Raw genomic sequence first — 206,252 nt, 5'->3', positions numbered from 1 at the left:
CATTTACTCACCCTCATGCCATCCCAGATGTGTATGACTTTCTTTCTTCTGCTGAAAACAAACAAAGATTTTTAGAAGAATATTTCAGCTATGTCGGTCCATTCAATGTAAGTGAATTGTGGCCAGAACTTTGAAGCTCTAAAAAGCACATAAAGGCAGCATAAAAGTAATCCATACCACTGGAGTCCAGTGGTTAAAAAATATAAATATTTAAGACCTTTTTTGTGGCACAATGTTGATTACCACAAAAATTATTTTGGCTCGTCCCTGTTTTTCTTTAAAGCAAAAATCGAGGTTACAGTGTGGTAATTGCAATAAAAGTGAATGGGGCTATTTTTTAGATCATACTTTGATAAAAGCACTTACAGTACATTAATTCTTCTGTTAAAACTCATGTATTATTTGAGCTGTAAAGTTGTTTAAATCATCGGTATTGGTATTTACAGTAATATCGGTCTCAAGCAAAACTGTTAGGTAATGACCATAACTGACAAAATCATGGCAAACACTGTGTACTGACTGTCCTCTGCAAAAGATATTTAGAGAGAACATCAAAAGGCAGATTCACAGCAATGAAAGCGTTTGCAAGGAGAAGCTCTTCCTGCTTCTCATGAGAGCTGAGAACTTTGCGGTGCTGTCTAGGAACATCTTACGCAACTCTGCTCCAAAACCACAAAAGAATCCTTAGTGGTCTGGGTCAGCATCCACACACTGCAATAAAATGGAAATTAAAAATCTGCATCATGGGAGTGCAGTCAGCAAAGCAACTACACAAAATGACTCTGGGAGGACCTTTCAGTTGTTTTTTTTAAATAATTATTATTATTATTTTTTATTTTTTTTTATGGGGCGCAATATACATTTCCAGCTTTATTTTAAAGTGTTGAAAGTGATTGAGTGCAATTTTCCAAAATTACAATTTTAATTCATTTTGTGTTAAGTAAATATTTTAAAGATAAGAATTAAATATAATGTCATATCTAAAAGAAATAGTTCACCCCCCAAAAAATCTGTCATAATATATTCACCCTCATGTCATTACAAACCTTCTTTGTTATGCAGAACACAAAAGAAGATGTTTCAATTAATATTGCAGCCAGGAAACAACCCGAAATTTCAGTAATTTTTCAGTGAAAATCTTGACATCTGTTGTGTGTTCATGAGCGCTATGAAAGGTTAGGTTTTCATTTGGTTTTTTCAACCTCATCATACTTCTTTCTCAGAAATGTGAATGGATAATGGTTAGAAAAATCAATAATAGCACCACATTATATCGCTCCCATTGGGAGGCTAGTATGCAAGTGAGATGCACAGAGGCTGTGGTGACGTCCCAGGGTTTAAGGATACCAGAGTTTCCTCATAAATGTGAATTCTTGTTAAATGGTCCCTTGTTATGCAGGAGGCGCCTGTGTTTCTGAGAAATGTTGTCTCCTGTGCATGAAGGAGGTGCTGGGGTTGCAACAGAAGAAATACTGTGTCTTTTAGCGATGCTGATCAAACTAGCTATTTCCCATCTTAACCTGGTTCTCATTACCAGAAACAAAGCTTGTATCACAGTGGCATGTGGTGGACATCTCAAGTGAGGAGGCAAAATCGCTGCTGTGGATTTGAGTTTTTTAGTTCAAAGTGAATTTGTATTCCATTTCCATTTGATGTTTAAACAGTTTCCAGGTTACAAGCATATGGAACAGCATTTAGTTTACACTTATGACTATGAAGAAGCAACGAATAACATATTAATTTGGTATTTTTATATTATCATACTATAACACTATTTACATGTATTAAAGGGATAGTTACCTAATAATGAAAATTCTCTCATCATATGCTCACCCTCATGCCATCCCAGATGTGTATGACTTTCTTTCTTCAGCTGAACACAAACAAAGATTTTAGAAGAATATCTCAGTTCTGTAGGTCAATACAATACAAGTGACTGGTGGCCAGAACTTTGAAGCTCCAAAAAGCACATAAAGGCAGCCCAAAAGTAATTAATACAACTATTCATACATAATTAATACATGGTTTAATCCATATCTTCAAAAGCGATAAGAAACAGATCAGTATTTAAGTCCCTTTTTTCTTATAAATCTTCAGTGCATCCGGAAATTATTCACAGTGCTTCACTTTTTCCACATTTTGTTATGTTACAGCCTTATTCCAAAATGGATTAAATTCATTATTTTCCTCAAAATTCTACAAACAATACCCCATAATGACAACGTGAAAGAAGTTTGTTTGAAATCTTTGCAAATTTATTAAAAATAAAAAACGAATCACATGTACGTAAGTATTCACTCAAGTCTGCGAGTCTTTCTGATAGAATACATGATATTTATAATTTTTTTTTAAAAAGCTCAAAAAACCAATGATGTCAAATTGCCAAATTAATATTTTCACAATGTAGCAAGTTAGAAGGTCTCCTGTATAATTAACAGCATTAGCTGAGAGATAATTTATTTCATATGAAAGCAATATGGACATTATAACTGAAATATCCCCAAATGAATCACAATCAAATCAAATCAGAATCGAATCGAATTGGGAGATCTGTATCAACACCCAGTTCAAACTAATGTTCATTTTGACTCGGATAAGATCAAAAGTGGTGATGTCTGAGCAACCAATTCAGGCCAATCTGTGTAGCAATTGTTAATGTGATAAGTGGGCATTATCTCTTTGACAGCACAACAAGCTCAAGGGAAGCAAAACTTTATCCACTGGTGTCGCAGCTGGAAAGGGTTGCTTTAGAGAAATTAGTGATTTACACAACATTTGATCTCATATTTTGAAATATTTAATTCGTTTTATTTTTCCATCCAAAATTTTTTGAAGAGACTCCTCGGACAAAATGCTCATCATGTCTTGAGAAAGAGATTAGACAATAAGGACCAAAAATAGTTATACCATGTAAAGTGAGGTCATAATAAATACAAGAACTCAGCTTGTAAAGTGAGTCTTGCAAATTCACGAAATAAAAAAAAAATAATATGTTTGTGGATTTTAAGTTTCATTAGAGTACGTAACACCTCCTGTCAGACTTATTACACGCGCCACTAAGTTGCCTGTGGATTGATGGCTTTCAAGTGTTTATATATTCTTCACTTATTTATTTTCACTGGAAAAGTAACAGCAGGACAGCATCTTTCAGACGCTGCTGTAGCCGTGATGCTTCGCCAGTTTTTACGAGAGAGGGGAAAGAAGTAAGGCGAACATGTTGAAAATGGAACTTTTTAGAGTGGCTTTTAAAGAGGTTTAAACAAAAACTGTTTTGTCAGAATGTAGTTGTAGGTCAAATGCAGGCTTAGCTCAGGGAAACTGGGCAAGTATCAACAGAGGCTCAGAGGGTGGGAGTGGGACGTGTGTAGGCTACTTAGATTCTGGTGAAGTGTGTTGTTCCCTGTTAAGTGAAAAACAACACTATTGCCTGCATGTTTCCACTTACCTCATCTCCAAATGGTTTTTATGTAACAATATGTTCTCAGTTTTTCTCTCCCAACAAAATTTGTTCATCTGATTGGCACCTTTAAAATGAACAAGTGTTAGTTTGTGTTTCATGTTTGAGCAAAGTAACTGCCTTCATTTGGAGATGTGCTTTAAGGAATAGTTTAGCTAAATAATGAAAATTCTTTCATCATTCACTCACTTTTATGTTGTTCAATTGCCACACCAAGTTTGAATATGCAGTATATAATTTTGTGTTCCACAGAAGAAAGACATGAGTTTGGAATGACATCAGGGGTTTCATTTTTTGGGGTGAACTATTCCTTTAATGGCACCTATTGTACTATGTCGAATTTAATTAATTATTTTTATTTTTATTTTTTTTTATTTTTTTTTTTGCTAACCATTTAGTTGTTTTCAGGAAGCAGAAATGTCTTTAGCTATGTTCATGTTATGATTAATAGAAAAAGGATTAACTAAGTATTATATGTAAATGGTTAACTTTAGCCAATTAACATTAAATTTAAAAGGTCTAAACTGCAAATTATCAGACATCTATTTTTGTTTATCATTTATTAACAACAGGACATTTTCAATCGATTAACAGATTGTTTTTATTTTAAATAACAATGTTAATAAAATGAAAAAAAAATGTCATACATTTTTTAAATACATTTACAGTATATCACATGAGTGCTGTCTGGGACTAACAGTAAAAAATAAAAGTCTGGAAAAAAGTTATTGAAAGAAAAGTTAAGTAGTTTAAGCTGTGAAACAATTTTGTTTTAAAATATTATTAATATTATTTATGAATTTATTTATTTTTTCCCCAATTTGGATTGCCCAATTCCCAATGCACTCTAAGTCCTCGTGGTGGTGTAGTGACTCGCCTCAATCCGGGTGGCAAAGGACGAATCTCAGTTGCCTTCACGTCTAAAACCGTCAGTCCGTGCATCTTATCACGTGGCTTGTTGAGCGCGTGACCGCGGAGACGTAGAGCGTGTGGAGGCCCACGCTATTCTCTGCGGCATCCACGCACAACTCACCACGTGCCCCACCGAGAGCGAGAACCACATTATAGCGACCACGAGGAGGTTACCCCATGTGATTCTACCCTCCCTAGCAACCGGGCCAATTTGGTTGCTTAGGAGACCTGGCTGGAGTCACTAAGCACGCCCTGGATTCGAACTGGATTCGAACTTGTAAAAAATTGTCAACCAAATAAAATAAAAGTGTAGTAAAATAAATAAATACATTAAAATAAATATACTTAAAATGATTGCTGTCTGTGACTGCATGTGTCTTACAGCATTACTGTGCATTAAAGGGATAATTCACCCAAAAATGAAAATTCTCTAATGATTTACTCACCCTCCTGGCATCCCAGATGACTTTCTTTCTTCTGCTGAACTCAAATGAAGATTTTTAGAAGAATATTTTAGCTCTGTAAGTCCTCACAATGCAAGTAAATGTGTGACAGAATGTTTAAGCTTCAAAATCCGCATATGAATGTAATCCATATGCCCATATGATTAAATCCATATATTCAGACACAATATGATAGGTGTGGGTGAGAAACAGGTACATTTTTAAGTAATTTTTTTTTATCATAAATTCTCCTCTCTGCCCAGTAGGGGGCGATATTCATGAAGAATGTGAATCACCAAAAACAGAAGGAGAATGTGAAAGTGTAAATTGACTGAACAGGGAAGAGGATTTATAGTTTAAAAAAAAAAAAAAAAGAGGGGGGGGGGGGGGGTCATATCACGTCTGAAGACATGGATTAAACCATCAGAGTCATCTGGAGTTGCCCTTGGATTTAGGCTTCAACATTTCATGTGTCTTGTTTTCATTGGTTGATTGTCTTGTTATCCTGTTTAGAGTTCTTTGTGTTTATTGGTTATCTTTGTCATGTGTTCTCCCATGTCATGTATTTAACCCTCATGTTTTCCATGGTCCATTGTCAGGTATTGTTTGTTGATGTAACTTTGGTGGTTAGGTCAAGTTTATGTTTTATTTATGACTGTAGTTAGGGTTTATGGATTTACAGGTTGGAATAAATTTGCACTTGGGTTATTTACACTTTCGTCATCGTCTTTGTCCCTGCCAGCACCAGCCCATCGTTACAGACGTTACAGAGAGAACGTTACAGAATACCTGACCAATGCAATATGAACCCAGCCATCCAGCTTCTTCGACTTCACCAGAGGAATCATCCCCTGGAGGATTATGTGGAGGAATTCTGCACTCTGGCCTGCAGGGTGGATTTTAATGAGGTGGCCCTCAAGGACTGTTTCCGATTTGGCCTGAATGAACCCATCTCTTCTCTGATGGCAGGTAGTCAGAGTACCCACAGCCTGGCTCAATATATCGACCTCGCCCTGCAGATTATTGGTTCCACATTCACTGTGGGGGAGGCAGATGCCAAGCCAGAGTTTCACGTCATGGCCGCCGAGCCAGAGTTTCACGTCATGGCTGCTGAGCCAGAGTTTCACGCCATGGCCGCCGAGCCAGAGTTCCAGCAACGCTTCAGCCTGCTCCATGCCATGTCACAGCAACGCCTCAGCCTGCTCCATACCATGTCACAGCAACACCTCAGCCTGCTCCATGCCATGTCACAGCCACACCTGAGCCTGCTACATGTCACATCACAGCCACGCCTGAGCCTGCTCCATGCCATGTCAAGCCACTCCTGAGTCTGTTGTACGCCATGTCATAGCCACATCTGAGCTATTGGACCTGGAGATGGTTCCCGCCCTTGTACCAACCCTTTGGATGTTTCCTGAGGATCAGACAAGGGGAACTTCTGACCCTCTGAATTTGCCTAGACCCTCTGAGCCCTGGACTCCGCCTTGGTTCTCCGGGCCCTCAGTCTCACCTTGGCTCTATGTCCCTTCAGCTCCACCGTGGTCCTTCGGACAATCGGCTTCACCGGAGTCCCTTGTCCCTCCAGCTCCGCCTTGGTCAGTCGGTCACCTGGCTCCGCCTGGGCTCTCCAATCCCACAGCTACGCTTTGTCAATCCGAGCCTGCGGCTCCACCGGGGACCTCCTTGCCTACGGCTCCGCCTTGGTCCTCAGTCCCACCTGCTCCACCTCTGTCCTTTGATTCCCCCAGCTCCACCTCAGTCCTCAGAGCCTTGGGTGCTACCTCGGTTCTCCGAACCTCCGGCTCCACCATGGTCCTTCGAGTCATGGACTACTCTCCGGGCACCAAGTTCCATGGTGTCGCCCTTCAAGTCTCTCACGGCTCTGCCTTCCATGGCTCCGCCCCTCAAGTCTCAAGACTCTACCCCTCGAGCCTCTCATGGCTCCACCTTCCACAGACGTTGCCCTGATCCCATGCTCTACGCCTTGTCTTGCCAAGCCACGCTTGCCAAGCCACACCCCCCCTCCCCCCCAGCCCCCTACAAAACTTTGAGTTTATGCCATGTTTTATGTGTTGGTTCATGTTTTGGGGCATTGGGAGCCGCCCCTTTGTGGGGGTGATATGTCATGTGTATTTTGTTGGTTCATGTTTTTCATGTCTTTTATTTTGAAATTTCTAGTTCCTGTTTCATGTCATGTGGTTCCCTTTTCATGTGATTTCATGATTCCCTTCATGTTCATGTGTCTTGTTTTCATTGGTTGATTGTTGTATCTTGTTTAGAGTTCTTTGTGTTTATTGGTTATCTTTGTCATGTGTTCTCCCATGTCATGTATTTAACCCTCATGTTTTCCATGGTCCATTGTCAGGTGATGTTTGTTGTTGTAACTTTGGTGGTTAGGTCAAGTTTATGTCAAGTCAATTTGATGTCAAGCCAAGTTATTGTCAAGTCTAGGTCATGTTCATGTTTTATTTATGATTGTAGTTAGGGTTTATGGATTTACACATTGGAAAAAATTTGCTCTTGGGTTCTTTACACTTTCATCATCGTCTTTGTCATTGCCAGCGCCAGCCCATCATTACAGACGTTACAGAGGGAACGTTACACTTACATTGTATGGACCTACAGAGCTGAAATATTCTTCTAAAAATCTTTGTTTGTGTTCAGCAGATGAAAGAAAGTCATACACATCTTGGATGACATGAGGGTGAGTAAATGATGAGAGAATTTTCATTTTTGTCTGAAATAAGCCTTTAGTTTGAGCAGAGAAAGGAACAGATCCAATCATACACTATTTACTTACAGTATATAGTTTTTTATTTTTGTAGTTTTTTATTTTTTCACTTTGAGTCTTATGAAACGCAATAGCTTTCAAAGAAATAATAAAATCACTATTTTAGTAAAAACATTTAGTGTCGATATTTTTATATGAGTATCGATCCATTGACACAACATCAGTATCAAAGTGTACATATTTTAGGATCGATCTGCCCACCACTAATATTTCTGCTAGATGTTAGCATTAAAATGCTAAGATTTACATTTTCATTTATCATTTAGTGCACTATAAATTAAGCATATGAAATAAGTCAGACTTTATTTGTCAACAAAAGTATTGTAATTTGACTAGGTCATCAGTGCAAAAGTGAACAAATATAAGTGGGACACTAACAAAAAAGGACAATGACAAACAGATATACTTTAAACAGTACATATGAAAAAAGAACAAAACAACAACAACAAAAAAAAAAAAAAACAAGGGAATTTTGTGCTACAGTATATGTAATAAATGTGCAGCTTACAGCTCATGAGAACTGCAGTGAAATTGAGTATTGCACTAGTTCCATATAATTTACATAACTGCATTTGATGTACAAAATTTGTAAGTGTTCAGTGAGGAAGCAGATTGCCACAAGAAATTTCGTTTTTCTTCTCTGAGCAAACTGATACTGTGGCTTAATAGCCTACTAAACAGTGTACTAACAGTGACAAGCATAAATCATCAGCCAAAGGAGCATTTGTCATTAAAATCTGATCTTCAGGGAAGTGCTTGGGCACTAACCAAAAGTTTGAAGTGTACATATAAAAATTATTTTTAATGGCATCTGATCTTTTCTTTTTTATTTTATGGTCATTATTAAACATATTAATGTTACTGTTTATTATATGTATTAAATAAATGTCATTGATGACTTTGCCACAAAGAAGTCCAGGCATGTGCAGTTTTGAAACCATTCTTTTTTTTTTTTTTTTTTTTTTTTGCACAAAAAGTGACTGCAAAAGATCTACCCAAACATGGATGGCACTAACCTCAAAATGTTCCTATAGTTTATTGCACTTTTTTGCCTATTTGTATTTAATTTAAATTATTGTGTGCATCTATTTTATTATTATTATTATTATTATTATTTTTATTATTATTATTATATATATAAAAAAAAAATTTTTTTTTTTGGTAATTTTGAACAGGTTGTTTGTTGTTGATCACATTTGTTATTTAAATTGTTATGTAAATTTCTTTTTTTCCCACATTGACCATTCCAAGCACTTGTTTTATCCAGTTATGATAGTGATTTGTCCTAAATAAAGTTTGGAAAAATGTCAGTGTCTTGAAGAAAGGCTTCCTACCCTACCTGTCACAGGAAGAGGAAATTAACATGCCCATCGTATCTATTAATAGGTAAGTGAAACACTTAAACATTCTATTTTCATGCAGAATTCAACCACACGAAAATTTTTCTCCATTCTTAATGATACCTTGCTAGTGACATATACATAATTAGTAGTCTACATTTTGGAGTCAGTACCACCCACCAAATTGTGCCTTTTTAATTACACTATATTTTTTATGGACTGTTGAAAACAGAGAAAAATGCATGAGCAATTTGACACATATAGAGGCATGTTTGTTGATATAACGAACGTGTAATGGTTTAGAGGTAAGATGTTTCAAATGTTGGCTTGTTTTTGTTGCTTATATGCCCTGTCTGATGTAATAGAAGCTCGACAAGATGACAGGTGATTGACAGTTCAAGGGTTACTAAGAGTTGACTAAAATAATCTAACCATTCATTGTTATTTTAATGAGGAAAGTAAAATAATATTAATATTAAATATTAATTTCTGAACTAATAAACGTATCTACTGATATAGTAGATATCAGATGATAAGATAGAGAGGTTAAACGGCTGGCTCACTGATGCAGTCATAACAACCTGGAGCTCAACATGCTCAAAACAGTGGGTATGATTGTGGACTTTACATTGACCCTGCTCACTATTCTAAACAGCACTGTGGCAGCAGTGGAGTCATTCAGGTTCCTGGGCACTACCATCTCTCAGGACCTGAAGTGGGAGACCCACATTGACTCCATTGTGAAAAAGGCCCAGCATAGGTTGTACTTCCTTCACCAGCTGAGGAAATTCAACCTGCCACAGGCTGTGCTGATACAGTTTTACTCAGCAGTCATTGAGTCTGTCCTCTGCACTTCAATAACTGTCTGGTTTGGTTCAGCTACGAAATCGGATATCAGAAGACTACAAAGGACAGTTTGGACTGCTGAGCAGATTATTGGTTGCCCCCTGCCTTCCCTTCCAGATCTGTACACTTCCAGAATGAGGAAAAAGGCTGGAAAAATCACTCTGGACCCCACTCACCCAGCCCACTACCTTTTTGAACTGTTGCCTTCTGGCCGGCGCTACAGAGCACCAGAACCATCAGGCACAAGAACAGTTTTTCCCTCAGGCTGTTCATCTCATGAACAGTTAAAACTATACTATAATTACATGCAATACACAGCCTAGACAATTATATTTTTAAACATGTCCTACCTCTTCTGCATTACATTCCCTTGCACTGTATATAACAGATTTATATTTGTACATACTATATATATATTTTTGTCTTATTGTGTATTTCTATATATACTTATATTTCTATTTGCTCTTTATTTTTATTCTATTTTTAATTTTTTTATTTTATTATTATTATCTCTGTTTTGTTGTTGTATTTTTTTGTGCACTGGAAGCTTCTGTGACCAAGAAAATTTCCTTGGATGTGGAAGCATACGTGGCAATAAAGCTCATTCTGATTCTGCGTCTGGTATTGTTAATACACTTTTTACATTACGTTTAATATAGTTGCTGAATTTCAAATATTTACATTAAAAAAATTTAAAAAGTATATTTATTTAAAAAATAATATTTAACAATACTTAATGGCCTCAAAAGAAAATTAATCTCTCTTCCCTGACACAGACACAATCTAACAGTCCTAGTAAATTTTTAACATCCACTACTTAATAATAATAGTAATAATATATATTTTTAAATATTTCAAATAATGTTTATAAATTTTTTAATAATGTTTATCATCATCACAACAATTTTAAGTAATGTTTATAATAATAATAATAATAATTATTATTATTTAAAATTAATTAACAGTAATAACATTTATTAATAACTGTATTACTAATGATGATAACAGTTAAAGCTAGGGTGTGCAATCTTTTCCAGAAACATTTTTTGTTATACTGGTTGAAAGTCTAGAATAAAGAAAGTAAAGAATAATTTAAGTGGTCTAAATGTGTGTGTGTGTGTGTGTGTGTGTGTGTGTGTGTGTGTGTGTGTGTGTGTGTATATATATATATATATATATATATATATATATATATCTACCTTCTGTGGAAGGGACAGGACTAAAAAAATGATCAAACAATCACTGCATTCGGTCCAAATGTAATGATAGGATGTCCTTCCTGTCTGTCAATCTATATTTGCATACCTCCGCGCAACTTGTTCGCGCAGAGAATCACACGTCATCAGCGCGGGTTCCTTGACGCTGTGCAGAGCGAGCGCGAGAATAGAAAGCGAATCACAGCTACCTTATGTTCCTCCTTAACCACCAGTAAAAGGAAACAAGAAAAGAAAGACCGTGTTAGAAACTTCTACAACGAAAAATCGGCTGGATCAAGAGCGTGCTAAAAGCAGAATTAACTCAGAATTAAAGCAGAATTGCACTTTATTCTGTTTTGAATACTATATTGATGCTAGTGAAACTTTGTAATACAGCACTTTTCATACCACTGTCTCCTTAAGATGATTCGCTTATGTGTTCCTCTTTTGTAAGTCGCTTTGGATAAAAGCGTGTGCCAAATGAAAATGAAAATGAAAATGAAAATGAAAATGAAAATGAAATGAAATGAAAATGTAAATGTAGCTGCTCTGTGTGTGTGTGTGTGTGTGTGTGTGTGTGTGTGTGTGTGTGTGTGTGTGTGTGTTCATGTGTGATAGAAGAGGCGTGGCTCTGGAGACACCTCTGAAGCGAGGGCGGGCTCTATGCTTTCAAAGCTAGCTTGCTAACTGCTAGCCTCTCTGGATTACACGCCCTAGCTTTAATATAATGTTATTTGCCATGTGTACAGTCGTTGTTATGCTTTTCTTAGACTTCATACAAAAACAGCACCTTGGCCACAGAGGGAAAACAGCAATTTCCATTCAGTGCAAGCCTGCTTGCTGACCACACTGTGGGCAAAAATGACCTTGAGGACAATCAGAGTGCAAGTTCCCCTTGAACTCTGTGTGTGTTGTTTTTCTGGGATAAACCAACTGAGAAAAGAAAGGGACAGGATTTATCTCTCCTGGGAGACAGTATTGCTGTCCTGCAGTGACACTGCAGGTGAACTGTGGTGAAAGTTCTAGCCTCTATCCCCCTTTGTGGGCTGTGGTGCGTATGCACATTTATCAACAATTGTCATAATATAAATTATTTCCTCGGTTTTTCTCATTTAAATCTGTGAGGGGTGATAAACATCATACTTAACTTTACAGAGACTTTTCAAACAAAGATTTACTACAGTCATTTTGGGGTTCTTTGGAAAGAGATGTTTTAGAGATGTCTAAGGGGGCTTTCACACTTTTTGGTGCGCACCTGGGTTAGTTTCACATTAAAGTTCAATTTGTTTAGATGATTCATCCTAAATCGTGGAAGTGAACCGCTGTTGATGCCTTATCATTTCTGCCTTTGCATGTTTCCAAATGCAATTATTTTGTAACGCACAACCCCACATTCCTCCTTATGCGCGTACATTATATTTTGTCTTTGCTATACTCTATGCATAATTTAATTTCATTTAAATGGACTGATCTCAGTTCAGGACACTCTGGGCTGTCATTAAAGGGTTAAACTTTCGACATACTGAGTCATGTGAAAAACAACATGGCACTAATCACAGCAGAGATTTTCTTTGGGAGAAACGCCAACAAAACTACATCTGGTATGAAACCTCATTAAGTTTTTACAGTCAAACCTTTTTGAGTCTCTAGTTTCATCCGATATGCCATTTGGAAAATGTCATCGATTTATTGTGAAATGGCATGCTGTTAAACACGATGACTGCAGACAAAGACTATAGGGCTATTTTTCCTTAGAAATCCTACATTCACTGTGCATTGTCACATTGTGAATCAATGGGTGTATTCAAAAGATGTTGCTTTGAAAGGCTGTATACGGAGTTAGGATGAAAATAAGGTGCATTTCAAACTGTTCTGAGACCAGTGCAGACAGACAGCACACCGGAGGTTAAGTTATTTACTAAATAGGGAGCAAGGGAGCTTCCTGTATCTTTCCTATGCAGCCAAGAGCATTCACTCTAAACTATCATTCAGTTGCAGGCTGCAGATGATGTTTGGACCTCTCAACATGTTTGGCAGACATGGGACATTGGTAATCAATACATAGATTCAGAATTTATCATGATAAATTTGATTTGAACATGGTTGGAAGTGATTGGACGATGCTGGCCATTACTTTGAATCAGAATTAATTATGCTTATTTAAACTTTGTAACATAAAAGTCAAATCATTTTTATTTGTACAGTTTTTTATTTGTGCTTTTCCCAGTACATTGTCCAAAGCAGCTCTAATGTCTGTAACATCTGAAAAATATGAATATCCAACACTCTTGGAAAGATAAACAATTTAAATTATATAAAAATCTGGACCCACATTATATTAGGTGACCTTATCTACTATGTACTTAACCATTTGATACAATGTACTTACAGTATTATGTACATACATGTTGTTGCATTGTAATTACATTTAAAGTACACAGTAAATACATAGAATACATAGAAACCCGGGTTCAGACCAAGCAATTTAACCAAGTATGAAAGGAACCTTTACAGTGCATGATCACACAAGAAATCGATAGGTTGCTTCCGAATGTTCATGAACCCTGAAATTAACCCGATTCAGTAGAATTACTGACAAGTGCAAGCCCCCATCAGATGTTTGTGCATCAATCCAGTGTAAACACATTTATCTCTAGTGCAACCTCCGTGACACGTGTTCTGGTCCTGTGGGAACCAGAAAGTATTCGTGTTCACTCAAATAATGGTAAGTGTGATTCAGAGGATGCATTTTTGCTTTAAAATTAAATTTTTACTCCACTGGCGGTTTGGTTTAGTGTTTGGGTTTGGGTTAGGGGGTAGAGTTAATAAAATATGGATTTCTGTTGACTGTATTACATAATTTACAGCAAAAAATACAACTCGCTTTTGGCGCCACTCTGTGGACATTTCACCCAGAAACTGGAGCTGACATGCTCCCCTACGTTCAACAACACGTCCAGCTTTGGACACTGGGGGGCAGTGTTTCACATTTCGGTAAGCCCAGACCGATTTCAGCAGCAACACTTTCAACCAAGGTACTGAAACCGAATTCACAGTGTGATCAGTCTAAAATAAACCACATTGCGACATTTATTGTTGGTGCACGGTGGCTCAATGGTTAGCACTGTCACCTCACAGCAAGAAGATCCTGGGTTCAAGTCCTGGCTCAGACAGGGGAGCCTTTCTGTGAGGAGTTTACATGTTCTCCCTGTGTTCGTGTGTGTTTCCTTTGGGTGCTTTGGTTTCCCCACAGTCCAAAGACATGCAGTTCAGGTAAACTGGAGACTCTAAAATTGCCTGTGAGTGTGTATGTCTGTGTGTGCTGCCCTGTGGTGGACTGGCAACCTGTCCAGGGTGTTCCCCTGCCTTTGGCCCAGAGACAGCTGGGATAGGCTCCAGCACAACCCTGTGACCCTGCTTAGGAAAAGCAGCTTAGAAAATATAAGGGAAAAAAACTTTATTTGTTGTTTAGAGATAATGAGATAATATCTCATATCCCCTTTACATACATACACAGTCTGGGTTGCTATTATTGGAAGTGGGTGAAAGGCTATACAGTAATCCTCTAAAGCAGATATTCAGAAACACGCTTAGCTGCTTAATACATGTAGTAAATGAAAGGAAGTTCAATGGGAGACAAGCCATATGGTGATCCCAGACAGTACTATCATGCAGAAAACATGTTACATAACATGTAGTCTCATGTTGGACAAAGAAAGGATTTTATCCACGGTCTGTTTTGGTCCAGGTTTTGTCCTTTGCCACTGTGAATCCACATTTAGAAAAACCTATTAAATAAATGATATGACAATTACTATATAAACCCCCTTACTCTAGTGTTTATAGACTTATGGGTTCTGACGAACAACTGCAGGCCTTCTTTTTATGCATTTCGCTTTTAAACACATTTTATCAGTTTGTGTGTTCCCTGGAAGCTTGAAGCATAGGGTCTGGGCAACTGGTGGTTAGAGGGTCAGGTGAGATGAGCAAGCCTACATTTTAGGGGCTCTCTAAAATATTTGGATTATGTTTGTAAGGTGCTTCTTTATTAAGTAAAGTATGGAGGTGTGGATGTCTGGTCTGGATAGCTTAAAAACTAACCAGTTTGGTATCTCTCTTCATAACTATTGAGTGTGATCTTCTGCCTGACATTGTGCCCACTAGTATACACTTGTACGTCTACGTTTGGCTTTCCAATGAAGGAACTGGGATCATTTGAAGAAGATTTTGCTCTTAAAATAGCTAAACTCAGCAAAACAAACTAAAATAAAATATGTTGTTAATATTACTTAATGCAATAGCTAACATGACATTAAAATAAACAGTACTTTTATAGCATTTATTAAGTCTTTATCCCTCCCATACCTTTAAGTTAGATGGTTAAAAGTTAAGCCGGTGCACAAATAAGGGCATGAAAATTTATTTGCAAGATCACATAGTCCATTTATCCATGATTGTTTTTTTTTTAAAAGTTACCTGTATCACATTCAGATGCATGCCATGTATATGTGTCTTTATGAGGTCAGTACTTTAATTCGATATGAAATTAACAATAGCAGTATTTTTTGTTTTCTCTTCCAACAGTCATGACGTAAGTTTATTGTATAATAGTGGTGCTGTTAGTTAATTAAAACAGGTCTGACTTCACATTATTAATCACAACTCTTGAACTTTGACTTGATCAGCTGCAAAGTCCTGTTGCCATTTTTTTTTTTTTTTTTTTTTTTGCATCAGATGCACCAATATTACTCAGCACTATGAAAACAAACAAACAAACAAACAAACAAACAAACAAAAATATTTAATTAAATTTTAAATATTTATTTTAAATATGTTATAACATAAATCATTTTAATGCAACTTTTAAATTGCATTCTACAATATTAAAGAGCATTTGACAATTGTTTTCTTATTATTATTATTATTATTTTTAAACCATATTCCAATTTTTGCTTTTAAGTGACACTGTTAATGTTCCATACAGCACCAGGCAAGAGTTAAAGTTCCACCAGTCAGTTGACTGAAGTAACTCTGTAGTTGCAATTAAAGCTGATCTGGCTGTAGCTTCATTGATGACAAAAGACATGAGTCCTGCCTCCTTGTTCATGTTGACCAATCCCAGCAAGTGGAGCAGACGAGCCTTCAGCAGCCTTCCCCAAATCTACTCTTATAGACCACAAGACTGCGATCGTGTGACAGCAATGTAATACTACAGAGAGAGGAGAGAGCATGATCTGCCACGAGAGGCTTCTTGTGTCAAGGGCAAAAAAAATCCATTTAAAGACGAATGAAGAATTCATCAGACGAGACAGACGGATCGGGCTAGAGCTTTGAAGAAGAAGGATTAATACGAGTGATTAAGAGAAGTAAGTTTGCATGTTTATATATATATATATATATATATATATATATATATATATATATATATATATATATATATATATATGCTTTCATTTGAGCGTCGAAGTTCTGCTTCGAAATTTGCGTGACTGTTTGCTGCTTGGAAGCGTGTTACAGTAAAGGAACAATATAGGGGTTTTAATGGATAAACAAGGTTGTCATTAAGGTATACTAATACTTTTCACATAAGCTATAATTAATTTTTAAAAACATTTTGCGGAAATAAAATTGATATTAAAATGTCACTTTTTTTTTAAACAATTTACACAAAAGTGTCCATGTTATATTAAACATTATAAGTATTTACATTAATAATATATTTTGTTCACTGCAGCTTCACAAATCACATATTTAGTAGTTTTTATTATTTATCTCTAACCTACCTATGTTATTTAATTGTAACATGAATATTAAAGTAAAGTGTGTGTTTTTTCTTTCAAAGAAAGAAACGAGAGATTTAAAGCGATTTTTAAAGTGTCCAGGGGAGTTTGACAAACAATACCTCATAAATTTGCTGTGGACACATGTCGTAGTTGACACTGCATGTAGAAGTCAGGATTATTCTCGGTCACACCGCTGCAGACAGGGGGCGCTAGACTCAGTGCCACGGTCAAAGATCAAACGCCAATCAACAGTTCCAATACTGATTAATGAACTACTTCACCAGACCTTAACGAACGTTCTGACCGTCTGATTACATATGTAGACTATAGACTTAGACCTTTATTGTACTATGTCTTAAGGATGTCACTTAAATCACGTGTGCAGAATGTATGCATAAAAGCTCTGTTGGAGTGGTTATGAGAGTGCTGTAGTTACTTTTTTATGCGCATGATCCAAGAAATCCTATAATGAAATTACTAGCTTCATTATTGAAGTGAGGCTTTGGTGGTAGAATTTTTTTTTTTTCTTTTTTTTTTTACTGAGAAGGTATGTCAGTACCATAAGTGAAATGTGTAGTCTATATTCAGTTTAAAATTTCCCACATTTAAGTTTTTCGTATGCTGCTGATTAGTGCTTCATTGTGAACTATAAAGAAGTACACGGTTGACCTGTGAACCTGTCATATATATATATATATATATATATATATATATATATATATATGACTAAATGTATGCATAAAAGCTTTGTTGGAGTGGTTATTAGAGTGCGGTAGTTACTTTTTTATGTGCATGATCCAAGGAATCCTATAATGAAATTACTAGCTTCATTATTGTAGTGAGACTTTGGTGGTAGAATTTCCCAGAAGTGAACAATGTAGCCTTCATGAATGTCTACATACAGTTGATACGCTGATAGCACTACAGTTGGGCTTTCATACTAATAAGAAAGATCCCTAAAATAAACATATATTTATGCAACAATTATAATCCAGACTAAAAATAATAGACAACACTCAGTTATTGACCGTAGTTGATTGATTAAAAAATCAGTTGTCTTAAACAGAACAGTGTCATTTTATGAACCATTTTGGCAGTAATTTTGGTTGTTCAATGATCATCTGTTTCCAATCATGAACAACATTCCAAGACTCTTTGTGCACACACAATGCTATCTTGTCTGAATGAGTTTGGTTTATAGCAAGACTTGGAGCGATGGGGTAACATGTTTACATCCTTATTTTAGCTTTGACGTACATGGCTATTACAGTAAATTGTTTCCAGTGTCTCACACTTCCATGGAAGGGGGGGTGGGGGGGTTGGGTTTAGCACCAAACTCGTGATGAGTGGAAGATAAAATCGTGACTTATCTCGGTTTGTTTTTATGCTTTTTCCAAAAACAGAGAAAGACTGGAATAGTTCATAGCAGGCAACTGTACGAGTGACCTCCACGCTTTGGACAGGCAGTCGCCAGGAATGGTGGATCACTTGTTGCTTGGTGAAGAGACTTTCTTTCCTTATACTTGTTTGCTGTCAGCCCACAACCCATCGGATATGGTAACAGACGAGGGGGTGTACCATATGCTTCCATCTCCATTCTCAGAGGATAACCTGAGTGACACATCTAGCCCTCGTTCCTGTTCCAGCCCTGAGTCTCAGGTGCTTGGCTCCAGTTGTGGGAGCAACTCGAGTGGAGAAAGCCAAGATGACCTGCTTGACTTCCTCCACTCTCAGTCCATGTTGAGCCAAAAGTCCCCCTCCTCCACCACAATGTCTCCCATGGTCCCTCCAATCCTTCCCATGGGTCTCGCTTGGGAGTCACGATGGGACCGTGCCACCAAAGAGGAGTGCTTCGAGTTCCCGGTTTTCCCTGGAGATTTGGAGAACCATGCAGGGCTACTATTTCAGCCCACCTTGGAAGAAATCGAGGAGTTCCTGGAGGAAAATATGGACGTGGTTGCCTTGAAGGAGGGAGCTGGTGAGGGTTGGATGACCGGTGCAAACAGCCAGGCAGCTACATCAGAAGCTTGGGCTCAAAGTTTAGACCAAACAGTGCCTGTCTCCAGTGACATAATTGCTGACAACGAACTAAAAAATGTACAATCCCCAGCAGGGCCCATCACAAATCCCCAAAGTGCGCTGAAAAAGGAGGATTCATCTGGGAAGGTTATGGTGGTGGATAGTCCTGGCATGCCTGTAATCCTACAGCTCCAACCCATTCAGGTAAAACAGGAGTTGAGCCCGAAAGCAGTCCCCACACCACCTACACCGCAACCTGCCTCGGACATCAAAATAACCCAGCTCCTCGTCAACATCCAAGGTCAGACTTTCGCCTTGGTTCCTCAGGTTGTCCCACCGGCCAGCCTTAGCAATTCATCCTCAAAGTTTGTCCGTATCGCCCCGGTTCCCATTGCTGCCAAGCCTGTGGGTCTTGGGGAGAATGGAACAGGTGATGCCCAAGGGCTTATAGTTGGCTGTCACAAATTCCAGAAAAGCACCGTAGCTGATCTTATTAAAATGCACAAGTGCACTTTCCCTGGCTGTGCCAAGATGTACACCAAGAGCAGCCACCTAAAGGCCCACTTGAGGAGACACACAGGGGAGAAACCATTTGCCTGCACTTGGCCAGGCTGTGGCTGGAGGTGAGTGTTTAGGGAAGGATGGCACGTGTTGATAAGATCAATAACTAATGCAATCAATTCAAGAATATGAAAATAATTACTAATATGACTGTTACATATGTTTTTTCCCCCACTTAAACACTGAAGTTAGCTGTCAAGGTCTGTGTGTGTACACAAAGGGCTATCACTCCAAGTTGTAGTCATTGCGAAAGCAGTGAGGTACATCACTATCTCTGTTAACCATCCATGAATGAACTTCAAAATGGGGCCAGTAAGGATGCTAAAATGGGATTAGCCAAATTCCTAAACATATTCTTGTTACTCATATTCCTGGCTTTTAGGTATTTTGTAAAATTTAGATGTACATATTGTTGCCTAAAGAGTGGTTTGTAAGCACAGAGGTGATATTGGATAAAGACTTAGTTGTGGATGTTGTTTCATTCACATTTTGCCCTTAGATTTTGGATCTTGTTTTGCGTTATCTCTGCTGTTTAGAGATTAGATAAAGTCTTTGAAGATGCATACTTTGGCCTATTCATAGGCTCATTTGTTTACTCTCAGTCTGTGTCCAGCTACAGTCTTTTTGAGCAGGGCCTGTAAAGTGTAAAGTGCATAAGTGCTTGTTGTAAGGTCAGGACTGACAAAATAGATAGCTTTTAGTGGCAGTCAATTGAAAAGCAATCTTTAATGACAATTTCTTGTAAGTTGATAGGAAACAGTTTAAAATCAGATTTGTGTCTGTTTGTGCTGTTGATCGTCTACCAAGACTTAAGCAAAAGGAATAACAATATGTTTGATGTTATGAATGTTATATTTTGGGGTCCAGAATGATGCATGTTTCTAACAAAAGTGTAATCTTGAATTGATTGCAATAATTACTGATCTCATCATTGACAAGCAACTACATTCTTTAAGTGTTTTGGCTTAGGAAGACATAGTCCCAGATTTAGCCATTCCCGGGTTCCAAGTCCTTCTTTCAGATGACAGCTCCTGTCAATGATCCACTGGTTTGTCTAGTTTCATGTCCGACCATACAAGAGCAAAGATTACCCAGTTATTGTAAAAGAAAAACAGAATGGCAGGTCAGCACTGTCAAGAGAGGGGGCCTCTAGTCAAGTATGATAAGACTTGAACTGTTGAGAGGTCTGTTTTTATCTGTGACCTTGGCTAGCCTTGATTCTGGATAGCAGTTGTGTCCTCTGGCAGTGTGTAGCCTTCAGCAGTCTGTTAGTCTGATTGAGGTCTCTGGGAAGCTCAGGAAATGGATGTAGGGAAGAAAGAAACAGAAAGTATTCCCCATTGGCTGCCTCAAGCCTGGCTGCGGCAACGCTTTGACAGCATTTTTAGCATTCCTTTGGTGTTCCGCAAATAAAAGTGTCTAAGTGATACATAATACACACACAAACCCATGCTCACACTTTTAGATTGGAAAGTTCTTCAACATAAAAGCACACTGGACTGAACAACACAGCAGCAGACTGTCAAGATGCTTGGTAAACATTAAAACATCTTCACATACACATTCTGTGTTTTGCTGTTCATAACTCTGGTGATAAACAGCTTAAACCAGTCTAAGCTGGTATTAGCTGGTTTTAGCCTGTCTAACTGTTCTCCTAGCCTGGCCAAGCTGAGGCTCATTTGGTTTAGCTGGTCAGCCAGCTGGTCTCCTAGCCTGGCCAAATGACAAGTGCTCAAAACCCTTTTAAAACCAGAAAACAGACAATCTTGACCATACTGGGAGACCATTTAAGACTAGCAAACCATCTTAGGCCGGTTTCAGCTGTTTGTTGTTTTTAAACAAGGAAATGCTGATATTCAGAAGATCCATACAAATGGAAAAAAGGATGTGCATAGTGTGTTTAAGAAACAACACCTAAGGTTAACGGAGGGCAAAACCTGCATGAAAATCATGACATCCTGTATTTTAACTGATACAGTTTATAGTATCAATATGTGCATGTAACAGAGTGTATCTCTCTGAAAGACTCTCCTGTAACTCATCTTATTGCATTTTCCAGTGGGTTTCATAACACAGTGTTGGGTAACTGATGCATAACGTCCATGAATGTTTTATTTTTAAAGGGAAAGTTCACCCTAAAATGAAAATTCTGTCATCATTTAGGCACATAATTGACTTGTTCAAAACCACATAGCTTTTTTTTCTTCCATGAAATACAAAACGCTATGTAAGGCACAGTGTTACCCTCAGTCTCCATTTACTTTCATTGTTTGGAAAAAGATGCCATGAAAATGAATAGTTACTGAGGCTAACATCTTCTTTTGTGTTCCATGGAGGAAAGAAAATTGTATAGGTTTGAAACAACACGGTTGTGAGTAATTAAATAATTAAATAACAGAATTATTATTATTATTATTTATTTATTTATTTTTATTTTTTTGGAGAACTATCCATTTAAATAAAAATGTAAACATAAAAATTTCAGGTTAAAAATTATAAGAATGTGTAAGGGAAAGCGTATATCTTTGGTCCTGTAACTGGTCACAATTCCTTTAAAGTTTTTCACCACTTTTAATGCATTTTTAACCTTCACCATTTTATATGAAATGGTACTGCAGTGTGAAAAATGTATATTTAAAAGTGCAAATATTTAATGTAGTCTCAGTTAATATGAGGTCATAAAAATGGCATGCATAATTATTATTGCAGTAGTTTAAAATAGAGTACAGCATTAAAAAAAATATTTCATGAAATATGCATTCACAAAGTGGAAAGGCATTGTAATAATGCTTTGTACATGATGCACAAATGTACTGTATGTGTTTGTGAACATGCATGTGTAGTTTTAAAATAGAAGTTTATAGGATGTGCTACAGAACGTGCTGGAACAGCTCAAGTTCGTGAGCTCTGACATCCAACTAGGAGGGGCGCCTCATCCAATCCCACCCCATGGGGCAACAATTAGTTTACCACCATCCCATCCCAACATACTTCAAAGCCAGCCTCCCTCGCATACCAACACAATAACGCATGTGGTATTCCAGAATGTCAAGTACTTCATCAATCAAAAAAAGTTGTAAATACACTAAACATCGATTTACCATTAGACTCATGTTGTTTCAAGTTCGTATGACTAGATTTTCATTTTTGTTCGTACTATCCCTTTAACCCATGCTTGTGGCACACGTCAATTCCTATGATGATGTCATCTCTTTTGAATTTAAAATAAGAAAATTCTTGTTAATTTTGTCAAACTTGTTGTTGCTCCAGGGCTTTTATTTTTGGATTCAACTTGAAGTTGCACTTACAGTAAGTGTTAGAATAGCAGCAACTGTACTTTTCCAGTCTTAGCTTTTTGGAAAATGGGATGAAAAGCCAAGCGGGAGAGAGACTGGTTTTTATAGCCTTGCAAATACTCTACACATGTTCCTGGGATATTAGAAACAGATACTACCTCACCTATGGCTGCATGTGAAACCGTGCTGTGGGATTGAGCAACAGTTGATCTTCTGCTTTTCTAATTTTAAATACACTACCCTTCAGACGCTTATTATTGCATAACGTGTCTATTGGTAGAATAAAGGCAGAGTAAAGTTGACAGTTATGTGTACACTAGCGACTTAATGCAATTAATTTCCCAGGAGTCTCGAATTCTTGTGCAGGGTTTATGGCATAACTTCAGTCAGAGAGAACTCGTTTTTCACGGCATTTTTCAAAAAAAAAAAAGAAAGAAAGAAAAGAAAAAGAAAAGATCTGTGCATTTTTTTCCCTTCTCTGGTCTTTGGTTTATAGACTGATAGTCACCTTCAGAAAACATTAACAATCTTTTTGAAACTCGAGCATTGGTTTAAGCCCCGAGTTAAATATAGTTACTCATTAGATCTGCTCCAAGCACAAACCATTTGGTGCTCAGTAGTTAATTGTTTGACGGATTTAATTGACATTGCATACACTCTGTGTCAGCCTATTCAACTCAAAGGCCATATAAGAGATTTCACTCTGTGACAGATTCAAGCTGTTATGCTTTTCACTGTGTTCAGTACAATTTTCACCTCTCATCCGATTTCACATTAGCAACGATTGCTCTTTCAAAACGACAAATATCAGAATACACTGGGGCAAGTAAAAGTTGTGCGATATGGCTTATTAATGCCAAAAAAGGAGACATCTCTTGTGGAGTAAAAAAAATTATTTTAGAGTGAAAATGCATTGTCATCACATAAGTAATGTTAAGAGCGATTCAGATGTTGCATTTTCATTCTAAAATAAAATTTTCATTCCACTGAAAGTTAGGTCTTACTTCTTGGTTCCAACAGGACCAGAACCTGTGTCTCTGAGATTGCTTGTGCAACTCGTTATCAGTAGCAGTAGAGGGAAAGGTGATTACGATGGAAATGATGCAAAAATGTCTGATGGGTGATGCCACTTGTCAGTAACTCGGCAGATTTCAGGCTACTTGAACTTTTGGAAGCAACATGTCGATTTCCTGTGAGATCATGTTGTTTTAACTTTGTATAATGTCTACTCATGAATCGTTTAGAACAAGACCAGAAACTAGTATTAAGTACATTCTGTAGGGTCAATTTTGACTTCATGTAGCTTTTAAGACAAGTGTATTTGAAACAGTTAGGTCATATTCCTTTTTAACGCATAAATCATGAATCTTTGACAAAAAAAAAAAAAAAAAAAAAAAAAAAAAGCACAAATTAATTGGATCAGTGCACCACCATTGATATTTGGCTTTGTCTCTGGATTCTTCCTGCAGATTCTCCCGGTCGGACGAGCTGTCACGACACCGTCGGTCTCACTCTGGAGTTAAGCCCTACCAATGCCCCGTCTGCGAGAAGAAATTTGCCCGCAGCGATCACCTGTCCAAACACATCAAAGTCCATCGCTTTCCACGAAGCAGCAGGACAGCACGCACTGCACACTGACCCCGCACAACCCTCCACCAGAGGAGTGAGAGAGATAGAGAGATCTAGAGAGTGACAGATTGACTCGTGGTACTGTCATAATTTATTACGTGAGGTTCCGATTAACTGAAGAAGAATTTGGAACTGCTACTTGACTTGTCCGACTTGCAGATGTTCTAAGCTTTGTAGATTGTATTTTTATAGTCTTCATGATTGTTTTCTATGTCTCGAGAACAAATTTTGCAATGTTCAAAGTATTTTTTTTTTTTTTACTTTGAGGTATGAATTGTTGATGTATCGGCCAATAACTAACGCATCAACATTCCTTGTTTATTCTCATGAGAAAGTCGCTTCTCTTTGCCAATGTAAAGTGTTTGGCTCCTCTTAACCAAAAATCTCGGGTTCATTTTAACTACTACTGATCATTGGTAGGATTGTGCCATTATAAGCTATTGGCAAACTCTGAGGTTTTTCCTCTTGACTTTCTGTTGTATGCTTGTAAACGAGCCGGATCTCATGAAAAAAACGTGACTGTGGCAACATTTTTGCTAAATTATATTACATGGCTCCTTACATGTATCACGACAGTTACTAGGTGCAGTGCCCACTGAGTGGCGCTAAAAGCGAGTTTAAGATTAATGCCCTATTGAGTTTTAAATCATCAAAATGTACCTCCCTATCCTAAACCTTAAACCTAAACATAACTGACAGTTTCAGAAAAAGCAAATGCGAGATGAAAAATGCAATTGCTGCAGCAAACACATCATTTTGTGGTGCTTCTATGACACTTTCGGCTCATGTGTCGACTCACATGCTCTTCAGTGCTTGTACCCCAGTCCTTTTTATTGCAAGTGAAACATTCTATCAGTTAAGCTTCTGTACAATTTAATTGCACTTAAACTAGCTTATAAATGTAGTTGGTTTTTAATGCCTCTAATATTCATTTCACCAGGAAACTGCTGCGATACATACAGCAAGCCATGTAAAAATTAGTTTGCAAAAATGTAGGTATAGTAAGGTGATTCTATGAGACCATGTAGTAGTAAACTGTGAAATGCCTCTCAGTCACACCATATAGAATGAAACAACGAAAGTCAAAGCACGCACATTTGTCGTATGTGAACTGGCCTCCTGATCAGTATTGAAATTTTCTTCTATTTAAAACTTTTTGTTGTCAATGCAAAACCTTTTTTTTTTTTCATTTCATTTGTTGCTTTCATAAAAGACCTAGTCTAAGTCTAAAAACAAGATACCTTCTGGGCCTTTGTGTAATCTAAATGTTTGCAATTGGGGCCAAGGCATTTGTGGTTAGGTGCTTGCGGTTTGTGGATTATTTTCAACAGCAATGCTACACATTTCATATTTGCCTCTTACCCAAATTAGATGATATATACAGTAAGTCAGTCATTGTTGATATGTAAGCTTGGTCAATACTCAATGTCACATAAGTATTTCACAACTCTGCTTTCCCTGCTGGAAAGACCAGCTTAGACCAGCATGAATTTTAATTCCAATGTGGTTTATGCAGGTTAGTGATGGTTTGATGATGGTCTAGCTGGTTGGACCAGCAATACTGGTCTTTTCAACAGATTTGCCATTTGAAATAGTTCTCTCCAACCAGAACAAGACTGAATAACTCTTTATTCTCACCTCAACAAATCTGAATGCTGTACTGGAATACCAACCCATTTTTTTTTTATTTTTTTTTAACTTGGGACTACTTCATCTACCAAAATGTCTCAAGTTCGAATGACACAAACTGGAATTGCAAGGTGCTAACCAGCCTCGAACAGAAGCTTCTTTACAGTGGGACAAAACCAGGTCAAATCATGCTTGAGAAATGTAGTCCTGGAAGCATCTGGATTTCAGAGAGGACATTCTTCATGGGAACTGTAGTCATGGACACAGCTTGACTACTGATACGGCATGTTGACCATACAGTATGTTCACTAAAGGAATGTGCTTAAAATCTAGTGGAGTGCTGATATCTTCTACTAATGTTTAACAAAATGATACGTCTTCTCTGAGTAGGGTCTGTTTAAGGATCTGGAATTGGATTTTTATAGGTTGTTAGATGTAGGGCTTTGTAACAACCTTGAAAATCCAATCTCTTCTATGCAGTCTGTTTTTGCCAAAACAATAGCTCAAATGGAAACAACTACAATGTTAAACAGAGTGCCTTAGGTGTGCAATTGACGTGCAGTTGCTCTTTGTACTGTGCAGACATTACAATATACAGCCAGCAGGCACAACAGCCAACAGGAACCTGTAGATGCATCTACGTATATACACATAAAGCATATATGATAGTATATGACAGGAATGCTGCCATTCAAAGAACCAATCAGTACTGCCCTGAATCGTTCTCTAGCCACCCAAAATATCAATTTAGTATCTAAGCTGATTTAGATGTTTCTGCTGAAAGTCTATAGGAGAAATACAAATAGACACAAATGAGTCAGTTGTTGACACACAGTAAGCATATAGAGCTATACACTTATTGTGGATATCAGAGCTCAGATTGTTTGTTTTGGAAGCATTTAATGAGAAATGTTTGCATTCATATTGAAATCTCTGACTTTTGATTACAGTGAATTTGAGCACATTTTGAGATATCATTGAGATCTCTTTTTAAACTTTAGAAAAGACATGTGAGATTACTAGGGTCATTTTCTTCTCAGAAGAAAAATCTGAGAAGCAGGAGATTTACAGTAAACGAAAAAGAAGCAATTGAGACATTAATGAGATCTCATTTATGATCTTTCCTGTAGGCAGCTCTGCATTATAGAGCATAACATCAAGAAACAGTATGCTTTCCTGACTGCGGCATAGAGGAATGCTTAGAAATGAATATGGTATTGTTTTTCTGCTCAGATCATTTAGCAGTTGTTGTGGTCCGGAAAACTGATCTTTGATCAGATACCTGTATAACGGAGCAGGAAGAAACTAGAACCACTCAGGATTCTAACAAAAAAAACAGTACCAGGACAAGTTCCAGAAGATCCCTTTAAATGAAGAAAAGTGTGCCACAAGTTTATGCCAACACATATGGTGCATTAGTAGATGTTTTGCTGCTGTTTGTGCTTGTAAACTTTGAGCATACCAGTGCCAATGAGTCTTATTTATGTATGTGAAGATGAGAGCATTTCTAAAATGTAATAATGCCCACACATTTTAAATACTATCATATCTCTTCGAACTTGTTTTGTTGCTCTCTGAATTATCATCCCTCTTGCATAAGAGCTAACCATGCAGAATCAATTTTGATAGGAACAGATGATTGGTTGCATTGCTCATAGCCTCACCCATCTGAAAAACACAGTAAGAATATGCTTGACTGACGCTTGTTGTTTATCATGGTCTAATGTCCTATGAGCTTGGTATTCCCTGTTCAAGTTCACGACCGTTATTTGTGTAAAGAGTAACAGAAAGACACACAGGCGGAGGAGACTGCATACTGTTAGTGATGCATTCCTTGTCGTCTACATGAATTTCTCTGTGAAATAGGTGCTTATGGCCACCATTGAATGTATGTATACTGTATGTACAAACTTTGTACAAAATGTAGTTGGATCAGAGAGTACCGGATATTCTTCTAGACGTATCTCACGTCTTTGATTGTATAAATGTCCCCTGTAAAATGTAAACCAATGTACATAATAACAATTCAGTATATATAAAAATATAAATATTATATATTTTTCTTGATATACATAAGATGCATTTACAAATAAAGTGAAAATAAGAACTTTGAGTTTTTTAACATTTATGATTTTTGGGCAGATCATTTATTGTTCCAGGCAATGGCTAAGGCCTTAAAGAATGTTCTGTGTTCAACACAAGTTAAGCTCAAACAATTGCATGAGTGAGTAAGTAATGAGAGAATTTTCATTTTTGGGTGAACTATCCCTTTAAACCCCAGCTCTAACAAAGGAGTAAAAGTGAGCCAAACAGTAAATGCTAAGCGGTGCCATAAAATATATTTTAGTACATCTTCGATATAATTTACAGATGAATTTTATTTGATTGTATGGTGTATTACGGAGAGGTGGAAGTCCTCATAACTAATTACAGAAGGTTTGCCTATAAAGATAACTAATGGTGTAGAACGCATGGCATTTATCCTATATTTCCTCAAAATTGTATCATAACAGCCAATCGTCTGTTCAATTGTTGAGCTTTTGCCACTTTAAGACTCAGATACACATTTACAGCGACTTTCTTCCTTGTACTTTGCTCAGAGTAACGAAGAAGGTCTAAATAATCTAACATCTTCAATACATCTATAAAACATTTTCTCTTGGATGTACAGTATATAAGACATTAAGAAGATCTTTTTGAAACATTTATGATTTAGAATGTTTGAAAATCTGATCTTTTGTAGATGTTTATAAGATGTTAATTAAAATATGATGCTTACCAGATGAAACACTCTTAAACAGATGTCTCGGAGATGTACGTGTGCTATCTGGGATGACTCATTTTATGAATAAAGTACACACAAGATCAGTGAAATAAGCTATTTCATGGCTAATGCTAACACTAGCATGCTATATGTGGCCATAATATGCACCAGTCACCATCTGTTAATGTATTTTGTAGGCTTGATGTGCACTAGTGGCAGTATGAAGGCCATTAACAGCCGGTACGAAGTTTCCCTGAAAGTTTGTGCTGGCAAGCTGTTTGAAACCACTGCAACAAACTCAAAAACCCCTTTTTGGACAGATTTAGTTAAAAATGACATCTCATCCATTCCTTCTTTGATTTAGCTAAAAGTATATTGCCTCCTTTGGACAGCAAATTACAATAAATCAGGGGATAATGGGATGAGAACATGATACAGACCAGACATGTATCTGGACCTTCAACATAAGCATAGACTTAATATATCAGAGCTGAGCTAACCATGTGCTAACAGCTAAACCACAGCTCTGTCACAAACAACACCCACTTAGTAATACACCATAGGAAGCTTATATGATTTTTTCCCCTTACACACCAGTCCAGTGCAAGACACCCATGCATTGTTTATGCTTAGTCACTCTGCATAAGGATTATCGCTGAAAAGCTGCTGTGCAATGCCCTGATGTTTATAGCTAAGTTCTGATTTATGCTGCTCCCTTCACAAGCCCCTGACCACCGGTGGCACTCCTAAGATGAGAGGGTGGGAGGGAGTCTGGAAGAGAAGAATGCAGTGAAGTGATGCTCTGTTTACGGCCATCTGTTGGACAGGCTCACTGATGCGAAGCCAATCCTCAGTCTTCTGCCAATATCTCTAGACTTTAGCTACCCTCAGATGGCAAATCTTGAACTTACCTGTCCAAAAACATCTGTCCTGTTAATTCTGGACTTGGTTATTGAGATCTCAAGGTTTTTGTCTTCTTCTTGTTTCAGATTGCAGTTATCAGTGTGTTGGGCAGTAGCTTAATGAAAGTGCAGCTACGCTGCTAACTAAACTATGTTTCAATTCATTTATTTCAGTAGCATCACATTTTCCAACAAGTAGCGGTTTAACATGATAGAATGCTATACTGCTGTATTTGCAATATTGTAAAGAGCTGTTCAGGTTGTAGTCCAAAAACCCCAAAGTGAATTTGCCATGGGTTCCTTCTGGATTTTCCTATGGGTTTTTAATAATGGCAGTTTTGCATTTATGAGTAAATTTAGGACTGTGGTGAACAAGTATTTTCAAGTAATGTTTACCACAGACCTTATTTACTTATAAATACAAAACTGCCATTATACAAAATCCATAGGAAAATCCAGAGGGCACCCATGGCGAATTAGCCTTCTGTATTTGCCTACAAATTGATGTCACGATTGAACAGCTCTATTGCATGCACAGCTTAACAGCTGAGCGAACTAAGTTAACTGCCAAACATGTACATATGCTCAAATTAATCAGTGAATCATTTTCTAATGAATCAGTTCAACTTTTTAGTAGCAAAATACAAAGAATTATAATTATTACTAAAACTGTACAAAATAATATTTTATTTTTATTAATGCTGCTGTTCATCATCACTATGCTTTCAAAGTTAAAGTGCTTTCTGGTTTAATTTATGGTAGTGTACATGTCATTCATCCTACACGACCCACCCAGAGTGGGATTTGAACCAGTGATCCCCAGTATGAGAGTCGGACGCATTACCAAGGAGGCTAGAAAAGACATGGCCTCTAGCCTCAGTCACTAGTGCGTTTCTCAAGGCCAAGAGAGTGAGGTTTACACACTGTAAAGCTATCATGTACCAGCTGGCTACCGTTACATATAGTAGATCTATCTTCGAGATCGTCACTGTTTTTGTATCAGATAAATACTGTTCCAACTATCCTAACTGTTCTATGTTGCTAGCTACTTTTTATTAGTAGATTGTAGAGTAGCTAACTACTTTTTCAAAAGGGTAGCTTGACTGTAGCTTAACTAACTACTTGACAAGCTACAGTTTCAAAGTAGCTTCCCCAAACTCAGTGTGTTTACATGCATTTTAAAAGTTTGATTTCAGTCCAATAATTTGTCTTTTAAAAACGTCATGCAAACACTTTGGTCCCCTGCTGAAAAGACCAGCATTGCTGGTCACCAAGTTCTGTTGTGTTTTGGTGCTGGTTTCTCAATATGGGATGCTGGTGTCTGCATTAGGCTTTTAAACTGTCTTAACCAGCTTCATCAGAAAGACCATGCTGGTCAGTCAGCAACACTAGCTAAGTTATGCTGGGCTATGCTGGTCCACCAGCTAGACCAGGATAAACCAGCCTAAACCATCCTGGGAAATGCATGCTGATTAAGCTGGTCTTTTCAGCAGGGTCCAGTTGGATTTTTGCAAAGTCAGACTAACAGACCTAGAAAATACGATTGTAACTCGGCTTCATCAAGCATGTTAACGTTAATTGGAGCACAATTGGCCTTGGTGTTTTGCACATGCTCTGAAAGACACAGGTGATGCAAGACACCTTAACACTTCCTAAACTAATTCCCTTCATTCACATATTTGATTACGCATTTCGTCATGTATACTTGGACATCTGCTGTAGCTCGATTTTAACTGGGCATGTAAGGATCATTCCTGGGATTTGGTAAAATTTCAATTTGGAATTTGTTTTTCAGCTACATTTGATTAATCGTCTGAATACACCCCAATATTAGGCACATATTAAACCTCCAACAAATCATATTTGCACCTCAGGCATCAAAGCCCTTTTTTTATTTTCTATCTTTTGTTCTCAACCCCATCACGGACATAATGGAAGTGATTTGAAAATGATTCTACACAATACTTGTTATAAAATAAACATCTACCTACTGCTCATGTGTCCCTCATACCTATTTAATGACTACAAATATAAAATTAATGACAGTTTTCTTATTTTATATGACTTTAAAGCTCCAAAAAGCACAGACAATCATAGTAAAAGTAATCCATACGAATCCGGTGGGTAAATGTATATAATCATGCAGTTTTTGGTAAAATATCTTTCTCACAAAGGAACACATACTGTATAAATGCCTACATTAATGACAAATATGTGCACATTTTACACTTTTTCTTCTAGGTACAAATTTAGTGAAGCGCCTCAGGAACATGACAAAATGCTTGGTTTAAGATAGAAAGGAGACATTCTTTAATGATAAATATTATTTTAATGCAATAGTTCTTCACTGTAAAAAATAAACATTTGAGTAAACTTAAAAAAGTAAGGCAACCAGCTGCAAAGCATTTTTGAGTTTACTCAACTTCAGGCAAATTATTTTTACCAACTTAACAATTCAAGTTGGATTGTAAGTTCCATGAACTTAATACAATAAGTTCAGCGAACTCAAATATATCAATGATCATTAAGTTCAATAAACTTTAATTTTTAAGTATAGCTGTCCATAATTTTCAATATTCTTGAAATAATATAATATAAAAATCTTTTTAAGCAGATCAATATTTCGACATAAGATCATGTATCAGCCCCACCATGAGACCAAATATTTGGTCTAACTTAAATGGTGGTGTAGGTTAATAGTACTTCAGACTTTTAAAATTTGAATCAACTTTATAAATAATGAAACTTAATCAAAGCGAACACTAGTCACCCTGATGGTGACTTAAAACCAAGCACAACTTTTTACAGCAAAACATAATTCAAAACACATAAAGAGCAAAAACATCTATTAATTCAAAAATGCTTTGACTAAACACTCTTAAATAAACTCAAGAGCAGGGGATTATGGGTAGTGTCTTCAGCCACAATGCTTCTCCAGTGGGTATGCTCAGTAGCAGGTGCAACAATGTCAAGTTCATAGTGCTCAGCCTTACAAGGTTCCCCCAGATTTTGACCAATGAATTTTCAAGACCTATCCATGGCTTCAACAAATGGATAACATCATTTAAGATTTGAGTCGAAATCAAAGATTTAAATTCCCACATAGAGTATTTCCTGATTTTCCGTGGTAGAGCCTGGCTTTATAGACTTACAACAGTAAAATTTAAACGTCCATTTCACAGAGGTGCACAAACAATTAGGAGGGTGTTGGAGGGTCAGTGATCAAACTGAGCATGCTCAAAAGCCTGTATGTTCTACCTTCACCACCAAACTTGATATTCTATGTGCTCACTGTTTAAAAATGTAAGTTGACTTAAATGGCATAAAAGTTGATTTAATTGATTGTTTTAAGTAAACTAAATTTTTTCAACATTAGATAGTTCAATCATCTTTTAAAATTGAGCTTATCTGACAATACTGAAGTTGGATTTTTTACAGTGTTGTAATTCATAATATTAGACATATCTACATCTTCTAAAAAGCCTTCAGCATTTATTTAAGTGAACCACCACTTTACTGAATCCCAGGAGTGACCTGTAAACATAATGACTGGTACAGCTCAGAGGGGGCGTGAAGAGACCATAATAACTGTTTCCTCACTGTCATGAAGGGCCTTTGAGGAGCAGGGCCCCTGAGAGGGTCAGTTGTTTCACCAACGTTGGCATATCCAGGATCATCTTGTAAGAGATCAACTTCAAGTGATGTCTTTTTGAGTGATGTATTATTTTCTCACAGGTGTGTGGCAATAAATAATAAAGTTCACTTTTATATTAATACATGGCTTTGCTTTTCCCTCTGTTTTTAAATCCAGCAGCATCTTTGAGTGGCATGATTTATCACTATATCTTGGAAAGCAATGTTTATTATTTAATTTTAGTTTAAAGCTATTAATCAGTCTTTCAGTGGTGGCTGCAACACCGGTTGTTTAGAGAGCTATATTTCATGAGTACATGTAGCTCTCCTGGTCTTGCTGTGCTTGGGGAAATGCAATGGTCTTCCAGCAATTTGACAGATTTATTTTTGGAGCATTTGCCATTGTTGGGAAGAGTAGATCCATCTGCCATGCCACTGAGGTAACTTGAGGTCAAACGTTTGGTGACTTGTTCTCTCAACAATGAATAGAACCATTTACAAATACAGTGGCCCCACAAAGTATTTGGACAATTAAGACATATTTAAAAAGATCTGAATATCGATGCATAACTTACTAAATATCAAACTAAATAGCATCTACAAACAAATTATTGCAAAACAAATTAAACTTAAAATATTTCCTCTGCACCATTATTGCAAGAACTTTAAAGCAACTAAAGCTATTTATATTCATATATATATATATATATATATATATATATATATATATATATATATATATATATATATTTTTTTTTTTTTTTTTTTGTATGAAGAGTAACCACAGGTGTAGTTTATCAATTTAACTATGGGCATGTTCCCTCTAACATTTGAGTCCAAATACTTTTTGTCTTAACTTGAACAATATACAGTATCTATGTTTTATTTTATTGATTGATTTATATATATATATATATATATATATATATATATATATATATATATATATATATATATATATATATATAGCTTGAAACCGTGTTGTGATAGAGTATATTTCTTACAAACATTTCCCATTTGGTTTAATTTTGTGTTATTTAATGCAAAGACTTTTTGAGGCCACAAATCAATGAGAAAGTGCTGCATGTTGAATTCCTATTTGAAGACGACAGCTTTAATTTGAAAAACAACATGCGGTACATGTGTGAGATGACTTATGAATATTCTTTGAGATATTGCTTTTGTTCTTTTTGGACAGGCTTTCATTATGGCTTGCAGTTTTGCGGTCAACATTTGTATGATTCTCATCGAACTTCTGACCGTAACATTACCATCAGATTCATCCCATATAATAAAACACAGATTTGAACATTGTTGCTGTGGTCAGTTTTGTATCTCAGCTTCAGTTCTTATGCTGAGTCATATTCAAACTTTATGCAAGTACATGGTTTCTTGCAGGACTGGTGAGGGCTTCAGATCCCAGTCCAAAGGAAATGGATGAAACTTGAATACACTTGATCTCTTCTAGATCTCAGTCATGAAACATCTTGCAGGAATGGAGAAGCTGTTGGCAGCTCTGCTCACATTTCCAACCCGAGACACATTATTTTCCTCCGGAAATAAAACTGTCTCTCTCTCGGAATTTACTGTTAGTCTGAGAGATGATAGGAACAGCTAAAGCTTGGGTTGGCGGCTGCATTCATACTTTATGTATTTAAAACATACTGGGCTCTATTTTAGTGTCCATGCTAAGCGCAGCGCTATGCGCAACCATCTTGCGCTACGTCTTTAAACGTTTATCCAATTTCCGTGAGAGTGCTAATTCTAAGCGCAATTTTCGTACCTGCGCAAGTAGATGAGGGAGTGTTTGCGCTATCCATGGGTGTATGCGTGCAAACTGTGGGTGTATAGTATGTTAATGAAGTGCCGCCAAGCGCAATTTAATATTTTCCAGAGAAATAAGTCATTGTGCCAAGACGTTTCAGAAGCCACCTCTGTTTTCAGTGCAGAGTTTAAACTCAGTTCCTGCATTTGCAGTTTGGAGATGCCAACAGCAGGTGGTAATAAAGTTAATGTCCAAACTCTGAAAATACAGTGAACATCAAATTACGTCTCTAACAATCACAGTTGTAGCCGTTTTATGAAACAAAAATGTATGAGATTTGTGTTAAAACTTTCTAGAGGTCATGGTTTATTTTCTATTATTATTATTATTGTTATGTTTATATTTACAATTGTATTTAGGATCTAATTTATATTAGTAATTTTCCTGTTGTCGTAGAGTGATTTTTCAAGAAGTTGAAGAAGGTAAAATATTTGGATTTGGGGAGGTCGTTATATATGATTTTTTTACCACTTTTTTATTTTGATTATATTTTAGTTTTGTTTGAAGTGTAATTTAAATGTAGAAATATTTTGGGTTTAAGTATTTCTTGTTTCAATAAATGTAGTTTTTAAACCAAAATAGATCGGTAGAAGTGAAGTGCGTGCAAAAAAGGATCCCTCGATCCACAGCCTAACCTGGAAAGCCGAAACAATCACTGTTAATACTAGCCATGATCTGATTAATCACTTGATCGATATGATTTTTTTTTTTTGTATTTTTTTTTTTTCACCCAATTTGGAATGCCCAATTCCCTATGCGCTTTTAAGTCCTCGTGGTTGTGTAGTGATTCGCTTCAATCTGGGTGGCAGAGGACGAATCCCAGCTGCCTCCTCATCTGAGACCGTCAACCCGCACATCTTATCACGTGGCTTGTTGAGCATGTTGCCACGGAGACATAGCGTGTGTGGAGGCTTCACGCCATCCACCGCGGCATCCACGTTCAACTCACCACATGCCCGAGAACGAACCACATTATAGTGACCACGAGGAGGTTACCCCAAGTGACTCTATCCTCCCTAGCAACTGGGCCAATTTGGTTGCTTAGGAGACCTGGCTGGAGTCACTCAGCACGCCCTGGGATTCGAACTAGCAAACTAGCAAACTCCAGGGGTGGTAGCCAGCGTCTTTAATCACTGAGCTACCCAGGTCCTTTGATCAATATGATTAATAATAATTAAATTCTCTTTAATTTTAACGGACCCTACATCTAAACGTGAACCACATTTTCCATGCAGATAAAAGGAGCATGTCACTGTCATAGAAATATGCCTGACATTCAACAAGGACACAGTTGATCTGCACAAAAGAATGCAAGTCCATTTTCTATTCTTCTAATTCATTGCATACAGTCCATTTACACTACCAACTTTTTATGATTTGTTTGACAGGCAATGGACTATACAGTATAATAGAACGTAGACAGTGCAATAACTGGAGAAGAACTTTAAAATTAAATTGCACTTGACCAAGCCCATTAGCGCTTTGCACACACAATTTCACCAAAGCCACTTGCGCCTAGACTTAGGTGCATGCTTGCATGAAAATACCAAAACTTCATGGCCATGCCCATTGACTTTGCACGTATGACTTAAAGCATAGCGCTGTGCTTAACTCTAGTGCTCTTAAACTGTTTTTTCTACATATTTTTGTATGTATTGACTTCCCATTTCACGTGTAATTCATTTGAGCTAATTAGTGGTACTTGTTTAGGCAAGCATCATTATTATTAGTGATCATATTTAAGGATAGGGTATTTCATTTTTCCATGTGCTGTTATGTCTCACTCATAGTAGAACGCTCTAGGCTTTCAAAGTATTCTCTTTTGAATGCGAGACTGTGCAGACGCATTCAACGTACAGTATGTGCACTACGACTGCTTTGTGTTACTCCTTAGTACAGTCAATGGCAGATGCTGTATATGCGCAAGCGACGTGTACAGACACGGACTCTCCGTGTGTGTAGAATAACAGGGTTGCAAGCGGACAGTTGGTGCATACTGTGCTGATGGCGAAATTTGCTTCATGCACACTGTAGCTTCAAACGGAAAACTGAAGTCTACTTTGGCCTTTTGTGTTAGCGATTTGAGCACCTTAGCATAAGTACTAATGCCTAAAGGTCAAAGTATACTTTGGTTTTCCGTGTGCATTTACGTCTCGCCCACACTACAATCGAAAACATTGTCATCAGCACAGTATGTGCAAACTGTTCAGCCCATTTTTTCCTGACACGTGGACAGTCATTGTCTTTGTGCATCGTTCGCACATGTGCTTCTCATTCTCATTCGCTGTGCTAAAAGAGTGTCACAAAACACTCTTTGCTCTTTTGCCTGGCATATGATAAAAGTGTTGAAAAAAATCCCATAGATGTTGAAGAGGGACCCGAGCCATATCAAGGGACCAAAATATCATAGAGATTTGGGGGTGGGCTCTTTTGACTTGGGCTCATAATGAACCACCCAGACCACCCTAACAACTGCATAGCAACACACCAAAAACAATTCAGAACACCTTAGCAACAGTTATAGCAATGCCCTAGGAACCACCCACAATACCCTAGCATTTAGATTTGCATGCCAAACACAACTCACATTTTCTCCAAAAATGTTTAAATATAGTAAGACCAACCCTAACATATACCATACAATGCAACTTTTTACACTTTTTGAAGTGCATAAAGACATTTTGAGTTATTAACCATTTTAATTATTGACGATGTCCCCAAAATTAGCATTTTTTGTGCTATTATAGCTATAGGTCAGAATGTGCACATACACTGAGAGCATTATGCCTACATATCCATTACACTAGATAAGACACTAAGTGTAGGGAAAAAAGTCAGGCCTCAAACCTTGGCAGCCATTCCTTTCCCTGGTGAGTACAAGTCCAATAACAAAAGTGCATTTGTTAGCTGTGAAGCCCTTTTTTCTTCACAGTTTAAAGGGAAGGCAAATGATTGTTGAGGAGAAAGAACAGCACCACGATTAAAGATGTCAGCCAGCATGGGAAAACCCTGTTTTAATATCTTACATTGGTGCTTTCTGTTTGTATATACTAAGTATTAATATCATTTCAGTAACTGGGTTCTAGTTTACAGCAAATACTGTATACACTGTAAGGCTGTGATATATTTACTGCACAGAATAAATATTTCTTTTTTTATTGAGAATAAATAACGAACTCATAAACCCACGGGGCACCTCTGTTCCACTTAAATACTGATTTAGAAACATATTACCAGCTGACTGCAGCTGGCATAGACAGGGGTTATCATTAGACAATATGGTGTTACAAGAGAGCAGGGGAGGGGGCAAACACACTCATTTTACTCTGCTGAAAGTTATTGGCTCACAGCCCCTGTGTGTGCGTGCGTTAGAGAGAAACAGAGAGATTGGGAAAAGATGCAATTCGTTGTGAAAAATCCATCAGGAGAGGACTTAAAGACTGTTTCATATTGCATAATGTGCACCACTGCAAACAGCTGAATAAAATTGACATTGTTGTGACATCTAAAGGATGCACCGTAGTCTGTAGAAATAGTGTGATTTCAGTTATCAACATGAAATCAAGCAATATGAATATCAAAAGCTTGCTAAGAACAAAAATGCTTTTTTTTTTTTTTTTTTTTTTTTTTTTACCAGATGTTGTCTTTGAGTAGCCTATGTTTGTATGAACGAGAACAAATTATTCTCATCACAGATTAATAGTTTAGGCCCCTGAACTTTTTAAGGACCATCTCATACTCTAAATACATACATCTGATACTCTAAAACTGGAAATGATATTTCTTACATAACAAAACACAGCTAGACACATTGTATTGCAACCAGACAGGGTCTTTATGAGAAATTCCCTCAATAGAGCTAAAACAATTTTGTCTTCTTGAAACTAAAATAACTTACATGGTGGCCCTAATTTGATGGTTGAGAAATCACAATGTCTATACTAGAATAACATACTAACTGCTCTTGAAAATATTATCCTGTGGTACAGTCTAGACAGAGGAGAAGACTATAGAGGATAAAAACACTGAACAAATAAGGACTTTGATACTACCATGGAGGGGAACTTTGTTTGCAGATATAACTTATTACATTGGTTATATAAAATTTGTCTTCTTCTTCATCTTTAATTGTTGTTATTTGTATATTTTCTAGCCATGTCACACTTTTTCGGGTTAAAAGTTTGTCAGCAGTTGTAATTGTTTTTGCACATTGTAAAAAAAAAAATTGTCAGGTAATATAAAAATGTTAACACATGTGCCTTATGATGTATCATGTAAATTAACTGGTTTTATTCAAATGGAAAATATGTTTTAATTTGACCAAATCAACCTGATGATATTATTTTACATCACAAATATATTTTTTAAGGGTTATGTCAGGTAGAAAGTGCTCCTTTAGGTAACAACTGTACATTTGAACTTTTTACAATGCATTTTATTCGCAAAATGAATGTGCTATATTTATGTATTGAATTTATGTGTGCAAGTGCAAATATATATATATATAAACTCTTTGTGTTGCATCTTTGCTCTTGACCAGACTCAGCGTTTCTCTCTATGTTCTGTGTTATCGATCCTGTGTTTACAGTGATGGTAAGAGCTCGGATTCAATCAATATTTGTCTCTGTGAACCTTTGGTGTTCAGGTAACGGTGACGTGAGTGATTTCCAAACAGTCTGTTCTCTGCCAGATGAACTGTTCCGAGGGACATTTTCACTCTGCTGGATGATCATGACACAATTTCAATTTGATAAAGAGTTTTGTCACAAAGTATTACATAAGGACACTCTGAAAGTTTTGTATGATGTTTTATTTGCTTTTGGATATCAAGCTGCTCAGTCTTAATTCTTTTGAATTTATTATTGTATTTTAAAAAACTTATACATTTAGCAAAATGATGGAATTATTTTAAATATTTTTTAGTTTTATAATGAAACTAAATATGAAATGTTTATACAGAGTTTTTAGTCTGAACAGTAAGGGAAAGTTTTCCCAAAATTAATTATTATATCATTTTCTCTTACCCTTATGTCGTCCCAAACGTTCCAGACTTAATTTCATCCATAGAACATAAAAGGTGAATTTTTGAAGAATATCCTTACTCTTTTTCTTGTAAAGTGAATGAGGACTGGGGCTGTCAAGTTCCAAAATTACCAAAAGCACCATAAAGTATCATACAATTTTTCTGAGGTCATATGATAGCTTTTTGTTAGTAAAAGGTCAAAAACTGCCAGGATATTTTTCAGCGTTTGTGTTTCATGGAAGAAAGAAAGTCATACGGGTTTGGAGTAACATGAGGGATGTTAGAGGGAGAGTATATAATGACAAAATTTTTATTTTTGAGTGAACTATCCCTTTAATACTATTTTATTTTCAGCAAAATACCCCTCCCAAGGCTTCTGTTCTCAGTAATGTGAGCATATATATTCTTGGTAGCATATATTACCCCATGAACTATGTATCTTGACCCGACTTAACTCCTGTTATTTATGATGTCATTATTTTTTGGCTCATTAAATGCCTCTAACTGATGCAAGGTGACCATGGCGTGTCGAGGAAAGTCATGTGTGTTTCATTGGGGCAGAACGGCTATTTATCTCAGTTTAGAAATGGACTGTAGGCTAAAGATGACACCCAGCAGGAAGGCATGTTAAGGAAAATATTACTATTACTAATGCATATAGTTAGGGATAGCGGTTTTAAAAAAAAAAAAAACCTAACTTAAGTAATAAACTTGTGTGTAACTCATCCCATTTCAAACAATGAAACAAACGAAAAATCTATCAGACTTGTGATTTGCCTGGCGAACGATAAAACAAGTGAAGCCATATTAGGGACCTGAATGTCATAGTGACTTGGGGGTGGGCTCTTTTGACTTGGGCCAGTAAGCAACCACCCAAATCCCTTCCAATACCCTAGCAACCATATAGCAACATGCTAAAAACCACTAAGAACTCCTTAGCAGTCGCATAGCAACACCCTGGCAACCACCCATAACACCCTAGCATTATGGCGGCGAGTTACCTGGGCAATCAACACACATTTATATTTGACAGAAAATGTAAAAATAATGTTACAACTTGTTACTACTCATGTTTGAACGAGCGTATTTAAAGGAATAGTTCACCAAAAAATGAAAATTCTCTGATCATTTACTCACCCTTATGCCATCCCAGATGAGTATGACTTTCTCTCTTCTACTGAACACAAACAGAGATTTTTAGAAAAATATTTTAGCTCTGTTGGAACATTCAATGCAATTGAATAGTGGCCTGAACTTTGAAGGTCCAAAAAGCACATAAAGGCAGCATAAAAGTAATATATAAGACTCCATTGGTTAAATCAATGTTTTCAGAAGCAATATAAGTGTGGGTGAGAAACAGATCATTACTTAAGTCTGTTTTTACTATAAATTCTCCCCCCTCTCCAGTAGGTGGCGATATGTACAAAGAATGTGAATCGCCAAAAACACAAGAAAAAGAAAGTGAAAGTGGAGACCTATAGTAAAAAAAAAAAAAAAATTAAATATTGATCTGTTTCTCACCCACACTTATTTCACTGAAGACATGGATTTAAACTGGAGTCGTATGATTACTTTTATGCTGCCTTAATGTGCTTTTGGAGCGTTAACAATTTTGGTACCCATACACTTGCATTGTATGGACCTATAGAGCTGAGGATTCTAAAAATCAAGTTCAGCAGAAGAAAGAAAGTCACACACATCTAGGATGGCGTGAGGGTCAGTAAATGATGATAAGAGTTTTAATTTTGGGGTGAACTATCCCTTTAACTCAATCACTATGATAATCATAAGTCATTTTGACCTAGGTAACAATCAACCAACACACACTTGGAAAATAACAAAAAATGGTTGTAAACTTCTCATATATTTTCACCTAAAGTAAGAATACTGTGATTTAAGCATGTATATGATCCTTTGCTAATAAATGACTCCCGTGAGTCAAAAAGAAGCCAATTTCAGCAGTTATTAGTAGTAAAGCATATTCCCTTAAGAAAAACTACTTATCATATAATCAGGTCTTGAACCCTCAACACAGACACACAATTTACTTAACAAGCCTGCAGAGAATTACTCAGTGTTGTGTAACATTACACAATGGGCTCTCTTCAACAGTCCAAACCTCAAATAAAGCTCTTTGTAAGTGTAGTGGAACAGTGCTATTATGTCCAATGAAAGCTTTTCTCATTTTGCTTCACTTTGCATGATTTGGTATTTTTGCTGATTTTGTAAAAAGCCGCCGACAATTATATATGTCATTATCACAGATATCTCTACTGAAGCTGTGTGTAATGCATGGATGTTCCCTGAATAGACTAGAGACTGAGTCATATCTTCAGGTCCAAATCCGGGCCATTGCTGAATTTAATCAATGCTGCAATCTACAGTTGTGATACTTGGTTTGAGGCTTTTGGAAGTCACACTTATATCTCAAGGCATATGTATGCAAAACATGTAAATGCTCTGATATTAGGGTTTTCCTTGTCCAAGAATACCCACAGTTTGTTCACTGTTCACTGATGCAAATTGCTCACAAAATTGGACAGAAATGTCTCAATCTGACAAACTCCAATCAAATTTGCTGCTAGGGTTGCGAACTGTTCCTTATTAGATGGGACGTACCATATTTTGGCTCAAATGAAGACGTCCTGTACGGGATGCCTATTGTCCTATATTTAAGTGGCAAAGCACCCAAAAAGAGCTGTGTTCACAAATAATGGTGTGATATGACAAGCACTTTTGAGGAAGATCTAATCACTGAATTTTTTAAAAGTTGGCCAAATTAATGGCATCAAATCTTCAAAAGATACTCAGGGTTTTGTTTGACTTAGTAGCTAGTTAGTAAAAAATCTAGAATAGGGGTTTCCAAACTTTGATCCAAAGGATGGAAGAGCTACTTCACCAATGTATTGTGCTACAGGCCCATTGAAAATGGAGTAGTTTGTCCAGTTCATTTTCAACTAACACATTACAAGCACTTTTGATGAAGTCTTAACAGATTAGATATATATTGAGTTTCACCAATATATGCGAACCAGTGCTCAACAAGTTGACGACATCTGGAAAATGTCAGAGTTTAGGGTGTCCATTTGAATTTCTCAATATGGTGGCTATCATGTGTTGTAACCACCATTATACAACATCTGTCTGCTTGAGTTATCTCATGTGAGTGTACAACATTTTTAAACATGTTATCAAAATTACGCAGCCTATATAGTCCATGCTACCATGCAATTCAATGGAGAATATGAAAATACAATGTATTGAGCTAATGACTGAGGCAAGAAATGAAAATTGGATTTTACAAAAGGAATATGACTATCTTGTAGTCCCTAATTTACCGGTGTTTTACATGCTACCTAAGATTCATAAAAATCTAGAAGATCCACAAGGTAGACCTATCATCAGTGGCAAAGAGTCTATAACAGAGCCTATATCCAAATATATAGATTTCTGTTTTATAAAACCATTAGTTATAGAATTGCCATCCTACATTCAGGGCAGTACACAAGTTTTAAAGTAAATATCTGCCATTTGATACATTGGTGATTGCCTTATGGGCACTATGGATGTGGAATCTCAGCAATATAGTCCATGATGAAGGCCTTGATTCGATGAGACAAGATCGGATGATTCTTGATCATCCGATCAAGAAGTGGTGATTTTATTATGCACCTAACTGAATAGACTTTTTTTGTTGTTTTTTTTTTCAGGACCAATTGAATACATAAGAAAAGGGAACAGCAATGGTGGCATGTTTTGCACCAAATTATGCTCATTTGTTTAGAGATAAGATTGTTTGGTGGGGCATTACGTAGATGATGTCATTCTGTTTTTTTTTTCTTTTTTTTTTTTTTTTTTCAGGTTGTTAATTCAACCAATGAAAATTTGAAATTCAACTTGGAATATGATAAGACCAAAATCAATTTTCTGGACTTGACTATTACAAACGACAGTCGTGGAAATCTCCACACTTCTATTTACAGGAAAACTACTGATCGCGACACTTTTTTGCATGCGGACAGTTTCCAACAACCATGGCTTATTAAAAATATTCTATAAGGCCAGTTCCAGAGATTGAGACGGATATGTGATTCTGATGAAGACTTTGAGATACAATCTATTGATATGTAATATGTTACAGTGCTTTCGACAGAGAGGATATAAGCCACCGGCACTTACATCAGCATACAATTAAGCACGGTCATTCAAGAGGGATGAAGTACTTGGTAAAAAACAGAGACTTATTTGGATACACATATTAAAGACTCTTTCGTATTCTGGGCTTAATGAGGACACTGATTTTTCTCCATTTGTACAATCATGGACTGTAGGCCTGCTTGGTGCTTTTTTAAGATGTAGCCCCTCTAATAAAAGCTTTTTAATATTAAAAATCCACGTGAGTGCCTGGATGTGGATTCATGATTTTATTATTAGGAAATATCCACTAATATTTTTCATATTATCAAAATTATTTTCCTTTTTTTTTTTTTTTTTTTGGTTTAGCCTAAAATTTTAAGGAGAAAAATAACTTAAAACCCATATTTTAACAAAAAAAAAAAAAAAATACCAGAATAATAATCCATGCCTTTAACAGAGTGTCTATTTACACTAAGTTCAAATAGCCCATTTTGTTGGCAGAGGCTATATACACTAACTCCGCCCACCACTTCTGAGACCAAACTCAAGGCAGCCATGACAGATATATTTGGGGTCAACTGTTGATCAAATGAAGGCGGGCATATTTGAAATTCAGATTCAGTTATTAGACCTATTAGCATTAATATTGTTATTGTTCTTAAGGATAATAAAACAAAGTCAATTTTTTCTTAAAGTCTATTTTTAATAACAGGCAATGCATCATATTTTTTCTGTACAGTGTTATTCTTAATGTGCACTATTCCACGTGTATTTGTATCACAGTTCCTTGTGTTATATTATCCAGCCATTAATCCAAACATTATAAAAAGTGTAGTTGACTGCAGGAGTCCGTTTGGAATGTAGCCTACTCTTAGCAAAATACATGTGCAAAAATAAATAGGATGTATATTTATGCAACAGCGCTCTTTACACATCTCACTTGCATAAAAACACAGATGATATACTCCTCAGAATGCATCAACACCATGGAAAGAACATAATGAAATATTTATGCCAAATTAGGTATAGAAATGCTCAGTAGTGGATCCTGGCATAGGCTATATATATATACTACTGGTGAAAAGTTTTGAAACACTTGACCGAAATGTTTCTCATGATCTTAAAAATCTTTTGATCTGAAGGCGTATGCTTAAATGTTTGAAATTAGTTTTGTAGACAAAAATATAATTGTGCTACCATATTAATTTATTTAATTATAAATCTAAAATGTAATTAAAAAATAAAAGTTTTTGAAATTGATGACTTGGACCAAATAATAAAGAAAAGCAGCCAATAAGTGCCCAGCATAGACGGGAACTTCTTCAATACTGTTTAAAAAGCATCCCAGGGTGATACCTCAAGAAGTTGGTTGAGAAAATGTCAAGAGTACATGTCTGCAAATTCTAGGCAAAGGGTGACTACTTTGAAGATAAAATATAACACACTTTTGATTTATTTTGGATTTTGTTTAGTCACAACATAATTCCCATAGTTCCATTTATGTTATTCCATAGTTGTGATGACTTTACTATTATCTAAAATGTGAAAAAAAAATTATAATAAAGAATGAGTAAGTGTTTCAAAACTTACGATAGTGTATTTATATATATATATATATATATATATATATATATATATATATATATATATATATATATATATATATAGTTACTTAATTTCAATATTCATTGTCTAGTTATTTTTATTTAAAGGGATAGTTTACCCAAAAATGAAAATTCTCTCATCATTTACTCACCCTCATGCCATTACAGAAACATGGCTTTCTTTCTTTTGCAGAATACAAATGAATATTTTTACACCTTACAGCTCTCTTGGTCCATAAAATGCAAGTGAATGTTGGCCAGAACTTTGAAGCTCCAAAAAGCACATAAAGGCAGCATAAAACTTATCCATAAGACTCCAATGGGTAAATCTATGTCTTCAGAAGCGACATGATAGATGTGGGTAAGAAACAGATCAATATTTAAGACACTTTTTTTTTAAAATCTCCACTTACACTTTCAGACGTGAAGTGAAACTAAACAGGCATCAAATGTGACTTTCAGAAGTGAAAGTGGAGATTTAGAGTATAAAAATGACTTAAATATTGATCTGTTTCTCATGTTGTTGTTGTTGATATTAAGTGGGGCACCACGTCGGATCTCGCTTAGGGCACCAAGTAAGCCAAAACCAGCAATGGAAATGCTTTAACAGCGTTAAATATATTCATCTCTAGCATTGACAGCTGGGCACTAGGGCAGGGCAGGAGAGTATAAATGTTTGCAGAACAGCAACAGCGCCACCTACTGTACAGGGGTGAAATTGATTTTCAGATTAATTTTTTACGCACTCTGTGTATAGTTTGTCTCGCAAAATCATCACTGATTTGGTGTGAGCAGGCCTTTAACGCGGGCCAAACATTTGTCTCTCGCGGGCTGCCTATTGAGGAACTCTGGTGTAGGGTGTCTGTTGGACTCCAATTAAACACAACAAAAATGCTGCAGTGTTGCCACTGTACTGTATATTAGTATTTAAACAGGGGTGTAAGAGTATCTGCCACTATTTGCACTAGAGTGCAAATAGCATCTAACGCTATTTGCGCTTAGTGCAAAGAAGATGCTTTTTGTTGCTTTTTACACTTAGTGTAAATAGCCTCTGCCTTATTTTAAATATCTTGTGCAACATTAATGTTTTTAATTGTGTTATTTTTTTCATAGCTGCCAATATTCCAATATATTACGGTCTAAATGTGTAAATTGACAAGAACGTTATGTCTCTTTAAATAAATGCTTCTCTTCTACTTCTATCCAGTTACACGAGTTATATATCCTCTTTAATCTTGTAAATGACCATTCTATTCCTGTTTTTGCACCATTTTTCTGAGTTTTTCAGCCACTATTTGAAATATCTGTCTTAAATAGTTAAAGTAGCGCTGACATAACAATGTCAGGTTTATGTGCTTGTTTTTGCTCTCTAAAGGAATCTAGAAATCTCTCTATGTTCCAAAATGGACTGTGAACAAAAGGTAACACTGAATAGAAAACGGTACGCTTTGATTACATCCTGTTTAATTTACTCTGTCAGGACTCATCATAAATAACCGATCTGACCAGCCTGTAACAAGCAGATTTCTAAGAATGATGAAGTAGGCCACAGGCTTTTGTTTGTGTGTGCTCCTGTATTGCTGGCACATTGGGTCAGAACTGGAACAATTAGTGATGTTCTCCTCTTTAAGGGCATCTGGGGTACAAGGGCACTTCAGTTAAATCAAAACCCCTCTACACTACCAAATTGAATTGATAGAACATGAAGATAAAGATAAAGACTAGTGGTACCTTTTCCAAGATAACTGCTTGTAGGAAAGACAAATCACATAGGAGACACATCTCTTGAATACCTCAATTATTTCTTTATATGACAACGAGATCAAATAGGAATAGGCCAAATGAAGACATTTGCTTAAGTGTCCTGCTTCACAGATGTTTCTCCTTAGAAAAGGACCCCAGTAATACTAATCTCTCACGTATTTCCTCTAGAGGAAATCTCAACAATGTCTCAAACTTTGTTTATATTTGTCAAGATACCAAATTCTGCAATCAAAGGTCAGAAATTTCAATATAATCTCAAATATTCTCCCAAGACCAATTTATTCAACCTATGCTATCCATATTAATTTTATGGCTCTATATTCTTACTAGGCTAAATGTCAACAAATGTCTCATTTGTATCTTTTTTTTCTCCTAATTTAGGACATTTTAGAGCAAACGTCTGAAATTGAGAAGTCTTCTGAGCTGTGAAAGCACAATATCTGAGCAATAACACTGTCCTCTGGTAAGAGCTAGTTTAAAGCTAGTTTTGCGAATGGTCATGTTTATAATCATATTTGGAGAGTTTGACGTTGTTGATTGATGCTGATGTGAATGCAACCCTAAAAACATTTCTTGGACAAGTTAATGATTAAAATACCAGCGTGTATGTATGTGTGTGTCTGTCTACTTGTGTTTTTGAATGCTACAGAGAACACTGGCACATTTTGTGCCCTGCCAAACAGTTGAAACTAGATCGGTGTTGTTGTGTCTTTGGCCACGAAAGCAATTTGTTGTTTCATTCCCACCCGTTTTTTTTTTGTTTTTTTTTTTGTTTTGCTGTTCTCCCTCCCATTGCTTTTTAAAAATAAACAAGGCAATATAAAGATCGAATGTAGGAGTTAGTGGCCTTTGCGACATATCTAAAAATTCCATTTTGGAAGATAGGTCACACAGCTTCATCAGTGCAGTAAACACCCTTCAATCCTGAAAGTATGGTACATGGTGGGAGTGTTTTAGAAAGCTACAAAAGCAATGCTTTTTCTCTCCCTTCTCACATATAGTTTTAGCCCCTTTAACATGCTGTTATAAATGTGATGTAATCGCTGAGCCACTTGAAAGCCGGAGAAAAAAACTAAATATATTATCACAGAGGGGGTCGGACAGAGAGAGTACATTTGGGGGGTAGTCACACTTCCTTTGCTCAAAGCAGCATTGCTCACACACTGAAAACTCCATTTGGGGCATGGATTGTCTCTCGTCAGGGGTGGGAGGGGGCTGTTGCTTGGGCCCCTCAATGCTTGGAGGGGTGTTGTGGGGCCCCTGCATCCCCATGCCCAAACATGCTCCGCAACTCTTTCACTCTGCACATTTCAAAAGAAGCATGTTCTGGCTCGGCCAGAGACCACACTAAAACTCTTGCTTAAACAAAGTACTGTCAAAGTGCACTCCGAAAAACGTTTCCTGGAAAACCGCTCTCATTGGAATTAAACAAAAGGAAGACAAAAGATCATAAACTGCTTTTCTCCAATTTGTTATGTTCTGCAAAAAATGGTTGTTAGAAAGAAAGAAATCCAAAAGTGCATTTAATGAAGTTTATGCTTAAAGGGATTATTCATGCAAAATGTAAATTCTAATGGTAATTGAGGCTGTCCTTCTGCCTAACATCTCATTTTGTGTTCTTTAGAAGAAAGAAAGTCATTCAAGTTTGGAACGACATGAGGGTGAGTAAATAATGACAGAATTTTACTTTTTGAGTGAAATATTATAGTAATCCATCATTTTTAGCTGTGTTTTTTATTTTTCTCTCTGGTGCCACCCAGGGCCCAATCGTTACCCCAGTATGGCTCAATATGTGGCCCCCGGGGCTCTTGGCACTTTGCCAAAACTCTTCACAACAGGATCCTGTTCAGCCATCTCAATGACACCCACCGTTGCTTTTTCTGCATCCTCAATTCTCTCTCTTTCTCTCTCTCTCTCTCTCTCTCTCTCTCTCACTCACTTTTCCCCTTCATTCCCCATCTCATGTAACACAAACACAGTGCCCTTTCTCTGAGGCCCGTTGTCTGACTCAAACCTGTGTTAGTTTCTGTAAACATGTTGTATAGTCTGGACCCACTATGTCCTCAGAAGACTTTGAGAACAGTGAGTTCTTGCATAAATTAACATAAAGACTGTGTTATATGTTTACATTTTTCCTAATTACACCATTACCTAGGGATCCTCTCAGACTCGCCTGCTAAATCTGATATTAGCAGCTCAGTAAAACATTTACCAAGAAGTTGTCTGAGTGTGGAGATAGTCACACAAGTGGCACCACAATGATTAAACTCATTCAAAATGTAAATAAACGTGCTTCATATATAAACACACTTGAGAACAAACCCAGTTTTGGTTGCTGAAAAAAAACACCCTCTCAAAAAAAGATGCTTGTCTGTAGAGTAAATGCAGCATTATGCACACTTTCTATCTTGATAAATGATCTCTGCTATGGATGTTGTGTATTTGTGGGTTTTGCTAAGGCAAGCATTACTATTACTATTAATATTGCCCATACTTAGTGTTAGGGATTTGAACAAACTCCTTATCCTGAATATTGAAATTTGTTGTGTAACTCACTACGCATATACAACTGACATGAATGATAGCTTAAATTGTGTGGCTTGTTGAAGAGAGATGAGCTATTACTTTTCTAAGAAAATTGACTAATGATTTTCACCTGGCAGACAATAAAATGGGTGAAAATATCAAATAGACTTACACTGAAGGACGGAATGAAAACGTCTCGGTTACTGTCGTAACCTCCGTTCCCTGATGGAAGGAACGAGACGTTGTGTCGATGTAGTGACACTAGGGGTCGATCCTGAGAGCCCGAGACACCTTCAGATCTTTGAGAAAAGGCCAATGAGATTGGCGAGTAGAATTTGCATGCCATATCCCCGACATTCGGGAATAAAAAGGAGGCTGGAATGCGGATTCATTCAGGTTTTTGCACTGAGGAGCCGAGACAAGGTCCTGGCCATTACAGCGGTGTAGTTCAGCCTGTGGCAAGAGGGACACAACATCTTGTTCCCTCCATCAGGGAACGGAGGTTACGACAGTAACCGAGATGTTCCCCTTCTGTCACTCACTCGACGTTGTGTCGATGTAGTGACACTAGGGGTCCCTATACAAAACGCCACAATGGCTGAACTGTGTTACATGAACTGCCGATGCAGGTGTAGGCAAGCTACTGTGAGCGTAGGAACAGATGCACTCGGACTGCACGTAGTCTCCCCAGACGCCCCAAAACATCATGTAATTCTCAACAACCCTGAGGGGGAGAAGGAGACGTATCTAGTATGGGAGCAGGCCGTGCCATTTCTCTCTACGTTTTTCTCTCCACAGAAAATTAGATTTGGCTGGGGCCTTTAAATACTCATAAAATGCGCCGGGGAAGGCGTTCTTTTCCGTTCCTATTCTTTCAGGGGGAAAAGACCCCGTGGAGGCCACACCCTGCCCTGAAGGGGAAGGTAAAAAAGTAGCGAATATGTCATATGGGCCTAAGGCCGCATATGGAAGAGGTGCAGTGGTATGTCCTGCCCTTCGTAGGGGAGAAGCTCTACAAATGCAGTGACCGGGGCAGAGAGACCTCTGCCAAGGGAGACGTGGGTCTACCAAAAAAGGGAGACCGTACCGTGGAAGATACATCACAGGAGGTTACCGGGGTAATCGTGACCTGTGGAGCACTTACCCCAGTACAGGGCACGTTAGCACACATACTGGGTTTGACTATGAATTCCTCCGCTGAATTCGTGAGCCAGAGGGCTAGGAGGAAGGACATCCAGGGTTCACAGATCGTGAACACGCATGGGAGAGAAGAGCGCACGGCTTCACCTCGTGGAGGGGAAAGGCACTATACACAAGCGGTACACCTAGCCAGCTGCCCCGCATAAAGAAACGTACATGTTTGTAAGTTTGTAAGGACTGGGTCTGGTAGGCCAAAGCGATGGTGTCCACGATCCAGTGGGCAAGCCTCTGTTTGGAGACAGCGTTCCCTTTCCGCTGTCCACCGAAGCAGACAAAGAGCTGCTCAGAGTGTCTAAATCTCTGCGTGCGATCCAAATAGATGCGTAAAGCACGCACCGGGAAAAGGGGTATGAAAGTATTTCAGTGGGACCGACATTTCCCGCCTGGATAAGTTCAGAGAAAAGAGATGCCGAGAAAAGAGATGCTCTGAACCGGAGAGATCTTGCTCTTTTCCCAGTTGACCCAAAGTCCTAAACGGCTGAGGTGCGTGAGCACCAGGTCCCTGTGTGCACACACTAGCTCTCAAGAGTGTGCTATAATCAGCCAGTCGTCGAGGTAATTGAGTATGCGAACGCCCACTTCCCTTAACGGGACAAGGGCTGCCTCTGTGACCTTCGTGAAGATGTGAGGGGACAGGGACAAGCCGAAGGGGAGGACCTTGTACTGATATGCCCGGCCGTCAAACGCGAACCATAGGAAGGGTCTGTGTCGAGGTAAAATCGAGACATGAAAGTACATGTCCTTCAGGTCTACCACCGCGAACCAATCTTGATGCCAGATGCAGGTCAAAATGTGCTTTTGCATCAGCATCTTGAACGGGAGACTGTGCAAGGCCCGGTTCAGAACTCGCAGGTCCAAGATTGGTCACAACCCACCGCCCTTCTTGGGAACGATGAAGTAAGGGCTGTAAAACCCCTGTCTCACCTCGGCTGGAGGGACAGGCTCTATCGCACACTTCTGTAGGAGGACCGCGATCTCCGCCCACAGGATGGCAGCGCTCTCGTCCTTCACTGACATGAAGAGAATGCCGCCGAACCGGGGCAGGCGCCTGGCGAATTGAATCGCATAGCCGAGTTGGATGGTTCTGGCCAGCCAACGTGACGGGTTGGAAAGCGATAGCCACGCATCCAAACTCCGGGTAAGGGCACTAACGGAAGGATCGCATCCGATGTTCCTGGGGGTGGGGCCTCACGGCGGGGGGCAGCAGGGAGTGCTGCAGGGAGTTCCGCGTCGGGGAGCGGTGCTCTGGCCCGAGGCAGCCGCGCTGAGGGGACCCACGAAGCACTTACCTTGCTCCGCGCGCCCGGCGTAAGGCGGACTGGCGACTGAGGAGGAGGGCCATCCTTAAGACTCGTCACCACTGGCCGGCCGGGGGTGTGGTATGTGTGATGCAGCGGGGTACGCGAAGGCAGGGGGCCGTGTTCGTGAGGCCCAGGCTGCAGGCGCTCGGTGTCTGGTAGCCATGGGGACGGTGACCGTGAGCACTGGCTATGTGACCCGAGGAGAGAGGAAACTGCTCTTTTTTTGACATTGTGGGTACTGCATAATGTGCAGAAAAGAAAAAGGAACAAAAGATTTTCCTCCCGGCCCTCCACCGGGGGATGGAGTGGTCTGGCTACCAGCTCCGGAGTTCCCGCAGACATCTCGATCCTTGGGTGCTGTCTCAGGGGTGCATGGAAGCCCTCCTGGGGGTCTTCGCGGCCGGCCAAGAAGCGGGGGGTGTCCCTCTCCTGCGGGGGGCTCTACACCAGGGCCGAGGCTGGGCTCGGGCTGGGGCGGAGCCGGTTGAGTTTGTATCACCGCAGGGGGACGCCCTCGGTGAACAGATGGGGTGCGCACTCTTGAGCCGTGTCGGGGCAATATGTGCTGAATGGCCTCCGTCTGTTGCTTCACCTCCGAGAACTGCTGGGCAAAGTCCTTGACGGTGTCGCCAATGAGGCCGACCTGGGAGATGGGTGCATTAAGGAACTGCGCCTTGTCCGTGCTCAGGGGCAAGTGGAAGGTTCCGGCAAGCATGGCGGTCAGCTCCGCGTCGGCCTCACACTGGGCTGCCACACCCGAAGGCGGCAGTCCGGTCGAGTCCTTGGCGTCTGACATCACCAAGGCGCTCTCCGGTGCAGCGATCGACATCTCATCCGGCTCACGAGCTCCAAAAGAGACATTAGGCTGGCACTGAGGCGAGCTGCCTGTCTCATCCCAGAACTGGACGGGCGCAAATGAGCGTACCGGGGAGTGTGTGGTCCGTGGGGGTTTACCTGGCGGAACCGTATCCATTGAAGCCCCCGAATCGCCTTCAGTGTCAACCAGGGCGGCCTTGTACCCGTAGGTAGAAGGACCAGTTGGGGGGCAGCTGAAGTGGCTTTCCCTCGAAAGAAGGAAAGCCGCAACCGCAACGTTGCCATGGTCATGTTCTCGCAATGAGAACCTCAATGTGATTTTTGCCCAGGCACGTAAGGCAGTGATCGTGACTGTCAGAGGTGGAGAGGTAACGACCGCATCCAGGAACTGCACAGAGACGGAAGGGCATCTTTAAAAAGACGTGTCTTTAAAAAGACGTTCAACGTCACTGTGCCTGCTCTAATAGGGAAATATACTCTTTAGAGAAAATAAACTCTTTTAAAGCGCTGTCGAAGCGCTCAGGGGCGTAGTCTGCAGTGGAGTGCAGAATGGAGAGAAAGCCACAGAATGCGCCTAATATACAGCACATGCTTCTGAAGAGGTGAATGGATCAGTAGTAGTATTCAGCTTGCTGAAATACAACCGCTCGACTCTGAAGAAAAAATCTGAATGAATCCACATTCCAGCCTCCCTTTTATACCCGTATGTCGGGGGGAGTGGCATGCAAATTCTACTCGCCAATTCTCATTGGCCTTTTCTCAAAGATCTGAAGGTGTCTCGGGCTCTCAAGATCGACCCCTAGTGTCACTACATTGACACAACGTTGAGTGAGTGACAGAAGGGGAACAACCTTGAACACCCTATAAACTGCCTAGCAACTGTTTAGCAACCACCCAGGAGAGACTAGCAGCCACCCAGAACACCCTAACAACTTGCTAGTAACCAGCCAGAACAGCCTAACAGCCACCCAGAAGAGCCTAAGAACTGCCTAGCAATCACTCAAAACACCCTAACAACCACCCAGCAACTACCCAGAACATTCTAGCAGCCACACTGAAAACACTAACAACCACATAGCAACCATTCAGAACACCCAAACAGCCACTCAGAACATCCAAACAACTGTCTAGCAACTACTGAGAACAGCCTAATAAGCATCAAGCAACCAACCAGTCCACTATAGCAGCCAACCAGAACACCCTAACAACCACCTAATAACCACTCAGTACAGCCTATTAGCTGCCTACATCCACCCAGAACAGACTAAGAACTGCCTAACAAACACCCTGATTAGCCTTGCCACCACCTAGAACAGCTGCCTAGCCCAGAACCCATTCACCCCAACAACCACCTAGCAACCACCAAGAACAGCCTAGCAGCCATGCTAACAACTAGCTAGCAACAAGCCAGAACAACCTAACAGCCACCCAGAACACCTTATAAACTGCCTAGCAATCACTCAAAACACCATAACATCCACCTAGCAACCACCCAGAACAGCCTAGCAGCCACCCTGAACCCCCTAACAACCACAGAGCAACCACTCAGAACACCCTAACAACTGCCTAGCAATCATTGAGATCAGCCTAACAGCCACCTAGCAACCAACCAGTCCATTATAGCAGCCACCCAGAACATTTTTGGTGTTCTTGGTGGTTGCTAGGTGGTTGTTGAGGTGATTTGTGGGTCTACTAGTCTGTTCTTGGTGGTTACTAGGCGGATGTTATGGTGTTCTGGGTGGCTGCTAGGCTGTTCTGGGTGGTTGCTATGCAGTTCTTTGGGTGTTGTGCGTGGCTGCAAGGCTGTTCTTGGTGGTTGCTTGGTGGTTGTTAGGATGTTCTGAGTGGTTGCTAGGCTATTCTGGGTGCTTGCTTTGTGGTTGCCCTGAGAACCACCATGCAACAACACAGAATAACTTAGCAGCCATGCAGAACAGCCTAACAACCACCATGAACCCCCTAACAACCACATAACAACCACTCAGAAACCCTAACAGCCACTCAGAACATCCTAACAACTGCCTAGCAACCACTGAGAACAGCCACCTAGCAACCAACCTGTCCACTATAGCAGCCACCCAGTACATGCTAACAACCACCTAGCAACCACCCAGAACAGCCTAACAGCTGCCTATATCCACCCAGAACAGACTTACAACCCCCCATTGCAAGCACCCAGAATTGCTTAGGCAGCCACTCAGAACATACTAACAACCACCAAGCAACCACCAAGAACAGCCTAGCAGCAAGGCAGAACACCCTAACAACCACATAGCAACCACCCAAAACACTCTAACAGCCACTCAGAACACCCTAAAGGCCCAAACATACTTCACACAAGTACGCAAAATACGTTGCTCTGGTGGTTACAAACACTGAACCACAAGGGGGAGAACGAGTTTTTAAGTGCCACGAAACCGGATGTGGTGGAGTCAACATGTTGACAGTTAAGGATTGTGCTTTTGTATTTGCTAAAAAGACGATAGAAAAATATGTTAGTACAATATAACTTGTTCGGCAAGACTCTCCCCATATTGCTGCTCTGCCATGACAGTTGTTGATTGAAAAAAGAAAATCTGCTGTAGCGCCCCTTACAACAATGCTGAGAATACAGCACGTACTTGCATTAGGTTATGAATTGCGCTCTGACACATTTCACAATGCAATGTCACGTGAAATCGAGCTTGCGTAGCAAGATGCGTCTGCGTTCACGTACTTACATAGTCGTAGAGTATGTTTGGGCCTTAACAGCTGCCTAGCAAACTCCCAGAACACCCTAACAACTGCCTAGCAACCACCCAAAACAGCCTAGCAGCCCCCATTATACCTTAACAACCACCTAGTTACCACACATCCACCTAGCTACCACCCATCCAGAACACCTAACCATCTCCCAACCACCCAGAAGTTCAGAACACCTTATCAACCGCCTAGCAACCACCCCTAAAACACCCCAACAACCATAGCAATGACTTGACAACCACACACAACACCCTAACTTTGTGATGGCAAGTTTTGTACTAAACAGAACCATTCACATTTTCTTTAGGAAAAAATAAATAAAAGAAAATTTAGTTTGCTAATATAATTCTGGCAATGTCACAGATTGCTTTTTGAAACTGTTTTTCACAACACTCTCAGTCAGTAAGTCATTAAATTTTGATTAGGAAAAAGATTGAAGTGTGAAATGGAAAGATGGAGTGCAAGAAACAAAGAGTCCAAGGAGAGAGAGAGAGAGAGAGAGAGGAGTGGTTTAAGGAGAAAAAAACAACACAGAAACCCTATATCCCTAGAGAGCTAGTCAAAAACTTTAAATAAAAAACAGGCCAAGGGTATAAAAACACCAAAGACACAGTCAGAAAGATTCTACTATCACTGTGACAACCGTAACCATAAACAAGAATGAAACCGTAGCTCCCCCCCCTCACTTCACTTCAAAGAAAGCTGATAATGATCCCGGTTACATAACAGTTGGAAAGAGAGAGAGAGCGAGCGAGCAAGAGAGGCCCATTCTGAGAGAGGGTAGATGGGGGGCCTATTTTGTATAGGCCAGAAGAATGCCTGTAAAATGCTCTTTTTCACAATAATTTATGAGCTCAGGGACATGAGGACTGCGTTATGTTATTTACATTGACTTTCTTTACTTCTTTTTGCAAAACAACACACATCATGAGCCAAAGGTGAAGCTGTATAAAAACATACACTGTATGTTACAGTGGTAAAGGCACTCCCCCTCTGAAAGAACTTTTATGAATGTATAAAACCCACTGTGTGCAGTTTGGACAGGGGAAATATTTGAACTATAGTTGCGTTTCAATCTTACACATACATGCACGCACTAGTACTCAACGGGGAGTGGTTAAATGCATGCAAGGCAAGCTTTATTGCTTGATGTTTTTGTGAGGTGTATTTGTTGCGAATTTAAAGCAGATTGTAGATGTTTATATATCACCCTCAGTCTAAATTCTTAATGTATTCCCAGTTAAATAAATATATGGTATTTTAATCATCAACTTTGTTAAAGTGATAGTTCACCACAAAAATTTACATTCTGTAATCATTAACTCACCCTCATGTCATTCTAAACCTGTATGACATTCTTTCACATGGGGAGAAATTTAAAAAATGTCCTGCTTGTAATTGTTTGATTTTTTTTAACCTGTTTTCACTCATGAATGCAAGAGCCTCATGCAATGCTTTTCTGAAGGCGAGGCTCATGTTTGCCCTTAACAGGTTTGTTTATTCAGTGGAAAATAAAAGTGGAAACAGGGAGTTCTTTCACCAAATCTTTACTGTGTGTGCATCTGTGTGTTTATCTGCGTGTGCTAGAAAGAGTGAGAGGTCGGGTAGAGTGAAATTCAGCTTTCACACCCCCCTTGACTTCTCATTAAAAGAACCGTACACATACATTTATTTAATTTTTTTACTACCTACTTGTATGAGTCAACATACCTCAATTAGCTTACCTAAATTAGCCATAGCTAAATACCTAAATAACTTCTATTTGTACCCTGTTGCAAAAAAAAAAAAACTAAACATTTTGGCTGGTCTTAGCTGGTCTTCCAGCCTGGTCAGGCTGGTCTGTTTGCTGGTTTTAGAGGGTTTTGAGGCAAGTCAGGCTTGGAGACTGGTAGCAGACCAGTTAAACCAGGTATAGACCAGCTTGGCCAGGCTGAGCGACCAGCTTAAACCAGCTAAAATAAAAAAAAAAAAAATATTTTCTTCATCTGGAAAGGCTTTGCTATGTTCTCATTAGCAGAATACATATTTTGTGTTTATCTTTTTTTATTTACTTAGCTTACCCCATATAGCCATAGCTATTAGCTATTAGCATTACATAGAAATAATTTTTATCTGTGATGCATCTTACATCTTAATTCAAGCAAAATGTTAAATTCAATACTGCTGTTTAGCACCATCATTTCAATTTAGTTATATAAATTAGGGTGTTGCTTATTTTTTTTTTTTTTAGTTTTGTGTAGGCTAAATTTATACAGTATTTATTAATATATTAGGTTTTATGCTGTCACCCTGTTAATATCCTTTTGTATTTGTGGTGGATAAATACAATCATTTTAAACTAAATAATATAATCTGATAATATAATTTAAAAAAGATATTATCCCTCTATTTAGTTTCAGTGTTGTAGTTTTGTTACTAGCTTGTAGTGTAGCTAGATATTGTTTTCTAAATAGCTTATTTGCACTTGAAAAACTTTCAATTATAAGTAGTTTGTAGCTTTGCCAGCCACAGTTTCAGAGTAGCTTCCCCAACACGTCTTGTGTCATAAAATTTACTAGCGATTAATTGCACTATACATGCAATATTCTTCAAAATATTGCTGCTGTCCTGACTGTTTTATTTGCCAAAAGCATTTGCTAAGCATTTGCATTCAGAACTAACCTTCAGGTTATCTGAGATTAGGTAAACAAAAAAATAGGCCAAAAAACAGCCACAAGAGTTTATGTAAGTTTAGACAAGCTCTTTAGTTATTGCAAAAGTCTGTTAGCAACTGTAAGGGTTGAAAGGTACTTCCTCTGCTGCGGGACAACCTGTGCTCATGGCCACGCAGGTGTGTGTACCGCTTATAGTGGAGGTTTGTGGAATTCCACTGACACGCTCACATGTTGCTCAGGGTCGTTTACGTACAAGCATGACAGGGTCAGAGGGACGAATGGAAATGTCATAAGTACTTCTGTGACTTGACTGTTTGTGTCTCAAGGATAATGGGGTCTAATTTTTTTGCTTGTGAGAGAAAAACTGCTGAATAGAATGGGTGTCAAATCATAAGATTTTTTAAGCATTTAAATTAAAGGTGCACTCAGTATTTTTTGTTTATTTTGTGCTGGCTGATATGGCAGTTGGATTTATACCGACACTTAGTGGCAAGAATGCAGCATCACGCAAAAGCAAACACTTCCAGTCATCATTTCATTGTAGAAATTCGCAATCACAATCAGCCATGATTAATTTGTTCGTGAGCAATAATGTCCAATAACAAAATTACCAAGATAAAACTTGTAGTATTTGGCAGGTCAGGTGATCTCAAAATTGCTGCCACCATAGGCGACCCACTCCATCTAAAATAAAACATGGAGCTTTTTAGGCTGCTGATATGACTGGAGTCTTCGTCTCATGTGAGTGTACATGATTTTAACACACATTTTCAAATGTATTATTCATTCCTGTTCAAGGAAAACTTCTTTACTGAGGAACAAATGACTGAGAGCACCTTTAAGATTGAGATTGACACATTAGTTGAGTGTTAACACACAAAAAAAAAACTTTTTCAAGCTTGTGTGTGCAGTGAATGATTGCAGATTTTTAACACTTCAGGCAGATCTTTGTAAAGTGGCAGCCGCGCCCATCATCAACTGCTTGTGCAGGTCTGGTGGTCTGGGACAGGAACTTCTAGGCTTACCGTCAATACCAGATACTTGTAAATCAAACCTAATTTTGAAAATTGTTTAAGTTGCTGTGGGTGTTTGGTCTGAATCACAGGAGAGAACCACTCCCCTTGAGTCATTTAAAATAACTAAAACATCAAACTAATTAAGCACTGTCAAACAAGGTCTTAATAGTCAATACGAAAAATGAAAACATTGCCATTTGGCACAAAACCAAATGTATTTTAATAAATCAATTTCCAGGAAACACACAAACTGTAAACTGCTTTGTATTAAAGTGTTTGCCAAATTTGCTTCGATTAATATTAGATGGAGTACATTAATAACCAGCAAATTTTAAGTCATACTATAGATTTTAATCAGATTCAGGTCTGGGCCATACTGAATGCCAACCTTATTTTATAGAAGCCTTGTTAGAAAGGATGCCATTGGGCTGTATTTCGATTGCACCAAACACAGTGCTTTGCTTTCAGGACAAAGAGCTCAAATGAAGAGTGATCAGACCATGACATTTTCAGGTTTTGGAAAATGGCTTCTGGTAAGGAGTGACTTAATGTTGGCCTTTCTCAATAGTGGCTTCCTTCTAGCCATTCCCGCACAGAGGCCAAATCTGTGTTGTTTTTAAGAGATTGTCCAGACAGTTTCAACAATTTGTTCCATTTCAGCCAGATAGCTCTGGATGCTTGGTCAGTTCTCTGGCAATCACCCTTCTTGTTCAGTTGTGCAGTTCAATAGATAGCCTGATCTTGTGGCACCTGGATTGTGTTATATTTTTTCGATTTTGCTACAATGGACTTCACATTTCCGAAGGTGCCAAATTTTGCCAGTTTTTTGTAGCCTTCTCAAGTTTTTACCAACTTCAAAAGGTACTACAGGCAGCTCTTTGGTTAGCAGAACAAATCTGATCCACTACTTTAGTTGAGCTGTAGTTTGTAGAAAAATATATAGGAGAAATTGCAACTCTCAATATGCCGACAATCAGAAAGAAATTCATGCCTTGCAGTTGATAGGGCCTATTGCCTTATTGGTAAAGGCATCACTGGTCTTGAACGCGTATTAGCAGGACTGACTTGAACAAATTAATAAAAAATAATAATAAAAGCTTGCATTCTTAGGATATTTTAAACTTTTGCTTGACTAGAAAATAGCTGCCCAGGAGTGTTGCCAAGACTGCTGTTGTGTGAGCTGACTTGTCTGTTTATATAAAATAACTGTATATACTTATTATTATTACTCTTCAATATTTGTTTGAACTATCTTTTAATTAAAACAAAGGGAGAGGAGACTGAGGACATCTTGATACCTTCTAAAGACATCTACAACCCTTATTTGATGTTAACATTGTAGGGTGTTATTGCAGGCTTTGAAAAAGGTCCTTTTTAAATATGCTACACTTGATTTATAGTAACTCAGAATGGCTCAAATAATCACTCTGAAACTAAGTCTCCACTTCCTACGGCGCAGGGGTTCTCAGTTTTTCTGAACGTTTGTATAGCTTAAATTAAAGCTGGGGGATTTTTTAGTACTCCACCATTTCCTACTGGGTCCCTGCGGCCTAAACTGTCCTAGCTTTAATTGCTCTTGGCTGACAGCACTGTGTTTAGGTGAAACAGCTTGTAAGCCCCACTGGTGGGCATGGGACCAATTATGCAGGAATGAGGCTTTCTGTATGGATCATAGTCATTATCATTACTATTCTTGTGGTAAAGGAGTAACTAGCAAATGCATAATGTGTGTTTCTGTGTAAGTACAGTATGTGTACAGTATGTTTGAGAGTGTTGCACCTCAAGGAATCGATTCCACATAAAAATGGGTGTCTAGAGTAGGATTGGGAGTTGAGAACCGTTTCTTAAAGGTGCACTCAGTAACTTTTTGTTTGTGTCATATTGGACTTACAGTGACACCTAGTGGTATGGATGCAGCATCATTCAAAATCAATTGTTTTCAGTTATAGATGCCATTGAAATTTACTATTCACAATCAACCATGATTAATTTAATCCAAGAGTGAAAGTGGCCATTAACAAGATGGTTACTGAGATTAAGCGAGTAGTATTCAGCTGGTCATGTGATTCTAAAAAGGGTGCCCCTCCCCATGTAGAATAAAACAGCTTTTATAAGGTTAATGATATAGCTACAGTCCTTATCCTCATGTGAGTGGTCAAGATTTTATACATCTGTTCCAAAATTACAATTAATTTATTTTAAGAGTATAAATTTTTTGATGGGGAAAAATTACTGAGTGCACCTTTAAACAGAACTGGTTTGATTTAAAAAGAAGTTAATGGCCACATCCACACGCATTATATATTACATTTTTAGTTGGAAACACATTTCCAGTACCTTATAATTTGGAGTTTGTTGCCTTAGACTTGCAGTCTTGAATTTGATGATGAGAGAAAGACTAAAAAAACAAAGAAAATGAAGAAAATTATATAGACACAATGTCTTTCTGTTGTTAGTTCCACGCATCAACAAACATACAGCGTGACCAATGTAGTCCAATTCACAAACAAATTACTCTTATGAGCCATTTTTTTCAGTGAATTGGTCAGAATTCATGAATCAGACTTATGAGTTATCGGTTTATATGTACTATAAAGGTGAAGTGTGTAATTTTTTTGTTGAGTTTTTCAAAAAGTACTAAAAGGAATATTCCAGGTTCAATGCAAGTAAAGCTCCACCAACAACATTTGTGAGATAAAGTTAATTGCACACACACAAAATAAAAAAATAAAAATAAAATAAAAATAAAATAAAATTTCTTAAAAAAAGGAAAAAAAATCAAGGTAACAGTGAGGCTCTTACAACAGAAATAAATGGGGCCCAATTTTGGAGGGTTTAAAGGCAGAAATGTGAAGCTAATAACTATATAAATATATATAAGCACTTATGTTAATTCTACTGTTAAAACTTGTGTATGATTTGAGCTGTAAAGTTGTTCAAATTGTCAGTTTTACAGTCATTTTAGGGTTATAGGGTTTACAGCATTATGTCGTCATGGCAACAAAGTTGTAAAATTGGATATAACTTTACACAGAAAAGGTTAGTAAGTGATTTTATCACACTAAAATCATGTTAACACGCATATTGTTTACGTCTTGTGGCTATACTTTTGAAACAGTGAATACTGTATTTTAACGTTTACGGATTGGCCCCATTCACCTCTATTGTGAGTGCCTTACAGTAACCCAGATTGTTTTTGTTTGTTTGTTTTTTTAAAGAAAAGAAGGAACAAATCGAAATTACATTTTCATATCATGGTAATCAACATTACAGTTATAGTATGCCACCTGGAATATTCCTTTATCAAAACCATTATTGGAATCATTAAGGAACAACAAGTGGAATTAGAATCTGAAACAGAATCATTCAAATTTCCTTTAATTTCCATCCCTAGTCTTGGGTAGACTCCATTACGGTTGATAGAAGGTATGAAACCAATCCAGCCTAATTTGTGGAAGTGAACTGTTATTGATTGGTCAGAAATTGGCATCAGCAGCGAGTGTAAAATTGAAGCAAACAACACTTTCCATTTTTGGCACCCACTACCGACCCACAGCGCTAAGAAATTGCAGATAGTACTCACTCACAGTCTTACTTATAATGAAACTTACTGTAGTTTGAGGCCAAATAATATGTTGTGAAACCTGGCAGGGGGAGGGAAGTTAAATCAAACTCGGATTTGGACCAGTCGATCAAACCAAGTGTGAAAACAGCATGAATATTTGTTTTTCCATGTCAGACAAGGAGAGAGAGAGAGATGATACTTTGAGTTGACAGAGTACTATCACATGTGTATAGTACTTGACCAATGTACAGTATGCAAGAACACGCACAGCTGAATCACAGTGGAGTGACAGTCAGCTGATAAGTGTGGTGGGATACAAGAACAGCTCTATGGGCAACGGGCATTCTTTTGGCACTCTCTCCCCCTTCTAAGTTTCCACAAGCTCTTTGACACCGAGCCAGGATCACAGGGACTCAAGCCGACCTGTCAAGCCTCGAGATCATGTTTTGAAACCTGACTGACGGAGTTGGCATCATTTCTATGATTGTGACACAAGCTAATTTAGCTGATTCTGCAGTGTTGCAGTCAATTCAATAGTCCATTCGTGCCCAGATTTTGCCCTTTAATATGAAAGAGTGTGGCCGCAGTCCCAGTTAAAAGAGGGAGAGTTTGTGTTATACTAAAAGCACATGATTGTGGCAGAGGAACAGGATGATTCTTGATGATTTTTATTAAAGGGTTAGTTTACCCAAAAATGAGAATTCTCTCATCATTTACTCACTCTCATGCCATCCCAGATGTGTATGACTTTCTTTCTTCTGCAGAACACAAATGATGATTTTTAGAAAAATATTTCAGCTCTGTAGGTCCATAAAATGCAAGTGAATTGGTGACAAAATTCTGACGCTCCTAAAAGCACATAAAGTCATCATAAAAGTAATCCACACCACTCCAACATTTTAATTCATATTTTCAGAAGTGATATGGAAGGTGTGGGTGAGAAACAGATAATTATTGAAGTCTTTTTTTGCTTGAGATTATTCTCCTTGCCCAGTAGGGGGTGGTAGGCCTATGCATGAAGAATATGAATCACCAAAAACACAAGAAGAAGCATGTAGAAGTGATCTGTTTCTCATCCACACCTATCATATGAAGATATAGATTTAACCACTGGAGTCGTAAGTATTACTTTTATGCTGACTTATGTGATTTGTGGAGCTTCAAATTGTTGGCACCCATTCTCTTGCATTATATGGACCAAAAGAGCTGTGAAATTCTTCTAAAAATCTTTATTTGAGTTCAGCAGATGAGAGAAAGTCATACACATCTGAGATAGCATAAGGGTGAGTAAACGATGAGAGAATCTTAATTTTTGGGCGAACTATTCCTTTAAACATGCAATATCTGCAGGCAGTGCTGACTATTCCAAGAGTTACGATAAAAGTAACAACATATTGAATGTCATTGCTCTAAATATATGAAATTTCCTGACATTCTACCCAGATTAAAGAAATAGATCACCCAAAAATGAAAAGAAAATCATCAGTCCATACAACTTAAGTGTTCTGCTCAAAAAGTTTCAGAAAATTTGGAATATTGTGTACAAGTTGCATAGACAACTTTTATGTTGCCTTTTGTCCTTCTTGGAGCTTTTTTGCTCAACAGAAGATTGTAAGTCATATGGGTTTGGAATAACAAGAGGGTGAATGACAAAATTTTAGGGTGAACTTCTCAACACAAGCTTTAAAATACAATTAATTTAATGTGAATATCTATTGTGTCCAGTGTGGATGTCCAGATGACTTTGCTTAGCTAAGTTAGAAATATTTGGTCCTGGTTAACTGAGAAAGAGAAAGAAGACCCTTTCAGTGGCCATCGTTTATGTTACCTTGTAAACTGGTCATTTATTTTGATGGTGTTTTAAATTCTGATTTGCAGTGCATGAGTTCTATGTTTTACTGTATCCATCTGGATTGGAGCCGCCAGGCGCAGTAACAGAGCTGCGGTTTGAAAACTCGCTGTCCTAAAAAGCATTAAGGCTGCATAACTTCATTACATGTTTGCTTAGCGCAGCATGGCCCAAGGCAGAGGTGCTGTTTCCTTAGCAGGAATGCATTCAACCTCACAAACATGCAGACCCCCTGCCAACTTATATTCTCTGTATGTGGTTGTACATACTGAACAGGGAAATGGCAAGCATTTCAACTAGATTTACAGCATTTGATTTGGTGTAAATTGGACTAAATTAAACTCACACCACACTATTCTGCAGATTAAAATGGGGAACAAATCAAGCTCAACAAACTCAACAGACCTTGAAGTGACTTACTATAGGTATTTTGATTCCTCCTTAAATTCTACACGTTTGTTGCATTTTATTCGTTTGCCCTGGACTCAAGTTTCACACTGCACACGTAAAGCGCGTAAGTGGATTTGCAACAGCAAGCATGCGTTTTGCTTTCACACTAACAATGTGTAATGGATGCTGCGGCTTTACAAAAATGAGATCTGGATTACTACACTGAATGTTTCCTTCTAAAACAGATGTAAAAAAATAAAATAATTCTTAATTAAATGTAATTTACATCAGGAGGGAAATCACATTTACATCCAAAAAGTAATTAATCTACATGGAATGGAACCCAGCACCCAAAATGTAGCTATAAAATCATCTGAATTCAGTCACACTTGAATAAAATGCTGTTTGCATGGTTCCCATGGCCATTTTAAAACTGTGAAATATCCATTTTAAAATTGTGGTTCACAGGCCTAGAATCATGAAAATTAGTAAAACTTTAAAACATCATGGAAAAGGATTCTAAGCCGTTTTGACCAATGAATTTCCATGACTTCTCAATGATGTTTCCAGTTGTTCATGACGGTTTTCTAAAAATCATTTTTTAGAGGTTGGGGTGGATTTCAAATTGGATGTTGTGTATCAATATTTGGAATAAAAAATACAAAGTAAGTACTCACAAAGAGCAATTATTTGTTAAAGAAATATTTCACAGCAGAGCAAAACTAGAAAAATGTTTATGCACTACAAAAATTCCCATGCCTATGTCTTTGTGCATTGTCATTGTGTGTTTAACTTGTATCAAGCCCGACATATGTCACCATTATTTTATGTTGCTAAAAGCCTACATAGCAAAAGATTATGTTGATAAATAGGTTTACAGTATATTTTCATTGTGTTTTCTGTTGAGTTCAGCACGATATATGCAGCAAAAAATAGGCTCAACACTGTAATTTAACTTGGAGCACTGCCTGTTATGCTTCTGCAACACAGAGCTATACTGCTTACACATGCAGTGTGAAACTGGCATTATAATTGGTTGACTTATTTATGTTAATGTCCTCTGTTATAATTAGCATAATAATGTGCTCAACATTCTGACGTAAATACCATGACAATATGAACATTAAAGTGTGTATATGTTGTCTTTTATTTCAAAAGAGCAAATCAAATTTTTTTTTTTTTTTTCGTTATATGGCCTTTTTAAATCATAATGCATCACTGGATATTTGTTGCATTAGCACAGCATTATTATTTTGTGCATTCATTCAATATATGTGGGGGGAAATCTGAACATATGCCACAACTGTTTTCCGCTGTAGCTCCAAATAGAAATGTGTCCATCTTCAACTGCAGAGATTATTTCCAGCAACCATGGTGTTTCTGGTTTTTGTTAGACCAAGCATTTTTAGTCTCTTTTGTAATCTTTATTTATTTATTTATTTATTTATTTTTTTGTGCTCTCCCCTGAGTTTCCTACTTGTAATTGTGAATAGTTTAACACTCTGTAGTTTGTTCTGTGCTGAATGGCAAAATTTAAAGGGACAGATTTTATTCATCATCCTAAAAAGGAAAGATAAGCATGTGTTTTAATTCATCATTAAGACAATAAAGCGTGCAATATCAACACATAGACAGCATCTAAAACTTATGTACGTACAAATCACTCCAGGCAGAAAGACACACACATTCTTTTTTTTTCTTTTTTCTGAAAGATGTATTTCATTACAGAAAAACAGAACAATTTTGCCATTGTTCTCTGTTGCATAATATTCCACAACATTCATTCGAGCTGTTCTCAATCAATTGATCAAAAATATGCATGCTGAGCATAATTTTTCAGTCTAGTCAACATAAAAAATATTTAAGCCAGATATTAACCATGTGTCTCTATTAGTCTATATAAGCATATGTTTGTATTCTCTATAGTCACGCAACGGCATTACTGCTTGATCTGATTTCCGTCCATCGCTTTTGATTTTACATACTGTATTTTGTGATCCTAATGGACATCACAGGTATGGAGAGACAGAGGGTGAACCAAGAAAATCGTCTGATAGAAAAAAGAAAAAGATTGGGAAGTGTTGAGCTGATATTTTGCCAGAGACTTCCATAAGAATGTCTGGGGGTGAAAGAAAACACACACACAAACACAAACTTGTTTTTATATCATTATGGGGACTCTCCATAGACTTCCATGCATTTTATGTATTTTATACAGATCTAACTATAATTTCTATCCCCTAACCCTAACCCTACCCCTAAACCTAACCCTCACAGAAACCTTTTTGCATTTTTACATTTAAAAAAACAAAACATTGTTTAGTATGTTTAATAAGCCATTTCCCTCATGGGGACCGCTGGCTGGGCCCCACGAGGTAGGTGATCTCAGGTTTTACTGTAACAGGTAAAGGTTGGGCAAGAAGGAGGTGGGAACTGGCTAAACAGTCAATGTAAATTTGAATGATAACTCAACATAAAACAAACATAAACAAACACAGACACACATGAAACGCATGCGTCTCTCTCGCTCTCTTGAACTGGCGCCTCTGGCTCGTCTTTATCCCCCTCCCAGCTGATTAGATTAAGGGCCGGCCATGTGTCCTCATGACCTGGCCTCGCTCTCCTCCTCGTCACACTCCTCCATCGCCCAATTCAGGCCGGGGGAAACCCCCTGCATGACACCCTCCCTTCCTGAAGGGGGGGTGTTGCCCTTCCGGTTGTGCCTGCCGGCAGGTCTTCCACTCCTTTTGAGCCCTGGGAGAGACGAGGGGAGGGAAAGGGGAGAAGGAAAGAGCAAGGCGGAATGACAGATAGAGAAGAGAGAGAGAGAAGAACTTGCACGCCGGCTCCCAGACGCTCTGTTGCCCAGTCCTCAACCACTCCTCCGCCCTCTGGCAGATGCCAGCTCGCTCCTCCCCCAGCGGATGGCAGCGAGTCCTCCGTCCCCAGGCAGATGGCCGTGGCTGCTCCCCTGGCAGATGGCAGCGGCGAGGACACTGCGACAGTGCATCCCTCCTCCCACCCGGGATTCGGCACCAATGTAGCAGTTAAAAGGTCGGGCAAGGAGGAGGCGGGAACCAGCTAAACAGTCAATGTAAAGTTTAATGATAACTCAATATAAAACAAACATAAACACAGACACACATAAACACAGGCGGTGTGCATCTCTCTCTCTCGAACTGGCGCTTCCAGCTCATCTTTATCCCCCCGTGTGTCCTCACGACCCGACCCTGCCCTCCTCCTCGTCACACTATCCTTGTGGGGACATTTGGTCCCCACAATGTAGTATAAGCATGTACACACCCATTGGTGTTTTGGGAGAACCACACCATATCATTTACGCTGGAATCTTGTAAATGGGTCTCTTAATAATTGTGGCTTTGGCAGTTTTGTAAACAGAGTTAAAGTGAAAATAAAAAGGAAAATAAAAGAAAGCAAGTAACTGATGACACCTGAGATGGTGAGACCGATGAGGGAGAACAACAGGACAGTCTAGAAAAACTCTGTGGCATGGGGAGGAAGCAGTTTTGCTGGGGTGGGTTGAGAAGTTTACTTTTCACTTTCTCTCTTGTCTTTTTCTTACTGTGGTGGTATATTGATGGTATCAGATGATAATCCATGGAATGAACGATTGCCATATTTATATACCATAATATTGAATATAGTACTTTAAAGATGATCATGGTATTGCCATGGTACGTGTCCAGAAAAAGAGGAGAGTATATGTAAAAAAAAAAACAAAAAAAAACATGGTATTACCATGGTCTAAAACAAAGGGTGGTACATGTACAAAAATGTGGTATTACCATAGTAAATGTAAAGGAAAAAAAAAAGAAAAAACAACAGCAACATGGTATTACCATGATAAATGTCCAAAAAACATGATATTATCATGGTACATTTCCAAAATATAAGGTGGTACGTGTGGTACAAAGTCCCTCATCATTCTCATCATTACATTTTGGTTTGTTCTCACCCAAAACCAATTGGATCGCTTCAGAAGACATCGATTAAACCACTGAAGTCTTGTGAATTCCTTTTATGATGCCTTTTAAGTGATATTTGAACCTTCAGAGTTCTGGCCACCATTTACTTGCACTGTACGGACATACAGAGCTGAAATATTCTTCTAAAAAACTTCATTTGTGTTCTGCAGAAGAAAGAAAGTCATACTCAACTGGGATGGCATAAGGGTGAGTAAATGATGAGATAATTTTCATTTTTGGATGAACTATCCCTTGCAAGTAGACTTAACTCAGATTTGCTATTTAAACATTGTTGATACAACTTAATAACTTTAATTGAGGGCATGGGTAGCTCAGCGAGTATTGACGCTGACTACCACCCCTGGAGTTGCGAGTTCAAATCCAGGGTGTGCTGAGTGACTCCAGCCACGTCTCCTAAGCAACCAAATTGGCCCGGTTGCTAGGGAGGGTAGAGTCACATGGGGTAACCTCCTCGTGGTTGGGATTAAGTGGTTCTCGCACTCAGTGGGGCACGTGGTAAGTTGTGCGTGGATCGCGGAGAGTAGCATGAGCCTCCACGTGCTGTGAGTCTCCGCGGTGTCATGCACAACGAGCCATGTGATAAGATGCGCGGATTGATGGTCTCAGAAGTGGAGGTAACTGAGACTTGTCCTCCGCCACCCGGACTGAGGTCAGTAACCGCACCACCACAAGGACCTAGTAAGTAGTGGGAATTGGGCATTCCAAAACTGGGGAGAAAAGTTACTTTAATTAAAATATAAAAAATTACTTTAACTGAAAGGACTCAAATTTAGGTCATACAATAACACAGCGTAAATAAATAAGATTATAACTAATTCCAGATCTATCATAAAATAAATGTATTTCTCCACAGAAATGAATATATGCCTGTTCTTCAGTTATCCCTGTACTTCAGTTACACATGCACAAGGAGAACTGAGATAGTGTTAACAGGGTCCAACTTTAACTGAGGAGACACATATCACCTTAACTAGTTAAACACTCATACATTTTTGCACTACCACCTGCAATTTTTCACACTCAAATTTAAAAGTACACCTTCACACACACTGTGGACTACTTGCAAAAAATTGGTCTCATTTTTATTTTTTTTTTTCAGAAAACCCCAAAATAATAAAGACTCCAATTATTCATAAATAACATTGTATGTATTTATAATCTTATGATAAACAGATTATTTTTTTAAATATATTTCTTTGTTGTTGTCCCAACTTTGTTAGCATGTACAGTAATTCTGGTTCTGATCTCAATTAGAAAAGTCTTATTTCATTCTACTAGATGACAGCAAGCACTAGAAAAAATAATATTTTTTTCTCTATCACATTCCATCACAATATACAGATCTGAAATGTAGATGGCGATCTAACGCATTTTAGCCCTCACAGATGTGCTCCTCCATAGACATTAAGTCTGATTTTCAGTTTATGCATCACCCTAATTGTTTCATTGAACATCTCGGCATCTGAGTGGACTAGAAGCTCAGTCTAGGTGTCATTAGAAAGCTGAGATCCTCATCTTTACAACAATATATAACATATCAGTCGAAAACATTTTTTTTTTTTTTTGATGATTTGTTTAGCATGCTTTTCCTGCTGGATGGCATATTTTGTTTTGGACATCTAAGATATAATATTGGATTATTCAGCCAAACAAGTTTACGGACAAGTAAAAAATGGCTCATTTTTTAGACAACTGCCTAAAGTAAAAATAGATATAAAGTTTCTAGCTATTTTGGCTTACAGCAGCAATGATCGGTGCATAAATGAGACATGTATTTAATGACTTACAGAAATCATATTTAATTTTGTGATTCTTTTGAAAATCTTTCGAACTGTGGTATAAGGGCACCAAAATAACAAAATAAACTGTACAGTCACATTGCTGAGAATGAGAGCTTGCATTTGATATATGACTTTTTTTCCATTTAAGTGCCACTTTACAGAGACTTTTGTATTCATATTAATATTTCTACCCCATTACCTCTAAGGGTTGCTAATTTGCGACACAAATATTTTCAGGCCTTATTTTGTTATTTTGTGTAACAAGATTCTGAGTAGCAATTTTGCTTAGTTTATTTCAAAACTATATACCCCTTAAGCAAGTGCATTTACTTTTAAATGGTAAAATAATTGGATAATTTAGCATGTTCAAAGGCAAGATGATGCCTTACCTCGGCAAGAAGAAGATCAACTTGTCCCAGCTGTCATCTGATTTTTATAAAATGCATTAAATACGTCTAAAATAATTATTACAATTTTTGTCATTTCATCTACAATACTAAATCAAATAACTATTCTCACAATTAAGTTAAATAATGACAGACAAGTTATAGGCCTAAAACAGAATTCCAGTCAAAGAGATTCTTCTTAGAGAAAAAAATTATATTCCATGCAATAGGCATATGCCTATGAATATACTGTATTAAGACACCCATATTTTTAATTGAATGGATTTTATAACAGCAATCACACAATTTTAAGGTTCCCCACCTCCAAAATCTCAATTTAACCCCTGTAATCAAGACAAAATATTTTAATAAATTGCATCTTCTACCAAATGTAAATGTTCATACTCCATACAAAACCTTTTAGATGAATAAATGGTTAATTATTGTTATTTACACAGATGCCAGTAGGCTATTCATATTAATAATTATTTTAGTGACTCAGTATTAGGCTACAGCAAGCACATATGCACAGTTTATTTTATTGGCATAACAGCAAATTAAATAATAGGTAGTAAGCACTCTTTGCTAATGCAGCAAAAAATAAAAAAATAAAAAAATAAAAATAAAATGGAACCGTTTGGACCTGCATACGCCGTTAAAAGTGATCCCGCACCTATACATCATCCAGTTGAATTAAAGTTTTGGAAGTTAAGATAAAATCCAGTGGAGAGAATCTTCTTCACAAGCTCAAGAAACGATGATGAATTTATTTATTTGCTTATTGATTTAAATGTGAATGGATGCAATTAAAAAGGAATGTTACAAATGCGGATACACTCATTTCAATGCTACCATAATCTAATAAATATGTATTAATGTAAGAATTGTACTACGTTATTTTATATATTTTTTTAAATGTTAAATTCTTTCAGAAATAAAGACATTCTCCATGTGCAGTGACTCAAGCGATTTACGTTTTAAGATGAATTTGGCCATGGCCACTGATCTAGAGTCAGCTTGCCCTTTATGCTAGGAATTAAAGTTTGTATATGAGGTGGGGAAACTGATCCTAGACAGTTTACTGGTGCAGCTACGAGCAGTGTTATCACAGAGCGGCAAAAGAGATTTCCGATCAATACCTAATAAGCATTAATACGAACATCATGCCCGTGGCCAGGGGAAGGCTAAGCCTTGCCCAGTCTTACACACGCTCCACCTATGCACATAAGCCTGACCTATGTATATGGGGACTTTAACGTTTAAGTGTAAACTTTTTCGCCATATAGCGCCCCCCTGTGGACCTGCCGTCGTGGTGCTGTGACATCACAAGAAACAACTATTTGGCATAATACAACATAATGCTACAAAAAAGCTGAAACCTCTATGAATTCTTAATAACTATTTAAATGTCCCCATATTTTCCCTTTGACCAAGGAAACATAAGTAATTCAAGCGCAAGGCATTGGGGGTATTCATTATAGCCTCAATTTTGTACTCAATAGTTTGAGTTATTAACACTGGATTTTTTAGAAAAATACCCTCAAGGAACTTAAATATTTGAGTTATGATCCCAAAACTTGACATTTCAAGTAACGTTTAATTAAGACAACTTGATTTTTCTATGAATGACAATGTATAAAATTCTGTATGAACTTCCTTTTGTGATAAAAAGTTGAACGGCAGAATCACTGACACTGACAACAAAAGAATACATACATTCCAGATAAAACTGCATTGACTGAATAAGGTTCAGATGACAGACTGGAGTGCAGATAGTGAAATCTCATCACGCTTCTGTGTGGAGATCAAGAAAGCTAGGCAAGAGCCCTCTCTCAGAGGGGCAAAAGACCTTCAGAGAGACTCATTCCTCTCTTTTTATAGCTGCATTATAGAGCGGGTGTTTCACTTTAGATATACTTGAAATATCACTTGTTGTTCTTTCAAAGACTTATGCACCCTCTTATGAGTATCAATATCAAATAACTCAAATAAGATATTAAATGAATAGAAAACCAATGCATGACCCACATCATAAACATTCCAAAATTATAATGGACATATTAAATTACTTGTCAGATCATTCTAACTTTTAATCATGCTGTTATCACATAACATTACATGTTGCAAATATTACTACATCTTTATATCATTACCAGCTTTGAAACTGACTAATTTTGCAAACACTTGCTGTTCATTAGATGTTCACTTCCCTTTTGAAGCCTACAGTCACACTCTGGTAATAATTCAAACACTGAAAGCACTTCCTGGTAAGCATTTTTCTAAGAATGCCATAAGACAGTTGCATAGAATGTGGGCCTGTTCAATCAGGCGTGAGTACAATTGTCAAATGAAACACACTTTAGAAGGACTCAATCAGTCAAACGTTTCAATGAGAAAGACTTCATTTAACCTCTCCCTGAAACGTAGCTTTCTTGTTCTTATTGCTCAATAAGGTTAGGGATTTGAACGAGCCCCTTCACCCGAAGTATTAAAATGTTCATAATTTGAGCTATGGACATAAATGATACCTTAAATCATGTGGTTTGTTTAGTAGAGGTGTTCCCTTTCGAAGAGATCAGAATCCGCTAGCAACATGCTAACAACCACACAGAACACCTTAGCAACTGCATAGCAACACCATGGCAACCACTTAGTATGCCCTAGCAGCCACCTTGTAATGCCCTAGCAACTGCCCAGAACACCCTAGCAACTGAATAGCAACACCCCAAAAACCACTCAGAGCTCCTTAGCAACTGCATAGCAATACCCTGGCAACCACCTAGAACACCTAGCAACCACTTAGAACACTCTTGCAACTGCATACCAACTCACTAGAAACCACCACTCAGAACACTTTAGCAACCACACAGCAAACTCTGGCTACCATCTAAAAAACCCTAGCAACCACCCAGAACACTCTAGCAACTGCTTAGCAACTCATTAAAAAAACACGTAGAACACCTTAGTTACCACATAGCAAATCTCTGGCAATCAACCAAAACAGCAACTAGTAATACCCCAGCAACCAACCAGAACACCCTAGCAACTGCATTCCGAAACCTAGCAGCTGCATAACAACAAACTGAGCACCACCCAGAACACCCTAGCAACCACCTATTAATTCCCTACCAACCACCCAGAACACCCTATGAACTGCAAAGCCAGGGTTGGGAGGGTTACTTTTAAAATGTAGTTTCAAAAGATTACAGAATGCAGTTTCATAAGATTACAGAATACATGCTGTAAAATGTAATTTGTAAAGTATTTAGATAGATATTTTTAGAGGAAAACAATACAAAAATTATTATCAAGAATATGATTTTTGCCCTAATATCAAAGGTCTTACTAGAAAAAAAGAAATTATGATCTAACGTGAATTTTCTTGATAAAAAAATATAATCGTGCCTGGTAATATCGTGGAGTATCGAAAACTTTTCTTCCCTCTCAGTAAGAAAACTCTCGAAGTCAGGAGTTCCAGGTGTCAAAGGTTAGAGTTTATTGAGCAGACCAACAAACCCTGAGATGTCAGCTGAGATCTGAATCTCTTGGTCCAGACCCTCATCTTTTATACAGTTTGTTATCTGGCATTACCTCATGTCTATGCCTCTGTCTCGTATGAATGTAACACATCATTAAAAAGTGTTTCACCACTGTTCAAATGCACTTTGGATCGCATCAATTATATGTATAAATGTTTTCCATCTGAAAGGACTAAATATTAAATGAAACAAATGACAATAAAATGCAAAGTAAAGTAATCTCTTCAATAATCAAAATACTTTTTGAATGTAACTGTATTCTAATTACCAATGATTTAAATTGTAACTGTAGTGGAATACAGTTACTTATATTTTGTATTTTAAATACGTATTCCCGTTACATGTACTCCGTTACTCCCCAACCCTGTGCATAACAACATGCTAAAAACCATCCCAAACACATTAGCAACCGCATATCAACACCTTGGCAACCACTCAGAACACCCTAGCATCCACCTAGTAATGCCCTCGCAACTGCGGTCAACTGCATAGCAACATGATTAAAACCACTCAATACACATTAGCAACTCCATAGCAACACCCTGGTAACCACCTAGTAATGCCCTAGCAACTGCCTAGAACACCCTAGCAATTGCACAGTAACACGCTAAACAATCCACTCTAAACACCTTAGCAACCGCATGGCAACACCCTTGCAACCACCCAGACTACTCTAATAATCACCTAATAATGTAGACCAGAACACCACTGAAACTGCAAAGCAACACATTAAAAATGACTCAGAACACCTTAGCAACTGCAAAGTAACACCCTGGCAAAAAACAACACCCAGGCATTATGACTTTTGCATGAACAAGCAACACTCACATCTTCTTAAAAAATTTATGAAATTTGGTTTATGCATTATTTAGAAATTTTAACACTGGGCATCATTATTCCATATAATAATTCTTACTGTTAGCTGTGTTTTCAACTGTTGTTTTTTAATTGTTTTTTTATTGGGTTTCTATCATGCTCATTCGTTGAATTTATGTCCATTCTAAATGCATCTAAAAATAAGTTTTTATGGCAGAGAAGTCATAGTTGTACCTCTTCAAACACACTTCACTGCTTGAAGCTTTTTAATGTACTCTGGGCTCCAACGCCTTCACGTCATTACTCTTGGCATCAGATTGTTCTTGTTTTAGGACTGATGTCAAGTGCATTCAGTTTAAGTTTTATCCTCTAACCCCTCTGCATTTGCCTCGCTATTTACTAGTTTTTGTGGGTCAGTCCAAATTCTATTGGATTTAATTGAAATGCTGCCTTACCGTCCCATTGATTGAGAACAGTTGTTGTTCTCAGTTTTCTGAAAGGTTACATTATTAAGCTTCCAGAATTGCCAGGCAACTAACTTGCTTTCTGAGTGTTGCTTTTATCTGTCTCTTGTCTCTTTCACCTCTTTCCTTCTCATTTCTCTCTTCTGTTCGTCATTTAGCGTCAGCGTTTTAGACTTCTGTACCTTGTTATTTCTGTAGGTTTGTTTATGTTGGACTGGGACGTGGGTGTACTGCACTAATATTACTGAAGCGAGCTTGATTTATAACTGAACCAGTCCTCTGGTTAAAGCCTCTTTTTTCCCCCCTCACTTAGGTTCACTCTACAGGTTTGTCTCTTGGGAAATGCTATCACAACTCAAGTCACAGACTGTGTAGCCCAATTCATGAGAGGATTCAATGAAGTTTCAATGTCAAGTATACAGCGATTGCATTCAGCTAATGGTGAACCAAGCTGTTTCTAGCACACACTGAGAAAACTGTTGGATGATGAGGCATAACAAAGTTTTAGTGACTGTGTATATGACCCATTTGCTACATCAAAGTTTTACTTTGTGAATTCAGTCTATAGATCATGCATATTTGGCAGCCTTGACTTCAGATCACCCAGTGTAGCTTCTTAAAGGCTTAGACCTTTTCAGTAGTCTGTGGCTGCTCTGGTCACAGAGAGATCATCTTACTGTATGGCTGAAACAAGTAGATCTGCTGAGACCTTCTCATTACTGTTGCTTTCTAAGAGAAGGAGAAAAAAAAGAAAGAGAAATTAAATACTACCACATGGTGAGCAGAGAACTGTGATGGAGCCCAGATGTGTACGTAATTTTGTTGTCCATCACTGATGGTTTGGACCGATTGCAGAGCCGATTCAAATGAGTCTGATTGCTTGGCCGTTGATCCTCTGGATTATAAACATGTACAACCATCATGGATGAAGGTCAAGGACAAAGTGTAGTTTGATTTGATCTCCAAGTATCCAGAGCATTTGCAAAATAAGTGCAGTAACCATGCATACTCATTGGTATTTGTTGGAATTCATTGGTATTTGTTGGAATTTTTACATATGTCCAACTTTTGCGATCCACCCAGGGCCACCCGGGGGTGCAGCTTTCAGCGGCCCAGCTACTGGGGAAGGTCCCAAGAGAGATAGATCAACACCCCTGATAGTGCGGCACCCCCGCTACGGTGTCCGGAGCGCATTGCCCACAACAAATTCCGCCGCACCATAGGTGTGCAACCCAATGGTTTGGATATGCCTGGATCCACCACTTATTAATATTGTTTTATATTAATTGCAACCTATACTAATAAAGTTTTACAATTATAAGTTGTATTGTGTTAACATTAGTTAATGCATTATGAATGAACATGAATGAACAGTAAACAATTGTATTTTTATAAATTAACATTCACTAAGATGAATAAATACTGTAAAAATATATTGTTTATGGTTAGTTTTTGAAACTTCCTAGGGAACACTGATTAATTGTATACCTAAATGCATAAATGTAAAAAAAACAACGATGTACTGTATATATGCTAGAAATACACTTTACATACTGTATAAATACCTAAGAATGCAGATTAGATCACATTGTACATACACACACATATGAAAAAATCTCCTCATTATGTGTAGCACAAGGCTACAACAGCACTTAGGAGAACTTATGTATTAGCTGTTGGATGGTGCCAGAAATACCGTTCCAAGACCCATCGTGATCTTGCGAATTGTGGTTAAAGTTACCCTTCCACGGGCTGAATATTCCTCTTTGTATTTTCTCTCCATTTTAAAAGTGTCAGGATGCTGGTGTTCCCTTTCCAAGAAAGACTGTGGCCAATCCTGCTTTAATATCATAATGACTGTAGCAAATCACAACCAGAAGATGGAGGAGCTCTGCCATTCGCTCCGTTCTTCTATGAATGACTGTGCATGCACATGATTGGCTCAATGTGCACAAAAGTGCCAAAACAAGAGGTTTAAAACAATAGTTCATCCAAAAAAAATTTATTCTGTCATCATTTACTCACCCTTATGTCATTTGAAACCATTTTGATTAGAATTTTTCCACAGAAAAGGAGACTTTTTGAAGAATGCATTGCTCGATCTTTTCCATGCAATTACAGTGAATGGGAACTGGAGCATTAAAGTTCAAAAAGAGTACAAAAGCACCATTACATTATCATAAAAGTGGTACATATGACTTGTGCGCAATATACCAGGTATAGCAATATAGCAAGGTAAGTCACACTATAGCTTTCTGTGACTAACAGACAAAATTATAAGTCATTTTACCACTCATAATCTTCCCTTCCAATTAGCTGTGAACTTTAGAATTGGATCGGTACAATTCCTGCATTGCAAAAGTCATAATCTTCAAAGGTATTTTTATCTTGTTTTCCAGTAAAAATATTTATACATGTTATATTTTGTATGTATATTTACAAATCCAGGGCAAGAAAAACATTTTTCCTTTGAAATGATTTTATTTTTCTTACCCCATTGACAAATACTTTTAAGTATAAACCTCATAAAATTTTGTTGGATTTATTTAACAAGATTTAATGTCTCACAGGATGTCATTTTCCTTGTAAAGTAAATGTGTCCTGATTAAAGATGTTTAGATATTTTTATATCAGACATTTCAACTTCATTCATGACATCTTACGAACTCGAACGAGGGAAGTCAGGGTGATTGTGAAGATTTTCAGTAAATAACGACTTAATAATAAGATCCTTTTGTTAATAATCTCTTTGTTGTGCTGCTGGTTTTGTGAGGAAGTAGATAGTTGTGCGAAGGAAGTAGAAATTGTTCAGTAAAAATAATACCGTCATGGCTACTTTTAACTTTTTAGCATCTGTTAGCAAAGAATTGTGAATTGACTTGAAATAACACCTTTTGTGTTATTATCGCAGGGATTAGGACATGTCATGTACATTGCTTGCTTTTAGAGTGTCCTCCAAGTCTCTGTTTAAGCCTTGATTGTTCACAATTGATTGGACTATATGGTTGGATGCTTCGGCTAGCCTGGGCCTGTTTGTTTAGCAAATACAAAACTGGTTTCCCCATCTCCATGGTGAATTTAAAGATATATTTTCATTTATTTAGAAAAAAATAAAATAAAAATATTAATAGATAGTAACTTGCTCAGAACTGCCATGTCGTTTTATTTTATGCAGTAGGTAAAAAAAAAAAGAAGAAAAAAAAAGACTGGGATCAATACACAAATGTGTAGACTTGTAGGATGACCGAGCTGTTAATGTTTGTGCTGTTTCCCACTTTAAAACTATGAAAACTATATGAATTTCCATTGAGTTTGGTGCTGCTAGTGGTGCAGAAATGACACACTTCACTTTTAAGGATTGCAGAGAGTAGGATTTGCAAGTGTATGCATTGCTTATGATTTTCTCTGCAATGGCTCATCAGATATAAAGACCTGAATACAGTCTCTACAAATCAATAGGAACAATTACAAAAAGCATTTGATCTTGTTTTACACAAAACAATCTGCTTGTTCATGCATTACAGCTATAAACATTGAGCAGTCAAGCATTTTGTGTTTTAAGATAACTTAACCAAAGTAATTTAAAATATTAAACTATTAATGAAGTGCAGCAGCACTCTCTCATCCCTAGAGTCCCAATGGCTATTTCCTGGCAAAAAGATGTTTTTTATTTTATTTTTTACATTTTTATTTTATTTTGTGGTGATGTTCTGTATCCTCAAGCAGTAAGACATTTTGGAGTAAGCTTGTCTGCTTATGGAATCATCACTGTCTGAGCTCAGTAGTGGAGATCATCATTTGGTCCAACGGAGCTTCCTCTACAACCATACAAATATTCAATATTATTGCCATTTAATTGTAGTTTTACATTCTAATGCACACACTCATGCATTATATACCGTGACATTGTCAAACGCATCATATTTTGTGTTTTTGTGTTTTTTATTGTGAATCTTCATCTAACATTACACCTTTGGCCAGGTCATTGTGGCTAGTTTGCTCTTTGAATAAAAAAAATGAACTTTAAGTATAACTAGGCTTTTACATTTTTTTTGAAGGCAATGTAATTGGTGCCTATGTAAAACTCACTACTACCATGCTAAGGTGTTGTGGATGGTTGAAAGGAAGTTTCTACACAGTTGCTAAGGTGTTCTGAGTGGTTTCTAGCATGTTGCTATATTGTTGCTAGGGTTTTCTGGGAGGTTGTTAGGTGGTTGCTTACAAGCCTACACTCAAAACAAAAACAGCTCCTTGTTGAATTTATTTACTTAAAATGAGCTAATTTGTGTCACAAATTAATTTCATAGTGTGCAATCAATTTAAATTTGTAAAATGGAAGTTATCTTTAATTTAACATAATCCATTTGTGTTGGGACAAATTTTCGTTGGCCACAACCAGACGTACCTGTGATGTCAGGTTCCCAGTGTACACTGCGCAATTTGCCAAAAATAATTTGCTTTCTATTGCAGTATTTGCACTGGTGGTGTTGTGGTTGTTGTCCATTTGGGTTTTGCATCATGTGAGTGCATCAATTTCCGTTGAGTGTCACCATCATTGTGTTTTTTGTGCTTGATGTTAAGGACCCCGGATGCCTGGATGCAAAGCTTAATTTACAACTCACCGGCAAGACGTCGACCTCTATTGCTGAGACTACAAGGTCACCAGAAGTTGTATATATTAGTTGCTTCAACATAATTAAAATGACTACTTTTTTTATAAATGTTTAATCTAGTAGATGTGTCAAAATGAATATAAGTTCATACAAGACTTGATCAAATTCATTTAAATAAAAAAAAATTTTTGATAAAAAAATAAATAAAAAAAGTTGTCCTTAATTTTTTTATTAAGTCCATTGAATGTTTTTATTTTTTGATTATAAATCTAAAGAGCACATCTCCAAGCCTCTTTAATATTTTGGTGCTTAAATTACTCAGGTCCCTCCATTAGTGTATGGGATTTTTTTGCCTGTTAAATCATCTGCCATAATTGTTAGTCTAATCTGAGTAATTATTTATTAAAGTAATAGCACACTGTTTAGACCGAAAGCATTCTTTCATAAAAAACAAAAACAAAAACTGAATGCAGTTCAATGAATAGAACAGAACGCAGGTGTTTCGAGACACGGTTTTAGAAGTTTAAGTTGTTTTAAATTTTACAGATCATCTAAATAAACACGCCGAACCAGCACAGGACCGTCAAAAAAAAAAAAAAAAAAAAAAAAAAACACGACACGTCTCAGCTAACACACAACGGACCAGTTACTTTATTTATTCATACTTTTTGGTAATTTCATTAATTGGCAATGTAACTACAACAACACAGGCCTGTCATTTCATAACCATTAAATTACTAATTCACAATATGAACAGCTAAGTGCCATAAGAAGTACCAAAGCTTGTTCTGCGAGTTCTTGCTCAATGACATAACGTCAAAGTAAGAACTGCTCACTATGACTGTGAGATTAAATACAGAAGTCTCCTTCTGTCTTTTCTTGCAAATGTGGATTACTAACACAGAATATTTTGTGAATGCAGGCAATTCTGTTTGTTTCTGTTTCTGGAGCACAGTAATGTTCAAACATAAATCATGACATCAGATATGAGTATAAAAACCCCATGTGCTGATAACAGATGTTTAATTGATTGGCCACGAATTAGAATTGAGTAACACGCTGGGTAAGTGCAGAAAACTCAGTAGTAAGTGAGTGCATTGCAATAAATATATATATATTTTTTAATCAGTATGTTTTTGTCTTGCTTTAAAGTAAGAAATATTGAAATAAAGTTCCAAACCTAAGCTCGGGAGGAAGGCCTGCCAATCATATACAAAGGATACATAAGTGCCTGCTTCCCTCGCACCATCGACGGTTCTTGCAGCATCCCTCCACCTCCTCATCTCCACCTTTTATTTTATCACGCCGATACCTGTTATTATTTCAAATTTTCGGGGAGGGGGATCTCAGAGCTCAAGCCCCCAATCCTGTGCTCGAGCTCCTGCAAACCTTAACACACTTCAGGGCTATATGAACCACTAAACTCATAGAACATCCTTAAAACAAGATAAACTTACTTAAAGGGATAGTTCACCCAAAAATGAAAATTCTCATAATTTACTCACCCTCCTGTCATCCCAGATGTGTATAAATTTCTTTCTTCTGCAGAACACAAATTAAGATTTTTAGAAGAATGTTTCAGCTCTTTAGGTCCTCACAATGCAAGTGAACGGGTGCCAACATTTTGAAGCTCCAAAATCCACATAAGGGCAACATAGAAGTACTCCAGACGACTCCAGTGGTTAAATCCATGTGTTCAGACATGATATGATAGGTGTGGGTGAGAGACAGATCAATATTTAAGTCATTTTTTATCATAAATTTTTCTCCCTACCCAGTAGGGGGCGATATGCATGAAGAATGTGAATCACCAATAACAGAAGAAGGAGAAAGTTAAAGTGAAGGGAAAAGGACTTAAATATTGATCTGTTTCTCACACACACCTATCATTTTGTTTCAGAATATATGGATTTATCCACCAGAGTCATCTGGAGTACTTTTATGTTGCCCTTATGTGGATTTTGGAGCTTAAAAATGTTGGCACCCATTCATTTGCATTGTATGGATCTACAGAGCTGAAATATTCTTCTAAAAATCTTCATTTGTGTTCACTAGATGAAAGAAAGTCATACACATCTGGGATGGCATGAAGGTGAGTAAATGATGAGAGAATTTTTGGGTGAACTAACAAGTGAAATCGTGTCAGATATTTAAAGGTGCACTCAGTAACTTTTGTTTTTGAGTCATTTTGGACTTACACTGACACATAGCGGCTTGGATGGAGTATCATTTAAAATCAATAGTTTTCGGTGTCATTTGTTGAAATGTGTCTCACAGTCAGCCATGATTACTTTAATTAATCAGTGAAAGTGTCAAATGACAGGACGTTTACTGAGATTAAGCGAGTAGTATTCGGCTGGTCATGTGATTCTAACATGGCAGCCCCCATGTGTGGACCCTCCCATGTAGAATAAAACAGCTTTTATAAGGTTACTGATATGACTGGAGTCTTAATTTGAATGCGAGTGCTCATGATTTCCTACATATATTGCAAAATTACAATTCATGTCTTTAGGAGTTAAACTGAGTGCACCTTTAAAACTAGTATGTACTGTATCTTGAATTCAGTTTATTTTTCTTACCCAAATGGCAAAAGTTTTTCTTGTTTTAAGCATAAATGTAACAAAATTTTGGCTTATGCTTAAAAGAAAAACAATTTGCCAATTGTGTTTCCCTGTGAACAACTCTTAACCTCATATACAATGCTGTTTTTCAAGTAAACAGATTTTTTTTTTTTACAGTTCAGTAATGCATGAATTCTGACATTTGATAAAAATAGAACAAAACTAGTACAAAATCCCCTCAAGAGACCTTTCTCTGTGCTTAGAGTGCAGTGTGCTATAAGTGAAGTATGTGTCATTTCAACAGCTCAGTCGTGTTGTGATATGAATGAGATTAAGCTAATATAACTGGATGACTCAGACTTGCACTTGTGTCCTGCAAGCAGATTGTTGAAAAGATCTTCCTTCATCTCCTTGATCATTTCCTTTTCTGCAGCATTTGGTTTCCCCCTTCTTTTCCCCCTTATTTTTTAAGAAAGTAGCAGCAGACAAAAAAGTTTCTGCAGACTAGAAGTCTGAATGTTGAGGAGGGAGAGAGAATGGATACTTGGCAGTGCACCGAAAACCGAGTAGCTCATCAATCACTCTTTAATGTTATGTAATCGAGCTCTGCTGGAGAGGGTGGAGACCCACACAAACAGCTGCGGACGATCTGAGCACGCTAAACAAGAGTAAGCGGCACTGTGGGAAAGCAAAGAATTGTTGGGGTGGGGTGGAAAACAGTTACACCGCATTTATCCTGCAGCTAATATCACGATCAGAATACCCAGGATGATTTTCGTATTAAAATGAACGTTTGGTTGCCTATGCCATTGTGGATGGCTGCAAAGATCTGAAGTGAACAAAAGTTAACAATAGCTTCACATTGACATTCCTCTTTGGATACTGTCTCAAAACAGTAAATCTACAGTATGCATAATACATGCAATACCATGCACATGGTGTGTGTGATATCATGACAGTGTCACAGTGATATCATGGTGGTTTGGTGTAGTGATTAAAAAGCAGTGACCCATAGTCCATTACTAGACCCACATGGAATCTGCACCAGTAGAATTCCACAGAAATCAGATATTCCACAGAATTCATAACATTCTACACTTGTGTGTTGTATTGTATAATTTCATTATACTTTCATCTGCCAGTAATAGTATAGTATTCTCTACTCTGTTTAACACATTTTGCCATGTTTAATCCTAGTATTTTGCTTTTGTCATTTTTGGCCCGTTTAATTTTCGGATGAGTAAAAACCCTTGAAAAACTAGTCTAAATCTTATATTTAGTCAAAAATGCAATGTCAGAGTGTTTTGATTGTTTGCTAGGGTGATTCTAAATGGTTGCAAGGCATTACTTAATGGCTTCTAAATGGTTGCTTGCTGGACCAAGTTAGGACTTGATCAGATCTTAAATTAAGATAGGAAGTTTCTGGAATATGCCCCCTGGTCCCTAGATATGTGTGGGGACCTTTTCCAATGAAAAGCCATGGGATTTTTAACTAATGTTCTGTCTGCAGGGCAGATATTTATACTCTGAAATAAAAATATTTTAGAATATAAACCATTTTTCTCTATTTGTTTCAAACAGATTTAATGTGTAAGGTTTCCAATTATCTGTTTTTGTCACTCAAAATGAAGGGTTTACTTTATATCTACTGTAAAACAATAGTACCACCACTGACATACAGGTTGTGGTCTTTCCAGATGAAATGCTACTATAAAATCTTGTGTTCAGTGTGAAACCACACGGAACAAGCCTATCTCAATGTTCATTTTTATAAATCAAAAGGGAGGTGTGCTGCATATTGAAAGTACTGTTCTCTACTGGGTCTCTTTTTTTGTTTTTTGACACAAATAGAAATGTTGTTAGAAATGTTCTCCATACAGAAGGGTTAAATCCATTAATTCTGCAGAATTTCACAGATTCCCCCAAAATCAACACAGAAAATGCAAACAACAACAACAACAACAACAAAAAACAACTTTAGCCATCACTATTGATTTATAAAATTATATAAATTATAATTTATAATTATAATTATTGTGCCCTTGGGCAAGACACTTCACTTCAGGTTGATCCTAGGGGATTCGACCCTAAAATAAGTTTATGGTGCATTCTATGTTGACATCATGTGAAAGTTGCAGAAAAGACCTGCTGTCCCTGGTTATTTGGAGACAAATAAAATTTCAATTATATTCTAAGACACAATCGACCATCTTCAAAGTGCAGTTTGACGCCCACCATCACTAACAAGTCTAAACGCACTGATTTCTTCTTGGCAAGCAGTTTGACAGCCACAATCATACTTGTGTGCCAAACTTATCCTTCATTCAGCATATGCCATGGCAGACAGACAATTCGGGATTCTTCCCTTTTGGATCAAACTGCATACTCATGCACATGTTAGGGCTCACAAACGACAATGTTCAGAAACATGAGCCATTATGTTGATCAACAAAACCTTTATTCGGAGATGCCAATCATGCCCAAAATAAAATGAAGAGAGGTATGTGCAAGTGTGTTTGCATGTACAGACCTATGTGTGTTTGAGTTGAAGATTTTCTCCCCTGCAGGTTTGCTTGTTGGAGGTGAATGGGGACAATTTTTGGAGGGTTTAAAGGCAGAAATATGAAGCTTATAATTTAATAAATTCACTTACATTAATGCCTTGGTTAAAACTGGTGTATTATTTGAGCTTTAAAGTTGTTTAAATTGTCGTTTTTATGCTCAGATGTATATTAAAGTATTTAAGACTTATATAGTTTAAGTTTTGTGGCTATCCTTTTGAAACAGTGACCATTTTAACATTAATAGATTGGCCCTTATTCACCTTTTTTTTCTTAGAAAGGAAGGACAAGTCGAAATTAATCTTTGTGGTAATCAGCATTATGCCACAAATGCTGCTGTTTGAACTTAACTTGTATTGAACCTGTAATATTCCATTACGCTGATCTTTGCTTGTTTAAACTGGTCTAGCTGGTCTCCCTGTCTGGCCAAGCAGGTGTTCAGCTGGTTTAGTGCCCAGAACACCTGTTAAAAAAAAAAGCCAAGAGACCAGCCTGGCCAGGCTTGGAGTCCAGCTAAGATGGTTTAAAGGGTTAGTTCACCCAAAAATGAAAATTCTCTCATCAGTTACTCACCCTCATGATATCCCAGGTGTGTATGACTTTCTTTCTTAATAAAACACATTTGAAGAAAAAAATAGAAAAATATCTTAGCTCAATAGGTCCTTAAAATGCAAGTGGATGGTGATCCAAAAAGCTCCAAAAAGAACAGACAGTCAGCATAAATGTCATCCATATGACTCCAGCGGTTAAATTAATGTCTTCTAATGCGATACGATCACTTTTGGTGAGAAAAAGATCAATATTTAAGTACTTTTTCACTATAAATCATCGCTTCCAATCAGCAGCTGTATGCACGTGTGACGTAATCGTGTTGGCACGTGAGACACGCGAGAACTGACACACATGCGACACACCCGGAAGAGCAGCACTGTTTACAACTGAGTAGGAGGAATGCTGTACAGAAGCTTTGTTGGTTTTGGTTAAGATCTGTATTTGTATCTGTTTCTTTACTCTCAATGGTGCGTTTGTGTGCTTAACCTGGATGTCTCAACCGAGAGGAGAATGTGAGATTACGTCCGTAACATGCCAACGCGAATATGTCATACGAGAGACCGCGTGAACTCCACCCTCCCGTGAAGCTTACTGGAAGCGATGGATTATAGTTAAAAAGTACTTAAATATTGATCTTTTTCACACAAAAAGTGATCGTATCACTTTAGAAGACATTAATTTAACCACTGGAGTCACCATCCATTTGCATTTTAAGGACCTATTGAGCTGAGATATTTTTCTATTTTTCTTCAAATGTGTTCTGCTGAAGAAAGAAAGTCATACACACCTGGGATGGCATGAGTGTGTGTAAGTAAATGATGAGAGAATTTGTACTTTTTCAGGTCTAAAGGTGGGGTTAGGTGCTCAAAAATATCTATATAATAATGCAATTAATGTCTGTTCCATGTTGATAATTGGTTATGTTTAATAAAAGGATTGGGCTAGTGGATCTAAAATCTCGATAATGAAAATAATATAATTCTAACTGAAAAATAACATGTATACACACAATAACAGCTGAAGATGGCCAAGCCTGTGACTGAGGAGACATGACGTTTTCATGGTGCAGAAAAAAAGCTATGGTGACGCCTCGCTTATGAGACTGCTCTGGAAAAGACCATGAATTTCCATGCTGGTTGATGTTGACTTAGTGCTGGTCTAACTGGAGATCTAGCATAGTCATGCAAAACTTAACAAAGCTGGTCACTGGTGGTGACCAGCAATCCTGGTCTTTCCAACCAGTGAATGAAGGTTTCAGGACTTCTACAGAAGCCCACTGCAGGTGCTACTAAGCTCCTCGGAATGTGTCGACACTAATCCTGTTTCACTTTAACTATTAAAGCATCTAATATGTTTTGATTTATCTGTTCCCTGTGCTAAGCTACTGCGTTTCAGGGAGGGTCAGAGGTTATCGCTTTCCTGGAGCTCATAGTTAATGCTCTCAGTTGGAGTCTCTTCATGTTAGCGGAGCACACTAGGGACAGATTAAACATATGTACTCATGGCTTTACTAAAAGCTTCACTGTGCCTTGTAATTTTTGTGGAAACAGGCCCTGTTTACTTGTTACTTGATTTCTTTTGAAGTGACAGTTTTATTGGGTATGTTTGCTTGAAGGAAGCAATTAGCCATCTTTTCCTGGTTTAGAAGTGGGAAGAAGCCACTCTTCAACATCTGAATTAATGACTTTGATGGGCATTTATGGGTTTGAAGTTGCATGGCACGTACAGTATGTCTGCAATATGTCACTTTTTGAATTGTTGCTAAGCAACTTTGCATTAAACTGAGCGACACGCAGGGTTATCTATGCACTTGTTTCTCTTCATTGTCAAACAAACTGATAGATACAGGTTGAGCATGCTTTCCTCTGCATACCATTCCTACATTGTTGCTCCTTCACTTTGAAGTTCAAGATGAAGGGAAGAACAGCTGGGACGTCTGAAACCAAGGGGAGAGTGTGGTAGGTGGTGTAAAGTGAAAGTTAAGCATTGTGGGTAAGTGTTTGTGACAGGTGTCCACTGTGTCTTGCTTGAAAGGGACAACAGTTATATTTAGCACCTCTGACAAGTTTCCACCACTCCTGTCAGGCTAACGCATACCCATAATTACAGTGTGTGTGTATAAGTTTCTGTTTTACTGGGTTTCTCAGGGACAAGAGGTAGCATTATTCTGGTATTTTAACATCAGAGGCTCACAAGAGATACTGTATTGTGGGAGTTCTTGTTATGTTTGTATCTCACTTTCCAAAACATTATATTATTATTATACTATTTTGCTCTCTTCCACTATTTGTAGGCATTTGTGTTTTATGATTATCATGCGAACCCTATAATTTATTAAAATGACTGTTCAGACCATAATTCATTTAAATGTCTATGTACTGCAAAGAGATAATTACTAAAACACAGTTTTTGTCTCCCCAGTAACCTTCGTGGGGCTCATTTCCATTCAGACACATAAGAACACGTTATACTGTACTTCACCTCCACCTAGTGGACTGGACCAACTTCACACAGGAAGCGGCAACATTTTGTGGTAATTTTCAGATGTCTGGGCTCTTTGATGTACAGTATGTAGGGCCTTGTTCAAATACTAAATCTCACTTCTTCATCTCCTTCCAGCAAAAACAACAACAACAACAACAACAAAACACTTTTGTTTATTCCAGGTTCAATACAAGTGAAGCTCAATCTACAGCATTTGAAGCATAATGTTGTTTTACCACAAAAATTAAGTTAGACTTGTCCCTCCTTTTCTTAAAAAAATAAAATAAAAATTCTGGGTTACAGTGAGGCACATATAATGGAAGTGAAGACATTTCATGAAGACAAGATGTAAACAATATACATATAAACATGATATTAGTCTGAAATAAATTGCTTACTAACCTTTTCTGTGTAAAGTTATATTCAGTTTTACAACTTCTGTACCATGATGGCGTACCACTGTAAACCCTAAAACGACCATAAAAATTATGATATATACAATTTTACAGCTTAAATGATACAGAAGTTTTAACAATAGAATTAAATGGGGGCCTGGGTAGCTCAGCGAGTATTGACACTGACTACTACCCCTGGAGTCGCGAATTTGAATCCAGGGTGTGCTGAGTGAATCCAGCTAGGTCTCCTAAGCAACCAAATTGGCCCGGTTGCTAGGGAGGGTAGAGTCACATGGGGTAACCTCCTCCTGGTCGCGATTAGTGGGTCTCGCTCTTAATGTGGCGTGTGGTGAGTTGTGCGTCGATCACGGAGAGTAGCATGAGCCTCCACATGCTGGGAGTCTCCACTATGTCATGTACAATGAGAGATGGATTGACTGTCTCTGAAGCAGAGGCATCTGAGACTTGTCCTCCACCACCCGGATTGAGGTGAGTAACCGCGCCACCACAAGGACCTACTAAGTAGTGGGAATTGGACATTCCAAGTTGGGAGAAAAGGGGATAAAAAACAATAAGTGATTTTTGCTTTTTATTTATTTTATTTTTTTAGTGCACATTTTTATGGTAATCAAAATGCCACAAATGCTGTTAATTGAGCTTAATTTGTATTGAATACGAAATATTCCTTTAATGATGTTACTATTATTCTAAAATATTTTTTAAGTGTAATAATATAGAATGAGTGAGGGGCTTGGGTAGCTCAGCGAGTATTGACGCTGACTAATACCTCTGGAGTCGCGAGTTCGAATCCAGGGCGTGCTGAGTGACTCCAGCCAGGTCTCTTAAGCAACCAAATTGGCCCAGTTGCTAGGGAGGGTAGAGTCACAGGGGTATGCTCCTCGTGGTCGCTAAAATGTGGTTCTCGCTCTCAGTGGGGCACGTGGTGAGTTGTGCGTGGATGCCGCAGAGAATAGCGTGTAACCTCCACATGCCCTGTGTCTCCACGGTAACACGCTCAACAAGCCACGTGATAAGAGGCCACAAGGACTTAGAGCGCATTGGGAATTGGGCATTCCAAATTGGGGAGAAATGGGGAGAGAAAAATAAATAAATAAAAAATAATATAGAATGAGTAAGCATAGCCAAAATTTGACTGGTAATGTGTGTGTGTGTGTGTATATATATATATATATACAGGTGCATCTCAATAAATTAGAATGTCGTGGAAAAGTTCATTTATTTCAGTAATTCAACTCAAATTGTGAAACTCGTGTATTAAATAAATTCAATGCACACAGAATGAAGTAGTTTAAGTCTTTGGTTCTTTTAATTGTGATGATTTTGGCTCACATTTAACAAAAACCCACCAATTCACTATCTCAAAAAATTAGAATACATCATAAGACCAATAAAAAAACATTTTTAGTGAATTGTTGGCCTTCTGGAAAGTATGTTAATTTACTGTACATGTACTCAGTACTTGGTAGGGGCTCCTTTTGCTTTAATTACTGCCTCAATTCGGTGTGGCATGGAGGTGATCAGTTTGTGGCACTGCCGAGGTGGTATGGAAGCCCAGGTTTCTTTGACAGTGGCCTTCAGCTCATCTGCATTTTTTGGTCTCTTGTTTCTCATTTTCCTCTTGACAATACCCCATAGATTCTCTATGGGGTTCAGATCTGGTGAGTTTGCTGGCCAGTCAAGCACACCAACACCATGGTCATTTAACCAACTTTTGGTGCTTTTGGCAGTGTGGGCAGGTGCCAAATCCTGCTGGAAAATGAAATCAGCATCTTTAAAAAGCTGGTCAGCAGAAGGAAGCATGACGTGCTCCAAAATTTCTTGGTAAACGGGTGCAGTGACTTTGGTTTTCAAAAAACACAATGGACCAACACCAGCAGATGACATTGCACCCCAAATCATCACAGACTGTGGAAACTTAACACTGGACTTCAAGCAACTTGGGCTATGAGCTTCTCCACCCTTCCTCCAGACTCTAGGACCTTGGTTTCCAAATGAAATACAAAACTTGCTCTCATCTGAAAAGAGGACTTTGGAACACTGGGCAACAGTCCAGTTCTTCTTCTCCTTAGCCCAGGTAAGACGCTTCTGACGTTGTCTGTGGTTCAGGAGTGGCTTAACAAGAGGAATACGACAACTGTAGCCAAATTCCTTGACATGTCTGTGTGTAGTTGATGCCTTGACCCCAGCCTCAGTCCATTCCTTGTGAAGTTCACCCAAATTCTTGAATCGATTTTGCTTGACAATCATAAGGCTGCGGTTCTCTCGGTTGGTTGTGCATCTTTTTCTTCCACACTTTTTCCTTCCACTCAACTTTCTGTTAACATGCTTGGATACAGCATTCTGTGAACAGCCAGCTTCTTTGGCAATGAATGTTTGTGGCTTACCCTCCTTGTGAAGGGTGTCAATGATTGTCTTCTGGACAACTGTCAGATCAGCAGTCTTCCCCATGATTGTGTAGTCTAGTGAACCAAACTGAGAGACCATTTTGAAGGCTCAGGAAACCTTTGCAGGTGTTTTGAGTTGATTAGCTGATTGGCATGTCACCATATTCTAATTTGTTGAGATAGTGAATTGGTGGGTTTTTGTTAAATGTGAGCCAAAATCATCACAATTAAAAGAACCAAAGACTTAAACTACTTCAGTCTGTGTGCATTGAATTTATTTAATACACGAGTTTCACAATTTGAGTTGAATTACTGAAATAAATGAACTTTTCCACGACATTCTAATTTATTGAGATGCACCTGTATATATATAAAACTTGACATTTAAAAAGGAATTACACAACAGCACTATGAGATGATGTTTGAAACATCAGTGTAATGTGACCCAATTGCCCAACGTCATACAGTATGCTGTGCTCTAACACTATTTACATAATTACAGTACCATATGAGCTCTAAAAGCATTTCAAAACCTGTGCCTACACACTGTCATTTCAAATTTAGTGGCAATAAAGTGACTGTGATATGTGTATGGAAACTGTTTAACTGGATGTTCTTTGAAAGAAGTGGAGTGATGGGTTTCCCTGTCAACACCATCTTCCAGTAGCACATGAGGTCAGACAGGAGGGGGGTGTTCTAATCTGCAAACAGCATGAAATTTAAGACACTCTCCATATCTCCCCCTCCTCATCTGTGAATCCTCCAATCCGAACTCACGTTGTTATTCTTGTCCTCTAAGATTTATGCAGTTCTCTGAGGATCTTCCTTCACTTTGGCACATTGTGATAGGTAAGACGTTTATATGTTAGCTCAAATCAGTGCTACACCTATTATACTTACACTATATAGCTGGATTTGGAATTAGTTTATGTGCTTTCAGATTCAAATGAAACATTCATACATACATACATTCATAAGTTGTTCGCAACTTTTCATGACCTTTGGAAGTTAGATGCATGGACACCTGCAATGTAGACAAATGCAAAACAGAGCAGTTACAACATTATATACAGTTCTTAAGATAACATGTTTAAATTCTTATCTCTTTAAATTAAATTACAAGCTCAAACAAATCAATTTAAATTATCATATAAGTGATTATATGTGTAAAAAGAGTCGTGTACAAATGTTTTTACTTACCAAATTGCCTAGTTTATAAAATCTCTACAATACTTTAGGCTTGCATGAAACATTGCGTTAAAAGTGTAGAAATGTCTCTGACTGACATGTATTTCAGACTCATTTATAAACATATATTTATAAACATATATATATATATATCAAATCAATTTATTGTCACTCAACCATACACACAAGTGCAACAGTGGGGGAAAGTCTTGGGTGCAGTTCCAAGCAACATAGCAGTCATGACAGTGATGAGACATATACCAGTTTACAATAAACATCAGATTTACACAACACAATTTACATATCTAATATACACATAATTACACACAACACAATATACAAATAATAATATACAATGTACAGTATACAATACACACACAATATGGAATACACAGTATACAATAAATATAATATATATATATATATATATATATATATATATATATATATATATATATATATATATATATATATATATATATATATATATATATATAATAGATAGATAGATAGATAGATAGATATGTATATGTTAAATCCTAAACATCATTCGATACCTGCTATATATAGATTAATATTTTCTGGAATACAGCATTCTAATATGTATTCTGGTTCGTCCTCAGCATAGTACTGGACAAAATTACGAATCCTAGCTCATGAATATTAATATAATATAATCACGCCTTCCAAGCACGTCCAGTCACGTGAACAATAAATATTCATGAGTCAAGCCTTCTCAGTAGTAGGATTGGCGAATTCGCATTCAATCTAGGATGTTAAACATTTCGCGAAGTGATTGAATGCGCTGAAGCGTTTTACAACGAGTATTTTCTATATCTATAGCGACGTCTCATGTAATACGATGAATAAAAACACAAACGAACGCCTGAACTGAGACGGTAGGCTGTTGTTTACATGACTTTATATTGGTGATGTAGAGCACGAGCCATCATCGATGTATAAACCCATCCTTATATCAGAAAATGTCCGTCATATCAATAAATTGGCTTCGTTGTACAAACGTTTCAGATACGTTTTTATTTGTTAAGGGGAACGTTTACTGCGCGTTTTGAGGCATTTATCATCGATATATGTAGGAAATGTGGGATTTGAGATTGCTATGGCAACGTATCACCAATGCATGTGGACCAAAACATGAACATCATCATTGTAATCAGAGATCCAAGTGATGCAAACCTTTAAGATCACAAGTATATATTATAAAAATGCATTTTCATTTGTGGTCTTAGACGTGGACTTCACTGTATGTTCTGGACTAAATTAAACCTGTTATGGTTGGCTTTACCTGCATCAGTTTTGATGAACTATCTTTGATAGTATTTTGCTGTTGCTCTGAAGGACAGGAAGGGGGGCTTCACCATGGCAGGAGACGAAGTTCGGCAAAGGAAAGGAGGTGGCCGCAAGAAGTCCAAGAAGGGGAAAGGGAAAGGTGGTCTGGATCGAACGAGCAGTCTAGATGGGCAAAATGACCTGCTTTTACTCCCTCCTACATCACCACCCAAGAAGCCTGTGGAGGAGAAGACCAAAACGGCCCAGGCTAAGATGGAAGATGAGTCTGCCAAATCTATCTGCCTGCAGGTTCTGTTCCCCTACCTGATGGCTGGGATGGGGATGGTAATGGCAGGCATGGTCCTGGATAGTGTCCAGGTGAGACAACTCAGGATCTTTGGGCTTTTGGAGAGCTTTCTGCAACTTTCCATAATGTTTTATAACCTGGTGTGATTTTCCAACAGTTTGAGCACATAGTTTCACATGCCAGGTTGATGCTATGGCAGCTAATGTGCTCACTTTAATTATCCAGGCAGTGAGTCAAACTGTGATGTTTATGGTCTGTAGTTACAGGAGTCAGACTGTGCAATTAATGTGATGATTTAAAATGCACTCTGAAGGAAACAAAAACTCTGGTCATTAAGCAATAAAGGAATAGTTCAACCAAAAATGAAAATTTTGTAATTAGTTACTATTGTCATTTAAGATCTGTATGACTTTTTTTCTAAAGTGGAACACAAAATTAGGTGTTTAGCAGAATGTCCAAGCTGCTGTTTTCCTTTAACAAAAGTGAATGGGTATTGGGGTTGTCAAGCTCTAAAAAGGATGTAACGACAAAAGAGGTTTGTGGAATAGACTAAAATGCCATTGGTTTTTGCATCATGAGACATGCAAAAAACAATGACATTTGACGTTTGGCAGTGTAAGTCAATGTCCATTTTCAATTTATGGACAAAACATTTGAAATAACACGAGGGTGAATAAATGAAAACACAATTGTAATTTTGGGTGAATAAATCCTTTAATATGTAATCAGTCCACAAATTTAGCAAGTTTACCAATGCACCAATCATTAAAGGAATATTCTGGGTTCAGTACAAATTAAGCTCAGTCGGCTGCATTTGTAGCATAATATTGAATATCACAGAATTTTTTTTGGCTTGTCCCATGTTTATAAAAAAAAAAAAAAAAAAATTGAGGTTACAATAATGCATTTACAATAGAAGTGAATGGGGCCAGTCCATAAACATTAAAATACACACTGTTTCAAATGTATACTCACAAGATGTAAACATATACATGTTATACATTATACATCACACTAAAATCATGTTAACGCATAATGTTTATCTCGTACTTTTGAAAAAGTGTGTATTTTAACGTTTATGAACTGGCCCCATTTACTTATATTGTAAATGCTTTGCACATTTGTTGTAGGAATTAATATTATGCCACAAATGCTGTTCATTGAGCTTAACTTGTATTAAACCTGGAATATTCCTTTAAAGCCATGGTTTTCAAATTGGGAGGAGCGCCTCCCCAGGGGGGCACTAGAGCATGTTAGGGGAGGCACGGAGAATGATGATAAAGTCATCAAGTAAAATCAAATTGTAAAGAAAAAATACAATTAATAGCTTTACAGACAGTATTCCAGACCATAGCTGTATTGCATTATAATACTGTTAATTTCGAGAGCGCATCCATGTACAGGTTGTATGAGTGCAAATCTCTATGCTCGCACGCGGATTTCCTGTACGTGCGCTGCTGCTCTATGAAATCTCCTGTATCCTGTTCACTTGCAAATCTTCTTTTTTTTTGTAATTATAATTTTTTATTGATTCAAAAATAGACAACAGAGAAAAACACAACACATACACAATGAATCAACATTTAACATTTAACCCCCACATATATCCCTCCCCAATCACTAACCCCACCCTAACCCCCAGCGAACATCCCTGTGGTCACATATAATAATACACACAAAAAACAAATATATTATTTAAATATATAATAAACATACATAATTAAACTAGACTTCTCTCTCACCATCCCCTCCCCGAGTGTCCCCCAAAAACGCTAAATAATTACCCCATTTCCTGACAAAAACGTCCCCAAACCCCTGCCTTCTATTTGCCACGTCCTCGAAAGCTGCCACCCTCCCCATCTCCGCACACCACTCCGGAAATGATGGCGCTCCGTCCGACTTCCAACCCCTTAAAATAATATGTCTGCCAATCATGATACTGGTCAGAACCCAATTTTTTGTATGTTTATCCCCCAGATTTATGACCGCCCAAAATACAAAGTCTGGGGCAAAGTAAAATCTGAGTGCCCAAAACGTCATACAAACAACTCTGAACCTTCAACCAAAATTCTTGGATCTTAACACACCCCCAAAAGACATGGGTTGTGTCTCCAACTTCTGATTGGCATCGCCAGCAGGTGGGTGTGTCTTTAAGACCAAGCCTATACAATCTAGAGGGGGTCCAATAGAATCTACACTACTGTTCAAAAGTTTAGGGTCACTTACTCATTCTTTATTTATTTTTATTTTTTTTCACATTTTAGAATAATAGTAAAGTCATCACAACTATGGAATAATAGAAATGGAAATATGGGAATTATGTTGTGACTAAAGAAGTCCAAAATAAATCTCTTGGCATTTTCTCAACCAACTTCTTGAGGTATCACCCTGGGATGCTTTTTAAACAGTATTGAAGTTCCCATCTATATGCTGGGCACTTAGTGGCTGCTTTTCTTAATTATTCGGTCCAAGTCTTTTTTTTTATTTTATTTTTTATAAAATTTTAGATTTGTAATTAAATAATTTAATATGTTGGTACAATTATATTTTTGTCTACAAAACTAATTTCAAACATTTAAGCATATGCCTTCAGATCAAAAGATTTTTGCTACTCCCAAAAACAATACAGAGCAGGTGGCGCAGCTGTAAATACCTATACAACTGAGATCTTGGAATCCCAAAATGTTGAACCAAATTCTCAAAAGATCTCAACACTCCACTCTCATACAGGTCACAGAGTGTAGTAACCCCCTTCACAATCCACTCTGACCAGCAGAAAGAGGACTTATTAATACATAATTTAGGGTTCAGCCATATGCTTGAGGCAACATTTAAATAAATGTCCGAATTAAACATACTGGACACTTTTGTTCATACCGAGTGCAAATGCAAGTTAACGGGGTGTAACTTAACTTCTCCGTTTATTTTAATAGAAAGGCTTTACAATGGCAAAATAGGGGCAAGAACTTCCTGTTCAATACAAAACCAGGGAGGGGCTCTTTCAGGAGGAAGTGACCAATGAGCCAAATGGCTGAGACTGAATGCATAATAATAAAACAAAATCTTGGGTAGGCCTAGCCCACCTTTGTCAGTCGGCCTATGTAACTTATTAAAATGCAATCTAGGACGCTTACCATTCCAAATGAAGGACTTTGCTATGCTATCAAATTGCTTAAAATAAGAGAGGGGGACATCTACAGGGAGAGATTGTAGCAGGTAATTGAATTTTGGAATACAATTCATTTTAATAACATTAACCTTCCCAATCATAGATAAATGTAATGAAGCCCACCTGCCCACATTGTTTGAAAAACATTTTATTAAGGGGTCAAAATTAACTCTAACTAAATCAGACAAATTTGCTGGGAATAAAATGCCCAAATACTTAATGCCCTGTTTGGGTGGATGCTTACTTATCAATGTAATGACTCCCCTGCTCTTACTTGAGCCAGCACTAAAGAAAACATGTCCACCCCATATCTTCCCAAATTTTTCAGTTTCCTGTGGCGAAAGATGTGTTTCTTGAAGAAACACTATATTATATTTTTTACGTTTAAGAAAATGAATAACCTTTCTTCTTTCTATGGGGAGCCCCAACCCATTCACATTCCACGTGGAGAGAGACAATCCACTCATATTAACATTTGACATTTTGACATATTAGAAAAATTAGACTGTGTGTCAAAAATAAAATGATAAAGACCACATTCCACATTGTTGCAACAAACAACCCCCGAACTTTCCCCAGAACAAAAAACAAAAAAACAGAAAAAAGAAAAACGTGCGCATTAACCCCGTGCATGACAGTGGCAACTGGTGTCCATCCCTGTAAACTCAAACAGCCCATGTATGCCTACAAGAGCCCCCACGACAACTTTGCCGTTGGATTGCTCAAGTCTGGTGTTTCTATACAAAAATTTGTAAGACAGAGTTACACAACAGAATATAATCTATAAAACAAACTCCAGCCAATAAGTGAAATAAACACACACACACACAAAAACATGTAGATTCATCCACTTAACTGTCTCGAAGGTGTGTTCCTCCACAAAACAAGCTCCAACCACTAGCAGAACCAGCACAAAAAAATAAAAATAAAAAAACGGGCCGTTCAGTTCTTCGGGCAGTCAAACTCACTCCAATGTCCTGCAAGAAATATTCCACAAAACCAACTCCAGCCAACAAGAGGCAGAAGGACCCAAAACGAGCAGATTCATCCACAAGCTGTCCCAAAGAAATGATACTACACAAAATGAACTCCAGCCACTAGGTGGAACCAGCACAAAACGAAACAAAAAAGGCACCTAGTTTATTCAAACAGAATGTTCAGTGAGTCAGGTCCACTAGGCGGTAACATGAAAATCACCAGGTGGCTTACTCACTCCATTGTCTTTATGTAGGACATCGCTTGCTGTGGGCATGTAAATTCTCTACGGCCATCCTTAGTATCTATTCTCAATTTGGCCGGAAACATCAGTGCAAAAGCGACCTTCTGTTGTTGGAAGAGTTTCTTGCATTCCCTGAATCAGTCACGTTTCTCTCTTGTCGAATTCGCAAAGTCTGGGAACAAGAAAATGCTGCGGTTCTTCCAAGAAAGCTTTCCTTTACTCCTCGCCTCGCGTAACACGAGGTCTTTATCGGATGATCTCAGAAATTTGGCCAGAATTGATCGGGTCCTGTCTCCCTCCACGGATCTCCGAGCCGGGACCCTGTGAGCTCATTCGATTTCCAGCTTATGGCTTGTTATGTCGAGCAGACTCGGGAAGAACCTGTCTAGGAATTTTACCATATCTCAGCCTTCCTCATGCTCAGGAATTCCAACAATTCGGACTTTGTTTCGTCGATTACGATTCTCCAAATCCTCCAGTTTTTCCCAGACGCGTTCCAATTGGTCACTAGCGGGTTAGCAGCTAATTCCTTCTCCGATGACTCCAGATAATCAATCCTTTTCTCAACATCCGCCACTCTTGTAACCATCTCAGAGAATTTCGTCTCCATGGCCGTAATCAATCGACATATCACAGCAAGATCCTCCAACTCTACAACGACTTTCGTCAGCATTGCCGACACATTCATCAATTCACGCCGGATTTATTTCAGTTCACTGTCCGAATTGAGTCCGGGGCTTTTGGCCTGCCGCTGAGGGGAATCAGCTTGAGCATGTAAGTGTCTTTTAATGTCTCCAGAACCCGAGGTTTTTGAATTCTTTGACATATTGTCTTCCTAGAACAGTTAAGAAACAAGGTGTATCAAATCTCACCGGTTTATGACACAAATAGTATTAAAACTAGCAAAGTGCACAGAGCTCGCCATTCACACATTGGGGGATTAGTCTTGTAAATTTTCTCAGGGTGGGATCTTACTGATTAACACTTTGAAAACCCCTGCTTTAAAGCCTTTTCTAAGGATGTGGTGAACAGTGCAAAATGCAAAGTATGACATTACACATGTACTTTGAAAAATGCATGAGGGTTCATAAAAACCACACAAGCACCAGAACATCTTGATGCTTAAGAGATGCTTTGATGTCCATAGGAGCTGGTTACACCTCGTTTAAAATCTGTGTCAAATTAAAAATAACTTCAACATCTCAAGACACCTACGTACTGTTATATTTGTGCAAGTTTTTTATAGTGCAAGAACGTGTTCGGTCTGAACAGCCTCTTATGGTGTTTCATGAATCAGATCAGTTTGTACTAGTGATCTGAGGCTGGATTTGCTGCGTCACCATGCCGTACTCATGGCCAAGCTGTTTTCTTTAACTGAATCATGCCCCTTGCTCTCGATGTGTCCTCTACATGGCAACCGGTATATTTGGTGAGTAATCGAACAATGCTTTTACAGCCCCATGGGTTCTGAGTCTGGCTTTGTTTCTCAAACACACGTACACACACTTGTTCTCTCAGACTATCTCTGCTTCTTATCCTTAGTCTGTCTGCTGAGCACTCAGCCCTATTCATGGCTGATTAGACAGTTTTTTTTAATTTTAGTACGTCAGAGGAGACATAAGCAGAGAGAGAGAGCGAGCAGGACAGAACAAGACAGAGCTAGAATGGGGACAGACGCAAGACGTCTAGAACAGCACTTAGAGGATGGAGGATGAAGGAAATGGTAGTACAGGTGACTGTAAAGAAGAAACAACGGTTAGACGAGTGACCATTAGAGGGCCTGCCACTCTGGTGCACCAGTGAGGGAGCGTTGAAGTGAACTGCCCACAAGGAGTGGAAAAAAGCTTCAACATGTGTTTCTGTCACGTCCTGGACCTGTTTGACCAGGCCTGGTGACAGAGTGACTAAAGACAGCGGGAGACTAGACATTGAGCTGGACAGGATTGTTAGTCTTGTGAGTCATGACTCAACTGGGGACGTGACGCAAACACCTCAGCCAATTTTTGGGCCTTTCTTGTGGAACGATCTGAAGAAAATTTTTACTAATTTGCCTTTTGAATCTAAAGCATATCCTGTTTTTCTGAGTCAGCATCTTATTTTTCTTCAGCCAGAACTTATTGCTTCATATTTATCATATGCCTCTTTGTCCTGAGATGTTCTTGCATTCCTTTGAATTTTAGACATTGTGAAAGGAACATTCAGGCATATAGGAGGGTGTTAAAAGCTTCCAGGAACCTAGGAGCACCTCAACCAACCCTTTAGTCACAGCCCTCACCGTTGGGGAATGGGGTAACGGAGATGGTGGTCACTCAGTTAGAGCTGGAGCTCTGTTATCAGGGGACAAAGCTCAGGGGTTTCACGTGCAAGCTTACCCGCTCGGCTCATGGCTTCCTGCCGGAGAGCTCATACAGCATCGCTGCACAGGTCTTGTTGCCGTATCTGCTGGGAGGACTGGGGATGGTGGCGGCCGGTATCGTCATGGATGTTATTCAAGTATGAGCGATTTAGATAAGCTTTGGTTTATTTTGTTGCATATGCTGTTGAAATGGGAAGTTTGAAGGTCTCTAACGTTTTTAAACTACTTAAAGTACAGTATTGATAACCTTTAAAAAGAACTGTGGCAGTACCATGGTACTGTAATGTAATCAGATGGTTATACAGTACTATTGTTCTTTGATGCTGAATGGGTACAGTATTCACATTCCATGATATTTACAGGTGTGTTTTTAATGGCCAGTGCCAAGAAAAATATCTAGAGAGCAGGTAGGCCAGTATAATGTAATTGCTACTCAAAATCACAAAAAATTTTGAAAAGGCTTTCAGTAGATTTTGGAATGAGACTAAGCCAAATTGCCAGTTCTTTTAAAGGAATATTTCAGGTTCAATACAAGTTAAGATCAGTTGACGACATTGTGCCCCTCGTTGTTACAGTAAGGCACTTACAATAGAAGTGGATGGGGCCAGTTGATACACATTAAAATACATGCTGTTTAACAAGTACAGCCACAAGATGTTAATATTATAATTATTTTAGTGATTTAAAAAAAAAAGGTTTACCGCTAGATTAACGTTCACCAGATTAGAGAGTTTACCAGTGATACGTCATCATGACAATGAAGTTATAAAATTGAATATACAGTAACTTTACCCAGATATGATTAGTAAATGATTCTATCACCCTAAAATCATGTTAACATTTTAAATGTTTATGTCTTGTAGCTATATTTTTGAAACAATGTGTATTTTAAATTTTTTTGACTGGTCCCATCACATCCATTGTAAGTACCTTTTTTTTTTTTTTTTTTTAACATTCTTTTAACTGTCCAGTTGGACACATTTATGAGCTGATTATCTCAAAATAGCCAAATATCAGTACTTTAATTAGTCTGGCCAATATACAGTATCTGTCTGTCACTAGACTGTGGGGGCAGTGGTAGCTCAGCGGTTAAAGGCTCTGGGTTACTAACCAGAAGGTCAGGGGCTCAAGCCCCAACACCACCAAGATGCCACTGTTGGGCCCTTGAGCAAGGCCCTTGACCCTAAGGCGCCATATCATGGCTGACCCTGCACCCTGACCCCAGCTTAGCTGGGATATGTGAAAACAAAGAAATTTCACTGTATATATGAAAAATGTATAATGTGTGACAATAATAAAGGCTTTCTTTCCTCTCTGCTAATATTTACATGGTACACCAAGAACATCATTACTACTATGGTACATTTAAGAAAACATGGTATTACCATGGTACACAGCCAAAAAAAGTTTGGATCTACAACAGTCATTTCATGGGATATCAGCAGCACTCTGCACAATCACATGTCGCCTTCCAGTAATGGCTCCTTGTGTTCCTCTCCTCTAGATAGATGCGGTTGGCATGGACTGTGTTTCGTACCTATTAATTGAATTCCCTTGGGGGTGGGTGAGATGGTCCTTGCAAGAATGCAAGCTCTTGTTTCTAGAAGGCTGAGAGAGAGAGCAAGAAAAGTGGGCTTGCTCACAGGACAGGGCTGTGATGAGACACCAACCCCTCAAAACAGCTTGGACTGTGCATGAGTTAAAAATACCAGTCTTTGGCTGGCAGGTTGGCTGGCTGGCACCAGTCTCTTATCTGTTTATTTAAACATTAAGGTTATTTTTAGCCGCATATGTGGGTTTGTAAAGGAGCTCTCAGCTTGTATACTGACACATACTAAAAATGGCTCAGCATCAAGAGGCCATTCTTTTTCAGTAAATGGAGGGTTAGGTTATGTTAGGTTAGGTTACGTTGGGTTTTGTTAGGTTAGAATGTTCAGTGCATCCGGAAAGTATTCACAGCGCTTCACTTTTTCCACATTTTGTTATGTTACAGCTTTATTCCAAAATGGATTAAATTCATTATTTTCCTCAAAATTCTACAAACAATACCCCATAATGACAATGTGAAAGAAGTTTGTTTGAAATCTTTGCAAATTTATTAAAAATAAAAAACGAAAAAAATCACATGTACATAAGTATTCACAGCCTTTGCCATGACACTCAAAATTGAGCTCAGGTGCATCCTGTTTCCACTGATCATCCTTGAGATGTTTCTACAACTTGATTGGAGCCCACCTGTGGCAAATTCAGTTGATTGGACATGATTTGGAAAGGCACACACCTGTCTATATAAGGTCCCACAGTTAACAGGGCATGTCAGAGCACAAACCAAGCCATGAAGTCCAAGGAATTGTCTGTAGACCGCTGAGACAGATCTGGGGAAGGGTACAGAAAAATGTCTGCAGCATTGAAGGTACCAATGAGCACAGTGGCCTCCATCATCCATAAATGGAAGAAGTTTGGAACCACCAGGACTCTTCCTAGAGCTGGCCGCCTGGCCAAACTGAGCGATCGGGGGAGAAGGGCCTTAGTCAGGGAGGTGACCAAGAACCCGATGAACAACCATCTCTGCAGCACTCCACCAATCAGGCCTGTATGGTGCAGTGGCCAGACGGAAGCCACTCCTCAATAAAAGGCACATGACAGCCCACCTGGAGTTTGCCAAAAGGCACCTGAAGGACTATCAGACCATGAGAAACAAAGATGGAACTCTTTGGCCTGAATGGCAAGCATCATGTCTGGAGGAAACCAGGCACAGCTCATCACCTGGCCAATACCATCCCTACAGTGAAGCATGGTGGTGGCAGCATAGTGATGTGGGGATGTTTTTCAGTGACAGGAACTGGGAGACTAGTCAGGATTGAGGGAAAGATGAATGCAGCAATGTACAGAGACATCCTTGATGAAAACCTGCTCCAGAGCGCTCTGGACCTCAGACTGGGGCGAAGAGTCGTTGTCCTGTTGGAAGATGAACCTGATCACACAGCCAAGATAATAAAGGAGTGGCTCTGGGACAACTCTGTGAATGTCCTTGAGTGGCCCAGCCAGAGCCCAGACTTGAACCCGATTGAACATCTCTGGAGAGATCTGAAAATGGCTGTGCACTGACGCTCCCCATCCAACCTGATGGAGCTTGAGAGGTCCTGCAAAGAAGAATGGGAGAAACTGCCCAAAAATAGGTGTGCCAAGCTTGTAGCATCATACTCCAAAAGACTTGAGGCTGTAATTGGTGCCAAAAGTGCTTCAACAAAGTATTGAGCAAAGGCTGTGAATACTTATGTACATGTGATTGTTTTTTTCATTTATTTTTAATAAATTTGCAAAGATTTCAAAATTTTCACGTTGTCATTATGGGGTATTGTTTGTAGAATTGAGGAAAATGATGAATTAATTTTGGAATAAGGCTGTAACATAACAAAATGTGGAAAAAGTGAAGCGCTGTGAATACTTTCCAGATGCACTGTATTTTTTGTAGTGAAATGGGAGAATAGTCCTGATATTTTAGAAGCTGTCCACATAGGACATTTTTGGTCTTTATGCCATGTCTTTCTGTTTATGGGTCCTTAGAGTTAGTCCCAAATACTAGTGCATGCTGTATTATAGATTTACAATAGCTTTAAAGTGCTTTTCTTTTTAAATAGCTGAATTGAATGTTTTTCTTTTAATTGTTATTTCATAAACAATGTTTTCACACTACCAGGTCAACCTCAAAATCAGGAAGAACCAACCCAAGATAAGTTTCAAACTTTGTCTAATTTTTTTTTTTTGTGTGTGTGTTTCAGCATTGGGATGTGTTTAAGGTGATCACAGAGATATTCATCCTGGTACCTGCTCTGGTCGGGCTCAAGGGAAACCTGGAGATGACTCTAGCATCCAGACTGTCTACTGCTGTACGTAAAATAAATAAAAACATAATGGTAGAAGTATACAGCGGCCTTAACAAGTATTTGTACTTTTTTGTTAAACTATAAAAAAAGAATGTCATTGCATTAACACAATATCAAAAGAAGTGGGATTTATTTTAAAGAAATATAGCACAAGCATACTTTGAGCAAAACATTTCACAAAATAATTTGTTAGGTTACAAATGATAAAGCAGTTGCAGATGCCACTTGTTTTGATCATTTGTTATCTAATGACAGTGACTTTTTGACATTTTTAATTACACCTCAAGTGTTCAAAGACTTTTTGTGGGCCACTGTATGCATTATTTTACTTACACATGACTTATCAAATCAAGCTTTTACCTTAGTGTTTAAACTAAGAACAGATCAAGTATGCCCTGATAATTAAATTAACCTGCTTCACTGCGATTGTGTTTGCTCTCTAACTCAGGCTAACACCGGACAAATGGATGACCTCAAACAGCAGTGGATGATGGTGACCTGTAATCTTGCTCTTATTCAGGTGGGTGAGTCACAAAGGGCCTAAAGGATTGAGAATGTCTGTTGATATTTTAGTATAATCAACTGGAAACCAGCTTTTAGTAGCTGTCAAAGCTAAAATAGACAGATTAAAAACATGTTTGATCATGAGCAAACATTCATTAAAATTAACAAATACAGAAGAATATGTGCAGTTACTTTTGATGGAATTGTTGGAAACCTTGAATATTGTCTGGAATGCCAATAATTACTCATTATAAAAATAAAATTTTAATCTACGTTAATTATGAATGAAGGAAAATGATCTTCGGCTTTGATGAGCTGCTGTGATTGCAGAGTTGTTTTGGTGCAGACTGTGAATGTCTGGTTGATTCTGTATGCTCTCCTCAGGTTCAGGCCACTGTGGTGGGCTTCCTGGCAGCTCTTGTGGCCGTGGCTTTTGGTGCTGTGTCCAGAGGAGGTGTAGAACTGGACCAAGCGGCAGTGCTGTGTGCTAGCAGCGTTACTACTGCATTTGTGGCAGCACTGTCTTTAGGTACACCACTCGTTATCATTTAAAGTCAACATGAAATTGACTCCATTACTTTCTTAAATACTCCATATTTGTTTTTGTAGTTCATGTGTGTTAGCTTTGAGGCCATCTTTATGCTAATGTACTCCTATGTTTTGACAAAACTCTCTTATATACGCAGATATACTGTACACATTTAAAAGGGACAGTCACTCCCCTGGGAAAACTGACCAAAATATTGACGACTCTTCTTGCACTACACAGATTTTGGATGTGTAAAACAACATTGTATATACCGTTAAACATTTCAGAATATGGAATGATAAAATGTAAACTTCGTGAAATAATGGAAATGGGACCCATGTGTTTTCATTGTGCTTGCATTTTTAAAGAATTGTTTTAACCCTCCTATTGCATTCGGGTCATTTTTGACCCAGGAGAGGTAAATAATAATTTTTCAATACCACATAGTTTTTAGTACAGGAACCAAACTTTGTGACTCAAGACTATAAAAATTAATATACAGTGCATTCAGAAAGTATTCAGACCTTCATTTTTTTTTTTCTCTCATTTTGTTATGTTGCAGCCTTATGTTAAAATGCTTTAAAATATTATTTTTTTACATCAATCTACACTCCATACCCATAATGACAAAGAAACAGATTTTTGATATCTTTGCAAATTTATTAAAAAGAAAAAACTGATATCAAATTGACATAAGTATTCAGATCCTTAACTCAGTACTAAGTTGAAGCACCTTTGGCAGCGATTACAGCCTCAAGTCTTTTTGGGTGTGATGCGACAAGCTTTGCACACCTGTATTTGGGGATTTTCTGCCATTCTTCTCTGCAGATCCTCTCAAGCTCTGTCAGGTTGGATGGGGACCGTCGGTGGACAGCCATTTTCAGGTCTCTCCAGAAATGTTCGATTGAGTTCAAGTCCAGGCTCTGACTGAGCCACTGAAATTCACAGAGTTGTCCCTAAGCCACTCTGACGTTGTCTTGGTTGTGTGCTTAGGGTCATTGTCCTGTTGGAATGTGAACCTTTGGCCCAGTCTGAGGTCCTGAGCGCTTTGGAGCAGGTTTTCATTAAGGATCTATCTGTATTTTGCTGCGTTCAGCTTTCCTTCAACCCTGACCAGTCCCCCAGTCCCTGCCGCTGAAAAACACCACCACAGCATGATGCTACCACCACCGTGCTTCACCGTTGGGATGGTATTGCGCAGATAATGAGCGGTGCCTGGTTTCCTCCAGACATGACACTTGGACTTGAGGCCTAACAGTTCAATCTTCTTTTTCACAGTCTGAGAGTCCTTTAGGTGCTTTTTTTCAAATTCCAAGTGGGCTTTCATGTGTCTTGCACTGAGGAGAGGCTTCCGTCTGGCCACCCTACCATAAATCCCAGATCGGTGGAGTGTTGCAGTGATGGTTGTCCTTCTGCAAGTTTCTCCCATCTCCAGAAATGATCTCTGGAGCTCAACCAGAGTGACCATTCGGTTCTTGGTCACCTCTCTTACCAAGGCCCTTCTCCTCCGATTGCTCAGTTTGGCTGGGTGGCCAGCTCTAGGAAGAGTCCTGGTTGTTCCAAACTTCTTCCATTTAAGAATTATGGAGGCCACTGTGCTCTTGGGGAAACTTCAATGCAGCCAAAAATTTTTTGTAGCCTTTCCTAGATCTGTGCCTCGACACAATCCTGTCTCTGAGCTCTGCAGGCAGTTCCTTTGACCTCATGGCTTGTTTTTTGATCTGATATGCATTTTCAGCTGTGAGACCTTATACAGACAGGTGTGTGCCTTTCCAAATCATGTCCATTCAATTGAATTTGCCACAAGTGGACTCCAATCAAGGTGTAGAAACATGGGATGAGCTAAATTTCAAGTGTCATAGACAAGGGTCTGAATACTTCTGTCAGTGTGATATCATTTTTTTCTTTTTAATAAATTTGCTTTATCACAAATCTGGTTTTTGCTTTGTCATTATGGGCTATGGAGTGTATATTGATGTGAAAAAAAAATATTTAAAGCATTTTAGCATAAGGCTGCAATATAACAAAATAAAAAAAAAATATACATATATTTATATACAGTATAAATATATATTGTGTGTGTGTGTGTATATATATATATATATATATATATATATATATACACACACACACACAAGTCAAAAGTTTTGAAACACTTGACTGAAATGTTTCTCATGATCTTAATCTTTTGATCTGAAGGCATATGCTTAAATGTTTGAAATTAGTTTTGTAGACAAAAATATAATTGTGCCACCATATTAATTTAATTATAAAACTAAAATGTAATAAAAAAAAAAAAGCTTTTGAAATTGATGACTTGGAACAAATAATAAAGAAAAGTAGTCAATAAGTGCCCAACATAGATCTCCTTCAATACTGTTTAAAAAGCATCCCAGGGTGATACCTCAAGAAGTTGGTTGAGAAAATGTCAAGAGTACATGTCTGCAAATTCTAGACAAAGGGTGACTACTTTGAAGAGTTTTGATTTAATTTGGATTTTGTTTAGTCACAACATAATTCCCATAGTTCCATTTATGTTATTCCATAGTTTTGATGACTTTACTATTATTCTAAAATGTGAAAAAAAATTATAATAAAGAATGAGTAAGTGTTTCAAAACTTTTGACTGGTAGTGTATATATATTTCGACCTGGGATCAACTGTGGCTTTACACATGATATTATTCAGATTTTTTTTTTCTTGTTTAGAATCATGCACACACATACTCATACAGTCTCTCACACACACAAAACAGACATAACAGATGTCATAAACATAACAAATAAAATATATCAAAAGGAATTAGTCTAAAGGGTGTTTGGCAAAAGAAAACGTTCAAGCACACAATCTGAATAGGGTTTGGAAGAGAAAAAGTCCACATTATACTCAGTTCATGCAAGTAAACAGAAAATATTTTGATTAAAAACATTGAAAAGTAGTATTGATATTTTTTGGTTGTGATTCGATGTTGTTTAGTTAAAAAAAATATGTTGGTTTCATAGATTGAGTACTTTCAGTTGTTTTGAGCAGTAATTAATTGAGTTAATAGGAAATTCATTCAAATTACTATTCATTCTAATATTGAATATTGATATCAATTTTACATAATGTTATATTCAAATACATTTTCATATTAACCTTGATACAATATATCTTCACATGTATTACACTAGTTTGGCTATAGTTAATATACAGTATATTTTGAAATGTCAAAGAATTTCTCTTTTTGTAATTTAAAAATGGCATACTCCATAATAACAATGTGTATGTGTATATACAGTTGTGCTCAAAAGTTTGCATACCCTGGCAGAAATTGTGAAATTTTGGCATTGATTTTGAAAATATTACTGATCATGCAATTAGTGTCTGTGTATAAACAGTCAATGTGTTAGCTCTCACGTGGATGCACTGATCAGGCTAGATACTGAGCCATGGGGAGCAGAAAAGAACTGTCAAAAGACCTGCATAACAAGGTAATGGAAATTTATAAAGATAGAAAAGGATATAAAAAGATATCCAAAGCCTTGAAAATGCCAGTCAGTACTGTTCAATCACTTATTAAAAGTGGAAAATTCGGGGATCTCTTGATACCAAGCCAAGGTCAGGTAGACCAAGAAAGATTTCAGCCACAACTGCCTGAAGAATTGTTCGGGATACAAAGAAAAACCCACAGGTAACCTCAGGAGAAATACAGGCTGCTCTGGAAAAAGACGGTGTGGTTGTTTCAAGGAGCACAATACGATGATACTTGAACAAAAATGAGCTGCATGGTCAAGTTGCCAGAAACAAGCCAATGCCACAAAAAAAGCCCGGTTACAATATGCCCGACAATACCTTGACATGCCTTACAGCTTCTGGCACACTGTAATTTGGAGTGACGAGACCAAAATAGAGCTTTATGGTCACAACCATAAGCGCTATGTTTGGAGAGGGGTCAACAAGTATTGTGCTCCTAGAAACAACCACACCGTCTGTTTCCAGAGCAGCCTGTATTTCTCCTGAGGTTACCTGTGGGTTTTTCTTTGTATCCCAAACAATTCTTTTGGCAGTTGTGGCTGAAATCTTTCTTGGTCTACCTGACCTTGACTTGGTATCAAGAGATCCCCGAATTTTCCACTTCTTAATAAGTGATTGAACAGTACTGACTGGCATTTTCAAGGCTTTGGATATCTTTTTATATCCTTTTCCATCTTTATAAAGTTCCATTACCTTGTTACGCAGGTCTTTTGACAGTTCTTTTCTGTTCCCCATGGCTCAGTATCTAGCCTGCTCAGTGCATCCATGTGAGAGCTAACAAACTCATTGACTATTTATACACAGACACTAATTGCAATTTAAAAAGCCACAGGTGTGGGAAATTGCCTGTGTGTGTCACCTTGTGTGTCTGTAACAAGGCCAAACATTCAAGGGTATGTAAACTTTTGATCAGGGCCATTTGGGTGATTTCTGTTATCATTATGATTTAAAAAGGAGCCAAACAACTATGTGATAATAAATGGCTTCATATGATCTCTAACCTTAAATAAAAGACCTTTTTTTTTTTTTTTTTTTTTTTTTTTGCACGATCAGTCATATTTTCAACATCAATGCCAAAATTTCACAATTTCTGCCAGGGTATGAAAACTTTTGAGCACAACTGTATATGTGTGTGTGTGTGTGTGTGTGTGTGTGTGTGTGTGTGTGTGTGTATGTATATATATATATATATATATATATATATATATATATATATATATATATATACACACACACACACACAAATTAAGAGTACAGCCCTCGAGGGTACAGGGATCCAGCTTTGCGGCCCCTGACCTTTCCGAAGTTCAGTAGCCCTGCACTAATGTAAAAGTTGTATGCAGGTTCTGATTGCAAAAGGAGGGTTAAAACATTTAAATGCCAAAAGAATCATAACCATCCTGGATAATGCAACATAACCTTTTAGTCTTTGCAACATTCATATATACCTAACATGACCCCTGAAATACAGTAATCGGTTCTACTAGTCTTCATTCTCTGTCTGCAGGTCTGGTGATGGTTGGTGTGATCATTGGCTCCAGGAAGGTGGGCATCAACCCTGATAATGTGGCCACACCCATAGCCGCCAGTCTGGGAGATCTCATCACTCTGTCTCTACTGGCGGGAGTCAGCAGCACTCTGTTCCAATACAAAGGTGAGAGCATATAGTCATTTATTCATCTTGACTGTTACATTACCTAATAATAGCAAATTATATGCATGACATTACATATTGTTGCATATGTTATAAAGCAGGTTGTTATTTGTTAACAAACTTAAAGGAATTGTTCACACAAAAATCCAAATTCTGTGATCATTTACTCACCCTCATGTTGTTCAAAACCTGTATGACTTTAATTCTTATGTGGAACACGTTTGGCTGAATGACAGCTTCATTCACCATTTTTTATATTTGTGTCATTGAAGACTACATACTACATGAGTATGAGCTGTTTAAAGTGTCAGATACTGATTAATAGGAAGCATCAGACATTTTCCCTTATTTAACATGCATACATGAAAAATACTTGTGAAGCCTATGTATTTAACTGTTGTGAGAATAGGTACTGTTGTTACATCAAGATGCCAGAGGAGGGCAGTAGAAATGTACTACAAATATATTTGTGATTTGCATTTGACTGATATGGTTTCTGTGGTTATAAATGTGTGAGATCAAAAGATAGCAGATACCGTAGTGGAAATCCCCTCCCCTAGGAAAATCATCTTGCTGATTTGTTTAAAAACACTAAAATTCCAAAGAGGAAGTTGTTATATGTACAAAGTGCCTAATCAGAATCATTAAAAACCTAGATTTACTTAATTTCCTAAAAAAAGAGAAAAATTCTGCCTTTGAATCTCCCTCATGTTCTTCAGAACCCGTATGACTTTCTTTCTTCCAAGGAACACAAAAGGAGATCTTAGGCAGAATGTAAGCTTTTATCATTTACCTTCATTGTATGGAATAAAGATACAATGAAAGTGAATGTTGACTGAGATCTCCTTTTGTGTTCTATGAAAAAAAAAAAAAAAAAAAAAAAGTCCCAGGGATTTTTTTGAACAACATGTGAGTAAATGATGACTGTATTTTCCTTTTTGTTTGAACTAATCTTTTTAAGTCATAAGTGTTACAGGTGGCATCAGTGTAATATCAAAGGTTTGTATATGCTCAGATGTATGGTACTTGTCCCCGCTGGTGTGTGGCTTCTTCCTTCTACTCATTCCTCTCTGGGTGGTCATCGCCAGACGCAGTCCTCAGATTAAAGAGGTGCTCAAGTCCGGCTGGCAGCCTGTTATAGTGGCCATGTCCATCAGCAGGTACAATGACATCAGAATGAATCATCAGACTAAGGATAATCACATTGAAATGTAAAATATTCATTGTGCAACATAATTTTTCTAGTTATGATCTTCTGTAAATGTTTGAAATGTTTTAGAGTGCAATCCCTATAAAATTACTTATAGCAATCCTTATCCAATAATTATGAGCAACTGTAAAATTAATGGAAATTCATTGGTCTAAAGATGTTGTAACCCTGTTGGTTAGATTTGACACATTTTCCTTGAGTTTGTTCAGTCACTAAAAATTCTGAAAATCAAAAACTGCACACTTTTCCGTTTGTACACCGTTTAAATCGATATAAAGAGACTTGATTAGACATTGCTCATTTAAGATGTCAGATTAATTATGTTATTTAACGATGAATTTATGTACATTTATATATGATCATGAAATGTATTTTTCATTAACCTTCCCATTATTTAAGTTTTGGAGGTCTTATTCTTGATAAGACTGTGAGTGATCCGAATTTTGAGGGCATGGCTGTCTTCACACCGGTCATTAATGGTGAGTAAATGTCAGGACAAATCACACTCCTCATTCTTTAATATTCATATTTAATTTTCATAAACACCTTATGCTGAAAGTACAAAGCAGTATTTGCAAGGCTAAGTTAAAACTACTCTTAATTTAGAGTAGTTAATCTACAGCCATGTTACCAGTTTGAAAATGGAGTTGCAGTACCTACACTACAAGCTACTTATGAAAATTGCGGACTACACTGAAGCTATGAAAGGGGCTATATCTTTTTAAAATACCTACTAGATTATATAATTAATTTTTATAATCTGAAACCAGCACAAAAGCATTTTTTTGATTGGGGTGATATAATTAAATTGAACACTTATATTTTCGCAAAATTCATATAATTAGAAACATACTAGTTTATATAATTGATTTGAAAACAATGACAAATGGAAGCATTTAAAGGAATAGTTCACCCAAAAATTCTCTCATCATTTACTCACCTTCATGCCATCCCAGATGTGTTTGACTTTCTTCTGTAGAACACAAACTAAGATTTTTAGAAGAATATTTCAGCTCTGGAGGTCCTTACAATGCAAGTGAATAGTGACCAAAACTTTGAAGCTCCAAAAAGCACATAAAGCAGAAAAGTAATTCATACGACTCCAGTGGTTTATTCCTTGTCTTCTAATGCAATTTTGGGTGAGAACAGACCAAAGTATAACTCTTTTTCCACTATAAATCTTGATGTCAGCAGTCTCTTTGGTGATCATGATTTCAAGCTCGGTTACACTTCCTAGCGCCATCTAGCGGAAAGCATGCGTCACGCACTAGAAAGTGTAATCAAACTTGAAAGCATGATCTCCAAGGAGATTTAAGTTGAAGATTTATAGTTAAAAAGAAGTTATATTTTGGTCTGTTCTCACCCAAAACCATTTGATCGCTTCAGAAGACATGGATTACACCACTGGAGTTGTATGGATTACTTGTAGGTTGCATATCTGGAATGGCACGAGGGTAAATAAATTATGAGAATTTTCATTTTTTGGTGAATTATTCCTTTAAGTATTTAGCTACAAAAAAGACACAAACTTCCTTGCAGCATATGAAACTTTGAATCATTAAGCACATCTGATTATGGTTCGTATGGCTGTAAAGCTACGTGCACAATACAGTGTGACAAAAAATCTGTGCTATTCATTGGAAAAATTAGCTTTTTACTTGAAAAGCTACTGAATGTTATTCTGAAACAGCTGAACTTCTGTCATGCTACTGAAAAATTTAGTTACATTTGTAGTTTCACTACTTTTAGTCAGTTACTCTCCAACACTAGTACAACAGTTAGCCTGAAAAACAAGTTTAGAAATGTGCTTAATTTAAGTCTTTTTCTTCTCCAACTTCTCATCACAGTAAAATGGATCGCATCTCTCATTCTCCGTGTTTTGAGTTACTGCTCAGCTTGTGGATACAGGGAGGCGATCTGACTCTGCTGCCAGAATAAAACCTTTTCATTCCAAATTGTCCCAATAAATCAGGGCACTGGCTCTTTGTTTGCCACTTTGTATTGTACATGAAAGAAATTGAGTATTTTGATGGGAGTTTAAATAATAGACTTAAAAACCCCAACTGATGCTGTCAAAGGCAGAGTTTGTTTGGTTTTACGTAAAATATCACTTGTGGTGATTTGTGAAATTCTACCATCTGGTTTTGATTTCCCCTTGCTGGTCTCATTCCTACCCAGCTGCATATGTGCACTACCAATGTTCTGTCCCTATCAAATGATAACTCAACCCAGCAGAAATTACTTGCTTCCCAATGGAAATAGAGTGCGTAAAAGTTTGTACAAACTGTCTAGTCCTGTAGTAAAGGCGTGAATGTCATATTTAACCCCAAATCAAGACAAAAAAACCTTGAGTTCAATTAAAATGAATCCTACATTTAGGATAATTAAGGTATGTTTGCATTGTGCATTATTTATCAGGACACTAAAAGGAATAGTTCACCCAAAAATGCAGATTTTTAAAAGAATATCTCAGCTGTGTAGGTCCAAACAATGCAAGTCAATAAGGTCCAAAACTTTGAAGCTTAAAAAGCATGTAAAGGCAGCATAAAAGTAATCCATACGACTCCAGTGGTTGTATCATTGTCTTCAGAAGTGATATGATAGGTGTGGGTGAGAAACAGATCAATATTTAAGTTCTTTTTTTACTATAAATTTCTACTTTCAAACAGCCCTCTTAAGCACACTTCTGTCCTAAAAGTTCTTCTTCTTTTGTTATTAGGATCCTCATTCTTCATACATATCACCACCTACTGGTCACGGAGGAGAATTTATAAAAATAAAAATAAAAACTTAAAAATTGATCTGGTTCTCACCCACACCTATCATATCTCTTCTGAAGACATGAATCTAATTACTGGAGTTGTATAGATTACTTTTACGCAGCATTTATTTGCTTTTTGGAGCTTCAAAGTTTCGGGTGAGTAAATGATAAGAGAATTAAAAATTTTAGGTGAACTATTCCTTTGAGCTCATTTTACATTCCTGTTCGGCGTCAGGATGTTTAACTATTCCCATCATTTTCGATTATGATTTTTGTTAGCGTAACAGTAATTTTTTTGACTATATTACTGTGAAAAAGATGCTGTTGTATAATGATTTTTTTATGTAAAATTAGTGAAATGAAAAGGCAGTAACTAAAGAGTACTACTATGATGTATAAATACTTTACGATTTAAATAAAATATAAATTTTTATTCACGTTGCAATATTAAGAATATCATAATGATCTCTTTCCGTGTTGCAATAAGGAGAATTGGAGGGGGGTAAAATGTGCAAAACTGCCATGAAAATAATGTTACAATGTAGAAAGTCTAAATGTCCCTAAATTGCATTTGTTTCTTTAGATTTTGAGGTAAAATAGGACCAGGACATTTTCTTGACAGGTTTTGTTAAAATCACCCAAGAGTATCCCTGATTTCTCTGCAGTCAACTTTTCTGACGTCTTCCATGGCTATTCATCTGGAACTGGCACACATCCACACTATTTTTCCAGCTCAGTCTGAGACAAACTGCCCTTAATGAGGAACACAAGGTGGCTGTGATTCAGGGAGACTAATTTGATATCTTATTAATTGGTTTGATATTCATGTGAAGGAATGCCCTCCTGCTATAATATTCCCTAAAGACTGTCATTGGGCAGTTTCACATAATATGCTCAAAATAAAGTGTGGAAAAGCTATTAATTGCGCACATAATACTTTGATGGTGGTGAAATATGAAATATAAAAATTTGTGTCACTGTACATTTTCTCCTAGATGCATGCCTTTGACTTGAATGGTTTATACGTTCCTTTTGATTCAGAAATGAGTGATTATGGTAATTGTAATGGTGTAATGATTGGAAAGGTCTCACATTCTTTCCTCGCTATTTTTAGGTGTGGGGGGAAATCTGGTGGCCATCCAGGCGAGTCGGATCTCCACCTACCTTCATTTCTGGAGTGTCCCTGGAGTACTGCCTTATAAGATGAGACAGCAGTGGCCTAATCCCTGTGTCACATTCTTCTCCTCAGGTGAAGTCACTTCTTAACTATTTGTGTGCCTCACATGAATTCTCTCACTCCTCTGGGTCCTTGAGATAAAGTCCCTCATTTTGATTATTAGTGTTTGGTTCAAGTCCACCTTAGTCGAGTCCGAGTCTTTAAACAATCGTGTCCGAGTCCAAAAGGGGCCGAGTCGGACTCAAGACCGAGTCCATAACAGGCTGAGTCCGAGTTGAGTCTGAATGAATCTGTTCAAGAATCTGAATTAAAATTGTAACCGTAAACTCAACATCAATATTTTAAGCTTAGTTTAACCTTCACAACTAGGAAAAACAATTTGTCAATATGAATGCAAAAAACAAATGATTAGTATCCTGCTGAACAAATTTCAAAGCGGTTTCAGATGAAAGCATATGCTTTAGGTATATGAAGACAAAACTGTCCTTCAACACACTTCTTATTGCGTTCTGTTGACATTTCGATTATTTGTTGCTTTTCCCCTCCACTCAAACATACACCAAAGAAAGTGAAAGCTGCATTAGTCGTTACAACCAGAGTTATTATTTCGAATTTTAATTTAGTTTTTATTTCTACTTCATTTTTAATTTGTCCATTCAATTTAGTTTAGTTTTATCTAAAATTATGGGGTGAAATACATTTAATGTGTTTAATACATTCAATAAATGGTAATATTAAAACATTTAATAATGCCCATAAAATTAAATAAAACAACATAAAATAAAAACAGAAAAGATCAGATACCATTAGAAATATATTTTTATTCTACTACACTTCACACTTTTCAGTGCTCCTGCTGTGTCCAGGTGTAGCCTACTTCCCTAAAGTTAAGATCACCTTTTTTTCTGAGTGACTCCAGCCAGGTCTCCTAAGCAACCAAATTGGCCCGGTTGCTAGGGAGGGTAGAGTCACATGGGGTAAACACCTTGTGGTCGCTATAATGTGGTTCGTTCTCGGTGGGGCGCGTGGTGAGTTGAGCGTGGTTGCCACGATGGATGGTGTGAAGCCTCCACACGCGCTATGTCTCCGTGGCAATGCGCTTAACAAGCCACGTGATAAGATGTGCAGGTTGACGGTCTCAGATGTGGAGGCAACTGGGATTTACTGAGGCGAATCACTACGCGACCACGAGGACTTAAAAGCACATTGGGAATTGGGCATTCCAAAATTGGGAGAAAAAGAAAAAAAAAAGAAAGAAAAATAAATCACCTTTTTTTATGACAAACTCTCCTTGAGCAGATGTGTTGTTCTTTTTACATTATTTAGTATGAATAGTAGGTGAATAGAGTCTTCTGTTCTTTGTATTTTCTGACTTTTTTGCCATTGAAATGCAAGTGCCAGCTTTACAGGTAACACACAGAGTTTGCGCTACAAATATGTAATGGACTGAGTTGTACAATTTCAATCATGGTCTGTTTCATCCATCATATTAGTTTAAATATCCCTTATACGTAGCATATTTGGTTTTGTCTTGATAGTCAACATTTTCAGTTAGAAATGCATAGAAACGTGAGTCTGATAAAACATGTGTTCTATTTAATAATTTGCAGAGTTGGGGAACGTACTTTTAAAAGTGTACTTTCGTTATTGATATTTCTGGATGAGAGCGGAAGAGCACGTGTGGTGATCTCTTTCCCGCACACACATACTGCACGCACGTGGGCGAGAGAGAAAGAGAGAGAGAAAGTACTTTGAAAGAGTGTGCGCTGCTGCTCTCAGCCAGAATATCACATGTAAGGACATATATGCGTGAAAACTGATGTGCAGTATCAAATACACAGAATGTATGATAGTACTAACTGTAGAGAGCACAACAATATGAAGACAAAGCCAAATCCCATTTAGAGGCAATTTTGAAATCCAAGCCGGATGCTTTTTCAGGTCTGAAAAAGAGGATGTATGGTCACCCTATGTTACGTTATTTGTTTGCTTGTTTGTTTGTCATTGCATCACAAACGCCATAGAGTCGTCTGGACTCATAAAAAAATCCCGAGTCCTAAAGGCTCCAGCCCGAGTCAAGTCCAAGTAAAAATGCATCCGAGTCCGTGGCAAGTCCAAGTCCATTAAAATTGGACTTGTGACTCGTACTCAAGTCCGAGTCCGAACTCGAGTACCCCAACTCTATTGATTATTCTCAGTCATTTTGATATAATTAAATAAGGAACAGCCCTTTCACCTGTGTTGTTTCTTTATACAGGAGTGAACTCTAAGTCAGCCTGGGTGCTGTTCCTCCTGGTGGTACCGGGTCACCTGTTGTTTCTCTTTGCCATTAATATGCTCCAAGGAGGTCACACTGCCATCACGCCAGCCTTTACCTGCTGCTACCTTGGTGCTGCTCTACTTCAGGTGAGTCTTAATGTTACTGATGTTTAAAAAAAAAACTCTAATCCTAACCTAGCAAAAAAATTTTTATTGTTATTGGCTTGTTACTGGTACAGCATTAGTTGTTAACATGAAAAAATGTGAAACAAGCACTGAAAATAAAGTCATTAACTCATTCTCACTTATCGTTTCACACTAGTGGCTCGATTTACAGATGCATTTGTTTCATGCAAAAGTTTTGCCAAGGAAAGGTAAATAGTCCATTGGCATGCGCCACTACAGTGATGCATGCCAATGGACTATTTACCTTTCCTTGGCAAAACTTTTGCTTGATTGGGTGAATAAAATATGACTTGTTTTGGATTTATCGTTTTTGTTTTGAACACATCTCTGGTTTGTGATGTTGAACATTAATGGTGTTTATTATTTGACAATCACAGTGACAACAGAAATGATCTATATCAGAAAATCTAACTTTTATATCCCTTATGTTTTAAATAATTACTAAAAGTGATAGTTGACCCAAAAATAAAAATACTCTCATTATTTACTCACCCTCATGCCATCCCAGAGTGTATGACTTTCTTTCTTCTGCAGAAGACAAATGAAGATTTAGAAGAATATTTCAGCTCTATAGGTTCATACAGTGCAAGCGAATGGTGGCCAGAAATTTGAGGCTCCAAAAAGCACATAAAGGCATCATAGAAGTAATCCATTAGACTCCAATGGTTGAGTCTATGTCTTCAGAAGTTAGGCGTGGGTTAGAAATAGATAAATATTTAAGGTGATGATGGTGAGTTAATGATGAATTTTCATTTTTAGGAGAACTATCCCTTTAACTAACATTCCAACATTCCTACTATAACAATATTAACTTATATATATATATATATATAAAATCAATTCAAATAGAGTTTCAGCAATTTCAGGTCTGTTCATCATGAACTGAAATTAATACTGTACAAATACAATTTAAATATTGGCATTTTCAAACTGGGTCTATTTTCAAATATGACTTTTCATAGAATTAAAAAAATAAATTTTTTTTTATACACTTTTGTAAGCAATTATTGAGGCCTTTGCAATCTCTTGAGAATAGCCTACTTAAAACATTGTCAGTCAGGACACCAAGATTGTCAAAACCACTTAATAGCTTAAAATGCCTTATAGTGTGACATGCAAAACTTTATCTAAAACTATATGTATACAGTATTCTACTGTTACAAAATTATGCTCTAACAAAGAAGGATAATGTAAGTGAACTTCTAGACAAAAAAAAGATGTTTAAAAATAATTGTAACATTTAAAAATATACACCCAAAATATGCACACATTTATCCTAAATAAAACCTAACTTTCCATACATTTTAACCCAGCAATTTTAAAGTTCATGTCAGTTTTCTTTTTTTTTTTTTTATATCAGGGTTGCTGCAGAGTTTTTAAAATCTAATTTAAGACTATTTGTTCAAGACCTGAACAAATAAAATTAATACTGTATCCCCATACCCAAACAAACCTAAACAATCTTAAAATAAAGTATGCAGAAATTTGTACTTTAAAGGCTGAAATACACCGGGGACTCTTATTTTGAAATGTTTGCGCTTCACTGCTTCCATCTGCTCATTCAAACAGATAAGGGAAATAAAATGTGCACTCATACAATAATCTACAATGCATGACAAAATAAACAAAAGTAAACATTGTCATATTTCTTCAACTTTATATCATCATCATCATCATCAACAGGTGACCATTAGTGATCGCTCGTCATAAATTTCCGATATGTCCTAATAATTTTGAACTGCTCTGCAACAGCTGGAAACACTCACAAGCCCCTGCATGCTTGGAGAAATTACAACAGTCACGTTTTCACTTTGAAGGACACATCGCATGCATTTATTTAATTAAATTGTATTCTTTTGAAGTTTGATACTCGCATTAGGTCATATCACGATTCCTGTCTTTCCGCTCCCAAATTTAAAGTCCCTCTCCAGTCACTGGTTTAACCCCTAAAAACAAATTTTTGTTAAAGTCGCCATGAAACGGAAGTTATGACCTACTTTATTACTGTATTGTGACGTATTTCCGAGTGAAATGGCTTTTCAAATGAGAAAAAAAATGTAGGGCAGGGACTTTGTTTACATTAGGACAAGGCTGGAGCCTTGTGCAAATACAGGTGAATGTGAAACAAGTGAGTAGAATCTAATTTGTCCTTGTTTTGAATCACAATACACTAAGCATAAAGAATAAAGAACACGCTTCCTGACTCCTCCTCCACGTGATGCGTGACCTTACCAACGAGCTTACATCATCCCTCTTATGAGCACACGTCACAGAGATGTACTGAAGCGAACATTTGTAGTTAAAAAGTATATAAGTATTGTTTTGTTTTAAAAAATAATCAATCGTTTGCATTCAGAAGAACTTTATTTGTCGACTGGAGTCATGTGGATTATTTTGATGCACCTTAAATATGCATTTTGGACCGTCAAAAAATGGAGGATATTCACTTGCATTGTTTAGAGGAGGAGGCCTGAAATTAAATCCTGAAAGTCTTAAATTCTTTTTTGATGAAGAAAGAAACTCAGATACATCTTGGATGGCCTGAGGGTGAGTAAATTATCAGCAAATTTTCATTTTTGGGTGAACTATTCCTTTACTTGAGTGGTATATCCAATAAACCTCCGTCTGCAGAAAAATATAAATAAACTCCAGCGAGTTTCCTTTCGTCCAGCTTCGGCGTCAGTGTCTTATTTAGAAGTCATCATTCCTATGCCCTATTCCATATGAAGACAATTACCTTCAACTGTGAGAGCTTCAGAAGGCTGAAAGGTGATAATGGTAAGCAATTCTTATCATAAAATCTGTTTGGAATTGACTCTACAACATGGATTGTGCTCCTTTTGAAGTACCCTGTGATGGCATGATCAGCGTCAGTTAGAACACAGCCAGACATGTTAGAGGAGGGAGTGTTCTTGTTCTAGAAAGCATTTGATTGGACAAAGTTTCTTATGCCATCTGTGTCGTCATGACTGTGCCTCAGTCTGTCAGCATTTGAAAGTACACTAGCATATTGATGACCTTAAAGGGAATAAATATAGACTAAAAACGTTCATTTTGATTTCATGGCAACTTTAATCAAAATTAAATTTGTAAAAGGTTTTTTCCATGAAAATATTCCCTTCATGCCTTATTAAAGGATTTTCAGACACTTTAATACATGTAATACATGAAGGCTCACCATTTGTCCTTTTGCAACTTTGCATCCGAAAACAGAACATGTCTTGCAAAATATCGATGCATAGCTACACCTGGCTCTTCCTGATACCGCTTGCTTCGCCATTGCGTATGCTATTGATATGGAAAGCCCCATCCTGCAAGTTGATGGGATTGGTTCCTTAGGTTTGTGACGTATGAAACCCTGGCTGTCTGAATCCGTGTTTTTGAGATTGTCTTTGGTAAACTGCAGTTCCAAGGCGATGACTGCTGAGTTCACTCATGGCATTCTAGCATATAAAAAACACCATATGGACATGTAAACAGGGTTAAAAACATGATTTTCACTGGAGGGGTCTTTAAGGCCTCTTTAAATGATAATTAAGACTTTCATTGTATCATTTTAAGATATTTAAGACTTTTTATGACCTTAAATTTCAGAAAACTGAATTTAAGACATTTTAAGGATCCGCGGGAACCCTGTAAATACACTTTTCCCTAAGTGTATCCTAAATCAAAACTAAAATTTCCATACATTTAAACCTAAAATGTTCATGTCTGTTTTAGTTTTTTTTTTAAATACACCCTTTTGCTAAATTTATCCTAAATGTTACCTAAAATTTCCATACATTTTTAACCTAAAAAGTTCATGTCTGTGTTTGTCAACAATCCAAATATTGAGCACCCAAATATTATTTACATGTAAATAAATGTATCAAGTTTACAAATGAGTGTTTTTTTCACAGGTCGGGATCCTTATTTATATGGCTGACTTGATTGTGCGTTCGATGTGGAGGAAAGGACTGGACCCTGATAACTTCTCCATTCCATACCTGACTGCACTGGGTGACCTGTTGGGCACGGGGTTCCTGGCCCTGTGTTTCCGTCTGGTCATGTTAGTGGAGGGGCTTGACCTTTAAGATGCAAGCCCACCTCCACCCACTCCCAGCTACATTTGAAGTCAGAAGTTTACATACACCTTAGCCAAATGCATTTAAACTCAGTTTTTCACAATTCCTGACATTTAATCATGGAAAACGTTCCCTGTTTTAGGTCAGCTAGGATCACTATTTTAAGAATGTGAAATGTCAGAATAATAGTAGAGAGAATTATTTATTTCAGCTTTTATTTCTTTTATCACATTTCCAGTGGGTCAGAAGTTTACATACACTTTGTATAGGGGCTGGTTTGAGTATTTCTGTAACTGCTGATCTCCAGGGATTTTCACACACAACAGTCTCTAGAATTTACTTCGAATCTGAACAGTGCCATGTTTTCACTCTGAAGGACGCAGCGCATGCATTTATTTAATTAAATATATATAAGGAATATTTCACCCAAAAATAAGAAATCTGTCATCAAAAGCTTATTTAAAATTGTTAAAAAAAGTTTTTTGAATTCATAAAGTTTGGATAAGAAACAGACCAAAAATGAAATCATTAAATCACTAAAACACTTAGAAATCTGCCCTAGCTCTCTTTGGCGCTATCAAAGTATCGATGTCTGATTCTTTTGAGTTCGATATTTTCAATGAAACGATCGATTCAGTTTACAAAACTTGTATGAATGACAAAGTTAGTTAATGATGACAAAATTTGAATTTTGGGGGTGATTTCGTCTCGACTTTAAGTAATGTATGTAATCGGTTGTTCCACTTTATTTGGATCAATTGATGACAATGAAGTTAATGTGGCAGTTTTATTCAAGACATTTTGTAAAATGTCTTGGGCTGAATATATTATATTAACCCCTTTCACATAATTTGTTTAGAGCTTGAGTGTTGTGGTCCCTAAAATATGTCCATAAGTCTTGTGCTCATACCAGAGGCAATTTACCATTACATTATATTTGAAATTGCTGTGACCAATATTAATTACTGCTGGTTGAAATGCATTCCCTGTTGCCCACTGAAAAACAATTACAATTGAAATTATTTTTTTTTTTCACCCTTTAAAGCAATACTACATACTGGCAAGTGTACATTGGCATTCACAGTTTTGCAGTACATAAGTGTAACGAGGAGGAGGGCGGGGCCGGGCCGTGACAACGCACGCCCGGCCCCCAATCGGGCTAATCAGCCGAGGAGAGGGATAAAGGCAGCCATATGAGGCAGTTCAGGAGAGAGAGAGCCACACGCAGCTGCCGTGTGTGTGTATTTGTGTTTGTGTCTTTTTGTTTAAATTAAATATTACTTTGACTGTTCAGCTGGTTCCTGCCTCCTCCTTGCCCATTTTAAACCGTTACAATATGCATGCCCACAAGCTTTCAAAACAGGTGCAAACTGTGAGAGTTACATCACGTGTGGCAAATACAGTTGCCACACTTTCAACAGTTTAACTCGAACAGTGAATGGTTTCTTTATCTCACATTTCCTCATACATATGAATCAACCTGCTTAATACATTCATAGTTTCAAAGACAGAATAATCAAAAGTAAGGACATTATGCCAGGACAAAAACATGGAGAACTCTGCACCTTCTAAATGTACATGTATTTTTTAAGTTCCTCTTTAGATGATGAGATACTGCCTATTTAAACATTATAACCCAAGAAATACACTAGTTTCATAGATGACTCCTTGTACCCATATTAAATTCAAAATGACATGCTGGAATGTCTATTAGCAGCAATAAAAGCTATTTGATATGCAATATTGCACACAAGGTACCCAATGTGCACCAGGCTAGCGATGTATCCCAAGGCAAAGGATGTCTGCCAGATATTAGTCAGAGACCACCTTCTCACCCTTTCTCAAAAGATTTCATCATTTCAACTGTAAAAATTAGGCATTAGTCTTTGACGTAGAAATAAATAAAAAAAAATCCAAATAATTTAAGGGTAATTTAAATTGCTAAGAAACCACAAATACAATTTTTGTGAATGATCCAATTATAGTAGGGCTTTTAAACTTGTACACAAAAGGTTGGATGCGTGACTTGCAGTAAAAAAAAAAAAAAAAAGAGATTGATTAAAATTATGGTTAAGCTTCTACACAGCTTAAAAAGTTTACAGATATTGGTACCTCATTAGAAACATTTATTGCACTTCAACTCTTATTACAGATTCATAAGATGAGTGTTTCCTCCAAGATTCTGCTGATGTTTGACGTGCAATGCCCAGTGGGTAGTTTGCACCTCACCCTGCATCCATAACTCAACAAGAGGAGCACTGATGAGGATCTAGCTTTCCCCAACCACAGCTATGCACTGTTTACTCAAGCCTGATGCATGCTAACTAAAGAGGTGACTCTTTAATAACGCCGTTTAATTCCAGAGTTGCTAAACTGGCCAAGGTAGACAGCCCTGTCCAGTTCGTAACTGAAAGAGTAGCATAAATTCATCCTTTAGTTTGATTCCCTAAAGGCCAGGGTATACTTCATTTTTCCGTGTGTCCTTCCGTCTCTCACACAGTAAAGCACTCAGTCTTTCATAGTATACTCTTTTGAATGCAAGCCCATATAGACACATTTGTACGAATGCGCAGACAATGTACAAAGACGAGGACTGTTCTGGTCTAGAAAAACCTGTCTGGATGCGCACAATCTGGGTGTACTCTCCTGATGATGAAATCTGCGTGTGAACATGTTGTGCCTGAGATGTGCCAGCATGTGGAAAAGCGGAGTATACTTTGGCCTTAAGACACTGCGTATCTTCAAAGGCTTTATCTGCTCAAAAATAGTTGATGGTTTGTAAGCTTAAGACTTGGGCCTTGTCCACACTAATACGTTTTCCACTTAATTTTTCAAAGTATTCACTGCTAGAGAGAATTTTCAAACCATTTCCAGTTTGGACGGGAGCAAAATCGATGTGTTTTCCACCGAAAACGTATTATGATGGAAGTGGCCTTAGAAACTACTTGAGATGGTAAATCAAGTTCCTGGTGAACTGCAAAGGGTTACAGTCTGAAATCATATCCCGGAATGCTAGAAAGGTAGCTTTGAGATCAGTCACATTACGTTCCTCAAGGAATTTCATCAAGATTAACGTCAAGGATTTGCTGATTTCAGTTCAAGAGCAAAATCCACAATAAATACACTACATAATACCATAAATATCATTTGGGTGGTGAAGATTGAAAGAGGCGAAACATTCATAGAATTTGTCCGTTGATGAAGAATCCCGCTTCACTTATCAACATTCAGAAGGACAAAAGCACATACTTGGAGCTCGGTCTTCATATACCGAAGCCAAAGGAATTACAGACAGTATTTTGTGAACTTTCATGGGATGTAACACCCCTGCCAGCAGTGATCTCTTCATAGTGCTGAATTTTGCCTCAAGGGAGTGAGGGTAATGCCACATTCAAGTTTCATCTGGTTCCCTCAGGCAGTTCACTCAAATCCAGACAGAAGAGTGAAATTTAATTGTCAATGCACACAAGACAAAAATCCGTGTGCAGATGAAGACTTCAAATTAGTTGAAACCTGTTGTGCAAACCCTCATCTCAACTTCAAGTATGCCGGCACAGAGTAGTTAAACAATAAGAAGTCCATTCGGTAGAGGCTGAATAGCTTCTTCTGATAAAACGGACTGATGTTGTCGAAGAACTTGGCGGCCATGTCTCCTGTGGTCCTGGTGCTCTTGGAGGTGGTCGGGAATTTGACCTCTCCGTCAACACCTGCTAGCTTTAGAATATAGCGTGAATCTTGCGCAAGTGTCTCATATTTTCCCACCACGTCGTAATGGATCAAGCAAGGGTGGCAAAGAGAGTGAACCCTCTCCCAGTGCTCATTAAAAGGTTCTTCTCTCTGAGTCTGAGGGTCTACTAAATAATACACAAACTCCTCAAAAGAGACATCGTTGCCTTTTTCCAGCGCCTGGGGTTGGGGGTCCACCCGATGTCTGCGTATGATTTTGGTACCGTAGCGTTTATGGAACGCCGTGTTGTAGCTACGCGTGAATTTGTTCCGGTAGGCGGAGACGAGTCTCTCAAAGGGCTCGCGAACAAAGATGAACTTCAAATATGTACGTAGGCGCTTGTTGATCTCAGCCGTGGAATACTCCGAGAGCGAACGCAGGTTGCCCGCCACGTGAGCCTCGTTGGCTGGAATAGCTAGTGGTTCGCGATAGCGGCCGTCACCCGTTAGCACCATCATCACACGCTTCCAGTTGGTGCATGCCACTTTGGGGACATAGCAGTATAGCAGCTTGTGTTTATCGTCCACTATGAGGTGCCGAAGATCCTCAGGGCTGAGTACACGTCTTTTATAAGTATGCGTATGGCAAGTTTCCTCCAGGAGTTCCCGACGGCCCTGCAGAGTGGCCTGCACTGCAGACTGCTCCAGCTGGAAAATATGAGGACAGGAAGGAATGGTATAGAAGAGAGATATGAAGGAATGTGAGAAAGAAGACAGAGAAACCAAGTGAAAATGGAGAGGTTAGAGAATGTATTATACATGGAACAGAATGTACTATACAATGGAATAATCACAGAAATAGGGATGGGCCAGGTACCAGAGTCCTTGCAAGTGACCGCAGTGATTGATCATTAAAACAATTACGTAACTATCTTCAAATAGAAGAATTAGAATTAGCTTTCTATCTTCAAAATATTTCACTTCGATCAAAATTAATGATCTGTTTCACAAAAGGGGGTGTAATTTTTACTTTTGTGATTGGTTGTGCCATAATTTTTTACTATGCGGCCCAAATCATTAAGGCCAAAACATGGTTCACGCAAATAGATGAATGCAGATGCAAGTGCTTGGCCATCACATTGCCAAAGTGCGGTCCGGCTGTACATGCTTACAGGAGTCAATACAGGAAGTCAATACAGGAGTGGTGGTGGTGTAGTGGACTAAAGCACTGAACTGGTAAGCAAAAGGTTGTTGGTTCAATCCCCACAACCACCACCATTGTGTCCTTGAGCAAGGCACTTAACTCCAGGTTGCTCCAGGGGGATTGTCCCTATAATAAGGGCACTGTAAGTCACTTTGGATAAAAGCATCTGCCAAATGCATAACTATAAATGTAAGTTACCTTTAGACATCTGAGCCTTTAAACTGGATGTGTTATTTTGGTAAGCTGCTAAATATATTGACCTTAACATACCTGCCCAGCAATATTCTCTTCAAACCGTTACTCTGCCATGACAGTAGTTGACTTGAAAGACAAAACATACTGTAGAAACAGACAGTTCATTCTAATCTTGCTATTGCGGCCATTGTGGCAATGTTGAGAATGCAGTGAGTACTTGCATTGTGTAATGAATTGTGGATTGACAAATTTTGTCTATTTGACGCATATGTAGATAGACCAGCAGAGCAAAAATACCCCAAAACGATGTATCCGTTATGTTCTCAAGTAGACAAAATGACCAAAATGCCCATCCCTACATCAAAACTGCAAAACCAGGAACTTCTTGTACAGATCATCTCTTTTTGGGGGGTTAAAACTGAAATCTAATGAAACTTGTGGCTGAAACCAAATGGAGGCTTTCAGAAATGTGCAATAATGGGAACCCCATACTGCAGTACATGCAGACACATGTATTTGTGTGACATTATGTGATAAGACAGTTGCTCTGTTCAAGGGAAGTTTGTGTTAAACCATGGCCCTGTCCCAAATAGCACACTTGATGTGGACTTGCGGTCTTATGGCCTTCATTTGCGCGTTCCCGCAAAGTCCAAAGGGCCGTAGGGTCTCCCATTTGAGGCTCACGACTCACGAGCGCCTCCTTTGTGCCCTCGATGGGCCCTTTGGCTAAGCCCGCATTGGAGCTTCACAGTGGTCTACAAACAATCCCTGCTGCTTATCCTCAGGACCAATCACAGCGGACTGGTGTTTCGTGATGGAGGAAAAATCATGGAAGACAAGGTGATGTTAAATGCGGATTTAATATTGATTTCAATAATTGTTTTTTTTCTGATTGTTAGTGACGGATCACTTGCATTTCCTGTGTATATAGTTTCAATTTTAATGTGATGTGTATAATTGGTTTAAAAATCATTGTTTTATTCAGTTTACCAGAAATGAAATCACTCATTTTCAGTTTCTACTGAAGTTTCTTTTTTCGGGGGGAATTTTATGAACTTTTATGCGTTCATAAACTAAACCTTTGCTATTGTTGTGTCAAAGAGGATTTTAGTATTATTGCGAGTCTCTAAAATATTAAGACATGAGACATTCCTGCACTTAGCTGTAGCTAGCAATATATCTAAAGAAGTGTGGCTGTGTATATAAATATGTTTTTTGGGATCTACATTGGTGTGTGAAACGTATGTTCTCCTTTCTTTATTTTTGACTGTTTTAAAGGGATAGTTCACCAAAAAATGAAAATTCTCATCATTTACTCGCCCTCATGTCATCCCAGGTGTGTATGACTTTCTTCAGCAGAACACAAACAAAGATTTGTAGAAAAATATAAAGTGAATGGTGATCAGACCTTTGTAGCTCCAAAAATAACAAAGGAAACATAGAAGTAATCATAAGACTCCAGTGGTTAAATCCATATCTTCAGAAGCAATATAATCGGGTGTGGTTGTGAAACTAAAAAATACTTAAGCCCGGGGCCTGGGTAGCTCAGTGGTAAAAGACGCTGGCTACCACCCCTGGAGTTCATTAGTTCGCTATCCCAGGGCGTGCTGAGTGACTCCAGCCAGGTCTCCTAAGCAACCAAATTGGTCCGGTTGCTAGGGAGGGTAGAGTCACATGGGGTAACCTCCTCGTGGTCGCTATAATGTGGTTCATTCTCGGTGGGGCGCGTGGTGAGTTGTACATGGATGCCGCAGAGAATAGCGTGAGCCTCCACACGCGCTATGTCTCTGTGGCAACGCGCTCAACATGCCACGTGATAAGATGCGCGGGTTGATGGTCTCAGACGCGGAGATTTTCCACCCGGATTGAGGCGAATCACTACGCGACCACGAGGACTTAAAAGCGCATTGGGAATTGGGCATTCCAAATTGGATGAAAATGGGGAAAAAAAATAAAAATAAAAAAATAAAAAAGAATACTTAAGCCCTTTTTACTCTAAATCTCCACTTTAACTTGAGGCATAAGGGTGAGTAAATGATGAGAGAATTTTTATTTTTGGGTGAACTATCCATTTAAGCACCTGCATGCAGCCATCCATGTGTCGAAGTCATGTTTGTTCAGTTAATATTTAAAAAAGATGGGGTTTTGTTGTTGTTATATGTGCGCTTTGTATTTCAGAGGTTAATGATTAAATCTTGTAATGCTTTATTGTCAGTGTCTTGCTTGGAATTATTTAATAAAACAAATATTAAAGAATGTGTTTAAAGTGTGTTCATTTACCCTATCAATGTCATTACTTTTTCTAATAATAATTTGTAAAAATTGTATGTATCAGAAAAATGTAATGTATAAAAATGTGTCATCTGATTGAAGTCACAAATGTACACTGGTACAACCCATGTACCCTCAGGGACTTGCTGACTAACGCCACATCAGTCTGCACTTGCTAACCAAAGTGTGGACTACCGCAAGGGCGTAGGGTGCCATTTGGGACAGGGCCCATGAAACACATGGAGGTTATGCGAGGGTAACATTTTGCCTGAGGGAAACAGATGGCTTTGAGAATGGAAAGAATACAAAAGGATTTGATGAGCTGGTAGTGATTAAACTGGAAGGATCTTATCTGTACTTTTCACAGAGACCTTTAATTTGACAAAAAATAAATACAAAATTAGGACGTGAAAATGCTGCACTGTTAGGTTTATGTTTTAGATGTATATAAAATAAATATGTATATTCTTTACATATTAGCTCTACGTTCTCCATGAAAAATTCACTTAGATGGGAGCTCAACATCCTGATATCAAATACCCTACACAGAAACTCCAGCTTTATCATTTTTTCTGTCCTTAAAATGTTTTGCAATTTAAGAAAATGAGGCTTGGATAAGTTATACAATGACTCACTTGTTCCTTTTCAACATACTGGTTTGTTTATTATTTTGATCAGACTAAAAGCTTTTTGTGAAGTACTTGTAAATATAAAATGCTCCTCGAATTTAGTTCTGTGAATTCAGTACAGAATCCCTGTTGGCATAACTGTAGTGTGCTTAATTTAGTTTTGTCAGTTGGTTTGTAAGTGTCTTTGTGAAATTATGATGGTGTAAGGTGTTAATGGTGAAGGCTGTTTTTTTAGCAATTCAACTTCCCCTGCTGTTAAAATCTGTTGCTTCAACACCAGGGACCCATGGAAAGTACTCGGTCCTCTGTTTTATTTTATTTTATTTTTTTATCCCCTTTTCTCCCAATTTGGAATGCCCAATTCCCACTACTTAGTGAGTCCTCGTGGTGGTGCGATTACTCACCTCAATCCGGGTGGCGGAGGACAAGTCTCAGTTGCTTCCGCTTCTGAAACCGTCAATCCACACATCTTATCACATGCCACATGCCACATGCAGTGCATGACACCGCGGAGACTCACAGCACGTGGAGGCTCATGCTACTCTCTGCGATCCACGCCCAACTTACCACGTGCCCCATTGAGAGCGAGAACTCTTAATCGCGACCACGAGGAGGTTACCCCATGTGACTCTACCCTCCCTAGCAACCGGGCCAATTTTGGTTGCTTAGGAGACCTGGCCGGAGTCACTCAGCACACCCTGGATTCGAACTCACAACCCCAGGGGTGGTAGTCAGTGTCAATACTCGCTGAGCTACCCAGGCCCCCCACACTTGGTCCCCTGTTAACCATCCAACCATTCAAACTCCAAAATTACCTTTAAACATTTTGTCAGCTTCACTTTGTCTTATTTAATTGTAGAATTTATTTTCCATGGTCAACATTTATGTGCTTTCAACCAATGAAATTCTCACCTGATCATTTTCTTGTAGTGTCTGCAAAGGACTTCGTCTTGATTTAACTGGGAAACTGTTTCCACCCGAAAGCTGTTCTGAAGCTACAAACAAAGCATAAATGCAAAGAATAAGAAATGGCAATGGATAACCAAAAGGAAACATAATGATAACAGTTCTAAAAAATAAAATAAAATAAAACACATACACTTATATTGAAGGACCTGACGCATATCTATAACCAGAACTCCCATTTTAAGGGGTGGGCTCTTCTGACTTGGGCTAGTATGCAATCCCCTAGCAACCACAATAAACCCCCTGAACACCCCATACCTATGTACAAAAGATTAAAAAATAAAATAAAAAATTAACCCTCAGAACAAGTTAGAGACTGCAAAGCAACTTCCTAGCAACCACCCACAACATCCTAGCAGTTTTGCACCACCCACTTTTACATAAAAAAAAAAAAAAATTAACTTCAGAAAACTCAGATTTCTTGTGTTTCTTTGGGGTTAAAAGTCTTGTGACCTTGTGTGGTGGGAGCAGAGATCAAAGTGTTCTGTCTGAACGATCACGTTATTGAGCAATAAAAGATTAGATTTGTTAACTCCGAGCATATGGAGGACCTGCAGGCTTCAGTCTTGTCCACAATTACTGCCTTCTCTGACTCTTGCTCCTTGCTGATCGGCCATAAAATTCCTCCCTCACATTTACATTCTCTATAGGAACAGTATGTTCTCCTCAGTCCAAGTCATTTCCCCCTTACTCCCCTTCCCACCCATCACAAACACACATATACACACACCGGTTCAGTCTCGATGCACGTCTCTGTTGGGGCCCTTACTTGCAGGCGAACATAAGTGATTGGTTTTGCACATGTGCCAGCTAAGTCAAAGGGATACTGCTGAGAGAGAGAGAGGGAAAGAGAGAGAGAAGAGTGCAAGCTAGCAATCTGGACATCGTAAGGACAGAGTAGGGGAGTGGACAACCATGATAAAAAGAGTAAAGACCTAGTAAAACAGAGATAAGTAGGTTTAATGTATCGTTTAAGGAACCATATGAAGAAAACAGAAGAAGTCAGGGGCAGAGAGACGGAAATGAGGAGGGAGTTGAGTACATATACAGACCTAAATCTTTGCTATATGAGCGGGCGCTGATGTCTTCTCCAGCCTTTCCTATACATTCATTATTCAACTGGACAGACAGATATATGACATGAATATAAGGCAGCAAAAAATTAAACTAATCCAGCAAAACATATTTGTAGATGAATAGACTGGTTATTCATTCATCCGCCTTTAGAGGGCCTTTAGCAACAGAATATAAAACAGATGCGCATCCATCACATCCTTGCTTATCATGGAGTGTTTCTGTATAGATGAACATTATGTTTACTGCATGAACTTTGATAGTGATAGTGAAGTACAACATGACAACAAGCATTGTTGATCCACCGGTCTCCCTGTATCATCCACACCGACAATAACATCAGTTTTCTCTGGGAGAGGATGCACGTTTAGACTCACAAATTCATATTAAACACCCTGAATGCATTAAAAGTACACTAAACTTAAAATATATTAAGATGAAAATATCAATACTTGCATTAATCAGTTGTATTTATTTATTTAAATGGTTTTAAATAGTAGTTTACAGTATGCACATACTTCGGTGGCTGTTTCATGTTTTCACATTTCCTTCTACAGTAGAGTAAATAATATTTTCTCAGATGTTAACGTTTTCAAGTTTGCATAACAATGGTTAGACTGTCAAAAATCAAACGTTGTACAAAATTAACCTTTGGTTGAAGAAAAATATGCATCTTGATTTTTTTTCTCTGAGTTTCAAGCTGTTCACTTTATTATTGTTTTTGTTCATGTTTAATTGATTTTCATTAATTAACGTTAATGACCATCAATTAAGAACATTTCTTTAAATGTGCAACCGAAACATGTAGCAGGCCATCCTTGAATTTGCATCACTTGTATGAGCACCAAAGCTAAACGAACAAGAACACTGACTAGCTCTGGCACCACGGCTCCTGTTCTTCATAAATGTTAATACATTTCAAGTAAATACCTATTTACTATTTGGTTTAAGTAAGTACAGCTTTATTTACATGACACCATTTAAAATAGTGTTTACACAGTGTTTTACAGGAAACAAAAACATATAAATGTCAAAGAATAAAATAGAATTGAAAGAATGAGAAAATAAAACAATGCACAGCAGTATTAAAAAACAAATTAAGACTGTAAGACATATATACACATAAGAGCACTTGTGCCAATCTTCCTTCTTCCCAAAGAATACAAAAATAATTCTTACATCAAAGCCTCTTATCTTCCTCTTTACTTTTCTGAGCAATCTGAAACTGTGCATTTTAGCACTTCTCTTATTATTGCCTCCTTAGGACAAATACTTTTGCTGTATTCCTCATTTGTAAGTCGCTTGTAATGACGTGAAGCTCAGTTTTTGTCCAAATACATTAAAATGCAATTCACACAAAATATTTACTTGAATACACCTCCACTATGTTTTCAGTTTCTGAGTTTCTGGGGCTTGAAGAAAAAAAATTCATGTGGTGTATTCGTCCAGTGACAGTAAAAACAAAAACAAACAAACAAAACAAAAAAAGCATAATTAAAAGCTGAATTTAATAATAATAATAGTGTTTTAAAATATTAATATTTGAAAAACTTTTGTCCACCAAATCAAAGTCAGGTGGTGATGGTGAAAGTAACCAACATGAAGGTAGCAATTGTTTGTTTACGTTGACAAAATATTAAAACAGAGAGGACCCCTTTAGACCAATAATTTCAAATAAATCCAATAATTTGATGGATTAAGTTGAGTACACTCTTATGCAATACCTTTTACTTGATGTTACAACACATAACACATAAGTCATTATATATATATATATATATATATATATATATATATATATATATATATATATATATATATATATATATATATATATATATACACACACACACACATATACAGTTGAAGTTTACACACACCTTAGCCAAATACATTTAAACTCAGTTTTTCACAATTCCTGACATTTAATCATAGAAAACATTCCCTGTCTTAGGTCAGTTAGGATCACTACTTTATTTTAAGAATGTGAAATGTCAAGATAATAGCAGAGAGAATGATTTATTTCAGCTTTTATTTCTTTCATCACATTCCCAGTGGGTAAGAAGTTTACATACACTTTGTTAGTATTTGGTAGCATTGCCTTTAAATTGTTGAACTTGGGTCAAACGTTTTGGGTAGCCTTCTACAAGCTTCTCACAATAAGTTGCTGGAATTTTGGCCCATTCCTCCAGACAGAACTGGTGTAACTGAGTCAGGTTTGTAGGCCTCCTTGCTCGCACACGCTTTTCCAGTTCTGCCCACAAATTTTCTATTGGATTGAGGTCAGGGCTTTGTGATGGCCACTCCAATACCTTGATTTTGTTGTCCTTAAGCCATTTTGCCACAACTTTGGAGGTATGCTTGGGGTCATTGTCCATTTGGAATTCCCATTTGCGACCAAGCTTTAACTTCCTGGCTGATGTCTTGAGATGATGCTTCAATATATCCACATAATTTTCCTTCCTCATGATGCCATCTGTTTTGTGATGTGCACCACTTCCTCCTGCAGCAAAGCTCCCCCACCATTTGATGCTGCCGCCCCCATGCTTCACGGCTGGGATGTTCTTCGGCTTGCAAGCCTCACTCTTTTTCCTCCAAACATAATGAAGGTCATTATAGACAAACATTATTGTTTCATTAGACCAGAGGACATTTCTCCAAAAAGTAAGATCTTTGTCCACATGTGCACTTGCAAACTGTAGTCTGGCTTTTTTATGGCGGTTTTGGAGCAGTGGCTTCTTCCGTGCTGAGCATCCTTTCAGGTTATGTCGATATAGGACTCGTTTTACTGTGGATATAGATACTTGTCTACCTGTTTCCTCCAGAATCTTCACAAGGTCCTTTGCTGTTGTTCTGGGATTGATTTGCACTTTTCGCACCAAACTACGTTCATCTCTAGGAGACAGAATGCGTCTCCTTCCTGAGCGGTATGATGGCTGTGTGGTCCCATGGTGTTTATACTTGCATCCTATTGTTTGTACAGATGAACGTGGTACCTTCAGGCATTTGGGAATTGCTCCCAAGGATGAACCAGACTTGTGGAGGTCCACAATTTTTTTTTTCTGAGGTCTTGGCTGATTTCTTTTGATTTTTCCATGATGTCCAGCAAAGAGGCACTGAGTTTGAAGGTAGGCCTTAAAATACATCCACAGGTACACCTCCAATTCAGTACACCTCCTATCAGAAGCTAAATGGTTAAATGCCTAAAGGCTTGACATCATTTTCTGGAATTTTCCAAGCTGCTTAAAGGCACAGTTAACTAAGTGTATGTAAACTTCTGACCCACTGGAATTGTGATAAAGTCAATTAAAAGTGAAACAGTCTGTCTGTAAACAATTGTTGGAAAAATTACTCGTGTCATGCACAAAGTAGATGGCCTAAATGACTTGCCAAAACTATAGTTTGCTAATATTATATCTGTGGAGTGATTAAAAAATGAGTTTTAATGACTTCAACCTAATTGTATGTAAACTTTTGACTTCAACTGTATATGTATATATACACACACACAAATACATACATACATACACAGTAAATATACGTATACTGTATATATTATTTACGAAACCAAACATGACACAAGGATTACATTTCTAAGAACTTGTCACTTGTGTTTTATAGATTTCGAGAAGAGTTCTATTTTTTATCACCTCAGACAACTTTTTTGACATGTACTGAATTAGTACATTTATTAATCTTGGTCAGTGTTAATTTCTGAAAATACAATTGTTCATTGTTAGTTCATGTTAAGTAATGTAGTTAACTAATAGGGCTGAAACAATTAGTTGACATTATCCACAATGTCGACAATAAAAAATTGTAGACAATTTTCATTGTTGAATAGTCGTTTGATCTCATTTATCGTAACATGAGATTATATTAAACTCTAATGATGATGCGTGAGAGCAGCACTGCAGTTTGCGCCTGACTGAGGAGAGGAAGAATTACACAGCTCACTGTCCAGATGCACTCTAAACTTTCCAAACAGCTTCAGGTGATGTAGATAAAGTATGTTGGAATTATAATGCAAAAATACAAAATAAGTAAATACAGAACTCTCGTTGTGGAATAAGCGGAGCTGGCGCGTCTTTAATGAAACACCCCGGCGTTACATCTTTAATGCAGTTATATTTCATGCGTTATAGCTTTAATAAAGTTCAAATAATACGGAAGCAGATCATGTAAATAACTACAAACTCTGAAACTGGCATTTCTCTGTGCGGTCAGCACCTCTTCTATGAGTTGTGTGAATGTCCCGATCTAAGGGAGAGAGATTGAAACTGCACCTGGCTGAGGCACACTCTGTCACGGGGACACTTGTCCCTCGAGCACACGTGCTTGCTGCAGCTAGATTTTAACGTGATGGCTCACGATTTATTGAATCATAATATATGTGTCACTGTGCTTTTCTTATCATGAAGAAAATTGGCAATATGCAGCTTTATTAATAAGAGAGAGTTTGTTTTTTTATGAGTTAAAGATAGATTGAAGTGAACAGAAAGGTGAGAGAGGGTAGTCTTCGCCCCATTATACACTGCAACAAAATACATTTTTGATTTGTTTTCATTTTGGCTTGTTTTCCAATATAAATATCTAAAACTCCTTTAAAAAAAAATTTACATTTTCTTTAGCAGCTATACTGCAGAAGACATTTTTTTTATGAATGTTGAATATAATATTAAAGATACAAATATTTGAGGGGCCTGGGTAGCTCAGTGGTAAAATACGCTGGACCCCTGGAGTTCGCTAGCAGGCTAGTTCAAATCCCAGGGCATGCTGAGTGACTCCAGCCAGGTCTCCCAAGCAACCAAATTGGCCTGGTTGCTAAGGAGGGTAGAGTCACATGGGGTAAACTCCTCGTGGTCACTATAATGTGGTTCGTTCTCGGTGGGGCGTGTGGTGAGTTGAGCGTGGTTGCCGCGGTGGATGGCGTGAAGCCTCCACACGCGCTATGTCTCCGTTGCAATGCGCTCAACAAGCCACGTGATAAGATGCGCGGATTGACGGTCTCAGACGCGGAGGCAATTGGGATTCGTCCTCCGCCACCCAGACTGAGGCGAATCACTATGCGACCACGAGGTCTTAAAAGCACATTGGGAATTGGGCATTCCAAATTGGGAGAAAAAAAAAAAATATATACAGAAAAATCCTTTAAAAAAGATGCATTCACCTGAGAAGCAGCATATAAGATATTTAGACTTGCTTTTAGAGAATAGATCTTGAATATAGGTATATTTTGTCTTTACTGCACTTGCAGAAGTATAACCAAATGAAAAAATATACCTATATACAAAATACACATATTTAAGATACATTCTCTTAAAGCAAGACTAAATATATGTTGCTTCTCAAGTAAATGTATCTTGTTTTAAGTATTTTTAGACAATTTTAAATGGAAAACAAGACAAAAACACTTCATAACAATAGGATTTTTTGCAGTGAATTTCTGTACTGAATTCAATTTAATAAAAAGTATTTTTTTTCCTTTAATTCAGTAAATGTAATTTAGAGTTTTTTTTTTTAAAAGATGATTTTGTCCTCTTTATTGTTAGTAAGCATGTTTAATACAACCTTTTAAGTCAGGGCACAAGCTGAATAATTGGTTAAGTGCTAATGATTAATCGCAGAATAGTCGAATAATCATTCTAATAATCGTTAGATTAATCGATTATCAAAATAATCATTAATTACAGCCCTATTAACTAATGTTAAATAAAAACTTTTGGTAAAGTGATTTTACGAGATTGTGATATAAGTGTCAATGCTGAATTAAATTGTTAAATTAAATCTTTTTTTTTTTTAATTAACCAAATTAACCAACTCAATTTCATCGACCACATCTCAAAAACAGCCCAATCATGAAGATTTGCACTCTACAACATCAGGAAAATTCCTCTCTGATCATGCCACACAACTCCTTGTTCAGTTGCTTGTCATATCTAGACTAGATTACTGTAATGCTCTTTTAGCCAGCCTTCCTACGTGTGCAATTAGGCCTGGCTTTACTGTACCTCGATGGTGGAATGATCTTCCCTCCATCCGTGAAGCGGGCTCCCTTTCTGTCTTTAAAAAGCAGCTAAAGACACATTTTCCATGAGCACTTGACCACACACTCATAATATATTTTTTTAAATACATATATATATATTCTTGCTGGACTCTAATCTCTGTCTTGTATAGTATTTTTCTGATGCAACTGAAACTTTGTAAGGCAGCACTTTTCATACTACTGTCTCCTTAAAATTAATTGCTTTGGATAAAAGAGTCTGCTAAATGAATACATGTAAATGTAAACCATTTTTTAAAACATAAATGCAAAAAAAAAAAAAAAAAAAAAAAAAAAGAAGAAGAAAAAAAAAGTTGTTTTAATTTCCAAATAACAAGATGTTGTAAAATTAATTTCTTAATCTCAGAAAGTACTTCAAGTAAATAATTTAGGTCAGTTGGGATCGACTGGTCACTCTCATTAACAGGTCAAACGGTAAAATGAGTAGAGAGAAACTACTCAAATAACGAAATTCTTAAAGATGACTTTTTATTTCCTCATTTCGGCTCCCACGCGGGTGGATTTCCGAAACGTAGGATGGCAGGAGAAGACTCATGCATAATTATGAGGAAAGCTCTACCTGATTGGTTAAGGTTACGATTAGGGCTAGGGCTATAGTTTCTCCGACCAATCAGATAATGCTTTCCTGATAAATATTACTGAATAATTCAATACATTTCCGAAACATAGGATGGCATGGAAGTGTCATTTATATTCGCAAGGAAAGTGATTCCTCGCGAATATAAATGACACTTCCATGCCATCCTATAGACAGCTTCTTTTTGTGTGCGTGTGTTGTTAGAACGCTCACGGTAATGCTGATACACTTGTGTGATGGTCAAATACATTTCAAAATGCCTGTCCTGGCGAGGTATTGAAAGAAACTAGTGCCCGACCGATATATTGGCTGGCCGATATTAGCCTTTCACCGATATATTGGTATCGGCGTATATTTTACCTATATGCGCCGATATGAAAACTTTTTTCCAGAACATATAATGCAGAAAACAATGCTTTAGAATTGGTGTCATTACGTAGTTTGTCCAACAGAGCACGCTCCGACTCCATTGTTTACAGAGCTGAACTGACAGTGGCTCTGCAGACAGGGCGGAGTTAAGCGGTGCGGAGTTAAGCATGTCTTCTCGGTAAGCTGCTAACTAGTTTGTGAAATACATGCTGGAAAGTTATTAAACAATGACCCCATCATTTTCCCTTTTCAATATAACTAATATAACATTAACCTTGTCCCTGACAACCATGTCACTCATGTCTGTTTGCTGTTAGCCAGCTATAGTTTGTCAGTGCAGTAAGTAATGTAACAGATTGGAAGGTAAACATCAGAGCATCTTTTTGCAGCTCAGCAGACAACAGTGCGGTAGTGGATTGTGTGTGATGAGTGTTGATTTCATGCTATGTAGTTACCTAGTTGGTGAGACACAATGCTGGAAAGTAAAATAAACAACGTCCTTCTTTTACTCTCCGTGACAACGAGCTTATAGCTAACTAGCTAAGCATGTAGCTACTTTCATTGTTGTCAGCTGAGTGGAAGCTAATGAGTAAACATGTATTCACCAAACTGTTTTGTTCAGGATTCACAGTTTGGTACCCCTTCAACTGAACAATTCTAGTCGTTGCATTTATAAAATGTAATATTTTAAAGTCTGGTTTTCCACCGTTGAAAGTTTCCCCTGAACTTGTATAGCAGAATACAGTGTAACACCGCTGCTTATCTGTTTATCTTGACTTGGCAGTATTAATATAGTCAGCATTTGACTGATACTAAACAGTAATACTGATGTTTATTTAGCTATTTGTTTTATTTTTATTTATTCTTTATTTAAATGGTCAGCCATTAACTGATACTAAACATACAATACTGATGTTTATTTAGCTATTTGTTTTATTTTTATTTATTCTTTATTTAAATGGTCAGCAATTGACATATACTAAACATACAGTACTGATGTTTATTAAGCTATTTATTGTATTTGTATTTATTTTCTCAGTGTTCATTTCTAGAATTTGATGACAATGTATAATAATAATTTCAAATTTTCTTTGATAAAAATATTTAAGAAAGCAGCCTTCTGAGTACCTTTGCATAGTCAAATCAGTGCAAAATCAGTGAACAATCCACATAGAAAAGGTCTGTTTTCATTCCAGCTCAAAAATGTAATATATCAGCCACCATATCGGTAATCGGTAAATTTTCCCTCTCTAAAATTGGCATCGATCTCAAAAATCCCATATCGGTCGGGCTCTAAAAGAAACACTCATTTATGTCTGAAGTAAGCATAAACGTTGGGACAAAAAAAGCGGATTTGTATCAAAATATCGGATATGTGCATTAATGTAAATGCAGCCTGATAGACCTGCCACTGTCTGTCATTAATAACAACAATAACAAGAAAACCATTTATTGCTCTTGGCTGGATAACTTTAGTAGCTTTAAAATAAAATATTAATGTAATCATACAGAGCAGACCTGTAATCCACAACTACTTGATACTGCTGTTAGAAATTTTAAGCAGTGTTTTCTTTATTTGTTTCTTTGTTCTTATTTAATTACAGACTGTTTCCCTGTCTTGAATAATTACTTGAGAACTTTAAACAATGTTTACCCAATTAACAAATTAGTCTTACTATTAGTTTTTGCATCGAGAATCATCAAATTTCACTGGAATTGGTTCCAACTACTGAAATGTTGGTATTGTGACAACACTGCCCACAATGTATATTTAAATTGTGTATGTCAGATCTTACTGTTATAGCATTATGAAAAAGTAGATCTCATGTCATAAAACTGTGAGCACCCCTGAGTTAGGTCATCAGAGTTCAACTGAAAAAAAATGGCTGGGAACCACTGTACTAAAGCATGCTTCTTTTTTTTTTTTTTCAGAATGTTAATCTAACTGTGCAAAAGCTATAGCAATTCCTCTGTAACCATCTACAGAAAATATGACTGATTGACGTTAACTTTTTCAAAACACTCAATGCAACCGTTAACCATGACTTACCCTGACACATGATTAAACACCACAATCTGAAATCATTTCCAAGTATAAACATATCAGAGTTGTCATCACAAATTTATTTCGCAAGTGTTGTCCGTAAGACACTCCTAATCATATTCATCAGATGAAAATCATTTGTAAAAGGAAGTTTTTAAAACGGAAGAGACCGTTATGGGCTCCCTGACTCATAACCACAAAATGACAGTGAACTTCCTCTTACAACTCTATCGGTTTGTTACAGGAAAATAAACCGAGTCTTCAGCAGAGAATCAAAGACAGACAGAAAAGACAGCCTAACACAACAATATTGGTTCAAAAAATGTTTGAACAACCAATGACAGATGGGGGAGTGTTCATGAAACCTGTTTGAAAACAGCCATAATTTTTGCAATGAAAAGGGGAAAAGTGGAAAAAAACAACTAAAACAAAATGGCAAGATATGAGTTCCTTGAACAATCCAAAACTACTAAGTTGACAAAGAGCACTAAACAGTTTCCAAAGGTGAGCAACAATGAGGCCCCTTTTCAAACCTTGTTAGTATGCACTAGAGTGGGGCTCCTCAAGTCAACTAAGGCCAGGCGGCAACAACAAAGGTTATTTGCTGGAATGCTTCACAGGCTTGTGACCATTTATGTTGGCTTATGAGGGTCTACAAAGAACAACGCACAAATCAGTGGGCTTTTATCAAAAGTTTGCAAGGAAATGGACAGGAAGCCCTCCTGCTGTCCTGCAACTGCTCGCTTTACTAATCGAATTCTGCTCGGGCTCAAGTGGAGAGGGTCTTTGTTTTGTACTGTGGCTTGCGAGTTTTGTTTTACTCCCGAAATCAAACGATTTATTGACTCAACTGTCTTCTCGGCAGGTGTTCTCACCTCTACAGTCTTCATATAATTAGGCTGCGATACATTGAAACATATTCCAATGACTGAAGTAACAGCTTTGGGGATCACCAGGGATGTAGTACTTTAGAAACTGTACTCCATTACTATGCTTAAAGGGATAGTTCCCCCAAAAATAAAAATTATGTCATTCTTTACTCACCCTATACATGTAGTACAGTTATGCTGTTTCAAACCAATTTGACTTTGTCTTGTGTATGTCTTCTGGGTGAACTAATCCTTTAAGTACAAGTAAATGGAAATAATAACGTTTTAGTATCACTCAAGTATGTTTTTAGCTAGATACTTTGACTTACTATAGAGTTAAAAAAAAAAACAAACAAACAAAAAAAACAGTATCCATACTTTCACAAAAGTATCATTTTGCAGTACTTTTTAAACCTCTGGTGATCACAATTCTCTAATGACATAAGTTATCAGGAAATACTGAAAAAACAAAACAATGGAAACATATGCATGAGAGCTTGCACTTACTGGAAGGCTTGATGTAGAGAAAAATTGTATGCATCATTAATCCCATCAGAATTAGTAGATCAGTCATAAGTGAAGCCAAGATGTCAGACTTTGTTCATTTAAAATTAGCATGTGTATAATGTTTAAACCTATGCATCACACACTCTTGACTCTTACTCGTGGATCCAAACAGCTTTTCTAGAAAACCATATTTTAAAATATAACCACAAGCAGCAATTAGCAAAAAAAAGGTAGTGACATTTGTGTTCATATTTCAAGAATAAATCCAACATATATTGTCTCTGACATCTCAATAAAAAAACAGTTTATCAGTACACTTTTTGTCCCAGGTAGGGCTTATTTCAATTTTCTCTATGCTATTGCAGTGCGATATATTAATCGGAATTTGGTCATTGTGTGTCATTTGCCATTTTCCAATTAAGCCATTTTGTTTTTTTACATATTGTTAAAGGAACAGTTTGGCCAAAAATGTAAATTCTGTCATTAATAACTTGCTAAAAAGTTCTACTTTGTGCTCCACAGAAAAATAACAGCATTTGGGTTTGGAACGATATGATGGTGAGTCAATAATGACAGCATTTTCATTTTTGGGTGAACTATTTCTTTAAAGTAATTTTCCGGGTTCAATAGTAATAAAGTTAAACTCAATCGACAGCATTTGTGGCATAACATTGATTACCACATTTTGACTCGTCCACTCATACATCATCATGGCAACAAGTTGTAAAATGTAATATACCTTTAAACAGAAAAAGGTTAGCAAGTGATTTTATCACACTAAAATCATGTTAACCCGCATATTGTTTACATATTGCATTATTACTATTATTTTATTTTTTTGTAATTAACATTGTGCCTCAAATGCTGATTCAACTTGACATATTGAACCTGGAATATTCCTTTAACAATGTGATCGAGAATTAATCATTTAATGAAATAAATGTGCTTAATTTCTAAAATGCTTGTGCTGGATTACTAATGAATGCTTACTGATACCCAAAATTCTATTAGTTAATTTTTTATTTTTTTATGCATTGGCATATTGCCATATTTTGTCCCTTGGTGAATGTCTTAATAGCACAAAGAAGCTATACTTACCCTAAATTGTTCTTAGGGCAGAAGGGAATAGGTTATCTCACTATAGCAATCATTTTCTTTTCTGCCCTGTGAAAACTAGAGGAAGCAGAACTCCCATGAGCATCTTAATGTAACAAAGCAAACTTCATTGCAGAATGAGGAATGTGCTTAATCATAGATTTGGATAGAGTTACGTCCACTCATAGTGGCACAGCATACTATACAGTATTCCATTCATAGCATGAACCTTACTCTCATAACTATAGATTACATTTTAAGTAGAGAGAGAGAGAGACATGTAGAACGGTATGGCAGGCTGCATATGATATGAGAAGGCGAAGAAAGGCTGGGCTTTTCTCTCTTTCTCCTCAGAGACACAGTGTGAGGGTGTCACTCTATCCCTGACTAACACAGAGCCGTGACTGTTCATCCCAAATCCCAAAATTCCATTTTAGACTGGAAGTTTCCCTCTGTTTATTAAAAGGATAGTCTTTTTCCCTTTTCCAGTCCTAAAAGTAAGAAAATTATCAACACAAAAAAGCAAATGCAAAACAATTTAACCCTCAAACATTTCCTCTTTAGGGAATATCTGAAATCATGTCAGGACGGCTATTCAATCCATTTCACCTAGAGTCACCTAGCGTGATCTATTTGTTCTAATCTGGATTAAGTGTACTAGCCATCCAAATAGTTGGTCCTATTGCCTAAAGGTGAAGTGTGTATTTTCTATTGATGTTAAATGAATTTCCCCCATCCCAGATTAATATGCAGAGAAAACAATAAGTGAGGCATTCGTAGTTTACTTCCCCTCTAAGTATAAAGACTGACTCGGTGGTGCTATCAAAACATAACTCTGTTTGTTTGAACATCCTGACCAGCCAGACATAGCAACACTGGCTCAACCAATGGCATGAGTTTGGGGCAGGACTATCTATTTGTTTGTTTCACAGTTACATTTTGTGGTGCTAGTTGTGCAGAAATCACACACTTTCCCTTTAAACTACATCTCCAGTCTTGGTCCAGTTTCATTGGGCATGGGATGTCCGAAAGGAAGACCGAAAAATCAGAAGAGTTGTCGTGGTGCTGCCCAGTGCCCTTCCCTTTCACAAGCACAATAAATCAAAAGCATCTTGCACGCAGTTCCTCATAAAATATAAAATGGGTCTGTTGGGAAACTGCCACTGTAGAGCGGTGCAGCTCGCGGAGTTATGTCATTTTATGGGTAATATAATGCCTGGACAAAACCAGCAATGGCTGATGACGCTATAGCAAACACGTGCCTGTACGGGCCAATCAGAAAGTGGTTTTTGACAGCAGGAAGTTTACATTTTAATCTGTGAACATTTTTGAGACAACAACCTGAGGACAATGATGACAGAATGTACATTTTTGAGTGGACTATCCATTTAAATGCACATGAATAAGAGTGTACTGGGTGGTTTGCCCCAAAAACAAGGGGTTTATGGTTGATGCAGACTTGTGAAAGCAGAAATGCCCTATTTTACAACAACTACAGCAGAAAATTTGTAAAAAAAAAAAAAAAAAAAAAAAGTGTCAACAATATACATTTTTAATTTAGGCTGTATTACTGGACGAATCCAGTGCAATACCAATTTGAACTTGTGTCACTGCATAATGCGACTCAATCTTCAAGGATCAAATGCAGTATTACATCTGGTGTAACGGTCTTCATAAACTTTCCTGTCCGGTTACCAATGTTTTACAGACATACTTGTGGATTGTAGTTTGAATAGTCATAACTCCTGGGGAACTTAGTTTGCACACATGAAGTGTGACACTGGCAAGCAAGAGCATACTACCATACTACTGTAACTATTTCTGCAGTATGTAGCATGTATGTTGCGGACAGTTCTGTAAGCAAATTTTCTGTATGCATGGAATACCCGGATAGCCTACTACATTTGTCAAAATGTGCAGTATACAGCTTGCATTGTGTAATACTGTATCTTGCAATGCAATGCGCTTGACTTGACCTTCCATTTCCAGTGTGACAAATGAACCTAAAGAATTAACCACAATGTTCTTCCTGATTCATTATTTGATCTGAATGCTAAATGTTATGACATTTCTACTCAAAATTGGAGTAAAATCGCTAAATATTCATCTTAAATCCATCCCAGATATTTCTTTCTTCTGCAGAACACAAAGATTTTTAGAAGGATATCTCAGCCTTGTAGGTGTATATAATGCAAGTGAATGGTGACCAAAACTTTTAAGCTATAAAAAGCAAACAAAGGCAGCATAAAAGTAATCCATACGACTCCAATGGTTTAATCCATGTTTTCTGAAGCGATTCAATCGATTTTGGATGAGAATAGACCAAAATATAACCCCTTTTACCTGCACATGCATCAAGCACTGCCTAGAGACTGCATTGGCAAGATCTGGAAGATATGGATTAAACCATTGGACTCTTATGGATTACTTTTATGCTGCCTTTATTTATTTTTTGGAGCTTCAAATTTTGGTCACCATTCACTTGCATTGTATGGATCTACAGAGCTGAGATATTCTTATAAAAATCTTAATATGTGCTCAACAGAAGAAAGTAAGTCATACTTTCATACATTTGGGATGGCATGAGGATGAGTAAATTATGAGAATTTTCATTTTTTGGCTGAACTATTCCTTTAATGTCCAAGATGACAATTGCATGCCAATCACTGAATTAACAGTGCAATGTGATGAGATCACATGACAGTATGTAGCATATTTTTATTAGAAATGTTTATAGAATACACATATTGTGTTGTTTCACATGCTATTTCTTTTTAAATATTATGCAGTATATATTATATACTGTGCAGTATTCAATAAGTAGTAAGCTTGTCTTCCATTGTGACCATTGACAATATCACTCCTTTCCTAAACTAAGAAATCCCACTAGAATGAAGTCAGGCATATTATGGAAATTCTGAGCAAACTTTAAGGTAGTTCAGTAAAACGTCTGACTGGCGAGTTTAAACGGGCTGCCTCTGTCAAACTAAACAAGCAAAAATATAGTATGATGTTTGGGGAAGTCAGCAGTCTTGCCTCTGCTGCACACATGAGGAGCAGAAACTGATGGTGTTAGATAAGCAGTAAAATCTTTCTGCACATTCGGCAGACACACTATTAGCCTTTATCAGAGGAGAACAACAACATGCCGGGACTCTGAAGCTGTTGCAAAAGATTCTAGGAGTAGGGATACGCGATATTATATAAAACGAAATATTTTCAATATCGACAAATCGTGGGTTACCCCATTGACTAATTGGACTTAAGGTAGCCCTTTATAATTAGACTTGTTTCAGGTTTACCTGACCACAATGGACATTTTTCTCAGGTAGTCACTACATAAGACAGGTTGTTGCATTTAAAACCATTTAGACGACGTGCAACAGAATGGAATGAAACTCAGGGGTCTCGAGACACGTTTTTAAAAGTTGGACTACTTTTAACTTTACACAACACAACACTCATTGTAAGATGCTAAAAAAAAAAAAAAAAACAGCTTGAGACTTCACCAACCCGGTCTCATGACAAGTCATAATAGTTAGAGATGCAAAATCATAACAAATCAAACAAGTTGGCTCATACAGAAACATACGACTTATACTCCCATAGAAAAATAAACAAACAGTGATCTTACGATTTTTCCTACGTTTAACCACCTAACCCAAACCTAAAATTAACCATAATTCTAATTGGAAAATAACTGTTGTGTACAGCAGAAGAAATAAAACATTTGGGTTTGGAATAACACAAGACAAGTTTATTAGTATAGCATAAAAAAAATATGCAACGAGTAATTTGTCCACAGACGTTTCCTTTCTTAAGGTAGGGAGGAGGCTAACAGAAGATTGATGTCTGTATTGTATCGATTTAAAATTCTGTTGTTGATTGGTTGCTCTTTATGAGAATAAAAGTAATATTTTTAAGTCGTATGATATCTTACGAATTCAACATCTCTTACAAATGACAATTTGTCAACAGCCAAAGATGTCCGTCTCAATTTGTATGGATTAGGGCTGGGCGATATGGCTCCAAAGATAATAGGTTACAAAATTTTCAGCCTATTGACAATATTCAATATTTATCTCAATAATTATGTATTTGCTCTGAAATGGCTCAAAAGTAATTTTTTTTTAAGCAACCATAACTTCATCCAAACAGCCATTGTAGCAGACTAGTTTCAATATTTTAAAAAAATATTTTTTTTAAATAAAGGCATGTTTCCCCAGAGCTTTTCACTAAATGAACACAAGGGAGAATACGATCTAATCATTTACATGATATGCACTTTTATATTTATATTTCATAAACAATGATACATAGAAACATAATAAAAAGCATTATTTACCTTCATATATTTTTACAAAAAAAAAAAAAAAATGTTTGTGAATGAACAAGGTGTGTAAAAACTACTCCACTTATTGCATATTACATGTTGCATAATAATAAATTACTACTGCGGGACCTAGTCAACTATTGTAATATAATCCTAAATTATCACTATTATTTTGAGGATTTGATTTGTTTAATATAAAAGTAATATATTTCTGTCCTATTTACCTGTTCACCTAGAGCTTTTATTTTGACACTGAAATTGCAGTTTGTAGTTTACAATGTTCCACATCTGGTGAAACGCTGTCATCTGCTTTTTTGTTATACTGTGCAGCTTTTTTAGATTTGTATAGTAACTTGTAATGGTTACTGATGTTTGGAATTGCACAAATACTTGAACATGCAGTACTTTGATTTCACAATGCTTGTGAACTGCTCTAAAAGTGCTTCTTGAGCCCATAAGTCCCATACGTGCACACAGATCAGCGTGTCAACCGTTTATTCTGAAGCATACACAGACCATATTAATCTGTCTTTAAATCGCAGCCTTTTGCAGTTTTATAATCACATATTGCCATGTTGGTGTTATTTTTAATAAAACATTGTGAGCAAAATATTCAATATATTTCCTAGCCCTAGTATTGTTGTGGCATCGATGCTTTAGAGGGGATGAATTTAAAGACACAACATTTAAGATAAGGTTTAACTGCACAAATTGTTAAACAGATTAAGCGCAGCATGCCAATTAAAGGGGTCATGACATGTGGAAAAACATTTTCCTTGATCTTTTGACATATAAGAGTTTACTGTACAATACATTTTTAGAACTGAAAACTTCCACCTTAATAGAAAAATAGCATTTATTTAAAGCAGGCTCTAGAAACAGCCCATTTGGAACTTGTGACGTCACAAGGACCAAATACGTCTGCATATGACTGCCTCTTCAGCAAGGCACCAGTGTTTATTTTTCATTCATTGCACCCTTGGCCCATCCACTGGTACTCAGTTGCACAGATGAAGAAGAGAGAGGGCCTGTCATGGGAGATTCATCTACAACAAAGGAGACTTACACAGGACATCTTCTGGGTTTAAATGTTTTTCTACACTAGATGAACGGCTTTGACCGTTATCATGCGAGATGCATGCATGCGCCTCTTTTAAAAGACACAATTTCAAAACATGTCCAATGTCCATTTCACTGTGTCTTGCTGTTTTGAAGGCATCCTGGACCGTTTTTGCACCCATCTGTGCTATATTTAATTGTTAGTCTTAACTAATGTAAACATGTAATGTAAACATGCACTGCATCGTTTCGATTTGTTTCCGGCGATGTGTGCTGCCTTTTAAGAGCGTTACAAGCGAAGATTTTAAAAACGCATCTCCTTCTGCTGCTGCCACTGACTGGGAGAACCACATGCCATTCTGTGCGTAAACGAACACGGAAGATGTGAGATGTGAAGACTAGTGCCCGACCGATTTATCGGTCGGCCGATATTAGCCTTTCACAAATATATTGGTCTCGGCGTATATGTTTTCCGATATGCGCAAATATGAAAACTTTTTTTCAGAACATATAATGCAGAAAACAATGCTTGGGGTGATTTAGAATTGGTGTCGTAACGTAGTTTGTCCAGCAGAGTGCACTCCGACTCCATTGTTTACAGAGCTGAACTGACGGTGGTTCTGCAAACAGTGCGGAGTTAAGCGGTGTCTTCACGTATGTTGCTAACTAGTTTGTGAAATACATACTGGAAAAATTAAACAATGACCCCATCATTTTCCCTTTTCAATATAACTAATATAACGTTAACCCTGTCCCTGACAACCATGTTACTCATGTTTATCACATCTGTTTGCTATGTTAGCCAGCGCAGTCAGTAATGTAGCAGAAAGGTAAGCAGAACATCTTTTTGCAGCTCAGTAGACAACAGTGTGGCGGTGAATTGTGTCTGTTGAGCATTGATTTCACGCTACGTTGTTACCTAGTTGGTGAGACGCAATGCTGCAAAGTAAATAAACAACGTCCACCTTTTACGCTCCATGACAACGAGCTTAGAGCTAACTAGCTAACAAAGTAGCTACTTTCATTGTTGTCAGCTGAGTGGAAGCTAATGTGCAAACATGTATTCACCAAACTGTTTTGTTCAGGATTTGCAGTTTGGTACCCCCTTCAACTGAACTGAACAGTGTAACAACACTGCCGCTGTTTATCTCTTGACTCAGCAGGTGTAAATGCTTCTTGTTTTACAACCTGCCCCTAATTGACTGGCAGTATTAAAATAGTCAGCATTTGACTGATACTAAACAGTACTACTGATGTTTATTTAGCTATTTATTTTATTTTTATTTATTTAAATGGTCAGCAACTGACTTACATTGAACATACAGTACTGATGTTTTTAAAGCTATTTATTGTATTTTTATTTATTCTTTATTTTCTCAGTGTTCATTTCTAGAATTTGTTGACAATGTATAATAATAATGTCAAAGATCTTTGATAAAAATATTTGTTTAAGAAAGCAGACTTCTGAATACCTTTGCATAGTCATATCGGTGCAGAATCCACATAGAAATGTCTGTTTTCATTCCAGCTCAAAAATTAACTATATCAGCCACCATATCAGCAATCGGTGAATTTTCCCCCTCTAAAACCGGTATCGGTCTCTGTTGAAGCACCCTACATCACCTTGGATTGTATTTCGTTTGCGAATTCAGAACATTTCAGCATGGATTATATGTTTTCGGCTCATATGAGCGAGGATCGCTTGTGAACTCAGTCACAATATGATTCAAGCTTTGTAAATTTACTGTTATTAAATGATGTGTCAGTTAAACACTACCAGACCAGTGAGTAAACAGTTTCATTCACGAATGTTTCAAATGTCATGACTGTTTGATAGTTGCTGTGCTTGAGTGAACATTTTGATTCATTCAGATGAAATGTGTTGGGTTTTCAATGTGTTAACCCTGAAATATAGTTTTATAATATAATATAATGTGAAGCTTGTTCATTTTCCTCAGATTTAGTTTCAAATATAGCTGTATTTGAGGGGCTGCATGAAGTTAGCTAATCAGAACAGTGGCCATTTACAACTGAAGTCTTAAAGGGCCAGATAGCTTAAAACAAAGCTTTCAGACTGAGGGCCAGAGACTGTCGGACAGTCGTACTATAACAATAATATGTCTTTTTAAACATCATTTAAACTACAGAAATCATACCAGACGAAGTCGGCTAACAGACCTAGATAATGCGACTATAGCTCAACTTCGTCTAACATGTACACACGTCAATTAGACCACAATTGGCTACGGCATTGTGCACATGTTCCAAAAGACAGGTGATGTGGAACGTATAAAGGTGTATTCAGTCATATTTTTTATGTTGTCTTTGAATTACATGGACACCTAGGGACATGAATGGAGCATCATTCAAACACAATAGTTTTCAGTTTCTGATGCCATTGAAGAAATTCACTATACATAGTCAGGTAGGCTATTAATGATTTAATTACTGAGTGAAAATGTCCAATAAACAAGGCAGTTACTTAGATTAAGCAAGTAGTATTCAACTGGTCAGGTGATCTTAACATGGCAACCCCCATGAGAGGACCCTCTCCATGTAGAATAGAACAGGTTTTTTATAAGGTTACTGATATGACTGGAGTCTTCATCTCGTGTGAGTGCTCATGCTTTTTTACATATATTTCAAAATTACAATTAATTTCTTAAGGAGTAAAACATTTTAATTAGGAAAAAAATACTGAGTGCACCTTTAACACTGCGTATCTGTCATCATTCCTTCAAATATTCAATTATGCATTGTTTCATGTAGACAAATGCAAATACCAGCTGTAGTTCAATTGTAAACATAATGACTGATCAAGAGAGTCAGCTGTTGGATGACAAGTCAACCATCATGATGAATCCCTAGCTGGGAGACCTGTAAAATCTAGGTCCGTAAAAGGCATGGAACCATCTTAAAAGGCTGACCCTGCGTCCAAAACCACGTATTGTCACAGCATATACTGTATTTGATAAGAAACGCACTTCTTAGCCGGTAATACAGTATGCTCTTTAGGTATGCGAGAGGCAGTATGAATAGAATTCGGACATACTAACAACCGGGAATGTATGCATGGTCCCGTGACCAAAATATATGGCTTGACAACAACAACAACCCTGAAAATAATCCACTCAAGTTCGGTTAAACAAGCGCCATTTAAGCACAATGAGAAACATTCTTTGTGTATTCAGCACTTGCTGTTGAAAACAGCCTTCCACCCACCATTTGTTTTAAATCCAGCATTTGAATGTGACATCTCCTCAGCTCCTGATGCATTGTGGGATAGGAAATTGTTCAACCGATCCACACTTCGGATTCCCGCCAGAAGTAGTAGGTCATCCGGGCATATCTCGCTTACTGTTTTATGAATACTATGGATTAGGACATACTACTCCACTGGTATACTGTTTTTGGCATACTTTATACTAGGGAAGTATGGATATTCGGACGCAGGTTGAGTCATCATTAGTTGGGACCTTAGCTCCAAACTGACCACAGTTTTGCTTAGTCAGCAGATGTGACTCTAATACAGCTGAGGGCCAAGCATTAATCCTCAACTTTACTGTAAATGGTCTAAGGGCTTTTGACAAAAGCTCACTTATGGTCAAGTCGAGCATCTAATCTCTGCTCTGACTCACTGGGCACGTCCAGAAAAGGAAAGAGCACCATATGTTTCAAACAGCTAAATATTTATTCCTTGTACTGTTTGTACAGTTTTTTTAGATGTTCGCTTCACATAAAATGATGCATATCAGCAGAAGAGGGAAATTGCAAGATTCAATAATCATGCAACTCTAATATGCTGAACTTTATCGTACAAACCCCTGAATAAATTCAAGATATGCTAACAAATGAGGATGGTTACCAAATGGTTTTGTGAAGAAATAAAATACATAAACAGAAAAGCCATTTGAAGGATATTACTCATTATTGCTGTAAGTATTAAGCCAAGACACCCACTGAGGGCTACATTTAAGATCACTTGTTTCAGCTCTTTTCATTTGAACTACTTTGACTCAATACACAAAGGCTCAGAGTAGGCAGTGATCTGTATCTGACCTTCCTCAATGTTTAGATCATGCATCTGCTAAATGTGACCCTGTGACCACTGAAAGGGTGTGTTTTGGTATTGTCTCTATGTGATAGAATATTAATAATAATAATATTTTTTATTTATATAGCGCCTTTCAAGAACCCAAGGACGCTTCACAAAATATAGGCAAAAACAGAGATCAACACACAAAGTTGTTTCAAGCAAGCAAGCAATCTAACAGGCATACAATATCAAAACATTAAAATTGAGACATGTACAATATAATACAGAGATAATAGCTGTACGATGAACAATCTGATAGAAAAACATAGTTTAAATAAATGAGTTTTTCTTGTTATGTGTGAGCACGAGCAGCAGAATTTTGCACAAGTTGTAATGGGTGAAGTGCTTTTGTGGGTAAACCTGTGAACAAATAGTTTCAATAATCTAAACGAAAAGTTATTAATGCATGGATGACAGTTTCAACATCTTTAAGGTTAAGCGCAGAAAGTAGGTGGACAATATTGCGGAGGTGAAAGAAACAGGATTTAACAAGTTGGTTGATATGGGCTTCAAAACACAGTGTAGGGTCAAATAACACTCCCAGGTTTCATATAATGGGTGAAGGCCTAACCAGGACTCCATGAATATCAATGGAAATGTCATGATGGGAAGAGACCAGGGATTTTGGGCCAGCTAACAAAATTTCGGTTTTGTCAGTGTTGTTTTAAAAAGTTTGCTGCCGTCCAAACATTAAGATCTTGGATGCAAGCAGTAATGGAAATGGGTGCAGGAACAGATTTGGAATGGGAGGCGATGTAGATTTGTGTGTCATCAGTATAACTATGAAAACTAATACCATGGCAATGAATGATCTGGCCTAGCGGAAGCATATAGATTAGAAAAAGAAGCGGACCAAGAACCGATCCTTGAGGTACACCATGTGAAACAGTGATAGAGCGAGATTTGTGTTCGTTAATACTGATGAATTGTTGCCTGTCACAGAGATATGAAGTTAGCCACTGAAAGGCTGTACCAGTAATACCATTAGCAGATAGGCAAGTAAACAGTATGGAATGGCAAACAGTATCAAAAGCTGATAGCAGGGCGGAAACCTGATTGAAAAGGTTCATGCAAATTGTATTTTTGAGCGGCGACCACCTTTTCTAATACCTTAGCTAGAAAAGGAAGGTAGGTGATAGGCCTCAAATTACTCAAGACTGTGTTATCAAGACCTGGCTTCTTGAGTACTGGAGTGAGCAAGAGACCTGTTAATCATGTGGGTGATGGATGAAATGAGAGTAGACAAGGAGTTTTTAAGGAGATGTGTTGGTAATGGATCAAGCTGGCAGGAGGAACACTTTGATTTACCAATCAGATGTTCAACCAAGGATGTGTTGGTAAGTGAAAAGGCCATGATGGGGTAGACTAAAGGTGCAGGAGAAAATTCTGAGACAGCAGAGGAAGAGAAAGCCTGATAAATATTATACATTTTATCTAGGAAAAAGGTTTGAAAAGATTCACATAAGTCTTTAGAGCCAGTAAGAGTAGCAGGTGGAGGTTTGATAAGTTTGTTAATCTTAGAGAAAAGTGTTCTGGGTTTGCACTTGGGATTTACTAATGACAGTGAATAGGTAGGTAGAGCATGCAGTGTTAAGAGCTGATTTGTATTGTAACATATGATCGGAGAAAGCAGTAGCATGAGCATAAAAGCAAGTCTTCTTGTGAAATCGTTCAAGACACCTGCCCTTAGCTTTCATTCCTCAGAGGTCGGGGGTGTACCATGGGAAGGAATGTGTTGAGGGAACAGTTCTAGTCTTAAGCGGGGTGAGTGCATCTAGTACATTAGAGACAGTCTCATTATAAACTGAGAAAATTTCATCTGGACCCAAAAGTTCGATAGAGGGTGGTAGAGAGGAGACAGAAATAGCAGCAGAGAAATTAGAAGTGTTTATGGATTTCAGGTTGTGATAGGAGATTGTGGTTTTCATTTTAGGCTTCAAGAGTGGGAGGTAAAACTAAAATCAATAAGTTTATGATCATGCCAACTTCAAGAGCCTGCACACAAACATTGTCACACCTGAAGAACAGACTAGATCAAGGACTAGTAGAACTAATGAGAAAAGAGAAAGATGCATTCATGAGCATTTTAAATTGCACACATCAATTGCAATGCGTGTGTTAAACTATCTGGTTAAAGCACATGGTAAGAAGAAACAAATGGCATTTTCGTCATAGAAAAGCTATTTGCCTCTGGAAGCAGCACTCTCAAGGGTCACATCCTGAAATATTTTGAGCAGTATGTACCATACAGCTTTATACTCTACCCTAACAAGTCAAGGCAAGAGCAGTTCAAAGGGGCCAAATTGAGTCAGGGGAAGTGGATTACTCATTTAATTTGTAAAAAAGGCTGTCTAAATCCTGACCAGCCTTACAATCTTGGCTATATAATAAAACTGTCAACAAAACACTTTGTATTCCCTGACCTTGGCTTTAGTTTGTGTCTTCTGGGCAAAGAGAAAGAGAGTTGAGGTTTTGTTTAGAAAAAAAAAAAAAAAAAAGATTGATTAGCTAAGACAGATTGGCTATCACTTCGAGGTTCTCTCTTTTTGTCACAAAGTCTTTTATCTATAAAGCACCAGAAAGGAATCAGCCTACAAGTATGCCCTCATTTGCACTTCAGTCACTTCTAGAAAATAAAGTCTCGTTGAACACTCAACTAGCTTTTTTTTGTGTGTGTACATGTCATGCATCACTGGAGATTTACAGTATGTTATGTATTTTGTTTAACAGAATTCAGTTGTGGAAATGACAATGATGGCAATGACATTTTTAATATTTTTGAAATAAATAAAATGGCACACTCCAATTTAATAGCACACATTTTATGTATCCTAAAAACATACGATTAAATAAAACTGTCACACTTTCAGCATAATTTAGCATTATTACAGCTTGATTGGAAATGATGTCAAATAAAAATTCATTTGTCATCTTGTATTTTAATCAAGACACATTTTATCGACTTGAGTTAAAAAGTACAGTAACTTTTGAAAAAAAAATATATATATATATAATATATATATAATATATTATATATATATATATATATATATATATATATATATATATATATATACATATACTGGGGGCAAAATTGTTTGGTGTGGTGGAAATGTCTCCACAAGACCTGTCCCATAACTTTGAGGTGCACGCCAAAGCCACTGACCTTTCAATCCCCCTTCTTCTCTAATCTCATATCTCATGCCTCTATCTCACACTAACCTCCTTCAAGGAGATCCATGCCTCTCCGAGGCATTCGTGGGCATCAGGGGAATGGTTTAAAAGGTTTTGGAATGCCCCAGAGTTTACCAGTGGGGGCTTTCCAAACATTCCATGGGCAGTTTTTCTCTCTGCCTGCTTTGTTCCCAGTGGGTTTGAACAGCCTTTTTTGTTCCCTCGCTGTTCTAAACAGGCTCAAGTCCACATGTGCACTCTGAGGACAGTCTGATGCCCTTTTTAGTATGTCAGAGGAACTGCTGATACGTGGCATGCGTGTCCACATTGGACTGTGCTGCTAAACTTTATCTACCATACCTAAGCTTGTCAAATGGGAGTGATGATGAGGCTCTTAATTACTTTTCAGGGATTTCAATTCCACTTTAATTGCTCAAAGCTGTCATTCTCTGATCTCACTGAGCTAGAAGCAGCTTTAAACAATCCTTTAAAACAGTGGTTCTTACTGGTGGGTTGTGACCCAAAAATGGGCCACAGGTCTGTTCTGATAGGGTCACGGACAACAAAGAAAAATGCTATGCTAAATGCAAATAACAAAATGCAACCAACCATAACTGGGAATAATTCAACAACGGTGGCAAGAAATTTGAAGCTCCAAAAAGCACATGAAGGCAGCATAAAATTAATCTATACAACTCCAGTGGTTTAATCCACAATATAATTTTGGTTTAATATAAATCTCCACCTTTGACCAGCTCTGACCAGTAGGTGGCAATATGCACAAAGAATGTGGATCGCCAAAAAACAAAAGAAGAATCTGGAAGTTAATGTGGATATTTATAGTAAAAAAGGACTTAAATGTTGATCAGTTTCTCACCCACACCTATCATATCACTTCTGAAGACATGGATTAAACCATTGTGTCTTTTGGATTACTTTTATGCTGCTTTTATATGCTTCTTGAAACTTCCAAGTTCTGTTCACCATTCACTTGCATTGCATGGATATTCTTCTAAAAATCTTCATTTGTATTCTGCAGAAGAAAAAAGTCTTACACATCTGGGATGGCTTGAGGGTGAGTAAATGATAAGCACATTTTCATTTTTGGGTGAATTATTCCAAAGTTTAAGCAATGGCACAGGGGTGGTAGTTCATGTATCTACCCTGTTGGGGTTCGAACCAACAACCTTCCAGTTACCAGGCCAGAATGTTGCATAACAACATTGAATAGCCATAATCTAACTGAATCACATAACTTCTCCTTGGTCGTAAATATTGACCCCAGACATTTAAGATGTTCAGACTTGGGAGAAACCACAGGATGAGACAAATGCATTTTTTATTACCTACATGTCGTCACTGCAATATTTAATTTAGGATATGGCCATGTGTCGTTACAAAATAAAAAATATAATAATAAAAAATAAATAAACAGCCTGATCTGCAAACCTACAGTTGGCTTGTGAAATAAGTTATCTAAGCAACTTCCCTTTTATAAATTTCCACTGATTGAAAGAAGGTTGGGGTTTTGGGGAATTTTTAGCTGGTCAGGCTGGGAGACCAACAAAACTCTGCTGAGCACCAGTTTTAAAAGTAGGGAGACCAGCTTAAACCATCTTAGTTTAGACTAGTTAAAGGGGAAAAGCAGTTTAAAACGACATATTGTGACTTTCCCGCCCATATGAGGAATATAGAGTGAGATCATTGGAAAAACTCAGATTAAAGCTTCAGTTTAAATAAGTTTGTTCGTAAGACGTACCTGATCTTGAGATGTTCTGGATATACAAGATGAGAATGAAAAACGATCCGACGCATGTCGCCAGAAACATCCGACCCACTTTCGGCTTTATCATTCTGATTCTACTATAACGGACGATGCCCGACTCTCGCCCGGCGACAGAGGTCCGAGAGGGGCTTTTGTCGCCGAGGAAGAATCCTAAAAGCGTATTTACTGCGGCTTCCTCATTTTAGACAGAAACACAAAACAACTGCGATCCAAAAAAACTACACCCGAAATATTCTTTCACCCAAAACAACCCACTTGTCCCAAGTTGGACGAACCATTCACCCCTCGTAAAAAATAAAAAAAAATACGAGTCGTCCTTTTCAAGATCGCGTAAATTACGCATAAATTCCATTGATTATCTACATGTCTTCTTCTGTCTCCGTACGTCACATGTTGCTGCTGTCAATGGAACTCAACTACTTCCCCTAACCATGGAGGGCATTGTATCAAAGTTTCGTCTATGACGTCACACCCAGCAGCATCTAGTTAGGCCCCAGGTGGCCGTATAGTGGCGTCACAATTGGAACCCTTCTTTGAGATTCGAACGCAAAAAATAGAGCAAAGAACTCTTAAGCGTTTAGGGTGAACCAGTCTTTTCAGAATGAAAGTAAATCAGTACGTTTGTCTTTAAAGAAGGAATAGCTAACTTTTGCCCATTTTAAAATCTCTTTAAAATCTTTTGTAAAAACTTACGGTGTGATAATTGAAATATATATATATATATATATATATATATATATATATATATATATATATATATATATATATATGTGTGTGTGTGTGTGTGTGTGTGTGTGTGTGTGTGTGTGTGTGTGTGCGCGCACACACATACACCCACAAATATATTTGGCACATAGTCCTTAACTGCGACAAATAATATGATTTTAGTGACATCTGGTGGGAAACAGGAAAATTGTCACTGATTGCTCCCTGCTTCAATGTAAACTATAGTAAAGGCTGTTGGGTATAAGGTGGAAATGTGTGTGTGAATTTGTGTTTTAGTGACTTAATACACTGGCTAGCCGAAGCACAGCTCCCATTACTGAAACTTCACAGTCAGCACAGATTTGTTTCTACGATTACTTGTCACTGTTGCCCTTTGTACTACCTTCTGCTCGACCTACAATTAAAATAAGGCCAACAAAGCCTAATATTCTCTACTGTTTGCATGGATAAGGACATGAGCATGGTATGTAGAAATACCGTTTTGACAAGTTGCTGCAAGTTTCCTTTATCAGAACTAGATTTCAATATTACAAAAGTAATATAAAGTGGAAGCAAAGGGTTTTAAAGCTAAATTTAAGTCTTCTAAAAAAAGACCCATGGTGTGTGGAAAACTTTAGTGATAACCCATAGGAACAGCTCTTGTTCCTATTGTTGATTCAGGTCAGAGTCAAAGTCCAACAGGAATGGGACTGGCTCGTACTGATTCAGTCAAAGTGACTCTGAGTACACAGCGTAAATGCTGTGAAAAGTGAAAAAAAAAATAAAAAATAAATAAATAAAAAGCCATCCTACTGTTGATATAAATCAGTGTCAGAAATTAACATTTACATTAAGGGGCCTTCAATTTACTGATTTATCGACTGATTCAGTAACACAAATTCTCAAGATTGAGAATTTTTTTTACCTCTTATACCCTAAGAATAAAATCAACATCAATTCATAATTTATGCCATAATATGTATAATTAAGAGTATAATAAAATGAACAAGAACTATATCATATGTTTCAATATGCCCCAACATTTTGAATTTCAGAGGCATTTTATTGGGATTTTCACCCCCCTAAATTTCTGACACTGATATAAATGCAATGAGTTTCATTTACCGGGTGACAAGTATGCATCTGCAGTGCGAGTTGCATTATTTAGGTCACTGGGGAATCGAACGTGTTGACATTAATAGAATTGACTGATGCATCAATATATGCTTTAGAACATGTGATGTGCATCTAACGTTTGCTTTTTTACAGCTTATATAGGTCGAATGAATGCTGTAAATTCAACTCTTTGCTAAAAATAGAGGGCAAAGAGGTTTGCTTCTCAGCTGATAATTTTTCCCATAGGTTCTCTGTTCAGTTAATAGGTTTATAGGATTAATAGGATGAAAGAAAGAAGCCATTGAAAATCTCAAAAAAAGGACTTTTGCTTAAAGATTCCCATGCACAAGTTTCAGATATTGTGGTTTAGACCAAGACATTTGCTTCATGCTCAAAACATCTCCTTAAATCCTCACAGTTGTGCTGTTTTACCCTAATATTGGTTAGATACATAAGAACCAGTCAGCTGAGGTTGAGTTGAGTGGCTTGGCTGTATGCACTATGGAATCTGTGTCTTTAAGCTTCCTTTTTACAGATTTACTGAAATGGAAATATAAATCATGCATTGCCTTACTTTATCACACCAAGCAGATCCTGTGGAATCAATCGGTGCTGTCTCTTGAAGGGGTCATGCCATGAGGAATACAATTTTCATTTATCTTTTGACAAATAATAGGTAATTGTACTTTAAAAACATACTGTAAGTTTCAGAACTCAAAACTTCCTCCTCACTGCAAAAAGAGCATTTGTTAAAAGCAAGCTGCTAAAACAACTTGTCCTCTACTGCCTCCACATTGTGATGTCATACTGTAATAGACATTTGCATCTGACCACATCCACAACAACACATCAACGCCTATTTTATCTTATCCGTAACCCTGCCCAGTAGAGGTGAGCAGTGAGATGGAAACCGGAGAGCAGGTCAGTCAAGAGCAGAGAACCAATCATAACAGTGGGTGTTAACTGTCAAATCTTAAAGGAGAAGCAGCACCAAAACCAAGCGTGTATGACAGAGGGTCAGAATGAGGATGGAAAATGATCATGTTTTACAAATATATGATCATTTTGTGCAAAAAACTTGACTAATATTATAAGTGAACCTCAAGGAACATATTAAAATATTAAAAAAGGCATGTCATGACCCCTTTAAAGCTGAAAATGAGAAAGGCATCTGTTACTGCTTTTATGCAGGGAAAGAATCATCAATGAAATAAAAGCACATTTAAAAACTAAACTATGTAGATTCTTAAGATGTTTTAAAATGTTAGTTTACAGTTTTGAAGATTAGAACACTGCCACATCCCTATCAAAACATCTTTGAAGATATGACCATTTAGAAATGACTCTTTAATGTTATGTTTTCTCTGGCCTTTGTAGTGCTTGCTTTGGCTGACATTTCACTGTCTCTTTGAGTCAGAACCGGCATGCTTCCACTGAGACCAGCCAGAGCTTCTCTCTAAACAACCTTTATATGAACCCATTTTATTCTAGATGAGCATCCAACAAGAATGCTTCATATCAGATGTGTAACCAGAGACATTCCATGATCTTTTATCCTCTGATGACCCCTGTCCGAGGATGCAGGCTTCTTCTGCATGTTTATGAAGGTCTGTCATTTGGTCTTCTTTTGGCCTGTCTATTTAAAGCAGTAGGATGGGTCAATGACTTCATGGTCCCTTTTCACTACCAAACAAGAGAAGGCAAGTGTTTAATTTAAAAGATAGCAGAGCGATTTTAAAATGTATCTTAGGGGCCATTTACGCAACAACGTTTTCAACTAAAAACGGAAAACTTGTTATGCATTTTGGCTGTTCGTTTACACGACAATGGCGTTTTGGGGCCTGAAAACGCAAACTTTTGAAAACGGGTTTCAAAGTGCAAGTTTTTGAAAACGATGCCGTTATCGTCTCCGTGTAAACATACAAAACCACGAATTTGTGAAAACGATGAAGTCATGCGCACGCGTATTACGTGTTATATAAAGAATGATGGATTGATAGGCATCAATTTGAGATGTATAATTATCAGTATGAATACTGGTGTCTGTGCAAATAACAATAATCAACAATTTATTCATTTGGAGTGTTTTGTATGGAGTGTGAACATTGTACAGTAGGCATAACCTGCAATTTGAAAATCTTGAAATTAATGTATGGATTCAGATGGTTAAAATGTATTTGTATTTTAAATATTATTTATTTATTTGCTTAATTTTATTTGATGTACCTTTACCCTGTAATTCATTCACCCACCACTTATGTATATAGACTATAGACAGAGATGTGATGCCATGAACAGTATTCAATATGCTTAGAATATGAAAACATGAGGCAGTGAAAATGCATGTTAGATCCAGTGTACAGAAGACCTCTCTCTCCGTCTGTAGATATCCATATATCAGAGTTCTGTCTGATATCCAAAACCAGTCAACAACAACAGCTTGTTATGTTAACTTACTCTCCTACCAGCCCAAGAGTCAGCAGGAGGAATACAGAAGAAGGCAGGAGATGAACTGATGGTAAAAATGAGCAGAGTTTATTGAATAATCTTGAGAGTTCAGTCTATAGGCATGTGTGCAAGACATTCAAACCTACAATGGCGGACTACAGGACTGTGTTTGTGCTGTTCAAGATTTTGAGTTTACTGATGCTTCTCCAGCAAAGTAATTGTAGTAATAAAGCAACCTCATCGTCCACACAAAATTGCTCGATGCTTTCTCTATCTTCATTGTTTGTAGTCACTGCTCTGTGGAAGAATGCTTATGTGCACAGGTGCGTAGTGTTTCTTTACAAAGTGACATCGCCAACTACTGGCCTGGCATGCATAATACAGCATTTTTAGTCGTTTTCGCGGATTCGTGTGAGCGTTTTGACAACGTTGTCGTCTGTACGCAAAACTTTTCAAAAACGCAAAGGAAAAACGTTTCCGTTTTTAGTACAACATTGTCATGTAAACGTACCCTTAGAAGACACTTTCTAAGATAAATTAAATAGCATAAGCATACTGATCTCACAGTCAAATGGGAAACAGTAGGTTGTAAAGCAAATTGTTTTCAGCTGAAAAGGATGGAATACAGTGAAAAGGAAAGCATATTTTATAAACTAAACGCCCCAGCCCAAACCCCCAAACCTAAGCCTTACAATCAGTGGAATAAAAGTGTAATGTTAGGGGGGGAAATGCAACCTCCAAATCACACTCGTTATTGATTATGCAAACAAGATTGCTTCCTGGTTTCAATACGGGATGCGAACCCAGGTCTCTCATGATGCTGATGCAACCTGCTTCCGGTTACATCACAAGGGAAGGTAAAACCACTGGAGCTGATGCAAAAATGTTTTATATGATATGCCGCTTGTCAGTGAGTCAGCATCATGTGGCTGATCCTAGGGTACTGGAACTTTCAGAAACAACATACCAACTTCCCATGTGATCATGTTGCTGTAAAATAAGGTGAAATATTAAATATGATAATAGGCAAAAAAAATTATTTCAGCCAAAAAATACCTGCTCAGTGCTACAGGATGTAGTTATGTACAGGTTGAACTTGAGGTACTGTAATCCGAGAAGAAGGTAAAGTATCAGGAGTAAGAACTGTGTAAAACATAGACACATTTCCATAGTAATCACTCATTAACAGTCATCCAGTACAACTTTAGATGAGCTCAGTGTTGAATTTCACATGTCTTGCATCTTTTTTACACTGTTTTGGAATTACAATGCAAATTATGGTGAACCATCATATACAATTTGGTCCCTCCACACTTAAGGATTTTCTTATCTTATATAGGAAAAAACATGGAATAATAAACTAAAGAGTTAAATTGTTCCATATTAGAAAAAATATTTAGACAATGAAACAGAATATTACAGACATACCCAGAGTAACATTTTATTGCTCAATGGTTGCTCTTTCATAGCTCAGGAGAGTTATTATTTGTTTAATTTAAAGGAATATTCCATGTTCAGTACAAGTTAAACTCAGTTGACAGCATTTGTGGCATAATGTTGATTACCACAAAAAAATAATTCCTATTTTTTATTAAAAAAAGCAAAAAATCAAGGTTAAAGTGAGGCACTTACAATGAAAGTGAATGGGGACGGTTTAAAAGCTGAAATGTGAAGCTTATAATTTTATAAAAGCACTTACATTAATTCTTCTGTTAAAACGTGTATTATTTGAGTTAGAAAAAAATCGTTGCTTTACAGTCACTTTAGGGTTTTATGGAGTTACGTGGTCATGTCAACAAAGTTGTAAAATTGGATATAACTTTACACAGAAAACGTTAAAAGCTGTTTTATCACACTAAAACCATATTAACATGCATATTGTTTACGTCTTGTGGCTATACTTTTGAAACAATGGACTTTTTACCATTTACAGATTGGCCCATTTACTTCCATTGTCAGAGCCTCCCTGTATCCATTAGTCTACATAATTTTTCTGTGGTAATCAACATTAAGCCACAAATGCTGTTGAGCGTAACTTGAATTGCACCCGGAATATTCCTTTAGGAATCAACTTTATCTTGAATGTTTCTCCTCAAAACATAGGTCTTGATGGAACTGGAACTTAAAAAATATTTGATGGACTCAAATTTTAAACTTCCTCATATATGGGGCTCTAATACTCAGATGTATTAGGAAACATTCTCTACTTATAAGTCATAAACCAGTCAGACGTGAGGAGCGAAGAGGTGACAGATTGATCTAAGATGGACAAGACAATGTACTGAGTAGAAACTGATTGGTGAGAAGGTAGATGGATTTCCTGAACATCAGAACTGGTCTGCAGATCCTACAGGCAATCAATACTGAAGTCACAATTTCAATTGCATAAAGTCATCACAGAGTGATCCTAAAACCCGTTAGCTTTGAGTCTGATGCCACAAAAAAAAGGTAACCGCAGTTTATTAGGATATTTTTAAGGCTTCTGAGAGAAGAGAAACAAGAACTACATTAGTGTAAAAATATGAGAGAATTTCAACACTTCTGTTGTGGTTCAAGATTAAGATTAATTTTAAATATTAAATGTGAGTGGAAGTTATTATGGAGAAAATATAGCTTATTTATATTGGGCCCCTTAGATGTATAGATTTACAGGGTATGTAAATGTTAAAAAGCATCCACCAACATACTCATGCTATATGGGTGTTTGTGCACAAAAATAGTTTTTAAACAAATTTCAGTCATGACAACTTTTGTAAAGATTTAGCATATTTTTTTTAATTTATTTTTTTCTCCCCTTTTCTCCCCAATTTGGAATGCCCAATTCCCAATGCAATCTAAGTCCTCATGGTGGCATAGTGACTTGCCTCAGTCCAGGTGGCGGAGGATGAATCTCAGTTGCCTCTGAGACCGTCAGTCCGCGCATCTTATCACGTGGCTTGTTGAGCGGGTTACCGCAGAGACCTAGCACGTGTGGAGGCTTCACGCTATTCTCCACGGCATCCATGCACAACTCACCACGTGCCCCACTGAGAGCGAGAACCACACATTATAGCGACCACAAGGAGGTTACCCCATGTGACTCTACCCTCCCTAGTAACCGGGCCAATTTGGTTGCTTAGGAGACCTGGCTGGAGTCACTCAGCATGCCCTGGTTTGGAACTCGCGACTCCAGGGCTGGAAGTCAGCATCAATACTCGCTGAGCTACCCAGGCCCCAAGATTTAACATATTAAAGTGGGTATGACATATTGATGAGGATATTGATCTTGGTGGACAAGATTTGCTACACTGCTGCTGGTAATGCTGCAGAGCAAGTACTTAGACTTTCTACTGCTAAACAATACACAGATATACATACTGAGTTAAACATGATGAGATGCTGCATTGAGCATGTATGAGCATGCTGTTGCACAAATAGACATAAATATGTAGCAGATCCAGACAAGTGAAGCTGGAGTGGAGGTGGGTTTTAGAGAAAGAACTCTTGCTGTGTACTGCAGTGAAACCAACTTGTCTGCAAACTGAGCAATTTAATGTTAACAAAGAGAGAGATGCAAGTTGATTGGCTACCCGATTACATGCCAAAGGACCAATTAGCTAACACCATGATCGGCTTAACATGTCACATGTGAGCAAGCCAAATGACTAACAGATAACAAGCTCAAAGAACCTATCAGCTTGTGCCACATAGAATTTCATGGCTAAACTTTGGTCATGTATTAGAGAAAGTTCAATTTTAAGAGAACTGAGAAAAAGTAACTTTTTGCATATATTAAGGCAAAGATACATGTCACATCAAAAACAAAAATTCTGCTTGATGTGAATGTCCCTTTTTCAGCTAAATGTTACATGAAAAAATTTCTGTAATCCATGTTCCTGCATTTCCTGCAGTGGGCAACACATCAAAGTCTTCATGATCTCCCTCTGTCCTCTACTGTCAGAAAGAAACCGAAAAGATGTAAGAGCTCTGATAGGCAGACATAAACAGCAGGTCATCCTAAAGACACAAAGCATTAAAGGCCAGATCCAAACCTTAAACCAGCCAATGTAGTGAGAGTTGTTTTATCTGAGTTAGGTTAAAGCTGTCACATATCTTGACTGTAGTCTCTTCCCATCTTTGTCAGCAGAATAGCCATTTGGTACTCAACTCCACACCTGTAATAGTTTGGTTTTAGAATGGATTAATCAATGTTATGGTTTATACCCTCAACATGTCCATAGGAGAGTTTACACCAGCATGGCAACAAGTTTTGAACAGGCAAGTACCTCTTACATTTTCTAAATAAAAAAAAATAAATAAAATAAAAAAAAAACACTTGTAAAAATGTAATTAGACTGGTTACCATGATGGCCGGATCAAACGGAGGCTGTGGGTCTAAGCTCTAATCGGATAGCAAAACGATCAAGAGGGCCCCCCTACCCTGGTCCAATGAAGAGATAAGCAATTGCCCACCCTAAGGATCAAAATGCCCCTTAAAGATTGAATACTAGTACTGGCCCTGGCAGGCATTAATATAATACATTTTCTAAACAAATCTTTTCTAAAACTCTTTTCTTGACCCTTGCTCACAACTTACCTAACCCTTCAGCAATGTTAAAATAGCAAATGTTTGCCAGTAGTGTCCTTTTAAAGTCTCTCATATAGAACAACGGCACAGCATTTCTTCTGAAACACAGCCAGCCAGAATAAATTCTAGAATTCAGTAATCATGTTGAAGTATTTAGACCAGTAGAGACAAAGAGGAGAGCACAAAGTAAGGTGCCTAGCAATAACTGCTCAAAGTCGACTTTACCGAGCGGAACATTGAACTGACACTTTTTCGTGGCCTTGGTTTTGGAAGTGTTTTCCCCATTCATTTCTCCAAAGGCATTTAAAAGAAATATTTAATGAAAGATTTTAGGCCTTAAACCAACACCAGCCATATGTAAGATTTGTAACATTTGATTTAAGGTAAAAAAAAAAAAGACAAAATAAAACTTTTATGAGGGAATGAGCTATTCATGCAATGAAGCAACAGCAATAAGATATAAATCTATTGACTACTCAATGCAATCATAAAATATAGCATAAAATAACATAATTTATAAGTTTATTAAAACATATTTCAATACAGTATATACTGTTGAGGGTGGTTGCCAGGGTGTTGCTTATTGGCCTGCAACCTATACCAAGTGAACAAGAGTTGAATGTCTTTTTTGATAATAACAATATTCATTATAGAGAGTGACATAGGGCTTTTCACACTTGAAATAATTTGGCACAGCCACTGACCAGGAAAATAAAAAATGGTATGTCAAAAAGGTTGCCGACCCCTGCAATATACGTCATTGCGGTACAGTCTGCAGTGAGGAGTACTTGGGATTATATCGCCAAGCAATTCAGCTTTGCTTGTCTTTCACTTCTGAAATATGCCACAAAAACACGGAATACTGTCTCTTTATCACGACAGCTATCGTGTTTGTCACCACTGTTACTGGTGCTATATCGAATTGTGTCAGAATCTGTTTCCCCCTAGCCCCGATAGGGTATGGGGTTATGGTTATGGTATGTATGGTAGTGTAGGTTAGGGTTAGGGTTGGTATGATAGTGTAGGTTAGGGTAGGTATGATAGTGTAGATTAGGGTAGGTAGGGTACGGTAGGGTAGGGAAGGGAAGGGTTAGGCTTAGGTTTGTGTATGGGGGAATGCATTCTGACAGCAGAGAATGTTACTGTCAGATATTGTTCACCCCATACAGATCTGCTGGGGGGAAACAGATCCCAATGGGGAAACAGAGTTGGACACAACACTGGTTTCACTCAGATGGAAAAAAAACAGCATGTGAAAGTTTCAGCGATGGTACAAAGTACATGAATATTTAATGAGGTAAGGAAAGTACTGAGGCTTTATATGATTGGTTGTTTGTTGCTAAACATCTTTCTGAAACATTAGGCTCGTTTGAGATGCCAAACACCTCGCCTTGAAAGTAGACGAGAGTAGATGGCTGCATTCAGGTGAGGAGTGAAATATGTGCTGTCAAGTCGGACAATTCTCACTTCTCGTAGCGGATTAGACACCTTTGAGATCAAAGGCAGATATCGCAGGATTCACATTCATGCGCTGTTGCTGATAAAGTGGATATCATTTAAATTCTGTTTCTTTAAAATGAAAATAAATATTATGAAAAAGACACTCAATGTACCTGTTATTTAATTTTGCCAATTTGTTTAGTTTAAAAAAGACACGTATTTCAGATATATCACATATCCCATACAGAGATAGCACTGTCAGAGTGCTGGGAATATTCACATGTAATTTATACACATAAAACATGATATTAGAGATAAAAAAAAATAAATAAAACTTTTTATAAGAGAACAATGCCATACGAACAAGAGGAATTTTATACATAGTCACCATAATAATATGTTATATTGCCAGACACAATCTTTTACATACATTTTATTTCTTAAAACTTTATGTTTTCAGTGCTTTTTTGTTTTTTGTTTTTCATGTAGCCTCACACCATCAACTCTTGGGGAAAAATACTTTCTGTGGTCCCACACATAATCATTCTGATCGACTTTTCTCAGTACACTTCAATACAAACAGGAAGTTAGATGAGAAAATTCGAAAGAGTGCAGCACGGAAAAGTGGCGGGACTGAATAAGGTGAATACCTTTGGCAAATGAGGGGCTCCAAGCAGGGTTTTGTAGGGCTTTACTGGTTGTTTAGATCAGTGTTACTATCAGAAATAATTAATAATTATTTCTGTAGTTATTAATTAATATTTAAATTAATTAATTGGATCTAACTCATTAAAACCTCATATGGGGCTCCAGTAAATGTAGTGCGCTACGTTTAGGAGCAAGTTTGGTTATTAGCAATAATTAATAATTATCAAAGATAATTATTAATTATTAAAATCAATAGAACATTGATGAGAATCAATGTTAGCTTTTTAAAATCCTTTAAATCAACAATTATCAAAGATAATTGTTAATTGTTAACATCGATGAAACATTAATTAAAATTAACACTAGCTTATTGATCATTCAAATTCAATCATCAAAGATAATTATCAATTATCAATAGAATATTAATAAGGATTAACACTGACGGGGCACCACCCTGGAATTTGGGACTAACAACCAAATAGTAAAACAGTCTCAATATTAGATTGTTTTCTTAGGAAAATCGACATCCGAAGAATATCGATTTTCGGGAAAAAACAAAACAATGAATGAAGGTTTGAATCCAAGCACTGACATCCCGTCAGCATGACACAGGCGTAGGCAAAAAAAACCAAAACACTTCTCTTTGTAATATAAACAAAGTTTATTTATGCAGTAATATCAATTAATAATTAATACAATGCAGTCAAGAAACTTCCGACTTACAACTACAAATTAAACAGTGATATGATTAGATATGGAAATAAAATAATTCTATAACACATAAGGTGTGTGTGTGTGTGACAGTGTGTGTGTGTGTCAGTGTGGTTAGTGAGAGAGAGAGAGAGAGAAGTGACAGCCATAAAGCTGATTTTGCGATCGTGGGAGAGAAAGCAGCTGTTTAGTTCATCGCTCAGAGACGCGGTGGACAGCTTGTAAACAGTCCCGCATTATTTGACTCTTTAATGGATGAACTCAGTTACGGTCTCACCCGCGATGGCGAAATTGCACAACAATCCAATTTGGTTGGACCACAATACAGCAAAACAAAATCGTGATAATTCATACTCTGAGTATTAATAATGAGTGGACATGGCGATCCGTAAACTGTACAAGCAAAAACCTTGAAACACAAGAATAACACACAATAATATTCTATCTCTGTCCAGACGTAAACCTCTTACTTGAATCGCATGAGGACACAGGTAGAATGTGTTTTCCTCCGTCCTTTAACTCTGAACCGGTTCCTTGAGGCTCGGGTGATGACGGGAGGCCGTTTCCTTGCTCTGTCGGCGGGCGGTACGGCTGTTGATTGTCGGCGGGCGGTATGGCTGTTGATTGTCGGCGGGCTGGCGGAGAACTCGGAAATGTCGACTTGATTGAAGATGGAAGAGAAATCTTTAATCTCTTCACTTCTGTAGGCAAACGGATGAAGATGCAAATTGCTCGGCGGTCTCCTTCGGATCCGTTAGAGTGTTCGGTTGAACACAGAGTAAGCTCAACTCGTCCAGCGAGATGGAGATTGTATGGCCACAGTTTCAAGTCGGACGTTACTTCCTTGTGCCACGAGGTTGCACCTGAGAGCAACAAAGAGCTACGTCTATATTCGGTGAACAAAGTCGCTGGAAGTAACTCACGAAACATTTCAGAGGTATTTCAACTCCTGATGATGTCATGTTTGAGGGACGTTCTGTTGTGTGCCTCATCCAATAGGAGTTGAGAGTTCGATCCTTTAGTGAGCAAGGCTTCATGGATTTGTAGTCTGTTTTGGACTCCCTTTGTTTGATTTTGGCGCGATTTTTATCAGTAAGATTTACGACATGGAATGTGGGGTTTGAGTTAGGTTTTACGACTGTTAGGCCTGCCTTTGTCTTCTATCTGAAAACATGAGGCCCAACAGTTTTAAAACCCCAGGTAAAAAAAACCCTAACCCCCTTTCAAAATTACAAATGTGAAACGTTGCTTTACCCGGGGTTAAAAGCGGAGTTTAGAATGAAGATAACCTGGGGTTAAGCGCAGTTTGAAAAGACCTTTTGTTGGTTTATTGTAGCTTTAGCACTTTTGCTTGTTCTGTTATTATGTTTGCAATTAAACGAGGATGTGACAGAAACTTAAAAAGATTCTACTATGGCATTACATTCTCTTATGTCCTTTTTTATTCACTAAAGATTGTAGTCCAGTTTACAAGTTTGTAACAAAACACTTTTGCTTAATAATTGTGCTGTTTATAATGTTTGATGTTAAGAGGTCCTAAAGGAGATAGGTGTTTTTTTTTATTTTATTTATTTTTTTTTTCTGGCAAAGATTTTAGGTTACTGTAGGCTATGCAAAGTGATTGATCCAAATCCTTCCAAAAATTACATTCAATAACAATTCTCAGTGTTAATGCAAAGTGGTTAAAGGAAAGTAGTAGATTATCATTAATAAATAAATAGATTATAAATTATAGATAAACAAAACATTTGTAGAATTTTATTCAGTGTTCTAACTTACCCTCAGATGACACATCTTACTCACTGACCAGGAGCAACTTACCCCTAACCTGGGGCAAGTTGAGCCAGTGGATCACAGTTTTTAAAAAGGCTGATATATGTTTGTAGCTTAAAATAAATGTAGCTCTGTTCATTTTACCTCTGTCCAATTTTTACTTGTATAGGAGACAATATATGTAAAAATTGCCTCAACTTACCCCACTCTCCCCTACAGCCCACTGATAATACAATGAAATATCTCTATTTGTGACCGATGCAATTTTCACATATCCTGCAATTTATAACGAAGTAGGAAGTCTGGTCACCCTAAACATTTTTCACTTTCACACAAGAAATGCAGTATATTGTACCTTATGTTACTGTAGATAAGAAAAAGTTGAAATTTGACATTCTATATATGCTCCTAGCTTCAGTACTTCAATGAAACAAAACATACATGAGACAAACATTATGGAGTTTGAGGCAAGGGTGTAACCAGGAAATGACTTTTGGGTGGGCCTCAATAAATATGTATGGGCCAAAAGAATTGTATCCAAATTTTCCTTAACAACAGAGAGGCAGCGCATTCAAACAGTTCTTTCACACTTTCAGAAATCAGAATTTATGAATTTTTTAAAACTATTTTATAAATATATAATTGAAGTCATAGAATAATCTCTAATATTCTGGGTGGGCCTGGGTCTAATTTGGGTGGGTCCAGGCCCACTCCGGTCCACCCTTGGCTATGCCACTGGATTGAGAGAACTCCAAGTTTGCCTGGTCAAAGCAGAAGCCTTTGAAGATATTCAGCTATTACAGAGAGCTGGTCCATACTCCTATATGCAGTTCCCTCCTACTCACTTATCAGCTCTGCTCATTCAGAAGGGGGATAATTCAGGGCGACATTTCTTTACAGTGGCTCTATAGATAGGCTTATACAAGTACCTTCATCTGACTTTGCACTAAATGTGAATCTAAGCTTAAGAGCACAAAGCCTTTCTTTTGCAAACACAACTTTGTTACACAAGACACCAACATGATATCATGATATAAATTTAGTTACTACTTTTATTGAATGTTTTGTCCAATACCAAATAAAATGACGGTTTTACTGTAGTAATAGGCTAATGGCTATTTATGCAGTATTGCATTTTGGCAGAAATTAAGGGTTTTCAGAAAAATATATTAGGTCATTGTACTTCACATGTGTGAAGATACACATTAAAGTGGTTGACATATAACCATATTTACAGTATATCATTCAGTTGTGTTTTTAAGGAGGAAATGTGACATTGATTTCACAAGGTCTTTTATAATCGAACAAATGCTTTTTTTCCAAAAGGACTATCATTTACATGTTTCGCCATGTATATTTCAACTGTATTTATGTTCAGACAACATACAGAATGAGCCTCAAAAACACATCATATTCATGAATTGAACATAGATGTTGTACCTAACTGATCCATTAGAGGACAGTAGTGCATCACGTATCAAAACTGAAAACAAAATTGCAACCTTTATCTTTGCTCAAAGCTTTTTTCCCTTCAATTTTGCAATCAAGTAGAGTTTTACTCTCTTGACAAGCCATAATACAACCATTTGGAAAGAAAAATGGGACTCTTGTTTATGACTCTGAATTTTTATGTGAGACTATATTTCAACACTAGACAAATATGTTGGTTTAAAATTCAATTCTAATTAATGCACAGTTCCTACACTGTAACTATTTCCATAATTTTAATGGAAAAAGAATGTTAAAATGCTACTGAAAAAAAAAAAATTGGTTAACGGGTCGTTACCATAACATATACGGTAAAAAAAACATAATTTATTTAACAAGACTATATATATATATATATATATATATATATATATATATATAATATTGTAAAAATAAAAGTTTTTTAGATGTAAAAAGTATGATTTTACTGTATAATTAACAGTAAAAATGTATATCAGGTTTAACAGGTGAATACATGTACTATTGTTAAAATTAAATCCCATTTAATTATATTTTATGGGGATAATTATGTTTATTTAGATTTTTTAATATCAGTTATGTACATTGAGGTGTTCTGTGTTATATTTTATGTAGTTTAGTTCATTTTTATTGCATTACTTTTGTGTCAATTCTCTTATTACTACATCTCCATGTTTTACTATGGTGATTAACAATACATTTTAAAGTGAAAAGCAGTTTTTAATAATTCCAGGTTAATATCATTTATATCATTTAATAATATTAACGGTAGTGAACCATAAAATATATAGGCTTCAAAATGACATACTGTAAAACCTGAAACATGGTCACTGCATTTTTTTACGCTAAATTTCTGGCAACCACAGCTTCCTGTATTTCACCGTAAATTTAACAGATTTTTATTTCTTTATTTCTTTATTTTTACAGTGTAGTAAATGAGCATTTCCAGAGAAGCTGACCAATATTCTGATGTTGTTAGCAATCCTGAGAAGCACAGAAAGGACCAAATTGCCCCATGCTGAGAGAAAACGTTGAGTGTTATATGTCATTTAAACTTGTGCGGTACTCCTCTATTTGTGATTAGTTTGTCAGATCTTCAGTGGATGTAGGATAAACACATACTCATCGACTATTGAAATAAATTAGGTTTTTAATTCCCAAATCACCCCTCATCTTATGTGAAGATGTACCATCTTTTCATTGCCAAATTACTACACTTTTCAGTCAAACATGATTCTTTAACAGCTGTATCTGAATTGGTTGGACATATACTGAGAACTGCTAAATAGAGGATGTCAGAACCAAGAGGACTTCAAAATGGAAATTGAAGAGAGGTATATCATTGGACGGATGCATGCCACAAGAGCAGGTCATAGATTTTGTAAATCGTTCGTACGCCTAGGTGGTTATAGAGGATTACAGTCAGCAGCTGATACAGGAAAGTGAAGGGGCCTTCTGTGGTTTCTCAAGAGCTTTGCAGTTCTGAGTGACATGGCATTACATTATTTATTTACATCCTCATTCTATGATAAAACAAACCCTGACTGAATTTGCTAAGGCCATTTGAAAGACTTCTTGTTCCCCTCCTCTGTGAATTATCATAAGAAGATTATGAAAGTTCCATGATGACAGAGCAGAAGTCTATCAAATGCCTTTGATCTTGCGGCTGCAGTCCCAGGTACAGTCAAAGCCGTTGACAGGGATTTGCTCTGGGCTGACTCCTTTTCAAATAATAATTACTGTTTTGTTGCTGTGCTCGCACTGAGCACGCACATACTTAAACAAGTAAAAGAGCTTGAAATTCCACTTAAATAACCAAGGTACATCTATGGTAGCACCAGTGTTGAGGGGTAGCAAGGCCGGTATGATGCAATCTTTTTGGTCTTTGGGGTTGGAATATGGTTATCTCTGTTCATTGGACTGGAAGGGGTGTGTGAAAAGTTTCTGTGGGGCAAAAGGAACCCTTTAATATTTAAAGATATTAATGAAATAAGTGTCCTGAGATATGATTTGCATTTTTTAAGAGCATTTCTAAAAATTCGACTTAAGAAAATACGAATTGTTGCACGTTTCCATCCACTACGTAATGCGCATTATCATGAAGGAGCTGCCTCGTCATGATGGAGCAGCTGAATTACCTCTCCCTGCTTTTGGGACAGTTTTATTTGCAAGATTGTAGCAAGTAGCTCATTTTATTTAATGCATCCACGAGACACCGCAGAAATATCTGATATAAGGCGCCATTTTGTGACCCTCTTCAGCATGTCGTGGCCTGTTTCAGCTTATCGCGGCCCATTCAGCCCCGTTTCACAGCCGACCAACTGAGAAAAGTCCCAGTTCTCCCTATGGCCAGTCCGCCCCTGCCGCAAGTCTCCACATACCTGCGAATGCCCGTTCATAAAACTGTTTTGGCGGATTGTGAGGACATACTTTATCGACCAGCTGTGGGTTAAACACTTCCAAATGACAAGTGCTATGTTCAAAGAATTGTGTGCCAATTCCGTGTTCGGTGGGCTAGTCACATCAAGCTCAAAGCATCATGGTCAAAACATGTCATCATTTTGCAAATAAACTGTTTCCATCACCTTAATGCTCATTTTAAGAAAATCCACCTCCTCCTAGCGCATTCAATTTTAAGCGAATTTAGAAAGTTTATTCGCATATCAGGTGTTTCAACTCAGGATTTCTTATGTGCCATTTCAAAGTGCGCATAAAAATAGTTGGATGGAAACCCACCTAATGTGTCTGCGGACTGCGGACATTGATGCTTTTCACCTGACAATCATTTTCCCCGTTGTCATTTGAGGTGGATCATTAAGGCTATAATTCATAATTTTTGTCAGTTAAGGGTGCTATTGTGCCACTGTTTAATTTGACAGCCACATGAACAAACAATGCTGCTCTTTTTCTCGGTTTTGTCTCAAAATTATCTTTGGAGGGTGGGGTTTTGGAATGTGGGGGCGTGGCTAATTCAATGGCTCAGTAGTAGTAGCCATGACTGTAGTAACCATGTTTTTTTTTTCACTCAGAAGACAAGTAGTTTTCACGTTTTTCTTTTTTATCTATCTTTGTGTCAGCTAAAGGCTGCAATCATTTACCTTTTTTGTTCATTACTTCTAATTGAGTACAACAGTGGGCCCTACTCTTCTTGTATATCTGCTCAGCCAAGAATACATAGTTTCACTATTCACTATTAGTTGCACTATTCCTTTATGGAATAAAACTTTATGGATTTTTTTTTATTATTATTTTAATTTATTTGTATGTATTTTTATTTTTTCACATGATTCTTCAGCATTAAAGGTAAAAGTAATAGCTTGCCCAAAAATGAAAATTCTGTCATAATTTACTCACCTTCATGCCATTCTAAACCCAAATGACTTTTTTTTTTCATGGTACACAAAAGGAGATATTTGATGTTTGGGAGATATTGAATGGAAAAAAGCAGCTTGATAGTAACTCTTGTGTGTTCCACACACACACACACACACACACACACACACACAAAGTCTTATGGGTTTAACGACATGAGGATGAGTAAATGTCAGAAATGCCATTTTTTTGGTGAACTATCTCTTTAAAGCCACTAGTAACACTAAAATTGACTAAGAGCAGCTTGATTTCACTAGTCTGTGCAATCAAACACAAATCTTAAATCTACCCTTCACCAGCCTTCTTTTTTGTTTGTTTTTTTTTTTTACATGGCATGGATGACTAAGCAGAGAAATGGTAGTATTTCCAAATAAAAATGTAAGCACTTAAATTGCTTAATTGTGCGGTTATTTCACCGGCTTTATTAACATAAGCAATTCCTGGGACATAGCAGTACTATAGCTGAAAACTGCCATTCTGGCCAGAGGGAATTAAAAGGCTCAGCTTGTAAACGATAGACTGAGAATTCTAAGCTAGCAGAACTGACATTTTCAGTTTCTCACCAATTATGATCCCAGCCCTGTACCTCCCTCGCCTCTTGAACACACATTTAAACATTACAGATTAACATACACACAGGTTGGGGTGGGGGACTATGATATATTATTGTTGCCACATGATTATTGTTCATATCTTCGAGACCATACATGTCACTGGTTTTAGCCTACTGTATCCAAAAGATGACATATGTTTTTTACTGTGGTACCATTTCAGCAAGGCCAGGGCTAGTTGTCAAAAGTTTACTAGAGTGAATATTTCTCAGGGTAGTTTTTATTTTTATTTTGTTTTAATCAATTTCTTTACAGACACATACCTTAAGCTCTTGGGTACAAAAAAGCTTAAATGTTTCCATTATTGCCACAGAAAAAAAGATACATTTCACTTAATGTTGGTGATTTGTTGTGGGACATACTGTCACACTATATGGGGTAAGCTGTCACAATGGGAACCTGCTGTTTGCTGACACTAATTTGAGAAAATATACTAAATATTCAATATTTGCTGGTCAAACAATATGAGTGTATTTCAATGCCAGATTCTTTATTTGGTCCCCCCGGGCCCCATTCTTGAACACTTGGTTAAATCTATGCCTTTACTTAACCAATACACCACCTGTAAGGAGCTCATAACATACAGTTCTACCATTAAAACTGAATCTACAGATTTTTCTCCAGCACCCAAAATATGCAAATCCCTAACTTTTCTTGTGCTTGTTGTAACATCCTCCCCATTATCCTTGCTCATATTCCTTCAGTCGCGCTCATCCATCCACAGCAAACGAGTAAATAAAACGTTTTTGAATGAGATCCATACACCATGTAATCTTGCTAAATAACTGCGAGACACCCGCTGCTTTTTGTGGGGAATGAAAATCATTCCTGCGCTCTCAGCCACTGGTTTCGTGCGTGAGACAAAACGTATCACGCTGATGCGGAAATGAAGATGGGACGGGTGCACGCGTCTGGACTGTTGAAATATCTGAATTGATTTTAAAATGCAGCAAGTCTGATAAAAGAAGCCATTCGCACCTGAGGAGAGAGGGGGTAATACATATGTAGCCTATTTAAAGAGTGAAAATTACTTGTTTTTATGCTTTAAAAAGGAATTTCAAGTGAAATTGACTGGAAATGTGGAAAATGACAATGATTTGTATCAGCTTGTCAGCTAGATAGCTATTGTTAAACATAAATGTCCGGTCCTGGATGCTTATTGGACACCTAATTCACGCTAGCGCCATCTTTGATTTTCAATGGAAATGATAACGAGGCTGTGAGGGATAGACATAACATCTCTTCAGTGGCATGAATGGTGTAAAGCTGTATAAAGCTAGATCATATCTGGAGGAACAGGAGAATGAGAGTTAGGGTGAAGTCTGGGAAAGTGAGGAAGCATGACTGGACTACAAGGAAGGAAATCTCTGGAGTTTTGAAGTGAGAGGCAGGATAAGCAACAACTGTACCGTGAATGTAAATATCATGGGTGATGGTACGGATGGAGATAGTGATAGTATGTCATGGCAGGATGTAACTAGAAAGAGGAAAGTTAGGAGTAATAGTTCTGGAAGTTCAACTCTTGGTTTGGAGATGGGAGCGACATGGTAAAAAAAAAAAAAAAACAAAGGCTACAAAGACAAGTGTGAGGAAGGAGGATGAACAAACTGAATGGAAAGTGATGATAAAGTTCAAAAAAGAAAGGCCGCATTTTCACCCACTAAAACTGATGAAAGCTATTGAAATATAAATGGGTAAAAACAAGTTTGCTAAATATTTAAGCAACAGGAGGCTATTAATTTTTGCTAAAGATCAACTGCAAAAAGATAAGTTTCTTATGAACGGAGAGAGAATCAATGCTCATATCCCAGGGAATGCAGCTAAGCTTAGAGGTATTATTTATGATGTACCTTTGACAATGACGATGGATGAGATAATTCAGGAAGTGAAAGGAGGAAAGGTGATGAAATCTACAAGACTACAAATGCAAAGAAAGAGCGTGAAAACAGATAGCCTGTCATTAGTCCTTTGAAAATGTTATGCCCAAGAAAGTAAGAATGGGATATTTGAGCTATGATGTTAGGGAGTATATCCCAGCCCTACTGTGATATGTCAAAGAATGGGACACACTACAGGTCAATGTAAAGGAAAGCTAAGATGTGCTAGATGTGGAGGGGAACATGAGTATGGTAAATGTGGTCAAGATGCAAAAATCAGATGCTGCAGCTGTGGTGGTGAACACAGTGCTGCTTTTGGAGGATGCTCTGTTCAAAGGCAAGCTAGAGAAGTGCAAAAATATAAAATAGCAAACTAAGTTTCTTATGCTAATGCAGTTAAAAAACTGAAGGAAATTGAGTTAGCCAGATCCAGTGTTACACATATGGTAAGTAGCGCAAGCGAGTCTGAAAGTAAACGACCAATAGAGATTCCATCTCCCACAATAAGTCAGAGGAAAACAGAAACAAATCCATGAATAAAAAAGATGAATGAGGATACACTGATTATGGATAAAATCAGCTTTGTTGCTCTCATCTGTAAGACTGTGAATGTGGCAATGCAACAACAGAGGAAAATTGATAGAATCAAGACAATTGTAGAGGCAGCAACAGAGTTTTTGGGGATTAAAGAGGTTAAGGCTGAACTAATTCATGAGATGCTGAACGCTTCCAGTTATGATGGACTGTCTCAAGGTGATTAGCTTCCTCATAGTATTTCATATCCTCCAATGGAATGCCAGAAGTTTAACTGCTAATGGGCAAGAGTTCAAGAAGGTTGTAACAGATCTGGATGTTTTACCTGATGTTATTTGTATACAAGAAACGTAGTTAAGACCTTGGAGTTTGTCATGCCAGGTTACAGCTCTGTTAGATGTGACAGAATTGGAACACAAGTTGGAGGATGTGTAACATTCCTTAATGATACTTTAGCATGTAGAAGAGTAAATGTCACAAATTATATGAATGTATAGTGCTAGAAATGTGTAGTCCCAGAGGAGACATAAAATTAGTCAATTTTTACAATCCTTGCAAGAAGTTATCAATGCAAATATGTCATGAGATCTCAGAAAGTGTTGATAGAAGAGAAATATGGTGTTGAGACATTAATGCCCACAATAATCTATGGGGAAGTAGTCACACAGATACAAATGAAGAAGTAGTTGAAGAACTGATGGAGGAGAGATCACTTGCTTGTCTTAATGATGGAAGAGGAACCAGGGTGGATGTTACAATAAATTCATTTTAATGCCTAGATCTTACTTTAGTCTCCGGAAATATGAGTAATTTATGTGAATGGAAAGTAATGAAGGATACTAACATAGGGAGTGATCATTTTATGATATTATGTTCTATACATTTTGATTTGCATGTGCAGGAAGGTTACATAATAGAGAGATGGTGTTTTCCTAAAGCTGACTGGGAAAAATTTAGAGGATGTTGTATTGAGTCCACTGAAAGAATATCAATGGAGGGTGATGTAGATAGCTGTGCAGAAGCAGTGACGTACATGATTATTAGTGCTGCATCAACATGTATTCCTTAGAGCACAGTGAATGGGAAAAGGAAAATTGTTCCATGGTGAAACAATGAATGTAAAAATGCTATAAAAGAAAGAAATCGTGCATTTAGAACACTAAGAAATCATTTGAGTCAAAATAATTTGATTGACTATCAAAGGAAGAGAGCCATGGCACGGAAAATAATTAAGTCATCTAAGAAGAATGCATGGAGATAATTCTGCTCCTCCATTGGCAGAGAAATAGAATTGGATGACATTTGGTCAATGATTAAAAAGATGAGTGGGAAAAGAAAATCTGTTAAAATCCCAGTGCTGATAGATGGAGCATATCTGGCAATTACAAATAAGGAGAAAGCTGATCTTCTGGGCAAGAAGTTTGCAAGTGTACATAGTGGAAGTCATTTAAATGAAATAAATAACCAACGAAAAGTTGACATTATAAGAATATTTACTGATGTATTAAAGAAAAAGGATAGTGATGGATCATCACTTGACATGGACTTCACATTACGAGTTGAAAATGGCCTTAGAGAAAAGTGGTTATATGGCTCCAGGACAATACCAACTAGACAAATACCAGATGAAGTCTTGAAAATTGTATGAAGCTTGTTTAATAAGATATGGAGAGAAGGTGTAATGTCTGGTAGTTGGAAAAGTGCTCTGATACTACCTTTTAGTAAGCCTAGCAAAGACCCAGATAATGTAGGAAACTACAGGCCTGTCGTGTTAACATCTCACTTGTGTAAATGGATGGAAAAGGTAATTGTTCATAGATTGTCATACTATTTAGAACAAAGAGGATTTCTGTAATGTTGCTGATGCTGGCAATGACAAAGACAATGATGACGATGATGTGTGATGAACCCAAGTGCAGTTTATTATAAATCGTGATATCCAGAAGCCCTAACTCTAAACGTGAACAATGACTTGACTTGAATTGACTTGACTTGACCATAGAACCAACAATGATACATTCACAAACAATACCTGATAATCCACAATGGCAAACATGAGGGCTTAAATACAAGGACATGGGTAACAGGTAAACAAGACAAGCAATCTAAAGACTAAACTATAAACAAGATAACAAGACTAAATGAACTTTAACCAATGAAATAAAACAATGAACCAATGAAAACAAGACACATGAACAGGGGAAACACATGACAAGATCACATGAGGGAAAAGGAAATCACATGACATGACACCACATGACCTGAACAGGAACAGGAACTAAACTTTAAAATAAAAGACATGAAAACAAGAACAAAACACATAAACGTGACAATTGCTTAGCACATGTCAAAGTGGATTTCGTAAAGGTAGATCTACTGTAGTTGCTTTAGTGAAAGTTAGTAATGAGGCAGAAAAAGCAATTAGTATGAAAGAGGTCATGGCTATAGTGTATTTTGATATTGAGAAAGCTTATGACTCAATGTGGAGAGAAGGACTACTGATTAAATTGTATAAAATGGGTATATGTACAACTGGGTTCTAGACTTCTTATCTAATCGGACATTCCTGTTAAAGTTGGAGATGCTGTTTCAGATGATTTTGATATTGTAAATGGTATTCCGCTAGGTAGTGCTATTAGCCCAATTCTATTTAACATTATGATAAATTATATTTTTTTGAATGTTGGTAGTGATATTGGGTCATCACTTTATGCAGATGATGGGGCTATATGGAAAAGAGGGGGGAATATTAGACATGTGACTAATAGTATTCAGAGTGCTATAATGAAGGTTGAAAGGTGGTCATATGACTGGGGGAAAGGGTAACAGAGTTCAAATATTTAGGGTTATGGTTTGATGAGAAATGTATATGGAGGAATCATGTTAAACAGATTGAAACAAAATGTAAAAAGTACTGAACCTCTTGAGATCAGTTTCTGGTTATGAATGGGGAGCAGATAAACAATCACTACTGGATATCAATAGGGCCTTAATACAATCATGTATTGGCTATGGATGTATGGTGTATGGAGCAGTAGCCAAGAGTGTTCTGGAAAAATTAGACAGAATACAGTTCAGAGCTCTTAGACTTAGTATTGGTGCTATTAAAACAACTCATACTAATGTGTTGCTGGTGGAAGCTGATGAATTACCATTATACTTAAGACTTTTAAAGTTGTCGCTGACTTATTGTGTTAAGTTAAAGGGATCCGGAGAGGAACAACCTACAACAAAGATGCTGTGTGATTGTTAGGAGCGCAAAATGTAAAGTATTGGTTGGAGTATTAATACAGTAGCGGAAGAATATGGTTTAAATAGGTTAGAGTATGGACCAAACACTGTGTGGGGTAACATTCCTCCATGGATATTTCCAGTACCCAATATGGACTTGCAACTTGTAGAGCAGAAGTGAGAATAGACTGGAAAGGAATGCAGATAACATTGGATATTTGGTTCAAGTTTATGTAAAGAGGAGTTATTATAACTAAATGCCAATATTTACTGATGGATCTAAAGATCCAGGGAATGAGCATGTAGGAGTAGGAGTGTACATACCTGAGTGTGATGTAGTCATATGCAAAAGAATTAATGATAGATTATCTGTATTTACAGCAGAAATAGTAGCTATAATATTAGGGTTGCAATGGATAGAAGAAGTAAGGCCTGAGAGAGTTGTCATTTGTTCTGACTCTATTGCAGCTCTTAATAGTTTGAATTCAAAAGAAACAACAAGAGATTATTTATTGATGGAAATATTTATGATAATGCTGAGAATACAAAGAGTTGGAATTAATGTACAATTTTGTTGGGTTCCTGATCATGTTGATACAGAGGGCAATGAGACGCCACATTGCTCTGTTTTTTTTTGTTTTTTTTTGGCCAGCCTGACACAGCAACATTGTCTCTCTCTCTCTCTATCTCTCTCTCTCTCTCTCTCTCTCTCTCTCTCTCTCTCTATATATATATATATATACACACACATATACACACACACACACACACACACACACACACACAAACACACACAGTTCTTTGTACATTATTTTTTTTTAGAGGAATGAAGGCTATACAATGCTTGAAATTGCCAAAAAAAAACTGAAGATTTCATACAAAGGTGTACACTACAGTCTTCAAAGACAAAGGACAACTGGTCCTAACAAGGACAGAAAGAGATGTGGAAGGCCCAGATGTACAACTAAACAAGAGGATAAGTACATCAGAGTGTCTAGTTTGAGAAATAGACGCCTCACATGTCCTCAGTTGACAGCTTCATTGAATTCTACCTGCTCAACACCAGTTTCATGTACAACAATAAAGACAAGACTCAGGGGTGCAGGCCTTATGGGAAGAATTGCAAATAAGAAGCCACTTTTGAAACAGAAAAAGTTAGAGTGGTTAAGAGTGCTGCACGTGGAGGATTTTTTGATGAGAACACTTTGAAGTAGTTTAAGAAGATCTGAAATGTTTTTTTTCAAATTGTAATAGTAATTTTTCACGTTATTAATGTCCTGACTATACATTGTGATCAGTTGACTGTAGTGCCTGACCGATTTATTAGCCTTTCACAGATATATCGGTATCGGTGTATATGTTTTCCGATATGCACAGGTATGAAAACTTTTTTCAGACCATATAATGCAGAAAAAAATGCTTGGGGTGATTTAGAATTGGTGTCATAATGTAGTTTGTCCAGCAGAGCGTGCTCTGACTCCATTATTTATAGAGCTGAGCTGACAGTGGTTCTGCAGACAGTGTGGAGTTAAGCGGTGTCTTCACTGTAAGTTGCTAACTAGTTTGTGAAATACATACTGGAAAGTTAATAAACAATGACACCATCATTTTCCCTTTTCAATATAACTAATATAACATTAACCCTGTCCCTGACAAACATGTCACTCATGTTTATCACATCTGTTTGCTATGTTAACCAGCTATAGATTGTCAATGCAGTCTGTAATGTAGCAGATTGAAAGGTAAGCATCAGAGCTTCTTTTTGCAGCTCAGCAGACAACGATGCAGTGGTGGATTGTGTCTGTTGAGTGTTGATTTCATGCTATGTAGTTACCTAGTTGGTGAGATGCAATGCTGGAAAGTAAATAAACAATGCCCATTTTTTACTCTCCATGACAACGCCTATAGCTAGCTAGCTAACCGCGTAGCTACTTTCATACCTTGTCAGCTGAATGGAAGCTAATGTGTAAACATGTATTCACCAAACTGTTTTGTTCAGGATTCGCAGTTTGGTACCCCATTCAACCGAACAATTCCAGTCGTTTCATTTACAAAATTTAATACTTAAAAGTCTGGTTTTACACTGTTGAAAGTTTCCCCTGAACTTGTATAGCAGAATACGGTGTTACACCACTGCCGCTCTTGACTCGGCAGCAACGAACCATGAGATATTGTTTGTGACTGTTTTGGCAGTATTAAAATAGTCAGCATTTGACTGATACTAAACAGTACTACTGATGCTTATTTAGCTATTTATTTTATTTGAATTTATTCTTTATTTAAATGGTCAGCAATTGACAGACACTGAACATACAGTACTGATGTTTATTTAGCTATTTATTGTATTTTTATTTATTCTTTATTTTATCAGTGTTCATTTCTAGAATTGGTTGACAGTGTATAATAATAATGTCAAATATTCTTTGATTAAAAAGAAAGCAGCCTTCTGAGTACCTTTACATAGTCATATCAAAATCGGTGCACAATCCACAGAGAAAAGGTCTGTTTTCATTCCAGCTCAAAAATTAACTATATCGGCCACCAGAATCAGAATCAGAATGAGCTTTATTACCAAGTATGCTTACACATACAAGGAATTTGTCTTGGTGACAGGAGCTTCCAGTAAACAACAATACAAAAACAGCAACAAGACTTTAAAAAAAACATACATACATACACACATACATATATATACATACACACACACATACACACAGACATATACATACATACACACACACATACGTAGAGCAAATCTAAATACAAATCGGTTATGTACAGTGCAAGGGAATGTAATGGCAGAAGAGGTAGGATGTGTTGGATAATATAAAAAGACTAAGCAAAAATCGGTATCGGTGAATTTTCTCCCTCTAAAATCGGTATCGGTCTCAGAAATCCCATATCGGTCGAGCTCTAGTTGAATGCCACTTTGGTGAATAAAAGTAACAATTTCTGTCCATAAGAGCGAAATCTGTACATTATTCCAAACTTTTGGCCGCCAGTGTATACAGCTCTGGAAAAAATTAAGAGACAACTGCAAAATGATCAGGTTCTCTGGATTTACTATGTGTTTGAGTAAAATGAAAATTTTTGTTTTATTCTATAAAGTACTGACAACATTTCTCCCAAATTCCAAATAAAAATATTGTAATTTATTTGCAGAAAATGACAAATGGTCAAAATAACAAAAAAGATGTAGTGTTTTCAGACCTCAAATAATGCAAAGAAAACAAGTTCATATTCATTTTTAAAAAACACAATACTAATGTTTTAACTTAGGAAGAGTTCAGAAATCAATATCTGGTGGAATAACCCTGATTTTCAATCACAGCTTTTATTCGTCTTGGCATGCTCTCTACCAGTCTTTCACATTGCTGTTGGGTGAATTTATGCCACTTCTGGCGCATAAATTGAAGCAGCTCGGCTTTGTTTGATAGCTTGTGGCCATCCATCTTCCTCTTGATCATATTCCAGAGGTTTTCAATGGGGTTCAGGTCTGGAGATTGGGCTGGCCATGACAAGGTCTTGATCTGCTGGTCCTCCATCCACACTTTGATTGACCTGCCTGTGTGGCATGGAGCATTGTCCTGCTGGAAAAAACAATCCTCAGAGTTGGGGAACATTGTCAGAGCAGAAGGAAGCAAGTTTTCTTCCAGGATAACCTTGTATGTGGCTTGATTCATGCGTCCTTCACAAAGACGAATCTGCCCGATTCCAGCCTTTCTGAAGCACCACCAGATCATCACCAATTCTCCACCTGGTCGTCTAATGGTTAGACGGAGACCTAGAGAGGCCTTCAAGCCACAGTGTCTCGCACCCACTGTGAAATTTGGTGTGGAGGATTGGTTATGATCTGGGGGATCAGCATCCCAGGAGATCAGCAGTTAAAGAAATACTCAAACCAGCACGCCTGGCACCAACAATTATCAATGCGATTATCTAATCAGCCAATCATGTGGCAGCAGTGCAGTGCATAAAATCATGTAGATATGGGTCAGGAGCTTCAGTTAATTTTCACATCAACCATCAGAATGGGGAAAAATTTTATCTCAGTGATTTGGACCGTGACATGATTGTTGGTGCCAGATGGGCTGGTTTGAGTATATCTGTAACTGCTGATCTCCTGGGATTTTCACGCACAACAGTCTCTATAATTTACTCCAAATGGTGCCAAAAACAAAAAACATAGAGTGAACGGCAGTTTTGTGGATGAAAATGCCTTGTTGATGAGAAAGGTCAACAGAGAATGGCCAGACTGGTTAGAACTGACAAAGTCTAAGGTAACTCAGATAACCGCTCTGTACAGTTGTGGTGAGAAGAATATCATCTCAGAATGCTATTCTGAGATGCGGGTTGGTGCTGTTTTGGCGGCATGAGGAGGACCTACACAATTTTAGGCAGGTGGTTTTAATGTTGTGGCTGATTGATATACCATATACATATATATTTACACACAGGAACAGCATATGAGGGACATTTTTGATAAGGATAATTGAGTAAGGCCATAGGAGTGTGTTCATAAACTAATCTCAAAGGCAGTGAGGTAACTTTCACTTCAAGGATCCACCCATGCAGTATTGTAACAAAGCTACCGTTTGAAACACGGAAGGGCCTTTGGTGATTGACAAATTGCATTGACCTATTGGAGCGGAGTTACACTCCTAATGCCCAATAAATCCCACGCTTCGTTAGAAACACACCTGGAGTAGTTTTATTAATTGCAAGGATATGACACATGGCTGCTCTAATTTGATGAGTTTTTTCCCTCATGAATAATGTCGCACTGTCTACATATCCAAGCCCCTAGCCTCACCTTTCATCTGTTTTTTTCTGCATAGCCTCATTCAAGCTGGCAAAAATGCAAAAATATTAAAAGTGAAGTATGTAATTTCGATGCCTCCAGTAACACCAAACCGAATTGCAAAAATTAATGACCCAAAGGTTTCCCAAAAACTTCAAATTTTTCAGAGAGATAGATAGTCTTACTCCAATCTCGTGCCTTTGGTTGAGGCAGTGTTGCTGTGTCAGTCTGGTTGGGATGATCAAACAAACAGAGAAATGTTTTGATAGCACCACATAACCACAATGCATAATTTATTTAGGGACATCAACCTGCCACATATTAAGCTGGGATAGGAGAAGCTATTTTAACTAAAAACAATGACACAATTCACCTATTACTTTTACATTTTAGGCAGAGAGGCCAAGCATCCATTCGACTGACAGTATGGGTAAGTGTGAGAATTTTTGGTGAGTGTTCAGCTTTTATTTTGTCTCACTAGTTTGTCTTTGTATCTATGCACTCCGACCAGGTGAAATGGAATTGAAGCTGTCCAGGGTGCTGAATACCATCCAATCCTGTGTGTGAGGAAATGGGATAATTCAAAGTTGTTTCAAAAACTCCTCTTTGACAAAGGCTTTGGCATTTGATGATGAGGCTGTCTTTAAGTTCTCTTGGGAAGTTCCTACTTATGAGTTTAGAAATTGTATTTACGATGTGATATGCATTTAAGTGATTTCGTCCCTAAATGAATGCATTGGGCAGTTTAATATTTATATCTCTCAATTTAACTTTGTGAGAGGCTAACACGACAAAATGAGGAGCTAAGGATGTGCATTAGTTGGAGTAATTGGTATTGAGGCTGTCTATGTAGTTTATCCATGAGCTTGACGCATCATAAACTGGCTAAATAAGTGAAGTATTCTTGCAAGCGTAATCTCTATTCTTCATCAACATTGTAAAAATGTGTACTAACTTGTGGCAGGGTGAGCAAGAGACAGACACAGTGGGTGTGGCTCTGCTCCTGGACCTGCGAGGATGCCAGTGTGTACACACAAGGAGATAGAAGCCAGCTCCCAGAGAAGAGGCAATTTCTGCATTTTAATGACAGCAGCGATGAGACTCCATTCACATCAGGTGTGCCTCATCATCTGCTGCCCAAACGAGGCTCATTAAATTGCACCTCTCCTCTCTCCTTCCCACTTCGATTGTGAGCATGGCTAAAGGACGGCCCTAAGAGGCGGGGCGACGATGACAGGGAAGACAGACACAGTGTGTGTCGCATCAGGCCTAGGAGTGGCATTTAAAAAACAAAAAAACATAAAATGTTTTAAAATTCATGGATGGGGAAAAAAGTGTCTAAGGGGGAACTTGTCCAAAACGAAGTGGATTCTGTTGCCCTCGCAGTGAATGGGGCTATGTGTAGGCAGGAGGAGTGTCCATGGGATGGTCCAGGACATGGGTGGGTTCCGCTCACATCAGGTGTACCTCATCATCCGCTATCCAAACGAGGCTCAGTAAGTTGCACCTCTCCTCTCTACTGCCCAGTCTCGTTGTAAGCCTGGCTGACAGACAGCCTTAAGAGGCGGGGCAACGATGATGTGAGAGATAGGAGTGGGTCGTTCTGCCACATAACTAAATTGTATAGTCAACATTCACAATAACACCTTAGTTATGACCAATACCAATTCGCTTCCTCCATTATTCTTTAATTTACACAACCCCAACTCTGAAAGTCTGAGCTCTAAGAAAATCCTGGGTTTCCCACTGGTAAATACGTGTGGTGCTGACATGTGTGCACCTCTCGTGAATACCATCATTCAGACATGATTTGAAGGCAGCATGGAATTATGCATAAATCATAAGACATTTTAAACACATTGTAGTGTGTAACTAGAATATTTTGTCACAAATTATCTTTTCCATTTCTCATTTTAGAAACAGAACAGTCAGCACAAACAATATGGCCTATTTGCCTGACAGATTTGCTCTTATTGACCCCTAAATTCTTATTTTACTTGTTGGTAACTATGTAGGCCACAGTTGGAACTTTTCATGCTGTAATCCCACCTCGTAATACTTTAGTGCTGTCTTTGGCTATAAAGCCTGTAATTATGCTTTCTCCAGGATTTCCATACATAAACAGCCAACCCATGATGGATTTGCATTCATTCATCCTAGCTTCAGTAGTTAGAATGATTGTTTTATGCTCATGTAAGGTTCCTGACCCCCACTTTCCACAGATTAATCATTTATTCTTTAACAAGTATGCAAAGACACACAGGAATACTTAATCAGGTTGCAATGCTTTGAATAAAAACAATATAGAAATGCCTATTTGGCTCTTAGTGGCATTTCTTTTTATTTTATTACATTATGAGTTTTATTTATATAAAACTGTGTGACATTTCCTCTTTTCACTGACACTCATATGATACAAATTGGTGTTGGTCCTTATAGCGATAGTTCACCCAAAATAAAAATTCTGCAGTCATTTACTCACCCTCATGTTGTTCATTACTTTCTTCTGTGGAACATAAAAGGAGATGTTAGGCAGAATGTTAGCCTCAGTCACCATTCAGATTTAATTGCATCTTTTTCCCATACAATTAAAGTAAATGGTGACTGAGGCTAACATTGGTGAATGAGGCTAATAGCTACTTTTAAGTTACACATGAGAAAAAAAAAGTATTTGGGATATCATGAGGGTGACTAAATGCTTACAGAATTTTCATTTTTGGGTGAACTACCCCTTTAAATGGAAGGTTTAGTTACTATGCATGGTAACAGCTTTCAAACTCTAATTTAGTAGCTAGGAGATTGTCTGACTTTGCCCTTGAATCTGTAACTCTATACAATCAAGAATGTCAGATGACCAAAGTAATCAATGTTCAGGTGCCTGAAATGCATGGAGATTCATGCATAAGCTGAAAATGTTGTTAAATATTTAATCTCTTAACAAAAAATCTTATAAAATGTTAATGAGGGTGGCCTAAACCCCTCAATAATGGCAGAATTTGTTAGGGCACTTTTATAATCAGATAGTGGTAAATATAGAATTAATTATGCATGAATTTGATGCATAAATTACAGAAAGGTAGTCGGATTTGGGAGAGGAAAATGTTAGTCATGGAAGCTATCAAAGCACAGTGTCAGAAAATCTTCAAAGTGCGCAGAAGATGAGAAAATAAATGTTTCTTTTTGGGTCAGTGGGAATGTTAATTAAAATGTGTTTTTGGCTTCACTTTGAATATGTGTGCGTGTTCGGATGCAGGGAGGGGGTTGAGTGTAATTGCTATCATGTTTTGTTGTCTCCGAAGCATTGTAAATGACAGTTTGTCAGCAGAGAGGACACTTTCAATGACAAGAGACCACACCCCTGTGATACAGTTTACAACACAACCCTGCGAGAAACTCATAATATTCATTACTATTTCTCAAAGCAATGCATCTAAGACTTGTTGTGCTTGATGAAACTCATCTTCGTACATGCTATATTAAACTCTGTTTAGCTCCGTGTGTTGGTTTATCTTCCACGTAATTGCACAGTGAGTGACTGGTGGGATAAAAACTCTCATCAAAACCAAAGATTACACATAGATTCTATTAAGCTGAACCACTTGTTCCAAAGCAAGATAAATAAATTGTATTCAGTGTCTACGCTCTGTATATAAGCAGACAGAATTTAAGCAATAAGGTTTAGATAGATTTATAATATAGTTGTGGCTAAAGGGCATTGTAAGGCATAGTGCGCAGAGCCTTTTCAACCATTACTATATTCAAAATATTGGATTGTGTTATTGCTTTTACAATACAAATACTACATAATACCTGAGACATAAGGATGAGACAAGCCATATACATATAAATGGGAGAAATTGGAATGTTAAATAAGGCAAATGTTGTCCTGTCTTACAGTGAAAATAGCCAATCACCTGTTTGTTTACCCTGGGAGAAAAAAAAGAATAGCCTGAAAAATAACACATACCAGTTTCACATAAATCAAAGTCAACCTACTGTTTCCGTTTATAAGCATTAGTGAAGGAAATCGAGAAATTAGAAATTAAATAAATTTAAGCCTGTATTACAAGCACAATGTCTGATGCAATCTCTCTCTCAAATGTTTCAGAAAGTTCAAATCTTTCATTTTACCAACTGGGGGAATTTGGCATTTTAATGATAAGACATTGTGTCTAGAGAACAACCTTTAAACACCTCTCTGCCTTTGTATATTTAGACACAAGAAAAAATTAAAGTGCCTGATAATAGGTAATGCACTTCTGGAACTAGAGTATTTCATGAGAAAGAAAGAGAGAGAGGGAGAGGGAGTGAAAAACTAGATCTTACTGGAGCTGCAGCTCTTAAATATTGACAGCAGGATACTGCTGCGTGTTTGCAGAGCTCAGACTGATACAACCATCAGCAGACACTCCAAACACAACCAAAATGCTTGACTAGATAGGAAATCATGTCTCAAGTAGTGAATGAATGTATTACCAAAGGGCTTCTCTCTTGCATATATATATATATATATATACACTGATCAGCCACAACATTAAAACCACCTGCCTAATATTGTGTAGGCCCCCCTCGTGCCACCAAAACAGCACCAACCCGCATCTCAGAATAGCATTCTGAGATGCTATTCTTCTCACCACAATTGTACAGAGCAGTTATCTGAGTTATCATAGATTTTGTCATAGAGTCTATTTTTACCATAGAGTTTGAACCAGTCTGGCCATTCTCTGATGACCTCTCTCATCAACAAGGCATTTCCATCTGCAGAACTGCCACTCACTGGATGTTTTTTGTTTTTGGCACCATTATGAGTAAATTCTAGAGACTGTTGTGTGCGAAAATCCCAGGAGATCAGCAGTTACAGAAATACTAAAACCAGTCCATCTGGCACCAACAATCATCCATGAGATTATCTAATCAGCCAATCGTGTGGCAGCAGTGCAGTGCATAAAATCATGTAGATATGGGTCGGGAGCTTCAGTTAATGTTCACATCAATCAACAGAATGGAAAAAATTTGATCTCAGTGATTTGGACCGTGGCATGATTGTTGATGCCAGATGGGCTGGTTTGAGTATTTCTGTAACTGCTAATCTCCTGGGATTTTCACGCACAACAGTCTCTAGAATTTACTCTGAATAGTGTCAAAAACAAAAAGCATCCAGTGAGCAGCAGTTCTGCGGATGGAAACACCTTGTTGTTGAGAGAGATCAACAGAGAATGGCTTCTTTACACAGAATAGGTGGATGGGCTACAACAACCATTTCTGTCAGCCAAGAACAAAAAAATGAGGCTGCAGTGGGCCTCCCATTTGTGTATCTCAGCAGAAATCCAGATTTGTCAGACCAGGCAATGTTTTTCCAATCGTCTACTGTCCAGTTGTTGTGCGTGAAAATCCCAGGAGTTACAGAAATACTCAAACCAGCCCGTCAGGCACCAACAACCATGCCACGGTTGAAATCACTGAGATCACATTTTTTCCCCATTCTGGTGGTTGATCTGAACTTTAACTGAAGCTCCTGACCCATATCTGAATGATTTTATACATTACACTGCTGCCACATGATTGGCTGATTAGATAATCAAATTAATATGTATATGTACAGGTGTACCTAATAAAGCTGCCGATGAGTGTGTGTGTGTGTGTGTGTGTGTGTATATATATATATATATATATATATATATATATATATATATATATATATATATATATATTATGTATTAATTTGAGACTCTTTTAGATGAATCTACTGTAAGTGTCCTAATTTTTATATGAATATTTCTACCATTTCTACCATCTAACCCTAACGTGTCACCTTTTTTTCCATAAGGGATAAAAAGGAGAAATTTTAAAGAATGTTCAAGCAGCTGTGTTCCATTCAATTACATGTCAAAGTTGGGAAATTCCAGCCATGGACTGAAAACAAAATGTTTTTGATTTTGGTTCATTCTGAGCAAAAAAGTTCCACAGCCTCCTTTCCAAAAGGTTACCAGTTAGAACAAAATAAAAGAACGGTCAATAACGTTCTTTTAAACATGACAGTACTCTGAGCTAAGGGGTGGGTGAAATACCAATTGCAATGTTGCCAGATCTAGCAAGAGAAAAAAGCGACTTGGTGTGGAAAAACAAGCCCAAAATAAGCAAAAATAAGCAATTAATTTTTGTCCTGTGTGGTGGATGTATTGGCATAGAAATCAAAACAAGCAGTTAATTAACAGTTAAGTGTAATTTTATTTACAGATCTGCTTCTCAGTCAAAGGCAGCATCAAATCTGTATTAATGCATCATGTCTAACAATAATTCAGTGAAGACTTGGAAACAACTGAGAAATGTACTTTTTACCTCTAATATGTTTTCCTTGTATCTGCATTAACTGTTCATGTATATGTAGTAATTACACATAGTTGTTAATAAGGTCTTCATTCAGAGAATGCACATCCATAACAGGTGATAAGGCAAAGAAATGTGTGATGCAGCAGTTTCCTTCAGGATCAAAGCACATGGAGTAGTTCCAAAAATGTACTGTGATAAACCCTTTGGCCATTAGTTTCATGAAACTCTGTAAATTGAAATGCACAAATAAAAACTAAACTAAAAATAGTAATAGCCACAGAATTTTGAAGAGTTGGCACTCCTAAAAACATGTAAAATTAATTTTTATTAATTCTTATTTTCACATACGTAAATGGGAAAAAACTGGCGTTATGGACATGACATCCCTTCATTACAGATGTGACTTTTGTGAAAGCAGCACTTACATCATTAGGGAAAACCATTTAACCCTTTCATACATACCGTCAAACATATGTGATGGTTAATAACTGGGCTCTGCAGAGTAGCGTCACACATACGTGTTTCTGTAACAGCCAGTTACATTATAAGCTGCCAGATTCAAATCGGCTTTCATGCCGACAAAGGCTGCGCTGGTCAAGTGTCTGTTATTTATATTCACTCAAACAGTTGATATTCAATCATGCAGTCTTTTAAACCACAGAATAAGTTTATTTTATATACATACATCCAACTCGTCACCAAAGTGCCACAATAAAAAGTTTACAACTCTTATACGCACAGTCAATACATCAAATGCAATCTTCCTCTGATGCGTGCTGCCATGTTTGTTTTCATTAGTAGCGGTTGTCATTTGTCAAACAAACAGCTACTCAAGAGTCTTTTCAAGCACACAATATGTTTCTTTTATGTAACAAACAGCCAAATTGTCACCAAAGTACCACAATAACAGTTAACAGCTTGTATATGCACAGCCATCATATCTAAATGCGATCTTCCCATGCACGCAGCCATGTCTACTTATTAGGTGCAGATGCAGTTTTCATTCACACAAACAGCAACTCAAACAGTCTTTTCAGGCATACAATACATTCGTTTTCTGAAAGAGACAGCCAAACTATCACAAAAGCACCACGATAACAGGTAAAAACTCATATACTTACAGTGAAAACATGCTGATCGAGCACAATTATCCATGCACGCAGCCAAGTCTGTTTACATTAGCACTTGCCACATACACACACACACACATGTTGGTGCAGCTATCATTATGAGGACTCTCCATAGACATAATGATTTTTATACTGTACAAACTATAGATTATATCCCCTAACCCTAACCCTACCCCTAAACCTAACCCTCACAGAAAATTTTCTGCATTTTTACATTTTTAATAAAACTTAGTTTAGTATGTTTTTTACGCGATTTGAATTATGGGGACACTAGAAATGTCTTTAAACCACATTTATAGCATAATACCCTTGTAATTACCAGTTTGTAACCTAAAAAAAAAGTCCTTGTAAACCACTTAAACCTGCCCCCACACACACACACATGTTGGTATGGCTATCCTTATGAGGACTCTCCATAGACGTAATGATTTTTATACTGTATGAACTATAGATTCTATCCCCTAAACCTAACCCTCACAAAAAACTTTCAGCATTTTTACATTTTCAAAAAAACATCAATTAGTATGTTTTTTAAGCGATTTGAATTATGGGGACACTAGAAATGTCCTCATAAACCGCATTTATAGCATAATACCCTTGTAATTACTAGTTTGTAACCTCGTAAACCACCCAAACCCGTCCACACACACACACACAAACACACACACACACACACATCTGAGATGTTAAAGTACAGCAGACATAACCCATTTGTTCACATGTTATCTATATTATATACAGTATTGTTTTTAATGACAAGAAATAAAAAATGACAATAAAATAATAATGAAAAAAAAAAAATACTCGTCTACACTCCCCCTGTACTGGCTGTGCAGTGTCACGTGCAAAAATAACTCACTCCATGGGGCACTTCAGAGGAATTTAGACCCTACTCATGAAAATTTTAAAAAGCTTTGAAACCTGCAGACTTTGGCATAATATTCATTAAAATAATATTCCGGGTTCAATACAAGTTACGCTCAATTGACAGCATTTGTGGCATAATGTTGTTCACCACAAAAATTTATTTCTAATCCATTTCTTTAAAAAAACAATAATGGAGGTTACAGTGAGGTACTTACAATGGAAGTGAATCGGGGACATTTTTTGGAGGGTTTAAAGAAATGTGAAGCTTATAATTTTATAAAAGCACTTACATTAATTCTTCAGTTGAAACACATGTTTGAGCTGTAAAGTTGTTTAAATCATCGATTTTTACAGGTATTTTAGGGTTTTAAAGTTTGTTGACATTGTCATAGCAACAAAGTTGTAAAATTGGCTATAACTTTACACAGAAAAGGTTAGTAAGTGATTTTATGCACTAAAATCATGTTTACATAAATATTGTTTACATCTTGTGGCTAAACATTTGAAATGGTGAGGATTTTAAAGTTCAAAAGATTTTAAAGTGAGGAGTTCAAAAATTTGCCCCATTCACTTTCATTGTAAGTGCCTCACTGTAACCCAGATGTTTGCTTTTTTTTAAGAAAAGGAGGGATGAGTAAAAATTTGTTTTTGTGCTAATCAATATTATTCCACAAATGCTGTTGATTGAGCTTAACTTGTCGATTGAACTTAATTTGTATTGAACCTGGAATATTCCTTTAAGGCTGCATGATGAACTGAAATAAGATTGACATCTCCATATGGCCTTGCATGATTACTAAATCTCAAAATGCTGCGTTTTAAAATATAGTCTGCATTCATTCACCACTTCAGTCTGCGCTGCGTTCCTGATTATTGTTAAACAACCATGAAATATGGCTGGTTGAAAATGTTGTTTATGAAATGTTGCACCCCTCATAAGAGGTGGATAAACGATGCAATTTCCAAAAAAAATAATAAAAAAATAAATGAAATAAATATAGCTCTATAAATAATTAATGCACTATAATACAGAAAAAAAATATTGACCAAAATGAAAAAATTAAAAGGAGTTTTGTTCCTTTTCTTTATTTTTTAACTTTATTTTTCCATGGTATGGTGGACATGTCCGTGGAATTGCCCAGTGACAAACTCCAAAATGTAAAAAGAGTCCATAAATAAGGTCCATATGACCTGTGCACTGTATTCTTCAGCTAGAAGTCTTCTAAAGCAATACAATAACTTTGTGTGAGGAACAAATTGAAATCTAAGGCCTTATTCATTCAAAAATTTACTCTCTACTGCAGTTTTCAAATCTCATTCTCTGTTCCTCACACTCAAACTTCAAATAACACATAATCAAATAATGACAGAATTTTTAGTTTTTGTTAAACTACTCCTTTAAATATGTATTCCATAACCATTGACCCTTATATAAAGAGCCTGGCCATTTTTGCATATTAATGCTGTTTAATCTCAGCTGTTTAAAATTTGAACTGAAATGGAATTCAAATTTATATTTTTTTACATGAAAATCCATCACCAAGTATAATGAGTGAGATTTTAATTAAATAGATAGCAGTTTTATTTGAGTAAAATTTTGTATATTACATCTGTATTTCCCTCAGAAACTTGAACTTATATTAATATATTAATGAATTGCAAAACACATTTTCCCCTTTTGAACACTTTCTCGCCATGTTTCAGGGCAAGCCAGAACATTCCATCATTGGTGATAAAGGACTCTGCAGCTGCATGCTAGGTATTTTAACTCCACATGCCCATTCATACACACACAACACCAAAGGTTTTGGGTGAGATGTGGATGTAGAAGCCACCATCTGTTCTTTTGTGTACTCTTTGTGAATGCATTATAATAAACGTTAAAGGCTTATTAGGCTTAATTATCTCTAAGTGCCACCCAATGGTAAAACAGATGCGAATGTTTAAATAATGAGGAAATATTTAAAATATATATATTTTCTGTGCATACAAAGAAGTTTGATGAAGACCGCCACTGGTAGCTTTTAGTTACGTGCCTTTCGTCTGTACTTACCCAAACATCCTGAGCGATGCCATTAAGAGAAAACCAAAAGCAAATTATCAACAAGGATCCAGTCGTAGCCAAGACACTTCATTAGAATCAAGAGAAAAGAGAGGAAAGTTCAAATCTTTTCTCAGATCTATTCTTTTAAGGATTAAGCTTGTGTTTTTATTTAAATTCTAAACATGCATCCTTGAGACAAATACTTAATAGATATTTGTAGAGTTTGGACATTTAATCACTACAGCACTAATGAGAGGAGGTTCTTTTTAGAAAACACTGAAGTAAATACCATTCACCATACAGCAAATAAATCTTTTGTTTTTATTGGTGCTGGCTAAGGCAAACATAACTACTTTTGCTCATACTGTAATTAAGAGTTAGGGATTTAAACAAGCCTCTAACCCTAAGTATTAAAAGTTGGCAGGTAACTCGTCCTGTATCGCTTGTGGAACAGATTTGAGAGATACCTTAAATTGTGCGACTTTTTGAGGAGAGGTGTGCTGTTACTTTTGAAAGTAATCAGTCTTATGATTTTCACCTGGCTGGCATAAAATGGTCGATAAAATAGGTGAAAACATTCCTCAGACTTACATTGAAGAAGCGACCTGAGCCATATTTAGTGAGCAGAAAATCAGACACTGTTTTGGGGCTCTATTTTAGGAGCGCTAATGCTAAATGCAGTGTTATGTGATAATTCATATGCGCAGACAATGGGCATGGCCATTAAGTTTTGGTATTTTTATACAAGCATGCGCTAAATCAAGCCGCAAGTGGGTTTGGCAAAATTGCACACACACACAAAAAAGCTAATGGGCTGAGTCAAGTGCAATTTAATTCTGAGGTTCTTCTCCAGTTATTGCACTCTCAGCGTCCTATTATTCCCTGTCAAGCACAAGCGATTTAAACAGAGACAGCACATTCATAAGAAGTCGGTAGTGTAAATGGACTGTATGCAGTGAATTAGAAAAATACATTTATGGACTTACATTCCTTTGTGCATTAACTGCATCCTTATTGAATATCAGGCATATTTCAGTATATGACAGTGACGCTCCTTTTAAACACATGGAAAATGTGGTTCTTGTCAGGATATGGATGTAGGCTATGTTAAATTATAGAGAATGTAAGTATTATTGATCATATTGATCAAGTGACACACAAATCATGGCTAGTATTAACAGTAAATGTATCGGCCTTTCAGGATAGGCTATGGATTTTTGCATACACTCACTTCTACTGGTCGATTTTGCTTTAAATATTAAATTCATTTATTGAAAAAAAATATTAATACAAATTAGATCATATAAAAAATTGTAAATATAAAAATAATAATAATAACTGAAAAATAAGCCATGAATTCTAGAAGGTTTTACACAAATCTCATAAAGTTTTGTTTCAGAAAATGGCTACAACAGTGATGTTCACGGACAAAATTTGATGCTCCACTATATTTTCAAAGTTTGAACATGAACTTTATTACCATTTGCTGGTGGAATCTTCATACTGCAAATGCAGGAACTGAGTTTAAATTTTATGCAAACAAAAAAGACATGCTTAGTGCAATTATCTATGTCTCAGGAAATAGCAAATTGCGCTTTGCAGCTATTCATTAATATGTAATACACCCACAGTTTGTGTGCTCTCACAAAAATTAGATAAGATGTTGCGCACAGTTGAGTGTTGCACTGTACTTAACGCTAGAATGAAAATAGAGCCCATGATGTTGCAACCATCCAAAACCAACTAGCAACCAACCAGGACACCCTAGCAACTGCATCACAAAGCCCTGCAATCACCCACAGCACCCTAGCATCATAGCAGCAAGCACTTTTGCACGGGAAAGCACCACTTTTTTTCCAGAATATTTAAAAATGTTGTTTTATATTGTTTATCCCCATATTTAAATACAAAATTAAACAAAACGAATGCTGTACACAAACACATGCTTTTTAGAAATGTTCCCTCAGTGCTGTTTTCAATTATCAGGTTGTGTTCTAATATAAAACAAGTTAACAAGCATATCTGTCAATTATTCCATTCTAATACACTGTGAGCACTGCCCTTTACAACACAGCCACTGACCTTTTCTTTTATGTCCCATAATTCATCTCTCCGCACTGTCCTGGAGCTTTTAGCCCTCATCACAACACTCTCCCTGAAATCCGGCAATCAATTGAACGAAAGCGTAAACCAATTAAACAATTCCACGAAGCACTCAAGGCTGACAGGATGCTGCTTTCTGTTTGGAAAATGCCATTTCAGAAGAGAAACCCATGAATACATAATTTCACAAATGAATCAGAAGAGTGCTGCTTCCATCTTGTGAAGATGCTGTGGACATGTTGGGATGGTTTATGTTGTGTTTACTGCTCAGGCATTTCAGCGATGAAGAAAACATGTAAAAAGACAGAGACTTCACCAGATAAAATAATTTGTCCTTCTTTCTTACACTCACACATGTGAATAAGTAATTACAAAGCTTGCCTGGCAACACTGCTGATATTTCTCGAACATTCTGGTTAGGGTTTGTTCTAAACCACTAACAATAAGTAGACGACTTTTGTGAACATTCAAACTTTATTTTGTAGATAATTTCAATCTTTTTAGAGGTGAGCTATCCAGTTTTGTATTAAACGTTATAATTCTAAAGAAAAGTTTGAAAAATTCTCATTGAACTACATTAATAGAATGTTCTGCATTTAAAATGATGACATCATCATATTATTTGGACTCTGAATTGTGAATTGCACACTGGCCCAAGTTAAAAGGGCCCACCCCCAAGTTTCTTTGATATTCTTATAGTTTTCAGTTACCAATGCCATTGTAGAAATTCACTATTGACAGTCAGCCATGATTAATTTAATTCATGAGTGAAAGTGTCCAATAACAGGGTGGTTACTGAGATGGTCATGTAGCATGGCAGCTCCCATGAGGGGACCCTCTTAATGTAGATTTAAACAATTTTTATAAAGTTACTAATATGACTAATATGATGATGTGAATGGTCATGATTTTAATAAATATGTTTCAAAATTACAATTAATTTCTTGAAAAATGCAACTTTTTTAATTAGGAGAAAGTTACTGTGTGAACCTTTAATTAGGGTTGGTTAGTTGTTCAAATCCCTAACATAACTCTGTATACAAGCAATAGAAATAGTGACGCTTGGCTAAGAAAACACCACTATTGATGTTCTATGCGATGAAAAATTTATGTAAAAGTTTAATTGCTCATCCTATTATGCTGGGCATCCGTTTGTTCCACATTTATCAAGTCAAGTCATTTTTATTTGTACAGCGCTTTTCACAACGACACATCATTTCAAAGCAGCTTTACAGAAAATCAAGCATTAACAGAAAATGAAACTGTAATATCTATAAAGTCTTAGAGTCATCATTGTGTATTTTGATTAAATATGATTGTAAATTGTGTATAAATATAAATAATGAAATAATAATTGTATTTAGAACCCCTGTGAGCAAGCCGAAGGCAACTGTCCAAGGAACACAAAACTCCATAACATGGAGTTTTTTATCAGAGAAAATCCATCATCACATAAAACATTTGAGTTTGATTTCTATTTTTCCTAGATTCCTAAAGTCTCTTAAAAACATTAATTGATTTTGTGTAGGCAGGCACAGGAGCCTAATTTGATTTCTGGCATGTTACACATCCAGTTGCTGGCGAATGTAAATGCAGCTGGTATGGAGATGTCAGTTCGAGTCCCGTTCGGAGCGAGTCGAGCAGGACCGGTTACACAAACACAAAAGAAAAATATAGGAATTACAGAGACAGAAATGCTACTTAGTAATGAGACCATTATAAAAGATGCAGATAGTCTTTGCTGTTGTTGGTTTGTGCAAATCATATTTGGATATGCGTCTCATTGTCCGCACCCTTGGTCCAGCTCATTACCCATGGGGCGTCTAGCTTTCATTTTGCTTGAGAGAGATAATTAAGCTCAAATTATATGTGTCAAATGAAGAAATATGCAAACTCTGGATGAAAATCACAAACATTTCTCCTAAACAAATGTGACATCCTTAACAGTTACTGTTAAGATGTTTTAGCTTTGGAAATTTCAAGCAGCTGAGGATTCTTGCACATTCGAATCAGATGGTAGTTAAGATTTTACACTCATTAGAGCCATCCCCATACACAAAATCCAAACACTGCAGTAAAACACAGAGTACTTCAGTGTTTCTAACGTATGTGGCATTTAAACCTTGAATATTCCCCCTTGGACACCTGTTGAGTCAACTCTTAAGATGCTTTAATTCTCTTAACAAGTGAAGCAGCTCTGGTACACTTTGAAATAGAAACTCCTACTCATCAATTATGGTGTTTAGCATTAAATGAATTGTAGCGGTAGCTTGCAAAGAGTTAGCAGCTGGTGTCTTATCCTCCAGTAATACATCAATATGTCGGTTTAATCCCTCTATGTACTTTTAAAGACATCCTGCATTCCTCATTGTGCTTATCTCGCTCTGTGGCTCTGTAAAAAAATGCATGCGTCTCTCAAACTGTAAACACTAAAAACCCTTTGCGCTCTTTCCCTGACAAGATTACAGTTTCAAAAGATTTTCTCAGTCGAAGGCACTTTACTGACAAACATGAATCATTCAAGCGGAAATGTACGAGATTACATGTTGATTCACTAATCGCTGACCGGCTTAAAGCACATTACAGAACAAACTTTTAATTGGTCCCTTTGAGGAAGCTGGATTTCTGATTATGATGTTGCGATCAAGAGAGAATGTTTTGTGTGCAACTTTCTTGCTGCTGTTAAGTAATTGATAACCAAAGACGACTGCAGCACAAATCTGAGTGTAGCTGAACTGAAAGCGAAATCTTAAGGAAAAATGCTGATTCATAGTACACTAGACCAAACTGCAATCTAATCTCAGGCTAAAATGTGTGTCTGTGCTCTGAGGGTATTTTTTTCAAAACATCAGATTTTCTGTACAGGGTTTCATCCAGAGGAAGGGCCACAGTTTAAAGGAATAGTTCAATCTAAAATGAAAATTCGGTCATCGTTTACTCAGCTTCATGTTGTTTCAAACCCGTAAGACTTACAATAAATGGAGTTTAGCGGAATGTCCAAGCTGCTCTCCTCCATACAATGAAAGTGGATGGTGACCAGGGGCTGTCAAACTCCAAAAAGAAAAGCAAATAATAAAAGTAGTCCATACAATTTGTGTGCTATATTCCTTCTAAATCCATATGATTTGTGCATTATATATGCCTTCTGAAGCCAAACGATAGCTTTGTTTGAGGAGCAGACTGAAATTAAAGCCAATATTCACTTAAAATCTTGAATTAAAGTGACTGGTCTGTCAAAAAATATAATTCTATTATTATTTACTCTCATTTGTGTTGTTCCAAATCCATATGAATTTGTTTCTTCTATGTAGCACAAAAGGAGATGTTAGGCAGAATGTTAGCCTCAGTCACCATTACCTCTCCTTGTACGGAAGAAAAAACAAGATGTTATACATATGTTATATACTGTATATGTTATATATATCCTGCTATAATACATATTAGTTTTATGTTCCACAGAAGAAAAAGTCAAACGCTTTTCAAAACATATGAGGATGAGTAAATTATGAGAAAACTTTACTTTAAGATTGATCATTGAACACCAGAGGTCAGTGTAAGCTTCAGGAAAATGTGGTCAGAGAAATCAGTGGAGAGAAACATCAAAGATGGATAGATCTTCACAACCAATGTGAGTTTATGCCAAGCACTAGCAGATCTTCATTCCACAGCCGTGTATGTATTATGAAAAGACCCCTGCAGTCATCCCGTGTGGCCATAATCAAGGCAACCTGCTGTTTCACCTGTATCTTACAAAACTGAATCACAATGATTTGGAGGAAGCACTTCATATTTCCATTCAACATAAAACCAGTACCTCTAAATAACCATGGGTTGGGTTTGGTCTCCAAAATAACTAGAAATAACTATGAATATTACCCCCCCACCCCCAAACCAATAAAGCAATAAGCCAATATTATAATTTTTCCTAAAGCATTAAACCACTGAGGCCATGTTGTACAGTGATTTTACCATGGGCAAGCAGAGCTCTTAGGGTGCATCAAACACATGGCCTTGAGTGACTAATTTCTTTTACAAAACGGCAATATTAAAAGACACCAATGCTCAATACATAGTTCAATTTAATAATAATAACAATCGGCACAATTATTTTGCCAAGTTATACAGTTAATTAGCCTAGGCTGACTATTTGCACTAGGTGTAAATAGCACCTGCAACACACCCCGGCTATTTGCACTCAAATAGTCTGGTGTAAACAGAGAAATTAAATACAATCTGTGCCTTCAAGTGCCGTTGCAGTGGTGTAAAGTGTAAAAACACATGAGATACTTTTTCCTCTCCTGTTTCCTGTCTCCACTCTTAGTGTTTCCTTTAATATTACTTATAATACTACATTAAAATGAATAAAGGTTGATTTTCTCGCAGTGATTTGGTCAGGGTGGAGGTCAAGGAGTTGAGAGAAAGGTTTGATCTGTGTAAAATTAACATGTTTTTACTTTAGTAATATTTTGTAATAACCATGTTTTATGGCAGAAGCCATAGCTTTAATGCAATTAACCATGGTGTTACTACAGTTATATGATATTAATATAGTTTAATTGTGTGGTTAGTGTTACTATAATTTTACTACAATATACTATGGTGATACTATGGTACTGTAATAAAACCATGTTTAATTTTTGTAAGGGAAGGTTAGGGTTTTAGGTTTAGGGGTTGGTGTAGGGTGTCTGAGGGACTCTAAATAAACACAATAAACACGCTGCAGTGAAGCCGCTATATTGAACGTTAGTATTTAATTAGGGGTGCAAAGTGTATCTGCCACTATTTGCACCGGGTTGCGAATAGCACCTTACACTATTTGCACTTAGTGCACTGAAGATGCTTTTGCACTTGTATAAATACAAAAAATAACTCATAGAAGGTGCAATGTGCTTCTTTAGTTGCTCCAATTATTTTTTACTAAAGCAACTCTTCAAGCTAAGATCTATCAAGATCACTCGAATCAAACGCAGCAGAAGTTTCCACCTGATCAATAATTCTAGGAGTAAAGAGTATAGAAAATGTCAATTGTTAAAAGTTCAC

At 37.4% G+C, this 206,252-nt stretch overlaps 2 protein-coding genes across 20 annotated transcripts; one reads left to right on the top strand and one right to left on the bottom strand.

Annotated features, from left to right (window-relative positions):
• Positions 1-16,195: 16,195 nt before the first annotated feature.
• LOC127419304 (solute carrier family 41 member 1-like) lies at positions 16,196-124,747 on the top strand. Of its 15 annotated transcripts, XM_051660610.1 has the most exons (14): positions 16,196-16,351; positions 47,936-48,017; positions 49,179-49,215; positions 89,318-89,429; positions 94,728-95,036; positions 105,492-105,599; positions 106,045-106,116; positions 106,485-106,629; positions 111,653-111,799; positions 112,815-112,959; positions 113,409-113,488; positions 116,885-117,019; positions 119,205-119,353; positions 123,292-124,747. In XM_051660610.1, exons 5-14 carry the CDS (start codon positions 94,749-94,751, stop codon positions 123,463-123,465), a joined length of 1,443 nt encoding a protein of 480 aa, XP_051516570.1. In that variant the 5' UTR covers positions 16,196-16,351; positions 47,936-48,017; positions 49,179-49,215; positions 89,318-89,429; positions 94,728-94,748; the 3' UTR covers positions 123,466-124,747. The 15 variants fall into 15 exon arrangements, 11 of the variants coding, with proteins under 11 accessions (XP_051516570.1, XP_051516578.1, XP_051516576.1 ...); XM_051660611.1 differs by lacking the exons at positions 16,196-16,351; positions 47,936-48,017; positions 49,179-49,215; positions 89,318-89,429 and adding an exon at positions 94,096-94,267 and having other exon boundaries at positions 94,733-95,036; XM_051660609.1 differs by lacking the exons at positions 16,196-16,351; positions 47,936-48,017; positions 49,179-49,215; positions 89,318-89,429 and adding an exon at positions 94,096-94,267.
• LOC127419308 (carbohydrate sulfotransferase 11-like) lies at positions 123,497-159,844 on the bottom strand. Of its 5 annotated transcripts, XR_007893642.1 has the most exons (5): positions 159,411-159,844; positions 144,993-145,067; positions 133,118-133,506; positions 132,334-132,416; positions 127,766-127,830 (listed from the first exon to the last, which is right to left on the bottom strand). XR_007893642.1 is itself a non-coding variant. In XM_051660626.1 (4 exons), the coding sequence occupies exons 1-4, from the start codon at positions 143,569-143,571 to the stop codon at positions 126,985-126,987; spliced, it is 1,005 nt and encodes a 334-aa protein (XP_051516586.1). In that variant the 5' UTR covers positions 143,572-143,586; the 3' UTR covers positions 123,497-126,984. The 5 variants fall into 5 exon arrangements, 2 of the variants coding, with proteins under 2 accessions (XP_051516586.1, XP_051516585.1); XM_051660626.1 differs by lacking the exons at positions 144,993-145,067; positions 159,411-159,844 and adding an exon at positions 143,563-143,586 and having other exon boundaries at positions 123,497-127,830; positions 133,440-133,506; XR_007893641.1 differs by lacking the exon at positions 144,993-145,067.
• Between the last annotated feature and the right edge of the window lie 46,408 nt (positions 159,845-206,252).

The sequence above is a fragment of the Myxocyprinus asiaticus genome, chromosome 28, assembly GCF_019703515.2.
Source record: "Myxocyprinus asiaticus isolate MX2 ecotype Aquarium Trade chromosome 28, UBuf_Myxa_2, whole genome shotgun sequence".
NCBI classification, from domain to species: Eukaryota; Metazoa; Chordata; class Actinopteri; order Cypriniformes; family Catostomidae; genus Myxocyprinus; species Myxocyprinus asiaticus.
The sequence above is the reverse complement of the archived record's forward strand: the minus strand, read 5'-3'. Positions and strand labels throughout refer to the sequence as shown.

Excerpts from the sequence above, each read along its gene's own strand:
- LOC127419308 (XM_051660625.1), bottom strand. The coding sequence starts at position 159,504 with ATGATAAAGCCGAAAGTGGGTCGGATGTTTCTGGCGACATGCGTCGGA. Across the intron at positions 132,417-159,410 it reads CCAGAACATCTCAAGATCAG|CTTCAGAACAGCTTTCGGGT; the intron begins GTACGTCTTACG and ends CTTTGTTTGTAG. Across the intron at positions 127,831-132,333 it reads CACTACAAGAAAATGATCAG|CTGGAGCAGTCTGCAGTGCA; the intron begins GTGAGAATTTCA and ends CATATTTTCCAG.
- LOC127419304 (XM_051660610.1), top strand. The coding sequence starts at position 94,749 with ATGGCAGGAGACGAAGTTCGGCAAAGGAAAGGAGGTGGCCGCAAGAAG. Across the intron at positions 106,630-111,652 it reads TGTGGCAGCACTGTCTTTAG|GTCTGGTGATGGTTGGTGTG; the intron begins GTACACCACTCG and ends CTCTGTCTGCAG. Across the intron at positions 111,800-112,814 it reads CACTCTGTTCCAATACAAAG|ATGTATGGTACTTGTCCCCG; the intron begins GTGAGAGCATAT and ends GTATATGCTCAG.